Source organism: Schistocerca americana, chromosome 5 (assembly GCF_021461395.2).
Source record: "Schistocerca americana isolate TAMUIC-IGC-003095 chromosome 5, iqSchAmer2.1, whole genome shotgun sequence".
Lineage (NCBI taxonomy): Eukaryota > Metazoa > Arthropoda > Insecta > Orthoptera > Acrididae > Schistocerca > Schistocerca americana.
Window position 1 is genome coordinate 49,980,162 of NC_060123.1, and position 288,358 is coordinate 50,268,519.

The window sequence follows — 288,358 nt, forward strand, 5'->3', positions numbered from 1 at the left end:
GTTGTTGGTAGATCCCTGGACTGCCTATCGGTGCTGGCTGCTGTGCTGATCTCGCTACTGGGTGTCGAACTTCATTACCTGTATCTAAGGTTCGCTGATTTTTTCGTAAGGCAGCAACTGTAAAACCAACACTAGAACAATGTCAGACACAAGATTGTTATCATACCATAACCAGAGTATCGAGTGCTGTATTCAAACATTCAAACATTATGAATCATCTCGAAGGGAACGATATATTGATACGTAATCAGCATGGTTTCATAAAACATCGTTCTTGTGCAACGCAGCTAGCTCTTCATTCGCACGAAGTAATGGCCGCTATCGGCAGGGGATCTCAAGTTGATTCCGTATTTCTAGATTTCCGGAAAGCTTTTGACACCGTTCCTCACAAGCAACTTCTAATCAAGCTGCGGGCCTATGGCGTATCGTCTCAAGTGTGCGACTGGATTCGTGATTTCCTGTCAGCAAGGTTGCAGTTCGTAGTAATAGACGGCAAATCATCGAATAAAATTGAAGTGATATCAGGTGTTCCCAGGGAAGCGTCCTGGGATCTCTGCTGTTCCTGATCAATATAAATGACCTGGGTGACAATCTGAGCAGTTCTCTTAGGTTGTTCGCAGATGATGCTGTAATTTACCGTCTAGTAAGGTCATCTGAAGACCAGTATCATTTGCAAAGCGATTTAGAAAAGATTGCTGTATGGTGTGGCACGTGGCAGTTGACGCTAAATTACGAAACGTGTGAGGTGATCCACACGAGCTCCAAAAGAAATCCGCTGGAATTCGATTACTCGATAAATAGTACAATTCTCAAGGCTGTCAATTCAACTAAGTACCTGGGTGTTAAAATCACGAACAACTTCAGTTGGAAAGACCACATAGATAATATTGTGGGGAAGGCGAGCCAAAGGTTGCGTTTCATTGGCAGGACACTTAGAAGATGTAACAAGTCCACTAAACAGTCAGCTTACACTACACTCGTTCGCCCTCTGTTAGAATATTGCTGCGCGGTGTGGGATCCTTACCAGGTGGGACTGACGGAGGACATTGAAGGGGGCAAAATAGGGCAGCTCGTTTCGTATTATCACGCAATAGGGGAGAGAGTGTGGCAGATATGATACGCGAGTTGGGATGAAAGTCATTAAAGCAAAGACGTTTTTCGTCGCGGAGAGATCTATTTACGAAATTTCAGTCACCAACTTTCTCTTCGGAATGCGAAAATATTTTGTTGAGCCCAACCTACATAGGTAGGAATGATCATCAAAATAAAATAAGAGAGTTCAGAACTCGAACAGAATGGTTTAGGTGTTCGTTTTTCCCGCGCGCTGTTCGGGAGTGGAATGGTAGAGAGATAGTATGATTGTGGTTCGACGAACCCCCTGCCAAGCACTTAAATGTGAATTGCAGAGTAGTCATGTAGATGTCGATGTGGATGTAGATGCGAGTGACATGAACGCCGTCGACCCCACTGACAGAGTGCTCTAGGCTAGTGGAGATGGCCAGGCTGTAACACTTCTTTCCGATACCGATACGTCTGCTGGTCTCGAGGTCTTATAGAATTGCATGCACATAAATTATTGGTCTTGAAAACCAGGACGCAAGTAGGTAATGAGAGACGTGTATAGCCACGAAACAGTACGGACAATTGTGCAAGGTATTGCTGGAAAAGCTTGCTGGAGGGTAACCAAAGGATTGGCGGGAATAGCCTTTGCCATTGTCAAGAGATGAAGTACGCCAATACCCATACGTAAATTTCATCACAAAATTATTTCCTTCTGAAAGTTTACTGTGATGACTGCTATCTAAGTAATATCACTTAGGTTATTAAAAGGGCAATCTTCCTGAAACACTTGACTATTTAATATCGTGAGGGAGTCGGACAACCTTTTATAAAGCCGGAAATAATGCCGTCCATTAAATTTTGTGTCTTCAGTGCGGTATCTGTCGTCAACATGACTGAACGCTATACTTCAAGTAAGGAATGGTACACTATCTGCTGAATCAGTGGGTATTAGAAAGTGGAGGTGGCTGCCACTGACATAAGTTGTGAGAACTTTAATACTGTTTTTGTTTTCTGAAGACCATCGCCAAACATTACATCTACATCTACATCTACATCCACATCCATACTCCGCAAGCCACCTGACGGTGTGTGGCGGAGTTTAGCTTGAGTACCTCTATCGGTTCTCCCTTCTATTCCAGTCTCGTATTGTTCGTGAAAAGAAGGATTGTCGGTATGCCTCTGTGTGGGCTCTAATCTCTCTGATTTTATCCTCATGGTCTCTTCGCGAGATATACGTCGGATGGAGCAATATACTGCTTGACTCTTCGGTGAAGGTATGTTCTCGAAACTTCAACAAAAGCCCGTACCGAGCTACTGAGCGTCTCTCCTGCAGTCTTCCACTGGAGTTTATCTATCATCTCCGTAACGCTTTCGCGATTACTAAATGATCCTGTAACGAAGCGCGCTGCTCTCCGTTGGATCTTCTCTATCTCTTCTATCAACCCTATCTGGTACGGATCCCACACTCCTGAGCAGTATTCAAGCAGCGGGCGAACAAGCGTACTGTAACCTACTTCCTCTGTTTTCGGATTGCATTTCCTTAGGATTCTTCCAATGAATCTCAGTCTGGCATCTGCTTTACCGACGATCAATTTTATATGATCATTCCATTTCAAATCACTCCTAATGCGTGCTCCCAGATAATTTATGGCATTAACTGCTTCCAGTTGGTGACCTGCTATATTGTAGCTAAATATAAGGGATCTTTCTTTCTATGTATTCGCAGCACATTACACTTGTCTACATTGAGATTCAATTGCCATTCCCTGCACCATGCGTCAATTCGTTGCAGATCCTCCTGCAATTCAGTACAATTTTCCATTGTTACAACCTCTCGATATACCACAGCATCATCGGCAAAAAGCCTCAGTGAACTTCCGATGTCATCCACAAGGTCATTTATGTTAGTATAAGAAGAACCTTAGAAGTCGTCGATTTAAGGCATTCACCGTCGAATGGTCCAGCACTAATGCCAACTTGACTATCATTCATGTCATCATCGCCATCATCCCGGATTAAGCCACTGCTCTTTTGCTCTGCCCTCAAACGTCTTGTTCGCTCACATGGAGACTTTTTTCTTGAGACTATGAACCATCACATGTAATATGGTATCACAGCACAGTGAACTGCAAATAACCAAATTTGGGATCTGCGTGCTTCGACCAAAAGGAAAATTTGGGCAGTTTTGGTTACTGAAGGTGGCCATATTCCATAGTATACTGTGAGTCACATCTGAAGCTGGTGGAATTTTGAGCAGTTCTTCCCCTCCGCCTCCAATAATTGCTGGTAACCAAAGAGATTTAATCGGGCTGTGATAACTGTTCTCCTCCAGTCTGGAGCGTCGCCGTCCTGCATTGGTGGCTGTAGTGTTTACGGCTTGTAAGGATTATCAGCTTGGAAGGGGTCTCCATCCTCTGCAACACTTCTCCCTGTCTGCCTATCTCTCTCTCTCTCTCTCCTTGCTCAGTTTTTGCGAGGTGATCACATTACACTGCCTGATAAAAAATGAAGTGCCCAGAATAGGAGGTGGGAACTAAATAAAACCTTTTTTGGTTGAGAGGGTATGTGATGTTACTATTGTGATTACAGATTCAAATCAATTTATCAGTTACTCAAGATCTTGCAATTATGAGCCCAGCATACTTATCAGTATAATGTTGCACCTCTCCCCCCCCCCTCCCCCCGCTCCCCCGACCCCGACAGGTATGCAAGCGCTGATTCTGTTGGGACGGGTGATGTGAAGCCGTTGATCCTCTCCTGAGGTCAGCTGGCCACAACTTTTGTAAATCGTCCTTGATATTCTGGATACTGGAAGTTGGACAGAGTTGGCATCCGAACTGGTGTCATACGTGTTCTGCCGAAGACATTTCTGGGGATCTCGCTGGCCACGAGGGTACCACAAAATCGTGCTGAGAGTTCATAGACATGTGACATCTGAGGACGAGCTTTGTCCAGTTGAAAAATGGTACTGTGATACTGTCACATGAGAGGTAACACATCAAAACGCAGAACGACGGTAACCTACCGTTCTCTCGTCAGCGTTCCCTCAATAGCTACCAGCCGTAACATCAAGTCATACTTATGACTTCCAACACCATGATGCCAGGAGTAACACGGTTCTGTCTCCCCAAAACATTGAAAATGTGACCTCTCCCAAGCTTCCATCCCAGGCGCAGATGCGAAGGACAATGCGATGAGGTTCCGTTGTAGTGGTTAAACATAGCTGATGGGAACGGTGATGACGAGTATCCCTGCCATCACGTTCCCATGCAGTGCAACATCTGGTCACTGCCGCATGAGGGTGCCCCACAAGTCTAGATACTAGATAGTTCGATGAGCCGACCAAACGGAGAACCACAATGCAGCAGCTTTCAGATTCGGTTAGATGCTGATAACGCTGTCTCACACGAGTGTCTTTCACAGTGATGACTACATCTCTGTTCACACCCATCGTTTATCCTATCATACCTGGTAACGACATTATTCGTCCACGAGACTCAGAGGACCATAGACACGGGTTCCCAGGTAGATGGTAGATGCCGTGTTTCTTGACTTCCGCAAGGCGTTCAGTACAGTTCCCCACAGTCGTTTAATGAACAAAGTAAGAGCATATGGACTATCAGACCAATTGTGTGATTGGATTGAAGAGTTCCTAGATAACAGAACGCAACATGTCATTCTCAATGGAGAGAAGTCTTCCGAAGTAAGAGTGATTTCAGGTGTGCCGCAGGGGAGTGTCGTAGGACCGTTGCTATTCACAATATACATAAATTACCTTGTGGATGACATCGGAAGTTCACTGAGGCTTTTTGCGGATGATGCTGTGATATATCGAGAGGTTGTAACAATAGAAAATTGTACTGAAATGCAGGAGGATCTGCAGCGAATTGACGCATGGTGCAGGGAATGGCAATTGAATCTCAATGTAGACAAGTGTAATGTGCTGCGAATACATAGAAAGAAAGATCCCTTATCATTTAGCTACAATATAGCAGGTCACCAACTGGAAGCAGTTAATGCCATAAATTATCTGGGAGTACGCATTAGGAGTGATTCAAAATGGAATGATCATATAAAGTTGATCGTCGGTAAAGCAGATGCCAGACTGAGATTCATTGGAAGAATCCTAAGGAAATGCAATCCGAAAACAAAGGAAGTAGGTTACAGTACGCTTGTTCGCCCGCTGCTTGAATACTGCTCAGCAGTGTGGGATCCGTACCAGATAGGGTTGATAGAAGAGATAGAGAAGATCCAACGGAGAGCAGCGCGCTTCGTTGCAGGGTTATTTAGTAATCGTGAAAGCGTTACGGAGATGATAGATAAACTCCAGTGGAAGACTCTGCAGGAGAGACGCTCAGTAGCTCGGTACGGGCTTTTGTTGAAGTTTCGAGAACATACCTTCACCGAAGAGTCAAGCAGTATATTGCTCCCTCCGACGTATATCTCGCGAAGAGACCATGAGGATAAAATCAGGGAGATTAGAGCCCACACAGAGGCATACCGACAATCCTTCTTTTCACGAACAATACGAGACTGGAATAAAAGGGATAACCGATAGAGGTACTCAAGGTACCCTCCGCCACACACCGTCAGGTGGCTTGCGGAGTATGGATGTGGATGTAGATGTAGACACTAAACAGGAACAACACCAAATCAGTCCGGTGCCCGCTCTACCTGTCACAGAGGATTACGACTAATCATTTGCATATCCGCTGGTGATGTGTACATTTACGATGTAACATTGGCGCCCGACTATGACTTCTGAATGCTTCACCTTTTATAACAGGTAATGTTTTTGTCCAATTATTGTTCCGTGGTGGGCCAGATAAAATAAAACCCTTGTGTTTAGTTTTGTACTGAAATTTTACTTGAGGTAGAAGTATACAATGAGGCAGTGTTAGGTCTTGCTGCTGAGCGGCCGGGCCGTGGGCTGTGGAACAGGTGGCCGCTGGTGCCACGATGAAGACGTCCGCCCCGGGGCGGTACAGGCCGCGGCTGCCTGCCCGCTCGTCAGGGCAGGAACCTGGCCAGCACGATGACGTAGGCCACCACTGAGACGGCGAGCACGCAGACGTCGACAGCGCCCGTCCAGCGCAGCCAGAAGTCCGCCGCGGGTGTGCCGGGCGGCGACGGCGACTCCGATACCTGCAGAGGCAGTAGCGGTCGTTACATTCCGAACAATTCTAAAGGTGAAACTTCCTGGCAGATTAAAACTGTGTGCCGGACCGAGAATCGAACTCAGGACCTTTGCCTTTCGCGGGTAAGTGCTCTACCAACTGAGCTACCCAACCACGACTCACGCTCCGTCCTCACAGCTTCACTTCTGCCAGTACCTCGTCCCCTACCTTCCAAACTTTACAGAAGCTCTCCTGCGAAACCTGCAGAACTAGCACTCCCCAAAGGAAGGATATTGCACAGACATGGCTTAGCCACAGCCTGGGGGATGTTTCCAGAATGAGATACTGGCAGAAGTGAAGCTGTGAGGACGGGGCGTGAGTCGTGCTTGGGTAGCTCAATTGGTAGAGCACTTGCCCGCAAAAGGCAAAGGTCCCGATTTCGAGTCTCGGTCCGGCACACAGTTTTAATCCGCCAGCAAGTTTCATATCAGCGCACACTCCGCTGCGGAGGGAAAATCTCATTCTGGAAACATCCCCCAGGCTGTGGCTAAGCCATGTCTCCGCAATATCCTTTCTTTCAGGAGTGATAGTTCTGCAAGTTCGCAGGAGAGCTTCTGTAAAGTTTGGAAGGTAGGAGACGAGGTACTGTCATACGTAAAGCTGTTAGGACGGGGCGTGAGTCGTGCTTGGGTAGCTCAGTTGGTAGAGCACTTGCCCTTGAAAGGCAAAGGTCCCGAGTTCGAGTCTCGGTCCGGCACACAGTTTTAATCTGCCAGGAAGCGTCAGTTCTAAAGGTAATCCAGCTGGACAGTCTCCTAGGTGTGGGAGTCGCACTCACACTCGTGAGCAACCAGGACAGTTCCAACAATATTTACTTTATTTATTTACACATAAAGTTCCGTAGGACCAAATTGAGGAGCAAATCTCCAAGGTCACGGAACTTGTCAGTACGTGAAATTACGACATAAAAGTAATAACAGATAAAAATAAATGTTTATGAACCCGAAAAAAGACAGTCCATAAGTTTAAGCAATCAACAATACAACACGAATCAGCTTAATTTTTCAAGGAACCCCTCGACTGAATAGAAGGAGTGACCGACGAGGAAACTCTTCAGTTTCCTTTGGAAAACGCGTGGATTACTGCTAAGGTTTTTGAATTGTAGTGGTAGCTTATTGAAAATGGATGCAGCAGATTACTACACACCTTTCTGCTCAAGAGTTAAGGAAGTCCGATCCTAATGCAGGCTTGATTTCTGCCAAGAATTTACCGAGTGAAAGCCGCTTATTCTTGGGTTCAAATGGTTCAAATGGCTCTGAGCACTATGGGACTCAACTGCTGAGGTCATTAGTCCCCTAGAACTTAGAACTAGTTAAACCTAACTAACCTAAGGACATCACAAACATCCATGCCCGAGGCAGGATTCGAACCTGCGACCGTAGCGGTCTTGCGGTTCCAGACTGCAGCGCCTTTAACCGCACGGCCACTTCGGCCGGCTATTCTTGGGAATAAGCTAATATTATTAACAAGAAATGACAGAAAGGAATATATATATATATATATATATATATATATATATATATATATATATATATATTGAGAGCCCAATGTCAAAATACCCAGACTCGTGAACAGGGATTGACAAGAGGTTTGTGAACTTACACCACTTATTGCCCAAACCACCTGTTTCTGAGCCAAAAATATCCTTTTAGAATCTACATCTACATGATTACTCTGCAATTCACATTTAAGTGCTTGGCAGAGGGTTCATCGAATCACAATCATACTATCTCTCTACCATTCCACTCCCGAACAGCGCGCGGGAAAAACGAACACCTAAAGCTTTCTGTTCGAGCTCTGATTTCTCTTATTTTATTTTGATGATCATTCCTACCTATGTAGGTTGGGCTCAACAAAATATTTTCGCATTCGGAAGAGAAAGTTGGTGACTGAAATTTCGAAAGTTCGAATGGGAAGAGTTACCCCAAAATATAATACCATACGACATAAGCGAATGAAAGTAAGCAAAGTAGACTAATGAAACTTCCTGGCAGATTAAAACTGTGTGCCCGACCGAGACTCGAACTCGGGACCTTTGCCTAAGCCATGTCTCCGCAATATCCTTTCTTTCAGGAGTGCTAGTTCTGCAAGGTTCGCAGGAGAGCTTCTGTAAAGTTTGGAAGGTAGGAGACGAGGTACTGGCAGAAGTAAAGCTGTGAGTACCGGACGTGAGTCGTGCTTCGGTAGCTCAGTTGGTAGAGCACTTGCCCGCGATAGGCAAAGGTCCCGAGTTCGAGTCTCGGTCGGGCACACAGTTTTAATCTGCCAGGAAGTTTCATATCAGCGCACACTCCGCTGCAGAGTGAAAATCTCATTCTGGAAAGTAGACTAATACTCGTATCGAACGATCACTCACTTCAGATACCGTTCGAATAGTAAAAGCGGCAGTATTACGTATTTGAACAAGATCCTGAACGTTGGCTTTTCACGACAGCTTGCTATCTATCTGAACACCAAGAAATTTGAACTGTTCAGTTTCACTAATCATATGCCCGTTCGGTGAAATTAAAACGTCAGGTAGTAACAACGATAGCACTCTCGGTAGCTGCAGACTTTACACTGTGTTTTGACGCATTGTGATGTCATTAGCTTCTGTCACCCGCCTGCAGGCTATATGGTGAGGTGACAAAAGTCGTGGGATAGCGATATGCACATATACATATGGCGACAGTATCGCATAAGCAAGATATAAAAATGCAGTGCATTGGCGCACCTATCATTTGCACTCATGTGGTCCATGTGGAAAGGTGTCCTACGTGATTATGGCTGGACGACCGAAATTAACAGTCTTTGAACGTGGAACGGTAGTTGGAGCTAGACGGGTGGGACATTCCGTTTCGGAAATCGATAGGGAATTCAATATTCCGAGATCCAAAGAATCAAGAGTGAGCCGAGAGTACGTAAGTTCAGGCATTGCTTCTCACCATGGATAACGCAGTGGCCGATGGCCTTCACGTAACGACTAGGAGCAACAGTGTTTGCATAGAGTGGTCGGTGGTAACAGACAAGCAACACTGCCTGAAATACCTCCAGAAATCAGTGTGGGACTTACTGCGAACATATCCGTTATTACAATGGGGCGAAGTTTGGCGTTGATGGGCTATGGCAGCAGACGACCGACCGAGTGCCTTTGGTAAACACACGACATCGTTTGCAGCGCCGCTCCTGGGTTCGTGGCCATATAGCTTTGACCCTAGACGCTGGGGCCTTGTCGGATGAGTCCCAGTTCATTTGGTAAGATCTAATGGTAGGTTTCGAGCATGGCGCAGACCCCACGAAGACACGACGAAAGTTGTGAACAAGGCACTGTGCAAGTTGGTGGGGATCCATAATGCTGTGGGCTGTGTTTATATGGATCATTGGTTTGGAAGTGGTTCTCTTTGGCTACTTGGAGACCATTTGCAGTCATTTATGGACAACAATAAAGATGGAATTTTTATGGATGGCAATGTGCCATGTCACCAGGCCACAGTTATTCGCGATGGATTTGAAGAATATTCTGGCAGACTGCTCGACATGAATCCCATTGAAAATTTATGGGACATAATCGAGACGTTAGTTCGCGCACAAACCCTTCACCGGCAACGTTTTCGCAATTATGGACGTCTATACAGGGTGATACAAAAAGGTACGGCCCAACTTCGACGAAACATTCCTCACACATTTTATCACTCCTCTTCAACTCACATTAATCATGGAATGGAAACACACAGCAACAGAACGTACCAGCATGACTTCAAACACTTTGTTACAGGAAATGTTCAACATGTCCTCCGTTTGCGAGGATACACGCATCCACCCTCCGTCGCATGGAATCCCTGATACGCTGATGCAGCCCTGGAGATTGGCGTATTGTCCCTGCACACGCTGTACATGGTACGGAAACATCTGGTTCTCCCGTAGCACTCACCATACAGTGACGTAGTCAACGTTACCTTGTACAGCAGCAACTTCTCTGACGCTGACATTAGGGTTATCGTCAACTGCACGAAGAATTGCCTCGTCCATTGCAGGTGTCTTCGTCGTTCTAGGTCTTCCCCAGTCGCGAGTCATAGGCTGGAATGTTCCGTGCTCCCTAAGACGCCGATCAATTGCTTCTAACGTCTTCCTGTCGGGACACCTTCGTTCTGGAAATCTGTCTCGATACAAACGTACCGTGCTAATCCATACTCAAATGGGCATCTGCCAACTCCGAATTTGTAAACATTGCACTGACTGCAAAACCACGTTCGTGATGAACACTAACCTGTTGATGCTACATACTGATGTGCTTGATGCTAGTACTGTAGAGCAATGAGTCGCATGTCAACACAAGCACCGAAGTCAACATTACCTTCCTTCAATTGGGCCAACTGTGGGTGAATCGAGGAACTACAGTACATACTGTCGAAACTAAAATGAGCTCTAACATGGAAATTATGCGTATCCGGACACATGTCCACATAACATCTTTTCTTTATTTGTTTGTGAGGAATGTTTCCTGAAAGTTTGGCCGTACCTTTTTGAAACAGCCTGTAGAGGCAGCATGGCTCAATATTTCCAATGACTTGTTGAGTACATGGCATGTCGAGCTGCTGGACTATGTCGGACGAAAGATGTCCGACTCATAACGATGAGGTTGTTGTTGTTGTGGTCTTCAGTCCTGAGACTGGTTTGATGCAGCTCTCCATGCTACTCTATCCTGTGCAAGCTTCTTCATCTCCCTGTACCTACTGCAACCTACATCCTTCTGAATCTGCTTAGTGTATTGATCTCTTCGTCTCCCTCTACGATTTTTACCTTCCACGCTGCCCTCCAATGCTAAATTTGTGATCCCTTGATGCCTCAGAACATGTCCTACCAACCGATTCCTACTTCTAGTCAAGTTGTGCCACAAACTTCTCTTCTCCCCAATCCTATTCAATACCTCCTCATTAGTTACGTGATCTACCCACCTTATCTTCAGCATTCTTCTGTAGCACCACATTTCGAAAGCTTCTATTCTCTTCTTGTCCAAACTGGTTATCGTCCATGTTTCACTTCCATACATGGCTACACTCCATACAAATACTTTCAGAAACGACTTCCTGACACTTAAATCTATACTCGATGTTAACAAATTTCTCTTCTTCAGAAACGCTTTCCTTGCCATTGCCAGTCTACATTTTATATCCTCTCTACTTCGACCTTCATCAGTTATTTTACTCCCTAAATAGCAAAACTACTTTACTACTTTAAGTGTCTCATTTCCTAATCTAATCCCCTCAGCATCACCCGATTTAATTTGACTACATTCCATTATCCTCGTTTTAGTTTTGTTGATGTTCATCTTGTATCCTCCTTTCAAGACACTGTCCATTCCGTTCAACTGCTCTTCCACGTCCTTTGCTGTCTCTGACAGAATTACAATGTCATCGGCGAACCTCAAAGTTTTTACTTCTTCTCCATGAATTTTAATACCTACTCCGAATTTTTCTTTTGTTTCCTTTACTGCTTGCTCAATATACAGATTGAACAACATCGGGGAGAGGCTACAACCCTGTCTTACTCCTTTCCCAACCACTGCTTCCCTTTCATGCCCCTCGACCCTTATAACTGCCATCTGATTTCTGTACAAATTGTAAATAGCCTTTCGCTCCCTGTATTTTACCCCTGCCACCTTCAGAATTTGAAAGAGAGTATTCTAGTCAACATAGTCAAAAGCTTTCTCTAAGTCTACAAATGCTAGAAACGTAGGCTTGCCTTTTCTTAATCTTTCTTCTAAGATAAGTCGTAAGGTTAGTATTGCCTCACGTGTTCCAACATTTCTACGGAATCCAAACTGATCTTCCCCGAGGTCCGCTTCTACCGGTTTTTCCATTCGTCTGTAAAGAATTCGCGTTAGTATTTTGCAGCTGTGACTTATTAAACTGATAGTTCGGTAAATTTCACATCTGTCAACACCTGCTTTCTTTGGGATTGGAATTATTATATTCTTCTTGAAGTCTGTGGGTATTTCGCCTGTCTCATACATCTTGCTCACCAGATGGTAGAGTTTTGTCAGGACTGGCCCTCCCAAGGCCATCAGTAGTTCTAATGGAATGTTGTCTACTCCCGGGGCCTTGTTTCGACTCAGGTCTTTCAGTGCTCTGTCAAACTCTTCACGCAGTATCTTATCTCCCATTTCATCTTCATCTACATCTTCTTCCATTTCCATAATATTGTCCTCAAGTACATCGCTCTTGTATAAACCCTCTATATACTCCTTCCACCTTTCTGCCTTCCCTTCTTTGCTTAGAACTGGGTTCCCATCTGAGCTCTTGATATTCATACAAGTGGTTCTCTTCTCTCCAAAGGTCTCTTTAATTTTCCTGTAGGCAGTATCTATCTTACCCCTAGTGAGACAAGCCTCTACATCCTTACATTTGTCCTCTAGCCATGCCTGCTTAGCCATTTTGCACTTCCTGTCGATCTCATTTTTGAGACGTTTGTATTCCTTTTTGCCTGCTTCATTTACTGCATTTTTATATTTTCTCCTTTCATCAATTAAATTCAATATTTCTTCTGTTACCCAAGGATTTCTATTAGCCCTCGTCTTTTTACCTACTTCATCGTCTGCTGCCTTCACTACTTCATCCCTCAGAGCTAATTATTCTTCTACTGTATTTCTTTCCCCCATTCCTGTCAATTGTTCCCTTATGCTCTCCCTGAAACTCTCTACAACCTCTGGTTCTTTCAGTTTATCCAAGTCCCATCTCCTTAAATTCCCGCCTTTTTGCAGTTTCTTCAGTTTCAATCTGCAGTTCATAACCAATAGATTGTGGCCAGAATCCACATCTGCCCCTGGAAATGTCTTACAATTTAAAACCTGGTTCCTAAATCTCTGTCTTACCATTATGTAATCTATCTGATACCTTTTAGTATCTCCAGGATTCTTCCAGGTATACAACCTTCTTTCATGATTCTTGAACCAAGTGTTAGCTATGGTTAAGTTATGCTCTGTGCAAAATTCTACAAGGCGGCTTCCTCTTTCATTTCTTCCCCCCAATCCATATTCACCTACTATGTTTACTTCTCTCCCTTTTCCTACTGACGAATTCCAGTCACCCATGTCTATTAAATTTTCGTCTCCCTTCACTACCTGAATAATTTCTTTTATCTCGTCATACATTTCATCAATTTCTTCATCATCTGCAGAGCTAGTTGGCATATAAACTTGTACTACTGTAGTAGGCATGGGCTTTGTGTCTATATTGGCCACAATAATGCGTTCACTATGCTGTTTGTAGTAGCTAACCCGCACTCCAATTTTTTTATTCATTATTAAACCTACTCCTGCATTACCCCTATTTGATTTTGTATTTATAACCCTGCCACCGAACTTCACTAATTCCCACTATATCTAACTTTAACCTATCAATTTCCGTTTTTAAATTTTCTAACCTACCTGCCCGATTAAGGGATCTGACATTCCACGCTCCGATCCGTAGAATGCCAGTTTTCTTTCTCCTGATAACGACGTCCTCTTGAGTAGTCCCCTCCCGGAGATCCGAATGGGGGACTATTTTACCTCCGGAATATTTTACCCAAGAGGACGCCATCATCATTTAATCATACAGTAAAGCTGCATGTCCTCGGGAGAAATTACGGCTGTAGTTTCCCCTTGCTTTCAGCCGTTCGCAGTACCAGCACAGCAAGGCCGTTTTGGTTAATGTTACAAGGCCAGATCAGTCAATCATCCAGACTGTTGCCCCTGCAACTACTGAAAAGGCTGCTGCCCCTCTTCAGGAACCACATGTTTGTCTGGCCTCTCAACAGATACCCCTCCGTTGTGGTTGCACCTACGGTACGGCCATCTGTATCGCTGAGGCACGCAAGCCTCCCCACCAACGGCAAGGTCCATGGTTCATGGGGGGGTATCACATGAATTTTGTTACCTCAGTGTATACACAACAAGGTGGCTCATGTTTGACACTGTGCTGTCATTGAATTCATCGTTAAAGAGGACAACTGTGCTGCCAAAACAGTTTTCAGACTTCATCGAGTATGTGTGTGTGATGGTATGTGCGTGGGTTCCAGAAATTGCAGCAGATGGGTGGAAACACTTTTGTGAGGACGAGTATCCTGGATGGCAAGTCACTCTGGAAGCAGCTCCATGGTACTCGCGCCGACCAATGAACTGACGAGATGGAAGACGGACGTGCCACTGAGAATGAAGTTGGACGAATCTTGCATTAGGACACAGTGCGGCGCAGGCGACGGTCGAAGCACAGGTAACGGAGAAATTTGTACCTGTTAGGTCCGACACTTATAGCTCTAAGACATAAGTGTAGCTCACCGCTGCCCGAGAAGAGGCCCCATGTGCGCCCGCGCTACGTGTCTCTCCGGTTATTTTATTCACGACGGTTGTATACTTTGTAAGCCAATTTCATGTCGGAGGTAGGGTACTTTAATTATTTACCCTTATGGAGTTTTAAGGACATTATGTATTGAAAGGTGAACAGTCTTTTATCTGAAGGTTTGACTGTAATATCACGAAACTAGTCTTGAAAAGTAAATAATTTTAACGCAGATGTTGCGGTTTTCATCAATCGAAATGTATGATCACGGCTGTTGTTGCCTCACATACCAAATGATTTGGAATACCAAGAAGTTCAGGAAGAACCGTGATCGAAAGCCATCTCCAGAAATTTTGAAATGAAGATCACGATATTTTCCTAACTATCTTAACAGGCGAAGAATATCGATTTCGTAATTCTGAGCCTGAATCTAACACCAGAGTACGGATCGCATCTGGCACAAAAAAAAAAAGGAAACAAGAACAGTGAGATCTGCTGCGATAGTTACAGGCAGAATTTTCTGAGAAGCAGAACGCTGCATTCTGGCTGATGTCCTTGAACCTGCCTAGACTCCTTTGGGGCTCCAGAGTATCCTGCAGCAGGATAACGTGAGACCTCAGGCTGAGAGCTGGGACAATTGGGTGGACAAGTCTTCGGCACCCTTCTTTCACTTCCTAGATGTCACTCTTTGGCTACCATTCTTCAGCTTCTGTGAAAGAAAAGCAGTGAGGCCAGGGTCATGCTGGTGCTGTCATCTGTTTACGTTCAACACGAGAATGAAAAGTCATATCTCGAAATAGAGCAATATTGGCCTAATTTGGCTTCCACATAAAACACTGGTATACGTACTTAAAAATTATAATAAAATTCTAAATAGAAGTAGAACTTGAGCACCCGTCTAATCTTACATAAAAAATAGAGGCAGGAAAAGGCGTATAGCTCTCACAATCCGGTTACAGCCATGGTTAGATTTAAACAGGGGTGCTGACATGGTCTTTATGAATTTAGAAAGTTATTTGACATCATTATCTGTAAGAAACTCTTTACGAGACTGGATACACATACAGATTTGAAATATAGAAGAACAATATCCAAAAATACAAAATTTGAAGGGTGGGAACAGCGATTAACGGAGGACAACGTAAATCTAAAATGAAAAATGTAGCAGTACTACTTTGCTCATTGTCGTTATATCTGCTTAAAAATTTCGTAAAAAAGATATGATGATCGCAAAGTCAAAACATCTATAGTTAAGGTGAATTCTCACTCACTGCATTATGTTTGCAGACAATGTTGCTATAGCAGGTGATCGTGAAAACTGCATGCAGAATATGGTTTCTATATTTGCAACTACTGTATTTTGAAAATGTTTGAACTTCAGATAATAGTAAAAATCCAAAATTATGACAGTCTGAAAAGAACACATACTATTAAAATACAAAGCAACAGGAAAGATCATAAACAGCATTATTGAGACACCTTAATTACAGAAACAGCAACTGTTATTTCAAAGTCAGAAAAGAAAATACAACACGAAATACACTATCAGAAACTGAAGAAACTATTAATGAAGAAATGATTTCGTGTAGAACAGAAAGAAACACAGTTTGTTAAGAAATCCACTGGGAGTGTACTACTGTGTGACTGAGAAGTCTGGAAACGTGGCTTTGGAGGAGGCTAAAAAAGGTCTGTCAGGACAGAAAGCAAATCCAATAAAAATATTTTAAAAGTTACAAATGAGGAATAAACCTCATAAAAATATTTAAAAAAGGAAAGAGAAACATCTGGAAATTTATTTAGATACGACAAGTTGGGAAAGAAAAACAAGATGTCAACAAAGAACATAGTTGAAGATGTACTTGACGGAACGAAATGTAAAAACTATAAAGAAATTAAGACAGCAGAAAATAAAGAAGGATGGTATCATTCGCCCAGACACTATACATGATTGAATGATGTATCCTAGTCCATTGCATAAATACACATGTTAACTATGGTGATTTGGTATGTTAGATTATGTGTCCTTTTTAAGTGAACACGGTACTCCGACACTTTTCGCTTTAATTTCTTTTTCCGCAAAGTTGCGCTACTGAATAATTCTCCTGAGGTACCATTGTCCAATCATGGCCACGGATTGAAATTCCTGACTGGAAAGGAAATTGCTTTATTGTCAGTATGCAGCTTAATTTCTACGCCTTGGTGTTTAGCAACGTCGTTCATTTATTTTATCAGTTGCCTTGGCATGTTGCAGAGGTGTACTTTTGACAATCTATCACCGTAATACGGAGAGTAGAGGATCCTGCACCGAATATTTTGAGATCAGGAACCAATGGTATGATTTCCATCGGATATGATGTTTTGAACGAGCAGTGCGTCTGAGACATATGCTTGCAGACTACATGTGTATCACGACAAGCAACTGCCTGCCACATGAAAACAATCCTATGCGTGTCCATGGTAAGGACAACCACGATAATTCGTAATTGGCGGTCCAAGCTGGAACAATGTTCTTTGCAGAAATTTGCAGACGTGAATTTAATGCATGCTGCAGCAGGATGTAGTACCGAACGGATGCCCAGTAATTAGTTTTGCAAACGTGTCATCCTCTTGAGAACAAATTTATTGCCACTGGATTTTCCAAGGTACGTCGAGGTTTTCGCTGAATAATTGTTGGCGCAGTAGAATTTAAGGGTTTCATTTGAGTTGTGTAGGAGACGATTCTTTAATAGTTGTTCAAGAGTAGCAATAGTAGTTAGAGTAGCAGCTACACTCCTATCATACGCGATATTGGCCAAATGATGTCACAGAGTTCCCTTAGACAAATAATTCCGTTTTTAAGTACATGTCTAGACTGACAGTCGCCAGTTTGAAGAATTGCGATGAGTTTTTATATCAATAAACAAGTAAATATTCATTTTTGATCATTAGTTCCTCATCGGAAAAAATCTGTTTGACATTCTCTACGACGTGCATGATTTCGAGCCTAAAATTTAGGTGTACTCTGTACACTACCTGATCGAAAGTATCCGGACACCCTTAAGTATTGCGGTGTTGACCACTAGATGTCGCGAGAAGCGGATACGTCAGTACAAAGGAACCGTTAGTTGACATTACAGAAGCAGTTACAGCGAAGTGGGTCAAAAAAAAATGGCTCTGAGCACTATGGGACTTAACTTCTGAGGTCATCAGTCCCCTAGAACTTAGAACTACTTAAACCTAACTAACCTAAGGACATCACACACATCCATGCCCGCAAGCAGGATTCGAACCTGCGACCGTAGTGGTCGTGCGGATCCAGACTGAAGCGCCTACTACCGCTCGGCCACAGCGGCCGGCGCGGAGTGGGTCGAATAGATTCATAATCCTTTGGTGCTCTAAAATATTGTCATCGGCACCCTTTCTCAACGTCGCGGAGGTGGTGCATGAGTAGTTACTCTTGTCAAAATGAAAAGCATAGGTTATATAACTACGGCCAGAGTAATAAAAAATTTCATATAGTCTCCGCACCTACTCATACAGTTGACATACGTTCATGGTATTAATAAAACAATAGAAGGAATTCGGATGGCTCGTTGACTGCGAAACTAATAAGATGAGCCAGCCACCCCAAAACACATTGAAATCTCCACCCAATTAAATTAGGCAGGATTCTTGACCACCATATAAAATGTCAACAAATTACTTGCTATTGTTTCGCATAAGATTGAGGATAAGTCCCTCAGTAGACCAAAGGCCTCCCTCTAACCTGCATAAAAACAGACGGAGTTAAAACGTGATGCACCATGGCTGGGACCTTGTAAGCACTGCATTCCGGTGGAGTCCATGCCAATTAGCAAGCATCATTGGGCAGTGTCCAATACGAAGGCGACTGAGGACCATTTCGTTCCTTCTCGCAGATCGAAAGGAAGTGCGCCTTAAAAGTTAATTTGATAGACTGCAGCCTGTTGTTGTCACTTACAGCCATTATCTTTTCCACTCAGCCAACACTCTGTCACCCACACGCCTATATTGTCCCCTTGCTTCGAATCATCAGTAAAAAATCATCACGTGCTCGCGATACTCCGATAAAACGCCTTTAAAAATCATTTTTAAAACTGTAGGTGGAGCCGTGATCTTGTTATACTTCAGCATGTACACGTTAAGAGTGGGCCTGTGAATAATCCAGGCAGGATATTTGCTTTAACCTTACTTAATAATTGGTGGGTTTACTGCATCAAGTTGCTCGAGATAGTCTTTTGCACGGACAGAGAAAGGCTTAGTTGCCCGGTGGCTGATGAAACTTCAGTGTACGGGTTGTTCAGCGCCAGTACCGACAAAAATATGTCCATATATGGTCCTCATTTTGTATACATGTCGCTACAAGATTAGTTCCCTCCGGATGGTAAGCGGCAGCTCGCCAGCCTCTACACAGTGGCTAGGAAAGGTTCGGCAAGCTCCTGTAGCCAGTCTAATGCCTGCGTGGTGAACAGCATCGAACATCTTTAAATAGGAAGGTCTAGATGAGGCATACACTATTCTGCCATAGTCAAGACATGTGCAGACAAAGGTTCTGTAGAATCTGAGAAAACGACCTACTGCTAAGGCATTTTAATATATTTAGTGCCTTCGGACATCGACATTTCCCATCATGCAGGTGAGTCACCCATGTTAACCGCTTGTCAAAAGGATCAGGCCAAAGAATCACATTGAGGTTTCAAACTCCAAGAAGGTCCCTCTCAGCCAGAGTCGTAAGTAAGGAAAGGACCCACATAAACGATTAAATATACACATAAACAGTTCATCCTGTACAGAAATTAATGTAAGTTGCTTCAGCCCAATCTCCCAACCTCTTTAGGGTCGGCTGTAGTTGATGTCTGATATTCATGATATTGGAGGGAGAGCACTCTACAGCAAAATTTTCCAGAAATAATGAATGTCTGACGGGATACCTTGCTGTTAAAGAGATACAGCAATAATAAAGATGCTGACTCTCAGAAAGCTACCCTGAGGAACATAATTCTGTTGAGGGAACTGGTCGGAGTATACAGCATAGAACTGATACCAGAAATATCGTCCAGCAAGGAAGGACAGCAGCAAGACGGGAGATGCCCACAAAATCCTCATTCATGCAGTTGACAGACGTTGTGCCCCCATGTGGTATCCTATGCTTTCTCGAGATGCCAATGCGAGTACATTGCTGCATAGGAATGAGTCGAGCCACACCCTCTGATTGGAGGAAATTGTCAAGTGTGGAGGTACTTCCGAAACTCATACTGGAAACAGCTGAGCAATCTCGAGGTTTCGAGAGACCACACCATGCGTCTGTTCACCATCAGCTAAAGAATCGCTTCTACCCAGCTATCGAGCGCAGCGATCCTGTCTGGAGACAACTTGTCATTCCCTGTGGTATCAGAATAGCCTTCCGCCATGGATCCGGATACTAGCCTTCAGCTCATATTTTGTTGAAGAGCCGTAGGAGGACTTCTTCTGCCTCCATGTGTAGTTGCATGCCATATCGACTCCTATCATGTCCTGGCGTAGTGTCACGTGCAGTGGTTAGCGCAGACTGGAGTTTACACATGAAGAGTTGTTCGACGAAAAGACTACGCTCTGTTTCTCCATGTGTCCCATATGCTAGTGGAATCGATGATTAACGTAATAGGCGGAGGACAAATCACAAAAATGTTTCACCATCGTCTGCACTAATTCTGTAGGTGCTACTTGGAGGAGAAGATTGTTAAATATCACCGGTTTCGAACTTGGAGTTTTAGTCATGATATCTTCCGAATGGACTCCGACAGTTTCGTTACTGGTATGAAATGGTTAAGGGATGTTAACACTTATCTCCTAGAACTCTGTTTTCGTTCCCTGATGTTACTTACCGTTTTAGTCCTCGCTTGCCGAAAGGCTACGAGATTGTCTTCACTTGGTGTACACCTAAACCAATGTAAAGCAGTGTAAAGCAGTTCGCCTGTCCTGAATTGCCAGTCGACGTTCCTCGTTCACCAATTTACGACTTTTCGTCTGGGCTGGCTGGAAGATGTAGGAAAGGGGGAATCAGCAGCATGGTGCATCACATCTGTGATGTGATCCACCAACTCTGAGTACAGTCAGATTGTTGGAATGCAGACAGTGCCCAATTCGATTTGCTCAATATCCACTTAGGATGTCTCCGTTCAGGCGTTGTAGCGACGGATAGGTGAAGGTGGATTGGAAAGTAGTCACTTGAGTGTCAGTCGGTTACCGCTTTCCACATAATGGCATCGGCGATGAAAGGAGAAGATAGGGACAGATGTAGGGCAGACAACAGTCCAGTGGCCATGTAGAATTGCGTCACTGCCTCGGTATTAAAGATGCAGATATCCTCTGACAGCTAACAGCCAATTGCGCAACGCCTGGGCAGACAGTAGAAGAGCACCAGAGCACATGATATGTATTGATGTCTCCGTGTAACAGGAATGGGCGGGGGAGTTGTCGCACGAGATCAGTAAGTGCTGTGCCAGCAAGGATTTCATGTATACAGGGCTGCTACTGCAGCTGCTCATAGGTCAGTGGTGAGGGTAGATAAAAAGTAAATGAAAGTCACTAACATGTCACTCAAATAAAAGACTTGCACCAGGCCATGCTGTCACAAGACATTTATTTTATTTAATGTTGAGAATGATGGGCGGGTAGTGGTCTGCTTCGTTGATGAACATGGCTGCACTACATCTACATCCATGCTCCGCAAGCCACCTGACGGTGCGTGGCGGAGGGTACCTTGAGTACCTCTATCGGTTCACCCTCCTATTCCAGTCTCGTATCGTTCGTGGAAAGAAGGATTGTCGGTATGCCTATGTGTGGGCTCTAACCTCTCTGATTTTATCCTCATGGTCTCTTCGCGACATATACGTAGGAGGGAGCAATATACTGCTTGACTCTTCGGTGAAGGTATGTTCCCGAAACTTCAACAAAAGCCCGTACCGAGCTATTGAGCGTCTCTCCTGCAGAGTCTTCCACTGGAGTTTATCTATCATCTCCGTAACGCTTTCGCGATTACTAAATGATCCTGTAACGAAGCGCGCTGCTCTCCGTTGGATCTTCTCTGTCTCTTCTATCAACCCTATCTGGTACTGATCCCACACTGCTCAGAAGTATTCAAGCAGTGGGCGAACAAGCGTACTGTAACCTACTTCCTTCGTTTTCGGATTGCATTTCCTTAGGATTCTTCCAATGAATCTCAGTCTGGCATCTTCTTTACCGACGATCAACTTTATATGATCATTCCATTTTAAATCACTCCTAATGTGTATTCCCAGATAATTTATGGAATAAACTGCTTCCAGTTGCTGACCTGCTATATTGTAGCTAAATGATAAGGGATCTTTCTTTCTATGTACTCGCAGCACATTACAATTGTCTACATCGAGATTCAATTGCCATTCCCTGCAACATGCGTCAATTCGCTGCAGATCCTCCTGCATTTCAGTACAGTTTTCCATTGTTAAAACCTCTCGATATACCACAGCATCATCCGCAAAATGCCTCAGTGAACTTCCGATGTCATCCACAAGGTCATTTATGTATATTGTGAATAGCAACGGTCCTACGACACTCCCCTGCGGCACACCTAAAATCACTCTTACTTCGGAAGACTTCTCTCCATTGAGAATTACATGCTGTTGTCTAGGAACTCTTCAATCCAATCACACAATTGGTCTGATAGTCCATATGCTCTTACTTTGTTCACTAAACGACTGTGGGAACTGTATCGAACGCCTTGCGGAAGTCAAGAAAGAAACACGGCATCTACCTGGGAACCCGTGTCTATGGCCCTCTGAGTCTCGTGGACGAATAGCGCGAGCTGGGTTTCACACGACCGTCTTTTTCGAAACCCATGCTGATTCCTACAGAGTAGATTTCTAGTCTCCAGAGAAGTCATTATACTCGAGCATAATAAGTGTTCCAAAATTCTACAACTGATCGACGTTAGAGATATGGGTCTATAGTTCTGCACATCTGTTCGACGTCCCTTCTTGAAAACCGGGATGACCTGTGCCCTTTTCCAATCCTTTGGAACGCTACGCTCTTCTAGGGACCTACGGTACACCGCTGCAAGAAGGGGGGCAAGTTCCTTCTCGTTCTCTGTGTAAAATCGAACTGGTATCCCATCAGGTCCAGCGGCCTTTTCTCTTTTGAGCGATTTTAATTGTTCCTCTATCCCTTGGCTCACTGACCACTTAGGTCACTGTTTCTGTGAAGATTAAATCCTGGCATCACAGGAGAATCTGTGGCCTTGAAGTGCGTCTCCTGAAGGCATATTGAATAGGCTTCTCTTGTAGAAGCAGTTTTGATGTGTTCTATAACCATTCACATTCTATTGAAGGATGGGAGGCACTTTAACCACTGATTTTAACTATTGGTAAGTCCTGTAGTCTAGGAAGGATTTAAAAAGGTTTAGAGGAGGAGTAGATGGGCTTGCTGATCGCCCAAACATAATTCTATTTCCATTTGACAGTCTTCCCCATCAGACGTTTCTGAAGCAGTACGGTTAGAGATTCTGACGTCGTGCTTTTTAGATCTGATCTTTCTGTCTATTGGTTCACCTTTCTTTGGCACTGAGAGCAATGCCCTGGATTAGGGACATATGGATAGGCTCTAAGATATAAGAAACCAAAGCTGACGTATTCAGATAACGTGGGTAAACTAAAGGTGAGTAGAAAGGTGGGTGTTTATTCTAACTGACCGTCCACCTGTTTCAACAAGTTTTTCACCTCTTATACCTTCGTTTTGGCATTCCACTAAAAGTTCATTGGGGTCCAGATGCATGAGGGCACTACTTGATACGAGAACTCCGCTGTAATTGACAGCGGTGTGCATGGCAACAACTGTAGAATATTCCCCAAGATGTTTGCTTTGCATTATCTTAGGCGCTTGACTGGACACCATTGTCTCTGTTAGCAGAATGCCATTTGCAACCTTTTAATTGACTTAGGAATTCCAACAACTCCTGCCACTCGTTTCTGTACGTTGAATGGGGATGTTCTCTCGAATGTGCGCTCTTCTTAACATGGAATATATTATTGGGCATTGGTATTGTTATGTTGCTGTTATTCAGCATTGAAATACATGTGTCAGGTGGGCTGTCCACCCGACTTCTCTTTGTGGAGTGGGCAGGTAAATACTCCAGTGGCGCAAGCGTTTCATTGGGAGTTTGGATTTTGCGAGCCATTTTGGCCCGAAGACACAATAGGAAATCGATCGTCCAACCAGACAGAGCTCCGAATGCCTAGGTAAGACATTTACAACTTGAGGTGTAATTTCGCTAATTACTGTTCTTCCTCCACAGCCATGCATCTTATTGGCTCGCAGTACACCTTAAGACTGATGTTCTTTTATAGGGGTTTGTTCTGTGCTAGCGAACCAGTCATTTTAGCCAAGATCCCTGTTCCTTGGACGTACAACGTTCCACCACTAAGCCATGCAGTGATTGCTGACACATGCCCAGACCTCACAGCTAGAGTTGACAGGTGGCGCTTAACGACCCCCAGTTAAGGAAATCTGGGATCGCCAAGCCAGTATCCAGTTACAAAGACTGAACTTCCTGAGGTGCGTGACATTTGAAACAAGCTGGCATGCACGTGTGGCTTATCGAATGCCATGGAAACAGCGAGCGTTGCCCGCCAATAAGGAAACCTCGGTGACTTCGAAAGTGGACTAGTCATTGTATGTGAACTGAGTACATCAGGGACACGTGAACCCTTCTAAAACTCCACAAGTAGACTGTTGGTGATGTGACTGTGAAATGGAAACGTGAAGGAAAAACTACAGCTAAAGCAAGACCAGACAGACCTGATGTAGTGACTGACAGAGAGTGGCTATAAAACATCGCATGAAATCAGCAGGAGCTCCAACGAGCTACACGAAATCCAGCTAGTACAACGACCGTGCATAGGGAGGTCAAAAGAATGGAGGTACCAGTTATTCATAAGCCACACATTTCTGTACAAAGTACTGAGTGATGCTTGAGGTGGTGTAAAGAGCGACGCTACTGGCAGTGGATGACTGGAAACGAGTGATTCTGAGTGATGAATCACATTATAACCTGTGGCAATTGGATAGATGGATTCTGGTTTGGAGAACGTTACCTGCCATCAGATGTAATGCTAACAGTCAAGTACAGAGAAGGTGGTGTTGCGGTGTGGGGTGTTTTCCGAGCTTAGGATGTGATCCTCCTATTTCCCTTAAGAAAACTCTGAATATGAAAAGGTATAAACAAATTTCATAGCATTGCATACTGCGCATGGTAGAGGACAGTGCACCCCATTATAAAGCAGCATCTGTGGGGCAGTGGTTTATGAACAACAACATCGCTGAAATGGACTAGCGTGGTCAGAGTCCCGACCTGAACACCGTGGAACACCTTCGAGATGGATTAGAAATTCAACCTCCCTGTGAAACCTAGCGTCCAACACCACTTTCTCCCCCAGTTTCGGCTTTTGAGAAAGAATGGGTCTCCATGCCTCCACAGACGGACAGACATCTCGGTTAAATTGTCTCCAGCAGCGTTCAATCGGTCATAAAGGAGAAGGGTGGATGCACCTCATATTAATGTTCACTAAGGTGGCAGGAGTAAAATACAGGGAGCGAAAGGCTATTTACAATTTGTACGGAAACCAGATGGCAGTCATAAGAGTCGAGGGCATGGAAGGGAAGCAGTGGTTGGGAAGGGAGTGAGACACGGTTGTAGCCTCTCCCCCATGTTGTTCAATCTGTATATTGAGCAAGCAGTTAAGGAAACAAAAGAAAAATTCGGAGTAGGTATTAAAATCCATGGAGAAGAAATAAAAACTTTAAGGTTCGCCGATGACATTGTAATTCTGTCAGAGACACCAAAGGACTTGGAAGAGAAGTTAAACGGAATGGACAGTGTCTTAAAAGAAGGATATAAGATGAACATCAACAAAAGCGAAACGAGGATAATGGAATGTTGTCGAATTAAGTCGGGTGATGCTGAGGGAATTAGATTAGGAAATGAGACACTTCAAGTAGTAAAGGACTTTTGCTATCTGGGGAGCAAAATAACTGATGATAGTCGAAGTAGAGAGGATATAAAATGTAGATTGGCAATGGCAAGGAAAGCGTTTTGAAGAAGAGAACCTTGTTAACATCGAGTATAGATTTAAGTGTCAGGAAGTCGTTTCTGAAAGTATTTGTATGGAGTGTAGCCATGTATGGAAGTGAAACATGGACGATAACTAGTTTGGACAAGAAGAGAATAGAAGCTTTCGAAATGTGGTGCTACAGATGGATGCTGAAGATTAGATGGTTAGATCACATAACCAATGAGGAGGATTGGGGAGAAGAAGAGTTTGTGGCACAACTTGACTAGAAGAAGGGATCGGTCGGTAGGACATGTGTTGAGGCATCAAGGGATCACAAATTTAGTATTGGAGGGCAGCGTGGAGGGTAAAAATCGTAGAGGGAGACCAAGAGATGAATATACTAAGCAGATTCAGAAGGATGTAGGCTGCAGTACGTACTGGGAGATGAAGAAGCTTGCACAGGATAGAGTAGCGTGGAGAGCTGCATCAAACCAGTCTCAGGACTGAAGACCACAACAACAACAATAGGCGTCTGGATACTTTCGATCAGATAGTGAAAATCCGAAGAAATTCTGGTCGTATGTAAGGTACACAAGCGGGAAGACGCAGTCAATACCTTCGCTGCGCAGTGCCGATGGTACTGTTACCGACGACTGTGCCGCTAAAGCGGAGTTACTGAACGCAGTTTTCCGAAATTCTTCAGCAGGGAAGATGAATGGTATATTCCAGAATTTGAAACACGAACAGCTGCTAGCATGAGTTTCTTAGAAATAGATACCTTAGGGGTTGCGAAGCAACTCAAATCGCTTGATACGGGCAAGTCTTCAGGTCCAGATAGTATACCGATTAGGCTCCTTTCAGATTACCCTGATTCAATAGCTCCCTACTTAGCAATCATATATAACCGCTCGCTCACCGATAGATCTGTACCTACAGATCGGAAAATTGCGCAGGTCGCACCAGTGTTTAAAAAGGGTAGTAGGAGTTATCCATCGAACTACAGACCTATATCATTGACGTCGGTTTCCAGTAGGGTTTTGGAGCATATACTGTATTCAAACATTATGAATCACCTCGAAGGGAACGATCTATTGATACGTAATCAGCATGGTTTCAGAAAAGATCGACCTTGTGCAACGCAGCTAGCTCTTTATTCGCACGAAGTAATGGCCGCTATCGACAGGGGATCTCAAGTTGATTCCGTATTTCTAGATTTCCGGAAAGCTTTTGACACTGTTCCTCACAAGCGACTTCTAATCAAGCTGCGGGCCTATGGGGTATCGTCCCAGTTGTGCGACTGGATTCGTGATTTCCTGTCAGGAAGGTTGCAGTTCGTAGTAATAGACGGCAAATCATCGAGTAAAACTTGAAGTGATATCAGGTGTTCCCCAGGGAAGCGTCCTGGGACCTCCGCTGTTCCTGATCTGTATAAATGACGTGGGTGTCAATCTGAGCAGTTCTCTTAGGTTGTTCGCAGATCATGGTGTAATTTTCCGTCTACTCAGGTCATCCGAAGACCAGTATCAGTTGCAAAGCGATTTAGAAAAGATTGCTGTATGGTGTGGCAGGTGGCAGTTGACGCTAAATAACGAAAAGTCTGAAGTGATCCACGTGAGTTCCAAAAGAAATCCGTTGGAATTCGATTACTCGATAAATAGTACAATTCTCAAGGCTGTCAATTCAACTAAGTACCTGGGTGTAAAAATTACGAACAACTTCAGTTGGAAAGACCACATAGATAATATTGTGGGGAAGGCGAGCCAAAGGTTGCGTTTCATTGGCAGGACACTTAGAAGATGCAACAAGTCCACTAAAGAGGCAGCTTACACTACACTCGTTCGTCCTCTCTTAGACTATTCCTGCGCGGTGTGGAATCCTTACCAGATGGGATTGACGGAGGACATCGAAAGGGTGCAAAAAAGGGCAGCCCGTTTTGTATTATCACGTAATAGGGGAGAGAGTGTGGCAGATATGATACGCGAGTTGGGATGGAAGTCATTAAAGCAAAGACGTTTTTCGTTGCGGCGAGATCTATTTACGAAATTTCAGTCACCAACTTTCTCTTCCTAATTCGAAAATATTTTGTTGAGCCCAACCTACATAGGTAGGAATGATCAGGGTGGAATGGTAGAGAGATAGTATGATTGTGGTTCGATGAACCCTCTGCCAAGCACTTAAATGTGAATTGCAGAGTAGTCATGTAGATGTAGATGTAGAAGTAGTGTTTATAACCCTGTTAAGGGATATATGCTAGAGTGGATTTTCTTCTATATCAGCAATGCGGTCCCTAGCGATCCTCTTGCAAATTCAGCTGTAGCCCAGGATCGGGTAGCCAGTCTGACAGTTACCTGCAAGCGGACGAAGGAGAGGCTGGCGGCCCAGAGGTCGAGCAGCCTGGTGGAGGACGCCCTGAGGATGGCCGGCGGCTCCGGGCAGGTGGCGACCAGCCAGCGGTGCGCCACTGACGTCACCAGTGACAGCGTGCACAGGCCGAGGGAGTCCCGGACCAGCAGCACTGCAAGAGACGTGGCGCCCGCAGCGTACAGTGTCCCTCTGGACAAGGAAACTGTGCCTACAAGTAGTTAGGGTGGCAGAAGCATCATGTCGGTGCCTCTCTCCGTGAACAGCATCTAGCCCTTTAACTGCTCTGGACGTGTTAACCCGCGTGCCGTTGTACCTGTCCCTGTGTGCTCTGAACGTCTTTATGCACGCCACCAGCCCTTCTACCCGGTACTCTGAACGTATCTACAGGGACAGGTACAAAGGCGCGCGGGTTAACGCGTCCAGAGCAGTTGTTGTTGTAGTCTGATGCAGCTCTCCATGCTACTCTATCCTGTGCAAGCTTCTTCACCTCCCAGTACCTACTGCAGCCTACATCCTTCTGAATCTGCTTAGTACACTCCTGGAAATGGAAAAAAGAACACATTGACACCGGTGTGTCAGACCCACCATACTTGCTCCGGACACTGCGAGAGGGCTGTACAAGCAATGATCACACGCACGGCACAGCGGACACACCAGGAACCGCGGTGTTGGCCGTCGAATGGCGCTAGCTGCGCAGCATTTGTGCACCGCCGCCGTCAGTGTCAGCCAGTTTGCCGTGGCATACGGAGCTCCATCGCAGTCTTTAACACTGGTAGCATGCCGCGACAGCGTGGACGTGAACCGTATGTGCAGTTGACGGACTTTGAGCGAGGGCGTATAGTGGGCATGCGGGAGGCCGGGTGGACGTACCGCCGAATTGCTCAACACGTGGGGCGTGAGGTCTCCACAGTACATCGATGTTGTCGCCAGTGGTCGGCGGAAGGTGCACGTGCCCGTCGACCTGGGACCGGACCGCAGCGACGCACGGATGCACGCCAAGACCGTAGGATCCTACGCAGTGCCGTAGGGGACCGCACCGCCACTTCCCAGCAAATTAGGGACACTGTTGCTCCTGGGGTATCGGCGAGGACCATTCGCAACCGTCTCCATGAAGCTGGGCTACGGTCCCGCACACCGTTAGGCCGTCTTCCGCTCACGCCCCAACATCGTGCAGCCCGCCTCCAGTGGTGTCGCGACAGGCGTGAATGGAGGGACGAATGGAGACGTGTCGTCTTCAGCGATGAGAGTCGCTTCTGCCTTGGTGCCAATGATGGTCGTATGCGTGTTTGGCGCCGTGCAGGTGAGCGCCACAATCAGGACTGCATACGACCGAGGCACACAGGGCCAACACCCGGCATCATGGTGTGGGGAGCGATCTCCTACACTGGCCGTACACCACTGGTGATCGTCGAGGGGACACTGAATAGTGCACGGTACATCCAAACCGTCATCGAACCCATCGTTCTACCATTCCTAGACCGGCAAGGGAACTTGCTGTTCCAACAGGACAATGCACGTCCGCGTGTATCCCGTGCCACCCAACGTGCTCTAGAAGGTGTAAGTCAACTACCCTGGCCAGCAAGATCTCCGGATCTGTCCCCCATTGAGCATGTTTGGGACTGGATGAAGCGTCGTCTCACGCGGTCTGCATGTCCAGCACGAACGCTGGTCCAAGTGAGGCGCCAGGTGGAAATGGCATGGCAAGCCGTTCCACAGGACTACATCCAGCATCTCTACGATCGTCTCCATGGGAGAATAGCAGCCTGCATTGCTGCGAAAGGTGGATATACACTGTACTAGTGCCGACATTGTACATGCTCTGTTGCCTGTGTCTATGTGCCTGTGGTTCTGTCAGTGTGATCATGTGATGTATCTGACCCCAGGAATGTGTCAATAAAGTTTCCCCTTCCTGGGACAATGAATTCACGGTGTTCTTATTTCAATTTCCAGGAGTATATATATATATATATATATATATATATATATATATATATATATATATATATATATATATATATATATATGCCAGGAGGTTATAATTGAATATTCCCTGTTTAATACGTTGTAACACGGAAATTAATTACAGTATGAGGACCAAACTTGGTAGCATTAATGTCAAGGACATGGGGAAGAGAAATAATGCAAATGTGTTTAATTGGAACACTATTAATGTCCTGCTACGGTAAATCATACCATTACATACCGGTACCATTACTGCTACATAAGAGGCTTAATATGGCGCCCATCAGTGTCCAGAAGAGTCTGAAAGCGCAGGATTGCATTCTGCACAGTAGGACGAAGCATGTCTATGGGTATGCTGACAACCTCTCTTGATATGCTGCTCTTCCGATCAGCCGATCAACAAGTTCCCCTGGTAAACCCTGTCCTTTAGGTAGCCCCACAGCCACAAATCATAGGGAGTGACATCAGGTGATCCCAACTAAGCGATTGGAAACGACCGGCTGATAATTCGATCGTTTCCAAATGTGTTTCGGAGAAGCAGGTGACCTTCACGAAAGATGTGCGGTGGGACATCATCTTGCGTGAGAACTGTTTAATTCAATGCGACTCTCGCCTGTAGGGTGGGTAGGACATGCTAGAGAAGCGTATCGCAGTACCGCTGGCCAGTCACACTGCATGTCTTTGGTCCCTAAGTGAAAAACCTGCTCAAAATAGAATAGGCCAATGATCTACATCTACATCTACATCTACATGATTACTCTGCAATTAACATTTAAGTGCTTGGCAGAGGGTTCACCGAACCACAATCATACTATCTGTCTACCATTCCACTCCCGAACAGCGCGCGGGAAAACACCTAAACCTTTCTGTTCTAGCTCTGATTTCTCTTATTTTATTTTGATGATCATTCCTACCTATGTAGGTTGGGCTCAACAAAATATTTTCGCATTCGGAAGAGAAAGTTGGTGTCTGAAATGTAAATAGATCTCGCCGCGACGAAAAATGTCTTTGCTTTAATGACCTCCATCCCAACTCTCGTATCATATCTGCCACACTCTCTCCCCTATTACGTGATAATACAAAACGAGCTGCCCTTTTTTGCACCCTTTCGATGTCCTCCGTCAATCCCACCTGGTAAGGACCCAACACCGCGCAGCAATATTCTAACAGAGGACGAACGAGTGTAGTGTAAGCTGTCTCTTTAGTGGACTTGTTGCATCTTCTAAGTGTCCTGCCAATGAAACGCAACCTTTGGCTCGCCTTCCCCACAATATTATCTATGTGGTCTTTCCAACTGAAGTTGTTCGTAATTTTTACACCCAGGTACTTAGTTGAATTGACAGCCTTGAGAATTGTATTATTTATCGAGTAATCGAATTCCAACGGATTTCTTTTGGAATTCGTGTGGATCACCTCACACGTTTCGTTATTTAGCGTCAACTGCCACCTGCCACACCATACAGCAATCTTTTCTAAATCGCTTTGCAACTGATACTGGTCTTCGGATGAGCTTACTAGACGGTAAATTACAGCATCATCTGCGAACAACCTAAGAACTGCTCAGATTGTCACCCAGATCATTTATATAGATCAGGAACAGCAGAGGTCCCAGGACGCTTCCCTGGGGAACACGTGTTATCACTTCAGTTTTACTCGATGATTTGCTGTCTATTACTGCGAACCGCGACCTTCCTGACAGGAAATCACGACTCCAGTCGCACAACTGAGACGATACCCCATAGGCCCGCACCTTGATTAGAAGTCGCTTGTGAGGAACGGTGTCAAAAGCTTTCCGGAAATATAGAAATACGGAATCAAGTTGAGATCCCCTGTCGATAGCGGCCATTACTTCGTGCGAATAAAGAGCTACCTGCGTTGCACAAGAACGATGTTTTCTGAAACCATGCTGATTGCGTATCAATAGATCGTTCCCTTCGAGGTGATTCATAATGTTTGAATACACTATATGCTCCAAAACCCTACTGCAAACCGACGTCAATGATATAGGTCTGTAGTTCAATGGATTACTCCTACTACCTTTCTCGTACACTGGTGCGACCTGCGCAATTTTCCAATCAGTAGGTACAGATCTATCGGTGAGCGAGCGGTTGTATATGATTGCTAAGTAGGGAGCTATTGTATCAGCGTAATCTGAAAGGAACCTCATCGGTATACAATCTGGACCTGAAGACTTGCCCGTATCAAGCTATCTGAGTTGCTTCGCAACCTCTAAGGTATCTACTTCTAAGAAACGCATGCTAGCAGCTGTTCGTTTTTCAAATTCTGGAATATTCCATCCGTCTTCCCTGGTGAAGGAATTTCGGGAAACTGCGTTCAATACCTCCGCTTTAGAGGCACAGTCGTCGGTAACAGTACCATCGGCACTGCGCAGCGATGGTACTGACTGCGTCTTGCCGCTTGTGTACTTTACATACGATGAACGTAACCGTGAAGGCACACCACGCGGGAAACTACATGCACAGTGACTGGAGGTGCACATCCCCACACTCGGCAATTCTGAGTGTTCACCTCACGCATCAGAGAAAAATGAGCTTCGTCAGTCCATAGGACGGCTCAGGGCCAGCCCTCGTCAACTTCAGTCCTTGTGAGAAAGTGGGAAGTGAAGTCAACACGCCGTTGTGCGTCCCGTGCTGCAAGCCTTTCAGCTGGCAATATTCGCGAAGTGCAGCTGCAGCATTACTATTGTTTTGATAATAGAGCTTCACCAATAATGCCCTGCTCCTTTTGTCCAGGCTCATGTTGACAGGTCAACAAGTGCACTGTGACTGGTCAGGATGCGAGACTATGGATCACGATGACTGATCACGGCACGTGGTGGCCATAGTCGGAACTGGACGGTTGCGCTGTGATGCATGGAAATTATGCACCCCATAATCTAGACATTAATGCTACCAAGTTTGGTACTCGTTTGATAATTAGTTTCCGTGTTATAATGTGTAAATAGGGAAGTTTAATTATAATCACCCTGTATATACACTACTAGCCATTAAAATTGCTACACCACGAAGATGACGTTCTACAAACGCGAAATTTAACCGACAGGAAGAAGATGCTGTGATATGCAACTGATTAGCTTTTCAGAGCATTCACACAAGGTTGGCGCCGGTGGCGACACCTACAACGTGCTGACATGAGGAAAGTATATAACCGATTTCTCATATACAAACAGCAGTTGACCGGCGTTGCCTGGTGAAACGTTGTTGTGATGCCTCGTGTAAGGAGGAGAAATGCGTACCATCACGCTTCCGACTTTGATAAAGGTCGGATTGTAGCCTATCGCAATTGCGGTTTCTCGTATCGCGACATTGCTGCTCGCGTTGGTCGAGATCCAATGACTGTTAGCAGAATATGGAATCTGTGGTTTCAGGAGGGTAATGCGGAACGCCGTGCTGGATCCCAACGGCCTCGTATCGCTAGCAGTCGACATGACAGGCATCTTATCCGCATGGATGTAACGGATCGTGCAGCCACGTGTCGATCCCCGAGTCAACAGATGGGGACGTTTGCAAGACAACAACCATCTGCACGAACAGTTCGACGACGTTTGCAGCAGCATGGACTATCAGCTCGAAGACCGTGGCTGCGGTTACCCTTGACGCTGCATCACATACAGGAGCGCCTGCGATGGTGCACTCAACGACGAACCTGGGTGCACGAATGGCAAAACGTCACTTTTTCGGATGAATCTAGGTTCTGTTCACAGCATCATGATAGTCGCATCCGTGTTTGGCGACATCGCGGTGAACGCACATTGGAAGCGTGTATTCGTCATCACCATTTCTGGCGTATCACCCTGTGTGATGGTATGGGGTGCCATTGGTTACACGTCTCGGTCACCTCTTGTTCGCATTGACGGCACTTTGAACAGTGGACGTTACATTTCAGATGTGTTACGATCCGTGGCTCTAACTTCATTCGATCCCTGCGAAACCCTACATTTCAGCAGGATAATGCACGACTGCATCTTGCAGGTCCTGTACGGGCATTTCTGGATACAGAAAATGTTCGACTGCTGCCCTGGCCAGCACATTCCCCAGATCTCTCACCAACTGAAAACTTCTGGTCAATGGTGGACGAGCAGCTGGCTCGTCACAATACGCCAATCACTACTCTCGATGAACTGTGGAATCGTATTGTAGCTGCATGGGCAGCTGTACCTGTAAACGCCATCCAAGCTCTGTTTGACTCAATGCCCAGGCGTGTTATTACGGCCAGAGGTGGTTGTTCTGGGTACTGATTTCTTATGATCTGTGCACCCAAATTGCGTGAAAAGGAAATCACATTTCAGTTCTAGTATAATATATTTGTCCAACGAATACCCGTTTATCATCTGCATTTCTTCTCGGTGTAGCAATTTTAATGGCCAGTGTTGTATAAAGCGTGTGAATCTGTGGGTCGGAGGACGTTTTGATGTCAGCAATTGCGAAGCAGTGAAACACTCACCGATAGGCGGCACAGAGATGCCGGCTGGACCATAGATGACGCTGGCGATGACTTGCAGGATAAACAGGTGTGCCAACACTCCGGCGGCCGCCAGCAAGGGACGCTGAGGTGTGGATGGCGGCAGCAAGTATGGCAGCAGTGTGAGCAGTGCCAGACCTACAGAACAGCACCGAACAGCACATTCACCACCTACTGCGCCAAGACTAAGGAAGCACAGCATAGTAAATGAAATGATACGTAAGCCAGGTCTGTGCACGCACTTGAAGCTGGTACTGGTCGCCTGATATCACACGTCTTACACGACGAAGCTGTGACGCAATCATACAACTCCATGATACCTCCACAGCAGAATTTGATGTACTGGTAACTGCAGTGATGAAGAGAGTTACTGATAATGCTTAAACAATTAGGCCAGGAAATGTGTAGCTTTGTTTTGAAAACGGAATCAATCTTAAGTATGCATTTGCGACAGGCTAACTGATATGTTTACACCCGAAAAAAAGAACGAAGGAGATAACAACAGCGTAGAAGGGTAACTCGCAGACAATCCGATATCTGATTTCAGTACCACGGTGTTTTCCTAGGCTTTGTCCTACCTGAGGCAGCTTACTCTGAGTTCCTCCGATTTTTAAACTTACTTAACCAATTATTTGTAGGGGATTTAGAGTTTAGCCTCGATTCTGAGTAATGATGAAACTTGGCATTTCTGCTCAAAAAAACATTTTTAACCAGTTGTATATTTGAAAACGAGTCCGGGATTACATTCAAGGGGAGCAGGGAATGAAAGAATAAGCCTTATGAAACTTCAGTAAGTATTTACTGTGAAATAAAAACAAAAAAGAATCAAAATAAAGGAAGTCTGCTCGAAAGTGTACCTCTATACACGTCTGTGAAATCAGAATCTGCTTCTGGGGAATGTTCAGTACCATTTGTTCCACTCCATGTATTATGAAGCACTTCGATCCTCCTTGGCCATCCAGATGATGGTCAAAACATTGCTGCTGATGCCTGTTCGAAACTAGCCCTCCTGAAGTCTTCTTGTGTAAGAGGTGGGTTCCTGCGACGGTTTGACGACGTACTATAAGTGTTGACTGGTATTAGTCATGCTAGATTGGGTTCATGTCATCATATACTGCAGATCATTGCATTCGGTTGAATTTTGCCTTCTGGAGGAATATGTTCAGTAGGTGGGCGCAATGTGTGCATACATTTTCGTCTTGAACGAGTACTCATAGTTGGTGTATTGACTGTAGGGATGGACAATAACAGTCTGGAACCGTGCGACCGCTACGGTCGCAGGTTCTAATCCTGCCTTGGGCATGGATGTGTGTGATGTCCTTGGGTTAGTTAGGTTTAAGTAGTTCTAAGTTCTAGGGGACTGATGACCTCAGAAGTTAAGTCCCATAGTGCTCAGAGCCATTTGAACCATTTGATGGACAATAGGTTGGGAGATCCTCTTACAGTATTGCACAGCCGTCTATAGTGAGGGGTGTCTGACATGAGTCCTTGGTAGTTGCCCAAAACGTGATTGAGATTTCTCCCTTCTGAGCCCATAGGATTGTATGTCTGAGCTGTGCACTGGCATCTGAAGTAAATACTTGATACTAGCCCAAACCATGGTTGAGATTCCTCCCTTCTGAAAGCATAGGACTACATGTCTAGATAAATATTTGATACTAGCCCAAAAGATGGTTAGTTTCCTCCATTCTCAACCAAAAGGATTGCATGATTGTGCTCTGCCTTGACGTCCGACATAGATACCTGACACTACCCCAAAACATGGTTGAGATTCCTTACTCACCCATAGAATTGCGTGTCTGAGCTACGCATTTTCGTCTGACATAAGTACTTGATACTAGCCCAAAACATGGTTGAGATTTCTCCCTTCTGAACCCATAGGACTGCGTGTCTGAGCTGTGCATTAGTACCTCTTTGCCTGTTACTCAGACCGCAGATAAATCTCACATTGATTGGTGTTGTTGTGGCATCAGCTGCCGGCACGCCAATATGAACAGCCATGGTGTATGTGGGCCAGCAACCACGTAGTCCTGCAGCTGGGCATTGCAATATGCTATCATAGTGCTCTGCAGTACGGCTTTCTAACAGTACCAGTTGATGAGACTGCTACACGCTGTGCCAACAAGCAGCAGCTCCACTGCCGACAACACGAAAGGAACCAAGCTTCTCTTACAATACTATTACACCCTCGGCCACAGCGAATCTTTATGCTTCCAGCTCAGCTACACCAGAGTTCCATGAAGTCTGTGCATACAAGTCGCCTCTTCAGTCGTTGGTTGGATGTGCAGCCGATCAGCTACATCCCCATCGAGTAGCATCAACTATGCGAAACCGCTGCTCTACAAGCCGTCAGCGAGCTCTGATGGTTCCGAGTCTCGAATTGGATCCACCGAGGCGACGCTGCCCAGTTGGTGCCATCGCCTGACACCCCAGCTAGTCCCTGAGGCTCCTCGGTTGAACTCTATACGTTCGATCCAGCCGCCGTTACGCTGCCACCGTATTCCACTGCCTCAGATTTCTCGCTTGCTGCTCGCCTGCTGCGATCGACTCCTAGGCTGCAGCCATTGATGTCCTGCGTGGAAGCGTTGCGCAGGAATTCTTGACTCTGCGCTCGCCGCTGGAAATCCCATCCCCCAGCTTCCAACGAATGTCACTTTGGAGTCTGAAGTCGCCATCCCGAAACTCTGTCGGTCTGTGCAGTGCGACAGTTTCGAGAACCCGACGCCATTGATCCAGTTTCTGTTCCAGGTACTCCCTTGCCCACTCTCTTTGCACACAATGGTACTGGATGATTTGGATTATTGTTCATTAGGGAAGACTGGAATGCAGATTGATCATGTGGAGACCATTCTGTACTGTGTGTGTCAACATAACACTCCCAGTCGCCTCCAACAGTTCAGTGTTCCGTTGTGTTGGTCATTCTCGGATTACCTGTAGACCATAACTTGCAAAGATCAGTCATCATCTTGTGCTGTTGACTGCAGCCAACCATTACAGGAAAGACCTACAGTTTGCGGCTTGTGAAAATGAATTAGCGTCAAATGACGTACATGTTATGTAAGCCACTGTTGGTCAGCTTACCATGATGACGAGTGTTCTTGGTATAAAGAGATAACGTGGGCACAGTTCTCTGCGTCACATTGCGACCATAAGCCAGATTGTCGTGTTCACGACTGGAGACACAGGGCGCTCTCCTGAAGTGCAGTGGCAATGCAGATTTACTTTTACCTCTGTTACACAGGTCCCTTGAGCGGCTTTTGAGGTCACAAGAGTCTTGACGAAGGGAGCCGTAACCGGTAAATAAACAAATATAATTGCGATCTCTACTGTTGCTTTTACCTTTTCGTGAGTGAGTTTTCGAGTATCTGAATAGGTAACATAAATTGCCGTATCTTTTGATTGAAATGATTCAGAAGCTTCAAATGGTTCTACCTCGAAGACACCATGGATCTTAATATGAGACAGAAACTTGAGCTCGGTGCGTCTACCTGTTCCTGAGAAAAAGGGTTCTTAATAGTCGGACGGACATACAGACAAACTGGCTGACTAGCTGACAACAAAGCGACGCCATGAGGGTTCCGTTTTTACAGATTGAGGCACAGTACCGTAAAAACATCACTTTTACCATTCATCATGGTGATGCTTTTGTGGCGAAATTCCTGTGACTCAGCGCATTTCAACGCGAAGAAGCTTATTAAGGAATTAGTACCAGAGATGGAAGAAGCGTCTACTGAGAGAAAAAAAACAATTTAAGACCAGGAATTAAAATCCAGGCCATTGAATTAGGCACTTACCTACTGGACCATGAAGCAGCAACACTGCACAGCCTCGTATAATAGCATGGGCCTATGCAAGAGGGCTCGACACCTGTTGGGTTGGGGGGTTGGGTTGTTTCTGGGAGGAGACCAAACAGCAAGGTCATCGGTCTCATCGGATTATGGAAGGAACCATCCCTGCATTTGCGTGGAGCGATTTAGGGAAATCACGGAAAACCTAGATCAGGATGGCCGGACGCGGGATTGACCCGTCGTCCTCCCGAATGCGAGTCCAGTGTGCTAACGACTGCGCCACCTCGATCGGTCGACAGCTGTAAAGAGGATCCAATGCAGCAGCGTGCTGGCACACCATTGCGCCATCACACCAGCCGGGCGGCACTGCAGCCTACTGGTCAGAGCCTGGCTAGTTACTGAAATCAGGGACACTTCTCTACGCGGCTTTACTAACCCCTCCAGTAGACATCTAAATGGATGCAGTGGAGCTGGCAGACGTACTGCTGCAGAATAGTGCAGTGCCACTGGGCCAAATGTTTGCCTGCTGGTAGCGATGGGCGTGGTCGGGACGTTCCAGTTCCGATTTCAACAGCTGCTTACCAAGCCTTAGCCTCATGCAGCGTCAAGCTGATCTCGTCTTGTGTTTACCTTCGTGCTCGTCCTCTACGCCACTGTAGATTAATTCACTGGTTGAGATTCGTTTCCTATTCTAGTGTTGAGCTCCCCGGCGTGTACTCCAGACACCATAAGCTAGCATGGTTACGTTCCTGCCGGCAGTGACGATTCTATGGTGTTGTCACGCCCGGGGCGATGCTAAAGCGGCGTGTGTGACATTTTCATCAGCAGAAACAGTGCACATGTAAATACTGACTGCCCGGAAAGGCAGGTCATCGAACTGGTGAGTCACCAGTCCGGCATGTTCCACAGAGAAGCATCCACCATGAAGCCTCTGCACTCCATCGTCATTTTGACACGGAGTCCAGTAGCCGCCTGGTGAGCCGAGGGTCAAACTGAGGCCCTCGTAGCCTCCGAGCCACTGGGGCGCCTGACAGTGCCATCCAGCTGTCTCGCACTCGGCGAGTCAAGTCAGACTGTCACATCAGCCATAACGTAGCTTGGCCACCAGTGCATACACCACGACTAAATGAGTAACGAAAGTTAATGTTTATTGATACGAGGGTGAATCAGAAAATCTTTCCCCCTACTCTTTTAGCCAAATTTCGGCTGTAAATGCGAAGTAAACTTATTTATTACCAGCGGTGGACCTTTCTTGGTTCGTGACGGCCTTACCTACCGGTCGCTCCGCCGCACAGCTCTGCTGTCAGTTGTTATACAGGGTGTTACAAAAAGATACGGTCAAACTCTCAGGAAACATTCCTCACACACAAAGAAAGAATATATGTTATGTGGACATGTGTCTGGAAACGCTTACTTTTCATGTTAGAGCTCATTTTATTACTTCTCTTCAAATCACATTAATCATGGAATGGAAACACACAGCAACAAAACGTACCGGCGTGACTTCAGACACTTTGTTACAGGAAATGTTCAAAATGTCCTCCGTTAGCGATGATACATTCATCCACCCTCTGTCGCATGAAATCCCTGATGCGCTGATGCAGCCCTGGAGAATGGCGTATTGTATCACAGCCGTACACAATACGAGCACGAAGAGTCTCTACATTTGGGGTTGCGTAGACAAGAGCTTTCAAAGGCACCCATAAATGGAAGTCAAGACGGTTGAGGTCAGGAGAGCGTGGAGGCCATGGAATTGGTCCACCTCTACCAATCCATCGGTCACCGAATCTGTGTTGAGAAGCGTACGCATGAACCACATGTTGTGTCGTACTTGTAAAGGCACATGTTCTAGCAGCACAGGTGCTCCATTGAGCGTAGGTGGAAGAACATGGGGCCCATCGAGACATCACCAACAATGCCTCCCAAACGTTCACAGAAAATCTGTGTTGATGACGTGATTGCACAATTGCGTGCGGATTCTCGTCAGCCCACCCACGTTGATTGTGAAAGTTTACAATTTGATTACGTTGGAATGAAGCCACATCCGTAAGGAGAACATTTGCACTGAAATGAGGATTGACACATTGTTGGATGAACCATTCGCAGAAGTGTACCCGTGGAGGCTAATCAGCTGCTGACAGTGCCTGCACACGCTGTACATGGTACGGAAACAACTGGTTCTCCCGTAGCACTCTCCTTACAGTGACGTGGTCAACGTTACCTTGTACAGCAGCAACTTCTCTGACGCTGACATTAGGGTTATCGTCAACTGCACGAAGAATTGCCTCGTCCATTGCAGGTGTCCTCGTCGTTCTAGGTCTTTCCCAGTCGCGAGTCATAGGCTGGAATGTTCCGTGCTCCCTAAGACGCCGATCAATTGCTTCGAACGACTTCCTGTCGGGACACCTTCGTTCTGGAAATCTGTCTCGATACAAACGTACCGCGCCACGGCTATTGCCCCGTGCTAATCCATACATCAAATGGGCATCTGCCAACTCCGCATTTGTAAACATTGCACTGACTGCAAAACCACGTTCGTGATGAACACTAACCTGTTGATGCTACGTACTGATGTGCTTGATGCTAGTACTGTAGAACAATGAGTCGCATGTCAACACAAGCACCGAAGTCAACATTACCTTCCTTCAATTTTGCCAACTGGTGGTGAATCGAGGAAGTACAGTACATACTGACGAAACTAAAATGAGCTATAACATGGAAATTAAGCGTTTACGGACATATGTCCACATAACATCTTTTCTTTATTTGTGTGTGAGGAATGTTTCCTGAAAGTTTGACCGTACCTTTTTGTAACACCCTGTATGAAGTTGGTGATTTTGCTTCAAACCTTAGGACAACTAAGTTTGATTCGTTTTCTATGGAGCAAGGGACGAACACCCATCGAGATCTACAGGGAAATGCAGCTCACATAAGGGGAAAGCTGTTTCGCTTTGAGAACAGTGAGATGGTGGTAGTCGTTATTTGAGTTCGACAAAGGCCGTGAAGTCTTGCACGACAAAGAGCGGTCGGGGAGACCGCCTTCGTCGTTGACTGACGACAACATTTCCTAAGTGGATGCCAAGGTGAAAACAGGTTCGTCTGTGCACATCACGGCCATTTCCCGGGAGCTCGACATATCGTGTGGGAGTGCAGCGATTCATAAATAACAATGAAGTCGAGACAGTAGTTCAACTATGGTTCCATAATTATCTGGACGAATACTACTGCAGGGCCAGCTGAAATTTAGTGCTGCCATGGGACAAATGTGTGAATTGGTGTGAGTACTAAGTGGAAAAATAGTGTAAGGTATGTAGAATAGAATGTATATTTGGCATTACGTGTATGTGCCTTATTTTGCGTAATAAAAATTAGGGGCAAAGACTTTCTGATTGCCCTCGTGCATTGTGCTCAACACAACTATTCATGGTTTTATTTGTAAATAACTGTTCCATCGAAGTAAACCAATGGCTGTTTGAATAGGGATGCTTCAATTTTTCTTAAAAATCTCCTAGGGTGAGCAAATGCGATTCGTCGTTAACGCAAGACCGTTCGCTTAACATGACACTCTTTTTAATCAACGACGTACATAGAAATATTTTCCTACGATGTTCTGTGTTCACATTTAACTACAGTTTTGCACAACATAAGAAATCACTTTTAACATAGCATTTCTTACCGTCAGAAGGATTTTCGGCTTACAGTAAAATACGTGTACATCAGTCAATCTGGTGCTTGCTTTAAGTAACTCATTGCTTCTTCTTTCAGTAGAATCCCTGTACTTGGAATCGTGTTCCTTCCTCCTTTATGTACACACTATCAGCTCCTCACCTTTCCCTCGTGAAAGCAAGTTACTACGCTTTCTCCATTAAGTGTCTCTTCTTTCCTTTTTCACATGAAAATGTTAAATTAAGTAATAACCTCCGACATTTGCAGAGACGTTTAGTTCTCATTTCGGATGGATGTGGTGGTCAGATAAAAATTTAGTCTTGCTGTGCTTTTATACATACGTATACTGGACCACAACCTGAAAATAACTTATGTCTTCCACATGAGAGGTCTTTATTTTTTGCACAACGATCACAATTTTGCTTTTTTTGTGAAAAATGGCATCAAATCATTGAATTTTTTGGTGGCAGGGACATCATTACTTCTTCTCAACAGCTTCCTGCATCTTTCAGCGTCTGCAAGACGTACCAGACACTGGTATTCAACACGGAAGAAGGTAGTGATCACTACTTCAAATCAACTGCAAAGAAAACTGTTAAACTGAAAGCACCAGGAGTGTATAAACTAGAGTCATCCAAGAGCTAAGTTCTTGTGCGAGATAGTTATTCGAGGCCTTGACATACAATTGCAATTACCAATTCATCATCGTCCGGCCCAAACCACCAAGGATAGAAACTTGAAATTTGCAGAGGGTTTTTATCTTATACTGTAGGCGTCGTTCAAGAAGTGACTTTTTGAAATTACATCTCTAAGAGGGGGAAATAGAGGATGAAAGGTTTTTTGAAAATATATCGCTATTGTAAAAATTTTGAAGCTATACCTACGAAAACTGGTATTTGGTTCCTCGGTCAGGAATAAATAAATATGTGTTTCATTATTTTTGGAAATGTGACTCGTGTGAGGCTCAATTAGTGGATGAAAATGTTTTTGAAAATAAATCATTAGTAAAGAACTACCAAAGTATTTTAAAGCTGCGATTATGAAAATTGATATTTAACTTCTCGGCTAGAAATGAAAAACACTTGCTACAATGTTTTTTGAAATTAAATCCCTAAGGGGGTGAAATAAGGGATGAAAAGTTTTATGATAATAGTTCATTATGAAAGCATTTTTGAAACTAAATCTACTAATATTTGAATTTGGCTTCTCGATTAGAAATAAAAATTACGTGTTTCACTGTTTTTGGAAATGCAACACCTATGGGGGTGAAGTAGGGGGATCACTTTTTTTTATAGCAATATTTCATTATGCAAACATTTTTGAAGCTAAAGCTATAAAAATTTGTATCTGGAAACTGTATTAGAAATAAAAGCATACACAATTCCTGGTTTTTGGAAATTCAACCCCTAAGGGGGTGGAATAGGCGAGACTGATTCACTGACTCACCGTTGCCTAGCCCAGACCCCTAAGGATAGAAGCTTGAAATTTGGAGAGGATGTTGATGTTACACTGCAGGCATCGTTTAAGAAGGGTCAGTGCTAAAATCCACTCCCAAAGGGGTGAAACAGGGGACGAAAGTCTTTTTGAAAATACACTCCTGGAAATGGAAAAAAGAACACATTGACACCGGTGTGTCAGACCCACCATACTTGCTCCGGACACTGCGAGAGGGCTGTACAAGCAATGATCACACGCACGGCACAGCGGACACACCAGGAACCGCGGTGTTGGCCGTCGAATGGCGCTAGCTGCGCAGCATTTGTGCACCGCCGCCGTCAGTGTCAGCCAGTTTGCCTTGGCATACGGAGCTCCATCGCAGTCTTTAACACTGGTAGCATGCCGCGACAGCGTGGACGTGAACCGTATGTGCAGTTGACGGACTTTGAGCGAGGGCGTATAGTGGGCATGCGGGAGGCCGGGTGGACGTACCGCCGAATTGCTCAACACTTGGGGCGTGAGGTCTCCACAGTACATCGATGTTGTCGCCAATGGTCGGCGGAAGGTGCACGTGCCCGTCGACCTGGGACCGGACCGCAGCGACGCACGGATGCACGCCAAGACCGTAGGATCCTACGCAGTGCCGTAGGGGACCGCACCGCCACTTCCCAGCAAATTAGGGACACTGTTGCTCCTGGGGTATCGGCGAGGACCATTCGCAACCGTCTCCATGAAGCTGGGCTACGGTCCCGCACACCGTTAGGCCGTCTTCAGCTCACGCCCCAACATCGTGCAGCCCGCCTCCAGTGGTGTCGCGACAGGCGTGAAGGGAGGGACGAATGGAGACGTGTCGTCTTCAGCGATGAGAGTCGCTTCTGCCTTGGTGCCAATGATGGTCGTATGCGTGTTTGGCGCCGTGCAGGTGAGCGCCACAATCAGGACTGCATACGACCGAGGCACACAGGGCCAACACCCGGCATCATGGTGTGGGGAGCGATCTCCTACACTGGCCGTACACCACTGGTGATCGTCGAGGGGACACTGAATAGTGCACGGTACATCCAAACCGTCATCGAACCCATCGTTCTACCATTCCTAGACCGGCAAGGGAACTTGCTGTTCCAACAGGACAATGCACGTCCGCATGTATCCCGTGCCACCCAACGTGCTCGAGAAGGTGTAAGTCAACTACCCTGGCCAGCAAGATCTCCGGATCTGTCCCCCATTGAGCATGTTTGGGACTGGATGAAGCGTCGTCTCACGCGGTCTGCACGTCCAGCACGAACGCTGGTCCAACTGAGGCGCCAGGTGGAAATGGCATGGCAAGCCGTTCCACAGGACTACATCCAGCATCTCTACGATCGTCTCCATGGGAGAATAGCAGCCTGCATTGCTGCGAAAGGTGGATATACACTGTACTAGTGCCGACATTGTGCATGCTCTGTTGCCTGTGTCTATGTGCCTGTGGTTCTGTCAGTGTGATCATGTGATGTATCTGACCCCAGAAATGTGTCAATAAAGTTTCCCCTTCCTGGGACAATGAATTCACGGTGTTCCTATTTCAATTTCCAGGAGTGTATATCGCTAGTAAGGTGATAACGAAAATAATAAGGAATATTGATATTTGGATTCTCAGTCAGAAATTAAAATTTCTAGTTTCAACATTTTTAGTAATTCAACCACTAAGAGGGTGAAATAGTGGATGAAAGTTTTTTGACAATAAATCCTCATTAAAGAACTACTAAGGAATTTTGAAGCTACAGGTATGTAAATTGGTATTTGAATTCTCAGCGAGAAATAAAAAGAAAGGTCTTTCAGTGTTTTCGGAAATCCTGCACCCTAAGGAAGTGAAGGGGGGATAAAAATTTCATAAAATTTCGTTGTGATAGCCTTTTCAAAGCTAAATGTATGAAAACTGATGTTTGGTATGTCTATTAGAAATTAATAAAATACCTTCTTCACTCTTTTCGGAAATTCAGCCCCCAAGGAGGTGAAATAGGGGATGAAAACCTTTAAGAAAATATTTCGTTATATTTAAAAAAAAAGTCTAAATCCACGAAAACTGGCATTTCACTTCTTGGTTAGATATAAGGAAATGTTTTAGTGGATGAAAGTTCCTTTGGAAATATCACCACAATAACGCAAAGAGCGTGCTTAACATCAACCTCCGACTCCAGATACCAAATTCGCTTTTTGGTCTGAAGTGCACCCGAAAAGACCATGGTTTAGAAGCCTTGATTAGCATGAAAAGTTTAGAAAGTGCTGCAGTTTTTGAACTAAATCAAATAAAACTTTTTAATAGTCACCACGACAAACTGACTTTGTCAGAATTGCGTAGAAATAGATTCGGCTTTTTAATACATTAATTGTTCAGTAGGCCTAATATATACTCACCAAATTATTTTTGATGTAATTACTACGCAAACGTGAGCGGAGGAGCGGGCGCTAAGTCAATTCTAAATAACGTAAAGATTCTGGGTGAGTTGATTTTCAGTCACATGTACAAAGATTTAATCAAGATAAAAAAGTTAAAAGCTCAAGACGTCAAGACTCTGTTTCAGTTTGACGAGTCAAAACTTTTTGAACACATTGATTGACGGAGGAAAAGAAGATGACAGACCGAACTTGATCAAATCTGACAACGGTAGCACTGAGGACCATGGATGGTTAGATTTGTTCAGCTGCACACATTTTTAATGTAAATCACTCTTCTTTAACTTTGATATATTAATATACCATGCGGTTAATAAATATAAGCAGTGCAGCTATTGTGTCATTCCTTCCTGCTCCGAGCAAAAAGCTTTGGCAAAACAGCTTATGTCAGTTATGTCAGTGAGAACCATAACCTGAAAAAAAAATTCACTATAGCTAGATTGATAAGTAAGTTAGCACATTGTCACAGGAATGTTTAACGTATCACTGGGAAACGATATAAAAAAGAAAATTGACCACCAGACTATATCCAACCTTTGCGATGTCTTATCGCTCTTCTGAAAAATTTCAGTTATTGACAACTGCCGATTTTGTAGCCGCCGCGCGGGGTAGCCGCGCGGTCCAGGGCGTTTTGCAACGGTCCGGGCAGCTGCCCCAGTCGGAGGTTCGAGTCCTCCCTCGGGCATGGGTGTCCTTAGCATAAGTCAGTTTAAGTTAGGTTAAGTAGTGTGTAGGCTTAGGGACCGATGACCTAAGCAGTTTGGTCCCTTAATAATTCTCACACATTTGAACATTTGAACTTTTTGTAGTCAGCTCTTGTTAGTGATGGACGCTAATCAAGCCAAGCAGATGTGCTGCGTACTTGCTGTGTAACCCTGTTTCAGCAGAAGTACAAATACACACTGTCTGAAGAAAAAGTGAAGCACCAGAAGGGGGCAGAGGGAATGAAATGAAATTTCACACGTTGAAAAAGTATTTCATTTAATTTAAGTGAATACAAAGCCGAGTAAATTCACGTAGGACTTCATACGATGAAGGCTTTCACTACTGGATGTCAAAGCTGCCGATGAGTCTTTCGGGTTGCCGAAGAGTCGGCAAGACTCAGCGTCGCAGGAGCACTTCCGAAGACGTCCAGCGCAGCTCTGGCCGAAACGTCAGGAATCGAAAAGCTTCTTCGATCACAGGCATACAACCGTGTAAGTAGGCTGTTTAGGTTTTTATATAGGTAACGTCACGTATCGCTCTATGTGAAAATCACTCACTGTGCTCTGTGCAGTCTGTGTCTGGCTGGTTTGCATTGTTGGAATTTGCTATTGTAGTGTTGGGCAGTTGGCCGTTAACAGTGAATAGCGTTGCGCAGTTGGAGGTGAGACGCCAGCAGTGGTGGATGTGGGGAGAGAGATGGCGGAGTTTTGAGAGTGGATGATCTAGACGTGTGTCCATCAGAGAGAGTAAATTTGTATTACTGGATATCATGAACTGATATATATATATATATATATATATATATATAAATATATATATATATATATATATGTTATGACTTTTAAACACTATTAAGGCAAATACATTGTTTGTTCTTTATCAAAATCTTTCATTTGCTAACTATGCCTATCAGTAGTTAGTGCCTTCAGTAGTTAGAATCTTTTATTCAGCTGGCAGTAGTGGCGCTCGCTGCATTGCAGTAGTTCGAGTAACGAAGATTTTTGTGAGGTAAGTGATGCATTAAAGGTATAGGTTATTGTTAGTCAGGGCCATCTTTTGTAGGGATTTTTGAAAGTCAGATTGCGTTGCGCTAAAAATATTGTGTGTCAGTTTAAGCACAGTCATTTACAATTTTGCTAAGGGGATGTTTCAACCGGAAGACTCATGAGCAACTTGGAACTATGAGCAAACTTGTCAGCATACCGTTGCTCTCTTCTGGCCTGGAGGCACGCACGAATTTGATTGAGAAGGGTGTCTTAAATCAGTTTTATCCTCTCCTGAGGCAATCGGGCGCACAATTCTTGCAGCTGGTCAAGGATAATGGCACTGGAATGGACTTTCGATCCTAACTGGTCCAAAACAAGTGGTTTCAGCATAGACCTCGGGATCTAGCTGGCTGAGGGAGTACCTCAATAACGAGCAGAAGTTCATAGAGGCAAGTCCCAAGCGTGGACGAGCATTGTTCTGTTGAAAACTGTGGCACCAAGATAATGTCGCATGAAGGATAATACATGAGAAAGCAGTATTTCTATGAAGTATCACTATGCTGTAAGAGCTCCCTCAACCACTACCAGCTGTGACCTGAAATCATACCCGATCATTTCTCACACCATAACGCCTGGAGTAACACAACTCTCCAAATCACTGAAAGTATTGCCACGGCTATCAGATTTTAGTAATGCAAGAAGATGCACGAAACATGTAACATGCGGTTGCCGGAAAACAGAGCGGGCCGCAACAGCGTCAACGCACGGAGGCGAAAGTTTTTTTAAATACTTTTTTATTTTTTATGTGGCCTTTGAGTGTGTAAGCGATTTAGTCATCGGCAACACATAGCGACAATGTACACATAATTGAATAAACAAATACAGAAATGCATATTTACAAGAATAAAAAGCTTAACTATCACAGGTTTTGTACATAATGTTTTAAAAATTGAATTGAATTGAATTGGAAAATAATTAAAAGTGCCTTGGCTTACAATTCACACCAATTCTGAAATATCTTCATCAGCAAGACATATTTATAATTTATGTACACCATTAAAACCTACAGATTGTGACCAGTACTCTTGATGAAGTTAACTATCACTTTATATAGACGAACGTCTTTAGTACACAAAAGAGAGGAAGCTGATTGAGGAAGATGGTAGCCTATACTCAGCAATGTTTTCAGAAAGACCAACCGTTCACGGTCAAATTTGGGGGACATAAATAAGATGTGGTTGACATCAGCTTCCGACTCAGGATCACACTCACATGCTGTAAACGTTGATCCGATGTAGATGTTGTGGGAAAGAGGCATGATTGAAGCGGAGTCTTATGATGGTAGAAATCGTGGATCGATCCAGATGTGTCCTCATGAACCACGGCTGCGAAGGAATCCGAGGTTGTAGCACTGCGTAATAACCGCCTTTTGTCTGTTGAGAAACGTTCCACATTTCCTGCCATTGTTGTCTTGCGTGATCCTTGACTTCACGTAAGTAGTCTGTTTAAGGAAGGTGCAGATCCAGAACGGTGCCTAAGGTTGCCGCTTGTTTGGTTAATGCATCAACTTCATCATTATAGAGGATACCAGAGTGGGAAGGTACCCATAACAAATGGATCGTCCGGCCCGTGCGTGTGCTGCGAATATATTCAGATATCACATCCAAGATATAACTGTTGGTTATTTTGTTCCATCGACTGTACTGAATGTTTTTAAGAACGCTTTGCGAGTCAGATACTATCAATGTCTTTGGGTAGGAAGTGCTAGAGACAAACTTAAGTGCTTCTAAAACTGCCACTGTCTCCGCCGTAAAAACAGAAGTGCTCGTAGGCAGTTTGAAGGTTTAGCCGATCTGGATCTGAGGGCAGAAAAAAGCGCATCCTGTTCACTCTTCTTGCGGAATTTTGGAGCCATCGGTATATACACAGAGAAAACCCGGCCATTGCGCTTGAACGAGACGATTGAAGCCGTTGCGCGCTCACACAGCGACGGTCACTACCAGACAATAATAGTTTTAAATGAACACACCGCCATTTGGGGTCGTGCGGTAGCGTTCTCGCTTCCCACGCCCGGGTTCCCGGGTTCGATTCCCGGCGGGGTCAGGGATTTTCTCTGCCTCGTGATGGCTGGGTGTTGTGTGCTGTCCTTAGGTTAGTTAGGTTTAAGTAGTTCTAAGTTCTAGGGGACTGATGACCATAGATGTTAAGTCCCATAGTGCTCAGAGCCATTTGAACCATTTTGAACCGCCATTTGATTGCATTGTTGTTTATTTAATTGCGATTGAGGTTTCTGCCGTTTATGTCATTTTGTAGGTGACTGAGCTTATGTCACTGACATATACTGCAGGGCACCAAACTCAAAATTGGCCTTAAATTAAGAATAATATTCGCTCCCCACGAAATCCCAGATGTAAAATCATCTTTTAAAAATATCAGTAAGTAATAGTAGGAGCACGTCATATTTAATAAAAGTGCTATGTGAAAGGTGAACAACAAAAGTAAACCTGCCGAATCTCTCCGCCATTGAGAATGTTTGGAGCATTATGGGCAGGGTCCTCCAGTCAGCTCGACGTATTGGCGATATATCTCGCTGAGCCGCGCCCGCTCGTATCGATTAATCGATCGGGTCGGCATGCTGTGATCTTTGGGCTCGGCCGTTTGACGTGGCTTTTGGTCGGGACGGGCGTGCGGCGCTAGAGAGGGACAGCCGCAGAGCCGCGCGCGGAGTGAGAATCTGAGCGATCGTGGTTGAGCAGGCCGGGGCACGACGCAGAGGTTGTGGTGTGCCTGACACGTTTGCAAGACCGAACCTGGCTTGTAGTGTGGGAACTGGACTCGGCCACATTACCCGAATCCAGTCGTGTGGCCCTGATTTGGATCTAGATTAGATTAGATTAGATTAGTTTTTCGTTCCATAGATCCGTGTTGAGGAGATCCTCGTGAATGTGGAACATGTAACTTTTTTTTTAAAGCTGAAATAACAATACTAATAGTATGAATATATACAATACATCATTTGTTTCTATTAAAAAATTCGTCAATGGAGTAGAAGGAGTTGGCCGCTAGTAAGTCTTTCAGGCTCCTTTTAAACTGATCTTTATTTTTAACTAAATTTTTAATGTTTTCTGGCAAATTATTGAAGATGAGTGTTCCTGGGTAGTGGACCCCTTTTTTAACTAAAGTAAGTGCTTTTAAGTCCTTGTGCAGATCATTTTTGTTCCTGGTATTGTATGTGTGAACTGAGGTGTTTGTTGGAAAAAGAGAAAAGAGATGTATTATTTAGGACAAATTTCATTAAGGAGTAAATATACTGAGAGGCAGTAGTTAGTGTACCCAGTTCTTTGAAGAGGTTTCTACAGGACATCCGTGAATTTACTACACAAATAATACATATTAAACGCTTTTGGACTCTGAAAACTTTTGTTTGACTTGAAGAGTTATCCCAAAATATTATACCATATGACATTATGGAATGAAAGTAGGCAAAGTATGCAAGCTTTTTCACTTTTATGTCGCCTATGTCTGCTAACACTCGAATTGCAAATACAGATTTGTTAAGGTGTTTCTGCAGTTCTGTGGTGTGCTCCTCCCAACTGAACTTCTTATCAAGTTGTAATCCCAGGAATTTAAGACTGTCAACCTCTTCTATCTGCTCTTCTTCGTACTTTATGCATATGCTGGGTGGAAACCTCTTTCAGGTTCTGAATTGCATATATTGAGTCGTTTCGAAGTTTAATGTCATTGAGTTGGCTTTAAACCATTTATTAATATCCATGAAAATATCATTAGCAGATCTTTCTAGAACTACACTCGACATACTATTTATTGCAATACTTGTGTCATCTGCAATCAAAACGAACTCTGCTTCTTGCAGTGTAACTGATGAGAGATCATTAATGTACACAAGAAAAAGCAATGGCCCTAAGATGGATCCTTGTGGGACACCACATGTAATTTCTTCCCATTCTGATGATGACTGATGACTTAATTCACTAGTCCCTTGCACTGACACCCTTTGTTTCCTGTTAGCGAGGTATGACTTGAACCATTTTGCAGCACTGCCTGTGACACCATAGAATTCTAATTTATTTAAAAGTATGTTGTGGTTTACACAATCGAATGAATTTGACAAATCACAGAAAATACCTGCTGCCTGTAACTTGTTATTTAATGAATTAAGTACATTTTCACTGTAGGTGTAAATAGCCTTTTCGATATCAGAACCCTTCAGAAATCCAAACTGTGTTCTTGATAATATGTTATTTGTGGTCAGACGGTTGAGAAGCTGCCTGTACATTACTTTTTCTAAAATTTTTGAGAATGCTGACAAAAGGATTTTATAAAAGATTTGGTTAGAATTACTTGTCATGTTGTTTGGTGCGCATACTATACTGATCCTTGCTTCCCAAGTATCGGCACCATGACTGGAAACTGTTGTCTTGCCGACCAAAATGTCCCCTCTATTTAGTGCCGTTTAAGTAAACACGTGTTATTGTGTTTGGTTATAGGTTGATCTGGATTTTGTGATGTGATGCAGTCCGAGTAAGCGAGGTCTATTAATTGGTACTGTATCTGTTCGGAGTGACGGACGGCATAAAACAGTATGGTGAAACTGTAATATTCTTCCTGGTACAGTGAGCCATGTGGACGTTGTTATAGCTGGTTCAAAGCACAGGCTTAACATTGAATCTGTACGTTCTGTGTTATCTAACTGCAGTACTTGTTCACTCGTAAACTGTAAAATGGTAGCCTTCCTTGACTGTTTTAAGTTTATCAGTAGCCTGTTAAGGGGTAATTTAAATGAGCTCCCCAGCTCCAGTGAGTATATGTTAACCTACTAGTGTAGTTTAAATTTCTAAGCTGACTTGGTATTATGCTATTCGCCCTCGTCCTTTAAGGTTACGTCAAGGATATTAGTTGTTGATTCACCATTGACTATTATATTTCAATGTTCGTGAAATAGGCTGTTATTTCATACATTATAGTTATGTTATTTTACGTTTGAGGAATTAATGTTTGCTGTTTTCTCCCCTCCCCCCCTTTTCTCTGAAATTGTATAGTAGCACCGGTTCTAAGACCTTTTTTTCCCAGTGTGTTATAGTGCACTGTGTGTGCGGCACACTGACCAGCTCGCCCACTCGCTGTGGGTTCTGAGTCCAGTCGCCTCTGGTCTGGGTCCAGTGGGCCCCCCTTCTGCTACTGGAATTAGCCCGTACTTATGTGACGTCACCTGTTTTGAAAATGTGTCAGGAAGGAGCGTATCTGTTCGTATTTTCTTTTGTGTTAATTTCTTTTTTTTTGTGATATCCATCATTGGTTAAACTTTATCTCATTATTGTAGTATCCTTTTGGGATTTTTACTGTGTACAGAATTTAATTAACTTGCAAGTCACTTAATGCTTGGTTAAAGATCAATGTTGTTGTTTGAATAGGGTGCTTGCCGGTGCTTGTAAGTATTTTGAATTTTAAAGATGAAATTTTATTTGGCCAAAGAAAAGTTAATAAAAATGTTGTTGTTATAATGCGTGAATGTTGCTTACGTGGCCCGGCCCTCCCGCTCAACAGCAATTGCCTGATTAGGGTGGGCTGACCGCCACACTCGCCAACTGGACAGAAAGTGGAATGCTATTCCTCAGGACTATCAATCAATGTCAACCCAAATAACCGCTTGTACAATGGCCAGATGTGGACCAACGCATCATTAATTTGCTTAGTTTGTAAAGTCCTTTGTCTTGAATTTTTTTTTTTTAAATTGAAATAATTTATTTGCTTGTGCATGTACATCGCATCTACCCATTTCCATCCCATACGGATAATTCCTCGTGCTACGTCGTTCTTTTTTCTCTCAGAGTGAACTCAACACCTCTTTTAATACTGTTGTGTACATAGTTCCGCATAGTCAGTGCGTACACAACATCCCACTAGAGCGCGCCCCACTAAGCACAACAGCGCAGGCGCAGTGCTCGTCCGTCTCCACACTACGAGATGGCGCTGCCTTAGAGACGGACCAAATTCTGCTTCCGCCGATCCGCATATTAATATGCAACGCAGCCAGTGAGATTGCTGCTAACATAGAACCATTTCTCCTCGTGGATCACACTCGCGCAGCAATGCCTGAACGCACGAGGTATTATAACGAGTGTACAGAACTCTGATTAGTTAGCCTGCATTAGTCTGTACGAGTCTGCATTTATCTGCACCTGTCTGTACCAGTCTGCATTTGTCTGTACCAGTCTATAGTCAAGTTTCAGTCTGCGCCTAATAAGATTATCATATTCCTGTACATAGCCATGAAGATAAATGAATAGACACATTGTCAAGTATCAGAGATATGTGAGAATAAGATTAACGTACCAAGACCAAAAGAACTTCAGATTGTCAGTTGCAAACAGCATCCAGAATCAAGTTACATAATGTCTATGCTTTTTATTATTTTAATAAATGTTTGGGAAAATTAATCAAGTTCTGTTTAGAGTTGGTCACCGTCAATCTGCTACTCTAAGCGTGCAAGTGGCATTTTTATCGTCTGACCTAACGGCAGAAGATAAACACGCCACGATATGACCACAAGACATATTGCTGACACTCACCTACTTCGTTAGAGCGACCAGCCAAATAATCTGATGGTGTGTGTACCAAAGGTCTTACAGTACACACACCACAAATACCCTTTATAAATGATTTGCATCGCATGTCCAAGAAGGTGAAACAGCTCTTTTATGTCGAATTAAGTATTATAATCAAGCCTAATGGGAAAACATCAACACCTGAAAATATAAAAAATATCTTTTCATATTACTGTATGGTACTATGGACACACACTGTGTCACTGAAGTTGGACAGAATACAATAGATGCTTGCTATTCTCTACCGTAGAACACCTGACCATAATGTTAAAGATAATGTGTAGGAGAAATATCTAGAAAGGAAACAGAATATTCTAAAATATTTGGCGTTTATATTGATAAGGGCCCGTACAGGAAATCACATTATATATTAATTTACGAAGTAATTAACTGTGTGTTGTACGAAAATCTGGAGATGAAAATTGCAAAAAGTTGATTTATTGTTCCATTTCATCGGTCATATTACTCATCACATTCGGGTACAAATTTTGAGGAAGATAATGTTCGCTGTTTGGAAACATGTGAATCAGGATGTGCTGAAAGGCGTAGGTTAATTTGAGAGCATCTGTCGTTAGAGTGTATCCTATGAATCAGTTATGGTATTTTATCATTTTTGTATGCCATCTTCATCATCTTATACTCGGACCAGTGCGTATAGAAAGTGATCCATGGAGTATGTGTTTTATTTAATATGAAGTCTCCCTTTGTGATCAGTAGTCTCTGTTTCGTGAATACTTCCTCTCTTGCATGAAATCCACTCTGTTAGTTTGGCTGTGAGCTAAGGCGAATTTTCGGAACTCTTTGAGCTTAAGAACGGAGGGCTAAACCATTGGAATGCACACGACAATAGCAGGTGGGATAGTCGAAGGAGATAGAAATAGTGACAGAGATCCCAAGCATTCTCTACATCTACATCCATACTCTGCAAGCCACCTGACGGTGTGTGGCGGAGGATACCCTGAGTACCTCTATCGCTTCTCCCTTCTATTCCAGTCTCGTATTGCTCGTGGAAAGAAAGACTGTCGGTACGTCTCTGTGTGGGCCCTAATCTCTCTGATCTTATCCTCATGGTCTCTTCGCGAGATATACGTAGGAGGGAGCAATATACTGCTTGACTCCTCGGTGAAGGTATGTTCCCGAAACTTCAACAAAAGCCCGTACCGAGCTACTGAGCGTCTCTCCTGCAGAGTCTTCCACTGGAGTTTATCTATCATCTCAGTAACGCTTTCGCGATTACTAAATGATCCTGTAACGAAGCGCGCTGCTCTCCGTTGGATCTTCTCTATCTCATCTATCAACCCTATCTGGTACGGATCCCACACTGCTGAGCAGTATTCAAGCAGTGGGCGAACAAGCGTACTGTAACCTACTTCCTTTGTTTTCGGATTGCATTTCCTTAGGATTCTTCCAATGAATCTCAGTCTGGCATCTGCTCCACCGACGATCAACTTTATATGATCATTACATTTTAAATCACTCCTAATGCGTACTCCCAGATAATATATGGCATTAACTGCTTCCACTTGCTGACCTGCTATATTGTAGTCAAATGATAAGGGATGTATCTATCTATGTATTCGCAGCACATTACACTTGTCTGCATTGAGATTCAATTGCCATTCCCTGCACCATGCGTCAATTCGCTGCAGATCCTCCTGCATCTCAGTACAATTTTCCATTGTTACAACCTCTCGATATACCACAGCATCATCCGCAAAAAGCCTCAGTGAACTTCCGATGTCATCCACAAGGTCATTTATGTATATTGTGAATAGCAACGGTCCTACGACATTCCCCTGCGGCACACCTGAAATCACTCTTACTTCGGAAGACTTCTCTCCATTGAGAATGACATGCTGCGTTCTGTTATCTAGGAACTCTTCAATCCAATCACACAATTGGTCTAATAGTCCATATGCTCTTACTTTGAGGTACCTGACTTTGAGCGCGCAGGAGAACGGTCTTTCCCACCGAACTCGTGGGTGAGTGTTTCCGTTGGTTGCCGGAAGTTCGCGGTAGAAACTGCGAGATGTTTCGAGAAAATCTGTTCGTTGAAACGAGCGAACAGGGTATCCGCAGGACGCATTTTTGACGCGAGTATAGAGGGCCGTCGTGTTGCGCTAAGAGACCCAGGCAGTTGGGAAGCGGTTGAGGACGGAACGAGCTACAGTTTGTACGTGTTGGAGGTGCAGTTGGCCGGTTGGAGCACGCTGCGTTCATCAGAGACAAGGGTAACGTCAGCAATGCCCCAGGGAAGAGTGGCAGGACCGGTGTTCTGATCTGTACACGTAAATCATTTGGCAGACAGGGTGGGCAGCAAGTCTGTTTCCTGGTGAGGCCGTAGTGCACGATAAGATTTCGAAGTTGAGTGAATGTAGGAAGAAGTGGGCTGCTTCTGTGTTGGCAGCGCTGTCTAGCGCTTTGCATTGGATCTCTGACTGCGCATTCTTTGTAAGAGCCTCTGTGGCTGGTTGGACTCGTCGTTGAAAGTTAATCGCCAGTAGTGTTGGGTAGTTGGAAGTTAGTCTCCAGTTGTGATGGAAGTACTGTTGGGCAGTTGGAGGTGAACAGCCAGCAGTGATGGTTGTTAGGTGTGAGAAGTTAGCATTGATGGAGCGTAGAGGTCTGAAGTGTTAGTGTGGACTAACGATCTATACATGTTCGACTTGGAGACTGAATATTATTCATGGTTATATACCTTTGTACTAGATGTCAATGACGATTTATGTTTGTGTCTGAACTGGATGTCAGATTTTTAAGGTAAAAAAAAATACATTATTTGGTTTGGAACAAAATCTTTCCTTTGCTACCCACATGCCTATTAGTAGTTAGTGGCTTTAGTAGTTATAATCTTTTATTTAGCTGACAGTTTTGACACTCGCTGTATTGCAGTAGTTTGTCTAATGAAGATATTTGTGAGGTAAGTGATTAATGAAATGTATATGTTATTGTTAAGATTTCTTTTTATTCAGGGTCATTCTTTTGAATAAATTATTTGAAATCAGGTTGTAATTTTTTTGAACAGTCATATTGCGTTGCTCTAGAATACTGTGGGTCAATGTTGACATGATTAGAACAAGTAAAGAGAAAATAGGCTTAGTAAATTCAGTTTTACTCAGCTGTTTCAGAATCAAATAACGTAGAAGCTTCACCGTCTCCGTCATTCTGCAATTTAAGTACAGACTCACTCATTTTAAATAAAGAAGTTTCACAATATATCCAGTTGGTGTGATGTATGGCAGATAGCCCTAAATGTGGAAGATGGAAGTTAATGCGGATGAGTAGGAAGAACAAACCCGTAATGTTCGGATACAGTATTACTAGTGTCCTGCTTGACACAGTCAAGTCTTTAAATATCTGGGCATCACGTTGCAAAGCTATATCAGGTGGAATGAGCATGTGAGAAGTGTGGTAGCGGAGGCAAACGGTCGACTTCGGTTTATTGGGAGAATTTTAGGAAAGCGTGATTCACCAGATAATCGAGACCGCATATAGGATGCTGGTGCGACCTATACTGGAGTGCCGCTTCTAACAACCCTACCACAACAAAGGTCAAAATTTAATAATGATTGTGGTGTTGCTCACGCTGCTAAATACTGCATTTTCGGGCAACAACAAAGTTATTATGTGGCAGGTGTCATTAGAGCACAGTTAATAAAGTCATTTCATGCAATAATGAATAAACTAGGCACTCATCTTTTCGTGTTTCCATAGCTGGTCTCGTTGTAAAATCATGGCTCAATCGTCGAAAATCTAGGTGGTGATGATTCCAAGCTCGGATGCAAAGAGGCCCAGGTTTTATTCTGCTATATTCAAACGTTTTGTAGATGCGCTTCACAAACCATTCTTGAAGATTAAACCTTTCAAAGTTAGCACAGTGATGATGTAAAAAAAGTAATCAGCACTCCGAACTTACGTTACACTTCTTTTCTATCGCATTTGTTGCAATATCTCATAACACACCAAACATCACTTCACAATACAAAACATACTTGAAAACATCTTCCTCACTGTTAAATTCACATTTTCTAAGCTGACTACATTATGCGTCTTTCTAACATGACGTCCAAGACTCGACTTTCTCAAGGTCCGACTCTCTAACAACTAACTAATAATCGCTTACGGGCCCAAAAATCAGAGTTACAAAAACGTCAAAGATCGTAGTGACAAAAGAAAGAATACACATAAGAATAATATCATTGCAATATAAACATATCGATGTATCAAAGTACCTCTACATTAATGAAATCAAATCTGAATGTTGTCTCAAAAATATGTCAACTACTTTACAGAAACACAGTAGTATTGCTGGTATCGAGAGGTTCAGGCGAGGTGCCGTAATGGTTACGTAATTCAAGTACCATTACACGCTCTAGTGTTTGGGATACGTACCAGGTCGGATTGAAGGAGGTCATCGAAGCAATTCAGAGGCGCGCTGCTAGATTTGTTACCGGTAGGTACGAACAACACGCAAGTGCTACGGAGATGCTTCGGGAAGTCAGATGTGAATCCATCGAGGGAAGGTGGCGTTCTTTTCGGGAAACACTATTGAGAAAATTTAAGGAACCGGCATTTGATGCTCACTGCCGAATGATTCTACTGCCGGCAACATACACTCCTGGAAATGGAAAAAAGAACACATTGACACCGGTGTGTCAGACCCACCATACTTGCTCCGGACACTGCGAGAGGGCTGTACAAGCAATGATCACACGCACGGCACAGCGGACACACCAGGAACCGCGGTGCTGGCCGTCGAATGGCGCTAGCTGCGCAGCATTTGTGCACCGCCGCCGTCAGTGTCAGCCAGTTTGCCGTGGCATACGGAGCTCCATTGCAGTCTTCAACACTGGTAGCATGCCGCGACAGCGTGGACGTGAACCGTATGTGCAGTTGACGGACTTTGAGCGAGGGTGTATAGTGGGCATGCGGGAGGCCAGGTGGACGTACCGCCGAATTGCTCAACACGTGGGGCGTGAGGTCTCCACAGTACATCGATGTTGTCGCCAGTGGTCGGCGGAAGGTGCACGTGCCTGTCGACCTGGGACCGGACCGCAGCGACGCACGGATGCACGCCAAGACCGTAGGATCCTACGCAGTGCCGTAGGGGGCCGCACCGCCACTTCCCAGCAAATTAGGGACACTGTTGCTCCTGGGGTATCGGCGAGGACCATTCGCAACCGTCTCCATGAAGCTGGGCTACGGTCCCACACACCGTTAGGCCGTCTTCCACTCACGCCCCAACATCGTGCAGCCCGCCTCCAGTGGTGTCGCGACAGGCGTGAATGGAGGGACGAATGGAGACGTGTCGTCTTCAGCGATGAGAGTCGCTTCTGCCTTGGTGCCAATGATGGTCGTATGCGTGTTTGGCGCCGTGCAGGTGAGCGCCACAATCAGGACTGCATACGACCGAGGCACACAGGGCCAACACCCGGCATCATGGTGTGGGGAGCGATCTCCTACACTGGCCGTACACCACTGGTGATCGTCGAGGGGACACTGAATAGTGCACGGTACATCCAAACCGTCATCGAACCCATCGTTCTACCATTCCTAGACCGGCAAGGGAACTTGCTGTTCCAACAGGACAATGCACGTCCGCATGTATCCCGTGCCACCCAACGTGCTCTAGTAGGTGTAAGTCAACTACCCTGGCCAGCAAGATCTCCGGATCTGTCCCCCATTGAGCATGTTTGGGACTGGATGAAGCGTCGTCTCACGCGGTCTGCACGTCCAGCACGAACGCTGGTCCAACTGAGGCGCCAGGTGGAAATGGCATGGCAAGCCGTTCCACAGGACTACATCCAGCATCTCTACGATCGTCTCCATGGGAGAATAGCAGCCTGCATTGCTGCGAAAGGTGGATATACACTGTACTAGTGCCGACATTGTGCATGCTCTGTTGCCTGTGTCTATGTGCCTGTGGTTCTGTCAGTGTGATCATGTGATGTATCTGACCCCAGGAATGTGTCAATAAAGTTTCCCCTTCCTGGGACAATGAATTCACGGTGTTCTTATTTCAATTTCCAGGAGTGTATATTGCACGCAAGAACTACGAAGATAAGATACGTGAAATTATGGTTCATGCGGAGGCGTACAGACAGTTTGAAACGTCACAGGTTTACGCTTCATTTAACTAACTGATTAATTACTACATGTTTAATAATTCATTTTACGCCGAGAGCGTCCTTTCAATGTTTCGCCTAGTTAATTAACCTCTGGATTCAAGAATGCTTCCGTGTATATTTTTCTTCTTTGGGTATCACACCTCCTATCTCATCCTTTGATCCCGTGATGTATGTAGATGGATAAACGTAATTATGCATGGAATATATAATAATCTGGGTTAGTCAAAGATGGTAGCAGTAGGGTAGTTTAGCACCAACATAACAACGTGAGCAGATTCGGCAGAGAGTTCGTGATTCCAAAGATAGTGGGGACGAACAGGGCAGAGTTTGTGAGGTTGGTTCTCACTGAGGTCCTACCCCCACCACCAGTTTTTTTGAACGATTGGCGGTTGGTCCTGGAACGCGCCATGAGAGGGACACTCTGGGGCCGCCGATTGAAGGAGACGGACGCAGGGGTGCGGCGCTCGTCATGGATGGTGAGAAAAGTTACTCATAATGTAGGTCTTTTGGGGTAACATTGATTATGAAACATGTTCAGGTGTGAATTAATACCGGGAAACGTTCAGCGATATTGTATTTGTAGAAATTTTTCAGATTAATGTGTTTCAACTAGCGGACTTGGGCGCGAGGTGACTGAGGGCATGAACCAGCGGTTATTGTTCTTAGGTCAATAGCAGATAGGTTCATTAATGTTTCATTTGTTGCATAGTTTAGTTCCAGATACAAGCAATATAAATTTTCCAAAGATTCAACGATTTATTTTACTCGTTTCTTTGTTGTCGATCTTGGCCACGTGGTGCCAGCATTCATAACGGTAGTCACTAGATTTGCCTTTCGTTAATAATAGCATGAATAATGAGGGGTCATGAAGCCTGGGCTGGTTTGCTCACGTTGCATTGCGGTTGCATAATACGCAGTTTCAACATGAACTTGTCCGCGTGGTACTGCATGTGAAGTAACACAAGTAATGTTTGCGAGAGTGAAAGGTGGTATCCTTCCCTTCTCCGCGCGTTAAATAGGTGTGACATAACTAAATGGTGTTAAGAGGCCACCATTAAGTAACATTCAGTTTTACCCATTTTAATCATTAGTGGATGTAATTGACAACGATGTGTTGTCTAAGTTTCCGGTACGACGAGATGCGGGAGGTAGTGAGTGCTTCATGAAGGTTTTGTCACTGAGAGTGGTAGTTTTCTTAAATATAGTAGACTTCATGTGTGTTTTGTCGCAGAGAGTAATAGTTTTATTAAATATTATCGAAACAAATCAGAATGATAATTGAAATTCTCTCTTAGCGTTATTTAGTATTCTTCATCCATACCACTGAGATAATGACCATATTCTATGAATTTTCAATCCAGGCATATCCATTGTATGCATTATGCACTTCATGCGACTAACTGAATTCATAGTATCGAAAAAAAGAAAGTCTTACAGTCCCTAATGTGCACGTATTGTTCCATGGCAATTCACCGTTGTTGCGTTATCCGTTGCTTCATTTTTAAATTAGTTACTACCTTTCCTAGCGGATTTGATTACCCACATCTCAATTTATCGGGCCTAATTGAAAGAATTAGACACATAGCGGTAGAAATGGGAACCATGGAGCACTGCACCCGCTTGTATTAAAGGGAGATACTTCTCACATGAAAATTAATCAGCTTAACGAACGAGGGGTAAACTTTCAAGTTGTTTATCGGTCTATTTGTGAGAGGAACAAGAGGGGAAATGGTAAGCAGTGGTACAGTGGCTTGCAGATTATCTGTGTAGATGTGGATGCAGATGTATATGTGCCGCTGTTCCATGGAACAGTGATGGTGAGATGCAATCCAAGTACTTGCTGGCGTACTGATAGTTAGGTAGCGATCGGAGTTTGTTCGTAGTCACAGTTCTTTGTTCCAAAGTCTCCGAATTGCGGAAACCTTTACCACGAGCGTAGTGAACTAAATTTTTTACATGGCCCTCTTTTAGGTTGATTAGTATGTTCATTCTCTTGCTTCAATCATTGTGGGTAATATCCATGTTTCTATCGCTCTGCTCTCGTCCCGCGCAAAGCGGTTAGCGAACTTGTAAGTTTATCAGCCCCTCGAATCTCTGTGAATGAGTAATAGCAACATTCTCTCTTGTTCTTTGCCCTCAGCAACGCTTATCTCTGTTACAGCATGTTATATCGTATACAAGCTTATCAAATCCTTTCCTTTGTTCCCACAGAGGGATTCCCTCAAACTGGTATGTTTGTATGCTAAGTTATTTTCAAGTCTTTATTTCGTAAGGAACAGTAGCATTTAAGAACGTTCAAATTCCCTTCATGTAAAAATAAATGTTAATAAATCTAAAAGTTTGAATTCGATCTTGTACTTTAAGTCCCCCAGGTCATTCTCAGATGTATCAGGCAGTAGAATAAGAAATAAATGAGGTAGGGCTAAGATTGTGTTTGTCTCCATAAGGCCACACTGTGCTGCTTGTTTTCGTTGCGCTAGGTTAAAGAAACTGTTTTTTACTTGTTATCAGGACAGGAATTCCTCCTACTTTAATGAAACACAGTGTGTCATTGCACTTACTGTTGAACGACAGCATCATCAGTGGAAAGTCCAATAAGAATCAGTGATGGAGGATATTACTCTCACATTTTTGCCTATTTATAGCCAGAAATACAGATTAAGATCACAAGTTTACTATCAGATCAATCCATGGTACCAAAGATACAAAGGCAGCCGGCACCATATAATGTTATGTGCACGCTGGAACCTCTTGTTGACAACACTATGCAGATGAGCATACAGCTAATACCTCAGAGTACATTTAGAAACTTATGTTCAACTATGATTATAAAACAAAAGTCCCATTCATAGGTACAAAACTGGAGAAGGTTTTGCTTAGTTTGACACAGAAAGGATTGAGGTATTCAAAAAAAAATCTATCCGAACACGTACTTAATGGTGTGAAAAACTTAGCTGGACACACAAATTGAAACTTTATATTTTCTTAAGCAGTTCATTTAATCCACAGACTAATTTCTGAATATGTAATAAAGAGTGTATCAAAAAGAATCATCCGATTTTAAAAAAAAGCCTAACTATTATGTTATTTGAGATATGTGCATGAACAACGTACTGTTGGAAAGAGCAAACTCTCGAGTTTTACATGGCGTGCAGCTCGTCAGCTCAACGTGCCCCCGACGTCAGTCTGGCGTGTGTTGCGTGGACGTTTACACACGGAACCGTACAACATTCAGCTATTGCAAGCTCTTTGTGAGGGTGACAATCAACGACGTATGTTCTGTAATTTCGTTCTTGGAAAGATGGAGGATAACAGTTTTCTTCTACACTTAGTGTTTAGTGACGAAGCAACTTTCCATTTAAATGGAAAGGGGAACCGTCGTTATGTGAGAATATGGGGTACGGAACAACCACATGGAGTTGTACAATATGACAGGGGCTCTCCTAAATTTTATATGTTTTGTGCAATTTCACGGGAAAATGTGTATGGTCCATTTTTCTTTGCCGCGAACACTGTTACAGGAAGCACATACCTCGATATACTAGAGAATTTTCTTTTCCCACAGTTAGAGACTGATTCGAACAACTTCATTTACCAACAGGGTGGGGCACCTACACACTGCCATCTGGAAGTGCGGGAATTTTTAAAGCAACGGATTACTGAACGATGGATCGGTCGCACCGGACCAAATGATTCAGCCTTACATTACTGGCCTTCAAGGTCACCGGACCTAACCGTGTGATTATTTCTTGTGGGTGTTTATAAAAGACTATGTGTCTCCGTTACCAAGAACAATGAATGAACTAAGACACAGCATAACAGCAGCTGTGGAAACTGTAACTCGAGACATGCTCTCTGCAGTGAGGGGAACAGTATGAATACCGCATTAACATACGCTGTGCCTCTCGAGGGGCCATATTGAACACCTATGAAAAGGTATGAAAAAAGAATTTCTGAGTTTCCCGTTCATCAGAAAACAAAATTCGTTGTACATGTTTATTAGTTTCAGAAATATAGACTTCCAATTGGGATAATTCTTTTCGCTACATCCGGTATTATCACGAGTGTGTGTTTGTGGTAATTGTTACTGTTATTGTTTTTAGACCAACCACTGATTTGACACAGCTTTTCACGCTAATCCATCGTGCAATGGCCTTTTGATCTCTTTGTAACTACAATATTTACCACCCCCTCCCTCCCCCCCCCCCCCCCCAAGCTTCCCTCCATTGCCAAGTTCGTGATTCCTTGATGCCTTAGGGTATGCCCTATGAACCTCGCTCTTCTTTCGGTCAACTTGTGTCATAAATCTCTTTTCTCCACAAGTCTATTCGGTACCTGTTATTAGTTGTCATATCTGTTCATCTAATCTTCAGCACTCCTCTGTAGTAAAATATTTCAAAAGCTGCTACTTTATTGTTACCTGTACTGATTGTCGTCCATGTTTCTGTTCTGCGCAAGGCTATACAGTAAGCACCTGCAGGAAAGACAAACTAACCCTTTTTATTTGTATTCGATGCGAATAAATTTCTCTTTCTCGGAAACACTTTTCTTGCTATTACGAGTCTGAATTTTATATCATCTCTACTTTGAACATTGTCAGTTATTTTTCTGCTCAAATAGCAAAATTCATTTAACAATTTTAGTGTCTCATTTCCTAATTTTGTTCCCTCTGCGTAGCCTGACTTCATTCTACTACATTCCGTCATCCTTGTTTCACCTTCGTTGATATTCATCAAAAAAATGGTTCAAATGGCTCTGAGCACTATGGGACTTAACATCTATGGTCATCAGTCCCCTACAACTTAGAACTACTTAAACCTAACTAACCTAAGGACATCACACAACACCCAGCCATCACGAGACAGAGATGATATTCATCTAAAACGAGTATGTCACCATATAAGAATTAGTAAATTAAGGATAAACTGAGGGTAGCTTATCATGAATGTAAAACATAATCATATGCACTTGAAGAAAGGAAGAAAAAAGACGCACTACTAAGAATTATCTGAATGGACAGATATTGTAAGTAGGGTGTTTAGATTTTTATATTGGTAACGCCACGTAGCGGCCTGTATGAAAACCATTGGCTGTGCTGTGTGCAGTCTGTGGGTGGTTTGCATTGTTGTTTGCTGTTGTAGTGTTGGGCAGTTGGCTGTTAACAGCGCGTAGCGTTGCGCAGTTGGAGGTGAGCCGCCAGCAGTGGTGGATGTAGGGAGAGAAACGGCGGAGTTTTGAGAGCGGATGATGATCTGGACGTGTGTCCATCAGAGACAGTAAATTTGTGAGACTGGATGTCATGACTGCTATATATATATTATGACTTTTGAACACTATTAAGATAAATACATTGTTTGTTCTCTATCAAAATCTTTCATTTGCTAACTATTCCTTTCAGTAGTTAGTGCCTTCAGTAGTTAGAATCTTTTATTTAGCTGGCAGTAGTGGCGCTCGCTGTATTGCAGTAGTTCGAGTAACGAAGATTTTTGTGAGGTAAGTGATTCGTGAAAAGTATAGATTATTGTTAGTCATGGCCATTCTTTTGTAGGGATTTTTGAAAGTCAGATTGCGTTGCGCTAAAAATATTGTGTGTCAGTTTAGTGTTGATCAGAATAGGCAAAGAGCGAAATGTCTGAGTACGTTCAGTTCTGCTCAGCTGTTTGATAATCAAATAATGTAAGAGGATTATCAGCACAGTAATTAATTAATTTTTCTATGGGGACATTACTTAATATAGTTAGGTGTGATGTACATGAATACACAAACAAAATAATTGCAGTTTCAGAACAATTGGATGATTTACGCAAGAGAAAGAGCTTCACAAATTGAGCAAGTCAATAACGGATAGGTCCAACTTTGGTCCTTACTCAAGTAATTATTTAGCATAGCATTAAATGAAAGACTTCTTCAGTGTCATCCTGAGGGATATCGTGCCAGATTATGTCCATGCATTATATCATCAAAATACCGAGCTGATTGAAGGGCGCTGCCCATACATAATGCTCCAAATTTTCTCAGCTGGGGAGAAATCGGGCGACCTTCTACGTCTACATCTACATTTATACTCCGCAAGCCACCCAACGGTGTGTGGCGGAGGGCTCTTTACGTGCCATTGTCATTACCTCCCATTCCGGTACCAGTCGCGTATGGTTCGCGGGAAGAACGACTGCCGGAAAGCATCCGTGCGCGCTCGAATCTCTCTAATTTTACATTAGTGATCTCCTCGGGAGGTATAAGTAGGGGGAAGCAATATATTCGATACCTCATCCAGAAACGCACCCTCTCGAAACCTGGCGAGCAAGCTACACCGCGATGCAGAACGCCTCTCTTGCAGAGTCTGCCACTTGAGTTTATTAAACATCTCCGTAACGCTATCACGGTTACCAAATAACCCTGTGACGAAACGCGCCGCTCTTCTTTGGATCTTCTCTATCTCCTCCGTCAAACCGATCTGGTACGGATCCCACACTGATGAGCAATACTCAAGTATACGTCGAACGAGTGTTTTGTAAGCCACCTCCTTTGTTGATGGACTACATTTTCTGAGGGCTCTCCAAATGAATCTCAACCTGGTACCCGCCTTACCAACAATTAATTTTATATGATCTTTCCACTTCAAATCGTTCCGCACGCATACTCCCACATATTTTACAGAAGTAATTGCTACCAGTGTTTGTTCCGCTATCATATAATCATACAATAAAGGATCCTTCTTTCTATGTATTCGCAATACGTTACATTTGTCTATGTTAAGGGTCAGTTGCCACTCCCTGCCCCAAGTGCCTATCCGCTGCAGATCTTCCTGCATTTCGCTGCAATTTTCTAATGCTGCAACTTTTCTGTATACTACAGAATCATCCGCGAAAAGCCGCATGGAACTTCAAACACTATCTACTAGGTCATTTATATATATTGTGAAAAGCAATGGTCCCATAACACTCCCCTGTGGTACGCCAGAGGTTACTTTAACGTCTGTAGATGTCTCTCCATTGAGAACAACATGCTGTGTTCTGTTTGCTAAAAACTCTTCAATCCAGCCACACAGCTGGTCTGATATTCCGTAGGCTCTTACTTTGTTTATCAGGCGACAGTGCGGAACTGTATCGAACGCCTTCCGGAAGTCAAGGAAAATAGCATCTACCTGGGAGCCTGTATCTAATATTTTCTGGGTCTCATGAACAAATAAAGCGAGTTGGGTCTCACACGATTGCTGTTTCCGGAATCCATGTTGATTCCTACAGAGTAGATTTTGCGTTTCCAGAAACGACATGATACGTGAGCAAAAAACATGTTCTAAAATTCTACAACAGATCGACGTCAGAGATATAGGTCTATAGTTTTGCGCATTTGCTCGACGACGCTTCTTGAAGGCTGGGATTACCTGTGCTCTTTTCCAATCATTTGGAACCCTCCGTTCCTCTAGAGACTTGCGGTACACTGCTGTTAGAAGGGGGGCATGTTCTTTCGCGTACTCTGCTGGAAAAGGTAGAGTCTGGCAATCACGAAGACAAGTAGTAGAAACTCTCGCCACGAAAAGGCGGCAATACTCTTCCTGAAATGTGAGCCCCACATGGCTTGCCGCGAAGGGCACAAAACCGGAGGCAAAATATCGTCGTCGTACCATAGTGCTACAGGGGTTCTACGAATGACAATCAAAGGGGTGCTGCTACGAAAAGAAACGTCACCCAAGATTATCGTTGCTTGTTGGTGGACCATACGGCGGCCGTAAACGAGTTTCCTATCCCACCGCTGTCTGGGGCGTCTGCTGACACGTATTCACTGGCCATCTGGGCAGAATCATATTGGCCGCAATGGAATTATCTTCAGTAATGAGTTCCGCTTTGGCAACATGGCTCTGAGCACTATGGGAATTAACACATGAGGTCATCGGTCCCCTAGAACTTAGAACTACTTAAACCTAACTAACCTAATGACATCACACACAACCATGCCCGAGGCAGGATTCGAACCTGCGACCGTAACGGTCGCGCGGTCCCGGACTGAAGCGCCTAGAACCGCTCGGCCACATCGGCCAGCAGTTCCACTTTGGACTGAGCCCCAGTGACCAGCGACGTCGTGTCTGGAAACGCTCTGACAGCAGAGGGATATCAGCCTGACTGCAGGCCCCAACTCCCCCCCCCCCCCCTACAACCTGATAACCAGAAGTGATGGTCTAGGATGCCATTTATTTTCTACTTTGGTTGTCATAATGCAACGCCGGAAATGCATACCATCCTATTTCCATCTATTGTACTATAAATTTTTTTCCTTATTTTGATACCTGAAGATATGACATTTCTGTGTCTTTATATATTGTATTGTTCTACTATTTGTATATATATATATATATATATATATATATATATATATATATATATATATATATATATGCATTTATGTCCATGTATAATTGGTTGATTTGTAAATATTATTTGTAGTTTTACGCTGAGTCTGGCCTAGGGGAAACTATGCTATCGAACGATTACATCGATAGGTCGTGTGGAGAACCAAAGTGTTTAGGATGTTTGGTAGTGTTAACTCTGCCGCGTGGAGCGCGGGCAGAGCAGAGGCTGGCTGGAGGAGGGCGGTGGAGCAGGTGTGTTGTGTGACGCTCCCGCGAGTTGCCGCGCTTTCGGGGTTTGGCAGCATGTAATTGCGTTCGACTTGCTATGATAGTTTCTGACATGGTGTGGCGGATGGGAAGCATTAGCTGGCGCACATCAAGAGCCCGTTTCGCCTGGTGACCATGTCAAGAAGAAAGCCCGCCTACATCCAGCTTCTGCAACAGCGACGGCCGACAGTGAGTGACCGTCGCCACCTTCCCGATCGACAACTGCAAACCTTCAATCAACCAACAAGGAAGACTGGAAGCACGTAAAGTTTTAGAACTGTATGGCAGACCTCAGCTTTTGAAACTGTTGCATCACAAAAATACAGCAACTTAACATGAACCTTTATTGCTCATTGTCCCAATTGCATTACCAAGCAGGGTCCCTTCCTTTTCTGGAATGAACCCGAGTGTCGTTGAAATTCATACGCCAGCATTAAAGTAATATCATTCCATTTCACTGCTTTAATTTCAAAGTTCAGTTAAGGTATTCATCGCTGGCTACAATATTTAGATTACACATGCACAAATTAAGAGTGCGAGTTTTGTTAGCATATTTTAGCTTACCTGTGACTGCAGCTCAGCTTGATACGTACTAAATTTTACTATTGTTAAATGTTCATAATCATTTAATTCAAGTTCAAAGTTAAATCTGTTATTTCTAAATTGCGTAGATTCAAGTAGCTTTTGAAATGATTGTTGAGGTAGCCCAAGACTAACCTTATATTGTTGAATTTCGTAGTGCTTCAGAAACAAAGTTAACTATTAATTTCAGTCACTAAATTAACTTTCAATTTTCCGGTTTTATTAATTCTTTTGCTAAATTAAGTCAGAGTGAAGCGAAATTTATTACTTCTGACAAACATTCAGTTTTCACACAACACGTGTTAACCTTCAGTTGCCACGCTTTTAGAGCTAATTATATGTGCATTAATCTTTCATTTTCAGTTATTATAGTAGTTGTCCATAGGACTGGCGACCATAATTTTCCCCAAATCTCAAATACCTAATTAACGACAATTGTTAACGTAATGACCTCACATTTACTTTTTTTATTAATTTTACCCTTTTCTCAAAATTAATTTTCACGAATTTTATTTGCATTTTTCCTTTTATTAAGAAGTAACCCTTTCCTCCCTCTTTACCGACAAATTAACTTCGGTGACGATTGCTTTTCCCAAATTTCCATTAGGTGCACGCGGTTTTATTTTTCACTGTCATTAAGGTCGATAAGTGAGGGGGAGGTTACAATACGCGGAACCCTCACAGCACAGCGGTACGTCTACGATATTCTCCTCCCCGTTTTGTTGGCCTTCAAGGCAATCCGTGGTGGGCTTTCATTTTAGTAAGATAATTCCCACCTCATCGAGAGGTTCTACGGCTTGTCTTCGTGCTTGCCAAACCCTACCTTCGCCAGCAAGGTCGCCGGGTCTCTGCCCAGTTGAAAACGTTCGGAGAATTATGGGTACGGCCCTTTGTTCAGCTCTGGATTTTGACGAACTAACGCGAATTCTTTACAGACGAATGGAAAAACTGGTAGAAGCCGACCTCGGGGGAAGATCAGTTTGGATTCCGCAGAAATCAATGCTGACCCTACGACTTATCTTAGAAGAAAGATTAAGTAAAGGCAAACCTACGTTTCTAGCGTTTGTAGACTTAGAGAAAGCGTTTGACAATGTTGACTGGATTACTCTCTTTCAAATTCTGAAGGTGGCAGGGTTAAACACAGGGAGCGAGAGGCTATTTACAATTTGTACAGAAACCAGATGGCAGTTATAAGAGTTGAGGGGCATGAAAGGGAAGCAGTGGTTGGGAAGGGAGTGAGACAGGGCTGTAGCCTCTCCCCGATGTTATTCAATCTGTACATTGAGCAAGCAGTAAAGGAAACAAAAGAAAAATTTGGAATAGGTATTAAAATCCAGGAAGAAGAAATAAAAACTTTGAGGTTCGCCGATGACATTGTAATTCTGTCAGAGACAGCAAAGGACTTGGAAGAGCAGTTGAACAGAATGGGCAGTGTCTTCAAAGGAGGATATAAGATGAACATCAACAAAAGCAAAACGAGGATAATGGAATGTAGCCGAGTTAACTCGGGTGATGCTAAGGGAATTAGATTAGGAAATGAGACACTTAAAGTAGTAAAGGAGTTTCGCTATTTAGAGGAGCAAAATAACTGATGATGGTCGAAGTAGAGAGGATATAAAATGTAGACTGGCAATGGCAAGGAAAGCGTTTCTGATGAAGAGAAATTTGTTAACATCGAGTGTAGATTTGAGTGTCAGGAAATTGTTTCTGAAAGTATTTATATGGAGTGTAGCCATGTATGGAAGTGAAACGTGGACGATAAATAGTTTAGACAAGAAGAGAATAGAAGCTTTCGAAATGTGGTGCTACAGAAGAATGCTGAAAATTAAATGGGTAGATCACATAACTAATGAGGAAGTATTGAATAGGATTGGGGAGAAGAGAAGTATGTGGTACAACTTGAATAGAAGAAGGTATCGGTTGGTAGGACATGTTCTGAGGCATCAAGGTATCACCAATTTAGTATTGGAGGGCAGCGTGGGGGGTAAAAATTGTTTAGGGAGACCAAGAGATGAATACACTAAGCAGATTCAGAAGGATGTAGGCTGCGGTAGGTACTGGGAGGTGAAGGAGCTTGCACAGGATAGAGTAGCATGGAGAGCTGCATCAAACCAATCTCATGACTGTAGACCACAACAACAAGAAGAACGCGCCAATTCTACAGAATTTGGCACTTGAGGCCGCGGCTGCCAATTGTAAACTAACTGATAGGCTGCGCCTCCTTGCGAGAGACAACACAGCGGACGCAGACACTGGGATGAGCAGTGCAGGTGACTCACCGAACGCTGGTACGGTGATGGCGGCCAGGTAGAGGGCGGCGCGCCTGCGCAGAGCCACCTGGAAGTGGATGACCGGCGTGGTCTGCCACGGCCCGCAAAACGGACACGGTATGCGCGCCGGCTCCACCCGCGACCACTCCACTTCCCACTCAGCGTTCTCCAGCATCCACATCGTCAGCGTCTGCGGCAGAACGGTACACCTCACTCTTACTGTGAAGGGCAGCTGGAATGGTTGGTGCCAGTGTTAGCTTCAATACAGTAAAGGTAGCCTAACAAGAGGAGCAGCTGACGTGTGGGTTATTGATTTCGATCAAGTTTTGCAAGGACATTCTACAGGGTGGTCCATTGATCGTGACCGGGACAAATATCTCACGAAATAAGCGTCAAGCGAAAAACCTACAAAGAACGAAACTCTTCTAGCTTGAAGGGGGAAACCAGATGGCGCTATGGTTGGCCCGCTAGATGGCGCTGCCATAGGTCAAACGGACATCAACTGCTCTTTTTTTTTTTTTAAATAGGAAACCTCATTTTTTATTACATGTTCGTGTAGTACGTATGTAAGTAGGCTGTTTTGGTTTTTTTTATTGGTAACGCCACGTAACGCTCTGTATGAAAATCACTGGCTGTGCTGTGTGCAGTCTGTGGCTGGTTGGCATTGCTGTCGGAATATTCGCCATTGTAGTGCTGGGCAGTTGGCTGTTAACAGCGCGTAGCGTTGCGCAGTTGGAGGTGAGCCGCCAGCAGTGGTGGATGTGGGGAGAGAGATGGCGGAGTTTTGAGAGCGGATGATCTGGACGTGTTTCCATCAGAGACAGTAAATTTGTAAGACTGGATGCCATGAACTGATATATATATATATTATGACTTTTGAACACTATTAAGGTAAATACATTGTTTGTTCTTTATCAAAATCTTTCACTTGCTAACTACGCCTATCAGTAGTTAGTGCCTTCTTTCATTTGCTAACTATTCCTTTCAGTAGTTAGTGCCTTCAGTAGTTTGAATCTTTTTATTTACCTGGCGGTATTGGCACTCGCTGTATTGCAGTAGTTCGAGTAACGAAGATTTTTGTGGGGTAAGTGATTCATGAAAGGTATAGGTTATTGTCAGTCAGGGCCATTATTTGTAGGGATTTTTGAAAGTCAGATTGCGTTGCGCTAAAAATATTGTGTGTCAGTTTAGTGTTGATCAGAATATGTAAAGAGAGTAATGTCTGAGTACGTTCAGGTTTGCTCAGCTGTTTGAAAAGCAAATAATGTGAGAGGTTTATCAGCACAGTAATTCATTATTTTTTCTAAGGGACGTTTCACGTAAAGAAATATCAATGTTTTAGTTCGAACACTTTTTTCGCTTTGTGATAGATGGCGCTGTAATAGTCACAAACATATGGCTCACAATTTTAGACGAACAGTTGGTTACAGGTACGTTTTTCCAATTCAAATACAGAACGTAGGTACGCTTGAAGATTTTATTTCGGTTGTTCCAATGTGATACATGTATCTTTGTGAACTTATCATTTCTGAGAACGCATGCTGTTGCAGCGTGATTATCTGTAAATACCACATTACTGTAATAAATGCTCAAAATGATGACCGTCAACCTCAAAGCATTTGGCAATACGTGTAGCGACATTCCTCTCAACAGCGAGTAGTTCGCCTTCCGTAATTTTCGCACATGCGTTGACAATGCGCTGACGCATGTTGTCAGGCGTTGTCGGTGGATCACGATAGCAAATATCCTTCAACTTCCCCCACAGAAAGAAATGCGGGGACGTCAGATCCGTTGAACGTTCAGGCGATGGTATGGTTCTTCGACGACCAACCCATATGTCTTGAAATATGCTATTGAATACCGCTTCAACCGCACGCGAGCTATGTGGCAGACATTCATCATGTTGTAAGTACATCGCCATTCTGTCATGCGGTGCAACATCTTGTAATAACATCGGTAGAACATTACATAGGAAGTCAGATTGCCATCGATAAAATGGGGGTCAATTATCCTTCCTCTCATACTGCCGCACCACACATTAACCCGCCAGCGTCGCTGATGTTCCACTTGTCGCAGCCATCGTGGATTTTCTTGCCCAATAGTGCATATTATGCCGGTTTACGTTACCGCTGTTGGTGAATGACGCTTCGTCGATAAATAGAACGCGTGCAAAAAATCTGTCGTCGTCCCGTAATTTCTCTTGTGCCCAGTGGCAGAACAGTACACGACGTTCAAAGTCGTCGCCATGCAATTGCTGCTGCAAAGAAATATTGTACGGGTGCAATCGATGTTGATGTAGCATTCTCAACACCGACGTTTTTGAGATTCCCGATTCTCGCGCAATTTGTCTGCCACTGATGTGCGGATTAGCCGCGACAGCAGCTAAAACACCTACTTGGACATCATCATTTGTTGCAGGTCGTTGTTGACGTTCCACATGCGGCTGAACACTTCCTGTTTCCTCAAATAACGTAACTATCCGGCGAACGGTCCGGACACTTGGATGATGTCGTCCAGGATACCGAGCAGCATACGTACCACACGGCCGTTGGGCATTTTGATCACAACACCCATACATCAACACGGTATCGACCTTTTCCGCAATTGGTAAATGGTCCATTTTAACACGGGTAATGTATCACGAAGCAAATACCGTCAGCACTGGCGGAATATTACGTGATACCACGTACTTACACGTTTGTGACTATTACAGCGCCATCCGTCACAAAGCGAAAAAAGTGGTCCAACTAAAACATTCATATTTCTTTACGTACTACACGAATATGTAATAAAAATAGAGGTTCCTATTTAAGAGAAAGCAGTTGATATCCGTTTGACCAATGGCAGCGCCATCTAGCGGGCCAACCATAGCGCCATCTGATTTCCCCCTTCAAGCTAGACGAGTTTCGTTCTTTGTAGTTTTTTCGTTTGATGCTTATTTCGTGAGATATTTGGCCCGGTCTCTATGAATGGACCACCCTGTATATTGAAAATAAATAGATACGTGTTTCGGCCTTTTTGCTAGACACGCCCTAGTTTTTCAATCAGTAAAGGTCAAAGATGATCAACGGAAATTGTATTTTCAATGCTGTACGTAGAAAGATAGTCAAAAAAAATTCATTAACATACACGGAGGTGACAAAAGTCATGGGATACCTCCTAACATCGTGTCGGTGCTTCTGTTTCCTTGTGTAATGCAGCATCTCGGCTGGGCATCGACTCAACAAGTCGTAGGTAGTCCCGTGTAGAAATATTGACCCATGCTGCCTATATAGCAGTCCGTAATTGAGAAAGTATTCTCAGTGCAGGATGTTGTGCACTAACAGACCTCTCGGTTACGTCCCATAAATGTTCGATGGGATTCATGTCGGGCGATTTAGATGCCCAAATCATTCTCTCGAATTGTCCAGAATATTGACTGTTGAGTATGGAGCTATTGCATCAGCATACTCTGAAAGAAACCTACTAGGTGTACACATGTATAAATTGCTGGAAAATACGCAATAACGTGGGGAAATTGAGGGAGAATGAGGCAGTATTTACATATCTGCTTGTTGCAGGAAAATATACGAGAAAGTTGACGTAGAAGCGCCTGGAGCCAGGGAAACAGTCATTTTTTGTGAACGGCAATAAGGTGACTGGTAAAGATTGTTTAGCTTGGATGACCAAATGTAGAGTAATAAATTTATGTATATTGGATCACAAGTTCAGGTGTGACCTCAGAGTTACCGGTAACCACCTCATAGATTTTTATAAAGTGTCATTAGTCGAACAGTATTGCATCACCGGCTTGTGGCTGCAATATTAAACTACAGAATGAATGGCATATTTGACCCTGTGCAAGACTATTTACGTATTTTAAACGCTATCAAACAGGATTTACAATGTGCTTCTCTATACTCTCTACCAATCACAACCATGCAGAATCAGCTAACAAATACCTTACGGAACAGTTGATGCATGGTTTTTATCAGCATTTTGCTGTATGTGTGTTGAGGTAATAATGATACATACAAGTAGACTGTTGTCTTTGATACTTTCCCTCCCCCCCCCCCCACAGAAAAAGAACCCCCTGCCTGTAAATTGAGATGGATCTGCGTTAAAGGATAATAGATAGCAGATGGAGTAATCGGTTGAGAGGGGTTGTAACAAGGCGAAAATCCCCATTAATGTATTAGTACAAAATAGATGATGAGTGTTTGGAAGCGGTAACATCAGTGAAGTATCTGGGTGTGACTATACGAAATTATCTCAAATGGATTGATCAGATTACACAAGTAACGGGTAAGGCGAACTCTAGATTGCGGTTTATTGGTAGAATCCTGAAGCGATGCAGTCCTTCAAGAAAGGAAATAGCTTACAATACGTTAGTTCGTCCAGTCTTAGAGTATTGTTCGTCTGTATGGGACCCTTACCAGTTGGATCTGATTCAACAGATTGAGAAGGTCCAAAGAAGAGCGGCAAGATTCGTGACTGGTACATTTAGCCATCGCGAGAGCGTTACAAATCTCAAAGGAAGTTTGAAGTGGGACACACTTGCAGATAGACGAAGGGCTAAACGGAAGGGGCTGCTCACTAAATTCCGATCTTCACCGAGGATGTAGAGCATGTATTATTACCACCAACTTTCAAATCACGTAATGATCATCATTGAGACAGTCGTTTTTCCCTCGCATGATCCGCGAGTGGAACAGAGAGGGGGGGGGGGAGGGGAAGATATGACTTTGGCGCGAATTGTGCCCTCCGACACACACCGCTTGGTGGCTAGCGGAGTATATATGTAGATGTAGATGTAGAATATTATGACATGGTAAAATCCCACCGTTGCTTCGGAACACAAAGTCGAAATGGTGTCCAAACAGCCGAACATAACTATTTCCAGTCATTGATCGGATCAATTGGACCAGATGACCCATTCCAATCAATGTAAATACAGCCCACGCCATTATAGAACCACCACCAGCATGCAGGAAGCCTTGTTGACAGCTTGGGTTCATGGCTTCGTGGGATCTGCTCCCATCTTGAACACTGCCACCAGCTCTTACCAATGCAGACGGGAGTCATCTGACTAACCCGCGGTTTCCCAGTTGTCTTGGTTAGTTAGTTAGTTGCATTTTCCATGGGACATTTTGCACGACAGATCGTAACGATGTGGAACGAATCATTTTACATCTACATCTACATTTATACTCCGCAAGCCACCCAACGGTGTGTGGCGGAGGGCACTTTACGTGCCACTGTCATTACCTCCCTTTGCTGTTCCAGTCGCGTATGGTTCGCGGGAAGAACGACTGTCTGAAAGCCTCCGTGCGCGCTCTAATCTCTCTAATTTTACATTCGTGATCTCCTCGGGAGGTATAAGTAGGGGGAAGCAATATATTCGATACCTCATCCAGAAACCCACCCTCTCGAAACCTGGCGAGCAAGCTACACCGCGATGCAGAGCGCCTCTCTTGCAGAGTCTGCCACTTGAGTTCGTTAAACATCTCCGTAACGCTATCACGGTTAACAAATAACCCTGTGACGAAACGCGCCGCTCTTCTTTGGATCTTATCTATCTCCTCCGTCAACATTAAAAAAGCAAATTAATTTGTACATGCGGTTACATTCTGAATATACTTTTTTTTTTTAACAACGAGAGAAGAGATATACAGAAGTGAGTCACTATTTCTTACCCACAGCCTTTTACACATTAGAGTAACACAAATTCTTCTACATCTACATGGTTACTCTGCAATTCACACCTAAGTACCTGGCAGAGGGAATAGAAGGGGTTGTCTTGGGGACACTATCTCAGTTCGTGATTAAATGTTACTTTGCCGTCTGTCACAAACTTTGTATCACTGGTTAAGCGATCAAAGATTTTTGTTGCAGCATTGTACACCCCTTTTTTGTGCTAAAGGCAACCTTAATGTCATTGTTCCTTCTGGTACCGTACGTCATTGTTCGTTTTGGAGTGTAATCGATTATTTACAACAAACTTCATGAGGGAATAAATATACTGTGAAGCAGTAGTCAGAATGTCCAGTTACTTAAACAGTTGTCTACAAGATGATCGTGGGTGAGTGCCATATATTGTTCTCACAGCACGTTTTTGCGCAATGAAGACTTTCTTTCTTAAGAATAAGTTATCCCAGAACATTATTCCGTATGACATTAATGAATGAAAATATGGAAAATATGTCAACTTACTGATTTGTCCCTCCACAAGATTTACAATGTTTCTAACCGCAAATGTGGCTGAACTAAGTTGTTTTAGGAATTCCAAAATGTATTTTTTCCAATTTAAATTCTCGTCAATATGGACCCTTAAGAATTTTGAAGTTTCCACCCTATTTATAATTTCCTCGGCACGTGTTACACTTATCATTGGTGTAGTACATGTAGATATGCGGAACTGACTATGTTGTGTCTTTTTAAAATCGAGATTTATTACAATACTAAAAAAGAATAAATTCTGCTTTTCGTACACAATTCGGAAGATCGTTTACATGTAGAAGGAACAGTAGCAGTCCTAAGGTTGAACCCATACATGATTTCTCTCTAGTAAGAATTACTTCCAAGGTATAACGAAGTACAGCGTTTTGCACTCCTTTGTTTAGGTACGACATTATCCATTGGTTGGCTGTATCAACCCCATAAAACCTCAATTTATCTAGGAGAATACTGTGGTTCAGAATTAAAGCAGCCAATGTTTTACTTAGATAAAACATGGATTCAATGATTGCAAATGTGCAGCAGAGCGCGCACAATTTTATAGTTACCAGGTTGCTACTTGTCTTTCAAACTGTTTATTATTTCAGTTATTATTGGTTTCTCCGTGTTTATTATTTGGATGAAATGATTTTTTTCTGGAGTGAAGGGAAAAAAGGTATTGTGCTGAGCATGACGTCTTTTTCCACGTATCTGAGGATAATCACATTCTACCTTTCCTTGACAAAGGAAGATATACAAATGCTGAACTATTTGATGAATTAACAAAACTAAACTAATCGGTAACAACCGTAGGAGACTAACTTGTGATTATTATATCCACTCTCGCTTACTGAAGGACGTTCTCGTCCATCATCTTGTGCGGCTGACAAATCATTCGAAAAGTTAATAGGATGATTAAAATGATGTTACAAATGTTTGGAAATAAAATAAATACAGTTAATAGCTTAAAAATAATGGTCAAAGTCATTTTGATAAAGATTTAAAAATGATAACTTCTAAGGAGCGCTTTGCCGCCAGTGTCTACAATACTACTAATTTTAAGGGTCAAGGCATGAAAAAAAAAATTCTTTTGCAGCTATTACTCCCAGTGTCTTTATCCATTCGAAATATTTACAGCCATTTTTAAGTGTTCAAAATGTTTGATCACAATAATGTTCGCCCAGTGACCAATTCGCAATATTTTCAGTAATATGTGTGTTCTGGTGGAAGTAATAAAGTCTCCCAGGCTTAGATTTTTTAAAATCTCTTCTTGAACAATCTCCTCCCTTTATTAAAAAAAAGGAAAAAAAAACATTCGCCTCCGCAGATTGTGTCGCGTGTAAACGTGGTCACAGACGGGCAGCGTGTGACGGTGCTCCACTTGTAAGGCTACTGGTGTGTACGCCAGTACTGCTTCCCCCTCCCTGTTTTCCGGGCATAAACATGCCAACGCTGCCCCCATGTTGAAGTTACTACTCCGCCGTGCCGAGTAAAATGTAAATGTAGCGGCCTGGATAACACGCCTGCAGCAGCAGGTGAATTTTCCCGTCACTTCGAAAAAAACTCGTTCGTGAGTGGCCAAACGAGGAATCTGCCAGAGTACGTTCCAAGGCTGGTGTCATAAAAGGTTTGCAGAGAAGAGGGAGACGTACACCAGTCCCAGAAACAGTTATTAACAGTTCCGAGGCAACCAGTCGGTTATTCCCCGTGCCACCTCATCCATACTTCACGGCTTAACACTGATACTTATACAGTAGAATAACTCTGAAAATATGTCATAAAAGCACGAAATGCTGATATGAAAATAATTACTATGATTTTAGACTAATTTCAGTTTTAAATCAAAATTCAAAGCCATTTTTCCTCTGTACAGTAGGTACTCCTATCATGTTAAGCAGAAATCAACAAACTGAACTATACTGATGGTTGATACATTCACTTCCTGTATTCGACCTGTTCTTTTGATATCTCCGGACTTTACCCACTTGCTATGGTTGCAACGTTTGTCAGCCTGATACTTTAATATCGAAACTAGTTGCAAATGTAAAAAAAAAAAAAGAAAATTGAGGACATTAGAACCATCAGATCACTTTTCACTTACATATAACCCAGTAGTCTACACACACTGATGGAAAAAAAATTCGCAGTACCAAAAAGGAGATGTGCGACATAAACTAAAAGTTGGTAGCCGTGTTTCTACGTCCGCAGGAAGATGTCTATTCAAATTTCGCGCCAGTCGCATAACATGGCGCTCCTAGCGTCCCTAGGAAGATGTATATCAGATTTGCTTTAAATAAACGTTGTAAATGTAGTAAGCGTTAGTTACTGGTCGAATTTAGTCAAGTAAGTGAGTTTAGTAAGTAAGTAAGTCACAGCTGCAAAATACTAACGCGAACTCTTTACAGACGAATGGAAAAATTGATAGAAGCCGACCTCGGGGAAGATCAGTTTGGATTCCGTAGAAATGTTGAAACACGTGAGGCAATACTGACCCTACGACTTATCTTAGAAGAAAGATTAAGGAAAGGCAAACCTACGTTTCTAGCATTTGTGGACTTAGAGAAAGGTTTTGACAATGTTAATTGGAATACTCTCTTTCAAATTCTGAAGGTGGCAGGGGTAAAATACAGGGAGCGAAAGGCTATTTACAATTTGTACAGAAACCAGATGGCGGTTATAAGAGTCGAGGGGCATGAAAGGGAAGCAGTGGTTGGGAAGGGAGTGAGACAGGGTTGTAGCCTCTCCCCGATGTTGTTCAATCTGTATATTGAGCAAGCAGTAAAGGAAACAAAAGAAAAATTCGGAGTAGGTATTAAAATCCATGGAGAAGAAATAAAAACTTTGAGATTCGCCGATGACATTGTAATTCTGTCAGAGACAGCAAAGGACTTGGAAGAGCAACTGAACGGAATGGACAGTGTCTTGAAAGGAGGGTATAAGATGAGCATTAACAGAAGCAAAACGAGGATAATGGAATGTAGTCGAATTAAGTCAGGTGATGCTGAGGGAATTAGATTAGGAAATGAGACACCTAAAGCAGTAAAGGAGTTTTGCTATTTCGGGAGCAAAATAACTGATGATGGTCGAAGTAGAGAGGATGTAAAATGTAGACTGGCAATGGCAAGGAAAGCGTTTCTGAAGAAGAGAAATTTGTTAACATCGAGTATAGACTTAAATGTCAGGAAGTCGTTTCTGAAAGTATTTGTATGGAGTGTAGCCATGTATGGAAGTGAAACATGGACGATAAATAGTTTGGACAAGAAGAGAATAGAAGCTTTCGAAATGTGGTGCTACAGAAGAATGCTGAAGATTAGATGTGTAGATCACATAACTAATGAGGAGGTATTGACTAGAATTGGGGAAGAGGAGCTTGTGGCACAACTTGACTAGAAGAAGGGATCGGTTGGTAGGACATGTTCTGAGACATCGAGGGGTCACCAATTTAGAATTGGAGGGGAGCGTGGAGGGTAAATATCTTAGAGGGAGACCAAGAGATGAATACACTAAGCAGATTCAGAAGGATGTAGGCTGCAGTAGGTACTGGGAGATGAAGAAGCTTGCACAGGATAGAGTAGCATGGAGAGCTGCATCAAACCAGTCTCAGGACTGAAGACCACAAAACAACAACGACATGCCTTTAAGGCGACAAAGTCGCCATTACCAACGCCTTACTGAGTTCGAACGAGGTCGTGTTATAGGGATACGAAAAACTGGATGTTCCTTTTGCGATATTGCAGAAAGACAAGGCAGTAATGTAGCCAGTGTAGATGGAAATGGAAATGCCGTGTGGCTAGGGCCTCCCGTCGAGTAGGCCTGGTGCAAGTATGTTGAGTTGACGCCACTTCGGCGACTTGCGTGTCGATGGGGATGAAATGATGATGATAAGGACAACACAACACCCAGTCCCTGAGCGGAGAAAATCTCCGACCCAGCCGGGAATCGAACCCGGGCTGCTAGGTAAGACATTCCGTCGCGCTGACCCCTCAGCTACCAGGGGATTACGCCAGTTGAGGCGTTACTTTCGTTTTGCCTCAGGTTACAGTAGGAAGTAGTTATGTTTTCTATATCGAGATATAAGTTTTCTTTGATTGCTAGCAGCTTCAATACCTCGCTGGGTGAAAGGAATATTTGACGCATCTGTTTTATTTCTTTTCTTCATTTCACAAAGAGGTCACACGCCGTTTGTATGTATACTCCTTGTTCCATCCTGTATGAGTGTGCATGGGTATGAATGGAAGTCAAATGTAGCGGGAGCATGGACCTAAGGGAATAGCAGTCATTGCCAACATTACAAGAATAACGGCAGGTAGGCCAGAGCAGCAAGCAAAGATGAAAACAGGCACGAGGGTAGGTTACAAAGTTGGTGCGGGGGTGAGGTGAGTCTCGCCACCACCGCGTTTGAATAGGAACGTTGGTCGGATTTCGGCGCGTGGAGAGCTCTGTGGGGCGATCCATGAGACGGACCGGACGCGGGAGCAGAGCAGCTGGCAGATTTGGTGAGATAGAAATGAGGTAATATGGCTAAAAATTCACGACAGGGTATGCTCATAGCACGCATTCAACATACCTTCATCGGTACAGGTTACGGTTTTAATTTATTCGCAATAGTTTTCTCTGAAATGTGTTTGTGAAATTTTGCTTTGTGGTAGTGAGCATGCAACAGGAACCATCAGTTCATGTAGCAATTTCCCGAGTTATAAGCTTCACTTTTAGCTCAACGAGTGCAGATTGCGTATCGGATGCTAGATCGAGATATATCTGTCGCGAAATTTAATTATTTTTGGTACTTTCTTTGTGAGTTCAGTTCGCACTTCATTTTGGCGCCAATAGTACATCATTTTTGCCCAGAATCTTTTCTCTGATAGAGGTTATCTACCTTCAGCAGTGGCCTACCTTAAATTTTAGTGGTGTAATTCATGCATGTCGATAAGTGAGTCTTAAAGAATGAATGACGATTTTCCCGCTAAAGACGGTGTGGCCCACTTATGTATTTTTTGTGTTATTACGAAATTATGTGTCATATATTTTTTGTGTTATTATGAAATTATGTGTCATAGATGAAATTATTCGTGTAGTGTTTTCGTTTTCTCATTGTCCTACCTATGAGAGGTAACGCTGATTCAGACATAAGTTCTGTAACTAAAGAAAAATTGTAATGTGTCGGCTTCTAAAGTTTTCATCAAAGTAGAAAATAAATCTACTAAATGAGAGTCAGCATTTCAGTTAAGAAATATTCCCCCAGTCACCTGACACATGAAATGGGTGGGATGTATCTTATTCAGTTCGATTTTCTAAAGTTAATGAAAGACAGAAAAAATCTGCAATGTGAATTTAGATATGCTACCAGCTGCTATAGTGACGGCTTTAAGTTCAACCACCCCAGAACGTGTTATCTTAGAGAAACTCGCACCAGTTTCCGTTGCGCGCATTTCTAAAACAATTAATTTGTTTACCAAATTAATCAAATAAGGGTCAAAATATAGATACCATTTCTTATGGGCCTGGTATATTAGCAGCCAGGACGCAAAGTCGAGTATAATTCTCTAAGGTAACACGAGGAGATGGTCACACAGGTTCAATATAAATTAAAAATATATAAAGAACCAGCATACAGCCAACGAGCAGTCATATAGCACAGTGTAGATGATTACTGGTATCGGCGGTGAAGAGAATGTACGGTCGTAAGAACACTGGGCTCCGGACCGCCAAGTGGCACTATAGAGATGGATGAAAATCATGTTTGGCGAATGGCTCTGATGCATCGTACTGCATGTACACGAGCGGCAGTTGGCACCGCGTTGACACAAAGAACTGTTACAAATCTGTTACTTCAAGGACATCTCTGAGCCAGACGCCATATACCGTGCATTCCGCTGACCCCAAACCACAGTCATTTTCTACTTCAGTCGTGTCAAGCGAGAGCTCATTGGAGGGCAGAGTGGAGGTCTGTTGTGTTCCCTGATGAAAGCTGGTTCTGCCTCGATGCCAGTGATGGCCAGCCAGTTGAGAGCCGGCAACCACCCTGTTTGCATGCTAGACACACTGGACCAAAACCTGGTGTGTGGTAGAGGGTGCTATTTCGTATGACAACAGGTGCACTCTTATCGTTGTCCCACGCACGCTGACTGCACATTTGTACGCCACTCTGACGATCCGACCTGTCGTGCTACCATTCATGAACAGCACTCCAGTGGGTGTTTTCCGACAGGATAACGTGCGCCCACATACCGCTGTTGTAACCTGAAGTGCTCTACGGAGTGTCGACGTCTTGCCTTGACCTGCTCGATCATCAAAGCTGACTGCAATCGAGTACATACAGGACATCATCGGATGACAATTCCAGCGTCGTCTACATCCACCATTAACCGCCCCTGTATTGACCAATTTATATCTACATCTACATCTACATGGTTACTCTGCAATTCACACTTAAGTGCTTGGTGGCAGAGGGTTCATAGAACCAATTTCATACTATTGGGTTAGATAGAGCAGCAATCGGTCGTAGAATTAAGCTGCTTTAATGTGACATTTATAGTCACAACGCAGATCAGATTTCGACCTGTGTCAGGTCATTATCAATGCTAAAACAAATACAAGAGTATATATTATAATGTGATTTACAAAATTTATAAGTCCATCACATCGTTGTCTTTTAATGTTAACATTACATACCAGTGCGGAATTGTAGCAGTTGTTCGTGCTCAAGTGAATGCTTGCACAGTTCAACCATTACTGTCGTAAAATTATATGTTGGTTTCACAGTGCACATCGGTTTTGCGTATGGCGCCCTCTATGAGCTGCGCCTGAAGTTTACAGTTTTGACGACATTTTTTGTAATACTTATGTTGTATAGTATCTATGTACTAACATGAAATATTTATGAGTAATTTTACATAGTTTTACTCAAAGGACCTGGAAGAGCAGCTGAACGGAATGGACAGCGTCTTGAAAGGAGGATACAAGATGAACATCAACAAAAGCAAAACGATGATAATGGAATGTAGTCGAATTAAGTCGGGTGATGCGGAGGGAATTAGATTAGGAAATGAGACACTTAAAGTAGTAAAGGAGTTTTGCTATTTGGGGAGCAAAATAACTGATGATGGTCGAAGTAGAGAGGATATAAAATGTAGACTCGCAATGGCAAGGAATGCTTTTCTGAAGAAGAGAAATTTGTTAACATCGGGTATAGATTTAAGTGTCAGGAAGTATTTTCTAAAGGTATTTGTATAGAGTGTAGCCATGTATGGATGTAAAACATGGACGATTAATAGCTTAGACAACAAGAGAATAGAAGCTTCGAAATGTGGTGCTACAGAAGAATGCTGAAGATTAGATGGGTAGTTGATATAACTAATGAGGAGGTATTGAATAGGATTGGGGAGAAGAGAAGTTTGTGGCACAACTTGACAAGAAGAAGGGACCGGTTGGTAGGACATGTTCTGAGGCATCAAGGTATGACCAATTTGGTATTGGAGGGCAACGTGGAGGGTACATATCGTAGAGGGAGACCAAGAGATGAATACACTTAACAGATGCAGAATGATGTAGGTTGCAGTAGGTACTGGGAGATGAAGAAGCTTGCACAGGATAGAGTAGCATGGAGAGCTGCATCAAACCAGACTTTGCTTTTCCCAAATTTCCATTAGGTGCACGCGGTTTAATTTTTCACTGTCATTAAGGTCGATAAGTGAGGGGGAGGTTACAGGGTCCATGTCTTCGAGGGGTCTGCGCCACACTTGAACCTTGCCGTCGGCTCTTACCAACTGAAATCGGGATTCACCTGACGAAGCCACAGATTTAACGTCGTCTAGAGACCAACTGTTAGGGTCAGGAGCATGTGCTGTTGGCAAAGGCACTCGCGTCATTCGTCTGCTGCCATAGCCCATTAACGCCAAATTTCGCTGCAGTGCTCTTACGGATACGTTCGTCGTTCGTCCCACATTGATTAAGGTTGTTTCACGCATTGTTTCTTGTCAGTTAGTGCTGACAACTCTACGCAAATGCCGATGCCATCGGTCGTTAAGTGAAGGCTGTTGGCCACGGTGTCCGTGGTGAGAGGTTGTTGTTGTTGTTGTCTTCAGTCCTGAGACTGGTTTGATGCAGCTCTCCATGCTACTCTATCCTGTGCAAGCTTCTTCATCTCCCAGTACTTACTGCAACCTACATCCTACTGAATCTGCTTAGCGTATTCATCTCTTGGTCTCCCTCTACGATTTTTACCCTCCACGCTGCCCTCAAATGCTAAATTGGTGATCCCTTGATGCCTCAGAACATGTCCTACCAACCGATCCCTTCTTCTTGTCAAGTTGTGCCACAAACTCCTCTTCTCCCCAATTCTATTCAATACCTCCTCATTAGTTATGTGATTTACCCATCTAATCTTCAGCATTCTTCTGTAGCACCACATTTCGAAAGCTTCTATTCTCTTCTTGTCCAAACTATTTATCCTCCATGTTTCACTTCCATACATGGCTACACTCCATACAAATACTTTCAGAAATGACTTTTGACACTTAAATCTATATTCGATGTTAACAAATTTCTCTTCTTCAGAAACTCTTTCCTTGCCATTGCCAGTCTGCATTTTATATCCTCTCTACTTCGACCATCATTAGTTATTTTGCTCCCCAAATAGCAACACTCCATTACTACTTTAATTGCCTCATTTCTTAATCTAATTCCCTCTGCATCACCCGACTTAATTCGACTCCATTCCATTATCCTCGTTTTGCATTTGTTGATGTTCATCTTATATCCTCCTTTCAAGACACTGTCCATTCCGTTCAACTGCTCTTCAAAGTCCTTTGCTGTCTCTGACAGAATTACAATGTCATCGGCGAACCTTAACGTTTTTACTTCTTGTCCATGGACTTTAATACCTACTCCGAACTTTTCTTTTGTTTCCTTTACTGCTTGCTCAATATACAGATTGAATAACATTGGGGAGAGGCTACAACCCTGTCTCACTCCGTTACCAAGTGCTGCTTCCCTTTCATGCCTCTCGACTCTTATAACTGCCATCTGCTTTCTGTACAAATTGTAAATAGCCTTTCGCTCCCTGTATTTTACCCCTGCCACCTTTAGAATTTGAAAGAGAGTATTCCAGTCAACATTGTCAATAGCTTTCTCTAAGTCTACAAATGCTAGAAATGTAGGTTTGCCTTTCCTTAATCTATTTTCGAAGATAAGTCGTAGGGTCAGTATTGACTCACGTGTTCCAGCATTTCTGCGGATTCCAAACTGATCTTCTCCGAGGTCGGCTTCTATCAGTTTTTCCATTCGTCTGTAAAGAATTCGCGTTAGTATTTTGCAGCTGTGACTTATTAAACTGATAGTTCGGTAATTTTCACATCTGTCAACACCTGCTTTCTTTGGGATTGGAATTACTGGGAGAGGGAACGCCTGAAATTTGGTATTCTTGGCCCACCGTTAACACTATGGCTCGGGCATGTTGAATTCCCTAAAGATTTCCGAAATGGAATGTCCCATGGCTCTTTCCCTAACTACCATGCTGTGTTCAAATTCTGTTTATTTCAGTCGTGCGGCCACAATGACGTGGGAAACCTCTTCACATGAATCATGTGAGTACAAATGACTGCTCTGCTAGTGCACTGCTCTTTTATAACATGTCTACGCGATGCTACCGCCATCTGTATATGAGCGCACTGCTATCCAGTGACTTTCGTCATCACAGTAATGTTTTTTTATTACTGGACACGCATTCCAGAGATGTCGACATTTTGTTAGAAATTGAAACATAAGAAGAAACAGGAAATGACTCGGATGATTCCACGAATTGTGGCTCAAGCAATGGTTGTTGCGCTAATTAACGTCCAGAACGAAAACGGCGTAACTTCCAAACCCAAATAAAACAGGCGTAATGATAGCTTTCACGTTTGGTTAAATGATGAAAGGAGGAAACGGTTAAACTTAAGCACTCCTAAAAGCCGCTTTCACAAAATCATAACATGAAATGTTTAAATAGAAGAAAAATTTACAATAAACACCAAATGTACGCCAAAATGAAACCCACAAAAGTGTGAAAGGAAAACTATTCGAAAGATTTAGAGCTGCTCGTGAGAGTCAAAGCACTGTTATCGAGCCGGCCGGGCTGGCCGAGAGGTTCTAGGTGCTTCAGTCTGGAACCGCGCTACCGCTACTGTCGCAGGTTCGAATCCTGCCTCGGGCATGGATGTGTGATGTCCGTAGGTTAGTTAGGTTTAAGTAGTTCTAAGTTCTAGGTGACTGATGACCTCAGAAGTTAAGTCCCATAGTGCTCAGAGCCATTTGAACCATTTTGAACTGTTATCGAGGGCGATCTCGAAGACTGGGCGCTCTGCATTGCAAGTGAGATGAACACTTGAAAGCATTTCGACGAACCCTTCGCCAGGCACTTAATTGTGAATTGCAGAATAATCAAACAGATGTAGATGAATGTTCCAAATGGTTTAATGTTTCCACTTTGCTGACATACAATATGTAAGAAATGAAATGAAATGATCATGTGGCATTGTCGGCCGGGGAAGTTCGGCCGCCGTGTTGCGAGTCGTACTTCAGGTGACGCCACATTGGGATGATGATATGAGGATGAGGACAACGCAACACCCAGTCCACGAGCGGAGCAAATCTCCAACCGGGCCGGGAATCGAATCCGGGTCCGCTGCATGGTATCCAAACACGTTACCACTCAGCTAAACAGGTGGACACAGTATGTGAAATAATACCAAATCCTTGACAGCACGACGGTACTTCAGATACATGTATTACCTCTTATGTGACAGTATCGAGGTGCCATTTTTTAACATCACAATGTTCATTCACACATGGCATGCGTGTCAATCAAATGTCTGCTTGATGTTGAAGAACGCCCCTGGTCAACAAGATCGCCAGATCCGTCCCCAATAGAACTTGTGTGTGACCAGCTCGGACATAAGTTCTGTCCCAGTGCCACAGTTTAGGATATCACGGACACGTTACAATAGCTGTGGTGTAGCTTGCTGGAGGAGATGAAACAACGACTTTATGACACCCTCACCAATCAGATGACCGTATGCACCCAGGCTAGAGTGGATATAACGTCGTGCTGATGAAAGGGTTCATACAGCCAAGTTCTTTGTAACTTTGATTGGACTTTGGAATCACGAAAATTACATGACATACTTTTGACCCGTGAAGTTTCGTTTCGTTTTGTCCTCCCCTTGTGAGTGACTCACTTTCTTTTTTTTTTCTTTTTTTTTTTTTTTTTGTCAAGACGTAAAGGAAGACAGAGTCGTTCGTTTACAGATCACCAGGTCACGTCCCAGCGTGACGGCGCTTCGCAGTCGGGAAGTAGTAATCACACGGCCACTTTTGAATGTTTTGATCACTGCAGTACATAACTACAACGAGAAGCTGTGTACCGCTGCAAGCTGAGCTGTGGTTAAAATTGCTGTTTCGAAGGCCGCGCTGCATCGTGTAGTGTGAAGCAGTCGCCCTCCGTTTCTGGCGGTGGCGCCGCAGTGGAAATCGCAGCTCTGATGTCTCCCTCTGGTGGGAAATGGGAAAGGTTCACGTGCATTTAAGGGGCGCTATGAGGTCGCCAGAGGGGACATGGGGATTGCATACTTCTACCATCCTCCACACCTACAAATCCCTCATCCGTCCTATCCTCTGTTATGCCAGCGTTGCCTGGATCTCCGCCCCCACCTGCTTTTACAAGGCCCTCCAAATCCTTGAACGCCATGCGCTCTGCCTTGCCTTCTGTATCCGCCTTCCTTCCCCCACACAGCTCCTGTCTGAACTGATCCCCCTTCCCCCATCTCCTCCTGTTCCTCCAACATCTCCGCATCCTTTACATTGTCCATAGGCTTGATCCCCCCCACCCTCTGGTTTCCTCCTTCCTCTCCACCCCCCGCCCGTTGCCGCTCCTCTATCGCTGTATCCCTCCCTCTCTCCACCTCCACACCCTCCATCTCCTTCATCAGGGCAATTTGCAGCGCCTCCCCCTCCCAGATGACGAACTTCGCCATGACATATACCCTTCCAACTATACCTGGCCTTGTTCCCCCCCCCCCCCCCCCCCCGCCTCCCCAGGGCCCACTTTTTCCTCTCCCCTTCTTCTCCCAGAGCGGATTTTCCTCCTCCACCCCACCCCCCCTGAGACCCTGCACCCCATACTTGCTCTTTCCTTCCCACATCCCTCCCTACCTGGCCCTCTTCAGCGCACCCCCCACTCATAGCTCATCTCCCCCCTCTCTTCCCCTCCCTCCCTCCCTTCTTCCGGTCTCCCTCATCTCCTTGCGTCTGGCAGATCCTCTGTATTGATCATCATCAGTGTGCCACGTCAGTGTTGTGTTTAGTGCCGTTTCCCCTGTGCGTCAAGAGGTGTGATTTTAATTGTGTACCGCCTTGAGGTTCGCTGTAGTGTTTGTTACGTGCTACGCCATCCATCGATACTTGTTATACTCCAGTCATACTGTGCCTTGTGTTCTTTTAATTGTCGCAGTGTTTGGTTTTTTGTGTGTGCTACTTTTAAACAGTTTTTTATCTCCATTTTACAGTCGCCCCTTTTTTTGTCTATTGCCTTCCCTGATGTTACCCCCCTTTTTATATCTATGTTCACCATATTCTCTCCTTTGTTATTTTTAAATGTCCTCTACTCTTTGTTCTATGTCTTTCGGCTGAAGAGCAGCGCATATGCTGCTGCCAGCCCGCCCCGATGGGGAATTGAAATACAATAAAGAAAAAAAAGTCGCCAGAGGGTCAGTCTGGGTCAGCCTCTCGTCCCCAGCTTGCTAATCTGTCTCTCGTCGGCATTTGTCAGGCAGTTTGTGTCTGTCTGTCGTTCGGAGTGCTAGTGTGTCTGTCGTTCGGATCAACCTTTAAAGCCGGCAAAATGAGAGTCTTTCCACTCCGCCAGTAAGAGAACTCAGCGAGTGGTCGCCCGGTCGGGGCTTACTTCGTACACCTGAGTCTGCGCGTTAGGTCGCCAGTCTGCTCGAGTTCGATCAGGCAATGGTCATTGGCGGTTGGTTCGATCGGTTGGTCGGTCGTGCACTGAGACACGAGATGACTTGTCCGTCTTGAGCGTCGGCTCATATGAGGTCGCCACGTGAGTCCAGTGGGCCGCGCCGTATAGCGAGGGGTAGGGGCTTCGTGGTCGACACGAGAGCAACAGGAGTCAACCCACGACATCAGTCTGGCCGGTGCGAGCTGCGACGCCGTGAGACGGGAGATCGGCGCGCCTTCCTGCGTCCGTTGAAGCGGCTGGCAGCGGACGGTTCGGGAGAGCGATTTGGGGGTGCTTCGCCAAGTCTTCTCGAGAAATCGCAGTTTATTAGAAAAGTGATTCGTGATATGTTGTTCGATTTACTCTTGTTAAATTCTACTTGTTTTCTTGGTGAGGTCACCAGCCGTCTTGCTTTGGGGTCGTCCCACCATTCTTCTCCGTTTGCGCACCCGCGGGAAGGTGGTTGTTTATTAATTGGGTGGTCCGTTTTTCCCTTGTGGAGTAGGGGCGGATTAGAGCAACCTGCGGTTCGGGTTGTTCGGTAATCTCCCTATCAATCTACCGTATGTTAGTAGCTGCCTCTGTCATGTTTGTCGGATTTGGTGTGTTAACGAATTTATTGGTTCAAATGTCTCTGAGCACTATGGGACTTAACTCCTGTGGTAATCAGTACCCTAGAACTTAGAACTACTTAAACCTAACTAACCTATGGACATCACACACATCCATGCCCGAGGCAGGATTCGAACCTGCACCGTAGCGGTCACACGGGTCCAGACTGTAGCGCCTAGAACCGCACGGCCACTCCGGCCGGCCTAAAGTATTGTCCCGCACTACATTGGGCGGGGGCACTACGAACGTAGTACGGGACAATACGTTGAGAATGTGCGTTTCGCGGGAGGCGTGCACCGAGCGAGATGGTGCAGTGGTTAGACACTGGACTCGCATTCGGGAGGACGACGGTTAAATCCCGCGTCCGGCCATCCTGATTTAGGTTTTTCGTGATTTCCCTAAATCACTCCAGGCAAATGGTGGGATGGTTCCTCTGAAAGGGCACGGCCGACTTCCTACCCCATACATCCCTAATCCGATGAGACCGATGACCTCGCTGTCTGGTCTCCTTCCCCAAATAATCCAACTCTAATACATTCAGAAGAGACTTCTCAAAGCTTAAATTTATCAGCCGGCACAGTAGCTCAGCGTGTTCGGTCAGAGGGCTAGCTGCCCTCTGTAACAAAAAAAAAAAAAAAACTGTCTTTCGACGTCCGCCCAGAGCAGATACAACGAACGAAAACGAACAAAATGAGATTAAGCATGAGATCCCGCGTTCGAGTCCCGGTCGGGGCACACATTTTCATCTGTCCCCGTTGACGTATGTCAACGCCAATAAGCAGCTTAGGGTGTCCATTTCATTGTAATTAAGAATATTCTTTGAAAATAGATCACGGTTCACAAGTAAGAGGCAAATCGAGGTGAGAAACTCGCCTGATTGTTGACGTGCAGCGTCATCCTGCTGGAGTTGTCGCTGATGGAGATGAGCGAGAACTCGCAGAGCTGCGAGTCGAAGGGCCAGAGGGCGTACTCGAGCTGGCAGGCGAGGCTGAACGAGGCGGGCCACATGCACTCCACCTCGCCCGCGTGCGTGGCGACGCACTCCTCCGTCGGCCGCTGCGCCTGCAGCGACGGCCCCTGCCACCTGCGCACCACACACCCCGGCTCTGAGGCCTCTCCGTCCGTCTGGCGTACACGCAGGAATCTCATTTCATTGACTCTGAAACATAATCTCATAACCTGACATTCTAGGGTAAGATTTTGGCCCGTTGCAGCCTATGCTACATTGTTACTTGTAATCCGTCTTCTAATCAAGCTGCGGCTGGATTCGTGATTTCCTGTCAGGAAGGTCGCAGGTTCGTAGTAATAGACGGCAAATCATCGTGTAAAACTGAAGTGATATCCGGTGTTCCCCAGGGAAGCGTCCTGGGACCTCTGCTGTTCCTGATCTATATAAATGACCTGGGTGACAATCTGAGTAGTTCTCTTAGGTTGTTCGCAGATGATGCTGTAATTTACCGTCTAGTACGGTCATCCGAAGACCAGTATCAGTTGCAAAGCGATTTAGAAAAGATTGCTGTATGGTGTGGCAGGTAGCAGTTGACGCTAAATAACGAAAAGTGTGAGGTGATCCACATGAGTTCCAAAAGAAATCCGTTGGAATCCGATTAATCGATAAATAGTACAATTCTGAAGGCTGTCAATTCAACTAAGTACCTGGGTGTTAAAATTACGAACAACTTCAGTTGGAAAGACCACATAGATAATATTGTGGGGAACGCGAGCCAAAGGTTGCGTTTCATTGGCAGGACACTTAGAAGATGCAACTAAAGAGACAGCTTACACTACACTCGTTCGTCCTCTGTTAGAATATTGCAGCGCGGTGTGGGATCCTTACCAGGTGGGATTGACGGAGGACATCGAAAGGGTGCAAAAAGAGGGCAGCTCGTTTTGTATTATCACGTAATAGGGGAGAGAGTGTGGCAGATATGATACGCGAGTTGGGATGGAAGTCATTAAAGCAAAGACGTTTTTCGTCGCGGCGAGATCTATATACGAAATTTTAGTCACCAACTTTCTCTTCCGAATGCGAAAATATTTTGGTGAGCCCAACCTACATAGGTAGGAATGATCATCAAAATAAAATAAGAGAAATCAAAGCTCGAACAGAAAGGTTTCGGTGTTCGTTTTTCCCACGCGCTGTTCGGGAGTGGAATGGTAGAGAGATAGTATGATTGTGGTTCGACGAACCCTCTCCCAAGCACTTAAATGTGAATTGCAGAGTAATCATGTAGATGTAGATGTAGATGTAGATTTAGATTGGAAAATTTTTATTCATATGAGCTTTCGAATCATCTAGAACCACCTTCAGATTTGCAACGATAGTGGTACTAATTTACTATTTCACGAATGCAAAGCGTTTTCATCCTATCTAATCAACATCAAATGTACCAGAACGTACCTGATATTTCGGTTAAAGGAGTAACCCGTCCAAATCCAGCAACTTTCACATGCTGCGCCACATAAAATTGGTTGGGAGAATGCACGTCATTTATATTAATTATAATACTATTACCGACAGGTGGCGTCTGGTACATTTGTTACATTACACATGCACATACTGTATTCAGTAGATTTTTGTGATTAACTTTTATCTCCAAAAATACTTAATTAAAATCTGTAGTCGTCAAGGCTATAATCTGTACTTAACAAAATTTAAAAAACACCGTAAAATTATAATTTTTATACGATCTAAAAATTTCTCTTAACGATAGAAATAACCAAAACTGGCAAATTCTCTTGGTATATATATATATATATATATATATATATATATATATATATATATATATATATACTCCTGGAAATGGAAAAAAGAACACATTGACACCGGTGTGTCAGACCCACCATACTTGCTCCGGACACTGCGAGAGGGCTGTACAAGCAATGATCACACGCACGGCACAGCGGACACACCAGGAACCGCGGTGTTGGCCGTCGAATGGCGCTAGCTGCGCAGCATTTGTGCACCGCCGCCGTCAGTGTCAGCCAGTTTGCCGTGGCATACGGAGCTCCATCGCAGTCTTTAACACTGGTAGCATGCCGCGACAGCGTGGACGTGAACCGTATGTGCAGTTGACGGACTTTGAGCGAGGGCGTATAGTGGGCATGCGGGAGGCCGGGTGGACGTACCGCCGAATTGCTCAACACGTGGGGCGTGAGGTCTCCACAGTACATCGATGTTGTCGCAAGTGGTCGGCGGAAGGTGCACGTGCCCGTCGACCTGGGACCGGACCGCAGCGACGCACGGATGCACGCCAAGACCGTAGGATCCTACGCAGTGCCGTAGGGGACCGCACCGCCACTTCCCAGCAAATTAGGGACACTGTTGCTCCTGGGGTATCGGCGAGGACCATTCGCAACCGTCTCCATGAAGCTGGGCTACGGTCCCGCACACCGTTAGGCCGTCTTCCGCTCACGCCCCAACATCGTGCAGCCCGCCTCCAGTGGTGTCGCGACAGGCGTGAATGGAGGGACGAATGGAGACGTGTCGTCTTCAGCGATGAGAGTCGCTTCTGGCTTGGTGCCAATGATGGTCGTATGCGTGTTTGGCGCCGTGCAGGTGAGCGCCACAATCAGGACTGCATACGACCGAGGCACACAGGGCCAACACCCGGCATCATGGTGTGGGGAGCGATCTCCTACACTGGCCGTACACCACTGGTGATCGTCGAGGGGACACTGAATAGTGCACGGTACATCCAAACCGTCATCGAACCCATCGTTCTACCATTCCTAGACCGGCAAGGGAACTTGCTGTTCCAACAGGACAATGCACGTCCGCATGTATCCCGTGCCACCCAACGTGCTCTAGAAGGTGTAAGTCAACTACCCTGGCCAGCAAGATCTCCGGATCTGTCCCCCATTGAGCATGTTTGGGACTGGATGAAGCGTCGTCTCACGCAGTCTGCACGTCCAGCACGAACGCTGGTCCAACTGAGGCGCCAGGTGGAAATGGCATGGCAAGCCGTTCCACAGGACTACATCCAGCATCTCTACGATCGTCTCCATGGGAGAATAGCAGCCTGCATTGCTGCGAAAGGTGGATATACACTGTACTAGTGCCGACATTGTGCATGCTCTGTTGCCTGTGTCTATGTGCCTGAGGTTCTGTCAGTGTGATCATGTGATGTATCTGACCCCAGGAATGTGTCAATAAAGTTTCCCCTTCCTGGGACAATGAATTCACGGTGTTCTTATTTCAATTTCCAGGAGTGTATATATATATTTGTTAAATCAGTCAGCTATGGGGTTAAGGTTAGAGCATGAAAGTGTTGTGCTCAGGGCGCTTCGAATAGACAAGTAACCCTCCCCCCTCCCCTCCCCCATTCTTCAATGAGGCAATGAATAAGACATAAGACTGGGTGAGTATAGAGTGAGTAATTTACAGTCAGTTTTAAGAAAAGACCTATCTCTTGAACTATGAGTTGTACAACAATATAATTTTGATTGTATATTTGGTGACAAACACTGAAGAGCAAAAGAAACTGGTACAACTGCCTAATGTCGTGTAGGTCCCCCGCGAGCACCCAGAAGTGCCTCAGCACGACGTGGCATGGACTCGAGTAATGTCTGATGTAGTGCTGGAGGGAAGTGACAGCATAAATCCTGCAGAACTACCATTAAATCCGTAAGAGTACGAGGTAGTGGAGATCTTTTCTGAACAGCATGTTCCAATGCAACCCAGATAGGCTCGATAATGTTCATGTCTGGGGAGTTTGGTGGCCAGTGGAAGTGTTTAAACTCAGAAGAGTGTTCCTGGAACCACTTTTTAGCAATTCTGGCCGTGTTGGATGTCGTATTGTCCTGCTGGATTTGCCCAAGTCTGTCGGAATGGACAGTGGACATGAATGATTGCAGGTGATAAGACAGGATGCTTGAGTACGTGTCACATGTCAGAGTCTTATCTAGACGTATCATGGGTCCCATATCGCTCCAGCTTCACACGCCCCACACCATTACAGAGCTTCCACCAGCTTGAACAGTCTCCTGCTAACATGCAGGTTCTGTGGACTCATGAGGTTGTCTCCACACCCACACACATCCATCCGCTCGATACAATTTGAAACGAGACTCGTCCGACCAGGCACATGTTCCTTCAGCCACATATCAACCCAAGTGCATTTTGTAGGTATTTGGATGATACCTTTGTCATCTGGCCCCATGGTAGAGAGAAGTTAGATGAGTTCCTGCTACATCTGAACTCTTGCCATCCGAACATTCAGTTCACAATGGAAATGGAGAGGGATGGACTACTTCCATTCTTGGATGTTCTGGTGAAGAGAAAGGCAGATGTCACATTTGGACACAGTGTGTACCGCAAACCTACGCATACTGACTTATACCTACAAGCCAGCAGTTGTCACCATCTGGCACAGAAGAATGGAGTGCTCAAAACACTGGTCCACAGAGCACAAACTCTGTCAGATCCTGATAGTCTGGCCACAGAAATAGAACACTTACAATCAGTGTTCAGGAATGGGTACTCCTCTAGAGATATCCAGAAGGCACTTCAACCTGCCAACCGGCCAAAGGATCCAGAAGAAGAACCAGAAGAGGCAAATAAGATGGCATACCTGCCATACGCCGGACCTATCTCTGCCAAGATCAGCAGGATTTGCCAGAAATATGACATCAAGAGCATATTTTGCCCACCCACCAAAATTGGGGCTATGCTGGGGAATGTAAAAGATGACCTGGAGCTTCGCAAGCCAGGTATTTACAACATACCATGCCAGTGTGGGATGTCATATATTGGCCAGACCACCAGAACTGTGGACATCAGGTGTAAAGAACACCAGATACATACCACACTCAAGTAGGCAACTAAATCAGCCATAGCAGAGCATTGTCTGGAACTTGGTCATTCAATGGATTACAATGACACCAAGATTGTGACACAGACCTCAAGATTTTGGGACAGTGTCATTAAAGAAGCCATTGAGATTAAGGTCACAGACAATCTAATCAACCGTGACTCGGGATACCAAATCAGCACTGCCTGGATACCAGCGCTTGAGCTTGTGAAACTCAACGCAGGACACTCCAGGATTCTACAAGAAATAGAAGTAGAGACCGAGAGAACAGCCGTGAGACAAGGTGTCGGACATTAGAGACCAGATCTGACACACCCCATATCATGAACTCGACTTCAGAAGAGGGCCAGGCCGGGCGCAGACGGCGGAGGGAACACCGGCAACCAGAGAGGGACAATGTAGCCGCGTCTGGCGGGCGCGGACCTCAGACGGAACACACGACGCGGCGCGGACCGATTAGAGAGCGCCCGGCACGAAACAGAAGTGGAAATCATAGTAACAGTCATGAGATAGAGTACCCAACATATCAGATCGGGTCTCACACACCTCAGATGACAACCACAACCGTTGAGGACGGCCAAAACGGGCGCCGACGGCAGTCGGAACATCCGCGACTGGAGGCGTCCGTTGAAGCCGAGTCTGGTGGGCACGGACCACAGACGGAACACTCGACGCGGACCGATTAGGGAACGCCGAGCTCCTGCCAGGCATAAATACTGGACTCGATCGACCCAAGGACCAGTCTCAGGTAGCACCTGAAGAAGACAGCGAGGCACACTGTTGAAATATCGTGCGAGAACGACGCGAACATACGGCTGGATTCCCGAATATCCAAGATGTCAACAGATCGCCGGGAAAGCATGAAGAATTACAACATGTTTCTAGTCATCAACAGGCCAATGTCGGTGTTGACGGGCCGAGGCGAGGCGTAAGGCTTTGTGTCGTACGGTCACCAAGGGCACACGAGCAGGCCTTCGGTTCCGATAGCCCATATCGATGACGTTTCGTTGAATGGTGCGCACGCTGACACTTGTTGATGACCCAGCATTGAAATGTGCGCCAATTTGCGGAAGGGTTGCACCTCTGTCACGCTGAACGATTCACTTCAGTCGTCGTTGGTCCCGTTATTGCAGGATCTTTTTCCGGCGGCAGCGATGTCGGATATTTGATGTGTTACCGGACTCCTGATATTCACGGTACACTCGTGAAATGGTCGTACGGGTAAATCCGAACTTCATCACTACATCGGAGACGATGTGTCCATCGCTCGTTCGCCGACTATAACACCACGTTCAAACTCACTTAAGTCTTCATAACCTGCCATTGTAGCCGCAGTAATCGATCTAACAACTCCGCCAGACACTTGTTGCTTACATAGGCGTTGTCGACCCCGAAGCGCAATATTCTGCCTGTTTGCGTATCTCTGCATTTGAATACGCTTGCCTATACTTTTTTTTTTTTTTTTTTTGGCGCTTCGATGTATATGGATACTGTGAGTAAAATGTGTTGGGGATAGAATTAGTGGTAGTTTTTTTTTTATATAGCACTTGCAACCTACGTCCTCAATTATTTGCTGGTTGTATTCCAATCTCTCTCTTCCTCTACAGTTTTTTTCCCTCTACGGCTCCCTCTAGTAACGTGGAAGTTGTTCCCTTATGTCTAAACAAATGTCCTATCATCCTATCTCATCTCCTTATCACTGTTTTACATGTTTCTTTCCTCTCTGATTCTGCGCAGAACTTCCTCATTGCTTACCTTATTAGTCCACCTAATTTTCAACATTCGTCTATAGCACCACATCTCAAATGATTCCATTCTCTTCTGTTCCGGTTTTCCCACAGTCCATGTTTCACTATCATACAAAGCTGTACTCCAGACGTACATTCTCAGAAATTTCTTCCTCAAATTAAGGCCAATATTTGATATTAGTAGACCTCTTGGTCAGGAATGCCTTTTTTACCATTGCTAGTCTGCTTTTGATGTTGCCTTGCTCCGTCCGTCATTGGTTATTTTACTGCCTATCTAGCATTATTCCCTAACTTCATCTGCTTCGAGACCATCAATCCCGATGTTACGTTTCTCGCTGTTCTCATTTCTACTTCTTCTCATTACATTCGTCTTTCTTCGATTTACTCTCAGTCCATATTCTGTACTCATTGGATTGTTCATTCCGTTCAGCAGATCATGTAATTCTTCTTCACTCTCACTCAAGATAGCAATGTCATCAGCGAATCGTATCATTGATATCCTTTCACCTTGAATTTTACACTACTGGCCATTAAAATTTCTACACCACGAAGTTGATGTGCTACAGGCGCTAAATTTAACCAACAAGAAGAACATGCTATGATATGCAAATGATTAGCTTTTCAGAGCATTCACACAAGGTTGGCGCCGTGAAAGGAGGAGAAATGCATACCATCACGTTTACGACTTTGATAAAGGTCGGATTGCAGCCAATCGCGATTGCGGTTTATCGTATCGCGACATTGCTGCTCGCGTTAGTCGAGATCCAAGGACTGTTAGCTGAATATGGAATCGGTGGGTTCAGGAGGGTAATACGGAACGCCGTGCTGGATCCCAACGGCCTCGTATCACTAGCAGTCGAGATGACAGGCATCTTATCCGCATGGCTGTAACGGATCGTGCAGCCACGTCTCGATCCCTGAGTCAACGGATGGGGACGTTTGCAAGACAACAACCATCTGCACGAACAGTTCGACGACGTTTTGCAGCAGCATGGACTACATGCTCGGAGACCATGGCCGCGGTTACCCTTGACGCTGCATCACAGACACGAGCGCCTGCGACGGTGTACTCAACGACGAACCTGGGTGCACCAATGGCAAAACGTCATTTTTTCGGATAAATCCAGGTTCTGTTTACAGCATCATGATGGTCGCATCCCTGTTTGGCGACATCGCGCTGAACGCACACTAGAAGTGTGTATTCGACATCGCCATACTGGCGTATCACTCGTCGTGGTGGTATGGGGTGCCATTGGTTACACGCCTCGGTCAACTCTTGTTCGCATTGACGGCACTTTGAACAGTGCACGTTACATTTAAAATGTGTAGCGACCCGTGGCTCTGCCCTTCATTCGATCCCTGCAAAACTCTACATTTCAGCGGGACAATGCACGACCGCATGTTGCAGGTCCTGTACGGGCCTTTCTGGATACACAAAATGTTCGACTGCTGCCCTGGCCAGCACATTCTCCAGATGTCTCATCAATTAAAAATGTCTGGTCAATGGTGGCCGAGCAACTGGCTCGTCACAATATGCCAATCACTACTCTTGATGAACTGTGGTATCGTGTTGAAGCTGCGTGGGTAGCTGTACCTGTACACGCCATCCAAGCTCTGTTTGACTCAATGCACAGGCGTATCAAGGCCGTTATTACGGCCAGAGGTGGTTGTTCTGGGTAGTGATTTCTCAGGATCTATGCACCCAAATTGCGTGAAAATGTAATCACATGTCAGTTCTAGTATAACATATTTGTCCAATGAATACCCGTTTATCATCTGCATTTCTTCTTGGTGTAGCAATTTTAACGGCCAGTAGTGTAATTCCACTACTAAACCTTTCTTCCTCGACGTACAGATTGAATACTAGGGGCGAAAGGCTACATCCTTGTCTTACACCCTTTTTAATACGAGCGCTTTGTTCTTGATCGCCCACTCTTATTATACCCTATTGGCTGTTGTACGCCGCGCGGGATTAGCCGAGCGGTCTAAGGCGCTGCAGTTATGGACTGTGCGGTTGGTCGCGTCGGAGGTTCGAGTCCTCCCTCGGGCATGGGTGTGTGTGTTTGTCCTTAGGATAATTTAGGTTAAGTAGTGTGTAAGCTTAGCGACTGATGACCTTAGCAGTTAAGTCGCATAAGATTTCACACACATTTGAACATTTTTTGCCTGTTCTACATATTGTATATGACCCGTCTCTCCCTATAGCTTACCCCTACTTTTTTCAGAATTTCGAACATCTTGCACCATTTTACATTGTCGAACGCTTTTTAAAGGTCGACAAATCTTATGAACGTGTCTTGGTTTTTCTTTAGTCTTGCTTTGATTATCAACCGCATTGTTAAAATTACCTCCCTGGTGCCTTTACCTTTCCTAAAGGCAAACTGATCGTCATTTAGCGCATCCTCAGTTTTCTTTTCCATTCTTCTGTATATTATTCTTGTAAGCAACTTGTATGCATGAGCTGTTAAGCTGATTGTGCGGTAATTCTCGCGCTTTCCAGCTCTCGCAGTCTTCGGAATTGTGTGGTGTGGATGATGCTTTTCCGAAAGTCAGATGGTATGTCGCCAGACTCATACATTCTACACACCAACGTGAATTGCCGTTTTGTTACCACTTCCCCCAATGATAGTAGAAATTCTGATGGAATGTTATCTATCCCTTCTGCCTTATTTGATCTGAAGACCTCCAAAGCTCTTTCAAATTCTGATTCTAATACTGGTTCCCAATCTCCTCTAAATGGACTCCTGTTCTTCTTATATCCCCCTCATCGAGGCTTTCAGTGTTGACTCTTAATGTTAGCACCCTTGCTTTTAAAGTAGTTAAATTAAAACATCATGCCAGATGCTGAAGTTTTACTGTATGAACGTTGAAAATGTCGCAATCGATGAATTTTTTTCCTGTCATTATTTTGTAAGCTTTGTCAGCAATAAAGGGTTTCCAGAATGTTTGAAATTATTTGTAGAGTCTGTTGGAAGTCGCTAAGTGCTCTCTTTTCAAATACGGGATGAATATATTCCGGATGATTTGAGCACCTTGAGCTTCACTGTCTGAAGACATATAAACAGTCTCTAACAGTTGCATACCAATGGATGGGGTCAGTAACTGACCCCAACGCAGTTTTTAGGCTAAAGCTCCTGTCATGTTCAGTAGTTTATTCAATAAATACATGACATTTATCGTAATTATAACTGCTACAATGGACAATAAGAACAGCTTTTGGTTTACACTCATCGTTGAGTTATAGCGATTGTTATAACTGAAGGTGTAGCAGGTCAACAATCACCACTCGCAATCAACCGGTAAACAGTGCGGTGAGTGGAAGGTAACATCTTTGTGGCATTTGACAGAATGCACAAGAAAATGAAATTGACAGATGACGAAATCAGAAATTTGCGTGAAAGTTCAGACAATGAAATTAGTGGTGAACATCCGAAAGCTCAAAGAGTTCTGGAAGAAAGAAGTACCTGAAAGATCTTGCTCGTGAACTTTGTGACCTCAATATGAAAAGACACGCTCAAAATGCCGTAGGCCTCAAAATACACTACAGCGTTATCAACTTTTGGGAATGAGTGTAATCAAAATCAAGATGCTGTGGGCAGAGGAAACAACGTTACGGAGCCACGACGGAAAGTAACACGTGCAGCTGTGTATAATCTGCCAAAGAAAGGACGCTGTCACTTATGTGCCAGAAACAAAGATCGTAAGTACATGAAGGCTTGCACTTCTTGCAGGAAGTATATCTGCCCTGCACACACCAAGAAAGAAGAAGTAGTTCGTATTGTGAAGTGTTCTGAATGTGAATCTGAGTAACCCTTGTAATTGTGAAATTAATACAAATAAATGTAAAAAATCTATTTATCTTTTACTAAAAATGTCGCAGAAACTCTTTCCCAGTAATAATAATCAACATATTAATCTTCTAATCTGCCAAAATTATGGAAATACATAAGTAATGTGATTTATCCTAGATAGAGAATGTGTGATGGTTGTGGGGTCAGTCGCTGACCCCTGCCATTGGTGTTGGCTAGTGCAACATACAGCATTGGTATGCAACTGTTAATACTTATTATTTTAAAAGTTTAACATAAGGATATGGCTCTTAATGAATATATTACGACAACATTTTAAATTTTTGAATTTGATGAATAAAATGTGCAACTGGGACTGGGTGAACGCGTAATCATATTAATCGTTGGTTAATATGGATGTGTTTTTTAATGTATCAGTGGATGCAGAAATGATCAGCCGCAGAGGCGGCGTATTTTTTACTTGCAGATCTCATAACTGGCAGAAGCGATAACGCTTTGATGTTGATCTTACTAGGTAGTCGAATGTCAGCAAAACTATTCTGGAAGTGTATTAGACGACAAATGTGTTGAATAAATTAACGTGAAATTAAAACTGAATGAAACATTTTATTAACTCAACCATCAACCTGAGGAGTATGCAGCTGCATAATCTATGCTGCAGGCGTGTGTTCAACTTAAATGACACTATCAATATCATTTCTGAAAACAGGAAGAAGAATCCTGTAATTCCGATCATTCATATTAAAACCAAGAGAAGATAATTTTGTAGACATTATCTTTTGATTTACATTGGTAGCAGTCAGTAGAACTGTGTAATGATGTAACTCACTGGTCAGTCACAATGAAGGACGGTGTCCATATTTCGTCGGGCCTCGGCCTCACATCTTGGATGCCATCATACACGTTAGGATCCCACGGCAGGTAATCATCATTCCAGTCCTGTAAAAGACGACAGATTGTGGTATGTTCTGTTCCACTGTCGTAATGTGTCAGCAAGTGATAATGTATGCATATTATACCTTCTTTCCACGAAATATTTTATACGGTGGACGCCAGCAACTTTATAGGGAAAGGCCTCAGATGTAGCCGTGAGAGTCGACTTACATGTTGGGGGATCGCTTGCGTATAACCTAAAGTGAAAGATTAAGATATTTTGGGTCGATCACCCCAGTTTTTTTGTGAAAACCAACCCAAAAATTGCTGGGTTTTATTGGTAATTGAAAACTGAGCATTCTTCCTCGCGATATATGGGGTCCACAAACGCATATTGTCGTAGAAATTGAGGAAAGATATTTTTATGACTTCTGCTTATATAATTGTAAAGCAACCGCTGTTTGATGAAAACATCTGGCTGCAGAGCAGAGAAACGTGTTCGATTCCAGAATAGGTTCTGCAGATTTCTTGATTTGTATTTTTTCAGTTTCGGAATTGGCGGAAATAGAAGGCTTGATGAGGTTAGGAGGCTTAATAAGGTAAGTAAATCAATAAAGGATAATAATAAAGTGTGCAAATAAATTTAATCCTCCAGAATGAAATTTTCACCCTGCTGCGGAGTGTGCACTGATATGAACCTTCCGGGCAGATTAAACCGGTGTGCTGGACAGAGACTCGAACTCGGGACCTTTGCCTTTGGTAGGCAAATCTTCTATAGACCGAGCTACCCAAGCACATCCGACCAGGCGTCCTCACAGCTGTACTTCCAACAGTACCTCGTCTCCTACTTTCCAAACTTCACAGAATCTGTCCTGGGAAACGTGTGCTCCTGGAAGAAGTTTAATTAAGTAAGTATGTCCTGTGGAATTAAAAGAATCGAAATTGGAAATCACATAAAGATCGTCCTCCCCCCATGAACCATAGACCTTGCCGCTGGTGGGGAGGCTTGCGTGCCTCAGCGATACAGATAGCCGTACCGTAGGTGCAACCACAACGGAGGGGTATCTGTTGAGAGCCCAGACAAACGTGTGGTTCCTGAAGAGGGGCAGCAGCCTTTTCAGTAGTTGCAGGGGCAACAGTCTGGATGATTGACTGATCAGGCCTTGTAACAATAACCAAAACGGCCATGCTGTGCTGGTACTGCGAATGGCTGAAAGCAAGGGCAAACTACAGCCGTAATTTTTCCCGAGGGCATGCAGTTTTACTGTATGGTTAAATGATGATTGCGTCCTCTTGGGTAAAATATTCTGGAGGTAAAATAGTCCCCCATTCGGTTCTCCGGGCGGGGACTACTCAAGAGGACATTGTTATCAGGAGAAAGAAAACTGGCGTTCTACGGATCGGAGCGTGGAATGTCAGATCCCTTAATCGAGCAGGTAGGTTAGAAAATTTAAAATGGGAAGTGGATAGATTAAAGTTAGATATAGTGGGAATTAGTGAAGTTCGGTGGCAGGAGGGACAAGACTTTTGGTCAGGTGAATACAGGGTTATAAATACAAAATCAAATAGGGGTAATGCAGGAGTAGGTTTAATAATCAATAAAAAAATAGGAGTGTGGGTAAGCTACTACAAACAGCATAGTGAACGCATTATTGTGGCCAAGATAGACACGAAGCTCACGCCTACTACAGTAGTACATGTTTATATGCCAACTAGCTCTGCAGATGACGAAGAAATTGAAGAAATGTATGACGAAATCAAAGAAATTATTCAGATAGTGAAGGGAGACGAAAATTTAATAGTCATGGGTGACTGGAATTCGAGTGTAGGAAAAGGGAGAGAAGGAAACATAGTAGGTGAATTTGGATTGGGGGTAAGAAATGAAAGAGGAAGCCGCCTTGTAGAATTTTGCACAGAGCATAACTTAATCACAGCTAACACTTGGTTCAAGAATCACGAAAGAAGGTTGTATACATGGAAGAACCCTGGAGATACTAAAAGGTATCAGATAGATTATATAATGGTAAGACAGAGATTTAGGAACCAGGTTTTAAATTGTAAGACATTTCCAGGAGCAAATGTGGACTCTGACCACAATCTATTGGATATGAACTGCAGATTAAAATTGAAGAAACTGCAAAAAGGTGGGAATTTAAGGAGATGGAACCTGGATAAACTGACTAAACCAGAGGTTGTGCAGAGTTTCAGGGAGAGCATAAGGCAACAATTGACAGGAATGGGGGAAAGAAACACAGTAGAAGAAGAATGGGCAGCTTTGAGGAAAGAAATAGTGAAGGCAGCAGAGGATCAAGTAGGTAAAAAGACGAGGGCTAGTAGAAATCCTTGGGTAACAGAAGAGATACTGAATTTAATTGATGAAAGGAGAAAATACAAAAATGCAGTAAGTGAAGCAAGCAAAATGGAATATAATCGTCTCAAAAATGAGATCGACAGGAAGTGCAAAATGGCTAAGCAGGGATGGCTAGAGGACAAATGTAAGGATGTAGAGGCTTATCTCACTAGGGGTAAAATAGATACTGCCTACAGGAAAATCAAAGAGACCTTTGGGGAAAAGAACCACTTGTATGCATATCAAGAGCTCAGATGGGAACCCAGTCCTAACCAAAGAAGGGAAAGCAGAAAGGTGGAAGGAGTATATAGAGGGTCTATACAAGGGCGATGTACTTGAGGACAATATTATAGAAATGGAAGAGAATGTAGATGAAAATGAAATGGGAGATACGATACTGCGAGAAAGTATTTGTATGGAGTGTAGCCATGTATGGAAGTGAAACATGAACAATAAATACTTTGGACAGGAAGAGAATAGAAGCTTTCGAAATGTGGTACTACAGAAGAATGCTGAAGATTAGATGGGTAGATCACTTAACTAATGAGGAGGTATTGAATAGAATTGGGGAGAAGAGGAGTTTGTGGCACAACTTGACGAGGAGAAGGGACCGGTTGGTAGGACATGTTCTGAGGCATCAAGGGATCACAAATTTAGCATTGGAGGGCAGCGTGGAGGGTAAAAATCGTAGAGGGAGACCAAGAGATGAATACACTAAGCATATTCAGAAGGATGTAGGTTGCAGTAGGTACTGGGAGATGAAGAAACTTGCACAGGATAGTGTAGCATGGAGAGCTGCATCAAAGCAGTCTCAGGACTGAAGACCACAACAACAACACATAAAGATCATAAAGCACAAACGGTCAACACTGATTAAAAAAAATATCCTCATTGCTAAGAGGGCAATGCGATCTTCTAGTTCAGGGGTCTCCAAACTTTTTAGCCCGCAGGCCACATAGATTCCTCCACGAAGTCATAAGGGCCAAGATCTACCCAGTGGGAAAAATAAAGGTGTTGTTGCTCTACTTTCTATGGCCATAGAAAATGACGGTGGCTCAAAATCATTAGTAGTGCATTGTATTATTCACCAACAGTCTTTGTGTGGAAAGCATTTAGATATGTCAGAAGTTTTAAAGCCAGTTATTTCAATTGTTAATAAAACAGATCCCAAGTACTCAGTCATCGCCAGTTCCGGGAGTTTCTTGAAGATATTGAGGAAAGTGACTTGCCATATTATACTGCAGTGCGCTGCCTTAGCTGCGGTAAAGTTCTGACCCGTTTTTTGGAATTCCGAACAGTAACTGAAATTTTTTGGAACGAAAGGAATCGCCCTCTGGCTGAGTTACGGAACGGAGAAGCGTTACCCGCAGAACTTCAGTTTGAAATTATGTTTGAAAATATTGATTTGCTATGTAGCGACTGTTTTAAAGAAAAACATTCAAAGTCAACATTACTGGAATTTTATAAGTGTCTTCCGTCCACAGTTTCCAAATTTGCCCGTGGCTTTTTTCCGCTTTTGGCACTACTTATTTGTGTGAAAAATCTTTCTCCAAAATCAAACATGCAAATAGTATTTACAGATCAAAATTAAGTGATGAGCATTTTAATTCGCTGATGATTATCTCTACCAGTGAACTTGATCTACAACTGGAGGTAATTATGAAAGGAATGTTACAGCTACATAAAAGTCATTAATTATCACTCAGATGTTAAATTTCTTTACATGAATACTCTAACACTATGAGTTTTCAGGATATAAATTAATTACAGTTACTTTTATACATCAGTTACAACTAAAATATCCAATATCATTATGTACACCAGGTATTGTATTTTCTTTAAATTGCCTTTAAATAAAAATATTTTATACCATTTACTTGCTATATGTATTTTACAACGTAATCAAAAGAAAGTGAAACCTCGCTTAAGAAGCATCTTCCATAATGATTGATTACTAAGGCTAGTCGCCGAAGTGGCGTCCATTTGAAAGAGTTGCACCAGACTCGTGAGTAGAATAAAATGCACAGAATTTTTTTACTTAAAATGTTTTCGCCAAACTAGCCTGTTAACCGTTCTTCTTTTTTCACTATCGCACGGAGAATGGTCCGTCTGTTTATTGTGGATAGCCACAAGTTTAAACGTGACCTTCCGCTTTGTAAAGATAGAGCTCCGACAATGTCGCGGTGTACTGGTCGCGATAGGCCTCGAAAATTAATTGTTGGCAGTGCAGGCACCACCTCAAATATTTGGCGGGCCGGATACCAGGGATGTCCGGCCAGCTAACACGCGCCGGTTTGCCGGCTCTCGCGGGACTGTTTCGGCCCGCGGGCCGTACTTTGGAGACCCCTGTTCTATTTGGCTGATCGGTTCAGAGAAGGCATATCGGCCCATCAGCTTTGTTACGCTTTATGCGGACTAATCTTACGGTGATTATGAAAAGGGGTGAACGAAGCTTTCAGTTTAACCACTACAGAAGCTCTAATCTCTCTGATTTTATCCTCATGGTCTGTTCGCGAGATATACGTAGGAGGGAACAATATAAAGCTTGACTCCTCGGTGAAGGTATGTTGTCGAAACTTCAACAAAAGTCCGTACCGAGCAGCTGAGCGTCTCTCCTGCAGAGTCTTCCACTGGAGTTTATCTATCATCTCCGTAACGCTTTCGCAATTACTAAATGGTCCTGTAAAGAAACGCGCTGCTCTCCGTTGGATCTGCTCTATCTCTTCTATCAACCCTATCTGGTACGGATCCCACACTGGTGGGCAAAATTCAAGCAGTGGGCGAACAAGCGTACTGTAACCTACTACCTTTGTTTTCGGATTGCATTTCCTTAGGATTCTTCCAATGAATCTCAGTCTGGCATCTGCTTTAGCGACGATCAACCCTATATGATCATTCCATTCTAAATCACTCCTAATGTGTACGCCCAGGTAATTTATGGAATTAACTGCTTCCAGCTGCTGACCTGCTATATTGTAGCTAAATGGTATGGGATCTTTCTTTCTATGTATTCGCAGCACATTACACTTGTATCCATTGAGATTCAATTGCCATTCACTGCATCATGCGTCAATTCGCTGCAGATCCCCCTGAATTTCGCTACAATTTTCCAATGTTACAACCTCTCGATATACCATAGCATCATCCGCAAAAAGCGTCAGTGAACTTCCGATATCATCCACAAGGTCATTTATGTACGTTGTGAATAGCAACGGTCCTACGACACTCCCCTGCGGCACACCTGAAATCACTCTTACTTCGGAAGACTTCTCCCCATTTAGAATGACATGCTGCGTTCTGTTATCTAGGAACTCTTCAATCCAATCACACAATTGGTCTGATAGTCCATATGCTCTTACTTTGTTCATTAAACGACTGTGGGGAACTGTATCGAACACCTTGCGGAAGTCAAGAAACAGGGCATCTACCTGGGAACCCGTGTCTATGGCCCTCTGAGTCTCGTGGACGAATAGCGCGAGCTGGGTTTCACACGATCGTCTTTTTCGAAACCCATGCTGATTCCTACAGAGTAGATTTCTAGTCTCCAGAAAAGTCATTATACTCGAACATAATACGTGTTCCAAAACTCGACAACTGATCGACGTTAGAGATATAGGTCTAAAGTTCTGCACATCTGTTCGACGTCCCTTCTTGAAAACGGGGATGACCTGTGCCCCTTTCCAATCCTTTGGAACGCTACGCTCTTCTAGAGACCTACGGTACACCGCTGTAAGAAGGGGGGCCAGTTCCTTTGCATACTCTGTGTAAAATCGAACTGGTATCCCATCAGGTCCAGCGGCCTTTCCTCTTTTGAGCGATTTTAATTGTTTCTCTATCCCTCTGTCGTGTATTTCGATATCTACCATTTTGTCATCTGTGCGACAATCTAGACAGGGAACTACAGTGCAGTCTTCCCCTATGAAACAGCTTTGGAAGAAGACATTTAGTATTTCGGCCTTAAGTCTGTCATCCTCTGCTCCAGTACCATTTTGGTCACAGAGTGTCTGGACATTTTGTTTTGACCCACCTACCGCTTTGACATTATTACGAGAAACAATGAAATTATAATAGATGAATGACGAAAGAACTCGGTCGGCGTGACTACAGCCAATACAGTTTGGGTGTCCCTGAAAGTGAAGTATGCTGGACCAGCGTAACGGCATTGCGGTAGTGAATATCTTATCTAGATACGTTTGCTTATGTTGGACTTGATCCTGTTAGAGCTCACCAATTTTTAAAGCAGTTAGAGTTGACGGTAAACTGAGGTCATGGTTCAGAGTAGTTTCAGGGGTAAGACAAGGGTGCAACCTGTCTCCACTGTTGTTCATATTATTTATGGATCATATGTTGAAAACAATAGACTGGCTGGGTGAGATTAAGATATATGAACACAAAATAAGCAGTCTTGCATATGCGGATGACTTAGTTGTGATGGCAGATTCGATTGAAAGTTTGCAAAGTAATATTTCAGAGCTAGATCAGAAATATAAGGACTATGGTATGAAGATTAGCATCTCCGAAACGAAAGTAATGTCAGTGGGAAAGAGATATAAACGGATTGAGTGCCAAATAGGACGAACAAAGCTAGAACAGGTGGACGGTTTCAAGTACTGAGGATCATATTCTCACAGGATGGCAACATAGTGAACGAACTGAAAGCGAGGTGTAGCAAAGCTAATGCACTGAGCGCTCAGCTTCGATCTACTCTCTTTTGCAAGAAGGAAGTCAGTACCAAGACTAAGTTATCTGTGCACCGTTCAATCTATCGACCACCTTTGTTGTATGGGAGATAAAGCTGGATGGATTCAGGTTATCAACAAGGTTGAGGTTACGGATATGAAAGTAGCTAGGATGATTGCAGGTACTAGTACAGGGGAACAATGGCAGGAGGGTGTCCACAATGAGGAAATCAAGGAAAAACTGGGAATGAACTCTATAGATGTAGCAGTCAGGGCGAACAGGCTTAGATGGTGGCTTCATGTTATACGCATGGAAGAAGCAAGGTTACTCAAGAGACTCATGGGTTCAGCAGTAGAGGGTAGGAGGAGTCGGGGCAGACCAAGGAGAAGAAAGTACCTGGATTCGGTTACGAATGATTTTGAAGTAATAGGCTTAACATCAGAAGAGGCACCAATGTTAGCACTGAATAGGGGATCGTGGAGGAATTTTATAAGGGAGCTATGCTCCACACTGAACGCTGAAAGGCATGATGATGAAGCAAAATGAGAACTGAAAATAAGACGTAATGCTCCGATATTTTAATTACTGCTTGGTTCCTGAAATTTAGTCTTAATTTTACGAGAAAAAGCTTTTAAAAACCAATAAATTATAGTGCACAATGTACACTGAAGTGATCAAAGTGATGTGATAGCGATATGCACGCCTACAGATGGAGGGAGTATCGTGTACACAAGGCATAAATGGCAGGGCACTGACAGAGCCGTCGTTTATAGTCAGGTGATTCGTGTGAAACCGTTTCCGATGTAATTATGGCCGCACGACGGAAACTAACAGACTTCGAACTCGGAATGGTAATTGGAGGTAGACGCGTGGGACATTCCATTTCGGTAATCGTTGGGAAATTCAACAGCCCGATGTCAACAGTGTCAAGAGTGTGCCGAGATTACTACGTTTCAGACATTACCTCCCATCACGGACAACGCAGTGCCTGACGGCGTTCGCTTAGCGACCGAGACCAGCGGCGTTGTGTAGTGTTGTCAGTGCTAAGAGACAAGCATCCTAAGAAAGCACTACACGCAGGAAGCGGCTACAAGGGTATCGGAGTACGTGTGGAGTGCACATGTGGGTTTTTTAGGTTAGAGAATTCCCTCCTTAGGCCCGACAAGACGCCTCCTGAGACGCGGCAAGGTAGGAGTAAGCAAAATGCAACAGGGAATAACAATATTAATGTGCTAATAGTAAACTGCAGGAGCGTCTATAGAAAGGTCCCAGAACTGCTCTCATTAATAAACGGTCACAGTGCCCACATAGTATTAGGGACAGAAAGTTGGCTGAAACCAGATGTAAACGGTAATGAAATTCTAAACTCAGATTGGAATGTATACCGCAGAGACAGGCTGGACAGTGAAAATGGACGCGTGTTTATAGCGATAAGAAGTGCTATATTATCGAAGGAAATTGACGGAGATCCGAAATGTGAAATAATTTGGGTGAAGGTCACGGTTAAAGCAGGCTCAGACATGGTGATTGGATGTCTCTATAGGCCCCCTGGCTCAGCAGCTGTTGTGGCTGAGCACCTGAAGGATAAATTGGAAAATATTTCGAGTAGATTTCCCCACCATGTTATAGTTCTGGGTGGAGATTTTAATTTGCCGGATATAGACTGGGAGACTCAAACGTTTACAACGGGTGGCAGGGACAAAGAATCCAGTGAAATTTATTAAAGTGCTTTATCTGAAAACTACCTTGAGCAGTTAAACAGAGAACCGACTCGTAGCGATAACGTATTAGACTTTCTGGTGACAAACAGACCCGAACTATTTGAAACAGTTAACGCAGAACAGGGAATCAGCGATCATAAAGCGGTTACTGCATCGATAATTTCAGCCGTAAATAGAAATATTAAAAAAGGTAGGAAGATTTTTCTGTTTAGCAAAAAAAGCAGATTACAGAGTACCTGACGGCTCAAAACAAAAGTTTTGTTTAAAGTACAGATAGTGTTGAGGATCAGTGGACAAAGTTCAAAACCATCGTACAATATGCGATAGATGAGTATGTGCCAAGCAAGACCGTAAGAGATGGAAAAGAGCCACCGTGGTACAACAACCGAGTTAGAAAACTGCTGCGGAAGCAAAGGGAAATTCACAGCAAACATAAACATAGCCAAAGCCTTGCAGACAAACAAAAATTACGCGAAGCGAAATGTAGTGTGAGGAGGGCTATGCGAGAGGCATTCAATGAATTCGAAAGTAAAGTTCTATGTACTGACTTGGCAAGAAATCCTAAGAAATTTTGGTCTTATTTCAAAGCGGTAGGTGGATCAAAACAAAATGTCCAGACACTCTGTGATCAAAATGGTACTGAAACAGACAGACTAAAGGCCGAAATACTAAATGTCTTTTTACAAAGCTGTTTCACAGAGGAAGACTGCACTGTAGTTCCTTCTCTAGATTGACGCACAGATGACAAAATGGTAGATATCGAAATACACGACAGAGGGATAGAGAAACAATTAAAATCGCTCAAAAGAGGAAAGGCCGCTGGACCTGATGGGATACCAGTTCGATTTTACACAGAGTACGCAAAGGAACTGGCCCCCCTTCTTGCAGCGGTGTACCGTAGGTCTCTAGAAGAGCGTAGCGTTCCAAAGGATTGGAAAGGGGCACAGGTTATCCCCGTTTTCAAGAAGGGACGTCGAACAGATGTGCAGAACTATAGACCTATATCTCTAACGTCGATCAGTTGTAGAATTTTGGAACACGTATTATGTTCGAGAATAATGACTTTTCTGGACACTAGAAATCTACTCTGTAGGAATCAGCATGGGTTTCGAAAAAGACGATCGTGTTAAACCCAGCTCGCGCTATTCGTCCACGAGACTCAAAGGGCCGTGGACACGGATTCACAGGTAGATGCCGTGTTTCTTGACTTCCGCAAGGCGTTCGATACAGTTCCCCACAGTCGTTTAATGAACAAAGTAAGAGCATATGGACTATCAGACCAATTGTGTGATTGGATTGAAGAGTTCCTAGATAACAGAACGCAGCATGTCATTCTCAATGGGGAGAAGTTTTCCGAAGTAAGAGTGATTTCAGGTGTGCCGCAAGGGAGTGTCATGGGACCGTTGCTATTCACAATATACGTAAATGACCTTGTGGATAACATCGGAAGTTCACTGAGGCTTTTTGCGGATGATGCTGTGGTATATCGAGAGGTTGTAACAATGGAAAATTGTACTGAAATGCAGGAGGATCTGCAACGAATTGACGCATGGTGCAGGGAATGGCAATTGAATCTCATATGTAATGTGCTGCGAACACATAGAAAAAAGATCCTTTATAATTTAGCTACAATATAACAGGTCAGCAACTGGAAGCAGTTATTTCCTTAAGTTATCTGGGAGTAGGAATTAGGAGTGATTTAAAATGGAATGATCGTATAAAGTTGATCGTCGCTAAAGCAGATGCCAGACTGAGATTCATTGGAAGAATCCTAAGGGAATGCAATCCGAAAACGAAGGAAGTAGGTTACAGTACACTTGTTCGCCCACTGCTTGAATTTTGCCCACCAGTGTGGGATCCGTACCAGATAGGGTTGGTGGAGGAGATAGAGAAGATCCAACGGAGAGCAGCGCGCTTCGTTACAGGATCATTTAGTAATCGCGAAAGCGTTACGGAGATGATAGATAAACTCCAGTGGAAGACTCTGCAGGAGAGACGCTCAGTAGCTCGGTACGGGCTTTTGTTGAAGTTCCGAGAACATACCTTCACCGAAGAGTCAAGCTTTATATTGCTCCCTCCTACGTATATCTCGCGAAGAGACCATGAGGATAAAATCAGAGAGATTAGAGCCCACACAGAGGCATACCGACAAACCTTCTCTCCACGAACGAGACTGGTACAGAAGGGAGAACCGATAGAGGGCCTCAGAGTACCAATTGTTTCTTTCACAATTTACGACACACATTAGATATCTCGCTGCGATCTCTACAGCAGTACCAGCAGAGCATGGAAAAACAAATGAGTTACGAAATGACGTGTAATTCACGATACTGCCGCTAGGAGACTAGTAAGCAGCTATGGCTGACATTGGAAGACTGACGACACAGCAACGATCGGCAATTGTGTTACTTTTTCATGAAACGAAAAGCCTTGTTGTGACTCAGAGGCGTTTTCGACAACAGTTTAACACACGATGGGTCCCTTTCAAGAAAACCATCCACAGGTTGTATGATAAATTTGTACAGGAAGGTGCAGTATTGGAAGCGAAGCGACCTCGGCCTAAGCCTGTTTGTTCGCCGGAGAACATTGAAGCGGTACGAGTTGCTGTACAGAGAAGTCCCGGGAAATCGTGTAGAAAGGCAGCAGTGCAACTGGGAATATCCAGACGCTCCGTTCAACGAATTCTTAAAAGTGAACTCCATATGTACCCATACAAGATGACCTGTGCACAGAAGCTCACTGATGAACACAACCAGCAGAGACTAATGTTGCTCAGTTGGCGGAGGATAGGGAAGAAACTCTCAACAACGTTTGGTTTTCAGACGAGGCGCATTTTCATTTAGACGGTGTGGTTAACAAACAGAATGTACGCTTTTGGGCCACTGAAACCCACAAGTGCTTCATGAACAACAGCATTATGCTCCGAGGATTACAGCGTGCCAGCAATTTCCAGTCACGAACTTATTGGACCATTTTCCTTTGAAGAAACTGTGAACAGCGAGCGTTATTTGAGCTTGCTTCGGCATAGCTTTATTCCACAGCTTCTTGCTACTGCCTTGCCCTTCAGCACGCAGTGGTTCATGCAAGATGGAGGAAGGCCACGCACATACTGCAAACACTGTGTTGGAGTTTTTATACGAGCATTTCGATATGCGGATCATTTCACTCAGGTTTCCAGGTCGCTTCAATGACGGACAAAATTGGCCTCCCAATAGTCCAGACCTCAATCCATGTGACTTTTTTCTTTGGGGGTACCTAAAGGAAAAAATTTTCCTGAAATGTCCACGTGATTTAATGGAGCTCAGAAGACTTATTCTTCAAGCTTGCAGTGAAATTGCAGAAAACATGTGCCGTAGGGTAATCACTGACTTCGGTGTTGGTTTGAAGGAAGTTAGGAAACGAAATGGTGGACATATTAAGCGTGTGCTGAGTTAGAACAAATCTCCATGGACGGCTCTTCATTGTAGTATATGTTCCTTTTAGATTGTATTGACAATAAAGTTTGTATTCAAAAACAAAATGGTAACACATTTCGTGTGCCGCCCTGTATTTTAGTGATTAATAACTCGAGTCCAATTTACAAAAAAGTTGGCAGTAAGAGATCAGTGAACAGTAGGACGCTGGAACTCCTCTGGCCCTGTTCCCTCTCCAGAGGCAAGCTGGCCTGCAGCTGTCGTAACCCGTCCTTAATGTCCTGGATACTGGTGCTGTGAGGGAGTTGACGTCCGTCGCCGGCCGCAGTGGCCGAGCGGTTCTAGGCGCTTCAGTCTGGAACCGCGTGACCGCTACGGTCGCAGGTTCGAATCCTACCTCGGGCATGGATGTGTGTGATAAGCTTAGGTTAGTTAGGTTTAAGTAGTTCTAAGTTCTAGGGGACTCATGACCACAGATGTTAAGTCCCATAGTGCTCAGAGCCATTTGACGTCCGTCTTCCGCACCACACAGGTACGATCGGGAACAAATCTGGGGATCGCGCTAGCCACGGCAGTTCCTTAGCATCGGGCAGCCGGTTCGTGGAGACACGTGCTATGTGTGGACGAGTATTGTCCTCATGAAAAAAGGCACCAGGACACTATCGCATGACAGGTAACACAAGGGGATGCAGGATGTCAGGATGACCGTGACAGACGACTGCGCCTTCTGTTCCGTCAGTCGTTATCAGCCGTGATCTGAAGACATACTCGATGGCTCCCCACATCATGACACCGAGTTTAGAACCGCTGTGTCTCTCCAAGTTACTGGAAGAATGTAACCTCTCCCCAAGTCGACGATGGTCATCCGAGGTTCATCCCGAACACGGTGTGATGCCATTCATCAGCAGCTTCCCGTCACCACCCTACCCTAATCGCCTCAGTAAGCCAGCGGTCCGTCTGCTGCTAGTCTCCGAGTAATGGCGTTTGGATTGCGCAGAATGTTGCAGGGTTTCCATGGGATGGCAGGAGTATATGTGAGGGATTACGATGTGCTTGGTTGTTGTGTACATAGTTCTGCGTAGTCAGCGTGTACACAACTTTCCCACTAGAGTGCGCCCCGCTAAGTACAACAGCGCAGGCACAGCGCTCGTCCGTCTCCGCACTACGAGATGGCGCTGCCTTAGAGACGGCCCAAATTATGCTCCGCCGATCCGCGTATTAATATGTAACGCAGCCAATGAGATTGCTGCTAACGTAGAACATTTTCTCCTCACAGATCACACTCACGCAGCAATATCTGAACGCGCGAGGTATTATAACGAGTGTACAGACCTCCTATTAGTCAGTCTGTACAAGTCTGCACCAGTCTGCATTTGTCTGCATTAGTCTGTACCAGTCTATAGTCAAGTTTCAGTCTGCGCCTAATAAGATTACCATATTCCTGTACATAGCCATGAAGATAAATGAATAGACACTTTGTCAAGTATCAGGGATATGTGAGAATAAGATTAACGTACCAAGACCAAAGGAAGTTCAGATTGTCCATTGTAAATAGCATCCAGAACCAAGTTAAGTTATTTTTATGCTTGTTATTATTTTAAGAAATGTGTGTGAAAATTAATCAAGTTCTGTTTAAAGTTGGTCACCGTCAATCTGCTACTGTAAGCGTGCAAGTGGCATTTCTATCGTCTGACCTAACGGCAGAAGATAAACACGCCACGATAAGACCACGAGACATATTGCTGACACTCGCCTACTTCGTTAGAGCGACAAGTCAAATAATCTGATGGTGTCTGTACCGAAGGTCTTACAGTACACACAACACATTGGTGCCCAATAGTCTGATCCTTCCTTGTTGTCTGACATGACAAGTACACCTGCCCTCACACTCCCATGCTGTAGAATGCTGTAGAATGCCCCATCAATCTGCACGACTGGAACAACTGGCCAAATGGAGACCTATGATGAAGCCTCTTTCAAACTGCGTCTGATGCTCATAACTCTCTCCCACACAAATACACGGCATCTCCGTGTCCATCACAGTGATATCTCAACATCTGACTCCCGTTATATCCCATATCAATCCTGTCAACATTTCAAAATACCAACAGCTCTTATGCACTCATATAAGTGTTCTATCTCTCACAAAGGACTATAACGTGCAGATGTGTACGAAGTTCATTGACCTCCGACAATGTCTTCTGGTAAGTTTCCTTTAATTTACGTCTGTGTTCAAAAACTTTTTGTTAACAGATTGCCGTTTTCGGTCTATAATGACCATCTTCAGATCTGTAGCACAAAATGGGAAAACATAAATGCAGTCGAAGATTGTCTACAGTTAAAAACAATAAATAGACCACAAATGCACAAATATGTCAGCAGTATTTTTCATTGTCGTCTATGTATTGTTTTTAAGCTGTAGACAATCTGCGAATGCATTTATGTCTTTACCATTTTTTGCTGCAGATCTCATGATGGTCATTATAGACCGAAACCGGTAATCTGTTAACAAAACGTATGTGACCATAGACGTAAATTAAAGGAAACTTATTGTATGTAGGGGTCACTGTTTTATTCGTGTCAATGTCGCAGCTTGTGAATGTCTTATGAGCACTTCACTTGTTTTACCAGGCCGTGTAACTTACAGGTAAAATGTTATTGCCGCTAATAATTTTATTACATAAAACTGTTGCCAAGTTGTCATTGGCGACTGTGTAATGTAAGGCTCAGTGGTATTTTAGCTTACGGGCTGAAAGAAACGTTTTTTCCTATGACCACAAGTCCCATGAATGCATATCGCCTTTTCTTAAGTCTTGCTACCGTTATCAAGCGTAACGTCAAAAATCCCTCTTCGGTGTTTCCCAGGCACAGGCAAAGTGAGTGGAAGCTTCGCTGAAGTATATACGTACAGCAGTATTTGGCGACGAATTACTACCTCCACCACAGTTAGATGACTTTTGTGTGTTATTAATCATTATAGCTGTCATACTGAAAGACAGAACGCTTGAAAAGTTTAGTATTGGGTTCAATCGCTTTATCAAAATTTTCATCCGTCCACATAAATTCAGTTTATGCGATTATGATTGTAGACAAAAGCTGTCATAGACGTTCTTTCACTTGAGACGTCGCCTGCATCGACGTAAAGCGTTTTGGTAATTCGTAATAACGTACTCTAGCGTCAAGCTGTGCAGCTGAGTGTCTACTGGCTTAGCTTAACCCACATAACGCTTTCACGACCTTCGGTACACTACTTTCTAGACGGCTGGTGCCGTCAAATACAAGAGAGACGCCTGTATTATGTTTGGGCAGCTCAGTGAAGTCGCGGGGCTAACTTAGCGAAAAAACAGAACTCCACTGTGAGACTGACCTCCTATTCTGTGATAGCGAACGACAGTATCAGAAGTAACCAGCGTTACCACAATGCAAAATGTCGCGTTCTGGTATGTAATTGCAAAGCATTACTTTCTTAATCATCTGTAAATAATATAGAAAGTTTCATTAAATTTTCGTGAAGATGTACGAGGGGACTTCAAAATTAAGTTACACATTATTATAATAGACCAAGTAACTTTAACTGAATGCTGCACTACAAAGGGACACGGATACATGACGTGCAGAATGTAGATGCCAAATATAGACGCAGTGAATAGTCATTTAGCAACCCATATAAGGACACACGGGTTTATTCAATTTCCAGTAATGACTGTACCCAGAAGTACGTTGGGCATACTGGTAGAGATTTCGACACTACTTTTAAAGACCATCTCAATTTGAATAGTTCGAAATTTTTACGTGGCAATCAAAATTCCATTACAGATCTCCACAGTATCTTCCATGCGGCTTTTCGCGGATGATGCTGTAGTATACAGAGAAGTTGCAGCATTAGAAAATTGTAGCGAAATGCAGGAAGATCTGCAGCGGATAGGCACTTGGTGCAGGGAGTGGCAACTGTCCCTTAACATAGACAAATGTAATGTATTGCGAATACATAGAAAGAAGGATCCTTTATTGTATGATTATATGATAGCGGAACAAACACTGGTAGCAGTTACTTCTGTAAAATATCTGGGAGTATGCGTGCGGAACGATTTGAAGTGGAATGATCATATAAAATTAATTGTTGGTAAGGCGGGTACCAGGTTGAGATTCATTGGAAGAGTGCTTAGAAAATGTAGTTCATCAACAAAGGAGGTGGCTTACAAAACACTCGTTCGACCTATACTTGAGTATTGCTCATCAGTGTGGGATCCGTACCAGATCGGTTTGACGGAGGAGATAGAGAAGATCCAAAGAAGAGCGGCGCGTTTCGTCACAGGGTTATTTGGTAACCGTGATAGCGTTACGGAGATGTTTAATAAACTCAAGTGGCAGACTCTGCAAGAGAGGCGTTCTGCATCGCGGTGTAGCTTGCTCGCCAGGTTTCGAGATGGTGCGTTTCTGGATGAGGTATCGAATATATTGCTTCCCCCTACTTATACCTCCCGAGGAGATCACGAATGTAAAATTAGAGAGATTAGAGCGCGCACGGAGGCTTTCAGACAGTCGTTCTTCCCGCGAACCATACGCGACTGGAACAGGAAAGGGAGGTAATGACAGTGGCACGAAAAGTGCCCTCCGCCACACACCGTTGGGTGGCTTGCGGAGTATAAATGTAGATGTAGATGTAGATGTAGCTTGGAGATACTACACAGAAGGTCCAAGCGTGGCGTTTTAAATAAGCCTGAGGATATACATGAAATAAAGTTCATAAGACAGTCCCCTCGTAATACTTTCAACAAGAAAGCGAATTGAGACACAGAGCTTTATTGGCCAGTTTTGACTATTTTGAATTTTTAAGTAGGGAGTCTCAACATAGTTGGATAGCTTATTACACATGTCTACTTTACAAGTTTTATTCTCGCAGAGAAGAGAACAGCAACCAGCCACCAGTGACTTCTCTGTATTTTACACACAGCCACTGGCGCAGAATGTCATTTTCGACAAAACAGCATTTTCATTTTATGTTAATATACAGGTTTACTCCCACTGCCGATCAGCACGTAGGTCATTGTGAGTCATTTAGTGTGTACTCTGTTCTAATGTTACAGAAATGATTAGTAAGATTTAAATTTTTTCACCTTATTATATTTTTTTCACCCACGTTCTGTTCTTAAGTGACGCAGGGAGCAGAGTCTACAGTGCGCGTGCAACCGCAGTTCCTCATCTTCCGTGTTGCCTGCGTTCAATTTGCTTAGCCATCTTAGTGCCCGGACGGCAGTCACTGCACACGCCCCGGCAACGTCATGTGGACCACTCGTAGCTTGTGTTGTCAGCCGTTACGACTGCTATTGCGCTGGTGACACACACACATAACCCTGTCGTCTTCAGGTAAATCTGACCCTCAGCATAATCTTCTTCCTTTGCTTCATTGATGGCCCCCAAAAGGTTTTAATAATAATACACTACTAGCCATTAAAATTGCTACACCAAGAAGATATTCAGATGATAAACGGGTATTCATTGGACAAATATGTAATACTAGAACTGACATGTGATTACATTTTCACGCAATTTGGGTGCATAGATCCTGAGAAAGCAGTACCCAGAACAACCACCTCTGGCCGTAATAACGGCCTTGATACGCCTGGTCATTGCGTCAAAAAGAGCTTGGATGGCGTGTACAGGTACAGCTGCCCATGCAGCTTCAACACGACACCACAGTTCATCAAGAGTAGTGACTGGCGCATTGTGACGAGCCAGTTGCTCGGCCACCATTGACCAGACGTTTTCAGTTGGTGAGGGATCTGGAGAATGTGCTGGCCAGGGCAGCAGTCGAACATTTTCTGTGTGCAGAAAGGCGCGTACAGGACCTGCAACATGCGGTCGTGCATTATCCTGCTGAAATGTAGGGTTTCGCAGGGATCGAATGAACGGTAGAGCCGCGGATCGTAACACATCTGAAATGTAACGTCCACTGTTCAAAGTGTCGTCAATGCGAAGAAGAGGTGACCGAGATGTGTAACCAATGACACCCCATACCATCACGCCGGCTGATACGCCAGTATGGCGATGACGAATACACGCTTCCAATGTGCGTTCACCGCGATTTCGCCAAACACAGATGCGACCATCATGATGCTGTAAACAGAACCTGGATTCATCCGAAAAAATGCCAAGTTCGTCGTTGAGTACACCATCGCAGGCGCTCCTGTCTGTGATGCAGCGTCGAGGGTAACCGCAGCCATGGTCTCCGAGCCGAGTCCATGCTGCTGCAAACGCCGTCGAACTGTTCGTGCACATGGTTGTTGTCTTGCAAACGTCCCCATCTGTTGACTCAGGGATCGAGACGTGGCTGCACGATCCATTACAGCCATGCGGATAAGATGCCTGCCTGTCATATCGACTGCTAGTGATACGAGGCTGTTGGGATCCAGCACGGCGTTCCGTATTACCCCCCTGAACCCACCGATTCCATATTCTGCTAACAGTAATTGGATCTCGACCGACGCGAGCAGCAATGTCGCGATACGACAAACCGCAATCGCTATAGGCTACAATCCGATCTTTATCAAAGTCGGAAACGTGATGGTACCCGTTTCTCCTCCTTACACGAGGCATCACAACAACGTTTCACCAGGCAACGCCGGTCAGCTGCTGTTTGTATATGAGAAATCCGTTGGAAACTTTCCTCATGTCAGCACGTTGTAGGTGTCGCCACCGGCGCCAACCTTGTGCGAATGCTCTGAAAAGCTAATCATTTGCATATCACAGCATCTTCTTCCTGTCGGTTAAATTTCGCGTCTGTAGCAAGTCATTTTCGTGGTGTAGCAATTTTAATGGCCAATAGTGTAATTTTAAAAAGTGTATTTTCATACATTAATTTGGTTAGTTTCCATCATGAACCTTACCTATTTTTTATTCTTCAATCACTCCAGACCCAACATTTTCCCGGGTAACATTTACTAGACACACCATCCGCTGCCTGACATAAGCCCTCAGCATGGTGTTGTAATCGGTGAAGCGATGACAGTTCATCGTAATTTTAACACAGGTCAGTTCTGTTTTCGTCAGTTGTTTGACGTTGCAGTGGAATGTCCCCATCTCTTTTTGTTTTAGTTACTACACAGTTTTTAGCCACCATCAGTTTCTCTTTACCAATTCCATTCCTGCGTTTTTATAGACTGCACATTTATCATTTATGACGAAGAAGACTGAGAACTTTACCTAGCTACACCAACTCTTACTCTCTGGCATTCTGTAATAGCTCGCTATACCATACGACATATCATTGTAAGTAACCATCTTCCGGTATGAAATCACAGATCTTACTATTATATACGAGTAGACCCCTTCCTTATAGGGGGTATTCCATTCCTTCGTTATTATACAGGGTGTTACAAAAAGGTACGGCCAAACTTTCAGGAAACATTCCTCACACACAAAGAAAGAAAATATGTTATGTGGACATGTGTCCGGAAACGCTTACTTTCCATGTTAGAGTTCATTTTATTATTTCTCTTCAAATCACATTAATCATGGAATGGAAACACACAGCAACAGAACGTACCAGCGTGACTTCAAACACTTTGTTACAGGAAATGTTCAAAATGTTCTCCGTTAGCGAGGATACATGCATCCACCCTCCGTCGCATGGAATCGCTGATGCAGCCCTGGAGAATGGCGTATTGTATCACAGCCGTCCACAATACGAGCACGAAGAGTCTCTACATTTGGTGCCGGGGTTGCGTAGACAAGAGCTTTCAAATGCCCCCATAACTGAAAGTCAAGAGGGTTGAGGTCAGGAGAGCGTGGAGGCCATGGAATTGGTCCGCCTCTACCAATCCATCGGTCACCGAATCTGTTGTTGAGAAGCGTACGAACACTTCGACTGAAATGTGCAGGAGCTCCATCGTGCATGAACCACATGTTGTGTCGTAGTTGTAAAGGCACATGTTCTAGCAGAAGTCAACATTACCTTCCTTCAATTGGGCCAACTGGCGGTGAATCGAGGAAGTACAGCCGGCCGCGGTGGTCTAACGGTTCTGGCGCTGCTGTCCGGTACCGCGGGACTGCTACGGTCGCAGGTTCGAATCCTGCCTCGGGCATGGGTGTGTGTGATGTCCTTAGGTTAGTTAGGTTTAAGTAGTTCTAAGTTCTAGGGGACTTATGACCTAAGATGTTGAGTCCCATAGTGCTCAGAGCCATTTTTTTTTGAGGAAGTGCAGTTCATACTGACGAAACTAAAATGAGCTCTAACATGGAAATTAAGCGTTTCCGGACACATGTCCACATAACATCTTTTCTTTATTGTGTGTGAGGAATGTTTCCTGAAAGTTTGGCCGTACCTTTTTGTAACACCCTGTAGACTGTACATTTATCATTGATGACGAAGAAGGATGAGAACTTTTCCTAGCTACACCAACAGTAATTCCGTAATAGCCCGCTATAGCAAACGACATAGCATTGTAAGTGACCATCTGCCGGCATGAAATCACAGATCTTATTATATACGAAGAGGCCCCTTCCTTATTGGGGCCACGTGATCGACAGCTAGTTTCCTAACCAGATGCATAATACTTTCTTCCTTATTTAAATCTATTCACTCAGCAGTTTGAAAATATCCCAGATAACTTCATTTCCCCATTGTCACAGCATTAATTTATAAAAAAATTTGCACAGATGTACAGCAGAAGATGCAACTTAAAAGTTGCGAAACCGGTTATGTGTGTCTCTAACTGACTTCAGTAAATGCAGCTATTGGGACCTGTTGTGCTTTTAATTCAGTTTTGTGTTTTAAAAGTTATGACACCTGTCTGTAAAATTCTGTGTTATACTATATGTATGATCAGTCAGTTATGTATAATTACGGTAGTTGTGGCTGCCCTGGTTTTAAAATTATTTGATACCTGTTTAGTCAAATAAGTGCCAATCAAATACCTTGCCTTTTGATGATATCTGACTAACTGTAAGCTGCCAACTGCCTATTCTCGCGAACTCATCACATTATCACGACCCAGTTCTGTTCATAAGTGTGCTACAGTCCTAGGCTGCTTCAGTAGAGTCCAATTAACTGCCAATACTTCTCATAGTTGACAGAAAAAAATGCTGTGGAAGATCTTCGGTCCAGTGTTCGACACAAACAGTATGAATGGAGAATCAGACACAACTGTGAACTAGAGTAACTGTACCGAGATACCAGTATACAGAAGTCATAAGATGCAAGTGACTAGAGTGGCCTGGACATGTGGCTCGGATGGAAAGACACAAGTGGCCACGGAAGCTCCCCACACGCAGGAGAATTCCAGGAAGACCAACGAAATGGTCGTGGGATGGCCTCCATGAATACCTGCCACTGATGTGGACGGTTGGCGGGTGGTAGCGATGTGTAGAAGACAATGCAGAAAGAAACTTGTAGCAGTGATCAGTGTGTTGGGCTTGATCACGTAAAAATAAAACTAAACTAAATACTGCCATAATTTTAAGGCTAATCTACGTGCAATTTAGACGTTTATTCCAAAACAATCGTGCTACCCCACATACTTCAACTTTGACGTACGTTTCCAGTTGCTGCACCATTTCATTCCAAAACAGTGGTGCATCTGTTACCCGTATCACAGTAGAACTGTGACAGCGTGAAACACAGAACATGTACTGGTTTCTGACACTCTCGTTTTGCAGTGGTCTTAGCGTGGGGCGACATGTGTAACTTTTTGAAGTCCCTTCGGAATACAGAATTTTTTGAGCTGAAACCTATAGGCATAACACTATGGAACACTTACCATCAGTATCCAAGTATTCACTTGCAACGATTCGTGGTAATACTCGTTCTGTAACAAATAAAAGTATTAATTAAAATATGGCATTTAAGTACATACATGACAATATTTAATTTCACGTCTTAGGCATGCAGTCACAGGTGGATGAGCAATTTTTTAGGTTAGGTTGGCATCACATACAAATATCTGGAGCGTCTCATCACTGTCGAGGGTAATTTGAGGGTTGCGAAGAACAGTTACAGGGTCCACCAACCTACTGTCCAAACGTACAGTCGTCATTACGGCGATATGTTCGCCTTCCCTCCCCTATTACGTGATAATACAAAACGAGCCGCCCTTTTTTGCACCCTTTCGATGTCCTCCGTCAATCCCACCTGGTAAGGATCCCACACCGTGCAGCAATATTCTAACAGAGGACGAACGAGTGTAGTGTAAGCTATCTCTTTAGTGGACTTGTTGCATCTTCTAAGTGTCCTGCCAATGAAACGCAACCTTTGGCTCGCCTTCCCCACAATATTATCTATGTTGTCTTTCCAACTGAAATTGTTCGTAAGTTTAACACCCAGGTACTTGGTTGAATTGACAGCCTTGAAAATTGTACTATTTATCGAGTAATCGAATTCCAACGGATTTCTTTTGGAACTCATGTGGATCACCTCACACTTTTCGTTATTTAGCGTCAACTACCGCCTGCCACACCATATAGCAATCTTTTCTAAATCGCTTTGCAACTGATACTGGTCTTCGGATGACCTTACTAGACGGTATATTACAGCATCATCTGCGAACAACCTAAGAGAACTGCTCAGATTGTCATCCAGGTCATTTATATAGATCAGGAACAGCAGAGGGCCCAGGACGCTTCCCTGGGGAACACCTGATATCACTCCAGTTTTACTCGATGATTTGCCGTCTAATACTACGAACTGCGACTTTCCTGAGAGGAAATCACGAATCCAGTCGCACAACTGAGACGATACCCCATAGGCCCGCAGCTTGATTAGAAGTCACTTGTGAGTAACGGTGTCAAAAGCTTTCCGGAAATCTAGAAATACGGAATCAACTTGAGATCCCCTGTCGATAGCGGCCATTACTTCGTGCGAATAAAGAGCTAGCTGCGTTGCACAAGAACGATGTTTTCTGAAACCATGCTGATTACGTTTCAATAGATGGTTCCCTTCGAAGTGATTCATAATGTTTGAATACAATATATGCTCCAAAACACTACTGAAAACCGACGTCCATGGCATAGGTCTGTAGTTCGATGGATAACTCCTACTACCCTTCTTAAACACTGGTGCGACCTGCGCAATTTTCCAATCTGTAGGTACAGATCCATCGGTGAGCGAGCGGTTGTATATGATTGCTAAGTAGGGAGCTATTGTATCAGCGTAATCTGAAAGGAACCTAATCGGTATACAATCTGGACCTGAAGACTTGCCCGTATCAAGCGATTTGAGTTGCTTCGCAACCCCTAAGGTATCTACTTCTAAGAAACTCATGCTAGCAGCTGATCGTGTTTCGAATTCTGGAATATTCCATTCGTCTTCCCTGGTGAAGGAATTTCGGAAAACTGCGTTCAATAACTCCGCTTTAGCGGCACAGTCGTCGGTAACAGTGGCATCGGCACTGCGCAGTTTGGTAGTTTGTTCATCATCGTCATAACGTCGCGCAAACTTGTCCGATCCCCCGCTAGTCGGCCGGCCGCATAAAGTTGTGACTCCAGCAATGTTGGGGCATGTGGACGCACTCAATCGAGGTGATCGACGGATCACAATAAATCATCTTGCTGCACAACTGGAGGTCTCTGTTGGCAGTGCTGACACTTTCGCCCACCAGCTGGGGTACTCCATAGTGTGGACCCGCTAGGTTCCACGCCGCCTTACAGAAGACTATAAACATCAATGAAGGACCATCTGTGTGGAGTTGCTTGCGCGTTACCAGGCTAATTGTGACAATTTTTTGTCGAACACTGTCACAGGCCATAAAACATGGGTTCATCACTCCGAACCGGAAACAAAGCAGCAGTCCATGGAGTGGCGCCACAGCACCTCTACTCCGGAGAGAAAGTTCAGAGCCGCACCCTCAGTCGGTAAGGCCATGCGACAGTGTTTTGGACTCTATTTGATGTCCGCCCTCATGGTCCAACGATCAACTCTGAAGTGTGTTGTGCTACCCTTTGGAAATTGAAGAAACGACTTTAACGTTGTAATGTTGATGTATTAATTTGTTATGAAAGCGGTGCTGATATTCGAGACAATAAAAGCGGGTTAAAAGCTGTGAGCCATCTGGGGAAGTTAACCTTGCATTGCTGAGCAACTGTTTCACCAGGTATCCAGTCTAGCTTACCAAATTCCCAACCAGACTAACATTAATTATAATCTTTTAATAGTCATCTTACGACAACCAGTGATACTTATATAAAAAGTGAAATTAAATAAAAAGAAATAAAGCAGTTTATATTTGGACATTTATTTTAACATTGATCATTGTTCCGTTAAAATTTCAGCATATTAAACTTGATTCATAACTAAACTGGTGCCGTATTTAGGATTGTGAAAATGTGAGTTTGTAATCTTACGGAACACATCAAATATGGAGCCGAGATTGGGAGACTGAATACAACACTGCATTCATAAAATAACAGACGAAGAACGTTGAAACATATGCAAGAGGAAATCAACCACAACCATCCGATTCAATTTTCACCCAAAGTAGTTCCGTTCGTAGCGCAATCCTGTCCGTCATGAAATTACCACACACTGGTAAACTAAATTCATGCTAGCTCTCTGTGAAATCTTCCCAAAAAGAATAGCTGAGTGCTACTTTGATTATTACACCACATGCTTCACGAGGTCAACTTGGTTTTCACAAATAGTGTAACTCCACAATAATTTTTATAATTAAAATAAATTACATCGAAACACAAATAACAAAAGAAAAACTTCGAACTGGTTACTATCGTCTTACTATTAACATGATGGTTCAAACAATTGTATAAGCACGTGGTACTGGTCTCACAAAGTACACCCTACGTGGGTTGAACATAAAGAAAAGTTGCTATACTGAAAAATATTGTCAAGACGAGACGTTATAAACTCACGCACATTCGCATTTAAGATTGATGATCTTAGTTAGAGTTACGGATCATCCACACGTGGTTCCACTTTACTCACAAAGTAGTGACAAAGCAACTACTGGAAGATATTCTGAACTTCACACTTGAATTACACTGCATTGCAATTTAAGATAACATTAGATATTTTAGATCTAAACCTGAAATAAAGGTGATTAAATTTTCAGTTAGGCTGAACTTAGGAAATCCATTGTCCTACAGACTTAGCAGAGACACGCGTAGCCGGAGATCTTACCACTGACAGACTGACCTGGGCCCCTACCGAGGGTGCTTAACAGATGCAAAACGGAAGTGACCAGAGAGGCAGCTTCCTATACCAACATGACAAGGGACGGACAGGACCTTACTAAGAATAGAAACCTCTCTGATTTTAGAAAGTGTAGCTACCTGTTCCGACATTGGTCCTACTGTTCTCTAGCAGACAGGCTTGTCTGCTACCATCAAGCATGCAACTAGAAATACATTTGCTCATTCATCCTCTCACACAGAAGGGAAGGGGGATGATAGTATCGTATCATATACAGTATATAAAAGAAAGCGGATGTGGGTTCCGTATGAGACTGTGTGACATGAATTACATATAAACTGTGTTTTAAAGTGTGTAAGTAGGCTGTTTATGTTTTCTTATTGGCAACGTTACGTAGCGCTCAATATGAAAATCACTGGCTGTGCTGTGTGCAGTCTGTGGCTGCTTTGCATTGTTGTAATACTCGCCATTGTAGTGTTAGGCAGCTGGCTGTGAACAGCGCGTAGCGTTGGCAGTTGGAGGTGAGCCGCCAGCAGTGGTGGATGTGGGGAGAGAGATGGCGGAGATTTGTAATTTGTCATGAACTGCTATATTTATACATGATGATATCAAGGTAAATACATTGTTTGTTCTCTATTAATATCTTTCATTTGCTAACTATCCCTATCAGTAGTTAGTGCCTTCAGTAGTTTGAATCTTTTATTTAGCTGGCAGTAGTGGCGCTCGCTGTATTGCAGCAGCTTGAGCAACGAAGATTTTTGTGAGGTAAGTGATTTGTGAAAGGTATAGTTTAATGTTAGTCAGGGCCCATTCTTTTGTAGGGATTATTGAAAGTCAGATTCCGTTGCGCTAACAAAATATTGTGTGTCAGTTTAAGGACAGTCGTGTATAATTGTTCTAAGGGGACGTTTCATATGTCGACCCTTAGCCTAGGATACCTCACTGGAATCTTCTGATTTTTTCTTGTAGTTTGTGTATTTAGTGTAGCTTTTGTTTATTGCTAGCGCGTAATTGTAGAGAGAATCTCCTTTGTAGTTGTAGCCTTTCATTGTTGTACAGTAAAACAGTTGTGGCATGCATGTAGATTTGCACCAAGTATTTCGCAGCTACGCTTGCAATTAACTAGATATTATTTTCAGTGCTATGTTAATGTGTTCTCCTATTTTTGCACTTCAAATTGTGCTTTTCTGTGTTATCGTGTGAAATATTGTGACAATTATGGCGTGTGAAAAACGTAACACTAGGCTCCAAACTAAACTGAGAAATAATAGTGACGACGAGCGTAGCTTATCAGCGTCGCAGAGTAATGAATTAACTAATGTTCAAAGTAGTAATTTGGTAACTGTGCACAGGGAAATGGAGCGGGCGTCAAACAATGGCGTGGACAGTGAAACAATTAGTGAAGAGGGAAGCATTATCGATCGATCGGTCGGCAACAGCTCGCCTCAGGAAGCCGACATGACACGACACGATCTCGCAAATACTGTAGATTCAGGTTTTGGATCCTCACCGTTTTCTCAAATAAGTCAAGACACATTTTCTGCTTGTCAAAATGTGAATGTTTCCGGTGTAAATTCACTGCCGAAAAGCACTGAGGAACATGTTTCAGACACCAATGCATTGTTATTACAATTAATACAACAAATGGGACAAACACAGCAAAAGCTTCAAAAGTTAGACACAGTGGAACAAAATCTCAAAAAGTTAGACACAGTGGAACAAAATCTTAAAAAGTTAGACACACTGGAACAAAATCAGAGACAAACACAGCAACAGCTTCAAAAGTTAGACTCATTGGAACAAACTCTTGAACAAACGCGTGAAGATTTAACTACTGAGTTACATAACATTGAATCGAAATGTCAAAAAGTCTGTAATGACGTAAAAACTCAAATTTGTGAGCATTTTCAACCTATTTTTTCGCGGCATGAAAAGGCATTACAGAATCACGAAGCAGCCATAAAAGAACTGCAAATTATTGTTCATGAAAATCATGAGACCTTGCAAGCTAAATTTGACTCAGTTGCATCTACCGATTCGGTTACGCAACTTGCAAAAACTCAGGAAAACTTAAAGAACACAGTAGATTCGATTTCAACACAAATGGACAATCTGAAACTTGGTTCAGAAAAACACATTGAGGAAATGTGTTCACTATCGGAGAAAGTAGCCGAACTTTCGGATCAGTTCACTAACTTATCTACGAAGGTAGATGATAATCTGAACGACACAAAACCGGTAGTCTTTAATGACACAGAAGAATGCGAACAAATTAGGAAATTCAAACAAAATCAGAATCAAATTAATACGCAACACCAAAGAGAAATCCGGGAAGTACAAGATCAGTTGACTCAGGTAATACAAGAATTACGTATTTCAGAGGCCACTCGCGCTCCAATACGGGAAGAGGGACTTAGAAATACGGAACAACCACACAATAATAACACAGGACACTTCGGAAGTTATGAAAGAAATTGGCAAGGTGCACCGAATTTTGAAATGGAACCGCCGAAACGATGTAACAATGACCGATATGGGACTCGCCGACTTGATGACTTTGACTATAAGCTGTTCATTACTACACGTAAATTCAAAACATTTAAGAATTCTGGGAACGACATTCATCCACAAGCATGGCTCCATCAATTCTCTCATTGTTTTCCTCCCAACTGGTCATTAGAGCACAGATTAGAATTTATGTGTGGCTACTTAGAGAATGAACCAGCTGTAAGAATGCGGTCGTTCATTCACGATTGCCACAGTGAAGGAGAGTTTTACCATGCCTTCCTCTCAGCATATTGGTCTCAGGCCACACAAGACCGAGTAAAACAAAGCATCATAATGATGAAACGTTTCGAACAATCTGAATTTTCCAGTCTTATGAAATATTTTGAAGACATGTTGCATAAGAATCAGTATCTTTCAAACCCATACAGCCCCTCAGAACTTATCCGCATTTGCTTAATCAAATTGCCTGAACATTTACGACACATTATTTTGGCAGGACGTTGCAAAGACGACATTGAAGCTTTTCAGGGACTGTTACAAGAATTGGAAATTGACACTGACAATCGCGGAATGCGGAAACAGGAACACAACAATTACAGGTCACATCCGTCACAATTCCTCGATAATAACTGGACGCGACAAGGCTATTCCCACAACACAAATCGTGACCAAAACAGACACCACCCGTATGACAACCGTTGGCAGAGTAGTAATAATTACAGGGAAAGATCACCTCTCCGCGGTAATGACTATCACAGAGACAATCAGAGAAACAGACTATATGGGAACCAAAACAATTATTATTACGGGAGACAGAATAACTTGAGACGCAACGGTCCAGCGCGCAGTTACGATTCAGGGAGAAATTCTCCACCACTTAACCGACAAGAAAGAAACTACAGGAACTACCGACATGACGACAGACGATGTGATCGTAACGACAGACCTGAATTGCATCAGAACTGGCGGGATTCAAACAGAGCAGGGCACTCTCGTCATGGTGAATTTGTAGAAGTTAGGTCTCCAAACCCCAATAACGACGCGCGCCAACAAAGAGACAATAGGCAATGACTCACACCGCTGGCAGCCACAAAACATACTTATGAAACTGACGACGCAGCTGCCGTAGCTAGTAATTACGTAAAAATGGAAGACATTAGGGACATCTTACTCCAGGAACACGACATAAAACATAACAACATTGCATATCCTGTGATTCACATTACAGTAAATGATGTAAAATTTACGGCAGTACTTGACTCTGGCAGTCCCATTTCAGTAATCAGTGAAACAGCCTTTAGCAAATGCAACAAATCGAACGATTGCCCCACACTTCCGTTACGTAAGATTAAATTGCAAGGTGCAATCTTTGGAAAAAGTGTAGATGTACGCCAACAAACCAACTTAGAATTCTTTTGTCAAAGCCACAGCTTCTCTATGAACTTTCATATTGTTCCATTATTGTCGACGGAAATTATACTGGGAGTAGACTTTTTAAATGAATACAAAGCAATCTTAAGCTTTCACGATGCTGAAATAAGTTTAGAAAAAGAAGGTAAGTCAGTAGCTTTGAAATTTGAAGATTGGCTCTCAAACCATGACGAGGAAATTAATCGGCTTTACTTTCTGTTAGACAACAGTTCGGAATTTTCGACGGAACTTGACACTAACAATCACTCTGCAAGTACTGACAGGGGTGATATCGACGGCGCATTTGATACTAATGAGTTAATTCAGAATAAAATTCAAACAATTGAGAATTGTAATGACACTGATAGGCAAGACCTTTTTGAGATTTTACAAGAACATTCCACAGTTTTTACTCATAAAACAGGAACAATCAAGGGATTTCAATACCAATTTCGTGTTCGTGAGCATACTAAATTTTGTGTTAGACCATATGTAATTCCAGCACATTATAGGGACCGTGTTAGAACAGAAATACAATCTATGCTTGACGAGGGCATTATTGAGCCTGCAGTAAGCTCATACAACAATCCATTACATGTTGTTGAGAAGAAAAATGGATCGATCAGGCTTGTCTTAGATTCGAGACAAATCAATACGATCATTATTCCTGAAACAGACAGGCCGCAAACGTTGGAAGAACTTCTTCAAAATTTTAATGGTGTAAAAGTGTTGTCTTCCATTGATCTCAGATCCAGCTTTTATCAGATCGAACTTCATCCAGAATGTAGAAAATACACAGCTTTCCTTTGTTTCGGCGTTTGTTATCAGTTTCGGAAACTTCCCTTTGGTTTGAACATTTCTTCAGCAGCATTCATTCCCGGGCTAAATTCCATATTACCTGAGTTCTTAAAACGTCACATCACCTTATATGTGGACGATATTCTAATAGCAGAAGCTTCATGGGAACTACATAATCGCATCCTCAACAGTTTGTTACGTATTTTTGCAGAATCTGGAATTACAGTTAACTTGGAAAAGTCTGAATTCGGTCGGACAAAGGTGAAGTTTTTGGGACACATTATTTCTTCTGAAGGCATTCAGCCGGATCCTGAAAAGTTAGAAGCAATCAGAGCCATTCCAGTTCCATCCACAAAAAGACAAGTCCGCAGTTTTCTAGGTCTCGTAAATTTTTACCGTCGTTTTCTGAATATGCATATTCTTGTTACACCAAAACTTTGTTCTCTCACTGGAAAAAATACTATTTGGAACTGGGACGAACAAGCACAAATGGTATTCAATTCTTTGAAAGAAGCGTTACTTCACGCGCCAATCTTAGCTCATCCAGATCTGTCACAAGATTTCTGCCTTAGCACGGATTCTTCTAAAGTCGGTCTTGGTGCCCATTTATTTCAAGAAGCCATAGAAAATGACACTACCGTTCAGAAAACCATTGCTTTTGCTAGCCGAGTGCTAACAAAATCCGAAAAAAATTATTCCGTTACTGAATTAGAAGCTTTAGCTATCGTTTGGGCATTTAACAAATTCCGTTTCTTTCTTTCTGGTAAGCACGTAAAAGTATACAGTGATCATCGTGCATTACAATTTCTTATGTCTTCAAAATTAAATCATGACAGGTTAAAACGTTGGGCATTGTTTCTGCAAGAATTCCGCTTCACAATAGTCTACATTCCCGGCAAGGAGAACATTGTTGCGGACGCACTGTCACGCGCACCGGCTGGGCTTGAGAAAAGTACCACAGAAGGCAACTTCGAGAAAAATTTCAGTATTCTTTACATTCAGAAAGTCGCCTTTGAAAACTTCATCACCACATCTTTAAAGGACATTGCTCATGAACAAGATAAAGATCCGATTTGGAAAGACATCAAGAGCAAATGGCATGAAAAGACACACACACAGATTCGGCATTATTATCTGGTTAGAAACAACATACTGTTCAAACGCTGCACTGTTGATGACAAGCTATGGGTACTTTGCATTCCTGACAATTTTGTTAATAAGCTCATTTGGTACATTCATTTCAGCTACGCACATTTTGGTCCACGAAAATGTTATCCTATTCTTCGAACGACTTGTTATTTTAACAATATGGAAAAAAGAATTCGAAGAGTCTTGTCTATTTGTAAACTTTGTCAAAAGGCGAAACCATCTACTGTCTCACATCGTGCTCCGTTGTTTCCTATTATTCCTTCTAAATTAAAAGAATTTGCTGCTGTTGATCTCTTGGGACCGCTTGCCAGAACATCCAATGGATTTTCGTACGTTCTAGTCGCTGTTGAACTTACTTCAAAATTTGTTTCTTTCACTCCGTTACGTAAAGCCACTGGACGATCTGTATCCAACGCCTTTGTTAAAAATTTCTTACGTGAAGTTGGCCACGTTGCTAAAGTCATTTCAGATAATGGACCGCAATTTAGATCTGCTGTTTGGTCACGCACGCTTCGGAATCATAAAATCAAACCTGTTTTTATTTCATTGTACTCACCACATTGCAACCCGTCTGAACGGATTATGAAAGAAATCAATAAGCTTTGCAGACTTTATTGTCACAGAAAGCATCAGCATTGGGACAGATATCTACAATTATTTCAAAATGTGCTGAATGAAATGCCTCATGATTCCACTGCTTTACCACCTACTCTTGTACTGAAGAATGAAGAACCACCGAACAGAATCAGAGAGCTTGTACCTTTCCTGAATACACGTAAACTTCGACACAAAGACATAATTGATTTGGCTCTTAAAAATATAAAATCTGCAGCAGACAAAAGGAGAGAACTACACGGTAAAGCAAATGCAAAGAATTTATATATTGGTCAGAAAGTTCTCATTAAAGCTCATTCATTGTCACATAAGAAGAAACACTTGAGTCACAAATTCTTTCTAGTTTACAATGGACCTTACAGAATCCGACGTATACCACATGATAATTGCGTTGAAGTTGAAACTCTGCGTACTAGGAAGAGTAAAGGTTTACACCACATTTCACATGTAAAACCGTTTATTGAAAGATAATCTGCTTTTTAACTTTGTCTTTGCCATAAAACTTTTCACTTCACATTTCTAGTATGCTTTGTCAGATTTAGAATCTGTTAACATGTAACAATGTTTGAAGTGAAATATCCAGTCAAGAACCAAGAGAACTTATTTAAACAGAAATTACGAATGCATTGTTATAATGAACAGACGACACAGTGTTGTTAGTTGTACATTCTTGCTTGTTAGTTGCACGATTACGTAACGACTATCAGGCTTACATACTTAGGACACATACTGGTACTGCTAATGAGATTTTAATGCAACATTTTGGTTTACTTGAAAATACATTCTGGGTTTAAAGTACTTTCTGTGAGATACCAGAGGACACAGTGGTTAGCTTATGTGACAGCTACACGATGTTATCACGACGCTACTAATGAGTGACAATTTACAATGTTGCTTTTGCAGTGTATCTGTTTTATATGTGCACAGTTTTCTGAATTCTTCTAGGAAGAAAAACATGTTTTAGTAGTAACTTTTGTGGTATAGCAACAATGAGACAGCCTTTTTCGTGGCATAACAATACTTTACTGTACAGTACTTTCTTCATCACGCCAATAAGCATAATAACTACGATATCTATACGCAAAGCATTTCACTTTTGTTTATCATGTGGTAAGTACATTGACTTCTGCAGAACTTAGCTTTCGGAGGACGATAACTACGACACTTCCACAGAGATTATGTTGCGACAAGATGCACAGTTTAGCGCTACAGTACACGCATTTGAGTGATCAATCTTATACTTAAAACACTTATTTTTAAATATTTTTTTAATTACAAAGAAAGTTTTCCGTGATACATTTCATTCCATTGCTGTAATTTGTAACACCTGGGAGTATAATTACATTTATCCTCAGGGGGGTACACGCCTACTTTGTGTACCATGTGTTTGGCAAGCACAAGGAACCCTAGCTAATATGGTATTTGCTTATACAACTTTACACATCGGTACCATATTTCTCTAACACACAAATTACACAGCTATCTGATCATTTAACTGAGAGAGACAAACATTTATTTTACTATTTCAGTGACAGATGTTTACGTAATTACACAGTTGGATAACTTCACACTTATGAAACTGTATTTTGTCTGTACTTTGTAAACTGTTCATATTTTTTTGGAATCATTGTGATACTATGAGAGCTTTGAATGATGTATTTGGTATGAGATCATGATTTTTAAAGTACGTTTGAGGCAGCTGACACTTTTGACATGAGCAGAGAATTTTTTTAGGCTTAGAAGTTATTGGAGGAAGTTACGACGATTTTGAGATTTGACTGAAGTGTTATGATGTTATTATTACGACGACGATGTGTATTATGTTGTTGAGGAATGTTTATTATGCTACGTATTTCTCATGATGAAATATTGAAGAAGTGTCGACGAATATGTATATGTATAATGAGGTAAGGAATAATGAGTAGTGTTTAGGGACTCTGATTTATGAAAAGGATGTTGGAAACCAAGAATCGTACTTTAAGAGTTATGAAATGTGTGTATATGCGTGAATGTATCACAATGCTGGCGAAATTTGCGACCTGTGAAATGTTTATATGAGACTGTCACTGTAGCGGAAACTGCTGTCGTAAATATGTCGGTAAGAAAGGTAAGTGACCGTGGCGTAATGCGTTGCGAGCGGCCAGGTGTGCCAGTTGCCTGGAGGAAAAGCCATTATTGCGAGCCCTTTTCAGCGGCACAGGTAGAAAAATAAAAAAAGACGCCATTAACCTCGCTTCTGACATTCCTTTGTAGAAAGCATTGCAAAAACGACACGGTCGAACTTGAAAACATATGATTACACTGGATGCCTAATGAAATGACGAGAAATATTTTTATGTCTATACACCTGATTATGACTACTGTCTCTCTAGTTGAGAGATTTTTTCTACTAACTTATGAAATGCCACATGGCTATTGAACGATGTTCTTATGCTTTGCTGTGTACATAGTTGCTTATTTCATTTGATATCTAGTTTCTAGCTGCACTGCAGCATTGGTTAAAATAAAATTTTATAGATGTACTAATATAAATATTTTCTGTCTACAGATCGAGTAAAAAATAATTTTTTCAAAAAAAATGAGGGAGCACAAAATGACATTTACCTTCACAGGAACTGCATTCATAATTTTCTTTTCGAGTACTTGGTAACTTTTTGGTAGGATAACTTCTTGTGGTGCACCACTTTAATTACATAGATATTAAGATGTGAATATACATTTCCCTTATCTGCATTGTTGTTTTTACTGCAATATTTTTTCTGCTTGAGCTATGTCATGTTTAGGTATAAGTTACTGCTGTTTGCCAGGCGTAGTGTTACTGAATTTGACTTTGTGTTACTCTGCTAAGCCAATTTTACTACTCATTTATTTTTATTGTTGCTGCACATTGGCTCATATTAGTTGTAATGTTGAATTGCTTGGTAATTTAGATTTAGTGTAGCTTGCTTTGCGATTTTCCATTTTTTTTCATTGCTGTTTATATTAATTGTTTTATGTGATGCTGCATTGTCTCATCCCTTAGTTTAGCATCTGAGCTCAGTAGATTTAAGTTAGCTTAAGAGGAGTAGACTATATAAGAAACTAACTATTATAAATTTATAAGAAATGCATTGAGAAGCTATCAGAAAATGGTCTGGCAAAATAAAAAGGATACTGTACAGTGGAGAAAAACTATTATTGACAGAGGATGTGAACAGAATACAGAAAGCAGGGAGAAAAACTATTTTTGACAGAGGATGTGAACAAATTACAGAAGGCAGGCTTAGATAGGACTTTTGGGAATAATGATGAATGAAGGGAGATCTCCAAGGAGCAAAGAAAGTTTTGTTTGCAAAATACTGCAATGAAACAAACCCTGTCCTTTCCTTTTGTGTTATCCCACTATGTGTTTGGGTACCCTTGTGTATATATGTTCTTCCTGTCTTTATATGTTTACCTCATCAGACTTTTGTTGTAGAATTTTTCTCATACTCAGCTACATGAACTATGATGAGGAATACTGTTATCCTCAAATATAATTTGCGTTAATAATATGTTATTTACTTTGTAAAGATGTTAGACATTATTAATTCTGTTTTGTTTTAATGCTCATGTGTAAAGTTGATGTTTCAAAAGTTATTCTGATCTTTTATGTATTTACTTATGTCATAATTCCTGTAACACTGATGTATATGTTTATTTCTATTCTTTTGTAAAGCCCCTATTACTACAACGTTATCTGTATTATTATGTTTTTAATGATGTGTTTTGTACCTTTGTTATTGTATTCTTATGTTATAAAATTGTAATTGTCACCAGTTCATGATATTATTAACTTGTTAGTTACATTTCACTGCACACGTTTCTGTTGGTCATAGTATATGGACAATATGTGAGAAGTAGGGACTGATAGTGTTTGCACGTGTGTTAATGATTCAGCAAGGGACTGGATAACAGCATTGCTGGTTCTAAGGACAATTTCAAAAACTTTGTGAGTGCACAAGTGGTGGTTTATGGACTTGCTATATTATCCGCAAGACTCTTCAACGGTGATTGTGCACCTGCACAGTCACAACAGTTGGCTGCTGGCTATCTCTCCAAGAACTACAGTGGGTCTACATCTTTGATGATCCATCAATACCATTATTTCTACAAGGACTGCAGTGGGTCTGCACCTCTGGTGGCCCACCAATACCACAATCTCTACCAGGACTACAGTGGGTCTGCTCTGTGATGACCTACCTACCAATACTCTTCCAAACTACGACTGACTCTGCTGTGGGTTTGCTCCGTTGTGGCCCATTACCTGTCTGCATGTCGAGAGTCAGCACTGTCTTTCCATTGGAAGGACAACACTACTTCTTCAAGACTGCAAGGAAATCCACTACTTCTGTGTGCATTTTCTTTTACTGCTCAGACTTTGAGAAAAACACTGCAATTTTACTGTGACGAATGATGAGGACAGTCTTTATGGACTGTGAGAAAAGGTTAGCTTTTGACCAACATTGTATCAATAAGTGTGTGCATTTTATATCTTTGTCAAATCTGTATTGGCCAGTGCCCAACACCATTTGCAAAAATTTTTTTGTGGGGAGCATGGGGGCTATGTAAGTAGGCTGTTTATGTTTTCTTATTGGCAACGTTACGTAGCGCTCAATATGAAAATCACTGGCTGTGCTGTGTGCAGTCTGTGGCTGCTTTGCATTGTTGTAATACTCGCCATTGTAGTGTTAGGCAGCTGGCTGTGAACAGCGCGTAGCGTTGGCAGTTGGAGGTGAGCCGCCAGCAGTGGTGGATGTGGGGAGAGAGATGGCGGAGATTTGTAATTTGTCATGAACTGCTATATTTATGCATGATGATATCAAGGTAAATACATTGTTTGTTCTCTATTAATATCTTTCATTTGCTAACTATCCCTATCAGTAGTTAGTGCCTTCAGTAGTTTGAATCTTTTATTTAGCTGGCAGTAGTGGCGCTCGCTGTATTGCAGTAGCTTGAGCAGCGAAGATTTTTGTGAGGTAAGTGATTTGTGAAAGTATAGTTTAATGTTAGTCAGGGCCCATTCTTTTGTACGGATTATTGAAAGTCAGATTCCGTTGCGCTAACAAAATATTGTGTGTCAGTTTAAGGACAGTCGTGTATAATTGTTCTAAGGGGACGTTTCAAGTGTAGTAGTGTGACAGATAGTTCTTGTTTATGTGTAAAAGTAGCACGTTCCACAGCTCAGTCTTCTCCCAGATAGTCAGAAGCACCACAGTAAATTTCGAAGAGGAATTTGTACCGTAAATGACAACAGATTTAAGAAATTAACATGAAAGGAATCCAACAGAGACCTTTCAACGTGTTGGTCGCCACAAAAATTGCAAACGAACTTCTCTGTGACAAAGCAATACCTCACGCAAGTCTGCGCATCCGATATCTCACAAAACTTCATTGGACTGTTGTTCCTCATCCATCCAGCAGGCCGGATCTGGCACCTTCCGACAGCCATCTAATGAAATATGCACTCCGCTGAAGGCAGTACATGGACGATGGGAAGGTTATCGATGTAGCAAGACGTTAGCTCTGACGTTGACCAGTGGAGTGGTACCACGCAGGCACGCACGTTCGTCCAGTAAGGTGGCGTAAGAGCGTTACATTGAACTTCAGTTATTGAATCGTCGTTCGAACCGCAATTCACGGAATCGACAGAGCTGTTTCCCGTTTCTTATAACGTTTCCACAATTTCTATCGATGTATTGATATGATTGGAATGAATGTCCAAGAAAATAACTAATAAGTTCGAGCCGTGTGGATCAGCGATATTCCCGCCGCCGGTATGGACAACTTTCCGCTGGTGTGAGCACAGCGCGCGGTAGCGCCACCTACCGGGCCGATCGGGGAGCGAGGGGTAGGCTCTAGCAAGTAGCGAGGATTTTGGCTTTGCGACGCCTGAAGTGCGTGTCATTTACGACGGCGGCCGAGTTTACGTTCGTTCTGCGCATCTGACGTCACAAAAGCGAGAGAGGGGAAGAAAATCAATGTGCACTCTGTGTGCATACCGGAGGGAGTCATTCCATATGTGGAAAGGGTCCTTCCGGATGCCATGAAGGGTACAGGGTGCACCCATCTGCAGGTGGTCGCTCATGTCGGCACCAATGACGTGTGTCACTATCGATCGGAGGAAATCCTCTCTGGCTTCCGGCGGCTATCTGATTTGGTGAAGACTGCCAGTCTCGCTAGCGGGATGAAAGCAGAGCTCACCGTCTGCAGCATCGTCGACAGGACTGACTGCGGACCATTGGTACAGAGCCGAGTGGACGGTCTGAATCAGAGGCTGAGACGGTTCTGCGACCGTGTGGTCTGCAGATTCCTCGACTTGCGCCATAGGGTGGTGGGGTTTCGGGTTCCGCTGGATAGGTCAGGAGTCCACTACACGCAGCAAGCGGCTACACGGGTGGCAGGGGTTGTGTGGCGTGGACTGGGCGGTTTTTTAGGTTAGATGGCCTCGGGCAAGCACAGAAAGGGCAGCAGCCTCAAAGGGTGCGGGGCAAAGTCAGGACATGTGGGGGCCAAGCAGCAATCGGTATTGTAATTGTAAACTGTCGAAGCTGCATTGGTAAAGTACCGGAACTTCAAGCGCTGATAGAAAGCACCGAAGCTGAAATCGTTATAGGTACAGAAAGCTGGCTGAAGCCAGAGATAAATTCTGCCGAAATTTTTACAAAGGCACAGACGGTGTTTAGAAAGGATAGATTGCATGCAACCGGTGGTGGCGTGTTTGTCGCTGTTAGTAGTAGTTTATCCTGTAGTGAAGTAGAAGTGGCTAGTTCGTGTGAATTATTATGGGTGGAGGTTACACTCAACAACCGAGCTCGGTTAATAGTTGGCTCCTTTTACCGATCTCCCGACTCAGCAGCATTAGTGGCAGAACAACTGAGAGAAAATTTGGAATACATTTCACATAAATTTTCTCAGCATGTTATAGTCTTAGGTGGAGATTTCAATTTACCAGATACAGACTGGGACACTCAGATGTTTAGGACGGGTGGTAGGGACAGAGCACCGACTGACATACTGAGTGGACTTTCCGAAAATTACCTCGAGCAATTAAACAGAGAACCGACTCGTGGAGATAACATCTTGGACCTACTGATAACAAACAGACCCGAACTTTTCGACTCTGTAAGTGCAGAACAAGGAATCAGTGATCATAAGGCCGTTGCAGCATCCCTGAATATGGAAGTTAATAGGAATATAAATAAAGGGAGAAAGGTTTATCTGTTTAGCAAGAGTAATAGAAGGCAGATTTCACACTACCTAACAGATCAAAACGAAAATTTCTGTTCCGACACTGACAATGTTGAGTGTTTATGGAAAAAGTTCAAGGCAATCGTAAAATGCGTTTTAGACAGGTACTTGCCGAGTAAAACTGTGAGGGACGGGAAAAACCCACCGTGGTTCAACAACAAAGTTAGGAAACTACTGCAAAAGCAAAGAGAGCTTCACTCCAAGTTTAAACGCAGCCAAAACCTCTCAGACAAACAGAAGCTAAACGATGTCAAAGTTAGCGTAAGGAGGGCTATGCGTGAAGCGTTCAGTGAATTCGAAAGTAAAATTCTATGTACCGAATTGACAGAAAATCCTAGGAAGTTCTGGTCTTACGTTAAATCAGTAAGTGGCTCGAAACAGCATATCCAGACACTCCGGGATGATGATGGCATTGAAACAGAGGATGACACGCGTAAAGCTGAAATATTAAACACCTTTTTCCAAAGCTGTTTCACAGAGGAAGACCGCACTGCACTTCCTTCTATAAATCCTCGCACAAACGAAAAAATGGCTGACATCGAAATAAGTGTCCAAGGAATAGAAAAGCAACTGGAATCACTCAACAGAGGAAAGTCCACTGGACCTGACGGGATACCAATTCGATTCTACACACAGTACGCGAAAGAACTTGCCCCCCTTCTAACAGCCGTGTACCGCAAGTCTCTAGAGGAACGGAAGGTTCCAAATGATTGGAAAAGAGCACAGGTAGTCCCAGTCTTCAAGAAGGGTCGTCGAGCAGATGCGCAAAACTATAGACCTATATCTCTGACGTCGATCTGTTGTAGAATTTTAGAACATGTTTTTTGCTCGCGTATCATGTCGTTTTTGGAAACCCGGAATCTAATCTGTAGGAATCAACATGGATTCCAGAAACAGCGATCGTGTGAGACCCAACTTGCTTTATTTGTTCATGAGACCCAGAAAATATTAGATACAGGTTCCCAGGTAGATGCTATTTTTCTTGACTTCCGGAAGGCGTTCGATACAGTTCCGCACTGTCGCCTGATAAACAAAGTAAGAGCCTATGGAATATCAGACCAGCTGTGTGGCTGGATTGAAGAGTTTTTAGCAAACAGAACACAGCATGTTGTTATCAATGGAGAGACGTCAACAAACGTTAAAGTAACCTCTGGCGTGCCACAGGGGAGTGTTATGGGACCATTGCTTTTCACAATGTATATAAATGACCTAGTAGACAGTGTCGGAAGTTCCATGCGGCTTTTCGCGGATGATGCTGTAGTATACAGAGAAGTTGCAGCATTAGAAATTTGTAGCGAAATGCAGGAAAATCTGCAGCGGATAGGGACTTGGTGCAGGGAGTGGCAACTGACCCTTAACATAGACAAATGTCATGTTTTTGCAAAAACAGACATAATGTCTTATGGGATAACAGCAATCAGTGATTTTATAATGTTACTTTAAATCCGTCTTGATGTTACTTCAAATCCGTCTTGATTGCATGACGTAGCATGTGAAAGTTGCTGAATTGGACGGGTTACTCCTGTAACTTAAATATCAGATCTGAAGATGGTTCTGAATGAACCGAAACCGGTCATATGAATAATAAAAAAAAAAAAAAAAATTTGCAATCAAGACGGATTTAAAGTAACATTACAAATGTCATGTATTGCGAATACATAGAAAGAAGGATCCTTTATTGTACGATTATATGATAGCGGAACAAACACTGGTAGCAGTTACTTCTGTAAAATATCTGGGAGTATGCGTGCGGAACGATTTGAAGTGGAATGATCATATAAAATTAATTGTTGGTAAGGCGGGTACCAGGTTGAGATTCATTGGGAGAGGCCTTAGAAAATGTAGTCCATCAACAACGGAGGTGGCTTACAAAACACTCGTTCGACCTATACTTGAGTATTGCTCATCAGTGTGGGATCCGTACCAGATCGGGTTGACAGAGGAGATAGAGAAGATCCAAAGAAGAGCGGCGCGTTTCGTCACAGGGTTATATGGTAACCGTGATAGCGTTACGGAGATGTTTAGCAAACTCAGGTGGCAGACTCTGCAAGGGAGGCGCTCTGCATCGCAGTGTAGCCTGCTGTCCAGGTTTCGAGAGGGTGCGTTTCTGGATGAGATATCGAATATATTGCTTCCCCCTACTTATACCTCCCGAGGAGATCACAAATGTAAAATTAAAGGGATTCGAGTGCGGACTGAGGCTTTCAGACAGTCGTTCTTCCCGTGAACCATACGCAACTGGAACAGAAAAGAGAGGTAATGACAGTGGCACGTAAAGTGCCCTCCGCCACACACCGGTGGGTGGCTTTTGGAGTATAAATGTAGATGTAGATGTAGAAAACACAGTCAGCCAATGAACAGAGAACGACGTTGCCAGGGCTCGACTGCAGTGCAGAGCACGGACGAGTGTCTTCAGTTTTAGAAACGTTCAGTCATAAATAAAGTAATTGAACAAAAGCAATGTCTTGATAGCAGACTTTGTTTTATAGAAAGTTTGGAAAAAGCATTCTTTATACCAACTGCTTCATATTCTAGTAATTAATTAAACCTAACAAGCAATAAGCCTCCTAACCTCCTAATTCAGGCGATACCAAGGAAAGGTGTTTGTATCATTCTCACTAACCGCTTTTTCGCAATAAAGAACAGCGGTAGTCGTTTATTTCCTATAGCACTTCGACGAAACGTGAGTAATTCGTAGTCATACCAACAGTGTTTGTCGGTATTCTGCGTCGTAGTTTAAAGTCCTCCAAGAACTATACTGAACGATAAGCTGCATTAGCGTAATGGTTGAAGTGTTTAGCTGCTAAGCGGAAGAATTCAGGGTTCAAACCTTGATTGGTGCTTAATATTTTATTTATTTAAAAACAATATCGAAGTGTCTTACTTCACGAATTTTATTCGTTTCAGCCAGCCGAAGTGGCCGTGCGGTTAAAGGCGCTGCAGTCTGGAACCGCAAGACCACTCCGGTCGCAGGTTCGAATCCTGCCTCGGGCATGGATGTTTGTGATGTCCTTAGGTTAGTTAGGTTTAACTAGTTCTAAGTTCTAGGGGACTAATGACCTCAGCAGTTGAGTCCCATAGTGCTCAGAGCCATTTTTTTTTATTCGTTTCAATGTATTTTTTTTTTATGTCTAGTAGCAACTAAAATCGACCATACGGAAAGTATACGCTTTGGACTTTTACCTCTGCAAACTCTTCAAAATTTCGTGCAGTGGTTTACTACATTTAATGCTGCACAATAACTGTGTTGAACATCGAAACAAAATTAAGTCATTTATGGGGGGAAGGTATCAGTCAAGAAGATGTGTAAAAATCAAATTTTTGTGCCAAATAGTTCTTGTGAAATCGAACGATAAAGTGTGACAAAGCAGTCGAAACACAATGTGTCTGTACAGGCGAGCAGTGCAATGATGACAGAATCGCGCACAGCGCGGAATGCGGGGAGCACGTCTCTGTAGCAGCGAAAGGGTTAATGCGGCCATGGTGGCTTTACTTCATAAACTGCGCGCTCCCTCCTAAACGTAAGTTTGCGAACTATACTTTACTATGGCGCTGTTTCTCTTGGCGCGTACAACTGGCAACGCAGCAATCTCCCGCGTCTGGGCGGGCATGCGCGAGCCGCCAAGATAAAAGAATTGAATATAGCAGTAACGTCGTTTGGGAAGTCTGGCAGACAGTACAGGTGCCGTGCGAGGCAGCAGGAAGAGCACATCTAAAAGGGGCTGATTACCCGGGTGGCGGCGCCGTAGGAAATATCACCGGAGTGGAGGCAGTCACGTTACTGAGATGCCGTTGGTGAATTTCACTTTCTGCATGTCTCCTGACACCGGGATCTGCGGCGGCTGACTTCGTCGAACAAGCAAGAGGGTAAGGGCCTTGCTTGTACTGCAAATTGTGGCTGGAATCGACTACTGGGTTCTGTGCTGTTGACTTCATTTTCTTGGCCGGCCGTTGCTGATCCTGCTGAGTCTGCCCTCGAATGTGTTAATTTCAACTTGCTTAGTACGCAAGTCACTGGCAAAATTTTTGCAAGAATCCTTTTAAATCGCCTCCAGACACTTTCAGAGTCTATACTACCGGAGTCTCAATGCGGGTTTCGACCTTCAAGAGGTACGACAACTACTTCTGTGTACGACAACTACAGGAGAAGTGCAGAGAACAGTGTGGTGTCACCGCCAGACACCACACTTGCTAGGTGGTAGCTTTTAAATCGGTCGCGGTCCATTAGTATACGTCGGACCCGCGTGTCGCCACTATCAGTGATTGCAGACCGAGCGCCGCCACACGGCAGGTCTAGAGAGACTTCCTAGGACTCGCCCCAGTTGTACAGCCGACTTTGCTAGAGATGGAACTGACAAACAGCGCTCTCATTTGCCGAGACGATAGTTAGCATAGCCTTCAGCTACATCAATTGCTACGACCTAGCAAGGCGCCACTACCCGTTATATTGAGATTCAAATTATGTACCGATGTTCTACAATTATGGATTAAAGTTAAGTGGAGGGAGGAGATTAGTGATTAACATCCCGTCGACAACGAGGTCATTAGAGACGGAGCGCAAGCTCTGGTGAGGGAAGGATGGGGGAGGAAATCGGCCGTGCCCTTTCAAAGGAACCATCCCGGCATTTGCCTGAAGCGATTTAGGGAAATCACGGAAAACCTAAATCAGGATGGCCGGAGACGGGATTGAACCGTCGTCCTCCCGAATGCGAGTCCAGTGTGCTAACCACTGCGCCACCTCGCTCGGTAAAGTGAAGTATTCAAGCAACTACGTACTTTATTTACTAGACTCAACTCCTTTATCTGTTCCAGACCTCACGTCATCCTGCGTGAGCTTATAGCGTGCATTTCGGCTTCCTCCAAACTCCGTGAATTGGCTCCTGCCAATTCACAACAAACAGCAAAAGCCTTTACTACTTGTTTTCTACGATCTAGGAAAGGCCTTTGATACAGTTCCCAGAGAAGCCATGTGGATGCTCTTAAAACGCTTCGGCTGCCCTGAACATTTTGTTGACTTGATTGAAGCTCACCACGATGATATGACGGGACAGGTCATCTGCCAGAATGAAACAACTGGTGAATTCCCAATAACAAGTGGGCTTGAACAAGGATGCGTTCTGGCACCAACATTATTTGCATTGTATCTGGCAGCTATACTTTACGAGACGTCCGTAAACAATGCAGGAATAGAACTAAAGTACAGGTTCGATGGAGGATTATTCAGCCAGTCCAGACTCCATTCAAAAAGATTCACCTGCACCACTCGTGTGACAGAGCTGCAGTATGCTGATGACAATGCTTCTCCAGCTCATTCACCTGCAGAGTTGCAGCTGACAGTTGATTCCTTCAGCAGGGCGTACGAACGATTTGGTCTCTCCATCAATATTCCAAAGACAAAGGTGATGGCGCAGCCTGCTCCTGGCTCCTCCGTTCCTGATTTCAGCATATCCATTTATGATACACCCTTGGAACAAGTGGACCATTTCCTTACCTAGGAAGTATACTGTCATCTAAGTGCTCATCTGGAAAAGATGTGGAGAATAGATTACATGCTGCCCATGTATCATTTGGACGTCTTACAAAGCGTGTCTTCCTGAATAAAGATCTAACACTGTACACCAAACTGATGGTGTACAAAGCTGTAGTCATTTCCACCCTGCTATATGGTTGCGAAACCTGGACGTTATATTGCTGTGGTCTGAAGAAACTAGAACGCTTCAACCAACAGAAGCTAAGATATATCATGAACCTGAAATGGGATGACTTCATATCCAACACGGCTGTTCTTGAGAAAGCAAAAATGTATAGCATGGAAGCTCTTATCATTGGGCATCAACTCAGATGGGTCGGACATGTCCAGCGGATGAAAAATGACAGACTTCCACGCCAAATGCTGTACAGCGAAGTGAGCACAGGTAAAAGGCCACGAGGTGCCCCTCTCAAACGTTATAAGGATCAATACAAGAAAAATCTGAAAAACTTGAACGTCGTTCCGAGTAACTGGTCCACAATAGCAGAAGATCGAAGTCGCTGGCGCTCAGTTACCTCAAATGCTCTTCAAAACTTTGAGCTGGAACTTCGAAGAATGGAGAATGACAAACGCCGGAGACGTAAACTCCTCCAGGCTCAGCCACGTCCTCCACCTTTCATCAGCTGTAATGTCTGTGGCCGCCTGTTCCACGCTAGGATTGGATTGCTAAGCCATCAACGACACTTCCACGCCTGAACCGTGACAAAGGAAATCTCAGGAGAGAAATGAAAATTCGGATACGAGTATCAGCCGACGACGACTAGTACGCAAGGTTCTAGTGACAGCTGTATGTGATGTGATGATTAACAGTTACTAGGGCCTGGAGTGCTGATACATTCTGTTTGTAGATTGCTGCTGTCAGTGTCAACCGCCACTGAAAACAGTTTGGCTGGTCCTTGTCTAAGTGCCGCTTGGTTTTTGTATTTATATCGCACGAGCGAGTTAAGCTGGCCAATTGCTATAGATGTACATGTATAAAATTTTCCCTGGATATATTTTGCAGCGAATTGGAGTGACATTACTGTTACGTTTCTATCTGAAGTGGTAGTGTGTCTGAGAGACACGTGTCTCACTCCAAATGAGTAGTTTCATAAATTCTTACAACTTACTGAGAGGCCAGTTGTTATTGCGTGTTTAAATAGTTTGAAACTGCTTCTGTTAATGAAAGTACAAGAATTCCTTCAATGACAGTATGTGGATATGGTAATTAATTCTGATGTAATCACAGATTTAAGTGTGGCTATTTGCTGTAAGTTGCCTTGTGTTTTGCGTTTGCGTCTCGATCGATATACCGTTAGACTGCACGCTTGTTACTTGCATTTGATTCCGTTTAATCGGGACTTCTGCTGTTTGTTTTGGTAGTGGGTGCAGGCTCCTGGGTTGCGTCCTACTTGTGCATTTTCCGCCCCCTCTGCCAGCGCCTGCCAGCTGGTCGTGTATCTAGTTCGCTCGCGGCTTAATGTATAAGTAGCCTTACACACATAAGATAATAGATTTGTACTGCTTAGCTGACGTCCGTTAATATGCTGGTTAATTCTTCAGGTGATGTGCTGTAATGAATTATTGTGTTTTTTTACTTAAGGCAGATGTTAGTCTGTTGTAATACCCACTAGTTCTGAGATTTTTCGTGCCTATTTGTGACCATTGTTGCTCCCGTTTGGGGGGCCATGCTGAGCCTCTATTGGAAACAGCTGAGTGGGCGGGTGGCCGCTTCTGGGCGTAGTTTGTTGAATCCCACAAGGTTGCTTGGTCAGATGAAATTTTGTATTAAATGTCCTACATTGTAGGGTGCCTGCCATTTAAGTAACGTCGATGTATGCCATGGTATCTCATTTGTTGTTGCCTGTACTCTGCATTACTTCGGTAACAGCAATCACAGCAGTAACGAAATACTACATTTCCTCATTAAATTTTAGTAAATTGTTCTTCAGGTTGATCATAGTTTTTGAGTAAATAATTTTTAACTCATTTCGCTAAATATGTAATAGGCCATAAGTGCCGTGGTTTATGGATGTTTCGAGCGGCTCTAGGCGCTACAGTCTGGAACCGCGCGACCGCTACGGTCGCAGGTTCGAATCCTGCCTCGGGTATGGATGTGTGTGATGTCCTTAGGTTAGTTAGGTTTAAGTAGTTCTAAGTTCTAGGGGACAGATGACCTCAGAAGTTAAGTCCCATAGTGCTCCGAGTCATTTTTATGAATGTTTAAATTTTGTAGTTACTTGCTCTCCCCTAACTGCTAATTTTAAAAATGTTTTGATGTTTTATTCGTTATTTGTCTTGTTTAAATGTGCCAAATAAATTTTCAGTGTAACTGTCGACGGTGACTGCCTGATGTGTCGCTTGGTCCAGTCCTACCACCTCACAGCCTGATGTGCTGAGCTTGTATCCTTGTGTAAAAGCTGAATTCCATGCTGTGCTGACGCATCAAAGATGTTCAGGAGAAGTTGTTGATTTCGACTTCACGTCGGTAATACGCTCTTCACATTTCATCTTTGCAAGGTTGAAAACATTAATTAGATTCTACATTACTGTGGAATTATGAAACTTGCACAAAGACAGATGCTATTATCAAGTGTATACCAAGGAATCACAAAGACAATCAATTCAGTTTTATCTCCATTATTGCTTAGTGACACGACAAAGGCAACTGCTAATTGTTATGGAAATTAAATGACTTGCAAATTCGATCGAATAGTAGCCTAAATCTGAACAAGTGTCAGAGAAATTATCACAGGAAACTGAAATTCGGTTTACAAACTACAACCGCGTTGTACCGTGATATCTTTACCAATGTGCCGTCAACCAAGGACATGTGCCCGTGTGTTGCACACGCACTGTCTTCTACAACTACGATTGAGGTGTAAATATCTCGAGCCGCCTGGCGAGCTAAGAATTCGGGAAATTACAACGTTTAAAAAAAATACTTGCAGTCTATCTTAGCACCTACAATTTCGACATTGTGTTTCTTTCGGTGTATTCTTCCCGTATAGAAATAAAATTCAGGACAGGTTTCGATATCCCGGATTGGACTGTTCCCTTGTGAGTAGTGATTCTGGACGAACCTTGATATGGCGAGAGGTGGGTACCCATGATACTCCCAGAAACTTTGTCGAAAATGATCGTTTATGAGGTCCAGGTGTTGGGGTGTGGGAAGGCATGGTGATGCATGGGCATATCGACTTTCACATCTTTGAATGCGGCGCACTCGGCATTTAACGTTGTTGTTAAAACTGTCCTCCTTTCAAATGTACATCTTTTCAGGGGTGCATTTGCGTCTTCATTTTTATAGATGATAACTCGCGATAGCGTCGACCAAAGCTGGTGAAGGACCTCTTGGAATGCAAGGATATTTGGCGCACTGAGTGGCCTTCCCGTTCCCTCGACTCTTATCCCATCGAGTACATGTCGGACGCGTTGGAGGGAGGCATTGCAGCACATCCACATCCACCAACGACCATTCACCAGCTGTCAACAGCGATGGTCGTAGAAAGGAACGTCCTGTCACAAGCACTCCTTACCAACCTTATAGCGAGCATTGGAGCGCGTTACATAGCATGCATTTCTGTCCGTGGTGATCACACACCCTATTAATAACCACAACCCCCCTTTGTAATGTCCAGGGGACCATCATAATTTACCGTGATTTCAGTGTAATCATTGTAATTTAATGAAAGATGTCATTTCTGTTCGTCTCATTGAGTCTTTCATTTACCTTCTATAATGTACTGTATAATACTGTGCATACTATTCTAGTAGTAGTAGTAGTAGCATCTTTATTCATCCGTAGACCTCTGTGTACAAGGATATAGGACATGTCAAAATATTTACAAGTTCAGGCCAATGTAAAGTAAGCTAATTCGTATTCACATACACTTACAGACTTATAGTTACAGACAATTATTAACAATTATTAGATTTACTTGTACTTTTTTTACAAATAACTTATTACATAATGTAATGCCACACTGTTCACTCATATCTCACTAACAGTCACTGCACACGCTATACACACATTGTTTCACAACACTTCTCTCACTACACACACACACACACACACACACACACACACACACACACACACACATACTGGTGATCTCTGGGCCATTTTCTGTACCGCAGCTTCCCATTTGCTATCCTGAAAACCTGAGTCAGCATCCCTCTATGAGTGAGATGTTGATCTCAGAAAGAGGAAGAGTTGTATACATAGCTTGGGGCTAAGTTTTTCTAGAAAAGGAAAAAATAAGGGAAAAGCATAGTGTGAAGGTGTTATGTGGAATGCTGGATGTCTTACAATCATTATTATTATTCATTTGTATAACTTTTTTTAACCAGACCCCTACTCTGTTTTGTCTAAGTAATCCTTCAATATATAAAATGTATAACAGGTACTTTTTAGCTGCCTTTTTAAATAAGTGTATTTTTGGAATTTCTTTAATGACTTTTGATCTCAGAAAGAGGAAGAGTTGTATACATAGCTTGGGGCTAAGTTTTTCTAGAAAAGGAAAAAATAAGGGAAAAACATAGTGTGAAATTGTTATGTGGAATGCTGGATGTCTTACAATCATTATTATTATTTATTTGTATAACTTTTTTTAACCAGATCCCTACTCTGTTTTGTCTAAGTAATCCTTCAATATATAAAATGTATAACAGGTACTCTTTAGCTGCCTTTTTAAATAAGTGTATTTTTGGAATTTCTTTAATGACTTTTGATAATTTATTGTACAGTTTTATTCCTCAGTAGAAAATGCTGTTTTGAGTTTTATGTTTATTTTTTCCTGGTAAATGTAATTTGAGTCTTGCTCTTGTTCCATTGTCATGGACAGAGCTGTTTGTGCAGTAATTACCAATGTTATTTTTGATGTGTACAACTGACTGGTAAATGTATTGACACAGGCAGTTAAAATCCCTAGTGTTTTGAACAGATCTTTACAATGAGCTCGACTACTATTTCTGGTTATTATTCTTTTTCTGGAGTTTGAAAATTGTGTTCATATTCTGTGCATTTGTTGCCCAAAAACCAATGCCATAGCTAAGAATTGAGTGTACATATGAATAGTATGTAACTAAAAGACACTGCATGTTACACACTAATGATAGGATTCTAAGGGCATGACATGCTGATGACATTCTGTTTGCAAGTACCTTTGTGTGTTCACACCATTTCAACTGGGAATCAATATTCATTCCTAGAAATGTTGCATTTGTTACACAGACTACAGAGGTACCATCTACATTTAATTTAACCTTGTAATTTTCCCTCTTCAAACTGAAATTCATGGCATTAGTTTTCTTTATGTTCAATGTCACTTTATTGCTTATTGACCAATCGTAAACTTCCTTGAGAGTTTCATTTGCTTTTTCTGCAAGGAGTTCTCTTGTTTTCTCAGTGACTATAATATTGCTGTCGTCAATGTAGAGAATTTTTTCACCATAAGTAATATTACTGGGAAAGTCATTGATGTGTATCAGGAATAGTATTGGGCCCAATGTGCTACCTTGTGGAACCCCTCATATTGATGTATTTTGGTTCTGATAAATGTTTTACTAAATGATTAGATCCACTTGAAGTATGTGTTATCTCTACTTTTGTACGCTATCTGCTAAGTATGATCGAAACCAGTCATTAGCTACATCTCTTTTTCCTAATGCTTCTAATTTATTTAAAGAATTTCTTGTCGACTTTACCAAAGGCCTTAGAAAGATCCATAAATATGCCTGTGACACACTCATCTTTATCAAGAGCATCAAGTACAACTTTTGTGAATTCTACTATGGCTGACTCCGTATTTTTGCCACTTCAGAAACCAAACTGTGATTCGCTTAAGAGATTGTATTTATTCAGGTAATTCATTAATCTGTCTTTCATAATTGCTTCTATTATTTTTGAGAATGGTGACAGCAGAGAAACAGGCTGGAAATTTTCTATGTCTTCTGCATTACCTTTCTTAAGCACAGGTACAACTTGCCTGTTTTAGCTGCTCTGGAAATGTCCCTGATGTGAAGGATTCGTTTATTATATATATTTAGGGGCTTTGTATAATGTCTATGCATTGTTTCAGTACACACATTGGGACTTCATCTAAGCCTACTGACTTTTCTCGTTTTAGTTTTTGAACAGTTTTACAGACTTCATTCTCTGTGGTTGGAAGTAACATCATTGTATTTAGTGCAAGATTGTTTACAGGTGTTATATTTGCTTTGTGGAATTTTTGCTGTAACTTCTCTGCAGTACTTGAAAAATGCTCATTTACATAGTCTGCTACGTGTTTGTGGGTCATTTATTGTTTTATCCCCTTCTCTTAGCAGTATGTTATGCTGTGTTTGTTTGCCTCTCCCCATTTCCTTTTTTATAACATCCTACACTGCTTTGCTTTTATTCTCTGCATTGTATATTATTTTGTCATTAAATGACTTTTTTGCAACAGTCAGCACCTTCCTATAGATCTTTTTGTATCTGTGATAGAAATTTAAGGATGCTGGATCATAGCTACTCTTTTTCATGGAACTGAGGTATTTTAAGTGTTTGGGAGGACTTCTTAATGCCTGCTGTTATCCATCTGTTTTTGTGAGATGTTGATACAGACATGCATACTTTTGGAAATGCCTTTTCAAGGTTCAATTTAAGCAATGTGGAGAATTTAGAGAATTTCATATTCACATTGGTTTCCTTGTACGCTTCATTCCAGCTTTGTTTTGCTAGTTCTTTTGAAAAATGTTTTATTTTCATTTCTGATAGATGTTGTTTGTAGGCTTGTAGTTTAGGGAATAATTCGATGACTGATTTTACTGTTATTTGACAGAGATGGTCTGATAGTCCGAGATTTTTCAGCTACATCACATTTTTCCCTATCAATATTTGTGGCCACATGGTCAATTACTGATGCAGTGATTGTAGTAATCCTTGTTGCACAATTGACCAATAGGGACATTCCAAAACTTTGAACAATATTTATGAGGGTGTTCCTGGATTCATTTATGATATTAGTCTTGATGTTAATGGCCCCATATAGAATGATGTTGACCTTTGTACTTGAGACTTTAGCTAGAACTTCTGTTAATTTATTGCACTACCACTGCGAAGTCTATACACACACAAAATGGTTAATTTTTGGTGATATCAAGCCCCATTAATAAAATAGCCGATATTTCAATGTTTTTGTCTTCACTTAATGTACAGAGGTCATGTCTTGATTTGAACTGTGTTCCTTTTCTGATATAAATGCATGATCCTCCACCCCTTGAAGCAGTCCTGCAGCAAGAGTTTGCCCTTTCATACAATGATAATTCTACATGTTGAATTTCTGTGTCTCTACACCAGTGCTCAGTAACTACTGTGCAGTTCAAAGATTTGGTCTCAAATTTCAACAGTTGTTTTATTTTTTATTCATTGCATGCTTTGATGGAGGATTGTTAAGTCTGGGAAATGCCCTATGTTACCATTTCCAATTTGTTTTTCTTTGTGATGTCTGGTATGTGTGATATTTGGAGTGTTAAAATCTGTCTTGTGAATGATTGTTTTAGTATTTTTTAAACTACTGGAGACACTTTTTAAGCAGGGGAATTTGCTGTCTGGATTTATCCTAAAAAAGACTTACTTTTCCTACCAATGACAACAGGTATTTGAACATGTGTGGCCCGAGACCCACCCGCTACACTTTCATGAATCAGCTGTACCAATCTTCCCTTCTCAGTCCTGTTTAGGTGTAGGCCATGTCTAGTGAAACCCCATCTGTTGATAGTCCCGACAGACACCAGAGAAATATGATCAAAGTTGACTGTCCTCAGAGCCATCCCTAACCCCACATTGATTCGCCTCACAGCTCCATCAAGGTCTGGTCGATCCTGGAACAGCTCAACAAAATGTACGTTGGTGCCATGAGTCAGGGAAGCTATCTTGTCCAGGTCACCACCTATGTCATAAGCCCCATCCCTGTCCAAACTGTTTCCTGCCCCATTCACTATCACTACATGGTCCTCTTTTGTAAAGTCCTTACATAAAGACCCTAGATTATCACATGATTTAGTCCTGCATTTGGCTTGATGGTACTGGTCACCTGGTACGCTGCTCCTAAACTTTCCTGTAACTGAGGGCCTACACCTCGCCCATGGCTAGTACCTAGCAGCAGCACTTTCTTCATCATAGTACTTTGTACATTCCTAGGCTTCTTTGCCTCAGTTGAAGTGTGCTGCACATTTCCTCCTCGTTCCACCTGAGGCTCTTCTCCACTTAACTCTAACAGTTGTAGATACCGGTTTTTGGTGTTGATGTTAAAACTGTCAGATCGCGTTCTCTTTCTTCCTATCCTCCTACCAGCTGCCAGTTCCCAACCACCCTCTCCCCCCCCTATCTCCCTTGATCGTTATGAGTTCCTTCCTTGCTTCCTCCAATTGAGCCTGAAGGGCACATATTTTCCTTTCCTGTTCCCCAGTCAAACTGTTCCTACTGCATACTCTGAAGTTCCAGGAGAGAGCCTCTTCTCCCAATATTCTCCCCGCTGCATCTTCCACAGTGAAAATATTTCCAAGACTGGTAACCAATCCCTCTACTTACTATCCTATAACAGCTCCCACATTTCTCACTCATGGTCAGTTTCTAAAGAATAATTAAGTTTAAATGATGTTTTAAATTTGTCAAGGACGCAAATTGGCTGTATGTAAACAAAAAACGACACAAAGGTCTTATGTGTGGTTGTTGTTGGTTTTGTACTGATTTAGAGATACAATGACAGAAGAATGAAGTAGTAATTACTTTGCTTTTAGAAAATTTACGCTATAAAGCGTGTTTGGTCAATTTTTAAACGTTTATAGGTCGGAAAATTTAGGCCTTGACCGCATCTATCTAACTAGTAAACAGTACGGAATGTGTTAGTTAAATGCGATTTTGAAACTTTTAATTATACTTTTATTGCGACAATAGACACTGATGAAACTAGTAGCTGTCTTTTTTTAACGAATTTCACGCTATCAAGAAAACTTGAATAGAATTTTTTGTGTTTGTCACGCAAAATTTCGGGTTATGTCGCGATTATCGGGACTTCAGATAACACGAAGCTTTTACAAGAACAAGTTCTGCTGGGACGCTAATGTTTAGTTGTATGACAGGAACAGACACTACAGCAAGTATACGCAAGAAGGAAAATTTAAATTTGACATTATTTCCTCTTAAGTAAGTTCTTTTGTCGGACAAAGAAAATACCTACGATCTCACTCGGCGGCCATCTTGTATGCAAACACCAAGTAGCAGTTCTTTCTATTTTCGGTCGAAGTTTCAACGAGCTATGTTACGTGGTAGTGTCACATCATGCGAAAGTTACTTTGTCCTTAAAGGGAAGTACCGGTGAAATTTCAAGCCGATCATAAAAAAATCACAGGGGGCTGAAAATTTGTTTAATAATATATCTTGGCGTCCTAAATTAAGTGGGTAAATCCAATTTGCTAAACAAATTTTTTTTCACACTTTTGGATTTTTGAGTTATGAAACAAAACTATTTTTTCACATTCTTATGTGGAGTTGTTGGTTATTCCCAAGAAAGTTTGAACCAAAAATGTTTAAAATTGACGGAGGAGTAGCATTTTTTCGTTTCAGCCATTTTAATTTTTTCTAAGAAATTGAAGTATTGTGACATTTTTAACATTATATACAAACGAAAAGTGTAGATAAAGTATAAAAATTTGGTTTTTATAATACCTGAGAGGAATTTAGCTACAATAGAATTACTACGAAGTTATACAATGCCTGGCCCAGTATGAAGGAAAAATAAGTAAAAGACGATTTGATACGTTTGGTGGCAAGTGTCATGGACAACTGAAGGACACTATAAAAAAATGCCAGAGTATTTTTTAAAAGAAGCAATATATAGATATAAAGGTGATAAAAGGTACGTACAAACACACTTTTCGATATGATTGACATTTTACAGGTGAAATAGCGTCAGATAATTTATTATTTACAGAATACGAAAGATGCAATATATCATTGCGCTTCTGCTGACAAAAATCCTCAGCATTCACACGGCACGAAAGGACAGTCAACATAGTGTTTTTATCAGTTAGTATTGGCAAAAGAAATTGAGTATGGATCTAATGCTTCTAACATAAAAACACCAATAAATCAACTTTGTTTAGACAACATACTACCGCTTTATACCTGTTTAACTGACGATTCACTATTAACACGATATGCTGGATGTCTAACCCAAAATGTTAATGAGAGTTTGCACTTTATTGTATGAATAGGCATCTCAAAGAGACCTATGTTTTTGCAGTGAGAGTAAAAGTAGCTGCTTCTATCAGTTTTGTGAATATAATGTTGGATCTCACAGAGTTATTTCAGAAATAATGACAAAATTTGGACTTAAATACGCTTATGGAGCAGCACAAGCATCAGAAAGAAGGCACAAAGTAGCATCGCAGCAAGATGAAGTGAAATATTCGAAAAAATACAAGAAAATTCGTCGAAAAATTAATTTTGCCAAACGTCAAAGAGAAGAAGCTGTATCCGAATGTGATGCTGTAACCTACGGGGCCGCATTATTTTGATGTAATGGCGTATTGTTCACTAATATACGGTGCAAATGCCATGTGATATATAAACTGAAAATAAAGAAAACATTTTTCAAACGTATCGAGTCGCCTTTTTTTATTTTTCCTTCATACTGGGCCAAACATTGTATGATGTCGTAGTAATTCTATTTTACGCTAAATTCTTATCATGTATCATAAAATGAAAGTTTTGTAATTTATCTACACTTTTCGTTTCTATATAGTGTTAAAAAGGTCACAATACTTCAGTTTCTTAGAAAAAATCAAAATACCGAAACAAAACTTTTTACTGCTCCGTCACTTCTACATAATTTTGGTTCAAATCCTTTTTATGAATACAATCAGTGATAACCAACAGCTTCACGTACGGAACTGAAAAAAATAATGATTTTTTCAACACTCAAAAATCCAAAAATATGAAAAAGTTTTGTTTAGCAAATTAGATTTATTCAGCATGCCAAGATATATTATGAAACAAATTTTCGGCCCCTTGTGATTTTTTTACTATCGGGTCGAAATTTCACCGGTACCTCCCTTTAAGTCTTTCGTGCCAATATGCATGGTACTCATTGTGTAAATAATCCCACGTGCAGGTAGTTAACATTGCAGGATTAACTTTGCTTGACCGTGGCAGCTGTAGGAGAACAAGCGTCGGGGGAAACAAAGTACGGGCGATTTAGGCTCACGGTCATAAAGTATCCGATCGGTGTGCAACTGTGTTCCGTGACATTGTGTGCAGCAGCAGTGAATTTTTATCTGTTTGAAGCCCCCGGACAGCTTACACGCTTTCCGACAGTCTGCCTATATTTCGATTATTGTTTTCTGTTTTATTTCACAGTAAAGCTAATTTTTCAGTAGGCTTATTGTTTCATTCCCTGAAATGCTGTAGCCTATGCACACACGTATTTGCAGATGTGCCGGCGATACAAAGCTCTTTCTTTTAGCAGCTTGTTGGCCATGGAGAATATATTACCGGAATTAATTTAGCAGTTAAGTATCGTCCGATTACCTTTCTCGATCCTTCTCAATTAGCACTGAGCTCAAATGCTACATCGGCGACTCAGAAACCATCTTCTTGGTATGATGAGGTATCAGGTGGCAGTAGAACTCAAATTTTGTTGAGGGTGCGCCGGGCAGATGGCAGGAGGTTCTACGACATTTGTGTCACGGAAAAGTGGGTCAAAAGTGGGTATGAGTTTGATCTGGAAGAAATGGATGATAGACACAGAAAACATAAACATTGGAGACAATTTTATTTTCAGTCACAATCGTTGGCAATTTGCTATTGCGATTGAAAACAAAATTGTTTTACAATAACTAACAAACACGAATTCGCTACCTTAAATAACTAATATAAACACAAAGGGGCACAGTTAGATAGAGCAGTGAATAACGTTAGCAGGAATCAATAATTGGAGCTACAAAAATCACTAGGAGGTGTCTATGACGTGGATAACTGACTACGACATTTAGTGAAATGTGTGTCACGCTGGTAACGAAGGCAAGATTGAAAAAAATGTAAAGAAATGAACAAATAATGTAACACCTCACACTGATTAGAATAGTGTTGGAGAGGATGAAAGGAAATTTCAAGAGGTACTTAAGGAGAGCCAGATTGCGTTTTAAAATAAGGTGAAGCTCCGAGAGACACTGTTATACTATACCCATCCCTCTATGAATTTCTCGATATGTGTGTGTGCGAAGCTTTGCTACGCGGCCGAGCGCGGCCAGCAATGATACAGAAGTGACTGCAGTGTGTGTTAGCTATGTACTCTCTGGTAGCTAGGGACGCTTATTCCATGGGATGTCAATATGGGTAACGCTCGTTTCACATTAATTCCCGCAAACGTGACGTCATTTTGAGTCACACGCAATATCGACGACCGCATGATCGGATATCTACTTCGTGACAAAGAATATGAATGTTATTGCTCCGCGATTCACACGCAGCAGTTTAAGCTTTCCCCTTTGGTTCCTGCCTAACCACACATTCGGAAATCACTAAATATTAATTTCAACCTTCATTCTCAAATCAGACGGATCGTAAATAACACTGAATATTCCAAAACAAACACAATGTGATCAAAAGTATCCGGACATCCCCGAAAACACGTTTTTATATTAGGTGCATTGTGCTGCCACCTACTGCCGGGTACTCCTTATCGTTCCAGTGATTTTGGATGAGCTTTCTACTCTTGGCTTTGTCTGCGTACTCACATATGCTTAACATATTTCGCATGTCATGTTTAAAACTTCTGGTAACAGGCCGAGGTCGATATATAAAACTTTCTCGTAACGTTTCCTCTCCGACTGCAGGAGACATTTTCAGAGCTAAAGCGGCGAACAGCAACCACAATTCACGAGATCGCAAATATATGGACAAAGTAGAGGGCCCTACTCTCCATCACGTGATGTCGGCTACGAATTTAGCTTCAGTAATGCCAACATTCTCGACTGAAAGTAATCGATCGTCACTCTTATGTTGCAACGCTAACATCCAAATTTTATCTAACTTAACACTTTCCTCTTTTCTTTTCAAATTGTTAGGTATTTATAAATTTCAATAGCCTCTCTATACAGGCGCGCATGATAATGCGATGTTTGCGATATGACGCTCGTCTCACTGAATTGTATTTCATGATCACTCTCTTAGTAAACATGCTCCGCTACGACAGATTTATCTCTACGCCCCAGGCGGCAATTCTTCCTGTGTTCAACCAGACTGGTGTTCACACTCTTTTCCTGGTACCAATATAAACCAGTCCACAACTAAAAGGAATTTTATATACACCCGTGTAATCAAAAGATGTAGTATATCTTTCGCCAATCTTAAACATTCTTTTATCTTCCTTGTAAGTCTGGAGGTAGTTTCCACACCTACTTCAACAATTTCCCAATGCGATCTGTAGTCTTACTGATGAAAGGAAGGAAAGCTTTCCCCTTGGGCAGCCTTTGTTACTCGTCGATCCTGATGCTCTTCCCAGGGCGAAGTGCTCCACCTATCTTCTCGTAGAACAACCATTCTTCTTGAACGTCCACCGTAGATGTTCAGCCTCATCTCTTAAATAAGCTCACAAATTTTGTACGCTCTGTCTACCAAGGTTTTAATGACACCCCTTTTTTGTTGGGAGTGGTGGTTAGACTCTTTACGAAGGTAACGATCAGTAACAGTGACTATTCTATATATGGCGCAAAGTTCCGACTCCTCGCTTGATAACAGACACATTCAAAAAAATTCAGTTGGCCGTTATTCTCCCTCTCCATCGTAAACTGTACTTTCGGATTGATACTATTTATATGTCTCAGTAGGGAATTCAACTCCGCTGCGTCATGTGTCCATATCATAGACATAACGGTTCCACCTGGCTGGTCTTTTTCTGGCGGTCTGCAATGTCCATGACCTAAACTGCTGAAGTCGTCGGTCCCTATCAAAGACCTCCATAAGCAAATTGGCCGCAGCCGGAATAAGAGGACTGCTCCTCTTCACCCTGTCAGTCTGTTCATAACAATCATTAATGTCCTGAAAATAGATTGTGGCGAGGCAGTGTCTGAATAACTCCACAATATCTGCTGGAAAAATATCCGCTATACATGAGCAGCTTCATTCATCGGAATCATGGTAAATAATAACACAACATCAAAACTAACAAGGATATCACATGGACCCACGTGCATTTCTTTTAATTTTTCGACGAAATGATATGAAATGATAGTTCGATCAACATAAAAGGTTGCAGCAACGAGGCAACGTGCCTAGCTAATTCGAGAGTGGGAGACCGTATAGTACTCACAATAGCCCGGAAGCTTTAAGTGGTGTCAACAGCGGCCGTGAAAACTTAGATTGTACGATTTTTCACAATTGTTTGTACTCATATTTCACCTGTATCTCGAGCGAATTTCGCCCTGCAGTTACATTTTCGCACGGCTCAAAGCTTATGACGACTCTTCTCCTGAACTGTGTGCTGTAAAATAATATAATTTTGCAGATACATCCAGTGATATATAAAAGGTTACTGTCAGCGAAATGTGTTATAAATAGAGGTGTTAGTAACGAAAAATAAATTAAAACGTCATGTTTCGTGCCGCAGTATTACAGCACGAACAGCGAAAATGTGGTAATTTCTCCTTTCATAATTATGTGAGGACCTTCAAAGAGGAACAGTTTCGTAAAGGCTTTGAAATTATGTGTAAAGTTTGTTGTAAGTTTCTAAGCGCTCTCAAACTGAAATAGTGTATGACTAAAGCATGGGTGTTCGCGCGTCTACAGTGCTCTTCACCCTCACCCATTTCTAGATAGCTGGTTCTTACCCCCACAGCGATGATTTCCAGACAGTAAGTGATATGTGTACCAAGCCTGAATCTATTCGGTCCAGTGATTTAAGAGAAGGAGGAGGAGGAGATTAGTGTTTAACGTCCCGTCGACAACGAGGTCATTAGAGACGGAGCGCAAGCTCGGGTTAGGGAAGGATGGGGAAGGAAATCGGCCGTGCCCTTTCAAAGGAACCATCCCGGCATTTGCCTGAAGCGATTTAGGGAAATCACGGAAAACCTAAATCAGGTTGGCCGGAGACGGGATTGAACCGTCGTCCTCCCGAATGCGAGTCCAGTGTGCTAACCACTGCGCCACCTCGCTCGGTGATTTAAGAGAAAATGTGGTATATATACACATACAAATATATACACATACATACTTATACAGTGTGGTCCATTAAAACGTTTCAGCGCACACAATGAAATTTAATGGAAGTGTTCACTCGTTCGTGCTTTACCGATCTTTACTACAATACAATCTGGATACTACGGTAACGAAAAACCTGATATCACCGACCAGGTAAAAATAATTCATGACTGACTAAGCGCCTAACAGAAGGGTAAATGGTAGTTGTATGCAGTTGAGTGACTAGATATCTCTATTGTTTCCAGCCCACGTAATAACAGTGTAAACAGCAATAAGTATAGCGTTCGTTGCATTATAGTACGTCAGTCACATCGCGACTACGAGCAACGTGAGGTTCATGTTTGTATCTCTGGAAGTGCAATAGCGGCGCGTTTCTTTTATTTCAAGCGTCAATTCGCTTTGCAATTTCTCGTGATATAAATGACGTATTGCGATGCAACCAACGCGATTCGTATTGTGATTTTGTTGATTGTGTAACGAATAATACGGGCTGTTCATAAAAATATGTAAGTTTGCATTGAAAATGCTTACATTTTAGAATGTTTCACAGTATTTATTTTCATGATACCCTGCCTTATTTTCATACCTGTGAAAGTCGGTTTTCGCTGTCGATTGTTGTTCCAGAGATAACGGCACTGAAACGTTTAAGTGCGCCATCCTGTATTCGTACATCCATATTTAGAATACTTATGGATATCATTCTTACCTTCAGCGCCGGCCGGGCTGGCCAAGCGGTTCTAGGCGCTACAGTCTGGAACCGCGCGACCGCTACGGACGCAGGTTCGTATCCTGCCTAGGGCATGGGTGTGTGTGATGTCCTTAAGTGAGTTAGGTTTAAGTAGTTCTAAGTTCTAGGGGACTGATGACCTCAGAAGTTAAGTCCCATAGTGATCAGAGCCATTTGAACCATCTTACCGTCAGCGACCAGGCGGCCAGCAGTGATTGAAATGGCTGCTAGGTAAGAAGGTCACTACATAATCTGGGGCTCAGCGTCATCTTCACAAACCGTGTAAGTAGGCTGTTTAGGTTTTTATATTGGTAACGCCACGTAGCGCTCTGTATGAAAATCAGTGGCTGCGCTGTGTGCAGTCTGTGGCTGGTGGGCATTGTTGAAATAGTCGCTATTGTAGTGTTGGGCAGTTTGGATGTGAACACCGCGTAGCGTTGCGCAGTTGGAGGTGAGCTGCCAGCAGCGGTGGATGTGGAGAGGGAGATGGCGGAGTTTTGAGAGCGGTTGATCTGGACGTGTGTCCATCAGAGACAGTAAATTTATAAGACTGGATGTCATGAACTGATATATATATATATATATATATATATATATATATATATATATATATATATATACATACTCCTGGAAATGGAAAAAAGAACACATTGACACCGGTGTGTCAGACCCACCATACTTGCTCCGGACACTGCGAGAGGGCTGTACAAGCAATGATCACACGCACGGCACAGCGGACACACCAGGAACCGCGGTGTTGGCCGTCGAATGGCGCTAGCTGCGCAGCATTTGTGCACCGCCGCCGTCAGTGTCAGCCAGTTTGCCGTGGCATACGGAGCTCCATCGCAGTCTTTAACACTGGTAGCATGCCGCGACAGCGTGGACGTGAACCGTATGTGCAGTTGACGGACTTTGAGCGAGGGCGTATAGTGGGCATGCGGGAGGCCGGGTGGACGTACCGCCGAATTGCTCAACACGTGGGGCGTGAGGTCTCCACAGTACATCGATGTTGTCGCCAGTGGTCGGCGGAAGGTGCACGTGCCCGTCGACCTGGGACCGGACCGCAGCGACACACGGATGCACGCCAAGACCGTAGGATCCTACGCAGTGCCGTAGGGGACCGCACCGCCACTTCCCAGCAAATTAGGGACACTGTTGCTCCTGGGGTATCGGCGAGGACCATTCGCAACCGTCTCCATGAAGTTGGGCTACGGTCCCGCACACCGTTAGGCCGTCTTCCGCTCACGCCCCAACATCGTGCAGCCCGCCTCCAGTGGTGTCGCGACAGGCGTGAATGGAGGGACGAATGGAGACGTGTCATCTTCAGCGATGAGAGTCGCTTCTGCCTTGTTGCCAATGATGGTCGTATGCGTGTTTGGCGCCGTGCAGGTGAGCGCCACAATCAGGACTGCATACGACCGAGGCACACAGGGCCAACACCCGGCATCATGGTGTGGGGAGCGATCTCCTACACTGGCCGTACACCACTGGTGATCGTCGAGGGGACACTGAATAGTGCACAGTACATCCAAACCGTCATCGAACCCATCGTTCTACCATTCCTAGACCGGCAAGGGAACTTGCTGTTCCAACAGGACAATGCACGTCCGCATGTATCCCGTGCCACCCAACGTGCTCTAGAAGGTGTAAGTCAACTACCCTGGCCAGCAAGATCTCCGGATCTGTCCCCCATTGAGCATGTTTGGGACTGGATGAAGCGTCGTCTCACGCGGTCTGCACGTCCAGCACGAACGCTGGTCCAACTGAGGCTCCAGGTGGAAATGGCATGGCAAGCCGTTCCACAGGACTACATCCAGCATCTCTACGATCGTCTCCATGGGAGAATAGCAGCCTGCATTGCTGCGAAAGGTGGATATACACTGTACTAGTGCCGACATTGTGCATGCTCTGTTGCCTGTGTCTATGTGCCTGTGGTTCTGTCAGTGTGATCATGTGATGTATCTGACCCCAGGAATGTGTCAATAAAGTTTCCCCTTCCTGGGACAATGAATTCACGGTGTTCTTATTTCAATTTCCAGGAGTGTATATATATATATATATATATATATATATATATATATATATATATATATATATATATAAAATGACTTTTGAACACTATTAAGGTAAACACATTGTTTGTTCTTTATCAAAATCTTTCATTTGCTAACTATGCCTATCATTAGTTAGTGACTTCAGTAGTAAGAATCTTTCATTTAGCTGGCAGTATTGGCGCTCGCTGTATTGCAGTAGTTCGGGTAATGAAGATTTTTGTGAGTTAAGTGATTCATGAAAGGTATAGGTCATTGTATGAAGGCTTTCACGACCGGATGACATATCTTCTGGTAAACCTTCCGGGATGTAAGGTCGTGGTCCATAAAACGTTAGGAGCTGAAGAGTTTCATGGACCACGACCTTACATCCCGGAAGGTTTACCAGAAGATACGTATAGGTCATTGTTAGTCAGGGCTATTCTTTTGTAGGAATTATTAAAAGTCAAATTGCGTTGCGCTAAACATATTGTGTGTCAGTTTACGCACAGTCATTTATAATTTTTCTAAGGGGACGTTTCAACCGCTACACAGTATTCACTGAAGTGAAAAGCCAAGGGACAGCGATATGCACACATAAAGATGGTGATAGTAACGCGTACACATGGGGCGGTGTATTAGCGGAGCTGTCATTTGTACTCAGATAATTCATGTAAAAGGGCGTCCGACATGAATACGGTCGCACGACGTCAATTAACAGAATCTGAATGCGGAATGGTAGTTGGAGCTAGATACATGAGACATTCAGTTCCGGGAATCGTTACGTATTCCGAGATCCACAGTGTCAAGAGTGTGCCGAAACATCAGGCATTGTCTTTCACCACGGACAAAGCAGTGGCCGACGGGCTTCACTTAACGGCCGAGATCAGCGTCGTTTACGTAGGGTTGTCAGTGATAACAGACAAGCAAGACCGCGTGAAATCAACGCGGACATCAATGTGGGTCTTACGATTAACGTATTCTTTAGGACAGTGCGCCAAAAGTGGGCGTTACTGGGCTACGGTAGCAGACGACCGACACGAGTGCCTTTGTCAACAGCACATCATCACCTCCAGCGCCTCTTCTGGGCTCGCGACTGTATCGGTTGGACGCTAGGCGACTTGAAAATTGTGGATCGGTCAAGTGAGTTCCGCTTACAATTGGTAAGAGCTGATGGTAGGGTTCGAGGTTGACGCAGACCCCACGAAGCCATGGACACAAATTGTCAACAAGGCTGGTGGTGGATCGTCAACACTATGGATTGTGTTTAGATTGAATGGATTGTGTCCTTTGGTCCAGCTGAGCAGGTCATTGACTGGAAATGGTTATATTCGGCTACCTGGAGACCATGGACTTGGAGTTCCCAAACAATGTGTTCCCAAACACCTGTGAAATTTCCACCGGTACACAATTGTTCACGACTGGGTTGATGAACATTCTCGACAGTTCGAGTGAATGATTTGGCTGATCGGATCGCCCGACATCGAGCATTTATGGGAGGCAATCGAGAGATCAGTTCGTGCACAAAATCCTGCACTGGTAAGGCCTTCGCAATTATGGACACTTTTTTTTCACTAGCTGCTTATTTTTTATGACCCGCCGTCTAATTTCTTATGGTGGGTCGTATGTTGCCACTTATCCGCTGCGACTGGGTCCGGGCTCCAGTGTGACTGAAATTGACACGACCCCGGCTGCCGTCCCCACTCACACCGTTGCCCGTGTCCCGCCACGTGGAGGCGGGCTCTATTTGTTTACATCCATTTGATATCTTTTTTTGTGCAGCATTAGAAAAACTTATAACTAATACAAAATCAAGTGAGATATTAATAAACAAAACGAAATTAAATATTTAGAAAGAAGGAAGGAAGAGAATTGAATAGAGAAGATATAGGTATAATATTGCCCGTCACCTGGTTGTAGGCGGCGGCCCGGGTCTTGGAATGACCCTCAAGACGGTGGCCGTTGCTCACCATGCCTTTAACGTCTACCATCCTAAAAACTAACTTAACTAGAAGAGATTAGGGCACGTTAAAGCTAGAAACTAAGACTAAAACCTCCATGTCCAGCCTGCTAAACTATTTACGATATACAATAGAGAGGTATCTGATTTCATGCTTGCTAATGAAAGGGTTCTTGTGGTAATAGTAATAAAGGTAATGACGCTGACGGTTTGTGTTGAGCCTACAAGGCTCCTAGTAGAGTACATCAGGCGCAAGCACCTCCCGGCCCTGCCGACAACACGACCTGAACGGTGGTTTTCCCCGATCTACCATAGGTATCCGTAGGGGTTGGGCTCAAAAGAGAGGAACCACAATTAAGATCCTTCCATCCAGGCCGTGCGCCGCCTCTTACCAGGAGGCGTAGGTCCCTTGAAGAGGTGCCTAACTTTAAGCTTCAGGTCAGAAGTTATTAGTGTAGTGGAGGCTGTGTAGGTTGGTTGTACAAATAATTCATACTGAGCCAATGAGACTTATAACGATACGTTGTGTGGCAGTTAGCACTTTCCGGTGCCGCCAGTAACACAGCCAGAACGGTGGTTTTCCCCGATCTACCATAGGTATCTGTCGGGTTGGGCTCAAAAGAGAGGGACTGTGCGCTGCCTCTTAACGGAAGGCGTAGGTCCCTTGAAGAGGTACCTACCTTTAACCTCTTATTAGACATGGAGGTGTTGTTAACTATTTACAGAGTGTTTCAAAAATGACCGGTATATTTGAAACGGCAATAAAAACTAAACGAGCAGCGATAGAAATACACCGTTTGTTGCAATATGCTTGGGACAACAGTACATTTTCAGGCAGACAAACTTTCGAAATTACAGTAGTTACAATTTTCAACAACAGATGGCGCTGCAAGTGATGTGAAAGATATAGAAGACAACGTAGTCTGTGGGTGCGCCATTCTGTACGTCGTCTTTCTGCTGTAGGCGTGTGCTGTTCACAACGTGCAAGTGTGCTGTAGACAACATGGTTTATTCCTTAGAACAGAGGATTTTTCTGGTGTTGGAATTCCACCGCCTAGAACACAGTGTTGTTGCAACAACACGAAGTTTTCAACGGAGGTTTAACCAAAGGACCGAAAAGCGATACAATAAAGGATCTGTTTGAAAAATTTCAACGGACTGGGAACGTGACGGATGAACGTGCTGGAAAGGTAGGGCGACCGCGTACGGCAACCACAGAGGGTAACGCGCAGCTAGTGCAGCAGGTGATCCGACAGCGGTCTCGGGTTTCCGTTCGCCGTGTTGCAGCTGTGGTCCAAATGACGCCAACGTCCACGTATCGTCTCATGCGCCAGAGTTTACACCTCTATCCATACAAAATTCAAATGCGGCAACCCCTCAGCGCCGCTACCATTGCTGCACGAGAGATATTCGCTAACGATATAGTGCACAGGATTGATGACGGCGATATGCATGTGGGCAGCATTTGGTTTACTGACGAAGCTTATTTTTACCTGGACTGCTTCGTCAATAAACTGAACTGGCGCATGTGGGGAACCGAAAAGCCCCATGTTGCAGTCCCATCGTCCCTGCATCCTCAAAAAGTACTGGTCTGGGCCGCCATTTCTTCCACAGGAATCATTGGCCCATTTTTCAGATCCGAAACTATTACTGCATCACGCTATCTGGACATTCTTCGTGAATTTGTGGCGGTACAAACTGCCTTAGACGACACTGCGAACACCTCGTGGTTTATGCAAGATGGTGCCCGGCCACATCGCACGGCCGACGTCTTTAATTTCCTGAATGAATATTTCGATGATCGTGTGATTGCTTTGGGCTATCCAAAACATACAGGAGGCGGCGTGGATTGGCCTCCCTATTCGCCAGACGTGAACCCCTGTGACTTCTTTCTGTGGGGACACTTGAAAGACCAGGTGTACCGCCAGAATCCAGAAACAATTGAACAGCTGAAGCAGTACATCTCATCTGCATGTGAAGCCATTCCGCCAGACACGTTGTCAAAGGTTTCGGGTAATTTCATTCAGAGACTACGCCATATTATTGCTACGCATGGTGGATATGTGGAAAATATCGTACTATAGAGTTTCCCAGACCGCAGCGCCATCTGTTGTTGAAAATTGTAACTACTGTAATTTCGAAAGTTTGTCTGCCTGAAAATGTACTGTTGTCCCAAGCATATTGCAACAAACGGTGTATTTCTATCGCTGCTCGTTTAGTTTTTATTGCCGTTTCAAATATACCGGTCATTTTTGAAACACCCTGTACATATAAGGTGCAATCTGTTTATAGGATTGTGTGTGACTTGTGCACCTCTTGTCGGTTGTTCCAGACTGTTTTTTGAAGTGGACGCATTCTGGACAGGTGTAGAGGCAGTGTGGCTCAGTTTTTCTGCAACGACTTGTCAGGTCCACGCCACGTAGAGTTACAGCACTACGCCAGGAACAAGGAAGTCCATCACAATATTAGGAGGTATCCCATGACTTTTGTCACCTCAGTGCATACGCGACAGTCCATGTTTATAATATGTTTGGACATGACTGTTAGCTTACCTTCTGCGACCTGGAGCCCAGCAGTCACTGAAATGGCTCGTGGGGTAAAAGGGTCAATACAGTATTCGGGCCTCAGTGTCATGTCCTCAAAGCGCTGTATAATCCCTTTCCCGACAAAGTACGAAATGCTAGAGTGGTGAGTAGTTATATGTGGTGAGTGTACGTACGATATCGATGCTGTGCAGCCAGACGTTGATGGAGATCTCTATGTTCTTGTTGACGTCGGCGATGGGTAGCACGGCATTCTCGTAGCCGCAGAAGAGGTCGTGGTGCAGGCGTTGCGCCGCGTTGCGCCCGCCGGGTCCGGGAGCTGCTGGACACGAGGGCTGCTGGCCACCTGCCGAGGGAAGGAAGGTCAGGGGTCGTAGGTCAGCCACCGGGCGGGAGACAGTCGATGTAGGCGGAAGAAAGTCCTGGAGCGCAGGGCCTCTTTCTCAATACCTCTCCATAAGCTTTGACCTTTGGACTCAAAACAGAAAAGGATCAATTTTTCTTCTTTTACTGTTTTTCGACGCATTATTCGGCTACCTCATTTGCATATATTTTTTGGCTTCCCGTAGATTATCAAAGGCCAGAATGTTGTTGTTGTTGTTGTTATGGTCTTCAGTCCTGAGACTGCTTTGATGCAGCTCTCCATGCTACTCTATCCTGTGCAAGCTTCTTCATCTCCCAGTACCTACTGCAGCCTACATCCTTCTGAATCTGCTTAGTGTATTCATCTCTTGGTCTCCCTCTCCGATTTTTACCCTCCACGCTGCCCTCCAATGCTAAATTTGTGATCCCTTGATGCCTCAAAACATGTCCTACTAACCGATCCCTTCTTCTAGTCACGTTGTGCCACAAACTCCTCTTATCCCCAATTCTATTCAATACCTCCTCATTAGATATGTGATCTACCCATCTAATCTTCAGCATTCTTCTGTAGCACCACATTTCGAAAGCTTCTATTCTCTTCTTGTCCACACTAGTTATCGTCCATGTTTCACTTCCATACATGGCTACACTCCATACAAATACTTTGAGAAACGACTTCCTGACACTTAAATCAATACTCGATGTTAACAAATTTCTCTTCTTCAGAAAGGCTTTCCTTGCCATTGCCAGCCTACATTTCATATCCTCTCTACTTCGACTATCATCAGTTATTTTGCTCCCCAAATAGCAAAACTCCTTTACTACTTTAAGTGTCTCATTTCCTAATCTAATTCCCTCAGCATCACCCGATTTAATTCGACTACATTCCATTATCCTCGTTTTGCTTTTGTTGATGTTCATCTTATACCCTCTTTTCAAGACACTGTCCATTCCGTTCAACTGCTCTTTCAAGTCCTTTGCTGTCTCTGACAGAATTACGATGTCATCGGCGAACCTCAAAGTTTTTATTTCTTCTCCATGGATTTTAATACCTACTCCGAACTTTTCTTTTGTTTCCTTTGCTACTTGCTCAATATACAGATTGAATAACATTGGGGAGAGGCTACAACCCTGTCTCACTCCCTTCCCAACCACTGCTTCACTTTCATGCCCCTCGATTCTTATAACTGCCATCTGGTTTCTGTACAAATTGTAAATAGCCTTTCGATCCCTGTATTTTACCCCTGCCACCTTCAGAATTTGAAAGAGAGTATTCCAGTCAACATTGTCAAAAGCTTTCTCTAAGTCTACAAATGCTAGAAACGTTCTTTTGCCTTTCCTTAATCTTTCTTCTGAGATAAGTCGTAGGGTCAGTATTGCCTCACATGTTCCAACATTTCTACGGAATCCAGAACGAAGAAGCAATATACTTCAAATACAAGGCTTGTCCAGAAAGTAAGTTCCGATCAGTAGCGAAATGGAGACTACATTGAAAATCAGGAATGTTTTATTTGCGACTGTTGGTTCTAACTTCCAGCTACTTCTCTACATAGTCCCCGCTCCAGCTAAGACATCTGTCGCACAGTTATACCAACTTTCCAATAACCTCGTCATATAAGGTAGCCGCCTGTGCTTCCCGCCCGTTTGTAGCTCGTCATCTGTGCGAAAATGTTGTCTTCGTAGCGGGTAGTTAATGTGAGCAGAGATGAAACGCAGAGGGAGCCAATTACCGGCTGTAGTGCAGGTGATCAAACACTGAGGCGTAGCGCCTTCGCATCGCTCCTGTCACTTGTTAGGACGATATCGTTATAGGCATGAGTCATCGACAGATGCCACCAGCTGACATGGACCTGAGTTACAGAGCTGCACGTAGTTGTACTAGTAGGCGGCAGAGGTCAGCAGTTGACGGACAGTGCTAGCAGTCGAAGTCAAAACAATGTTGTAAAGTTATGTTTGACTAATATTTAATGTATTGGCATAATTATAATTGTTTTATATGTGTAGTAATTAGCAGTGTGAGCGTTGTATGAGAGAAGAAGAACAGAAGTAAATGAAAATTGTTTTGTTTATTCACGAAGTACCAGTTAAACTATACAGGGGATTTACTATAATTAAATGTGTAGTCAGTTTATGGTACTAATAAATCGTGAGTAGAACACAAATTAATCGGTAATTTCAGAAGAAGTAATTTTATATTTGATACTTTTCTAAATTTATTTATTTAGCAATTACCAAAAAAGAAATGTTTTACTATGATTGGTCATTGATGTAAAGCGCGGGTTAGCGCGGGATAATACTGCAACCTGATTTGCTGTTTGTGATATCAGCCAATCAGAAAAATGCAGGTTCGCGCCAATCTATGCTGGGAACAAAGCCTTTGGTGTGATCTAGGGGAGTCGGGGCTAAGGGTTCGAACTAGTCACATCTCATTGAAAGCAGCTCCGACGAAAGTACTGTAAAACCGCGGAAAAATGCTAATTACGAGTTCGCGAAGTAGTACAAAGTATATTTAAGTGGACGGTATAGTGGAAGTATGTAAAACAATGAGGTAAACATTTAAATTTTCGAAACAACTGGCATTGCTACCAGGAATCCGCCGAACATTTCCGATAATTTACGAGGGAGAAACCTTGCCCTTTTTGAAGCTAACCTGTGCACAGTTCAATCAGAGTTGAGTCGGCGCCCAGGTGTATTATCGTCCCGCTAGGTTAGAATTGCGTCTCCAACCACCGGTTCATGTACTTTCCCTATGAACTGATTCACCGATAATGCGTGTAGCGGCACGGGCTGCACACAATGTCCACTATTTGCAGTCGTATCGCACGTTATTGAGGTTAGTGAGAACTGAAATGGCATCTCTGATCTTTAATTTCGTTAATAAGCTAGATCCGCTGCAGAGCTACTAGCCATACATTCCTGTGTCGCTTTCTAGTCGTGGTTCCAGCTGTACGGACGAGAAGAAATAATATCGTATATTTCTATTTGGTTGGTTGGTTGGTTGGTTTGTGGAAGGAGACCAGACAGCGAGGTCATCGGTCTCATCGGATGAGGGAAGGACGGGGAAGGAAGTCGGCCGTGCCCTTTTGAAAGGAACCATCCCGGTATTTGCCTGGAGCGATTTAGGGAAATCACGGAAAACCTAAATCAGGATGGCCGGACGCGGGATTCAACCGTCGTCCTCCCGAATGCGAGTCCAGTGTCTAACCACTGCGCCACCGCGCTCGGTTTTCTATTTGGATTTCCTACATTTGTAGAAATGAGATGCGGAGACAATGCTGATTATGGGACTTGACCTCCACTTCAAATGGAACGATAATGATATCTGATGTGCAGGTGCGCAATGACATTAATGTCGAAGTGGCGTAGCGCACGGACTTGGTTTAAATGGCTCTGAGCACTATAGGACTCAACTTCTGAGGTCATCAGTCCCCTAGAACTTAGACCTACTTAAACCTAACTAACCTAAGGATATCACACACATCCATGCCCGAGGCTGGATTCGAACCGTAGCGGTCGCGCCGTTCCAGACTGTAACGCCTAGAACCGCTCGGCCACTCCGGCCGGCGCACGGATGTGTGGGAACCACATACTCCCGCAGACGACAAGATGTACAGTCTTCAACCAATCTAACAACACACCCTGACTGAGCACTTAGTAAAGTGTGCTGTACGAACGGTTTTGCAGCAGGTTACATCATACTAGCTGATGTGGTACAATTCTAGCTAACTGTTTGAAAATCGTTGCTGCTGATGTGATACAAGCGTGATATAAGAAATCTAAACACTCCATACGCGACTACTGCGGCAATTGAAAACACCTCTATTGTTGAGGGAGACACCATTGAAAGGGTGCAGTACCGCCCGACATTGAAAATAGGTACAACATACTTCATTATTTTTGTCACAACAACACTTTTTTTGTAAAATAACTCAATTTTAATTAATACAGCGAAGCCAGATACCAGTGTGGGAAAGAATGATAGTTTATTTATTTAATTGATCACATGTGCACTCCCACAAAATAAATCCCTACATCCAGTTTGGTGAGATCTGTGAAATGAATGAATTTACGGTCGTCTGCTAACCGCAGATAGTGAATGTGAATATATGATCATCTTTGAGACGATCCTTTGGCCACCTTTTGGTGGGACCAAAGAGATGAAATTTACCTGAGCTTTGAGAGCCTGAAATGTGGCTGACCAATACGGTAGCAAGGTGCTCCCCCACTTCGGCAGAGGTGCGAGAGAACCTGAAGAACGGCCATGTTTCAGCACTCTGCCGCTGGATCTTGTGCTGTTAAGACCTGTCTTAGGTGTGCTCCATAAAGACAAAAGAGTGGAGACATGGTATGCATGTGGAATATTTAAGAGTAGTTTGAAATAATAATTTATCTATTTCAAGAACTTTTGTGGGGAGAATTAAATGTCAGGCAGGTAATATTAATGGGATCGTAGTAATCTTCGGAAGTGACCAACGGTCACAATGAAACCACGTGCAGCAATAAGTTGAAATACTTCCGTGTGCTTAAATTAAGCTGAATTACTAGCGTGTGTACTATCAGTTGAAGTATTTAAGAAATAGCGTGTGCAGGACTTGAAATTAGAGGCGAGTACTTCCACGTGGTGAGTACTGTGTGAGTCTCAATCTGTGTATAAGACAAAGGATAAAGAGAAGTACTCATCCATGGTATCAGTTGAGGACTCGTGTGTGTGATGAATATGTTCTTAATATTACTTTGCGAGATATGTTTCCGTGTGACGCTTGATTCGAACTATAACACTCTGAGAGAGAAGCAAGGTGAGTCAGCCGTCTATCCAGCAACGCCACTAGGCTTGCATTGCACAGGAAGACGTGCATATGTCTCCAGAGTTCATAGTAGGAAAGTAGAATTACGAAGTGGGGCAGTGTCGTGTGAAACTGGGATAAATATTAATTGAAGTGGGAAAGTTGAAAGTGATAATGTTGTGACTACTCCCTGTGTTGTATTTCATGTTGTAGTGTGGTGTATGTCATGTAATTGAAGTATGTGTGGTTTGCATGGGAGAGTAGCAAGGTAGTTTCAGAGGTAGTGGGTTATGTGTGTTCCTTTTGTACCGCTCGGTCTGGAGGAAAGTTTCGTGATGATGATTGTGAGAGTCGAAGTGTGAGATATAATAAAAGATCCACCATCCTATCCAGAATGTGCACTGTAGCGTTAAATAATTACGAGACCATAAGAAAGAGATTCACCAATGTAAAGCCATGCCCACTGTGCGGAATTTCTCATGTGTTATTCTTGTAGGTCATAGAATTTGTGTGTTTAGGTTATAGAATTTATCGGAATAAATAAGATAGTGAAAAGAAAAAGATTGGTGGCCTTTTCCTTCGAATTGTATGTTGTCATGATATCCAGAATTTATAACGTGTGCGCCACTCATATTCAGTGCGATGGCCAGGTGTTGATAAAAGCCGTTAAATAAAAAAAGAAAATGTGGTATTGGCAGTGCGTAGTGAACAGTCAGAGTTCTGTAAATTACTGATAGTCAGATGTGCGTTTCCGTTGTGTATTATTCATATAGGATGATAATTTGTAACTTAATTGTGAGCACGAGAGTTCATGTTACTCGATAAATAAGAATGAATCCACTCGCTTGGCAGACCACTCATCTTGCAGGCTTGACTGCTTGATGCCACAGTATGAGCAAGGCATGTGGGTGCCTCCCACCATAAGTGAAAAATATAAACGGTAGGAAGCTCAGTACTGCGTGGGAGCTGATTTGTGGGTTAAAAACCATTAAACTTATTTCTTTCATTCGTCAATTAGTATAGGAGTGTCATGGTTGTTCCCTGCGTCGTCTCCATACTCTATACTTCGAAGTGTGCGTTTCAAGGGCTCCTTGACGTGCACATATTGATGAATATTCTTCAAAACAGTCCAACACCTCCGCCTCATATTCCACTGCATGTACAGCTTTTTTATACTGAATCTTAACCACCTCAACGTTGGTTTCTTGTATGTTTCTATCCCCTGCTATAAATTGCTTTCAATTAGGATGAAGCCTGTCGTGAAACTTAGATCCGTTCAGCCCTGGGCACTACGGTACATCCTGTAACAGTGGAGGTTAGACTCCTGTCTCCAATTTCATGTAACGAAAAGTGCTCCACCTGTGGCCGCTATCGGTAAACTCCACCGTGGCCACACCCCAGTAGATTGCGTATTGGTTTTCAAAGCAGTGCCACCGATAGGGCGTTATTTGTAATGAAATATAAGCCGTTTGGAAACAAGAGTGTGACACAGTCAGTTCATTCAAGATACCGTAAGCCCTTACATATACAACTCCGATCGTTTTTTCCTCATCTCAAAATACTCAGATTAGTACCCTGTAGTGGACAGTGATGTACCATCGAAAACATTTTATGCTTTCCCTTCTTGCCAATTCTGTAACAGAACTGTAATCATTTTCTAATCCATTCTTAAATTGCAACATTCACTTTCTGTGTGCTTTAGTCTTTTTCTGGAGTTACAAAAGTTACTCTGGAAAAGAAAATTTTTTCCAAATGTGAAAAAATGGTCATATACGGCAGAAAACGTTTTCTATTGTAATTGAAAAGTGTTGCAGTCGAGAAAATACTGTCAACACTGTATTTAGCAGACTATTTGTTGCATTAATACTCTACAATAGGCTAATATTCAGTAAGTGAAACCATATTAAGTAGAAACATTAGCTAAAAATCAGATTTAAAAACATTTTGAAACAGCAGCTACTGGAGACCAACACAAATTTCCATTTTCAAGAAAGGTTAAATCGTGGAAACATTACAGAAACTCAGTTCATTTGCAAATATCACGTGTTCCATGTTAGAATACTTTTCTTCTATTTCAAGATACAAGATGGCGCACAAGCGACGAAGTAGGGCTTAAGTGTCAACAAGTTTTATAGCTAGTTTTAAAAATTAACAGTATCTGCCAAATAGCTTTAGTATATTATACAAAACTTGTATGGGCTGAATTCAAAATATTTCCAAATAGAGTGCTAAACATATCATGAAGACACAAAAAAAGAAACGAAATTAAAGTCTTCAGCAAGTTGGCTATGGCGCCCGAAGACTTCCGGCATAGGAAGTCACCTTCGTTCTGCCAGTGCCCTTGTTGGGCAGGAAAGAGGAAAGGACCGAGGTTCAGGACATTCGCTTCGCCATGGTGTGGCAAACAACCTGTTAAAGGCTGAATAATCAGCAGTGACCAACGGCATGAAGATGCAAAAGGCAATGGAAAACACTGCACTAAAGACACACAATGTGTATCCACAGCACATGTAATTGAAAAAGTATCATGATGATCTCCCCTTTGCCAACAGATTACAGACTAGTCACCCACTCGGATCTTCGGCACGAGACTGCCAAGGGGGAGGTGAGAAAAAGATCGAACACCCAACGATAGTGTAACTCGCAGCTCTGAATGTCAGAAGTTTGAACGTAGTAGGATAGTATGAAAATCCGAAAAGGAATGCAACGGATCAATGTAGATATAGTGGTGGTCGGTGAAGTTAAATGGAAAGACGAGTAAAGGGTGATATTAACAGCTACAGAGAACGATATAACGGTTGTAGCCTTCGTTACGAATAGGAATTGGGATGGAGGTGACCTACCGTGAACAGTTCAGTGATACGGTTGTCTCATCATATTCGACAGCAAAGCAAACGATAGATCAAGAATATATGCCACCGTCGTATGCAGAAGATGAGGCGACAGAGAAAATATATGAGGATATTGATCTAGTGGTTCAGTATGTTAAGAGAGGTGACAACCTAATAATCATGGGGATTCGTACGCAGTTGTAAGGGAAGGAATAGAAGAAAGGGTGAGGGGCGAGTATGGTCTTGGCAGTAGGAACAATGGAGAAGAAAGACTCATAGAGTTCTGCAATAAATTTCAGATGGTAATGAATAATCTGTTCAAGAAATAAAAGAGGAGGAAATTTACTTGGAAAAGACACGGAGACACGGGAAGATTCCAGCTGGACTACGTCGTGGTAAGACAGAGATTCGAAAATCAGATATTGTGAGGCATACCCAGGAGCACGTATAGACTCAGTTCACAATTTAATAGTGATAAAGAGTAGTCTGAAATTTAAGAGAACCGTCCAGTAAAATAGTGTCGAAGGAAGTGAAATACTGAGGAACGATAAGACACGCTTGAAGTTCGCTAACAAGGAGACGGCACGACCGTGGGGTCCGGGATTTGTCCGAAATTTTGTGTGGTGAAAGAGGACCCCTAACACCTCGCGTGGTTAAAATATTAGGACGCACTACTCGGAAAATCCCGAGAAAAATCGATCCAGAGTTTCTTAGGTGCCTTATGAGTATAAAATGTTAGTCCATTACCGAGCCGCCCTCTGGCCTATATGGTTAGCGGTCGGACCCTTACGCCAGAGGTCTCGGGTTCGATTCCTCCTCCGGCACTTTTTTTTTCCTTCTGTCGCTTGCAAAATTGCAGCGCATTGTTACAGGAGAATCGTCAAATTAATTCGCGGGAAGACTGTATAAACATGCATTCTATTATTCACCATCAGTTATCGTCACCAATATTCCAAGACATGATTCAATATGCCTGGTTTGCCTCAAAATTATCAGAAACTCAAAACATTTTCGTAAATGTTAATGGAGCATATTTTTGTACAGATTTATTGCAAACGCCCTGCTTATATGTTGTGCAAGATGCCGCAAAAATTATTGCTTTGTTTGTTTTCACGGTAATTACCACTGCGGTTATTGTTTATTGTTATTATATGTATAAAGATTGAATGTTTCCCAATCAGAATTTGTTATTCTGATTAAAAACCCAGTGATTCTCTGTATATACTTTACAATGAAAAATGGGAAACCCACCGCCATGAATTGTGTTGTTGGACAAAACGAAAATAATTTTTATTCAATAGTAACTAATTTGTTAAAGATAATGTAGGTTTGGCAAATTTTCTGAATAATTGGTGGAATAACAAAACAAAATGAAACAGAAGAAAAAAGTGCCAGAGGGGGAATGGAACCCGAGACCTTTGGGGTAATAATCCAAGCCCTAAACATCCAGGCCAGACATACTCATAAGGCACCTAAGAAACTTTGGATCGATTTTTCCCAGGATTTTCCGGGTAATGCGTCCTAATATTTTAACCACGTGAGGTGTTAGGGGTCCTCTTCCACCACACAAAATTTCGGACAAATCCCGGACCCCACGCTCGTGCCGTCTCCTTGTAAGTATGTGAATGTTGCGATAAGGAATACCAGACTAGGTAATTCAGTTGAAGTGGAGTGGACATCCCTAAAAGAGCAGTCACAGATGTTGGATAGCCAAGCGTAAGCGCAAGAAAGGTAACTGCAAACGTTCGGTAACAGAAGAAATACTTCAGTTGCTCGAGGAAAGAAGGAAATGTAAAAAATGTTCAGGGTAAGACAGGAATATAGCAATATAATTGCCATAGGAGTGAAATAAACAGGTAGCGCAGCTCAGACAAGGCGAAAAAGTTGCAGGAAAAATGTGAAGGAATCGGAAAGAAATGACAGTCGGGAGGACTGACTCAGAATGTAGAAAGTCAAGACAAACGTCACTGAAATTAAAAGTAAGAGTGATAACATTAAGAGCGGAATGGGAATTCCATTGTTAAGCGCACAGTAGAGCGCGGATGGGCGGAAAGAGTCTACGACGAGGAGGACTTGTCCATTGACTTCATAGAGGAAGAAATTGGAGTCGATAGATAGGGTGTTACAAAAAGGTACGGCCAAACTATCAGGAAACATTCCTCACACACAAAGAAAGAAAATATGTTACGTAGACATGCGTCCGGAAACGCTTACTTTCCATGTTAGAGCTCATTTTATTACTTCTCTTCAAATCACATTAATCATGGAATGGAAACACACAGCAACAGAAAGTACCGGTGTGACTTCAGACACTTTGTTACAGGAAATGTTCAAAATGTCCTCCGTTAGCGAGGATACATGCATCCACCCTCCGTCGCATTGAATCCCTGATGCGCTGATGCAGCCCTGGAGAATGGCGTATTGTATCACAGCCGTCCACAATACGAGCACGAAGAGTCTCTACATTTGGTACTGGGGTTGCGTAGATAAGAGCTTTCAAATGCCCCCATAAATGAAAGTCAAGAGGGTTGAGGTCAGGAGAGCGTGGAGGCCATGGAATTGGTCCGCCTCTACCAATCCATCGGTCACCGAATGTGTTGCTGAGAAGCGTACGAACACTTCGACTGAAATGTGCAGGAGCTCCATCGTGCATGAACCACATGTTGTGTCGTACTTGTAAAGGCACATGTTCTAGCAGCACAGGTAGAGTATCCCGTATGAAATCATGATAACGTGCTCCATTGAGCGTAGGTGGAAGAACATGGGGCCCAATCAAGACATCACCAACAATGCCTGCCCAAACGTTCACAGAAAATCTGTGTTGATGACGTGATTGCACAATTGCGTGCGGTTCTCGTCAGCCCACACATGTTGATTGTGAAAATTTACTATTTGATCACGTTGGAATGAAGCCCCATCCGTTAAGAGAACATTTGCACTGAAATGAGGATTGACACATTGTTGGATGAACCATTCGCAGCAGTGTACCCGTGGAGGCCAATCAGCTGCTGATAGTACCTGCACACGCTGTACATGGTACGGAAACAACTGGTTCTCCCGTAGCACTCTCCATACAGTGACGTGGTCAACGTTATCTTGTACAGCAGCAACTTCTCTGACGCTGACATTAGGGTTATCGTCAACTGCACGAAGAATTGACTCGTCCATTGCAGGTGTCCTCGTCGTTCTAGGTCTTCCCCAGTCGCGAGTCATAGGCTGGAATGTTCCGTGCTCCCTAAGACGCCGATCAATTGCTTCGAACGTCTTCCTGTCGGGACACCTTCGTTCTGGAAATCTGTCTCGATACAAACGTACCGCGCCACGGCTATTGCCCCGTCCCAATCCATACATCAAATGGGAATCTGCCAACTCCGCATTTGTATACATTGCACTGACTGCAAAACCACGTTCGTGATGAACACTAACCTGTTGATGCTACGTACTGATGTGCTTGATGCTAGTACTGTAGAGCAATTAGTCACATGTCAACACAAGCACCTTCCTTCAATTGAGCCAACTGGTGGTGAATCGAGGAAGTACAATACATACTGACGAAACTAAAATGAGCTCTAACATGGAAATTAAACGTTTCCGGACACATGTCCACATAACATCTTTTCTTTATTTGTGTGTGAGGAATGTTTCCTGAAAGTTTGGCCGTACCTTTTTGTAACACCCTGTATAATAAATAGGAGGTCCAGTATTAGAGTCAGTATTTAAAACTGCTCTGGAAGATCTGGGACCGAATAAGGCAGAAAGGATAGACAACCCTCCATTAGAATTTCTACAATCTGTGAGAGAAGTGGTAACCAAATGACTATTCAAGTTGGCGTGTAGAGTCTACGAGACTGGTGTAGTACCGTCAGACTTTCAGAAAAACATCATCCACACAATTTCTAAGATAGCAAAGGCAGATAAGGACGCGGACTATCGTACAATCAGCTCGGCCTAGGTTTTTTTTGTTTGTCAAAAAAGAAAAAAGGTTCAAATGGCTCTAAGCACTATGGGACTTAACATCTGAGGTTGTCAGTCCCCTAGAACGTAGAACTACTTAAACCTAACTAACCTAAGGACATCACACACATCCATGCCCGAGATAGGATTCGAACCTGCGACCGTAGCAGCAGCGCGATTCCGAACTGAAGTGCCTAGAACCGCTCGGCCACAGCGGCCGCCTTTTGGTTGTCCTTTTTGTCGATGAATGTTTTACTTCACTGGGGACTTGTATTTATTGCTGACAATCGTTCACTTACGTCGAATTGGCGGCGCTGAAATCTCAAATAAAAGAGACAAAACAAAGCAAAGTAACTAAAAAGAAATTTGGTTTAAAGTAAATTACCCTTCAACGACCTATTTCATGAAACCAAGACAAAAAATTGATTACACATTATAACTTGAGTAAGTCCTAACAAATAAAACAAAGATATTCAATATTCGCTGGTTGGCCGAAATTGCGAAAAAATTGACTGAAAAGTTTAATTATATTACGTCTAACTATTACTAAAGGAGATTAGCTAAGAAGCACTGAATCATATATTCTTTGTAAATCATTAATACTACAAACTAACCGCCTACAGCAAAGACAGAAAAAGCAGAGGAAATCAGATTTACTTTCATAAAAATAAATATTTAAAAAAATCCGATGGCTCTGAGCACTATGGGACTTAACAACAGAAGTCCTCAGTCCCCTAGACTTAGAACTACTTAAACCTAACTAACCTAAAGACATCACACACATCCATGCCCGAGGCAGGATTCGAACCTGCGACCGTAGCTGCAGCGCGGTTACGGACTGAAGCGCCTAGAACCACTCGGTCACAACGGACGGCAAATATTAAAAGATAAACGGTATAGGTAGCAAGTTATATCGCTGACTTCGCCTGTAGCTTAATCTCTGAAAAGGTGGAAAGCTTACAGGAATTCGTTGTTTGTACTACGGCATTTAATGGAGGCCATCAAAATTTTCATCGACTTCTGCAAAAATGTACTGTTTGTAGTACCTGTTAATATCGTATGGAAACATTTACCTGATTACTGACACATTTTTAGCATTTGCAAGGAAGAATGCACTAATCACCAAGAATACAAAGCATACTGATCTACATCTACATTCATATTCAGTAAAACACCGAGAAATGCATGACACTCAATGGCAAGAAGAAACACTATTCAAAGCGCAATTACATACTTATTTCTTCCAAAATGCAATAAAGTTGAATACCATTACTTTCAAAACCTGCTAACATGGAGTTCTCCATTAAATGCGAGAAAGTATGGAAAACAGATGCACACAAAATAAAGCAGAATAAAAGCTATATACTTTGCATGCACTTAAATCGGGCAGTTGACACAGAGATTCGAACGCAATAACAAATACACAAAAGTCCACAGAATATCATATGATGAAACCAGCTTCTGTTTTGTGTGAAACAAAACCGAAGATTAAATCAATTAACCTACCCAATATTAACAGATGCGAGTAGAATCAATCAGAATACGAGTAACATATTTACAACGCAATTCAAAGAGTGCAGTACACATAAGAAGTTGTAATCAGAAGCCCAATACGGTGAAACGAGCTTCCGTTAACTATGTATCGAAAACAATCATTGAAGACTAATAATCAGCCAACAAGAAAGTGAGAAGGTGGACTGATAACTTGCAGCACTCCAAATGGTCTGGCAGCCCCGAAGTCCCTGTATGAGTTCCACCCCCGTGTTGCCTGGACTCCTGCCACACTGTGAGCTATTGTTGGTCTCACACCGCTGTTTGTAGCTGAGTTCGACTACCGACTTCCACGGCTCCCATTGATGCTCCTTTGTTGTGTAGAGCACGCACTGATTCCTACAGAAACATGGAATCCAGTATAGTTCAGTCCCTTCAGCTAAGATAAAAAGTTTTCTTTGTGTCCTAAAGACGGTCTAGATCTCCGAAAGCCAAGGCATATTTTACGTTGAGCAGATTGTCAGAACAGTCGAGGAGAGATGCAAGAAACATCAGCAACATACCAGACTAAAATTACCAAGCAAATCAGCTGCCGCTGAGCTTATAATCACGAAATGAAATAAGATGAGACCAGCATTGCGGTGCAAACTCCAAGTTTCTGTGACAGTATAATGAAGGAGCCTATCGACATGAAAATGTCAGCAAACCTAATAAATAGGAATGGAAGTTTCAATTTAAATAACGCTTGGAGTCCGGCACTCAATTGATTAAAATCTCGCCGACCATGACATCCATCAGAGTTGGAAAATGCTGAGAGAATTTGCGTTTCGCAGAGTACCACTGCGTCCTCTGTAAAACAGAAGAGCATCAAAGGGCGCAGTGTACGTCGGAAATTGAACTCGGCTATAAGCAGTGGTGTGAGACCAACGACAGCTCACAGTCCATGCAGTGAGTACACATAATTGCAAAACTCACAACTGCTGAAGAAGTTGGCTGTCGAAATATTGTGCCGGAAATGGAAACAATTCGGCTGAACACTTGGGAGCTCACTGTTAATTAACCACGCCGAGAAAACCTGGAAACAGTTTTGTTCTACAGATAATTCAGTTCGAACGCCGTTTCTAAACCCAATATTTAATTGTGATAACTTTCGAGTACTAGTACTCCTTTAAGAACTAGGTAATCTTTATGATAGTACAGAAAGTCAAATGCGTTAACAATAAATAATGCTTACAAGTATAACAACACTGTGCTGTAGACTCCATATTCATTTACATAAAACGTTCACCATACAGTGACAATCAAACTGAACGTACTTAGCTGTACAGAGTTATTCAAATAAGTTATAAATCGTACTTTATTAATAAAGTGACACAGTACACAAGCATTCCTCGCGAAAAGATATCTATTCGCATAAAATACAGCTCTTAATTTGACAATAAAATTTGTGAGGATGTACTTTTGGAAAAAAAAAAACATTGAATAGAATTGAGCTATAGCCTAATGGAAAACAGTAAAAGGAAAGACTCAAAGCGTTTGAGTTGTGATGTTACAACAGGAACTGAAAATTGAGTAACCTGGTAACATATGAAATTAGGAGGTGCTCCACTAAAACACCAAGGAAGTGAGTACGTGGAAACACTGACAAGAAGAAGGGATAGAATGAAAGGGACTGAGTTCGAAGAATAGCTTCCACGGTACTAGAGGGAACAGTCGAGGGAAAACGCTGTAAGGGGATACAGACATGTCGTATACATAAGAGGACTATTATAAAGTAGTCTCTATTAGGCTATAAAGAAATTACTTACAAAATTATTTTCGTGACCACGAAGACGTGGAAATCACTTGGAGCCAATCCTGGGCTGTAGAAAAGATGTTCAAAAACGACTGATCTGAACTGCCGAAACAAGTTTAGTGTTCACCAGGCAGGGTATGGACGAGCAGTGTCGTGCAAAAACAGGACGCCTGCAATCAAGAAACTACATCGCTTGTTTAGAATGGCTCTCCACAGTTTTATTTATGTCTCACAGTAGACTTCACAAAGTTTGGCGGGTTTTTTCGTGTTTTTTTCGCGAGACAGTTCCCTTTCATCCTATCCCTTGTTCTTGTCAGTGTTTCCACGTACTTACTCCATTGACTGCGCTTTTGTCTCCACGTTAAACCCACGTCTCGTCAGCAGTTATTATTCTGTCTACATTTAGATCCACATGAACACTGAGGTGACAGAAGTCATCGGATAGCGATGTGCACATCTTAAGATGGCAGTAGTGTTGCACGCACGAAGTATAAAAGGGCTGTGCACTGGCGGAGCTGTCTGATAATCAAGAAAATTTGAATGGGGAATCGTAGTTGGAGCTACACGCATTGGACATTCCATGTCGGAAATCGTTAGAGAATTGCATATTCTGAGATCTACATTTGGCCGAGAATACAAAATTTCAGGTATCCCCTCTCACCAGGGATAAAGCAGTGGCCGACGGCCTCCACGTAACTATCAAGAACAGTGGCGTTTGCGTAGCGTTGTCAGTGCTAACAGACAAGCAGCACTGTGTGAAATAACCGTAGAAATCAATATGGGACGTACAACCTGTGGCGTCGCAACTAGTGCGCGATCGCCCATTTGTCTATTAAAAGCTTTACTTCAGAATGTACGTGGGCTGCAGTGTAAGCCGGTAGAGTATTACACGGTCAGTAACGGACGAGTTGTGTCCTGCAGGCTGACGTCACGACCATCTGTTGCAGCTGCGTGTGTGAAAGCAGTGGAGTAGCGCTGGCAGTCCACTTACATTATACGAAACTAAAAATATTAATAACTAATGAAGGAATAACCTGTGGAACGTCATATTTGATGTACAACCTTCTGTTGTGAAAACAAACAATATGTCAAAGTCTGAGATCAAAAATAGTTGTATTTTGGAAGTTAGTAAAATTCCATAAAAAAACGTAATTTTCCGACAGTCAAGAATTTAAATAAATACAGTGATGTAATAGTTCACCTTCAGTGTTCATATATAAATTTGGAGAGTTTTTAGTTTCAGAAAACCTCTGTGACTTTTCTATAATAATAATTTCAAGAATTCTAAGTAAATATGTGTATTGTGTGTTAGGGTGCGTGTGAATGAGAATGCGTGCGTGAGAGCATGTGGGACGTTCGGCATTATTAAAAATCGTTCTTGTAATTCTCTACAGGAACTGACAAGTGTTCCAACTCTGTAACGTGGGCACGAAGCCACTAGTGGTTCCCCTACTAGTGAATGTCGGATGTCCAAGTATGTATGCTTATGTATAAGGCAGCCAGAACATTCGCGACTACATAATAAATTTCCAGATGTAGAGTAAAGCTTATAGTTCATTTTGTTTTGTTTATTTAATTAGAGAGTTTTATGTTACTTAATTTGATAAAGTCAATGAATCTAGAGAAGTGGTTGGTGCTGGCTAGATTTTGGCGCAAGCCGCGCCCTAGAAGTGAGTTCTCATTGGTCGGAAGTGCTGACAGCCAATGAGAAGCGAGACGGTTGGCCGCCTAGCGAGGAGATAATACACTCCTGGAAATTGAAATAAGAACACCGTGAATTCATTGTCCCAGGAAGGGGAAACTTTATTGACACATTCCTGGGGTCAGATACATCATATGATCACACTGACAGAACCACAGGCACATAGACACAGGCAACAGAGCATGCACAATGTCGGCACTAGTACAGTGTATATCCACCTATCGCAGCAATGCAGGCTGCTATTCTGCCATGGAGACGATCGTAGAGATTCTGGATGTAGTCCTGTGGAACGGCTTGCCATGCCATTTCCACCTGGCGCCTCAGTTGGACCAGCGTTCGTGCTGGACGTGCAGACCGCGTGAGACGACGCTTCATCCAGTCCCAAACATGCTCAATGGGAGACAGATCCGGAGATCTTGCTGGCCAGGGTAGTTGACTTACACCTTCTAGAGCACGTTGGGTGGCACGGGATACTTGCGGACGTGCATTGTCCTGTTGGAACAGCAAGTTCCCTTGCCGGTCTAGGAATGGTAGAACGATGGGTTCGATGACGGTTTGGATGTACCGTGCACTATTCAGTGTCCCCTCGACGATCACCAGTGATGTACGGCCAGTGTGGGAGATCGCTCCCCACACCATGATGCCGGATGTTGGCCCTGTGTGCCTCGGTCGTATGCAGTCCTGATTGTGGCACTCACCTGCACGGCGCCAAACACGCATACGACCATCATTGGCACCAAGGCAGAAGCGACTCTCATCGCTGAAGACGACACGTCTCCATTCGTCCCTCCATTCACGCCTGTCGCGACACCACTGGAGGCGATCTGCACGATGTTGGGGCGTGAGCAGAAGACGGCCTAACGGTGTGCGGGACCGTAGCCCAGCTTCATGGAGACGGTTGCGAATGGTCCTCGCCGATACCCCAGGAGCAACAGTGTCCCTAATTTGCTGGGAAGTGGCGGTGCGGTCCCCTACGGCACTGCGTAGGATCCTACGGTCTTGGCGTGCATCCGTGCGTCGCTGCGGTCCGCTTCCAGGTCGACGGGCACATGCACCTTCCGCCGACCACTGGCGACAACATCGATGTACTGTGGAGACCTCACGCCCCACGTGTTGAGCAATTCGGCGGTACGTCCACCCGGCCTCCCGCATGCCCACTATACGCCCTCGCTCAAAGTCCGCCAACTGCACATACGGTTCACGTCCACGCTGTCGCGGCATGCTACCAATGTTAAAGACTGTGATGGAGCTCCGTATGCCACGGAAAACTGGCTGACACTGACGGCGGCGGTGCACAAATGCTGCGCAGCTAGCGCCATTCGACGGCCGACACCGCGGTTCCTGGTGTGTCCGCTGTGCCGTGCGTGTGATCATTGCTTGTACAGCCCTCTCGCAGTGTCCGGAGCAAGTATGGTGGGTCTGACACACCGGTGTCAATGTGTTCTTTTTTCCATTTCCAGGAGTGTAGTTTTGAGTGTGGGAGAGAGAGAGAGAGAGGAGAGTCGCGAGCTAGCTTTGATTGGAGGCGGTTATGCTGGATGTGACTTTTCGCATTATGTGTAAGATGAAGTCTTGGGATGACTTCCGCGTTATGGTCCAGTGTTAATGGTATCTGGTACTGACCAGAAGCTGTTTATGAAAACTTCAGAGTGTTGTGATAATTCGTTCCGACGAAAATCGCGAGTGAACTTTGAATTATATAGTGTGACGGTTCAAATGGCTCTGAGCACTATGGGACTTAACATCTATGGTCATCAGTCCCCTAGAACTTAGAACTACTTATACCAACTAACCTAAGGACATCACACAACACCCAGTCATCACGAGGCAGAGAAAGTGACGGTACTGAGTATATTATTACTGAGTATTTTATGGCGAGCATATACTTTTACTAAAGACAGCCACTGAATATCGTGTGCAGAAGTAATTGGCCGATCATTGACTGTGTTACAAGTAATTGGTTTCGGAATTTGGGAAGGTAAAAGTTCTGGCTGTTTGAGGTATGGTGATAACTGTGAGCAGAAACTTTAGTAATTTTCGTAAATGTGGGCTGATGATCTTGCTTAACGGCAATAGAGATCTATTGAAGGTTTAAATTTGAACTTCATGTTTAAAGTACGAGTGACATCCCCTTTCCGAATCATTCCTGTAAAGTACATAGACAATTTTCAGCAAATTTTACTTATAGCGGCCTCCGGCGTGTAGCTATGAGGTTACAGTTTCCTCAACACTGCTTTTCTGTGATCTCGTAAGTAGCTGCAGTCAGGAGTTTACGTGCGAAGATCTACCGCTGTAAAGAGGTAGGTGAACAAAAATTATAAAAGAAATTGCATTGCAGCAGCAACGTGTAATCCGTCGCAATTGGTACATCGCACGCACGCACGTAAAAAAAAAAAAAAAAAAAAAAAAGACCGTCGCTAACCAACGTATCCGTTAGGGCAGTGCAGGGAAATTTGGCGTTGATGGGCTATGGCACCAGACGAAAGAAGCGAGTGCCTTTGCTAACAGCACGACATCGCCTGCAGCCCCTCTCCTGGACCGGTGACCGTGTCGGTTGAACCCTAGACGATTGGAAAACAGTGGCTTGGTTAGATGAGTACCGATTTCAGTTGGTAAGAGCTTATGGTTGGGTTCGAGTGTTACCCATACCCGCGAAGCCATGGATCCACGTTATCAACAAGGCACTGTGCTTGCCGTTGGTGGCTTCATAATGGTGTGGGCTGTGTTACCATGGAATAGACTGGGTTGTCTGGTCCAACTGAACCGATCAGCGACTGGAAATGGATATCCTCGCCTTCTTGGAGACCATTTGCAGCCATTCATGGACTTCATGTTTCCAAACAACGATGGAATGTTTATAGATGACAACTGCACATTTTTCAACTTGTGTTGGAAGACTTCCTGGGCAGTTCGAGCGAACAATTTGGCGACCCATCTAACATCTGCGGGACATAATCGGGAGGTCAGTCCATGCACCAACCCCAGCACCGTCGAGTTGCTGCACTACGCCTTGAAAAAGGAAGTCCTATGCGATATTAAGAAGTATCCTGTGGCTTTTGTCACCTCAGTGTATACTCTACAAATCACTGCGAAATGTGTGACAGAGGGTCCGTCCTGCTGTACAAGTTATTAGAGCTTTCCCTCATTCCATTCAAGCATGGATCGCGGGAAGAGTGATTGTTTAAATGCCTCTGTGCGTTCTGCAATTAATTTAATCTTATCTTCGCGCTACCTGTGGTAGCGATACGTAGGGGTGTGTAGTACATTCCTAGATTCATCTAGGAATTTTCTGAGGCGCTGTTCACAGGACAGTTTGCGTCTATCTCCAAACGTCTGCCATTTCAGTTCTTTCAGGATTTTCATGACACTCTTCCATAGGTCGAACGAACCTGAGACCATTCGTGTTTCTCTTCTTTGTATCCGTTCAATGTCCGCTCCTGTTTGGTACGGGTCCCACGAACTTGAGCAGTAGTCTAGGATGGGTCGCATGACTGTTCTGTATCCAGCCTCCTTCGTAGGCTGACCAATGAAACGCAATCTGTCACCTCCTTTACCTACGGCGACCCTATGTGATCGTTCCAATATTATCGCTACAAATTGTTACACCCAGGTATTAGCATGAGTTGACCGATTACAGCTGAGACTCATTGATTTGTAGTCATAGGATACTATGCTTTTTCGTTTGGTGACGTGCATAACTTTCACATTTCTGCCCAGTAGGCCTTCTCCTTCCGTATCGTAGAAGGAAGACCAATGAAGCAGCCATCCGTTGACAGTTATTGACCTCGGAAGGAGCTTTGGAATCGAATGAGTACAAAACTTAATGGTGCCGTTATTTTTCAGTCACGGTCTTATGCACAACGACCCTAGAAATATACGAAATTTTGCGTGACAGCTGAGATACTGTAAAAGTCTGTTTTCACAATTTGTTTTGTCAGTTTTAAATTTTGCTCTTAACGCTATTAGTTTTAAGATTTTTGCTATCAAAAATAGATTTAATACTTGCAACACGAATTTTGGTCGGTTACTGTAGGTGAACGAATAGCAAAGTGCCTCCACTTACACTGACTTACCGCAAAAGTCAGCGTTGCGACTGTTTCCGTTCCCACCGAATTACTACAGCAAAGTATACCAACCCATCACTGTCCTAGCTGCGTGACTATGTCGTCACGCCCTCGAGATAAGCAGTCCAGACAGTGAAATAATACTCTAGAATCGGTTTCATTTGCGTTCTGTACTCGATTTCCTTTACAGATGGACTGTACTGTACTTCCCCAGAAATCTTTTTGAGAAATCTGTCTTCCATTAGGCTTCCTTGATTCTGTCGCAATTTTATATCGAGTTTCGGTATAAAACTGAAATACACTCTAGGAAAATAAATAAATACTAACAAAATTACTCGCTTATCTAAGAAGAATACCAGGGCTTAAATTCTCTGTGAGCTTAACTCCGTGCACTCAGTTCGACAGTAACTATGCCTCGCAGACTGGCAAGTGATCAATAAACGCAGATGTCATATAGTTTGAGAAAGGACGTGTATATGGGGCTCAAAGAAGCTGGTTGGAGTAATCGGCGAATCGCTCGACATTTGAACTGGTGGGATACCATTATTCGACGATGTTGGCAGGAATGGGACACAAATTCAAGAAGGAAGCGGTTGACCTAGACAGAGACGAAGAACGAAAGGATCGAGAAATCACCAGAGAGGCACTCAGAGCCTCGGATTCTTCATTATGATATATCCGACGCTTTAACTGGTGACCACAAGGACCATTTTTGGCTCAAGGTATCGGGGAGCTCACGGTTTTCATTGGGCCGAGCTGCGCGGCTACCCCCCCCCCCCCCCCCCCCCCCCCCCGTCGGAGGTCACCGAGTCCTCCCTCGGGCATGCCTGTGTGTGGCGTCCTTAGCGTGAGTCAGTTGAAGTTAGATTAAGAGATTAAGCAGTGCGTAAGCTTGGGGACCGATGACCTCAGCAGTTTGGTCCCATAAGACCTTACCACAAATTTCATTTTTATTTTTCATTGCGCCGATTGCCATTGACTTTGAAACGGTACAGTAGTTTCCGCTCTATAAGCAGCAGGTATCGCTGCTCGCTCGCACCGGGAAATAGAAACAGAGACGGCTCCGCAGCCAATTTTATTACACGACGCGGCCGGCCGCGGGTGCAACACAACCCATGTGGACGCGTGGAAAGAAATGCGTCAGGCTTCATAATACGTATTTATATGTGTCGTGTATTATGCATTTCTTGTACGTGAACGTGAATCTGCACATAAACTTTCCTAATTCTCCTCACACCTTTCCGTAAAGCGTGGCCAAATCTTTGTTGGGAAGTAGTTCTGTAGTATAGTAGTGCCAACCTTACTCCTGGCTAGGGGATCAGAGAGACAGCACAGGCAGGTAAAAGTCAAAGACTTTCCAGTGTCACAAGATTTGGGGCGGAGAGGTTGGTCACGGCCAAGTGGTTCGACCATCCCCTCCACCGGGGCCCAGGAAGACCTACGGGTGCCCGCCATATTCTAGGAGGGTGACAGAAGACGGGTAAGTGAGCAGACGTGCCCTCAGTGCGTCTGTCTCAATGTTCACTCATGGAAGAGAGGTATTTGAATATTTGTACTAATTCTTTTATTTCCAGCTTCGGATTGTGTAAGGAAATGAATGTGCTCGTTTAATTCCGGAAATTTGACCCCCTGTGTTAAAGTATCCCAGTTTGCCCTCACATAGTGAATGTCCTATGTAAAATATTGGGAGACTTTGGTGGTATACATTTGGCCAAAGCAATTCCGTCTTACCCGTAGAAATGTGCGTGCAGAGTAGTATATAATATACCCGAGCTATAAGTTGTAAAATTGTAATATCTGTAAACCGAAACAATTGCTGAAATCGCTGTAAAGTCGAGTGATAATGTTTAAAATAAATAGTTAATCAAGTGTCATCAACCTTTAACATACCTTAAAAATCACAAAGAAGTCAAGTTAAAGGAATTTATTTAAAATAAAACCTATAGAATGCAGGAACCCACACATCAGCGTGTGAGCCCTCCAGCCCCTTGCGTAGTATCTTACAGAAAGGGCACGCTCTCTAGGTAGCGCTCTCAAGCTCCCCGCCCCAGTTGTCCGTTGCGCAATTTTCATTCAGGGCTTGACGACATCAACTTTCATCTGGTGTCCCTAGGCAAGGAGGTTGGACGGTAAACTTTCAACTTCTACACTACACAAAAAGCCCTTTGCAGTGGTGTCGAGCACATTCGCCCTGGAATCTCATTGACTGGAGTACGTTTTGATGGTCTTCAGCGATGAACCGCGCTTCGAACTGAGCCCTGATGAACAGCAACGACTTGTCTGGAGATGACCCGGACATCACGAGGGTACCAACCAGACTGTCGCACGCCATACGGCCCGACAACGATGAGTAATGGTCTGGGATGTCATTTCACTTCATCTCAGGACCCCTTTGGTTGTCATCCGCAGCACCCTTGCAGCAATACTCTACATTCCGTTTTGTTGCCCATCATGGCAAGCCATGCTGGGCTTACATTGCAAGAAGATAATGACCATCCACACACTGTGAGAGTTTCTACTGCTCGTCTCCGTGCTTGACAAACTCTACCTCGGACAGCAAGTTCGCCGCATCTCTCCCCTTATCTGAGAACGTTTGGAGCGTTATGGGCAAGTCCCGTCTACCATCTACGGTTTTTTGTGATCTGACGCGTCAATTGGACACGGTATCCCTCAGGAAAACTTCTAACAACTCTGTTAACCAACGATAAACAGAATAACTGCTTGCACTATGACAGAGGTGGACCAACGTGTTCTGGACAAGCTCTATTTAGTAAGGCTCGTTCTCTTTTTCTGAAATTGTAACCATTTGTTTGTCTGTACGTGTACATCACTTCTACTGATTTCCGTCCCATTCGGATAATTCGTTCGCTGTGCATCGGTTTTTCTTTTGTTTGTGTGTGTGTGTGTGTGTGTGTGTGTGTGTGAGTGAGTGTGTGTAATCTCCTACAGTCAGGTTCTTTGTATTTATTGGAGACATTTTATCAACTTTCATCATAAAAAGTGATAACTTTTTCGCCCTTGTCTGTCGTTCAACAACGACAGTTTCTTGTACGCAACACTGCACATAGTGCTGCTGATCCTACCCCATTAATATTTTATTTATTTTGACAGCATTAGGGGTTACATAACGATTCCATGGGGCAAATACTTTCGTTTCTACCGGTCATTTGTCGTCCAGTATAACGAACTTGGCAGATATTCACCGAGCCAATAGAGTAACTGTCAAGATGGATCTTGATTGGTAGTCTATGACGTGACACAATGGTGAACGTCTGACTGAAATCCAGGAAGACGCGATCTACCTGTCCACCTGTATCTTGTAAGATACCGTGTCCGAATGAAGCAGGCTGTGTCTCACCCAGGCGGATTTGGAAATTTGTGGTAAGGACTTATGGGACCAAACTGCTAACGTCATCGGTCCCTAACTTAAACTAACTTACGCTAAGGACAACAGACACACCCATGCCCGAGGGGGGGACTCAAACCTCCGAAGGGGGGAGCCACGCGGACCGTGACAAGATGCCTGAGACCGAGCGGCAAGGCGGATTTCCCTGAATCTATGCTGATTGTTTGAGAGTAGTTTGTTGACCTGCAAGAACATGTGAATCTTTGATCATGCAACAGACGCACTTCAGCGATGCTGTTATGTTATTCTGAGCATCCGATCTTTTATCGTTTTCGAAATAAGAATTAACTTGTGTTCTTTCCCAGTCACGTCGGAATATTCGCTGCGCAAGAGATTTTCGATAAATATTTGCTGGGGGAGAAGCTAAATCTGCAGCCTCTTTTTTCAGTAACATCATATCTGTACTGTGTCACTAACTCAGAACAGCTAATAATGCAACCCCAATCTCTGCTTAATGATAACTGGATAACCTAATAGAGTGGTGGCTCAAATCTCGCTATGGTCATTTCTTTGTTTCATTATTTTTCGTTCAGTTCGAACAGTTAAACATATCCAATCCCAATTTTTTAATGAGAAATCTAGGGCTTCTTGATTGTAATTACATATCAGATGCAAAATTCTAGTTTTCATTGCAAACACAAATTCTTAACTCGATACTCTGCTGTAGATTGTTAGTAAATTGTAACCTTTTAAATTTAAACCGTCTTTGTTAACAATCTCTTACAAAATATCGATGATTAAGAATTTATATTTATAATGCTTTAATATGTAATTATAAACAAGATGCACATTTTTCATAAAAATAATGATTATATTTGTGTTAATTAACATACATTTCAAGAATTTTATATTTAAATGATGCAAGTACTCGAACTGAACGAAAAATACCAAAATAAGAAAGAAAGACGATAGTAAAATTCGAACGAGCGAGCCACTGATTACCAAATTACAACTCTCCGACACTACCGAGTAAGCTACGCAGTTTGTCGTGAAATACCACCTTAGCTTCAAGTTCCTCGGGAATCTTTAAAGTCGATTTTCTCGGGAAGTTTTGAGTGCTGTATAGAACTGCTGTGAGATAGTGTTTTTTGAGTTTTAAACGTCACGTACCCCAAAATGAAAGAAATTACAAAAATCCGATGACCGAGTGGTCTCCTTGTAAGTCTTCTACAGTTAAAATGTTTTTAAAAACTCAATGACGTCATAGAAAGCTATGCTCATAACGAAAAAAATTGTCCTAATGATGCTAAAGTATTTCATTACGTAGAATAATCAGAAACAACTTTAACAGTGACCAGTTTTCTTACACACTTAGTACGGCATGGGGGCGGGCTATGGACACTGAGCGCCAGCACGGACGTAGTTTTGACGATTGTAGGGACGCGGTAGTGGCAGCTTCAAACATGGCGGCGGCCCTCGCCCTATGAGACGTCATTCGGCCCCGAGGCATAACGGAACTACTAGGAGCTGCCCAATTTCCCTTCCGCACATGCGTCATTCCTCTGGAAGATTTCAGATGCTGCCATTACATCTATATAAGGAACCGTGTGTCAGCCTCAGCAGTCAGTGATTTTAACTCGTGATGACGACGCTGGAGACAGCGAACGAAAGCTCGAGTTCTTTACTCAAAGTGACTCTGCTTGTTAACTTGAGAAGATTTTGTTGAAGTATGAGGACATAGTTCAATTGTAAAGGCAACAATACCAGTTAGCTGTTTATGATAAAGACCGTCTTTCGTAGGAGAAGCTCCCAATATTTTTCAGGTTGTTAAGAAATTCACGCAATAAATTTAAGACAATAGTAGTCAGATGTGTAATTTTCAGGCTGAGTGGATTTAGTTTCTTTTTTAATTTTGTTACGAGCAGAAAAGTAAGGTCAGAGTGGATGGCTGGGATAGAACTGCAGAAACAAGAGAACCGCGATTTAAAATAATTTATCGTGAGCTCATTTTTATCAGCATCTACACCTACATCTACATCCATACTCCGCAAGCCACCTGACGGTGTGTGGCGGAGGGTACCTTGAGTACCTCTATCGGTTCTCCCTTCTATTCCAGTCTCGTATTGTTCGTGGAAAGAAGGATTGTCCGTATGCCTCTGTGTGGGCTCTAATCTCTCTGATTTTATCCTCATGGTCTCTTCGCGAGATGTACGTAGGAGGGAGCAAGCTACTGCTTGAGTCCTCGGTGAAGGTATGTTCTCGAAACTTCAACAAAAACCCGTACCGAGCTACTGAGCGTCTCTCCTGCAGAGTCTTCCACTGGAGTTTATCGATCATCTCCGTAACGCTGTCGCGATTACTAAATGATCGTGTAACGAAGCGCGCTGCTCTCCGTTGGATCTTCTCTATCTCTTCTATCAACCCTATCTGGTACGTATCCCACACTGCTGAGCAGTATTCAAGCAGTGGGCGAACAAGCGTACTGTAACCTACTTCCTTCGTTTTCGGATTGCATTTCCTTAGGAATCTTCCAATGAAAGTCTGGCATCTGCTTTACCGACGATCAACTTTATATGATCATTCCGTTTTAAATCACTCCTAATGCGCACTCCCAGGTAGTTTATGGAATTAACTGCTTCCAGTTGCTGACCTGCTATATTGTAGCTGCTGTATTGTAGCAGACGCAATATTATCGTTGACGCATGTAATATAATTGCACTCTCAAATTAAACGTACACCACCGAGCAAAGAAAGAACCAAACAGTTAAAACTTGACCATTAATTAGCCCTCTTGAGATATTTCTCTGGTGTATACGTGAAATAACACAACGGCAATACTCGCTTGCTATATCAAGCAGGTATTTACCGACGGGATTCACGACGCTTAGCCCGTGTGGTGTGTTGGGTTTACGTTGAGCTAAAAATTTTAAGACAACTTATAAAAGAGTACTCGGTAATAAAATGTACTAAATTAGAGACTGGTACATTACACCGACCGCACCCCCCCTCCCTCCCCTCTTCCCCCGCCACCGACTCAGATGGTGTATTTGCCGTAAGGTTCAATGAAAATTTGAGTCTTATTTTGAATAGGTTTGTTTTATAACAAATATATTGACTAGAGACGGAGTAGATCGCGAGTGGTACACGAAACCAGCCCAGAACACAGTTGCAGAAGCAACGAAAAATGCAGGCCAGATTTTAACCCTTTCGTGAGCCGTGGGAAACATGCTTCCCACTACAATGAATTCGCTCCTAGTCCCGTGGGATTCACAGTTCCCACCTCTGTATGGTGCTACCACCTAGTGAACAGTATAGGGTACTGCTTCCAATCGGAAATTCCCGCCGTTTTTGCTGTACCTTCGCGCAGAGGCATTGTATAGCTGAGTGTTGCTCTGTAGAGGAACCTTTCAGTGCTGTTTGCGTGACATTTTGTGATTTTTCCCTCAAAGCTATAGTATAAGGTAAATACTTTTCATTTACACAAATTTATGAAGGAAAACGTAAAATTGGAACGAGGAGAATTCCAGTTTGAAACAAAAGGAGCCATTTCTGCAGTAAAATGGATGGATAACCGTCCAGTCACTTTCCTGTCCTCAATTCATGACCCATGAGAAACAGCAACAATGAAAGGGAAAAACAAGGATGGTACTAGTACAGAGATTTCATGTCCTGAAGTTGTGGCAGAATACAACAAAGTAATGGGTGGTGTCGATAAGTTTGATCAATTACGAGAAAGGTATACTATTGGCAGACGTTCTGTAAAATGGTGGCACAGAATATTTTATTTCCTGGTGGACGTTGCTGCAGTGAACAGTTTTATCCTGTGGAAAATAAGTAAAAGAGGAAGTGGACAGCATGATCAGCTCACATACAGGATCCATCTAGCCATACAACTGATCGCTCGCTGGCTTCTCATCCCAAAAAAGGAGTGGAGAAAATCCTGTCTTTCTGGCAAAAAGAGGTAAAGTACCTGAAGATTTTCGTCATGTGGCTGTAGAGGAGCATCAACCCATTTTAGGACAAACCTACTGGACGTGCCGTCATTGTAGTACAAAGCTGCGGAAAAGAGCACTCGCTGTGTTTGTACATATTGTCAAATACCATTGTGCATAGACCCATGTTTCAGAAAATTTCATGGCAAGTAATTGTGAACAATCATTGTAACAAGAGAAGTAAGTTTATCAAATAAATATGACATACATTGAAAAAGTTGTTTTTGTCATTTAACTCCAAGGAAGGGCAGTGGGAAGAATACTTCCCACCTTGTTGTGTGACCTCACTTTCACAGTTGGAGCAAATCTGATATTCTGTATGATAAATATACCTATCTATTAACTACTATCTGCTCTCCATTCATTAAAAAAAACTACTCAATAATTTTGCCCACGAAAGGGTTAAAGAACACAAAATATCCAGAATTGGCGATTTTTACAGAAGCTCGAACGTTAGCGCGGACTTCAGAGTGAGACACTTTTCATAGTTCACACAGCAAAACTCTGTCTCGAAATCTGGCCGAAAATTCAGAGAGACTCTGGTGATATATAAAGCATACCAGCAATAAGAACCAATCAGTACCTTAACTGTACGATAGCAGTGATAATGTTACCGATAACATCGCTGCTGCAGTGGCGTTACTAAACACAGATATTCGTAACACATTCACCGAGGAGGATGTAATACGTACTCCTGAATTCTAATGAAGAACAGTTGACAACATGAGTAATTTAGAAGCAGATACCCGCAGTGTAGCAAAGCAACGTAAGTCACATACAAAGGCAGATCTATCAATCCAGGTTATAAACGATTTCGATTCCTTTCTGAGTATGCTGATGAAACGGCTCAACTTTTAACAATCTCACGGCAAGAGAAACCCATACATAGAGAGTGGAAGGCTGTACAGATCACACTAATGCAGAGGAAACGAAATGGAAGTCATCCCACGAATTATAACTCATATGATCGATATCAATTTAACGATTTTGTAACACACAGACACTCCTTTGGAGCGTTATGAAGTAGACCGAAGAAGACGATTTATTGACACAATACTACACATTGTGAACAAAAGTATCCAGACACCTAGCTGAAAATGACTTACAAGCTCGTAGTGTGCTCCATCGGTAATGCTGGAATTCAATATGGTGTTGGCCCACCCTTAGAGTTGATGTCAACTTCCACTCTCGCAGGCATATGTTCAGTCAGGTTCTGGAAGGTTTCCTGGGGAATGGCAGCCCATTCTTCACGGAGTGCTGCCCTGAGGAGTGTTATTGATGTCGGTCGGTGAGGCCCGGCACGGAGTCGGATTCCAAAACAACCGAAACTTGTTCTATAGGATTCAGGTCAGGACTCTGCAGGCCAGTCCACTACCGGGATGTTATTGTCGTGTAACCAGTCCGCCATAGGCCGTGAATTATGAACAGGTGATCGATCGTGTTGAAAGATGCAATCGCCATCCCCGAATTGCTCTTCAACAGTGGGAAACAAGAAGGTGCTTAAAACATCAGTGTAGGACTGTGATGTGATGGTGCCACGCAAAGCAACAAGGGTTGCAAGCCCTCTCCATGAAAAACACGACCACACCATAGCACCACCGCCTCGAAATTTTACTGTTGGCACTACGCACTCTGGCAGATGACATTCACCGGGCATTCGCCATACTCACACCCTGCCATCGGACTGCCACATTGTGTACCGTGATTCGTCACTCCACACGTTTCTCCACTATTCAATAGTCCAATGTTTACGCTTGTTACACGAAGCGAGGCGTCGTTTGGCATTTACCACCGTGATCTGTGGTTTATGAGCAGCCGCTCGGCCATGAAATCCAAGTTTTCTCAACTCCCGCCTAACTGTCATAGTACTTGCAGTGGATCCTGATGCAGTTTGGAATTGCTGTGTTATGGTCTGGATACATGTCGGCCTATTACACATTACGACCCTCTTCAACCGCCGGCGGTCTCTGTCAGTCAACAGACGAGGTCGGCCTGTATGCTTTTGTGCTGTACGTGGCCCTTCACGTTTCCACTTCACTATCACATCGGAAACAGTTGACCAAGGGATGTTAAGGAGTGTGGAAATCTCTCATAAATCTCTTATTTAGGGCTCACCACTCAGTTTCCTATCTGACATGTAACACCCAATCACCTGACCACGTTCGAAGTCCGGGAGTTCCGCGGAGCGCCCCATTCTGCTCTCTCACGATGTCTAATGACTACTGAGGTCGGTGATATGGAGTATCTGGCAGTAGGTGACAGCACACGGCACCTAATATAAAAAACGTATGTTTTAGGGCTGTCCGGATACTTTTGATCACATAGTGGAGCACGGGCTCGGAAAATCTCGTGGTTGTGAAACACAACTGGATTTCTGGATTTATAGACTGTAGGAAATACTGCAACCAGCTACGGGTTTTCTTGAAACGATTTTATTATGCTATTACTAGTTTCGGACTATGACTTCTACATTTGTATAAACCTGCAAAGCCCTCCTTCACATATTATAGGTCAGATAGGAAACTGAGTGGTGAGCTCTAAATAAAAAATCTAAGTAATGAGGCAGAAGGAAAAATTAGTTTGACCATTATTAAAATATTAACTTGTGTAGTTGCTCTGCCGGCCGGAGTGGCCGAGCGGTTATAGGCGCTACAGTGTGGAACCGCGCGGCCGCTACGGTCGTAGGTTCGAATCCTGCCTCGGGCATGGCTGTGTGTGATATCCTTAGGTTAGCTAGGTTTAAGTTGTTCTAAGTTCTAGGGGACTGATGACCTCCGAAGTTAAGTCCCATAGTGCTCAGAGCCATTTGAACCATTTTTTGTAATTGCTCTTACGTATTTAGGGGTAATATGTATATCTATGCCGTTTTAGGGCATTTGAATGTGAAATCTATTTTGTTTTATTGAATGTGAAATATGTTTTGTTATATTAATAAAGACGGTGCTGAGACTTTTGCATTCCTTACTGATATATCACGTGACCAGAAGCTTGCCCTGTTGGTTGATGTTTTGTAGGAGAAGAGGAGAGATGCAGAACAGCAACAGTGATGGACGTAAAATGAGGTTTGATTCAATTTTTACTACAAATTGAGTACTGATGATAGGTATTATTTGATTAATAATTTCAAGTGCTTCTACAGGTAAAGAAGGTTTCAAGGCGTCCAATGAAGAAGAATAAGAGGGTTCTAGTTGATGCTGGAATTCGGAAGAAGTGGTCATTTTAGTATTTTTGTGGTATTGAAGTAACTGTGACTTTGTAGGGAGTCATGTGTAGTTGCTTAAAGGGTAGATCATCAGATTATAGCTCCAGGAAATAAAATTTGTGATTTGAATCTCATTTACTGTTCAATGTGTCATTATACTGTGATACGATACAGGAATCTTGTTTACTTCTGTTTTGTTTGTGTCATGGTTATCTCATAATGTTGTTTACTTCCGTTAACTGTCCAGCCACATAGCGAACCTTGTGTATGTTATTGTGAATTGCAAAGAATTTATCTAGTTACAACCAATTTTGTATAACATAGAGAGTCCATCTTGAAAGATGATGGGTGTAAATAATGTATATACACTCCTGGAAATTGAAATAAGAACACCGTGAATTCATTGTCCCAGGAAGGGGAAACTTTATTGACGCATTCCTGGGGTCAGATATATCACATGATCACACTGACAGAACCACAGGCACATAGACACAGGCAACAGAGCATGCACAATGTCGGCACTAGTACAGTGTATATCCACCTTTCGCAGCAATGCAGGCTGCTATTCTTCCATGGAGACGATCGTAAAGATGCTGGATGTAGTCCTGTGGAACGGCTTGCCATGCCATTTCCACCTGGCGCCTCAGTTGGACCAGCGTTCGTGCTGGACGTGCAGACCGCGTGAGACGACGCTTCATCCAGTCCCAAACATGCTCAATGGGGGACAGATCCGGAGATCTTGCTGGCCAGGGTAGTTGACTTACACCTTCTAGAGCACGTTGGGTGGCACGGGATACATGCGGACGTGCATTGTCCTGTTGGAACAGCAAGTTCCCTTGCCGGTCTAGGAATGGTAGAACGATGGGTTCGATGACGGTTTGGATGTACCGTGCACTATTCAGTGTCCCCTCGACGATCACCAGTGGTGTACGGCCAGTGTAGGAGATCGCTCCCCACACCATGATGCCGGGTGTTGGCCCTGTGTGCCTCGGTCGTATGCAGTCCTGATTGTGGCGCTCACCTGCACGGCGCCAAACACGCATACGACCATCATTGGCACCAAGGCAGAAGCGACTCTCATCGCTGAAGACGACACGTCTCCATTCGTCCCTCCATTCACGCCTGTCGCGACACCACTGGAGGCGGGCTGCACGATGTTGGGGCTTGAGCGGAAGACGGCCTAACGGTGTGCGGGACCGTAGCCCAGCTTCATGGAGACGGTTGCGAATGGTCCTCGCCGATACCCCAGGAGCAACAGTGTCCCTAATTTGCTGGGAAGTGGCGGTGCGGTCCCCTACGGTACTGCGTAGGATCCTACGGTCTTGGCGTGCATCCGTGCGTCGCTGCGGTCCGGTCCCAAGTTGTCGGGCACGTGCACCTTCCGCCGACCACTGGCGACAACGTCGATGTACTGTGGAGACCTCACGCCCCACGTGTTGAGCAATTCGGCGGTACGTCCACGCGGCCTCCCGCATGCCCACTATACGCCCTCGCTCAAAGTCCGTCAACTGCACATACGGTTCACGTCCACGCTGTCGCGGCATGCTACCAGTGTTAAAGACTGCGATGGAGCTCCGTATGCCACGGCAAACTGGCTGACACTGACGGCGGCGGTGCACAAATGCTGCGCAGCTAGCGCCATTCGACGGCCAACACTGCGGTTCCTGGTGTGTCCGCTGTGCCGTGCGTGTGATCATTGCTTGTACAGCCCTCTCGCAGTGTCCGGAGCAAGTATGGTAGGTCTGACACACCGGTGTCAATGTGTTCTTTTTTCCATTTCCAGGAGTGTATATGTGCCATATGAGGCCGTAAGATCAATTTTTTTTTTTAACTTTCATGACTCGACCTACGTAGTCGATGGCAGGACACAGCCACAGACATTACCGCATACAGTTTGCCTGAGATGTGTTGACTTAGGTCATAGGTGCCTCACCTTTTTGAAAAGTACAGGAAACAATCGATCTGCCAAGCAGTATGGAATTCGGCACGTAACAGGCGCCTGGGTTCCCTGATGAGTTGCTAGCTGCATTATTGACGTGAAACTATGGATGATGTAGTCCATGGGCCCTTCACAAGAAAACCGCAGCAAATCTGCTAATCCTGGAGCACGTCAAGGACTGTTTCACATACAGGGGTTGGACAAAAATATGGAAACTCAGTGAGAAATATATGTCATGAACATAAATGCCAATGCTAACCAAGCCCGCAGATAGCGCTGTTGTATTTGACCACGAACGCCCCCTGTGCAATGTCCTCAATATGTACCGGATGGTTTCCCTATTTAACACGTTATAACACCGAAACTTTTTTTACCGTACGAGGAGTAAATTTGGTAGCATTAATGTCAGTGTCATGGCGAAGAGAAATCATGCAGAATCAATTCAATTGTAACCCTTTTAATGTGATGCTACGGTGTCATCATATCAGTACATACCGGTACCATTACTGCTAAAAAAGGGCTGAATATGGCTCCCATCAGTGTCCAGATGAGTCTGAAAGAGCGCAGGACTGCATTCTGCACAGCAGAACGAAGCCTGTTCGTGGTATGCTGGCTACCTCTCCTAACACGTTACGCTTCAGATCAGCACATGTGTGAATGTTCCCGGGGTAAACCCTTTCTTCGTGTAGCCCCACAACCAGAAATCTCAGGAAGTGAGGTCACATGATCGTGGCGACCAAGCATTTGGAAAACGATTGAGTGATAATTGGATCGTTTCCATATGTGTTTTGGAGAAGCAGGTAAACTTCACGAGCGATGTGCGGTGTGGCCCCGTCTTGCTTGAAAACTGTTGGGTTCAACACGTCTCTCTCCTGTAGGGCGGGTATGACACGCTGGCGAAGCATATCGCAGTAACGCTGACCTCTTTGGTGCTTGAGCGCCAACCTGTTGAAAAACGAATGGACCAATGTTGAACGTAGCCGTGAAGTCACACCATACGGTGACACGTTCACCATACAGTGGAACTTCATGCATAGTCACTGGAGCTGAAGGTCCCCACACTCGGCAATTATGTGTGTTCACCTTACCCGTCACAGAAAAATGTGTTTTGCCCGTGCATATGATGACCCTGAGCGAGCCCTCGTCATCGTTCAACATTACAAGAAAGTGGAGAGCGAAGTCAACAGGTCGTCGTGCGTCCTGTGGTGCAAGCTGCCGCACGATGTGGATCTTGTATGGATACCATTTGACAATGGTTGGAGGCACGTTCCGTACAGTGGACCACGGGATGTTCAACTGTCGTGACACAGCACGTGCACTGCCTGACGATCGGGAATTGCTCGCAGCGTTGTCTGCCATAGGAGCAGCGATTTCGTCAACCACCTGTGGTGCAATCGGTCGTCGGCCTCTTCCCTGAGCGACGCCCAGTTCTCCAGTTGATTCGAACTTGCCCATCATGCTCCGCCCAGCAGGTGGAGGAACAGGACCCTTTCGTAACCTTTTCAGCCGGCGATATTTTCGAAGTGCAGCTGCAGCACTGCTGTTGTTTTGATAATACAGCTTCACCAATAATGCCCTGCTCCTTTTGTCCAAACTCATGTTGACACGTCAAAAGTGCCCTGAGATTTGTCAGGTGTGGGATACTATGAATCAGATGACTGATCACGGCTCCTAGTGGCCATAGATGGAACTAAACGGTGGCGCTGTGATGCATGGGAATCATGCACCCCACATTCTGGGCATTAATACTACCAACTTCGGTACTCGTTAGGTAATTAGTTTCCATGTTATAATGCGTAATATAACCAAAGTTTAATTATGAGCGCCCTGTACAAGCGTTAGTCGAGGCCGGAGCAGAATTCTGTGTAGTTGTGAGAGCATTGTATCACAACTAAATCAATTGGTGCTTATATGGCGGGTGATTCCTCAATCAAGGAAACCGAAGTATTTCATGTTCCAAGAGACACCATATGGAAGATTTAAACGGCATGTAGCGAAAGTGCGCAAACATCATTGTTTCAAAACCAGTCCTCAGTCGAAGCCATAAAACCTGGTATATGGAGCAATGGTGTGATATCATTTGGTTGGATGGGTCTTGTTTCACATTGTTTCCAACTTCTGGGCAAATTTACGTCTCAAGAGTGGAACATGGCGGGGGTTCACTAATGATTTGGACAGCCACATGGTGGGATTCCCTGGACCTCACGATTACTCTGCATGGTGCCATTACTACAAACGATAAAGTGACCATTTTGGCTGATCACCCATGGTACAGTGTTTGTTCTCCAGTGGTGGTGCTGTGTAGCAAGACGACAGGGCACCTATTCATACAGCTGGCGCAGTCCAAGACTGGTTTTGTAAGCACAAGGAAGAAATTTCGAGTCTCACCTGGCCACAGCAGATCTCAATTTCATTAAGCATTTCTAGTCTAGTTTGGAGAGAAGGGTTCTTGATCACTATCCAACTAGAGCATCGTTGCCTGAGCATGCCGTTATTCTGCGAGAAGAATGGTATAAGATTTTCTTTAAACGGCACAGGGCCTCATTTATCCATTCCGAGACGACTGGAAGCTGTTTCAATGCCAATGCGTTTCCTACAACTTATTAGGAATGATTATGTATTGCACTTTTGGTGTTTCCATATTTTTGACAAGTACAGTAACGAGTACAGCTAAAGGCTTTAATATTTACATTTATGTTGATCTTTATTGGTGGCACATCATGTAGTTAGCCACATGCATCTGGTGTGGTATACTCATTTCTAATCATAATGAGTTATTGACTGCAGAGAAGTATCTCCGAATGAATGTAGAGTCGCTGTGTTAAGTCTGTCTTCTATAGTATTTTATGCTAATTAGTATTCTATTACAATTCAATCTAAGTCTTTGAATCAGTCAATGTGAATGGTTAGTGTACTTAATTTATATACGATAATGCAGAAGAGACAGAACATTAATCATTTCAAGTCTGAGATGCATTATCAGTCAAGAACTTTATTGGTGAAGATGATATTGCAACAGCTTTTTTTTACAACTGTTGTGTCACAATCGATTTAAAAGTTATTTGACTATCCTTGGCCAATGTTACCTTGTATGAGTAGAATTGATACGTGTAGCAGTTTAAAAGAAACTATTAAACTCATAAAATTATTTGGTCTTTGTGTTCTCTTTTCAATAACATTGATGTATGCATACACTTACATAAATCATCTACACACCATAATGTCTAGTCTCATTGATATATGACTAGAATAATGACATCTTTTACTTAAAAATCTGTATTTATGATATTGTACATATGTACGTTTTACCACTTATCCTGTACATAAACATGATTAATTTCTATATTTATTGTTATACTTTAAAATCAAATTTTCCTCAGCACATGTAGCCAACAGAGAACTTTGAGAGTTATTTCTTTTAATGTTAATCAATTTAATTTGAGCCATTTTATTTCTTAGTTATTCAATTTAACCCATATTTACTTATTATTTTACTTAATGTCAGGTTACTCAATTTTAAATTCAAGTTTCAAATATGAGATGCAAATGGCCTAATTTTTGTATTAACAGACTTGAAAGTCTTGCCATAATGTATTAACACCATTTAGCCTATATTTTAGGAAATCATGTCACAGAATTGGATAATATCAAGCCAGAAGGCACTGCCTTGAGGTTACCCTGGTTTATTTTTCATTTAATACTCATTTTAATTAATGTTCTTATTAAACAACTTTTTTTTTTGAAAATTTGTTAGGATATGATGTGCCAGTTTACAATGTCCTCTAGTGGTCTCCTCCACAGCACATTGCCAATCTGTTTAATTTACAAAGGAAGGTGTGATAATAGTTGCCTGTTCATTTGACACTTTAATTTCTACTCATTATATTTTGCTGTTAGTAGATCACGATATTTATCTACGCAATACTTTTTGCATAACTGCTGTAATGAGTTTCGGTTAATCGGTAGAACATTATGAGGAATATCTTTCCATGGGCACTTTGTGTAGTGTTGCATCTTTGAGGAGTAAGTTTTTTTCTACCATTGGGGAGCCTTCATGTACTGGAAGCCGCAGGCTGTTTCTGAATTTTCATTCGCCATTTGGTTAGTTTCTAGTGCCCTGTTTGGAGGAGCCCTGTGTTCCATCTTGGGAGAAAGACTGCCTTTCTCTGGCGGCTATCTGGGCAGATGTGGAGATTCTATAATGACAAAAGAATTGAGTGAGACCAGTCATTTACCATAGTGAAATTCAGGCAGGCAGAAACGTACCTGTGGGTGGTAAAATGGATACTCATACGCTGATCATACTTGAATGAATTGAATCTAATTATAGCAATAAAAAATATGTTGTGTGGCTAGGGCCTCCCGTCGGGTCGACCGTTCGCCGGGTGCAGGTCTTTCAAGTTGACGCCACTTCGGCGACCTACCCGTCGAATTATAGCAATTCATATTATCTTTTCAACTGATCATACTACAAATTCAAAGTTTTCACCATTTCCTAAATTATGAAATAGTTAAAGCTTTGTTCAAAATCGTGGAGTGGGAACGCGATGTTCCAGTTACTTGTCGTGAATTTTGAGTTTTGTATTTTTAGCTATAGGATCCATGTAGGCTCGGATGTCATTTACCTATTTTTAATAACAATATATACATTCATGAATCTATTTATTCCGGAATTATTTCGATCTAAATCACATGATAGTGCCAGTCTGCATGGCGGCCTTCTTGTTGTGTACTGTGGTTTTGCCTCACAGTCCATAAGTATTCTGGGGTACCCAAAACCACATATTTAATGACAGTCACAAACTATAGGTAATAAGTAAGTTTTCTCTGGTTTCAGCGCAGACAAGGTAGATCGACATGTGCTGTTTCGATGAATGTTGCTTGCTAAATACTGTGTAGAGTGAGCTCGCATATTTCAGTGAGGTTGAATGAAGAAGATATTCACGAACTGTCCTCTGAGGTTTTAATTACTCTTTGTATTTAAAGTCAGTGGTTACCATAGAGAGAAAACGTTCTCATTGTACAGATGAACGATATGCACAGAAAGCTAACACTTGCTCTCTTTTGGATCACCGTCTGCATGGATCGTTATTCACTGTGTAGTATTCAAATAGTTGCCACGCAAGCCCATTATTTCGGTTTGCTGAATCATGAAAGTGTACATGTATGTAACAAACTTTACGAGTCAGACTGCATTTACAAATTGTTACTTGGGACACAGAATTAGCATCATTAATTTTTTCTTTTTGCATAGCCTGAAGCCATTCCGTAGAAATGTTAAACACGTGAGGCAATACTGACCTTACGACTTATCTTAGAAAATAGATTAAGGAAAGGCAAACTTACGTTTCTAGCATTTGTAGACTTAGAGAAAGCTTTTGACAATGTTGACTGGAATACTCTCTTTCAAATTCTAAAGGTGGCAGGGGTAAAATACAGGGAGCGAAAGGCTATTTACAATTTGTACAGAAACCAGATGGCAGTTATAAGAGTTGAGGGGCATGAAAGGGAAGCAGTGGTTGGGAAGGGAGTGAGACAGGGTTGTAGCCTCTCCCCGATGTTATTCAATCTGTATATTGAGAAAGCAGTAATGGAAACAAAAGAAAATTTGGAGTAGGTATTAAAATCCATGGAGAAGAAATAAAAACTTTGAGGTTCATCGATGACATTGTAATTCTGTCAGAGACAGCAAAGAACTTGGAAGAGCAGTTGAGTGGAATGGACAGTGTCGTGAAAGGAGGATATAAGATGAACATCAATAAAAGCAAAACGAGGATAACGGAATGTAGTCGAATTAAGACGGGTGAGGCTGAGGGAATTAGATTAGGAAATGAGACACTTAAAATAGTAAAGGAGTTTTGCTATTTGGGTAGCAAAATAACTGATGATGGTCGAAGTAGAGAGGATACAAAATGTAGACTGGCAATGGCAAGGAAAGCGTTTCTGAAGAAGTGAAATTTGTTAACATCGAGTATAGATTTAAGTGTCAGGAAGTCGTTTCTGAAAGTATTTGTATGGAGTGTAGCCATGTATGGAAGTGAAACGTGGACAATAAATAGTTTGGACAAGAAGAGAATAGATGCTTTCGAAATGTGGTGCTACAGAAGAATGCTGAAGATTAGGTGGGTAGATCATGTAACTAATGAGGAGGTATTGAATAGGATTGTAGAGAAGAGAAGTGTGTGGCACAACTTGACTAGAAGAAGGGATCGGTTGGTAGGACATGTGTTGTGGCATCAAGGGATCACAAATTTAGCATTGGAGGGCAGCGTGGAGGGTAAAAAATCGTAGACGGAGACCAAGAGATGAATACAGTAAGCAGATTCAGTAGGATGTAGGCTGTAGTAGGTACTGGGAGATAAAGAAGGTTGCACAGGATAGAGTAGCATGGAGAGCTGCATCAAACCAGTCTCAGGACTGAAGACCACAACAACAACAACAACAGCCTGAAGGTTTCAGGCTTAACTATGACGAATTACGGGAGCAGTCATTGCTTCTTAGCACGATACGTCTTTCACAGTTCAGACCACAAAACTCTCGTAACTCTTGCTGAAGCGTTCGCCGACGACTGTTAATGCGTTTCCGGCCTCATCTTCGAAGAAGTACGGATCAGTTGAGCTCTCAGACCAAATCCCACACCATACTGTCACTGATTGTGGATGTAATAGCTTTCTCATACTTAATCTAGGGTATTATGTCTCAGAACCTGCCATTTTGTTTGTTCACGAAGCCATTCAACAGAAAGAGTGCTTCGCCAATGAACTTTATTTTCTTGATGAAATTTTTGTCTACACTTTTTTTACAGGTGCTCAAAGGGTACGTGCTCGGCGCTTATCGTGATCGTTTGGTTTCAGTTCTTGTGTCATTTGAGTTTTACTGACCGAAATGTGCACATCTTCTTTTAAAATTCGATTTGTGATGGTTCTGGGAATATCCCTTTTTTGTGAACGTCAGCGATTCGATTTCTTCGGACCTACAGCAGCATTAACACTAACTGTAGCGATGTTTTCCGCAGAACGAGTAACACGAGGAAGACTGAAGGGTTTAATGCCCACAACTGGACCTGGTTTCTCCAATATAGCAATTACTCTCATCATAACCGACTTATTCGGTGCAGTACGTTGATGAACTAACATTTCACGGAGTTCGCTGACAGGCTCTGCGCAACGTCCAACGCATTTACAAATAGTTTTCACTAAGACAACAGGCTGTTTCTTCGTGAAGCGCTCCATTACTAACCACAATGAAAACAGACGAAATTCATGAAACGTTCAGTGCTGCTAACTTACCAGAATAGAAATGTCGAGCATTTCAAAAGCTGCGTCCTTCTTGGACAGCCTTAATATTCAAAGTATTAGTTATTGTTTCTCAAGGCTTTCGGAGTTCCAGAAGGTAATTTATCCCCAGTTCTTGCAGTTGATACTGGTTTGGTTAAAGTGCCACCAACTATTACTACCGTATGTTCAGGCTATATCCGTGTTATCGAGTTTAGGTTGCCTTTGGGTGACTACAATCGATGTGTCTGCATTCGGTCGCCGTTAAAAACGACGATTATTAATCTAAGACCTAAAACTGGTGACGCTGTTGGTTCGTAGTCGGATTTATTGTGAACCTCGCCAGATCTAAAATTCCTTTGCTTTTAAATCCGTCTTTTTGGTAAACTTTCCATGTATCGCCAAAAAAAGTCAAAATTTATCAGACAACGATGAGCAATGCACCACGGTACCACACACAAATAAAATACTTAAGCACACCTTTCGAAACATTTACAAAGGTCCATTTTGTCCCTCAGTGTCAAATTCGTATGTTAAGATGTGTCCACAGAGACGTTCCTTCACAAAGTATTCTAAGATTATCTACTCCAATGAGTGAAGCAGCACGACATAGAAAAACTAGGACAAATTCATATTTCAGAAACTTCTAAGAGTAGCCCTCTCAGCAGATGGGTGGACTGTTTATCGACATAACGCACTCGAATTTTTCAAGCAAGGCAAATTTACACATATGCCTAAGTGGAACGGACCTATTAACACAATCATTTTGAGTTGTGTAATTACATGTATGCAGGCCACCAACACAGGGGTAGTACATAAAAACGTAAGGTAATTTAGGTAATATACGGCTAGTTTTCAAGAGAATTTTGTTATTCATAGGGATTTTTATTTTCCAAGCAATTTTATATCTTCTAAGAAGGTACTTTCTAAGAGATTCTTCGATTCTAAGATGATTTTTGCTTTCCAAGAGAAATGTTAGTCTCCAAGATTTTTAATTTTCAACAGAATTTTAAATTACTAGGAGCATTGAAACTTCCTGGCAGATTAAAACTGTGTGCCCGCCCGGGACACGAACTCGGGACCTTTGCCTTTCGCGGGCAAGTGCTCTACCAACTGAGCTACCGAAGCACGACTCACGCCCGGTACTCACAGCTTTACTTCTGCCAGTACCTCGTCTCCTACCTTCCAAACTTTACAGAAGCTTTTTAAACACAGTGCTGCATAAGAATGCTGGAGATTAGATGGGTAGATCGCATTATCAATGGGGACATACTGAATAGAATTAGTGAGAGAATAATTTTGTGGCACAACTTAACTAGGACGGACCGATTGATATGATACATGCCGAGACATCAAGGTGTCATGAGGTTAGTATTAGTGGGAAGTGGTAGTGGGGCAGTGGGAGTGAAAACGGTAGAGGGGAAAAAAAAGATAAACACAGAAAGCAGTTTCGGAAGGATGTAGTTGCAGTAGTAATTTGAAGATGAAAATGCTTGCATTGGATGGATGTTGTGTACATAGTTCCCCGTAATCAGTACGTACACAACTTTCCCAATAGAGCGCGTCCCGCTGAGCACAACAGCGCAGGCGCAGCGCTCGTCCATCTCCACACTACGAGATGGCGCTGTCATAGAGATGGACCAAATTCTGCCTCCGCCGATCCACGTATTAATATGTAACGCAGCCAATGAGATTGCTGCTAACATAGAACCTTCTGTCCTCGCTGATCACACTCACGCAGTGATACCTGAACGCGCGAGGTATTATAACGAGTGTACAGATCTCCAATTAATCAGTCGACATTAGTCTGCATTAGTCTATAGTCAAGATTCAGTCTGCGCCTAATAAGATTACCATATTCCTGTACATAGCCATGAAGATAAATGTATAGACACTTTTGTCAAGTATCAGAGATATATGTGAGAATAAGATTAACGCACCAAGACCAAAGGAACTTCAGATTGTCCATTGTAAATAGCATCCAGAATCAAGTTAAAATGTGTGTGAAAATTAAGTTCTGTTTAAAGTTGGTCACCGTCAATGTGCTACTCTAAGCGTGCAAGTGACATTTCTATCGTCTGACCTAACGGCAGAAGATAAACACGCCACGATAAAACCACGAGACATATTGCTGGCGCTCGCCTACTTCGTTAGAGCGACAAGTCAAATAATCTGATGGTGTGTGTACCGAAGGTCTTACAGTACGCACACCACAATAGAGTAGCATAGAGAGCTGCATCAGACCACTGAAGATCACAACAACACAACTGGTACAAACATAAATGAAGATAAAAATCAGGCGATTTGCAATTCGTTTTTGATGTTACTAGAGACCACTGTCTCTCATACTAAAATGAATTTGAGATTTTGCCGGTGAAGCTCGGGTTGATGCTGTAGGCCAGGGGTCACCAAACTTTTTAGTCTGCGCACCACATTGACTCCTCCACGAAGTCATAAGGGCCAAGATCTACCTAGGGGGATTAAAGCACCCTAGCACTCCACGATCACCGTAATGTAAGACTAAAGGAAAGATGAAATCGCAAAAATCTAAGGTTGTGGGAATAGCTAGCACTGAGACGATCTACGATTTTTATTTAATTACATAATTTTGATTGGTGGACGTACCTGACCGAAATTCTGGCGTATTTTGTTCTGGCGAATTTCACCGACAAAAGAGTACGTCACTGCACATTCTTCACGAAAGCGTCCTGCAAAGTTAACGAAATGTCAAAATCATTGTTAGCAACGCTATTACTGCAACACGTAACAGAGGTAGAGTATGTCAACGCGTAGTTATTTCAAGCGGCGCAACAACAAGTTTAGTTATGTAATCTGGTAGCGAATATCAGAGCCAATGTCACGGTGTATTGGTCGCGATAGGCCTCGAAACACTATTGTTGGCGGGCCGGATACCGGGAATATCCGGACAGCCTTACGCGGGCCGGTTTTCCGGCACTCGCGGGCCGGTTTCTGCCCACGGGCCGTAGTTTGGAGACCCCTGTTGTTGTTGTTGTTGTTGTTGTGGTCTTCAGTCCTGAGACTGGTTTGATGCAACTCTCCATGCTAATCTATCCTGTACAAGCTCTTTCATCTCCCAGTACCTAATGCAACCTACATCCTTCTGAATCTGCTTAGTGTATTCATCTCTTGGTCTCCCTCAACGATTTTTACCCTCCACGCTGCCCTCCAATGCTAACTTTGTGATCCCTTGATGCCTCAGGACATGTCCTACCAACCGATCCCTTCTTCTAGTCAAGTTGTGCCACAAACTTCTTTTCTCCCCAATCCTATTCAATACCTCCTCATTAGTTACGTGATCTACCCACCTAATCTTCAACATTCTTCTGTAGCACCACATTTCGAAAGCTTCTATTCTCTCCTTCCACCTTTCTGCTTTCCCCTCTTTGCTTAGAACTGGGTTTCCATCTGAGCTCTTGATATTCATACAAGTGGCTCTCTTTTCTCCAAAGGTCCCTTTAATTTTCCTGTAGGCTGTACCTATCTTACCCCTAGTGAGATAAGCCTCTACATCCTTACATTTGTCCTCTAGCCATGCCTGCTTAGCCATTTTGCACTTCCTGTCGATCTCATTTTTGAGACGTTTGTATTCCTTTTTGCCCGCTTCATTTACTGCATTTTTATATTTTCTCCCTTCATCAATTAAATTCAATATTTCTTCTGTTACCCAAGGATTTCTACTAGCCCTCATTTTTTAACCTATTTGATCCTCTGCTGTCTTCACTATTGCATCCCTCAAAGCTACCCATTATTCTTCTACTGTATTTCTTTCCCCCATTCCTATCAATTGTTCCCTTATGTAGGCAGTCATTATTCCCTCGTTCAGTACACGAGTGGAGTGAGCAGAAAAACAGTGTTAGTAGCACGAAGTACCCTACGCCACGCACTGCACATCGGCTGTGCTGTGTACTGGTATACAAAGATGCAGATGCGGAGCAGTCACTGGGCTACAGACCTGGCTGGATGTCCGCTCTAGCCGAGGCTAACAGCAGCAACGGCAGCAGCAGCAGTAGCAGCAGGAGGGCGTCCGCCGAAGCCATGGCCGCTGTCAGACTGGCTGCGGGGGCGGAGGCGGCGGCGGCCCCCGTGATACGGCTCAGCGCGGCGCGGCACCGCCCCCAGAGATCGCACCGACGATTACCGCCGCCCGCTCGCTACCAGCGAGGGCTACCGTGTCCGACAGCACGGGAATTCTAAGCGTGCAGATACGTCGCACCTGCAGCCACGACTACCAGACCAAAGATATCCGGTCACCCTAATGCAGTGCAGAGTGGACTATTAGATCAACTTTTGATGCCGTAAGGAACTGTCATGTACAGCGATCCTAGCCTATAAGGAAGGAGAGGCACACAACAGTCTGTCGCAATCAGGTTAGCTTTTATTATATCTACATCCATACTCCAAAAGCCAACTGACGATGTGTGGCGGAGGGTACCTTGAGTACCTCTACCGGTTCTCCCTTCTATTCCAGTCTCGCATTGTTCGTGGAAAGAAGGATTGTCGGTATGCCTCTGTGTGGCCTCCAATCTCTCTGATTTTATCCTCATGGTCTCTTTGCGAGATATACGTAGGAGGGAGCAATATACTGCTTGATTCCTCGCTGAAGGTATGTTCTCGAAACTTCAACAAAAGCACGTGCCGAGCTACTGAGCGTCTCTCTTGCAGAGTCTTCCACTGGAGTTTATCTATCATATCCGTAACGCTTTCGCGATTACTAAATGATCCTGTAACGAAGCGCGCTGCTCTCCGTTGGATCTTCTCTATCTATTCTATCAACCCTATCTGGTACGGATCCTACTCTGCTGAGCAGTATTCAAGTAGTGGGCGAACAAGCGTACTGTAACCTACTTCCTTTGTTTTCGGATTGCATTTCCTTAGGATTCTTTCAATGAATCGCAGTCTGACATCTGCTCAACCGTATATAATCATTCCATTTTAAATCACTCCTAATGCGTACTCCCAGATAATTTATGGAATTAACTGCTTCCAGTTTCTGACCTGCTATATTGTAGCTAAATGATATGGGATCTTTCTTTCTATGTATTTGCAGCACATTACACTTATCTACATTGAGATTCAATTGCCATTCCCTGCACCGTGCGTCAATTCACTGCAGATCCTCCTGAATTTCAGTACAATTTTCCATTGTTACAACCTCTCGAAACACCCACAGCATCATCCGCAAAAAGCCTCAGTGAACTTCCGATGCTATCCACAAGGTCATTTATGTATATTGTGAATAGCAACGGTCCTACGTCAGTCCCTGCGGCACACCTGAAATCACTTTCACTTCGGAAGACTTCTCGCCATTGAGAATGACATGCTCCGTTCTGTTATCTAGGAACTCTTCAATCCAATCACACAATTGGTCTGATAGTCCATATGCTCTTACTTTGTTCATTAAACGACTGTGGGGAACTGTCTCGAACGCCTTGCGGAAGTCAAGAAACGCGGCATCTACCTGGGAACCCGTGTCTATGGCCCTCTGAGTCTCGTGGACGAATAGCGCGAGCTGGGTGGGTTTCACACGATCGTCTTTTTTGAAACCCATGCTGATTCCTACAGAGTAGATTTCTAGTTTCCAGAAAAGTCGTTATACTCGAACATAATACGTGTCCCAAAATTCTACAACTGATCGACGTTAGAGATATAGGTCTATAGTTCCGCACATCTGTTCGACGTCCCTTCTTGAAAACGGGGATGACCTGTGCCCTTTTCCAATCCTTTGGAACGCTACGCTCTTCTAGAGACCTACGGTACACCGCTGCGAGAAGGGGGCAGGCTCCTTCGCGTACTCTGTGTAAAATCGAACTGGTATCCCATCAGGTCCAGCGGCCTTTCCTCTTTTGAGCGATTTTAATTGTATCTGTATCCCTCTGTCGTCTATTTTGGATATCTACCATTTTTTCATCTGTGCGACAATCTAGAGAAGGAACTACAGTGCAATCTTCCTCTGTGAAACAGCTTTGGAAAAAGACATTTAGTATTTCGGCCTTTAGTCTGTCATGCTCTGTTTCAGTACCATTTTGGTCACAGAGTGTCTGGACATTTTGTTTTGATCCACCTACCGCTTTGACATAAAATCAAAATTTCTTAGGATTTTCTGCCAAGTCAGTACACAGAACTTTACTTTCGAATTCATTGAACGCCTCTCGCATGGCCCTCCTCATATTACATTTCGCTTCGCGTAATTTTTGTTTGTCTGCAAGGTGTTGGCCATGTTTATGTTTGCTGTGAAGTTCCCTTTGCTTCTGCAGCAGTTTTCTAACTCGGTTGTTATACCACGGTGGCTCTTTTCCATCGCTTGCGATCTTGCTTGGCACATACTCATCTCACGCATATTGTACGATGGTCTTGAACTTTGTCCACTGATTCTAAACACTATCTGCACTTAAAACAAAACTTTTGTGTTGAGCCGTCAAGTACTCTGAAATCTGCTTTTTGTCACTTTTGCTAAACAGAAAAATCTTCCTACCTTTTTTTAATATTTCTATTTATTCTTGCGTATCTAGATTTCGGCCATAAATAGCCATCTTCACTGCTGATATACAAGGAAATTACAGAGTCAGTAAAACACGATATTAGCCAACAGCAACTACCCATTCTGGTCAACACACCATTTGAGATACAATCCAAGTAAGTCGCAGCAGTACTTCCCACCACACGATGTTATAGGTCTATAGGCAGAAGGAGCGGCAGAGTATGCCTGCCCTGTTTGGTATAATTTAGCTCATGTCAAACAGATGGATGTAGCTCTCAACGAAGCCTGCAGAATTGTAATAGGTTGCTTGAAATCCACTTCAGTCGAATGGCTTTACCACCTCGCAGGAATAGTTTTGTGCCCCGCCTGGAAGGCGGCGCGTGGGTCTGCTCCTGAAAACTGAAAGGTTGGCCGAATGAAGGAAGCGAGAAGGAGCAGGTGAAGTGAAAGTGCTTTACTGGTGCATGAATATATACAGAGGCATACATAACTTTGTACAGTCGAGCACGTAGGTGCGAAGACTTAGAACACTCCACCTAATTTTCGGCATTCTTCTGTAACACGACACCTCAAATGACGATAATAGAGTGACTGTGTTGTTGAAAAGAACGATGCAATGTTCCTTCCGACATGCATCCAACTCCGAAGGGGCACTGCAGCGACTGCAGCCGTTATGGAACACATGAAATGCATTCGCAGTTGCGAATACGAACAACCTTCAGCTGTGTAAGGTAATGACGATAACGAAAATTTGTGCGGGAATGAGACACGAACCCGGATTTTCCCTTCATACCGCTTTCGAGTCCAGGTCCGGCACAAATTTGCAACACTATCATTTCCTTGTACAACTTACGGCTCTTTGTATTCGCAACTGCAAATGCGTTTCGTGTGCTTCATAACAGCTCTAGTCGCTGCAGTGCATGTCCCGAAGGAACAACACATGCGTTGCAGTAATGTATTTATCCGCCGATACCAGGCAACCACTTTAAATTAAAATGTACTTCCCTGTACCTGAATTTCACAATGCGTGTACGAGTACAGGTTGTGACGTACGAACGACTACGTATAAAAATGAGTCTGGCCTTGAGCCGTACACGGATAGCCAAAGTAGTTAAAGCGACCGCTCGCGTAATGCGGCAAATACAGGTTCGTGTCACGGTCCGGCACAAATTTTCATTGTCCTCATTCACTTATACAGCTGATCGTGTTCGCAACTAAGAATGCATATCATTCACTATCGTGCCCAAAAGTATCCCGACGACCTGAATTGCGTTTCGCCTAATTTGCAAGCTGCCCACATATCGTAACTATCTTAGACGTTCTCTAATCTCTTTCTAGTACAGCCGTTGGACTATATAAAATGGATACCATGATGGATCACAAGAGAATACTGTTCTTTCGGCTAATCAGTCCAGATATAAATCAACACCACGAGCCGCAAATAGTAGGAAACGCATCATTAGAGATGAGACAGTCCGTAACGCTTATAAACACAATTTTTATTACAGCTAGTGACATTTCAAAGTCACTACCGCACCCGTTAGAATTTGAGTTAATTAACTCTGTCACGTAAGTCATTCCAGCGATCTTTATGCAAAATTAAATATTTTTATGAAGAAGAGCTTTAGAGACAATATCTGTATTCCTAAAGTACTAGGAAAATTGGAAGTAGTTTTGCCCTTTAAAAGATTTCCCCACACCTGCGAAACTTCGTGCCTGATATGAGTGGTTGGTCATGCACTGGCTGTTGAATTAATCAGTTAAAAGCAACTCGATAAACAACCGCAAGCGCTCTATGGAAACCTCAAAATTAACATTGTATCACCAGTAATTTCTCTTTATTCATGACCGAACAGTTATTGTGCTCATGTTTCAACTTTCAACGACATAATGAACTTTTTTGTTTTGTAGCTTGATTGTAACCAACCAGCTATAACCATTGTAACACAGCTTTCCTGTGTGACCGAGGCTCGATCACAGCAACATTCGTCACTGGTGACTGGGCATTAGCCGGCCGGGTGGCCGAGCGGTTCTAGGCGCTTCAGTCTCGAACACCGCGACCGCTACGCTCGCAGGTTCGAATCCTGCCTCGGGCATGGATGTGTGTGATGTCCTTAGGTTAGTTAGTTTTAAGTAGTTCTAAGTTCTAGGGGACTGATGACCTCAGATGTTAAGTCCCATAGTGCTCAGAGCCATTTGAACCATTTTTTTGACTGGGCATTAAGAATCGTGAAATACCGAGATTTTCACCAGTATCAGTTAGCAGACCTGAACTTCAAAATCGTAGTACTCTGCGTGAAATCCTGTCAAGTTCCTTATCTCCCTATTAAAAACCACGAAAAAGTTTAATATAATTTCAAGTAACAAAGTTTGCACATGTTTATAACGAGGTGGCATGGCGTTAAGTTTTGTGTCGGGGGCTCGAAACCAGCACGTAATAAGACCGATAACAAAGTAAAATCAGATGTTAAAAAATGGTTCAAATAGCTCTGAGCACTATGGGACTCAACTTCTGAGGTCATTAGTCCCCTAGAACTTAGAACTAGTTAAACCTAACCAACCTAAGGACATCACACACATCCATGCCCGAGGCAGGATTCGAACCTGCGACCGTAGCGGTCTCGCGGTTCCAGACTGCAGCGCCTAGAACCGCACAGCCACTTCGGCCGGCAAAAATTAGATGTTAGATACCTATGTTTTTCATCAGCAGCGAGATCTTAGAAACCAAAATCAGGATACAATTTTTTTGCCTGACCGGGAAATTGTTTAATCACATGAAAATACATTAGAAATGAAAATTATTTACCACTAGTAATTCTAGTAATTCAGGGTGCATATGCTAGGGCTTCAAATGAAACCACGAATATTTTTGTGCTGGACCAGGATTCGAAACCACTTACGTCACTTTCGTGGAGACCTAGAGGAGTATGCGGTGTTCGGGAAAACATCGACGTGATCGAACTACAGTAAAACTTCGTTAACACGAATCCGAAGGGACCGAAAAATCGGGAGTTCGTGTTAAAAAAATTGGTGTTAAGTGAAAAACACAGATTTTAATAAGTATACATGTACAGCAGTACACTAATGTGTAATACACTACACTACCAATTGTAGACTTATAACACTATAAAGTGATTCTAAAATCCAAGTACTCACAAATTATGTACGTTACGTTCTTGGAAAAAATTCGGTCATGGTTCGCTGACGTTCATGCGAACGATAATATTTTGTAATTTCACAACCAACTGTAATGACAGCGTCCGTAAACCCACAGTGACGTCGGATGTTGAAGCGAACTGTTCTAAAGAGTCCAAGGCTGTTAACATCTCCTGACGGGTAGGTGGAATGGTATCTGTATTCTCTTCCTCTTCACTTTCTTCAGATGGCCCTTCTAGCACCTCGTTCACAGCTTTTAGCACATCCGTTTCCACAGAAGCACATACGGCAACATCGTCGTCTACACTAATGAATTCTTCGAAACTAATCCCAGGGTTCGCAACGTCCTGCAGAACTGTCCATTCATCGGCTGAAGTGGCATCTTCCAACTCGTGGACATCTTCAGTGTTGCTATGTCTCCAAGCTCTGTTAAAGCACTTCCCTATATGATGTGGCGATACTGAGTTCCAGGCTGCTGCGATGGCTTTTATTGCGTTAAGCAGATGCCAATTTGGGGTTGCACTACTGTTTTCAGCAGCACGAATTGCAGCTCTTACAAGTCGCTTACGATAAGCTCTCTATATGAGAGAGATTATGCCTTTGTCCAAAGGCTGAAGGCAGCTTGTGGCGTTGGGTGGAAAAAACTGAACCTTTATGTTGGATAGGTTCAGATCATGAACGTTATGGGCAGTACATCTGTCCAATGTAAGAAGAACATGTCTATTTTGAGCAATCATTCGACTGGTGAAACGAAGACCCCACTTGCGAAATGATGTGCCATCGATCCAAGCATTCTTGTGGTGAGAGTAGATGCAAGGTAAAGTGTCCATATCTATGTTTTTAAAACAACGTGGTTTCTCGGATTCACTGATAACCCAGGGACGAAACTTCTCACTGCCGTCAGCATTACAGCACAGTACAACAGTCACACGTTTGCTTCGTGCTCCACCGTGACACATCTCCTTTTATCCCAGAGTGTGATCTGGAAAAAGATTGTAGAAAAATCCACTTTCATCCATGTTAAACACATCACACGAGGCATACTTTTCCCTCACTCGGTTGAATTCATGAAACCAGCTGTTCGCACTTTCTTCACCACAAATGTGTACAGATGAAATTGAATGTCTCTTTTGGAACCTATACAACCAACCAGCAGAACAACGGAAGTCTTCGATGCCCATATCTTTAGGAATATCGTTTGCTTTTAACTGAATCACAGGGCCAGTTAAACGTATGTTAGATGTACGCATATGCTTGAACCATTCTAGCAGTAACGTCTCGATGTCTTCATACTTGGCGGTACGAAGTCGTTTAGATTTGTTTCCAGAACCTGATGCCGCAGCATTAATAATTTTTTCTCGATTCTTAATAATCGTAGATAAAGTAGATTTAGGTATTCCAAACTGCTCTGCTGTTGCTGTTTTCTTGGTACCACGGTCCACTTCATCTAGAATTTTAAGCTTTAACTGTACATTTAGAGCTGTCTGTTTCGTCTTTGCCACTTTCGCGTGCTACGGTACTGGTTGAACTGTAGTTTTTATTCACTATTCTAACTCGACACGGCTACGACTAACAGAACACCTGTCAAATCTCGCACTGAGTACATTCCTAAATGCTGCTGCACACGTTATCGAATGTTTTACAATGTACAGCATACGCTGATTGTTGAGGTGATAATCGCGGATACCGACCTACAATACGTTAAAAACGAGTAAACAATAAGTATAATTAGCTTTGTAGCTACATTTCCTACATTCATTTCGGAAAAAAATTACGCTTTAGAATACTCTGAGGTCGGAAGTTTGTGTTACAGTGAAATCTAAATACGCTAGGAACTAAAACAGAGTTCGTAATTCGCCTTAACCAAAATTCGTGTTAACCGATAAAACATACGATAGGAACTAATGTATTCCTGGCGGGACCATTTTTTTTTTCACGTTAACCGCGAGTTCGTCTTATGCGAGTTCGCGCTAACGAGGTTATACTGTATATCATTCCGCGTGGATCAGATACCACGAAAGATGAGTTCCGAATTCGGATCCCAGTCCAGCACAAAATTTTTTAACGTCTCTATTTCAAATAAAATAAGGGCCCGGTGACATTAAATGACCATTGGCTCATTAAATAAAATAAAGTTTCTAGTGTAAGGAAGCTCACTGGCGATAGAATTTATATTTGCCGCGACTTTTGACTCTGCTATGGCCCTACCTAAACTGGCTCTGTCCCAGATGGTAGCGAAGGGGTGTGATGTTTTTAATGCCGATTCTGCACTACGGGGCTACCTGACGTTCTTCACTTTGCATTACTAAATGTGAAGAAGACTGTGATGGTGTCGTAAGGCACGATGCGCTTAGCTTACAAATTAGACATGGCGTAAAATATTACCAGCACGCTTCTGATGCGGAAATTACGCTAGTCTCATGTCAGCGGGATGTAAAGACGCTTTTAGCCACCATATCCTGGATTTGAAGCCATTTAGAAATGTTCACTGTTTCAAACAATTTCTTTGCTCGAGAAATACCATTGCAGAGTATAAATTTAACAATTACGTCGATTATTACTGCCATTATTGCTATTAACTTCATTCTGCTGCTGCTGCATGCATGCCTCAAGGAAGCATTTAATGCTTCTTGGTAATTTTTAGAAGCAGTTGTCCAAAGACAGGTAAATATTTAGTTCGCAGCAAATGGTTGCGGCGTTCTGTGACAGTTGAAACGTAACAGTTATTATTCCATGTCTGGGGAACACTTTTCAAGTTAATATCGGACGTCTCCAATCATTCATAGATTACATTGAAACTAAATAACTGAAAAAGACGTTAGTTTATGACAGACATTGTGTTACATTACTTCACTTACTTGCGTTTAGCAACGACGCTTGTAAAATGCTAAAACTGGTGGTGAATGCCACTTTCAAAACCAGAGGATGTTCATGTCTTTCGTTTAACGTCACGATCGTTCTCTCCAGATGACATGGTCGGCTTAACTATTTTAAGTAGTATGAGGAAGAAGATACGGCAGAAAATCAACTGTTTCCCGTCGCAATAAACTCATTCTACATGGTCCAAGTTCATATTTTCGGGAATTACTGTAACTGTAGTATCCGCTTCAGTAGTGTAGAAAAATATTTGTGTTGCAAAATTCACGTCAGCCTCAGAGTCCGCCTTAGTCGTCAACCAGTAATTCTAACTCTGTGGAAATCAGTTCCAGTAAACTGATGTAGTGTAGACTATTTGTCACTGCTCTTTCTCACCGGGAAATATGCAGTTCACTGATTGGGTTCTGTAGCTATACTGCGACAGCAACTTCATGTGCATGCAATGCATACTAATTACAGAATTTTATAGTGCCGTGGCTTCCAGGTGTGTGTATTCTGACCTAAACTGGCTCTGCGTCATTTTAGGCCCCAGGTACTGCAACATCATACTGACACCAACAATGCGCTCGTAATGCAAACTTCGTTGTTCGTTCTACATGACTGTGTAATCACTAGGCTGGAACCGCACGACCGCTACGGTTGCAGGTTCGAATCCTGCCTCGGGCATGGATGTGTTTGGTGTCCTTAGGTTAGTTAGGTTTAAGTAGTTCTAAGTTCTAGGGGACTTATGACCACAGCAGTTGAGTCCTATAGTGCTCAGAGCCATTTGAATCATTTTTTTTTTGTAATCACTAAGTAAAAGTCATGTGACCTCCGAAGATGAGAGGTTTCGTTTCGCCTTCCGGGAGATTCCTGGTCAGTAAAATTTTTCCCTTCTAACCACCGAAATGCGGCAAAATATGGCTAGTAGTAGATTCACAAACAGCTATTTAGTGCTGTTACTGTTTCTTTTAATGTTGGGACGGGCGAAGGAATTTAGTTTAATCTTACGACGTCTGAGGCAGCAGCGTTCACAAATTTGCCGAACAAGCAAAGCTTGTTGTCCATGTAGAAAAAGCTTTAAAAACAAACTCTCCACAGTTTGGGCCAGGTTGATCTTTTCGCCTGATAGCCTGAATTACAGTTTGCCTAGGAGGTATCACACGTTGTGTTCCTGTAGCTGTGAAAATCATTAGTGGAAACATAGCTTAACACCTAAGGGTATGGTATTTCTAAAAATACAAAACGATTAAAGCGGAGTAAAAACCAGCTGACAAACAAAGGCTGAGCGAAGCGAAAATGAGCGTAAGGACAGCAATGAGGGAAGCGTTCATTGACTTTGAAAGTAAAACTTTGTTAACCGATCTGAGTAAAAACCGTAAGAGGTTTTGGTCGTATGTAAAACCCGTAAATGGATCAGCACCGAAACGGAAGTTAACAGAGAGAAGGCCGAAATACTGAATTCTGTCTCCCCTTATTTCAGTTGTCGTACGAACTTCAAAATGGCAGATAGTGAGGTAACCGATCACGGAACAGAAAACCACTACAATCGCTTAGTAGTGGAAAGGCGTCAGAACGAGATGAGATGAGGTACCTGAAACGCCCGCTAAATCACGCAGGGCTAACAGGTAATTAGGACTGTGGAAAGGGCCAAGGGAGTTGCAGTCGGATTCATTTCACAATTTTAATTTATTATCATTTAGTTTACAAATACACGTTTGAAAGAATTAAATTTGCTTTGCGCTGAAGACCTCCAAACAGATGTTTTAGAATAAGTTCAATTTGGAAAAGACATGACACACAGTTAAATTTACGAATAAGATAAATCGTATACATACATGAGATCAGCATGCGGAGCGTCTGAAGGCTGCCGGATTAAATCTTCAAAATTCCAAATATACTATGATGATTACTGAAGGCAGAAGTCCAAAATGTTTTAAGATGCTAACAGGGCTGATTGGCAACAAGGTGCACAGAAAGAGATAAACAAACGCAATAAGATGGCTGAAATCCGCAAAGTTAAATTCTGCAAATTGAGGAAATATATATTGCAACAATCGGTAAAACAATACATTAAGTTTAAAAATTTCCTTTTTGCAACACCAACGGCGGAAGTCCCACAATAATTTGTAAAATCTTTCAGAGGAAATTACAATAACCTTTCTAAAGCAGAAGGCGATAATGTTTGGACTTGAAGGAAAGTCTGAGAACATGTTTCCAGGGCTGAAGGCGCACAACTAACCTTACCAAATTAAAAATATAAAATACAGCCATTATTGTCAATTTTAAAGTTCTGACACATATACCGTTTCTGGGCTTCACTAATATAGTAATGTAATTTTTATATTTTGGCTGTATATGCCACTGGGCGTAATTCTCTCGGCGTAAGCCCCACCTGCTTTTTTGGTGTATAACTACATTATTTGTACCAATGCTCTCATACTGTTATAACGGGAGTGTTAAACGCCTTCCTTCTTGTTTATTGTTACTTTATCTAAGGACGTTATTAATACTGATAATTTACACGTTGCCTTTGTACGCCAATTGGGCAACGGCCTTGCCGCAGTGGCTACACCGGTTCTCATGAGATCACCGAAGTTAAGCGCTGTCGGGCGTGGCCGGCACTTGGATGGGTGACCATACAACCGCCCTGCGCTGTTGCCATTTTTCGGGGTGCACTCAGCCTCGTGATGCCAATTGAGGAGCTACTCGACCGAATAGTAGCGGCTTCGGTCAAGAATACCATCATAACGATCGGGAGAGCGGTGTGCTGACCCCACGCCCCTCCTATCCGCATCCTCCCCTGAGGATGATACGGCGGTCGGATGGTCCCGGTAGGCCACTCGTGGCCCAAAGACGGAGTGCTTTGTACGCCAATTGGCACACGGTTCTCGCCATGAGCGCCACCTGCCCTGGTCTCAGAGTAACTACGCTCGCCGATTACACTCAGTCGGTGATAAACCCTAATTCTAGGGCTATATTTCATTTTTGACAAATGGATCTATGCCGACATTTGAAAAAACGGCGATGGTACATTAGTCCTTACTAATGTAAAATTGTAAGTACCAGTCGTCGTTCTCATATTTCTGTAATGCAAGACCTCTCTAATTAGTGTTAAAATTTATTCTTGACTGAAGTTTCATACTTTTTTGATGTAAGCTATGATGTTCATTGCCCTTAGGCCACCTTCTGAAGAAGACAAATTTATATTTGTCGAAACCTAGGTACAGAATTCTTTATCCATTGCAACTGGTCGGCTGTTTATAATTTTATTACGTGGAACCGTTGCTGTTGTGCAGCTATGTTTAAAATACTGAAATACAGTTAAATTACACCAACATTAACACTGCCAAAAGGATGATTAAGAGAACGGCACTTAGGAGTCTCCAGTGGATCGGTCTCCCTTCGTTCACTTAGGCGAGACAGGTGGTGAGTCCAACCACACTTAATTCGTACGAACCCAACCAAGGGACAGTCACGGACCGACCGACCAACCGCTTGCTTGCCGCGACGGAGTACCCGAGAATTCAGGCCCCCCCGCCCCCCCCCCCAAAAAACATTACATGTATCACTATCCCCAAACAAACGCGTATGTGAACTGAACTGCCAAAACTACACACCATGTTGGGCAGCAACAACAAATGAGGAAAAGACACTGCCTAAAAACTACGTTAGCGGCCAGAGCAGGTAACCAGAACACTAACGGCCACAAGGCAGAAAATTCTGCTGGTGCACTTGACTATGGATAAATTAATTTGATCAATTCCACCTGACAGCGGATATCCCAGTTATCAATAAGGGACGTCGAACAGATGTGCAGAGCTATAGACCTATATCTCCAACGTCGAAAAAAACAGTTGTAGAATTTTGGAACACGTATTATGTTCGAGTATAATGACTTTTCTGGAGTCTAGAAACCTACTCTGTAGGAATCAGCATGGGTTTCGAAAAAGACGATCGTGTGAAACCCAGCTCGCGCTATTCGTCCACGAGACTCAATGGGCCATAGACACGGGTTCACAGGTAGATGCCATGTTTCTTGACTTCCGCAAGGCGTTCGATACAGTTCCCCACAGTCGTTTAATGAACAAAGTAAGAGCATATGGACTATCAGACCAATTGTGTGATTGAATTGAAGAGCTCCTAGGTAACAGAACGCAGCAAATGGTTCAAATGGCTCTGAGCACCATGGGACTTAACAGCTGTGGTCATCAGTCCCCTAGAACTTAGAACTACTTAATCCTAACTAACCTAAGGACATCAGACACATCCATGCCCGAGGCAGGATTCGAACCTGCGACCGTAGCAGTCGCGCGGTTCCGGATTGCGCGCCTAGAACCGCGAGACCACCGCGGCCGGCAGAACGCAGCATGTCATTCTCAATGGAGAGAAGTCTTCCGAAGTAAGAGTGATTTCAGCTGTGCCGCAGGGGAGTGTCGTACGACCGTTGCTATTTACAGTATATATAAATGACCTTGTGAATTACATCGGAAGTTCACTGACACTTTTTACGGATGATGCTGTAGTATATCGAGAGGTTGTAACAATGGAAAATTGTACTGAAATGCAGGAGTATCTGCAACGAATTGACGCATGGTGCAGGGAATGGCAATTGAATCTCAATGGAGAGAAGTGTAATGTGCTGCGAATACACAGAAAGAAAGATCCTTTATCATTTAGGTACAATATAGCAGGTCAGCAACTGTAAACAGTTAATTCCATAAATTATCTGGAAGTACGTATTAGGAGTGATTTAAAATGGAATAACCATATAAAATTAATCGTCGGTAAAGCAGACGCCAGACAGATTCACTAGAAGAATCCTGAGGAAATGCAGTCCGAAAACAAAGGAAGTAGGCTACAGTACACTTGTTCACCCACTGCTTGAATACTGCTCACCGGTGTGGGATCCGTACCAGATAGGGTTGATAGAAGAGATAGAGAAGATCCAACGGAGAGCAGCGCGCTTCGTTACAGGATCATTTAGTAATCGCGAAAGCGTTACGGAGATGATAGATAAACTCCAGTGGAAGACTCTGCAAGAGAGACGCTCAGTAGCTCGGTACGGGCTTTTGTTGAAATTTCGAGAACATACCTTCACCGAGGAGTCGAGCAGTATATTGCTCCCTCCTATGTATATCTCACGAGGAGACCATGAGGATAAAATCAGAGAGATTAGAGCCCACACAGAAGAATACCGACAATCCTTCTTTCCACGAACAATACGAGACTGGAATAGAGGGGAGAACCGATAGAGGTACTCAAGGTACCCTCCGTCACACACCGTCAGGTGGCTTGCGGAATATGGATGTAGATGTAGATGTAGATCTCGAGCACTTCACTCGTTGTTGCTCACAGGAAGACCTCCATAGCAGCAACGCCGGAACCAACAACGTAATGCTCAAAACCGCTTAACTTTCACGTCCTGGGTCGGCGAGCGTCAATGCTCGTACCGATCGGACAGCTCCAGACAGACTCGGACACTGCGCAGAGAGCGCCAGCGGCCCAGTCGACGACGCCGCACGGAGATGTCCTCGGACGAACCGACCGCCCAACAATCCACCAAAAGTCAGGCCCGGCTTAAGTGATGCGTGTGGCGGCAACGGTCGGGCGGGCGATGTCCACGCAGGGCGCACTGCTGCTGCAAGCCGGCGACTGGCTGGCCCTGTCTGCCAGGGCCCAACTCACGACCCGAACTGCCGCCGTGAACTCTCCTCCTCGCAAGTTCCGACTGACTGGCCGCCCCAAGTCGCGACCCTAATTCGCCTACCGAACTCAACTACGACAGACAATGACCGGGAAGTAATAGCAGTCGATCAAAGATACTGAAAGGCGGCTTTCATTTGTGACATTCATTTCGCACATTATTCTGCATATTTGGAGTAAATAAACCCATATAATGGATAATTAGTCTTATTTTGGATTAGAAAGAGAGATACGTGATGATTAGACACACGTCTGAAGTAATACGGACTTTGGTAATGATAATATTTAGTTGCATGCTGTAGGTGTAAGCAAAGTGGATTTGCCAGTGGAGGTGGGGAGGCGTAGGCCTTTGAGCGCCGGAAGACCATTGTGCAGGGGCCGGGGGTCCCAGGAGGTGCGGCCACTGACCTGCAAGCATCAAAACGTACGCCGCCGAGTGCCAGGTGAGAGAGAGAGAGAGAGGGGAAATGTGGACCAGACAGAGAGCGTCCAACGTACGCGCTGGCGCCGCCCGGTCGCGCGCTGTTTTAGCGACAAATGGGCTGAGCTCTGGTTGGGCAGTTCATAAGAAAGTGCGGGAAACGCTGAGGGTCAACGCCCGCTGTTTGGACAGAGAAAATTTTGGATAGGTGGAGAAATTGCATCACTCCGCGAGGGAGATGTGGGAGGCCTTTGCAGCGTCGAGATTGGCTGATTAGAGTTTGGCGGCAAGATTGTCGCAAGAGCATCGTGGAGAGCGAGGCAAGGGGAGAGCGTCTTGTGCCGTGAAAGCGGACAGTCGCAAAGTTCGGTAGCTCTGAGATAGGGACTTAGATTCTGAATACTGTGCTGTGTGTGATCTAGAGTCTGCAACTACAGTACGACATCAGCGTCCATGATAGGCATTGCATTGACTACTAGTATAATTGCAGTTGATTCCGCCTTATAGGCTGGCAGTCACCATTGAACGTAGTCAACCAGTGCACAGAGCTATCATACTGGTATTGCACGTTAGTACAAGACACACTGGGCTGCACCTTAAAGGTTGTTGAGCCAGTCTTGAAAGCGTTGTATAGCATTTAGAGGAAATATAGTGTTTGTGGTATTAGCAGTTTCTGAGTAGTTTATTCTGCTCAAGATATTTGAGAGACTTATCCTAATTCAGCGACTTCACAGCTGCAGTCGTCGCCCCAGCAGTATCAACGGAGCCAGCACGCTGGTAGACGGTACTGTAAAACTTGCAGCAGTGGCAGTAAAGTTCGTAAATAGTTGTTGGATCGTGTTCTTGCCATCCACTGAGCATCTGTGCAGTTTTGCTTACGATTCGTTATTGGTTATTTGTCCTTTTGCATGTTGTTTGGTTTGTTTCTTGCTGGTGGTGTCCAAAGTACGTATTATTTCAGACACAAAAGAGATTATAGGAACGCAGTCAGATCGCATTTACCATTTGCTTATCCAGGGGCATAGTTAAATCTAACTTCGTATCAACTTAACATTGAGATTATAGGAACGCAGTCAGATAGCATTTACCATTTGCTTATCGATCGGCATAATTAAATCTAACTTCGCATCAACTTAATATTAAGAGCTAAGAGCCAACCTTACCAGTGTAGTATATCTAAGAAGAGTGTACAATTTGTTTAATTAGTTTTCATTCATGATTTGTTCAATATGATCTAATTTCTATCGTAAGATAATTTACAATAAATACAAGTTATTTACAATATCGTTTTTGATTCAGTAGTAGGTTGTAGTTAGCCGTCACTGTAACATTAATAATATATTTTATTCTTGTTTAATACCAGCCACTACCCCAATAGAAAGTCACCCTCCAATACTATGAGAGGGGATATATCGATACGCGCTGCTATCGCCGCTCTCGGTCAGGCAAAGCAACAACTCAGTGACAGTAGTAATTTAAATTAATAAGACTCTACAAAGGTTATTCGGAAGAACTTGCTCCCCCTCTAGCAGTAATTTATCACAGATCACTTGAGTAACGGAGGGTACCAAGCGACTGGAAGAAAGTGGGGGTCCTTCCCGTTTTTAAGAAGGGTCCTAGGACAGATGCACACAATTGTAGACCTATATCGTTGACCAATCTGTTGTAGAATTATGGAGTATGTTTTATGCTCAAGAATCATGACGTTCTTGGAGAAGGAAAATCTCCTCTACAAAAATCAACAAGGATTCCGCAAACAGAGATCCAGCGAAACTCAGCTCGCTTTGTTCCTCTGTGAGATCCACAGCGCAACAGAAAATGGCGCTTGATTCTGTGTTCCTTGACTTCAGGAAGGCGTTTGACACGGAACAGATTGGCGACTGGTTTCAAGACTTCCTTGCAGACAGAACTCAATACGTCGGTCTTAACCTGTCAAAATCGACAGATGTAAAGGCAGTTTCTGGAGTACCCCAAGGAAGTGTTGTAAGTCGGCTGTTTAGGTTCTTATATTGGTAACGCCACCGCCACGTAGCGGTCTGTATGAAAATCACTGGCTCTGCTGTGTGCAGTCTGTGGCTGGGTGGGATTGTTGGAATTTGCTATTGTAGTGTTGGGCAGTTGGCTGTTAACAGCGCGTAGTGTTGCGCAGTTGGAGGTGAGCCGCCAGCGGTGGTGGATGTGGGGAGAGAGATGGCGGAGTGTTAAGAGTGGATGATCTGGACGTGTGTCCATCAGAGACAGTAAATTTGTAAGACTGGATGTCATGAACTGCTATGTATATGTTATGACTTTTCAACACTATTAATGAAAATACATTGTTTGTTCTTTATCAAAATCTTCCATTTGCTGACTATACCTATCAGTAGTTAGTGCCTTCAGTAGTTTGAATCTTTTATTTAGTTAGCAGTATTGGCACTCGCTGTATTGCAGTAGTTCGAGTAACGAAGATGTTTGTGAAGTAAGAATTCATGAAAGGTATAGGTTATTGTTAGTCAGGGTCATTCATTTGTAGGGATTATTAAAAGTCAGATTGCGTTGCGCTAAAAATATTGTGTGTCACTTTAGTGAATGTCTGAGTACGTTCAGTTTTGTTCAGCTGTTTGAAAATCAAATAACAATAGGGGTTTATCAGCACAGTAATTCATAATTTTTTTTAAGGGGACCTTTCATAGTGTGATAGACCACTACTGTTTACGATGTATATAAATGCTCTTGTAGAAAGCCCTCTTACGCAGATGATGCTGTTGTCTATAACAGAGTAGCAACCTCAGATGATAGTAACGATTTGCAGAATGACCTCCAAAGAATTGATGAATGGTGCAGGCTCTGGCAGTTGGCCCTGAAGGTAAATAAATGTAACATATTGCACATACATATAAAAAGAAATCCACTGCTGTATAACTACACTATTGGTGACAATTCGCTGGAAACAGTATCAGCTGTAAAATATCTAGGAGTGAGTGTCCAGAGTGACCTTAAATGGAATGAGTAGCAGCTCGTGGTCGTGCGGTAGCGTTCTCGCTTCCCACGCCCAGGTTCCCGGGTTCGATTCCCGGCGGGGTCAGGGATTTTCTCTGCCTCGTGATGACTGGGTGTTGTGTGATGTCCTTAGGTTAGTTAGGTTTAAGTAGTTCTAAGTTCTAGGGGACTGATGACCATAGATGTTAAGTCCCATAGTGCTCAGAGCCATTTTTGGAATGAGCACATATAAATAGTGGGAAAAGAAGATGCGAGACTCAGATTCATAGGAAGAATCTTAAGGAAATGGAAGTCATCCACGAAGAAAGGCGCTTGTCCGACTGATTCTTGAGTACTGTCCATCTCTCTGGGATTCCTACCAGATAGGATTGATAGAAGATGTAGAAGCATCCAATGAAGAGCTGCACGTTTCGTCACGCAAATGTGGATCATTTTGTCGGCACGAGAGCGTTACGGAGATGCTCAACAAACTCCATTGGCAGACGTTACAGGAGAGGTGTTGTGCATCACGGAGAGATTTACTATCGAAATTTCGAGAGAGAGCCCTTTCCGCAAAGAGTCGGATATGACCATGACGAGAAATTTCGAGAAATTAGAGCCAGTACAGAGCTTACCGACAATCATTCTTTCCACGCGCTCTTCGCGAGTGGAACAGGATCAGTGGGTCCAGTCAGTGGTGCAAAAAGTGTCTTCTGCCACACACCATTAGGTGGCTTGCGGAATGTGTTGCAGATGAGCCGAAGGCTGCGTTCATCCTCAAACTGAGGTGTATTTATAATAGGGAAACCATGGGAGACTGTTTGTCATTGCCTTCCTCCAACGAGCATTGGAAGCCAAATACACAAATGTTTACAATACTACGAGCACTTTGACAGCTATAATTGACGTTGTCCTACTAACATAACAATTCTTTGTTTACACCGAAGTGGCAGGATTCGAACCCGATAACAAGTGATTACAAACTCAATGCTTTATCAACTGCTCTATACTACCATTTGTATTATGCACTGTTGCAGACTAGTGAAGCGTAATATATGAGATAACACAGTCGTCTAAAAAACGATAGCCGGAGCAACATGACGTGCGTCACAAAGTGCCTCTAAAATTTACCTTTAATCTCTGAAAACGTTGCGATTATCATTATTGCATATGATGGTTGCAGACAAATTACATTTACACACTACTCTAACCAATACTCACAAGAAACTAACTTATCCAATCTTTTTTCAAAACATGTTATCGGCAATGACTTTGAATTCTGAGGCGATGGAAGTGCTCTCCACCTTGTATAGCACTTCGTTTCCTCCTGCCTTGTCAGTGGTTCTTATTTGCGAAATGTCACAGCTCAAGGAACTTGATAAAGGTCGCATTATTGCTCTGTAGGAAGGTGGGTAGTATATCAGTGCCATTTCCCATGCCCTAGGATATACAGAAAATTTTAAGATACAGCTTTGGATGAAGAGGATGGTGGAGAATGGCCATGTCAAATGTTGTCATCGCCCTGGACATTCACGGACTAACACAGAACATCAAGACAACTGTATGATCCACTACAGAGATGAAGACCCTTTCAGGACTAGCACAGAAATTACGAACATTCTCCAGCTAAGCGAAAGCAGGTCGACCATTCGTTGTCATGTCAACGAGAAAGAAAGGTACAGTGGAAACTAGAGGTTAAGGATATGTTGAAGGATGTAATGCCACAACGAAGCATAGCCAAGGCGCAGCAGTTGATTAAGTGAACGCGCATGCCATCTGTTGGATAGTTGCGCAAACAAAAGCACAGGTGCTTCCGCCTGGCGGCAGTCAAATGAAATAGCGCTATGAGTAAGATAGTATGTGAATAGTATATATATATATATATATATATATATATATATATATAATGGCTGTAATTAAATATGATAATGTTATGGTATGTCCATTTGTAAATAGAGAACTTGGCATAGTGTAAATTAATGTTTAAATGTGAGGGAAATCCCCGAGAATGCGGACAACGCAGGTTGGCGCGTGAATTTGGCAGTAGAGAGAGATGTGTTCTGGAACTGTTCAGATGCAGAACAGAGATTACGCGGCGCGAAAGTGACGGTTTTAGTACGGTACGGTAACGTTGCTTATAAACAGTTAACAGTGAGATTACAACAAACACGAACTGGATTTATGGTGTGTCAGCAAGTCAAATGGACAATAAGGCTTGCAAGATGCTTCATTTCGACGGAGACGGCTTGTGAGCGATATAGTTGCTGTTCCCGCTCAAAAAGCACATGGAAGTCTGCGTAACTTACGACGGACTGCAGCGACCAGCAGCAAGGTATGAAGTGACCAGTGTCTGCAGCTAATGTTGCAATGTGATCTTACTACCATATGAGATCCATTGATGAGCTCACGCCAACACAAGCAACGAACTAGTAGTTATCGTACGACAGAGTTTTTATGAACAGTGCATTTTATACCGCCGCCACAACAAATATATTTATCTGTTTATGTATTTATCAAGTCAAGTTCTCTACAGTGTAATGTTTGAGTGAAATAATAAGTTTGTGGTTCAAAGTGCATTCCACGAGTGTCATCAATTATTTACAGAAAATAGTTCATTATTATCCCAAATCCATCACTGTGTGTGCAGCAATATTACGTGAGTATCGGCGTATTAATGCAACAAGAGGATATAAGCGGATTTAACGCCGAAAATTTCCAACAAACGCCGGATTATACAACTGACAGAAGACGCCAGGTACTGTGCCACATTAATTACAGTTCAACTAGATGTGGTGGTTTTTCAGTACATTATCAACGTAAAATCTCATTCAGTTTCGTTAGAACAAAATGATTCTAAAGTATTGTTTTTGACATCTCTAGTAACCATCAGTTCTATAGCGTTCATTGATTATTCAATTAAAGAATTCATTGCCACCACAGTAATCATTGTACCTTCGGTACAATGCAAATTCAGTAACATTAAAATCATTACTGACAGTTGGTGTAGATCAATCTAACTTACAGCAAGTTCAAGTGTTTATCATATGTGTGTGTACATTGTGTTACATAAATGTTGTTCACCCGCTAGGCGTGATTAACGTACACCAGTTAGTGCATTCTGTTCAGTCACTTCAAAGAGGTTATTTTTGTTAATGAAAATCAGAATTCATTTAACGTTCGATTTCTTGTACGCCATCGCCAATATTTATTCAGTAATCCCGTGTAGTAGTGTGAACTACATAGCAAAGCTATTCAGGCTTATTACACCCGATAGCCGCTTTCCAGACGTCCGATGCCGCATGGTCTAAAAATATTACAGTACATTCGGATAGTGGCATCGCAAGGAGCAACATAAGGCTACCAGATTAAACTTCGCAAAGGCATACAGAAGGAAACCGCTTACTTGCTGGGAGAAAGTTATGTTTACGGACTAGAAGGTGTTTTATACTACACCAAAACTTCAGTCCTTGTATATCGACCAACTGGAGCAAGATTCGACAGCATATGTGTCCATCAGAGGCGCAAAGGTGCGGCCAAACTGCTGTCACAGTTTGCAGATGGATGTGAGGAAGTGGTTGCGGCGTTCAGTGGCAACTGGACCGTCATTACTACTGCGAAATGCTGGAGAACGCATTGGTTCCTTCTGTTCGTCAGAGGTGTCCGGGAGGCAGAATAATCTTCCAGCGCGACCTTCTCATGTGTAAAACACTGGTTTAAAATCAACGGAGAGTTGAGCTGTTGGACTGACCTCTCAAAGATGCTGAACTCAGTCCCATAGAGCGTGTATGGGCAGAGGTGGAGAAAATTATTAGGTATAAAAGACCAGCACCGACGACCAAGCCATCACTGTCTGAAGCAGTTCATGACGCTTGGGAAGAGTTGTCACAGAATAACAGATTCTTCCGGAAACTTCTTGCCTATATTCACCGGTGGCAAAATGCAGTTGTAGAGGAGGACGGAAACAGGACACGGTACTGAATTATTGCGTCATTAGGAAGAAAATTTTGTTTGTGGTATTTGTTTGTGACAAATGAACGTTTTGTTTTCCTTCAAAGAAGAGGATAATTCGTTTCTTTCTTCCCGTTCTTCTTTTTAAAAAAAGAAGAGAGGAGAAACAGATTACACATAAAAGCGGAGGCTGGATATCTATTAAACAAGGGGTCTCCAAACTTTTTATTCCGCGGGCCACATTGACTCCTCCACGAAGTCATAAGGGCCAAGATCTACCTAGAGGGATTCAAGCACCCTAGCACTCCACGATCACCGTAATGTAAGGCTAAAGGAAAGATGAAATCGCAAAAATCTAAGGTTGTGGGAATAGCTAGCACTGAAACGATCTACGATTTTTATTTAATTACATAATTTTGGTTGGTGGACGTACCTGACCGAAATTCTGGCGTATTTTATTCTGGCGAATTTCACCGACAAAAAAGTATGTCACTGCACATTCTTCACGAAAGCGTCCTGCAAAGTTAACGAAATCTCAAAATCATTGTTAGCAACACTATTACTGCAATACGTAACAGAGGTAGAGTATGTCAACGCATTGTTATTTCAAGCGGCACAACACTAAGTTTAGTTATGTAGTCTGGTAGCGAATAGCAGAGCCAATGTCGCGGCGTATTGGTCACGATAGGCCTCGAAACTCACTTGTTGGCAGTATAGGTACCACCTCAAATATCTGGCGGGCCGGATACCGGAGATGTCCGGCCAGCTAACGCGTAGCCGTAGCTTGGAGACCCCTGTATTAAACGACCATTGATCAAAAAGCTTGAGATTATTTGTCACATAGCGCATGACGTCAGTGCCGATGAAGGTGTCAAAACGAAAGCATTTAGTTATTTTACATTGAGAAAAAGCATCATATTAATTTGTGTTCTGTTTATTTACAGCTACAATCTAAGCTTATGTTTTCTCGATCTTGAGAACTTTATATTCTAGAGAAGTATACTAAACTTATGTTAACAACTCGCAAGCAGAACGCCGACGAAAGCAGGAAGGAGATACCATTTATTTAAATGCGAAACAGAAATAAAGACACGTAAAGAGAAAAAGTGTTGCATGATTAGCGGTGCAGATGTAAAGTCAGATCTTTGGGTCCACTACATCCTTAGTTATGTACTGCAGAATACTTTAAAATTAAAAATACTCTACTTAATAATTTTCGTTGTTCTCCTACGCAAATAATAGTACGAATCAAAATTCATGAAAGTGCAGGCTTCAAACCCCTTACCTGCAGATTAGAAAGTGGCCGCTTTAACCATTATGCCATTCTACCAATCGCATACGCAACACTTACAGAATGGTATGATATTCTGTGATGCTACAATTTTTGCATGAAAAAGAAATGATGCACCGAGTGAAAGCGATACAGTGCGTCTTCGACGGAAATGCAGACAGTCCTTCTGACTTTGAATTCCATGAACGGAGCTATGAAGAACATAGGATAATTGAAAGTGACACATTAGGTATTCCGCGAGTTTTTTCAGAGCTGCTTGTTTTGGAGATGCCGTGTGCGAGAGAGTGCGGGAACTTAATAGCTGCTAACGCAAGTGTCACAACATTTCGATACAGTACGGCAAAGTTACTCATGTGGCAATTGCTCATGCAGAAAATGGCTTCAGAATCTTTGAAGCATATATTCTATCACTATGATTTAAATGTACCAGAAAATGCAGTTGAATTATACGCTTATCTTACGACGAATATTTGATGTGATGAAAAAAACTTGTTTCAATGACAGTTGTGAAATGATTCAAGTATATCACACAGTAATCAAAATTTGTATTTATATGGAAAATGTGTCTGTTCTGATGCAAACGCTGTTCAGATATCAAGAAGCGAGCATTTCTGTTATTCCATGAGTTTTTCACCTCCAGATTTACTCCAGTATGTTCATTGGCTCTAGTGATGATTCCCCAAATGTCAAACAACACACAAATTACTGCCATCAGTGCCCCTTGGAAACTTTTCTGAGCCTTTCTTGTGAAGTAACTCACTATTTCCAAAACAGACACTTCCGCTCACTCCTACAATGTACTGAAAGGAATTTGCGAGGTGTCTTATGATGCACCGCCTTGTGCTTCGTGCGGGTCTGATGGTTTCTCTCCAGCACAGGTGATTCGCGAACTTTATTCCGGACTTCTCATTGTTTCCCCACATGCCTGCAGGTGCACAGTCTATATAACCCTTTTTTGGCCGTTTTGGTGTTCGAATGATCGCCTTTCTGTACGCGTATTCGTGTGTGGCACGCCACCAGGCCTGGAGCGTTGTAATTATTGTAATGGGGATTTGAGACGTCGGGCCGTTATTACTTTATATAGTTCATTCCATTTAACGTTGGTTGCCGCTCTTTTAATTGGGTACCTTTGTTCTTTTATGAAGGTTACTCTCTGCGAGGGTCTTTCTGGCAGGCAGAGGATGGAAGAGGATATTCCGTGCATCAAATGTACCAGCGATGCACTGTTTTAACATATTGTAATATAAATTTTAACCTTAGTTATGCATCCTTTGTGAACTCACATTTTAATGTACGTACAGGGTTCTTTTTTTCTAAGTATTTCTGTCGGTTCTGTTTAGATTTGATTATCTTAAATGTGTGAACAGATGCCATTATTGCTTTATAATTTTTCAGATGCACCTAGAGATTGGATACGCGTCTTGAAACCGGTTGTGCTCTCTTTTGAGAAGTAAGTGATTTTTACAACTATAGGGGATTCTTAGAAACAAATAATTTTTAAAACTGCATCCGACTTCATCATTGATGAGTGAATAAAGGGGCTGATGAAATATTGGAAAGAAGATGGAAATTTAACAGTTGTAGAATGTTATTGTAGGAGACAGAACGGAAAATAGGTGAGCTGGGATATGTGGGCTGATGGGAGGGGAGGGGAGGGGGGAGGAAGTAGGAGGAATAGGAATGAAGAGCGGCTTCTAAGATTCTGCTGTAAGTTACAGCCTGCTGCAAGTTACAACCTGCTGCAAGTTACAACCTCTTCCAAAATCACAAGAGAAGAAGGCATTGTTGGAAAAAATACAGGTTACAACCGAACTATTCGATTTCATGTGTCCTCAATTGGCCGTTTCTTGATGTAACAAATCACGTGTTACGTTACAAGGACACCCATCAACTGAACTACATCGTAGTTAGAGTGTGGCTTAGAAAATAAATTCTGGAGTGCAAATCATATCCAGCAGCCGACATAGATCTAGTAGTAATGAACTGTTTGTTGAAATTCCAGAAGATAAAGAAAAGGTGGTATACATTGACAAAGAATACTGAGAACTTTGAACTGAATGAGGCGATATGGAAAGCCTCTGCTCCAGTAAAAAACTGACAAACCAAAAGAAGCAAATTAATAATTAAGGCAACACAGGTCGAGCTACATACAGCTGAAGCAGAGGTGAAGAAGCCATGTCTGAGTCAAGAAGTGCACTTGTTTGTGGCTGAAAGGAAAAAAAAAAGAAACTTAAGAATGAGGTAGAAAGGCAGCACCATAGACTGCTTTGGATTGAAATTAACAGAAAATATCAACGGGATGAATCATAATGTATGAAACAAACAAATAAGGATACTGAGAACATACGACTGTAAGAAAAATCGATATGCCACAACGAAATATTAAACGATGTCTAATGACTAATAAGGTCGCTGATATGGAGTACCTGCCAGTAGGTGGCAGCACAAAGCACCTAATTTGAAAAACATGTTTTTCTGATGGTGTCTGGATACTTTTGATCACATAGTGTATTTTATCACGCTTGAACAATGATTATAAATTTCAGGCTTACAAAATCCAAATAGTAACTGCGAGATATATAGGAGGACTTCAAATGAGAAAATGACTGTTGATAAAAACATTCGCAGCTCCACATGATGTTCACCTGGTTGAAGGTGTCTGATAATGGTGCTGTGGGGCGAGAAAACTTCTCAAGGGCAAACAGTTCTAATGGCGCAGTCGCAAGCTGTTTGGCGGAAATATTTCTGGAACTTTTTGCTATTACAGGTGGATTAGAAAATGAAACTCATTATGCTTGAGCTTCCATCAGACTAATAACTTTGAGATATATCCCAAGCGCGATTTAAAGAAACTGGGAAATACAGTGGACACTACACGTGACTTTATGTCTCTAGACATGAACGTGTTTACCTCTATACCACGAGCAGATACGTTTCTGTAACAGCTCAAGTAGAATGACAGTATTCATAAACTTCTGCATCCTACAATGTTACAGATCAAGTATGTGGCTGGACGTAAAATTCTGGCGGCAGCCACGAATATTGGCCACCTTGAGTGAAAGTCTCCGATTTCGTCCCTGCAGCAGCTAGCTGGCGGCCAGGTTTTATGTCTACTACTGTAGCCTACTCTCTTGTCAAATGGTTCAAATGGCTCTGAGCACTATGGGACTTAACTACTTTGGCCAGCAGTCCCCTAGAACTGAGAACTACTTAAACCTAACTAACCTAAGGACATCACACACATCCATGCCCGAGGCAGGATTCGAACCTGCGACCGTAGCAGTCGCGCGGTTCCAGACTGTAGCGCCTAGAACCGCTCGACCACCACGGACGGCCACTCTTGTCATCTCGGTGAAACATTTTGAATGACTGTCGTTTAAGTAGTGACACTGACAAGGGAACCTCCCCATCTCACCCCCCTCAGATTTAGTTATAAGTTGGCACAGCGGATAGGCCTTCAAAAACTGAACACACATCAATCTAGAAAACATGAAGAAGTTGTGTGGAACTATGAAAAAATAAGCAAAATATACAAAAAGGGTAGTCCATGTGCAATATATGCAATATTAAGGAGGTCGCAGTCACGGTAGTGCTGTGGTCTCGTGGTTAGCGTGAGCAGCTTCGGAGCGAGAGGTCCTTGGTTCAAGTCTTCCTTCCAGTGAAATATTTTATTTCTTTATTTTCGCAAAGTTATGATCTGTCCGTTCGTTCATTGACGTCACTGTTCACTGTAGTAAGTTTAGTGTCTGTGTTTTGCGACCGCACCGCAAAACCGTGCGATAAGTAGACGAAAGGACGTGCCTCTCCAATTGGAACCGAAAACATTTGATCGCAAGGTCATAGGTCAACCGATTCCTCCACAGAAAAACACGTCTGATATATTGTATACGACACTGGTGACGGCATGTGTGTCACATGACAGGAATTTGTTGTCGACCCACACAACTTGTACACTTGGCGAATGGGTAAAAAGATTCTTCTACCTTGCCCGATTTAGGTTTTCTTGTGGATGTGATAATCACTCCCAAAACACTGATGAAAACATAATAGTTTGTCACATAAACTGAAAATAAAAAATTAAACTTTTCCCTCGAGGGAAGACTTGTACCAGGGACCTCTCGTTCCGCAGCTACTCACACTAACCACAAGACCACGACGCTCCTGTTTGTCTTATCCTTGATGTTGCTTATCTTCCACATGGACTACTCAGTTTATATATTTTGCTCATTTTTTCATAGTTCCACACAACTTCTTCCTGTTTTCTCGATTGATGTGTGTTCAGGTTTTCAAGGCCTATCCACTGTGCCAACTTATAACTAAATCTGAGGGGGGTGCGATAGGGAGGTTCCCTTGTGAGTAAGTAAAACTAAGTGCTGAACCTAGATTGGATGTTTAGCACCTAAACTACGACTGCTCTCTAATGTCACACACCGAGTAATTTACTACATTAGGAAACAAGGACGTAATGGAAAAAAAATGTTATACTGCAAAAGTGTCATGCCGGCTAAGGGGTAACACGCTCTATTTTCAATGCGCTGGTTGATATACGAAGTCGGTTCCGATCTCGCTGGAGAAAGAGTCCAGCTTCTGGGCCTTTTTTCGTTTTCTTTAGTAAATCTACAAACGATCAGGACGAAATTGAGTGGCTAAATCACCCGTAACGTAAGCGAGCGGACCGCTCACACCATCTGACGGTCAAACAGTTCTAACAAGGGAACCTCCCCATCGCACCCCCCTCAGATTTAATTCTACGTTGGCACAGTGGTTAGACCTTGAAAAACTGAACATAGATCAATCGAGAAAACAGGAAGAAGCTGTGTGGAACTATGAAAAAATAAGCAAATTATACAAACTGAGTAGTCCATACGCTAAATAAGCGTCATCAAGGACGAAGTGCGCTCAGGAGCGCCGTGGTCTTGTGGTTAGCGTGAGCAGAGGCAAAACGAGAAGTCCTTGGTTCAAGTCTTCCCTCGAGTGGAAATTTTAATTTTTGTTTTCAGTTTGTGTCCCAAACTCTTGTGTTTTCATCACTTTTTTGGGAGTGATTATCACATCCACAAGAAAACCTAAATTGGGCAAGGTAGAAGAATCTCTTTACCCATTCGCCAAGTTTACAAGTTAGGTGGGTCGACAACATATTCCTGTCATGTGACGCACATGCCGTCACCAGTGTCGTATACAATATATCAGACGTGTTTTCCTGTGGAGGAATCGGTTGACCTATGACCTTGCGATCAAATGTTTTCGGTTCCCATTGAAGAGGCACGTTCTTTTGTCGACTAATCGCACGGTTTTGCGGTGCGGTCGCAAAACACAGACACTAAACATATTACAGTGAAGAGAGAAGTCAATGAACGAACGGACAGATCATAACTTTACTAAAATGAAGAAAGTAAACTTTTCACTCGAGGGAAGACGTGAACCAAGGACCTCTCGTTCCGCAGCTGCTCACGCTAACCACGAGACCACGGCGCACCTATGCTCATATTATACTTGTTGTTGCCTATCTTGCCCATGGACTACTCAGTTTGTATATTTTGCTTACTTTTTTTCATAGTTCCACGCAACTTCTTCCTGTTTTCTCGATTGATCTGTGTTCAGTTTTTCAAGGCCTGTCCACTGTGCCAACTTATAACTAAATCTGAGGAGGGTGCGATGGGGAGGTTCCCTTGTAAGCGACCAGTTGCAGTGGATGATAGTTTGTGGTTTCTTAGAGTGAAATTGTGCTTCCTTAGAATGAAAGCTAACGTCTCTCATGCACCATCAAGGTACTAGTTACAGATTACCGCGTCTGCAGTTGAATTCAATGCAAAGCAACCGATACGGTCAAACCAAAGCAAACTGATGCAAGTCCTGTAGCATTACTCAGGAATTCATACACCACGCTTAGAAAGCATTGTCCCAGTCACTGATTTGTACACGTACCAAGCTGTGGAATAACTAACGCAAATGGGAGCAAACAAATCAAACAGTAATAGCCTAGGAGCAACTGCAGCAGAAGCAGCCACGTTAGACCACTACTGATCCAATTAAAAACAGCAGTTACAATAAAAGTACAATGAAAGATTTTTAGGGAACATTTCTAACAGCAGCACTGACCCATCAATAAAATCGAAAATAAAACCAAAATAATAAAAATTACAGATAACAGTAAAATCCATAAAAGTCGTAGTAGCCTCCAATAAGGAAGCCCATAAACGTACTGCGATGCAGAGGCCGCACAGCCTGTCCCACTTTCCGCTAACAAGGGACAAGGAAACCTCCCCATCGCCCCCCCCCCGCCCCCCCCCCCCCAGATTCAGTTGTAAGTTGGCACAGTGGATAGGCCTTGATAAACTGAACACAGATCAATTGAGAAAACAGGAAGAAGTTGTGTGGAACTGTGAAAAAATAAGCAAAATATACAAATTGAGTAGTCCATGGGCTACATAGCCAACATCATGGAGCGAGTGAGCTCAGGAGCGTCGTGGTCCCGTGGTAGCGTGAGCAGCTGCTGAACGAGAGGTCCTTCGTTCAAAGGTTCCCTCGAGTGTACATTTTATTTTCTTTATTTTTGCATAGTTATTATCTGCCCGTTCGTTCATTGACGTCTTTGTTCACTGTAATAAGTTTAGTGTCTGTGTTTTGCGACCGCATCGCAAAACCGTGCGATTAGTAGACGAAAGGACGTGCCTCTCCAATTGGAACCGAAAACATTTGATCGCAAGGTCATAGGTCAACCGATTCCTCCACAGGAAAACACGTCTGATATATTCTATACGACACTGCTGACGGCATGTGCGTCACATGACAGGAATATGTTGTCGACCCACCTAACTTGTACACTTGGCGAAGGGGTAAAAAGATTCTTCTACCTTGCCCAATTTAGGTTTTCTTGTGGATGTGATAATCATTCCCAAAAAAGTGATGAAAACATAAGAGTTTGTCACATAAACTGAAAATAAAAAAATTAAACCTTTCACTCGATGGAAGATTTGAACCAAGGACCTTTCGTTCCGCAGCTGCTCACATTACCACGAGACCACGGCGTTCCTGCGTTTCTAGTCTCCTTGACGTTGCTTATCTTCCCATGAACTACTCGGTTTGTATATTTTGCTTATTTTTTCATAGTTCCACACAACTTCTTCCTGTTTTCTCAATTGATCTGTTTTCAGTTTTTCAAGGCCTATCCACTGTGCCAACTTATAACTAAATCTGAGGGGGGTGCGATGGGAAGGTTCCCTTGTAAGAACTACTAATTTCAAACTGTAGAACATAAAGTAACCGTAACGTTTGTATGAGGCTATAGCAAACCATTGTGGCACCAACAGAGAGCCACGTCGTGAAGAATCACGACATAAGCTTCAGGGATGGAGAAGCTTGGCCTAAACAAACAGAAAGAAATACTGGATGGAACTGTAAACGTAAAATGTAAAGACCCCTATATCTGCAACATGCAGATCAATTTTTTACCGGGCTGTAACCCCCGAAAGTATTTGGTGTACTTATTAGGTACGCCCATGTGCTTTAATTCAGTTTGCTCATTAAGTGCCTCCTCAGGGTAATTAGTTTTACATTTCATAATCCCAATTTATTCTCTACTTACTCATCATCAGTCTGTGATATGGTGAACAGTGAGTAGTACTTGTAGGTGACGGCATAGTTTCAACCCTCAGAAGGGTTATTTAGTCACTGGAAACTCACCCTGTTAGTTATCTTTCACGTTGTTAGTTATAAAAGTTGTAACTGGGCTTATACCTAGATCAGCCAGAAGATTATGACCAACCACCTACCATCCATATATCCCGGTCCAGGGGATCGCAGCGTCACCTGACGAGGAGTGACTGCTAGTCAGACACATGCACGGTGCATTGGAGATGGGTAGTTCGCGAACGAACGGGTGCAAAGGAACGGTTCACCAAGACGAACGAAAGGACCGAGGAACGAATTCCAAGGAACGATCGGTTCATAGTTCACTTCGGTCGCGGCGGTCTACTTATAGTTTCCGGGAACGAGGAACGATCGGTTCACAGTTCACTAGTTCACTTCGGTCGCGGCGGTCACTTCGGCAGTTCTCGTCCCAGCCTCGGTCGCGTGCTCGTCTCAGTCTCGGTCTCCCTCGGCCGCACTCGTCGTTCTTCTCAGTTCCACTGCCGACTGCCCCTAGTTAGTTCAGTATCCAGTTGTCCGTTTCGTTCACTGCGCTCGCCTATTTTACATGTGTTCCGAACTGTTCTTGCACTTTGTTCTGGCTATTCAGCGTCCACGACCGGTAATCAAAATGTATGTTATAGTTACGTAAATTACATAAAAATTACGTTGTATGTAATAGGTATGTCTTTTCAGGTAACAAAAGGGCATATCAGCTCACTTCATTATATCGATGAACAGCAGAAGTCATACTTATAACAAGGCAAGTCTTTTTTTTGTTATTCATGAACCATAAACCATGGACCTTGCCGTTGGTGGGGAGGCTTGCGTGCCTCAGCGATACAGATAGCCGTACCGTAGGTGCAACCACAACGGAGGGGTATCTGTTGAGAGGCCAGACAAACGTGTGGTTCCTGAAGAGGGGCAGCAGCCTTTTCAGTAGTTGCAAGGGAACAGTCTGGATGATTGACTGATCTGGCCTTGTAACAATAACCAAAACGGCCTTGCTGTGCTGGTACTGCGAACGGCTGAAAGCAAGGGGAAACTACAGCCGTAATTTTTCCCGAGGGCATGCAGCTTTACTGTATGGCATGGAGAGCTGCATCAAACCAGTCTCAGGACTGAAGACCACAACAACAACAACATATTTTTTGGTTTCATCGACTTGATTTAGCAGCTAACTTTGAATAATTTGCTTAATGTTTAGTGTAAGAAAATTCATATAAAACGATTTTCGTGTATTTTTCATATACAAAACATCACATTTAGGAAGGCTGTAATTATTTTTAAGTTTGGTTGTTTCCAATTTGCATTACCTGCTATTTTGGTTTCTTTGAGGGAAAAGTGGGTTGTGGGTCATTTTGGCTCAGTAGGATAAACGGTGCCTCTCGATTTGAAAAGACATAGATTGCCATAAAACCGTGTTTACTTATTATCTCAAAAACATTTGTTCAGAAGGGGCTTTCAAACCAAAACCTTTATTACTGCGAACTTCATTATTACTATTATTGCTGCATTAACTTTAATAATGCAACATAAAAACCTAATTTTTACTAAGTGTGTGACGCAAGTATGAGAAAACTACATTTTCTTTTATGCTTCTATAAAGTCCCTACTTCGCCTACGAACTCAGAGACAACGTGAAGTATATATAGGGTGCAAACGATTATTGTTTACAACGTAGCATAGCTATGTAGTGGAAGTCGAAACGAAGGATTTTATACAAGTCACTTGTGGTCTATTAACTTGGGAAACAGCTCCCAACAGGTTTACAAGACTACATGAGCTATAGAACATGCACGTCGCGTGAGATTTTCATGTTCTCTTCTCCAGCTCTCTACACATAGTCATCGACTTTTTCGCAATTGTTGTTAGCATTAGCTTGTTATTTCTTCACTGCCTAATTATTACATGTTTGTCTGTTTGTTATATCTGCTCGTAATGGGCAACGCATCGTCCGTAATTGACGAGCAGTCTGTACTCGGGGCCGGTTTTCCGTGCGCCACCCTATATTATTTCCCTGTGATCAGCCACACAAGGTTACGGTTGGCTAAACGAGAGGTTCTGCAGAATCACAGAAATTACTTCTAAAAGTGTGTAAGAATTCTGTAATGAATAAAGACTCTATACTCCAGGGGGGATGCAAGTGCCCCCTCTTGGTGCCCTCCATCCTTCAGTCACCTACACCACTAGTTTTCAGTTTTTCATAAGAACCATATACCAAGCACAAATGAACGGTGAACGAGTAAAAATGAACAGTTCCCAAAAAAGAACGATCAGCAGTGAACTAGTTCCCAAGGATGAACGAGTTTGCCCATCTCTACGGTGCATGCAGAAGCAGTAAGCGTTTTGTCTGTGTGTAGTATGGGGAAGGCGCGTGATCAATCTGAGTCTGACCGTGTGCAGATTGCGATTGCCCGGAGGCTCGGCACGAGCATTTCGGAAACTGCACGACTCGACGAGTGTTGGAGAACTGCTGTGGTGAATATCTTCAACACGTGGTGAAACCAAAATGAATCCACGTCCAGACCTGTTGGGATTGGGCGACCATCCCTCATTACAGATGTAGACTGGGCAGATTGGTAAAACAGGATAGTCGGCGAATTGTGGCGAAACTAACACAAGACTTTAATGCCAGGCAGAGTACATGTGTGCCTGAACACGCAATGCACCGAACATTCCTAGCGATGGACCTCCGCAGCCGCATCTACATCTACATCCATACTCCGCAAGCCACCTGACGGAGTGTGGCGGAGGGTACCATGAGTACCTCTATCGGTTCTCCCTTCTATTCCAGTCTCGCATTGTTCGTGGACAGAAGGATTGCCGGTATGCCTCTGTGTGGGCTCTAATCTCTCTGATTTTATCCTCATGGTCTCTTCGCGAGATATGCGTAGGAGGGAGCAATATGCTGCTCGACTCCTCGGTGAAGGTATGTTCTCGAAATTTCAACAAAAGCCCGTACCGAGCTACTGAGCGTCTCTCTTGCAGAGTCTTCCACTGGAGTTTATCTGTCATCTACGTAACGCTTTCGCGATTACTAAATGATCCTGTAACGAAGCGCGCTGCTCTCCGTTGGATCTTCTCTATCTCTTCTATCAACCCTATCTGGTACGGATCCCACACCGGTGAGCAGTATTCAAGCAGTGGGTGAACAAGTGTACTGTAGCCTACTTCCTTTGTTTTCGGACTGCATTTCCTCAGGATTCTTCTAGTGAATCTGTCTGGCGTCTGCTTTACCGACGATTAATTTTATATGGTTATTCCATTTTAAATCACTCCTAATACGTACTTCCAGATAATTTATGGAATTAACTGTTTACAGTTGCTGACCTGCTATATTGTACCTAAATGATAAAGGATCTTTCTTTCTGTGTATTCGCAGCACATTACACTTCTCTCCATTGAGATTCAATTGCCATTCCCTGCACCATGCGTCAATTCGTTGCAGATACTCCTGCATTTCAGTACAATTTTCCATTGTTACAACCTCTCGATATACTACAGCATCATCCGTAAAAAGTGTCAGTGAACTTCCGATGTAATTCACAAGGTCATTTATATATACTGTAAATAGCAACGGTCGTACGACACTCCCCTGCGGCACAGCTGAAATCACTCTTACTTCGGAAGACTTCTCTCCATTGAGAATGACATGCTGCGTTCTGCCGGCCGCGGTGGTCTCGCGGTTCTAGGCGCGCAATCCGGAACCGCGCGACTGCTACGGTCGCAGGTTCGAATCCTGCCTCGGGCATGGATGTGTCTGATGTCCTTAGGTTAGTTAGGATTAAGTAGTTCTAAGTTCTAGGGGACTGATGACCACAGCTGTTAAGTCCCATGGTGCTCAGAGCCATTTGAACCATTTGCTGCGTTCTGTTACCTAGGAGCTCTTCAATTCAATCACACAATTGGTCTGATAGTCCATATGCTCTTACTTTGTTCATTAAACGACTGTGGGGAACTGTATCGAACGCCTTGCGGAAGTCAAGAAACATGGCATCTACCTGTGAACCCGTGTCTATGGCCCATTGAGTCTCGTGGACGAATAGCGCGAGCTGGGTTTCACACGATCGTCTTTTTCGAAACCCATGCTGATTCCTACAGAGTAGATTTCTAGTCTCCAGAAAAGTCATTATACTCGAACATAATACGTGTTGCAGAATTCTACAACTAATCGACGTTAGAAAATGGTTCAAATGCCTCTGAACACTATGGGACTTAACTGCTAAGGTCATCAGTCCCCTAGAACGTAGAACTACTTAAACCTAACTAAACTAAGGACGTCACACACATTCATGCCCGAGGCAGGATTCGAACCTGCGACCGTAGCGGTTGCGCGATTCCAGTTTATAGCGCCTAGAACCGCTCGGCCACCCCAGCTGGCAATCGACGTTATAGATAGTGGTGTGCATACTGAAAGACTTTCGGTACACACACAATCAGATTATTTGACTCGTCGCTCTAACGAAGTAGGCGAGTGTCAGCAATATGTCTAGTGGTCTTATCGTGGCGTGTTTATCTTCTGCCGTTAGGTCAGACGATAGAAATGCCACTTGCACGCTTAGAGTAGCAGATTGACGGTGACTAACTTTAAACAGAACTTGATTAATTTTCACACACATTTATTAAAATAATAACAAGCATAAAAATAACTTAACTTGGTTCTGGATGCTATTTACAATTGACAATCTGAAGTTCCTTTGGTCTCAGTACGTTAATCTTATTCCCACATGTCTCTGATACTTGAGAAAGTGTCTATTCATTTATCTTCATGGCTATGTACAAGAGTATGGTAATCTTATTAGGCGCAGACTGAAACTTGACTATAGACTGGTACAGACAAATGCAGACTAATGCAGACTGACTAATCGGAGGTCTGTACACTCGTTATAATACCTCGAGCGTTCATGTATCACTGCGCGAGTGTGATCCGCGAGGAGAAAAGGTTCTACGTTAGCAGCAATCTCATTGGCTGCGTTACATATTAATACGCGGATCGGCGGAAGCAGAATTTGGTCCGTCTCTAAGACAGCGCCATCTCTTACAAGGGAACCTCCCCATCGCACCCCCCTCAGATTTAGTTATAAGTTGGCACAGTGGATAGGCCTTGAAAAAGTGAACCCAGATCAATCGAGAAAACAGGAAGAAGTTGTGTGGAACTGTGAAAAAAATAAGCAAAATATATAACTGAGTAGCCCATGCGGAAGATAGACAACACAAGGTGAGTCCGAGCTCAGGAGCGCCGTGGTCCCGTTGTTAGCGTGAGCAGCTGCGGAACGACAGGTCCTTGGTTCAAGTCTTCCCTCGAGTGAAAAGTTTAATTTTTTATTTTCAGACAATTATTATCTGTCCGTCATCACTTTTCTGGGAGTGGTTATCACATCCACAAGAAAACCTAAATCGGGAAAGGTAGAAGAATCTTTTTACCCACTCGCCAAGTTTACAAGTTAGGTGGGTCGACAACATATTCCTGTCATGTGACGCACATGCCGTCAGCAGTGTCGTATAGAATATATCAGACGTGTTTTCCTGTGGAGGAATCGGTTGACCTATGACCTTGCGATCAAATGTTTTCGGTTCCCATTGGAGAGGCACGTCCTTTCGTCTACTAATCGCACGGTTTTGCGGTGCGGTAGCGAAACACAGACACTAAACTTATTACAGTGAACAGAGACGTTAATGAACGAACGGACAGATCATAACTTTGAGAAAATAAAAAAAGGAAAGTTTCCACTCCAGGGAAGACTTGAAGCAAGGACGTCTCGTTTCGGAGCTACTCACGCTAACAACGGGAGCACGGCGCTCCTGAGCTCAGACTTTCCTTGTGTTGTCTATCTTCTGCTTGGACTACTCAGTTTGTATATTTTGCTTATTTTTTTCATAGTTCCACACAACTTCTTCCTGTTTTCTCGATTGATCTGTGTTCAGTTTTTCAAGGCCTATACACTGTGCTAACTTATAACTAAATCTGAGGGGGTCGCGATGGGGAGGTTCCCTTGTTAGTGCGGAGACAGACGAGCGCTGCGCCTGCGCTGTTGTACTTAGCGGGGCGCGCTCCAGTGGGAAAGTTGTGTACGCGCTGACTACGCGGAACTATGTACACAACAGAGATATAGGTCTATAGTTCTGCACATCTGTTCGACGTCCCTTCTCGAAAACAAGGGTTGACCTGTGCCCTTTTCCAATCTTTTGGAACGCTACGCTTTTCTAGAGACCTACGGTACACCGCTGCAAGAAGGGGGGCAAGTTCCTTCGCGTACCCATGCGTGCGCCAGTGTTAACAACAGCAGCAACTACGACTGATATGAGCACGTGACCATCAGCACTGGACGTTGGCACAGTGGCAGAGGGTTTCACGGTCTCCCGATACCTTCTCCGTCATGCTGATGGAAGGGCGCGAATCCATTGTCTTCCAGGGGAACAGTTGGCTGTCACATTTACTCCGGACGGAGACAAGTCGGCTGCTGTTCCATTATGCTCTCGGGAACGTTTACGTGGGCGTGCATGGGTCCAGCAGAGCTCGTGAAAGGTACTATGACGGGCAAGGAGTAGTATGTCACAAGGCCAGGAGTGTGACGGAGTGGTTCGGGGAACACAGTAGCGAGCTACAGTTGACGTGCTGGTCCTCCAGGTCGCCAGATCGAACACATCTGCTGTGTGATTGAACGTGGCGTCAGAGCTCACCGCCTGCCTCCCCAGAATTTACAGAAATTAGATGCCAACTCCCTCTAGAGGCCTACCAAGGCCTCACTGCTTCCACGTCACGACGCGTCGCCGCTGTTATCCGTGCCAAAGGTAGATGTGGTGTCACCGCCAGACACCACACTTGCTAGGTGGTAGCCTTTAAAATCGGCCGGGGTCCGTTAGTATACGTCGGACCCGCGTGTCGCCACTATCAGTGATTGCAGACCGAGCGCCGCCACACGGCAGGTCTAGTCTAGAGAGACTCCCTAGCACTCGCCCCAGCTGTACAGCCGACTTTGCTAGCGATGGTTCACTGACTACTTACGCTCTCATTTGCAGAGACGACAGTTTAGCATAGCCTTCAGCTACGTCATTTGCTACTACCTAGCAAGGCGCCATATTCAGTTACTATGTCTTCTGAACAGATAATATTGTGACTCATGTACCGTCAAGAGCGACGTTCATCATTAATGGATTAAAGTTAAGTATCAAACTAGCTACGTCCCCTTTCTGAATTCTAATTCCTTGTCACGTTCCAGACCTCACGTCAGTATAGTCCTTCCCTCCTCACGCCAGCCTGCGTGAGCTAAAACTCGTGCATTTCGGCCTCCTCTAGTAACACGGTGTTGGCTCTTCTGCCAACCCAACAGTAGATATACCATCTACTAGGTACGCGGTCATAATGTTCTGGCTGATAAGTGCATATTTCACTGTTATCGTCCTGTCAACTTAAGTCAAGTGACAAGTCTCTAATTTTCTTCGTCTAATAGAAAAATCAGTGTTTCTTGAAGGTAAATCTAGACGTGCATCGTCTTTCCGAACATACGTTCAACATGCAACGCTTAAAGTGTTCTGGAGAGTTAAGTAACACTGCTGCATGAACGACCCAACGAATTTACTAACGGCAGTATTTAAAAGTAATACACTCCTTTCGTACTCAATCTTTAGTTAACTAACAACGGGAGGCCACGACGTTTGGAACGCGGATCTACTGTAAACTTCGTACACTGGTCGTACTCCATGAGGGCAGCAAAATGTGTGAGCAGTAGCGCGTACTTCTCAAGCGTTACTGAGAAAATTGCAAGATAATTTCGGTCGTCGAATATATATCTGTGCGTGGCCATTTTAACCATGAAGCGGCTGCATCCGAGTGGTGCCGGCACGGTAGCTCAGCGATAAAAAAAAATTTAAAAAAATAAAAAATAAAAAAATAGTATAAAATAAAAATAATTAAAAAAAAGCGTGTTCGGTCAGAGCGTTAGTTACCCTTTATAATAAGAAAAATGAGCGATCGGATCATCGAACAAACTGCACGGGTGTCATCCGACGTCCGCCCTGAACAAACTCAACGAACAACATAGAACAAAATGTTTTTTTTTTTTTTTCAAGTGTTTGGCGGTCAAGCCGCTGGATCACTGGATCGAGTTCCGTTCGCCCGTCTTTTTTTTCCAATTTTCAACACAGTCATTTTCTTTACCGTTTGTATTAAAATTGATGTAATCGGAAAAATACGTGTAATCGTATGAACTTTTATTAAATTTTCAGTATTATTTGGCAGTCTACTAATTTTTATTATCACAAATAATACAATATTCATAACTATCGACTAGTAAACGACCAAACGCAAAAAGTGATACTGAAAATGTATGCTTGTCCGTGTCTTCAAAACTGTTCGTATTTAATCGAAAGAGGACGAGAAGTTGCTTCTCGGAAGACGCAATTAAAATACACCCGATACTGCATGACCAATTATCAGCGCCGATATTTAAGGAAATACTGCGTTATGCATGGTTTGCTTCCAAACTATCGTCCGAAAGAGAGGTTTTCGAAAATGTTAACGAGGTTTGTTTTCCCGCGCAAAACCTGAAAAGACCTTGCGTATGCGGAAACATAGCATTTATTCAATGCAGCTGGTGCCGTTTAACTTTGTTTTCCACGTTTTTACGAAAAATACCGTCCTGCAACTTGTACTCGTAATGTCGAAAGCAACGATTAATTGTACATGTTTCGACAGCAGTCTGTTCCGGTCAAGACTTGTAGGTAACAAGTCGTTTCGGGCTCCTTCCAGGTATAAGGGATTTCTCAAATCACGGACAAGCATGCATTTTCAGTATCACTTTATGCGTTTGGTCGTTTACTAGTCGATAGTTATGAATATTATATTATTTGTGATAATAAAAATTAGTAGACTGCCAAACACTGAAAATTTAATAAAAGTTCATCCTATTACACGTATTTTTCCCATTACATCAATTGTAATATAAACAGTAAAGAAAATGACTGTGTTGAAAATAGAAAGAAAAAAAAAAAAAAAACTGGCGAACGGAACTTGATCCAGCGATCCAGCGGCTTGGCCGGCAAACACTTAAAAAAAAAAATTTTCTTCTAAATTGTTCGTTGAGTTTGTTCAGGACGGACGTCCGATGACACCCATTCAGTTTGTTCGATGATCCGTTCGGTCAGTATATTAATTATAAAGGGTAACTATCGCTCTGACCGAACACGCTTTTTTTTATTTTATAACCTCATTTTGTTCGCTTTTGTTCGTTGCATCTGCTCGGGGCGGACGTCGTAAGACATCCGTTGAAGTTCGTCATTTATCGATTAACTCAGTTCTTTTTATTACAGAGGGCAGCTAACCCTCTGACCGAACACGCTGAGCTACCGTGCCGGCAAGCGGCTGTAGCCGCTTCATGGTTAAAATGGCCACGCACAGATATATATTCGACGACCGAAATTATCTTGCGATTTTCTCAGTAACGCCTGAGAAGTACGCGCTACTGCTTACACATTTTGTTGTCCTCGTGGAGTACTAGGAGTGTACGAAGTTTGCAGTAAATCCGCGTTCCAAACGTCGTGGCCTCCCCTTGTAAGACTTCAAAATACCACAAAAAATTTCATAGTTGTTTGCAGATGTGGGTCAGATGGCGCCACAGTTGAGTGGTCTGTGGCAGTGTCGTGGCCCAAGTCGCACCTCTAATGGCAGACCAGGAACGAAAAGAGCTTCAACGTCACCAAACATTTGCCAAAGCAACGAAGAGGTTTTTCCCGCGAATGAGAGGGGAATATGTTCCAGTCAGCTAACAACACTGTTAACTAAAGTGTCTTAAAGATGTCTAAATAATAAAACTATATCAGGGACCTGAGTAATTTTCATCCAATTGTTGTATCTCGTGTTGAAGTTATTTATTCCTGTGCATTCTCATTCAACCTCAATGTATAATGCGCTTTTGCGAATCGTCGTTACTTCCGAGAGTGAAATAAAATTATATAGTAGTTGTTAATCGATATTAAGCATTCACGCATTCCAGTACGTCTCCCGCCTCTCCCCAACCCCGGTCCAAACAGCCGAGACGAGTAAACTGTCCAGAATTTGGGTCTAGAAAATATGGCCACCGTAACATCTTATTTGTTTGATTCAAAGGTTTTAAATTAACAAATGCCTGCTAAATTCGCACTCATTTAATATGTCTTATTTTTTGTTTTATAACATTTTAAATACTTGATTAATGTACGACATTTGAAAGCCAAAGTACGAGCTTTTTAGTTGTTTATGTACGAGGTGGTTGGCAACCCTGGCCAGAGTAATACGCAGATAAAATGGCCACTTTCACTGTGGCAGAGCGTGCTCGCTGCGTGTTTTGGGTTTCATGAAACGAAGTCTACAACAACTTTTTAATTCCACAGATCGATGAAGATGACCGAGATGGGACGGTTTACTACCAACAAGACGGTGCACCATCTCATTATCTCATGGAAGTTCGAGGTTTCCTCGATAATCACTTTCGAGGTCGTTGGACTGGCCGTGAAGAGCCAACCGCATGGCCACCCCGACACCAGACTTTTGACGCGATTGGATTTTTTTTTCTCCGAGGTATCGTTATAGACCGTGTTTATGTTCCTTCCCTACCAAACAACATAGTCGACCTGAAAAATCGAGTCAACGCTGCTGTTGTACAAACTACGCCCGACTCGCTGCAACGAGTGTGGGAAGAGACTGATTACCAATAGGATGTTTGCCGTATCACAAATGGTAATCACATCGAACGAAAATGACGCTTTTATATGAAACTTGAGGTTATTTGCTACGAAATGACAAATCTACCGATTTTGTATCTCAATAAATCTCTGTATCATGCCAGACTTGCGAAGTCCTTTCTGACCCACCCCGTATGTAGCGGAAGAGGATATACGTGCTAATTTCCTTCCCCGCCGCTTCCTGGCTATCTCCTCCTCCCCCTTCTCTTTGTAAAACTCCTCCTGCTATCCTCCTGTCTAACTTCAACACTCCATCCCCCTCTCCCTGGGCGTCTGCTCCTCCCCTCCCCCCTCTCTCTGTTTCCTCCTCCCTCCTTTCCGTCCATCTGCTGCTCCCTCCTCTCTATGACCATCTCCTCCTAGGAGCGAGACTCAGAGCCTTGTTCATTGTCACTGCAAATAAAAAATTGGTTTGGAACTGAAGTCGCTTAAATTGAGTGGGCAATTCGGTTGGGATCATTGGTATACAGGGTATGGGGGGTCTCTCCAACTACCTGACCTGTACCTTGAAAGTCAGTATTTCGCATGGTTTTAATCTGCGGATGGATTGGAGTGCAAGATTTAGGAAGCACAAATTTGCTTTAAAGTTAAATATAAAGTAGAAAAAATTTATAAAGAAGGAAGTATTTATTTTATAGTCTAAATTTGCTGCTATCACAATTAAAAGTCACTGCGAGAAAGAAAACTAAATTGCAAATATTCCCGACACAACACAGCACTTTTTTCGCGCAGGCGTTTTTAACAAAGGCACTATACATTATCGTTTTAAAGTAAAACGGTATACGAGTGGGTGAATTCTCATTAACAACGTGTTCCCCATAAATATTTAGCAATTGCCTTTGAATTTGTATAACTAAATGTGAAGCTAATATTAGTGCGAACGTTCGTTACAATATAGCATACAAAGTAAATGTTAGTTGGGGGTCAGGTACCTTTACGAGATATTTGCTAACAACTACTTCCTTTTGTGTATATTATGTCTATCTACGCTCATAGACAAAAAGAAGGCACACACGAAGAAGTTAGTGCAGACTGTCGTAAACTGATATTCATACAGTTATCGACGGAAAATGCAAAATTGTAAACTTATGCGGCCGATGGATGAATGTGAAATACTGCAGCGCAGTTTCAACGTGCAGATGGCATGTCGATATCAGGACATATAAGTCTTTGCGAATTTCATTCCATGTGCTCTGTTGGAATGTAACTATGCCTTGCAGACAATTTACGCAGATTTGAGAGAGCACAAGTAGTTGGACTCATGAAGCCGCTTGGAGTCATCGGCAAATTTCTTGACATTTGTATAGGAGCGCTGCCACTATTCGACGATGCCGACAGGAACGGGTGAATCTCGGCCGAATACAGTGTCAAGACGGAAGAGATGACAGAACGGGAGGACCGACCAATCGTTAAAGACGCAATCAGAGCCCCGGATTCATCATACCACTATCCGACGTGCAACTGGTACTACGATGACCGCAAGGACCATTAACAGGCGACTCACAGCAGGGCGCTAAAACTCACGGCGTCCCTTGCACCTGTGTTCACCAATAAGACCGTTTTGCTGTGCTGTTGGGCAAATTCAGCTAGGAATCTCATTGGCTGGAGTAAAATTCTCATAAGTGAGAGTCCCACTTCGAAATGAGCATCAAAATCCAGCGAAGACGCCTCTGGAGACGCCGTGGACAGCGGTCGTATTCCAACCTGGCCGTCGCCCGCTATACGAGCCGACAACTGAGAGTGATGGACTGGAGTGCCATTTGATTTGACCGCAGGACCCTCTCGTTGTCATCCGTGGCATACTTTCAGGACAGCTGTGCGTCGACGACGTTCTATGCCCCATTATGTTACCCTTCGTAGCAAGTCGTCACGGGCTTAAATTTCAGCATGATAACGCCCGCCCACATACGCCAAGAGTTTCTACTGTTTGTCTTCATGCCTGCCAAACTCTGCCTTGGCCCGCAAGGTCACCGGTCGCTCCCCAACGAGAACGTTTTGCCGGCCGCTGTGACCGAGCTGTTCTAGGCGCTTCAGTCCGGAACCACGCTGCTGCTACAGTCGCAGGTTCGAGTCCTGTCTCGGGCTTGGATGTGTGTGATGTCCTTAGGTAAGTTAGGTTTAAGTCGTTCTAAGTTTAGGGGACTGATGACCTCAGATGTTAAGTCCCATAGTGCTTAAGAGCCATTTGAGAACGTTTTAAGCATCAGCAGCAGCGCCGACCAACTAGCTCAGGATTTTGACAGTCTAACACGCCAGATCGTTAGAATTTGGTACGATATTCCTCAGGAGGACATCCAACAATTCCTATCAATCCATGCCAGGTCGAATAACTGCTTGCATTTGGATAATTTCTGTGTGGTGTGTCGTTTTCTTCTGTATTAGAGTGTACATAAATCACAAGACCAAAAAATAATTAGCACCAACAGAGATGAGAACACCACCAAAGAAGAAAGTAACAAACTTGTGTTTTTGCCTTTCTGTGGTGCAGTGTCGGGAAAGATTAGCCAGCTGCTGAAGAGATACAACATTTCATTGGTGTTCAGTGCTCCAGCAAAAATTCGACTGCTCGTGAGGCCTGTGAAGGACGATCTAGGGCTTGCAACGCCTGGAATGTACAAGATACCATGTCAGTGTGGCTGTTACTACGTCGGCCAAACAGTACGCACTGTGGAGCAATGCCGGACGGAACACCAGAGGAGCTTACGCCTACGCTATCCAGAAAAATCAGCTGTGGCAGAACACGCCTTAGAGAACTGACACCGTATTCTATTCGACGAAACGTCTGTCGTTATGAGGACGAAGGGCTTTTGGGATAGCGTCATAAAGGAAGCTGTTGAAATAAAAACCTCTGAAAACACCATCAACAAGGACGGCGGTTTGCAGCTCAGCACAGCCTGGGACCCGGCCATAGCGAGGTTAAAACGGGCGCGACGGACGCGGGATGAAAACATTACCATATATGGCGAGGAAGAGAGCACTAGTGACGTCACAGCCAGCAGTGCGGCTATACAATGACGCGGCCACGGCGACAAAGCAGTGATTCTTACCACTTGACAATATCTGAGAAGAGCTCGGTCGAGAGCTGGAACCCGGAGAAAATTATATTAATTATTGTAGAGTAATGAAATTTCGAGAATACATTTGTGTAGGTAACATACACTGCTGGCCACCGTAAATGCAACACCAAGAAAGACAAGAGGTAGCACAACAAAATTTATTTTGTAGATAACATGTTGAAGAAGTATCAAATGATTAGGTTTACAGACGTCTGTGACATGTGGTTCCTGCCAGAATCAGTAGCCAGAGTAGCCGCCATTGTTGGAGATCACCGCTGCCACACGTCTCGGCATTGAGTCAAAGAGACGTTGGATGTGTTCCTGGGGTACAGCAGCCCAAGCAGCTTCCACACGTTGCCAAAGATCATCTGGTGTGGCAGCTGGGGATGTAATCTGGATCACTCGTTGAGCAACCATGGACCACATGTTTTCTATCGGCGAAAGATCCGGAGAGCGAGCCGGCCAGGGAAGCACTTCAATCTGGTTATTGACGAAGAACCTTTGGACAATGCGTGCCACGTGTGGTCGCGCATTATCCTGTTGAAATATGGCTGTGGCCGAGCCCTGAAGGTAAGGAAGGACAACTGGCCCCAGCACCTCGGATATGTAGCGCCGGCTATTTAAAGTACCGGCAATGCGTACTAGAGGCGTGCGAGAGTAATATCCAATACCGCCCCATACCATAATACCCGGTGCAAGACCAGTGTGGCGGTGCATAATGCAGCTGTCCAGCATCCTCTCTCCACGGTGTCTCCACACTCGAATCCGACCATCGTGGTGCTGCAGACAGATGCGTGCCTCGTCAGTAAAGACAACGTCATTCCATTCTGCCGTCCACATCCGTCTGTCATCACACCATTGGCGACGGAGACGTCTGTGGTTCTGCGTCAATGGTACACGAAGCAATGGACGTCTTGCGGACAGACCACTCTGCTGTAAACGGCGTCGAATGGTACGCGCAGTCACTGGATGATGCGTTACAGACGCAATGTGCTGTGCAATGGTTCGGGATGTCACTGAGCGATCCGCCACTGCCATGCGCACAATTTGCCTATCAGCACGTGCAGTGGTGCACCGAGGTGAATGCGATCGACCACGTCGGTCAGTCGTACCCTCCTCCATCCAACGGTTACATATCCGCATTACAGTTGTTTGGTTTCGTCCAACACGACTAGCGATTTCTCTGTATGATAATCCACAATCTCGGTAAGCCACTATCCTTCCTCTGTCGAACTCGGATACTTGATCAAACGATGTTCGCTGTTGTCTACGAGGCATAAACTGATCGTCTTGTGAAACAACCACAAGGTAAACACACGTGCCGAACGTACACTCGTCGAAATCGCCAAGCCTTAAATGGCGCTATGAGGTGGCGCCACAGGCGCGCGTGATGTGCGTCTGCGCTGAAATTCTAATCAGTTGCATATCTCATCGCTGCAAACCCATGGTGTAAATTTCACTTGATTCGGATGCTTCCTTCAGGGTGTTGCATTTACGGTGGCCAGCAGTGTATTTAGAAGTTAAATTGCAAGATCACTTGTTAATGTATGCAAGAAATAAGCCATTGCAAATGTGAGATGCTGGTACATTAATAGCTGGTGTAACCATCAGCAAGCATGTAGACATGGGTGCATTGTGTTGCACAGGTGCTGGGCATTAGTTTTTGGGATAGAGTTCCGTGCCTATCGCTCTTGGTCGGTCATTACAGGGACGGTTAATGTTGTTTGTGGATGGCGCTGGTGCTGTCGTCCTATGACGTCTCATATGTGTTCGGTTGGAGCCAGATCGGCTGATGGAGCATGCCAAGGCGACATGTCGACACTCCGTAGAGCATGTTGGGCTACAACAACGGTATGTGGGCGAGCGTTATCCTGTTGGAAAACACCCCCTGGAATGCCATTCACGAATGGCAGCAGGACAGGTCGAATCACCAGACTGACACAAACGGGCAGTCAGGGTGCGTGGGAAAATCACGAGAGTCCAGTGTGGTTATCACCTCAATTGTTCGTCCTTCTAACCAACACATGGCCATCACTGAACCAAAGCAGGTATAGTTTCCATCATGAAACAACAACTTCCACCTCGTCATCTAGAGAGATCTCGGTTGGCACTACTGAAGTCAATGGTTTGGGATCAGTGGAGTGCACGCTACAGGGTGTCTGATTCGGAGCTGTCCTTTCAGCGTCTGTTCGTCGAGTCACCTTGGTCTTGGTGCCCACCGCTGTTCTCATAGCTGCAATACTATGCGACCGAGCCTTACGGCGAATATTATGTCTTCCCTCTCGATTGTGTCACGTAGCCATCCCGAGCCTGATCTTCTTGCGACCGTACGTCCTCGCGACCACCGCTGCCTGCAGTCATATACAGTGGCTACATTCCTGTCAAGTCTTTCTAAAATATCCAGCTTCTTACAGCCGTGTTACACGATCTGGTCCAATCTCAGTGTGGGTTTGATAATGGCGTCTTCATCGCCTTAAAGGCATTGTAGACTAACATAAAAGTTCAGTCCCAAAGATAACTAGCGCTTACGATCGTTGCAGCTTGTATTTAAGGCAAACCTGAGTTGCATCCCCCCAGTAGCGCTACTATCGTCCCTCTTATGTGACTGGCCCGAAATCTGAGAATCTATCGTCTTTCAGATGTAGAAACACCCCAACTAACTTTCGTATAACGGTTGCATAACTCCTTCTTGATGTTGCGATTTCTTCCGTGAGTGTTTGCATATTTGTATACTACGAAAGTGTATAGGCTATGTACGTCCGTTAATTTTATGTACTGTGTATACAGGGAGTATCGTAATTAATGGCGTAAGAGCACACAGTTCAAAGTACACGATACTAGAATAAAAAAAGTCTCAGTAAACGTAGGGTCGAAACTGCATACCTTAAGAGCTACCATCAATTTTTCATCTTCAATGCCATGAAACAAATCTCCTCTACTACAAGTTCTTTGTTTTCCATATTTTGTAAAGTGGTAGTATGGACCAAAATAAGAGAAAAGTGTCCCGCAATCATGTGCTCTAAAACGCATACCTTGAAAGCTACGAGCACATGATCATTAGAAGAGTTGCGTTTCAAAGTAGCAAAGATGAATAAGTTCAAATGGTTCTGGGCACTATGGGACTCAACTGCTGAGATCATAAGTCCCCTAGAACTTAGAACTACTTAAACCTAACTAACCTAAGGACAACACACACATCCATACCCGAGGCAGGATTCGAACCTGCGACCGTAGCGGTCGCGCAGTTCCAGACTGTAGCGCCAGAACCGCTCGGCCACCAGCGGCCGGCGATGAATCAGTGCTCATAGCTCTTAAGGAATGCATTTTAGAGCACATGTTTACTGGACTGTTTTTCTTGTTTTGGTCCATACTACCACTTCTCAAAATATGGAAAGCAAAGAACTTGCAGTAGAAGAGATTTGTTTCACAGTATCGAAGCTGAAAAATTGCTCATAGTTCTTCTTAAGGTATGTATTTTCGACCCTATGTTTACTGAGACTTTTTTGCTTATAATAAAGATGTACTTTCAACTGTATGCGTTTACGCCATTAATTATCGTACACCCTGTATTTATATACCACACACGTTAAAAAAATATGTTTCCTACGTCCATTAACATGTTTGCGAGTGTATCGTGTCAAAATTTGGCGCAAATCGGTCAAGAACTATGCAAAACTTTTGTAACAATATTTCCCCTTCAAATACAGTATACATATATTTATATTTTATACAAATCAAAAAATGTAGCGAATGTCCATTATCAAATCAACGTATAAAAATTTGAGGCAAGTCGTTCAAGAACTTATCGAGATAACGTTAAGCAACGTAATTTTTTTATGTAATCGTATAGATCCAAAAATTTAAAAAAATGGTTCAAATGGCTCTGAGCACTACGGGACTTAACTGCTGAGGTTATCAGTCCCCTACAACTTAGAACTACTTAAACCTAACTAGCCTAAGGACGTCACACACATCCATGCCCGAGGCAGGATTCGAACCTGCGATCGTAGCGGTCGCGCGGTTCCAGACTGTAGCGCCTGGAACCGCTCGGCCAACCCCGGCCGGCTGAAAAATTAAAGAAAAAAACAAAAGATACTGTCCACATTAATTAGGGCTGTATGTACGTGGTTCCACTGCACTGGTCCGATTAATTGCTCGCTTGGAATGCTTAGTTCATTTGTTGAAACGCCACAGTCATTCAGTCACGTTTATTGAGTCCTTGCGCCACAAGCCCGTACTCTCCAAACCCACCTCAAACACCAGCTCGCCAGCTGACCGGTGAATTGTCCTTCAAGCACATGAAAGATACGAGAGCTTTATCAGTGGTTGTTAAAAGCCGCTACAGCCCAGACGTGCTTCAGTGGCACGGTCAGGAAAACGGTCGCGTTTCGCGTCGAACCGTTCAGTTACTGCCTGTTCTGCCGCAGCGCGACACGTCACACCAAGTCCTAGCCAACACAGCAAACAACTTCCGCGAGTACGTCATTCGGTAGCAGCATCTGTATGTGTACAACGATTTCTTATCCACGTCAGACGAGGCGAAATCGGTGCGTCTTCCAGGACATTATTTATTTGTTTTCAAGTGCTCCTAGATTTACATTAATAACTCTGCAATTGGCAGACGCTGAAAAGCAAAAAAAAAATACTGTAAGTGCTATATTATATTCTTCTTACTTTTCGTATTTACTCGGTACGTTGTCGGCTTTCGACTAAAATATTATTGCATAAACTGAGGGTGGAGGAGGTGAAAGGAAAGAAAAGTGCAGGAATTATTGATGACAGCTGCATCTTGACTTCATGTGGTGTCATCGCCGAGGAGTGAAAAACGTGTGCTGCTCCGGCGCTCGACCCCAGGATCCCCTGTTTACTAGACAGTTGCGTCAACTACTGTGCTATCCGAACAAAGTAGTGACAGCAATTGCGCGCCGTATCTCGGTGCGGCTTCTGGCCGACCCACATTCCCACCTAGCGCGACATTTCCACTGTTCTAGTCCGTCCTACGTGCTCGCTGCTTTTACATTCCCGCATGAGGTCGAACGAGGCTTTGCCACGGCACTGAAGGTGGCGGATTCATTGCCATCGGGGTGAATCAATCGTATCAATGAAAAAAAAGAGTTAAAATAACCTTTTAAGATGTCTAAATTAAGAAGAACACTCCCGAAAGGTCATAGTAGCGGAACCATTTTTTTTTAAAAGTCGTGCACTATCCTACACTACGTGGGCACCTTATCTCAGGGACTCGACTTCATAATTCATGGTCGTTACCGAAGGCTTTGGGCCGGTAGTATTTATTGTTGGGCCGACGCCAATCTTGGCGACGAACTAATGTGTACAACATTGGGGTAGCGGCTGGCGGTGAAACGTCCCCTTTGAAGAATTATGAATGACTGTGCTGGTAACTTATTCTGATCTTCACTAAACTGACGCACAGTATTTTTAGTGCAACGTAACCTGACTTTCAATAATTCCTACAAAAGAATGGCCCTGACTAACAATAACCTATACCTTTCATGAATCACTTACCTCACAAACTTCTTTGTTACTCGAACTACTGCAATACAGCGAGCGCCAATACTGTCAGCTAAATAAAAGATTCTAACTACTGAAGGCACTAAGATTGTAACTACTGAAAGCACTAACTACTGATAGGCATAGCAAATGAAAGGTTTTGATAGAGAACAAACAACTTATTTACCTTAAGAGTGTTCAAAAGTCATCATATGTATATCTATCACTTCATAACATCAATCTTCACAAATTTCCTTTTTCTGGAGGACACACGTCCTGATCGTTTGCTTATAGCAACTTCTCAAAACTCTGGCATCTCTCTCTCCACATCCACCACTGCTGGCGGCTCACCTCCAACTGCGCAACGCTTATTAAGGTACATACATTGTTTGTTCTCTATCAAAATCTTTCATTTGCTAACTGTACCTATCAGTAATTAGTGCCTTCAGTAGCTAGAATCTTTTATTTAGCTGGCACTATTGGCGCTCGCTGTATCGCAGTAGTTCGAGTAACGAAGATTTTTGTGAGGTAAGTGATTCATGAAAGGTATAGGTTACCGTTAGTCAGGGCGTGTCAGTGTAGTGATGATCAGAATAAGTAAAGAGAAAACTATCTGAGTACGTTGAGTTTTACTCAGCGGCCTCTGTATCAAAAAACATAAGAGTTTTCCAACAGTCATTCTTTAATTTTTCAAAGGGGACGTTTCACAAAGATTCCAACTACTGAAGGCACCAACTACTGACAGGCATAGTTATCTAATGAAAGATTTTGATAGAGTTACATCCAGCTTAACAATTTTCCTTTTTCTGACGGACACACGTCCAGATCGTCCGCTCATATTAACATCTCAGAACTCCGCCATTTCTCTTGCCACATCCAGCACTGCCGGCGACTCACCTCCAACTGCGCAACACTTCGCGCTGTTCCATTCCAACTGCCCAACACTACAATAGCGAATATTCCAACAAAGCCAACCAGCCACAGACTGCACACAGCAAAGTCAGTGATTTTCATACAGACCCCTAAGTGGCGTTACCAACATAAAAACCTAAATAGTTTACTTACAACGGCTTACTTTAGTTCACCGTTACGTAACTTGTAGGAACTAGTATTAGTGACCAAGTCACAATTAAACGTTACATTTTTCTGTGAAAAAATGTGTCCGGCAAAAACAGCAGTAACATCTAGTTACATTTCGACAAAACACTTCCCTAGTGCGAAGACTGGCAACTACAAGGGTTGGACAAAAATGTGCAAACACCGCGAGAAATGTACGCTCGAACATGAATGCAGGTGCTAGCCAAGCGTACAGGTTGCGCTGTTGTATCTGACCACGATCGCCACCTGCGGAATGTCCTCAAAACAAAAAATTGGTTCAAATGGCTCTGAGCAGTATGCGACTTAACTTCTGAGGTCATCAGTCGCCTAGAACATAGAACTAATTAAACCTAACTAACCTAAGGACATCACACACATCCATGCCTGAGGCAGGATTCGAAACTGCGACCGTAGCAGTCGCTCGGCTCCAGACTGTAGCGCCCAGAACCGCACGGCCACTCCGGCCGGCGAATGTCCTCAGTACATTGCAAATATCAGCTATAGTAAGAAGAGTATTATTTCTAGTTCTGATTGCATTATGTCGGAGCTGAGGGAATTCGAAAGTGTGCAAATTGTTGGTGCTCGTATGACGGACGGTTCCTTAACCACGGTAGCCTAAGCATTCGTTCGTTCAAGAGGCACCGTATCGAAGATTTGTATCACATACTGGTATAGTGGGAAAATACACACATCAAAAAAAGGTTTACATCACCAAATCACCTCGGTTCCGAGAGTTCCGAAAGCTATACAGAAAAGTGGAACAGAGATTTTTATTGCTCATGTGAACCACACAGTGCATGTTGTACGAGGTGCATTCAACTTCTAAGGCCTCCGATTTTTTTTCTCCGGACTGGAAAGAGATAGAAACATGCGCATTGTTTTAAAATGAGGCCGCGTTCATTTTCAATACGTCCCAAAGATGGCAGCACCGTACGGCAGATGGAATTTTACCGCCAGCGGCGAGAATGAAAACTGTTTTAAATACTTAAAATGGCGACGTTTTCCTTACTTGAACAGCGTGCAATCATTCGTTTTCTGAATTTGCGTGGTGTGAAACCAATTGAAATTCATCGACAGTTGAAGGAGACATGTGGTGATGGAGTTATGGATGTGTCGAAAGTGCGTTCGTGGGTGCGACAGTTTAATCAAGGCAGAACATCGTGTGACAACAAACCGAAACAACCTCGGGCTCGCACAAGCCGGTCTGACGACATGATCGAGAAAGTGGAGAGAATTGTTTTGGGGGATCGCCGAATGACTGTTGAACAGATCGCCTCCAGAGTTGGCATTTCTGTGGGTTCTGTGCACACAATCCTGCATGACGACCTGAAAATGCGAAAAGTGTCATCCAGGTGGGTGCCACGAATGCTGACGGACGACCACACGGCTGCCCGTGTGGCATGTTGCCAAGCAATGTTGACGCGCAACGACAGCAGGAATGGGACTTTCTTTTCGTCGGTTGTGACAATGGATGAGACGTGGATGCCATTTTTCAATACAGAAACAAAGCGCCAGTCAGCTCAATGGAAGCACACAGATTCACCGCCACCAAAAAAATTTCGGGTAACCGCCAGTGCTGAAAAAATGATGGTGTCCATGTTCTGGGACAGCGAGGGCGTAATCCTTATCCATTGCGTTCCAAAGGGCACTACGGTAACAGGTGCATCCTACGAAAATGTTTTGAAGAACAAATTCCTTCCTGCACTGCAACAAAAACGTCCAGGAACCGCTGCGCGTGTGCTGTTTCACCAAGACAACGCACCCGCACATCGAGCTAACGTTACGCAAGAGTTTCTTCGTGATAACAACTTTGAAGTGATTCCTCATGCTCCCTACTCACCTGACCTGGCTCCTAGTGACTTTTGGCTTTTTCCAACAATGAAAGATACTCTCCGTGGCCGCACATTCCTGCCGTGCTGCTATTGCCTCAGCGATTTTCCAGTGGTCAAAACAGACTCCTAAAGAAGCCTTCGCCGCTGCCATGGAATCATGGCGTCAGCGTTGTGAAAAATGTGTACGTCTGCAGGGTGATGACGTCGAGAAGTAACGCCAGTTTCATCGATTTCGGGTGATTAGTTAAATAGAAAAAAAATCGGAGGCCTTAGAACTTGAATGCACCTCGTACCAACATACAGCGAGACCTTCAGAGTTGGTGGTCCAGATTGCTACACACCCGTACCTCTAATACACAGTAGCACGTCCTCTTGCACTGATGCCTACCTGTATTAATCGTGGCATACTATCCGCAAGTTCATCAAGGCACTGATCGTCAAGATTGTCCCTCTCCTCAACGGCGATTCGGCATATCCCTCAGAGAGGATAGTGGGTCACGTCGTCTATAAACAGCGCTTTTCAGTCTATACCAGGTATGTTCGATAGCGTTCATGTCTGATGAACATGCTGGTCACTATAGCCGAGCGATGTCGTTATCCGGAAGGAAGTCATTCACAAGATGTCCACGATGGGGGCGCGAATTGTCGGCCATGAAGACGAATGCCTCGCTAATATGCTGCCGTTATGGTAGCACTATCGTTCGGAGGATGGCATTCACGTTTCGTACAGCCGTTATGGCGCCTTCCATGACCACCAGCGGCGTACGTCGGCCCCACATAATGCCACCGCAAAACAGCAGGGAACCTCCACCTTGCTTCACTCGCTGGACAGTGTGTCTAAGGCGTTCAGCCTGACCGGGTTGCCTCCAAACACGTCTCCGACGATTGTCTGGTTGAAGGCATCGGTGACGAGAACGTGATGGCAATCCTGAGCTGTCCATTCGGCATGTTGTCGGGCCTGTCTATTCCTTGCTGCATGGTGTCGTGGTTGCAAAGATGGACCTCGCCATGGACGTCGGGAGTGAACTTGCGAATCATGCAGCCTATTGCGCACAGTTTGAGTCGTAATACGACGTCCTGTGGCTGCACAAAAAGCATTATTCAACATGGTTGCGTTGCTGCCAAGGTTCCTCCGAGCCATAATCAGTAGATAGCGGTTATCCACTGCAGTAGTAGTCCTTGGGCGACTAGAGCGAGGCATGTCATCGACGTTTCCTGTCTCTCTGTATCTCCTCCATGCCCGAACAACATCGCTTTGGTTCAATCCGAGACGCCTGGACATTTTCCTTGTTGAGGGCCCGTTGTGTCACAAAGTAACAATGCGGACGCGAACGAACCGCGGTTTTGACCATTTAGGCGTGGTTTAACTCCAGACAACACGAGCCGTGTGACTACTTCCTGCTGGAATGACTGGAAATGATCGGCTGCCGGACCCCCTCCGTCTAAAAGACGCTGCTCATGCATGGTTGTTTATATCTTTGGGCAGGTTTAGTGACATCTCTGAACAGTCAAAGGGACTGTGTCTGTGATACAGTATCCACAGTCAACGTCGATCTTCAGGAGTTCTGGGAACCGGGGTGATGCAAAACTTTTTTTGATGTGTGTATCATTCGCTGAGTCACAACAGGGACGAAATTGATAGTGATCGTGACAGTCGGTCACTGAAGAGAATAGTGACGAAAAATAAGAATACGACAGCTGCAAAATTCACTGCAGAACTGAATGTCGCAGTCACGACCCATGTCAGCACCAAAACAAAGCGAAGGGAGCTCTATAAGCGAGGAACTGCAGGGCGAGCTGGCGTCCAAAACGACTCATCAGTGATGGGAATGCCCGTAACAGGAGAACTGGGAGCCAAAGCCATAAAACCTGAACTATGGCGCAATGGAAGAAAGTCATTTGGATGGATGAATCTTGTTTCACACTTTCTGTCCGGGCTTACATCCCAAGAGTGAAATATGGTGGAGGTTCGGTGATGACTGGACGGCAATATTGTGGTATTCCGTGTGCTCCATGGTTACTCGCAAGATCATATTACTGCCAAGGTTTATGAGACCATTTTGGCCTTGTCAGATCCATTCCTTTATACAATGTTTGTTCCCCTATAGTTATACTACACTATTGGCCATTAATATTGCTACACCACGAAGATGGCGTGCTACAGACGCGAAATTTAACCGATTGGAAGAAGATGCTGTGATATACAAATGATTAGCTTTTCAGAGCATTCATAAAAGGTTGGCGCCGGTGGCGACACCTACAACGTACTGACATGAGGAAAGTTTCCAACCGATTTCTCATACACAAACAACAGTTGACCGGCGTTGCCTGGTGAAACGTTGTTGTGATGCCTCGTGTAAGGAGGAGAAATGCGTACCATCACGTTTCTGACTTTGATAAAGGTCGGAGTGTAGCCTATCGCGATTGCGGTTTGTCGTATCGCTACATTGATGCTCGCGTTGTCGAGATCCAATGACTGTTAGCAGAATATGGAATCGGTGGGTTCAGGAGGGTAATACGGAACGCCGTGCTGGACCCCAACCGCCTCATATCACTAGCAGTCGAGATGACTGGCATCTTATCCGCATGGCTGTAACGGATCTTGCAGCAACGTCTAGATCCATGAGTCAACAGGTGGGGACGTTTGCAAGACAACAACCATCTGCACGAACAGTTCGACGACGTTTACAGCAGCGTGGAGTATCAGCTCAGAGACCATGGCTGCAGTTACCCTTGACGCTGCATCACAGACAGGAGCGCCTGCGATGGTAGACTCAATGACGAACCTAGTTGCACGAATGGCAAAACGTCATTTTTTCGGATGAATCCAGGTTCTGTTTACAGCATCATGATGGTCGCATCCGTGTTTGGCGACATCGCGGTGAACGCACATTGGAAGCGTGTATTCGTCATCGCCATACTCGCGTATCACCCAGCGTGATGGTATGGGGTGCCATTAGTTACACGTCTCGATCACCTCTTGTTCGTGTTTACGGCACTTTGAACAGTGGACGTTACATTTCAGATGTGTTACGACCCGTGGCTCTACCCTTCATTCGATCCCTGCGAAACCCTACATTTTAGCAGGATAATGCACGACCGCCTGTTGCAGGTTCTGTACGGGTCTTTCTGGATACAGAAAATGTTCGACTGCTGCCCTGGCCAGCACATTCTCCAGTTGTCTCACCAATTGAAAACGTCTGGTCAATGGTGGCCGAGCAACTGGCTCGTCACAATACGCCAGTCACTACTCTTGATGAACTATGGTATCGTGTTGAAGCTGCATGGGCAGCTGTACCTGTACACGCCATCCAAGCTCTTTTTGACTCAATGCCCAGGCGTATCAAGGCCGTTATTACGGCCAGAGGTGGTTGTTCTGGGTACTGATTTCTCAAGGTCTATGCGCCCGAATTGTGTGAAAATGTAATCACATGTCAGTTTTAGTATTATATATTTGTCCAATGAATACCCGTTTATCATCTGCATTTCTTCTTGGTGTAGCAATTTTAGTGGCCAGTAGTGTATGTTCCAAGACGACACTGTCCCTCCCCACGCTGCTCGCATCGTTTTGTGAGCACGAGGATTATTTCACGTCTTCCCTGAAGACAGAAAATCCTTTTGTTTTCTGTAGTTTCTGATATTTCACCCACAGGCAAATGGAAAAGTGTAAAACAAACATGAATTAATAAGCGATAAATATTTTTGCTTTCATTATTTTGTTGGTGTTAAGTACTGGACAAACATAGCCCGGTTAATTTTTTGAGCCGTGAGTTAATCTGCTTCAGTACAAATACACAGTTTCTAACTTTAATACCTGACTTACTGTGTCCAACCTCTAACGCGCAGATTATGCCGGCAATTTAAATATTTAAATTCGGTCACAAATTATACGAAGTACTGAAAATAAAACTTTTGTTGCCCCCGGAAGTTGTTAGATAGGCAACCTGCAACTGGAGCAGAGTGACTGTTTCAACTGTTTAGTGATCTTGTGAGACGTCAACTTTGCAACCTCAGAGCGCTGCCAGATGGTGCACCCCTACAAAGGCCAAGGTCACACATACGAGGTCAGTGGCGTCCACTGCGCTCACAACGTATCTATGCTTTGTGCTGTGCGACGGGTACAAGTGATACGTGGACCTGAAAGATACTGAAGTGTTTCATGTAATCGATATTACAATGATACACCCCTTAACTACATATGCAGGGCTGGACAATAATATGGAAGCACCAGAAACACCAACACGTTACCATGCCTGATACGGTGTAGAAAAGCACCCAAATCAGCTTCCAGTCGTCTGAGAATTCAGGTCCTGAGTGATTTTCAAGAGGTTATTGTAGCATTATTCATGGAAAATTGTGTCAAGATCAGGTGCGATGATAGAGGTGAATACCGATCATTCACTCCTCTCTCCAATGTCGTCCACAAAGGCTTAATAAGACTGAGATCTGGAGATCACATACACACAGACTGAAGCAACGAACCATTAATCTGGAGATCACATACACACAGACCGAAGCAACGAACCATTAATTAAAGCACTTATGCCTTGGTTTCATGCAGGATCCTCACTTTCATTCGACGCTTAGGTACTATTCCATACAGATGGAGAGTCTCTGCAGTACTGTTCGAGTTTAGGGGGAAGACTTTGTGGACCGAGGCGTGAATGGGAATTTGGATTGGGGAGCAGGCCGTGCTGGGGCACTCCTTCCATTTGTACACAGCCACTGTGCCAGGATGGCGTGGTGGTCAGCGCGCGTCTGCCTAGTGAGCAGGAGTCTTGGGTTCAAATCCTGGCCTCAATACAAATTTTCAGTCTGCCGCCGGCAGTGCTGCGAGGCGGTCACGCGCCAGAGCGCTGCGGGCGAGGCGCGCACGGTGTGTTTGTGTTTACTTCAGCCGCTGTTAAGTGCCGTTTTACCCTTCTAGACCACCATGGCGCACAACAGTCGGAAAAAGACATTACGTTTCAACTTTTGTTCCGACTTCGCCCGATCCAAGGCCCTGGAGGTAGAACGATTTATTCGCGATTTAAAATACCACCAACGGATCTAATTGGTATCCACATGTCCATAGTTAGCAGTACCGTCTACGTCAAAATGACCAACGATGCGGCGTGCGACAAGGTGCTTCGAGATGCAAAACGTGGCCTGCGCTTCTGTCATTCCGACGGCAACGTCGGACCCGTTACCGTCGATCACGCAGGTCTCGGCACACGGACGATAAGGATCTTCGAACTGCCGTTCGAACTACCTGCAGACGTCGTCATCGAGGCGCTCCGTCCCTATGGCAACGTTCTGGAACATGTTGCCGAACGATGCGTACAATTTCAAACCTATCCCGTTTTAAACGAGCACCGTCTTACGTGCCCCCTGAAACAAAACGTATGGCTCCTCATCCAACGAGTCGTGGGCTTTTACCTTCGTGCCCCGCCAACGACGGTAACCCCGGATTTCCTGTTGTTGCCCCAGACATTTCACTACCCTCTTGCTAAGCACCATACCCTCATCTGGTTTCGAGGACAGGCTTTAGAATACCTCTTTCAGAGTGGTCCGCATACAGTCCTTGATTTCTGGTACAAAGTTGTGACCGCGCATAGCACCCACACCCGAAAACCATCTTACCGATAAACTTTTGCCGGTTATCTTCGCAGCGTCTTCCTTGACCCCCCTCAAAGTTGGGATTTACCATGCCTACCTGTCACATGATGCAACACCCTTATCCACGTTCTCATGCATCGATCAAAAAAAAAAGGAAGAAGACAGAATATGTTATACAGGGTGATTCAAAAAGAATACCACAACTTTAGGAATTTAAAACTCTGCAACGACAAAAGGCAGAGCTAAGCACTATCTGTCGGCGAATTAAGGGAGCTATAAAGTTTCATTTAGTTGTACATTTGTTCGCCATTTCAGCCAATAAAGTTTTTGGTCCCTTTTTCTTCGAAGGTGCTACTGTAACTGGACTACAGTATCTGGAGATGTTAGAGAATTGGCTGTTCCCTCAGCTCGAACAAGAAGCACAACAATTCATATTTCAGCAGGATGGAGCGCCACCACATTGGCACTTATCTGTCCGTAACTACCTGAACGTCAACTACCCGAGGCGATGGATCGGCCGCCAGACAGCCCGTGACAGAGCACTTCATCACTGGGCTCCAGGAAGCCCTGATCTTACCCCCTGCGATTTTTTCTTATGGGGGTATGTTAAGGATATGGTGTTTCGGCCACCTCTCCCAGCCACCATTGATGATTTGAAACGAGAAATAACAGCAGCTATCCAAACTGTTACGCCTGATATGCTACAGAGAGTGTGGAACGAGTTGGAGTACCGGGTTGATATTGCTCGTGTGTCTGGAGGGGGCCATATTGAACATCTCTGAACTTGTTTTTGAGTGAAAAAAAAACCTTTTTAAATACTCTTTGTAATGATGTATAACAGAAGGTTATATTATGTTTCTTTCATTAAATACACATTTTTAAAGTTGTGGTATTCTTTTTGATAACGCGATCAGAGAAGTGCTATGACAAATGAAAGGAATCGATGGAATACGACTGAGATGCAAGACGAAAGGAAGACGATTACCTGTTATTCCCAGTCGATAATGTGATATTGGCGAAATCAGTAGAAGTGGCTAACCAAAGCCAGCTCCAGGGACAAGGGGCTAAAGCAAGTTGTGGGGCAGGGGGTAAATAATCTAGCTGTCGCTACTTTTGTTTCGTCGTTATGGAAAGGACTCTTACATCGTCTGTGCGTGCATTACAGCTACCTTCGCCGTTTACAAGAGTTTGAAAACTATTTTTGCGGTGACTCAGAAAGCGATGGAGAAGATACTGCCCATAATTTCCAGTCTCCAAGCCCACATTATTCATTGTGCTAACTGAAAGAATTATTACCTTCCTTACTCAGCAGGATCAGGAATAACGACTACATTCACGAGCTGCGACATAGCCGTGAATACAGACAGTGATCCAGATACTGTCAAATGTTTTTTATTTCAGTTTTTGATCACAATATAAAGTCGAACGACTTTATTCCAGTCTTTGATTGCAATATAAAGTCGACTGGAATAAAAAAAATTTGACAATGACTATAAATAAAAGTTTTTAGTTTTAACTAATTGATACATGCAGAAAAAGTTCACATGCACAAAATATATTAATGTTCCTAATAGTAATAATAATGTCCCTATCGGAAAAAGTACTGTTAACAGGTCAGAGCCGACCTCTACAGGAAGTTCCGGGTAAAATGGTCTATCGCCCTAACGCCCAATCACCAGAAGTTAATTGCTCACCTTAGAAGTGGAAAATAATATCGCCACTTGCCATGCGGTTTCGTCAACATTACAGGCGGCACACAAACAGTCACTTCCGTGAAATCTAACCCATCCAGGACGGTGTACAGTGCTTGAGAGTTCACTTCCTATTTGTACCGAAAACTCTTTTGGTTGGTGCCTAGCTCTGATGTCATCTGAGAGACAGCGCAAGCAGGCGTTTGACTGACGTGGACAGATTGATTTCGTGGAGCGAAGCATCTGTTCTGAGTCTCTCTCGGACACGTATTAATTAATGCCTCTGTCATTTAATAATTTACAATCGTCTTCATTTTTATATGAATGGAGTTAAGTTTGCTTTAGTCACTGAATAAGTCCTAGCTTGACTGCATTCAAACGTTGCTGGCTATAATTTTTAGAATGGAACCAATAGTCGAACGTGGTCTCTAAACTGCCTGTTCAAGATTCCTTATAATGATCGTTACTTCAGCAAAGTCTTGAAACTTGATACAGCTGCATTACTTAATGTAATCAAGTGCTGTAGTTAGAAAGTTCTACTTCAAATTCAAGTGATACGTAATCTGCCACGAATAAGGATATTTTCATTCCAAATTTGGTTTTTAGTAACTCGAAAACTAATAGAGATAGCTTATTGGTGTCACAGATATAAGGTTTGTAGATGAAACAGAGGCTACATGAGAATATTTAGCGCCTTCGATTTTTCGTAAAAACGCCGGTTTTGACCAAAATATTGCTCTGATCAGGTTTAGCCTTATACCTTTTGATTGTGACATACATTAGCACATTCTGAACACTTTTTAGCTTCCTAGCTTCATTATTTAGCGCAACGTACTTTTACTTAAAATTATGTATTTATCGGAACATATTCATTTGATCATTCTGAGACTTCACAGTGTTATAATTAATATACTGAAGCATACACTGAGAAAGTTTGGAAAAGTTATTTTAATTTTTGATTTCACTCTTAGGTTATGGTCGAATCCTTTGTATGTTGTACAGGCGCGTTATGTTTCGCCTTAAAGTTTATACATTGATGAACCAAAAAATTATTGCCACCTACATAAAAGTATGTTGGTCCACCTCTGGAACACAATTCAGCAGTGATTCCGCGTGCCATTGATTCGACACGTACTTAGAAGGTTTCCAAACATTTGCGGCTCCAGATGACTACACACAGGTCACTCACTTCCGGTAATTTACGGGCGGTTGGTTTGCGGGTCGGAGCTGGCGCACAGTAGAGTCCCATCTGGGTTTCATTGGACACAGATAAGCCAAATTTGAAGGTTAAGACATCAACGTGAGTTCACTATCATGCTATTCAAACCGTTGCTGCACGATTATGGCCTTGTGACAGGGACAGTTATCCAGTTGGAATATGCCACCGCTGTTGGGGAAGCCGTCAAGTATAAGGGGTTACAGGTGGTCCCTAATAATGGTCACGTAGTCCACAGCCGCCATGATGCCTTCAAGCCACGCAGGATTAGCCGAGCGGTCTATGGCGCTGCAGTCACGGACTGTGCTGCTGGTCTCGGCGGAGGTTCGAGTCCTCCCTCGGGCATGGGTGTGTGTGTTTCTCCTTAGGATAATTTAGGTTAAATAGTGTGTAAGCTTAAGAACTGATGAACTTAGCAGTTAAGTCCGATAAGATTTCACACACATTTGAACTTTTTTTTCTGTTTCAATTACTACCGCAGGCCCCGTGGAAGCCCAGGCAAATGTCACTCATAACGTGATACTGCTCCCACAGTCCTGCATCCATGGTGCGCTGCACGTTACGAGTAGGCGTTCGCCTTGATCATGGCATACCTGGACACGACCCTCGACCTGGATTGACAAGAAACGGGCTTCAACTGAGCACGCGGCACGATTCCACTGGTCAGCGGTTCATTCTCGACGATCCCGTGCCCTCTATAATCATGATCGATCATGTTGTTGGATCAGCATGGGAACACGTAGGGGTCCTCTGCTGCAGAACACCATCTTCAGCACCGTGCGCTTGTAAGTAGGCTGTTTAAGTTTTTATGTTGGTAACGCCACATAGCGCTCGGTATGTGCTGTGTGCAGTTTGTGGCTGGTTTGCATTGTTGTTGGAATATCAGCTATTGTAGTGCTGGGCAGCTGGATGTTAACAGCGCGTAGCGTTGCGCAGTTGGAGGTGAGCCGCTAGCAGTGGTGGATGTGGGGAGAGAGATGGCGGAGTTTTGAAATTTGTAAGACTGGATGTCATGAACTGCTATATATATTATGACTATTAAGGTAAATACATTGTTTGTTCTCTATTAAAATCTTTCATTTGCTATCTATGCCTATCAGTAGTTAGTGCCTTCCGTAGTTTGAATCTTTTATTTAGCTGGCAGTAGTGACGCTCGCTGTATTGCAGTAGTTCGAGTAACGAAGATTTTTGTGAGGTAAGTGATTTGTGAAAGGTATAGGTTAATGTTAGTCAGGGCCATTCTTTTGTAGGAATTATTGAAAGTCAGATTGCGTTGCGCTAAAAAAAAAAATTGTGTGTCAGTTTAAGCACAGTCATGTATAATTGTTCAAAGGTGACGTTCCATATGTCGACCCTTAGCCGAGGATACCTCACTGGAATCTTCTGATTTTTTCTTGTAGTTTGTGTAATTAGTGTAGCTTTAGTTTATTGCTAGCACGTAATTGTAGAGAGAATCTCCTTTGTAGTTGCAGTCTTTCATTGTTGTACAGTAAAACAGTTGTGGCATGCATATAAATTTGCACCAAGTATTTCGCAGCTGCGCTTGCAATTAACTAGATATTTTTTTCAGTGCTATGTCAATGTGTTTTCTTATTTTGCTCTTCAAATTGTGTTTTTCTGTGTTGTCGTGTGAAATATTGTGACAATAATGGCGTGTGGAAAACGTAACACTAGGCTCCAAAGTAAACTGAGAAATAATAGTGACGACGAGCGTAGCTTATCAGAGCCGCCGAGTAATGAATTAACTAATGTTCAAAGTAGTAATTTGGTAATTGTGCATAGGGAAATGGAGCGGGCTGCAAATAATGCTGTAGGCAGTGAAACAATTAGTGAACAGGGAAGCATTATCGATCAATCGGTTGGCAACAGCTCGCCTCAGGATTCCGAAATGACCGGACACAATATTGCAAATACTGTAGACTCAGGTTTTGGGTTCTCACCGTTTTCTCAAATGAGTCAAGACACATTTTCCGGTTGTCAAAATGTGAATGTTGCCGGTGCAAATTCACTGCCGAAAAGCACTGAAGAACATGTTTCAGACACCAGTGCATTGTTATTACAGTTAATGCAACAAATGGGACAAAGGCTACAAAAGTTAGACACAATGGAACGTCCCCTTTGAACAATTATACATGACTGTGCTTAAACTGACACGCATTTTTTTTTTTTTTTTTTTTTTTTTTTTAGCGCAACGCAATCTGACTTTCAATAATCCCTACAAAAGAATGGCCCTGACTAACATTAACCTATACCTTTCATGAATCACTTACCTCACAAAAATCTTCGTTACTCGAACTACTGCAATATAGCGAGCGCCACTACTGCCAGCTAAATAAAAGATTCAGACTACGGAAGGCACTAACTACTGATAGGCATAGTCAGCAAATGAAAGATTTTGATAGAGAACAAACAATGTATTTACCTTAATAATGTTCCAAAGTCATCATATATATATCATTTCATGATATCCAATATTGCAAAATTACTCTTCCTGGCGGACACGCGTCCAGATCGTCCGCTCTTAAAATTCTGCCATCTCTCTCGCCACATCCACCACTGCTGGCGGCTCAGCTCCAACTGTGCAACACTACGTGCTGTTCACATCCGACTGCCAAACACTAGAATAGCAAATTTCAACAATGCAAACCAGCCACAGACTGCACACAGCACAGTCAGTGATTTTCATACAGAGCGCTACGTGGCGTTACCAACATAAGAACCTAAACAGCCTACTTCCACAGCACACAAACAGCCGACCAGCTTCGCCGTTTCCTAGATGCTCGCTCCTAGGCACTGGTCCATACCAATCTGTCTTTTGTCAAAGTCGCTTAAGTCGGCTAATTTCCGCATTTGTGCCACTTACGTTGCTAGAATGATTCCCCATTCGTCGTTGTTCCGCTCATATACCTATTTTACCGCGTCACGTGCCCTCAACGCCAGCCGGCCGTGGTGGCCCAGCGGTTCTAGGCGCTACAGTTTGGTACCGCGCGACTGCTACGGTCGCAGGTTCGAATCTTGCGTTGGGCATGGATGTGTGTGATGTCCCTAGATTAGTTAGGTTTAAGTAGTTCTAAGTTCTAGGGGACTGATGACCTTAGAAGTTAAGTCCCATAGTGCTCAGAGCCATTTGATTTGAACCTCAACTCCACCAGGCAGCACACAACCTCTTGGAGGGCAGTAGTCATAATCTTTTTGGCTCATCAATGTAGATCTCGATTGAGAAGAGAGAGCATCCGACGAAAATCAAGTCAGCTCATAGACGGATGGCATCAGAAGGACAGAAATTTCAAATGCTAGAATGATTTAAGTACTAAGGAGAGTAGGTAGAAACTGGTGTGATAGAAACAGAAATTATCGGAGCACGAATAAACAAAATGAATTTTTCGTACAAACACACTATTGCCTTCCGAAAAATAATAACAGTTTTCTCGGCAATGTAAAATTAAGACATTACCAGACTTTGATATGCTCTGAAGCCTTGTACGCAGAAAGAAATTTGCAATATTAATAAAACCCGCATGATGGCTTAGGAGGGTGGTACTTCTGGAACGAAAGACTTTCAGGAGAATATAGGGATCCCGAAGAACAGTTCAGAAGATGAGCAAATGAAGAATTTCAAACCCAGATAAATATTGTCTCGAACCGTCAGGGAAAGAACAATCATGCTCTTCGGACACATTTTTAGAATGGACTAGAGGATGCTGACAAGACAGATAATGGAGTTCCTTGCGAATAAGAGAACAAAAATACACATGAGCTGAGAAGCACGAACGTATTTGGAGAAAAGGGGAAAAGAGAAAAGAGGAACGTACAACAGGGTGATTTTCAAACTAAACAGTGAGGCTGGCGTAGTTAACCAGCGCTGTATTAGACCCAGGACAAAAATATCATGGTGAGAGAGAGAAGAAAGTTGACAACATGATAACGAAAGGGAATTAGACGAGGATAAACATCAGAAGAGACGAAGCTGGCCCGAATCAACGTGGTCCTAAGGTGAATGACACAGTCTAAAAGAAGCTAGAAGAGAACAAATAAATGGAGAACACTTCCTGGCGCTGGTTCTACAATGGATTGAACGTATGCTTATCGTCAATCCCAGGGATACTGCAGACTACTCTGTAAGTTCTTCAGATTGCCCCAACATACCTGTCGTCGGAGCAAGTTCTCTGTTGCCTGGTCAAACAATTCCGACTCGAACAAAGGGCGTTGTGTACTCCACTAGTCTGGTTCAAGAAGAGGAGGTGTACTGAATTTCATCGAGCTATTTTCCTTTGCAAAAACAGACATAATGTCTGATAGGATAGTCGCAATCAGTGATTTTACAAATTGCAAAATGTTTAATCATATGACCGGTTTCAGTTCCTCTAGAACCATCTTCAGATCTGATATTTCAGTTACAGGACTAACCCGTCCAGACACAGCAACTTTCACATGCTGCGTCACATATTTTGCAGTCAAGGCGGATTATAAGTAACATTGAGTTATTTTACTCCTTTCTGGTTAGCCTTAAATTAAACAACTGCGTGAGGTAGCTGAACCATCTGTTATTTTCCCTGTATTGGTCGAGAATGCAACAAAAGCAAGTCAGTTCCCGCTAGAACATATTTTAGTGTATTCCACATTATTTCTTTGACCACTCCTTCTACTTAAAATAAAAATATCTCTGTGTGTGTCTCTTTCTCTCTCCCTTCCTCTCTCCCTCCCTCTCTCTCTCTCTCTCTCTCTCTCTCTCTCTCTCTCTGTGTGTGTGTCTTTCTCTTTCTCTCTCTCTCTCTTGTTTCCTCTGTCTTTCTCTCCCTCCAAATAACATGATATATCGGCAATATGATCAGCGGAACACGAAAATAACTCCAAAAGCTGCGACATCGTCGCGAATAGAACAATTTTTCAGAAAGCGTAGAATAAATTTCTTTATTTCTGTCTATGTTCACAAACTTCTCAGGTCCTAAGAGTGTCAGTTACGGACAGCAACGACCATCTTCAGATCTGTTTTAAAAACATGTCCTAATATAATGGAGCCATAGCGGTATCGTCAAAAGATTTTATGTTTGTCTTTTGACGATGCCACTATGACTCCATTTCATTAAGATAGGTTCTTAAAACAGATCTGAAAATGGTCGTTGCTTACCGGAATCGGCTGTCTGAGGACCTAAGAAATTTGTTATCATAGATGGAAATAAAGAAATATATTCTATGAAAATAAGTTAATAACTACCACAGGAGTTAAGAATAAGAATACAGAACTGAAACACCTACTTCTGTAAAATGTAAGAGTATAATGCTGATTTACTACAAAAGGAGCCTGTAATATCCAATTTGTCTGTCACTTTCGTAACTATAAAATGATTCGTAATATACTAACTACATTGAGAAGTAGTAAAAATTTGTAGTAACGGCGTTCAGGACTAAATTCCATTCCTGCCATCGATCATCTTAAGGGCATGAGTAAAAGTGATGTCACATGTGTCGCTGTCTTTGAGAAATTCCCACTGCACCAGCTGCTCTTCGTATTACTACGAGTCGCGTCACGTGCAACATGTTTTCTTATTCATTTATTTCGGTACTACACTCAAATTTGGATTTGTTTCTGAAACAAAGATGAAGACGGGTTATGGGTGGTAGCATTACGAGGGTTTCCTAAATTGTAGCTGCTACTGTTATCAGTGAAATATGAGGACATGAGCTCAACACTGCTATATAAGGCCTGCATAAGATGCGATCTTTGTTTCCTTGCTGCACGGTTAATCTGTAATCATCGTCCTCGCGAATTCATTGTAATCCCGGCTCTTTGTTCTGATAACAAAGATTTACGGTAGCTTCTCGCTCATTTAACTCCCAGTGTTGCGCGTTTACGACCTTTACAGTGTAGAAACAGCGAATACAATGCTGCTTGCTGCTGAACGTACAATCATTTCAATTGTCGTTTGTCTATCCGGTCTGTAAATGCGAAAGGACGTTTTCAGCATTTTTCTCTGACTGTTTAACAACGATAACGGATTTGTTATTCTACGAATTCTGCTTCGAATATACACTGACGAGAAAAAAATCACAACATCCAAAAATAATTAACGTAGAGTAATGAAATTTCAGGAATACATTTGTCTACCTAATATGTTACCTAGTGGCTAAGCAGGGATGGCTAGAGGACAAATGTAAGGATGTAGGGGCTTATCTCACTAAGGGTAAAATAGATACTGCCTACAGGAAAAATAAAGAGACCTTTGGAGAAAAGAGAACCACTTGCAAGAATATCAAGAGTTCAGATGGAAACCCAGTTCTAAGCAAAGAAGGGAAAGCAGAAAGGTGGAAGGAGTATATAGAGGGTCTATACAAGGGCGATGTTCTTAAGGACAACATCATAGAAATGGAAGAGAATGTAGATGAAGATGAAATGAGAGATACGATACTGCGTGAAGAGTTTGACAGAGCACTGAAAGACCTAACTCGAAACAGGGCCCCGGGGGTAGACAACATTCCATTAGAACTACTGACGGCCTTGGGAGAGCCAGTCCTGACGTAACCTTACCATCTGGTGAGCAAGATGTATGAGACAGGCGAAATACCCTCAGACTTCAAGAAGAATATAATAATTCCAATCCGAAAGAAAGCAGGTGTTGACAGATGCGAAAATTACCGAACTATCAATTTAATAAGCCACTGCTGGAAAATACTAACACGAATTCTTTACAGACGAAAGGAAAAACTGGTAGAAGCCGACCTCGGGGAAGATCAGTTTGGATTCCGTAGAAATGTTGGAACACGTGAGGCAATACTAACCTTACGACTTATATTAGGAAATAGATTAACGAAAGGCAAACCTACGTTTCTAGCATTTGTAGACCTAGAGAAAGCTTTTGACAATGTTGACTGGAATACTCTCTTTCAAATTCTAAAGGTGGCAGGGGTAAAATACGGGGTGCGAAAGGCTATTTACAATTTGTACAGAAACCAGATGGCAGTTATAAGAGTCAAGGGACTTGAAAGGGAAGCAGTGGTTGGGAAGGAAGTGAGACAATGTTGTAGCCTATCTCCGATGTTATTCAATCTGTATATTGAGCAAGCAGTAAAGGAAACAAAACAAAAATTTGGAGTAGGAATTAAAATCCATGGATAAGCAGAAATTATCATCAGCAGAAATTAAACATTTCTAAGTGTCACACATCAATGTTGAACAGGTGCTGGCGTGAACAACAGTTTGAATGCACACACAATTGCTTTTACAAAATTATTCTCAATGCTCTTACACTAAACATACAAATTATAATAAACACACAAATGATATCAGATAGTTGTCATATTAACTATTACAAATACACAAATATCAGTAAACCTATAATATTTATAGGTGTCAGTGCAAGCCACAACAAACAAGTAAAATAATATTTAGGAGATAAGTATGTACCACTTATCTGGGATTAGGAAGGGAAAACACACAAAACACACTCACTCATCTTTCATCCACATTAAGTACTACTGTGTAATTGAATAGTGTTAACTGTGTAAATGCAATTCTGTCAAAGGTTTGATGTTCGACATGTGTATCAAGTAGTAGTGGCAGCAATGTATAACAGTCAATAATAGTTAGTCAACGTCATAGTCATCATGTCAAGACCAATGTTTGCCAAGCCAGATCAAATGTACGGTTGCTGAACAACTGTCAGTGAGCCAAGATATGCAAATACTTGCTCTCTCCAAAAAAAAGTATTTACTGCTTAGTGATTTAACAAAGTGTGTGTAGACAATCTTCCTTCCACTTTAGTGTTCTAGTCTGCCATCTTCATCCTCCTTGTTCCATACAAACCAACAAAAAAAAATATGCTCCTCACTTACTTAGCCCCTTATCCATCAAAACTCCAATAATCATCAGCATCACGTAATCTTAATACTTCAATAATACCTCTTACGTCAATACATATAAACCTTATCATCAATATAATTTACCTTTTCTCTTGTCCACCAAAACTCCAATAATCATCAACTTCACACAATCTCAATATCTCAATAATACCTCTTCAATACGTCGATACATATAAACCTTGTTACCAATATCATTTCACTTCCACAACAACTCTTTCCTCTAGTCAGTCTCCTCGAACAAGTACAGATAAAATTCTAGTGCAAACTTCAATTCATCATCCCATACAATCCGAAGACACAATGTCCACACACAACCTCTGTGTAATCCATCTGATCCAAATCTTCTACTCATTATGAATTATAAGATACATTTTGGTTATCTTGTCCATCATTAAATAAAAGAAATGCATACATGACCTCTAACAGACTTTAGTTCGAATAACTCTCAGTAATTAAGTACGATTACGGAGTGTGAATGATCATAATATTTCACAGTGTGTACACCACTTCAAGAATCATGGCAGAAGCAAACATGTGGAGTATTTTTGTGTCAAGTGTCACTTGCTATTTCAATTGCTCACGAAGAATGCAGTGTAATAACTGTCAATGGTCTAAACCTAGTGTTGGTATGTCATGTCGTTAGCTTCCTTCCTATTACATTTATACAGCTTCCATAAAACCTCCAGCTCATGTGACTTCTATGAAGTTTCTTGTACCAACGTCGTTCGTAGAATTATAGCAGTTCAGTTTCTTATCTTAAAAAATAAAGCACTGAGCGTAAGCAAAACATGCAATAGCGAGTAAATATACCAGTAGAGAACAGAATGTCAACACGTGCATACAGCACAATTCCTACAACGAGGCTCTGCCAAGCGAACAATCTATAATTAATACCATAGTGTGACCTAAACTCCATGTTCGTACACTGTATATCAGCATTTCTATAAACAGCAAATTAAAGAATAGTTATGACAACAAACAGGAATGTATAAATATGCAATCCATACGCAAAGCAGCAAATATATATCTTACACAATAAACAGGTTATTAGCATCACATCAGCATAAGCAAATAAATGTTCATATGTAATCTTAATAAGTAAACATGAAGGCGCAAGCAGATAAATCACGAAGTATAACTTACATACATATCAGCACAACTAATCAGGTGACAATTATAATTTAAATAAATAAGCACAGCTGGCACATAATAAAAAAAATATGACATCAGTGAAAAAGCAGTGCAGCCAAGCGATGCATAATACACACAAGTAACAACCCTGTTCATTAATAATCATTGTCAAAATCAGTAAACACAAAGTATAAATCACGTAATCGCGAGCAGCAAATTACGTCTAAAGTACGTACCTAAGTGGAAATATGTTACCTGAAAAATAAACTCAATTAATAGTTACCCTTTTTAGTTTATTAGTTTCTTCTTCGAAATTACATTCTTCCTGAAATTTTCTCGATAGCAAGTCGTCTTAACGTCGGACACACACAGAATTTACCTGAAGTTCTTAAATATTTTATAGAACCGTATCCTGAAAAATACTGAACGTTAATAACATAATTCATCAAGTCACTATAGCTTTATACTGAATTTAGTCGGAGAAATTAGACTGTGTATTTGTTTACGGCTGTCAGTGAATTTGAACTGAGCGCTCGATCAGCTGTAGGCGCGTGACGTAGGAAGTGATTGTTTGCGGTCAACGACTGCCTTGTGCGGCGCGCAGACTTGACTGTTGCTTTGAGTATGTGCCGCCGCCGGAACACGGCGCGGTATCCTTGTACTCTCCGTGTGTTTACATGTAACTGTTAGTCTCTCAAAAGTATGTCATTCCACAAAAATTTTAACTTTGGATATATGATGTATTCCCTTAGAGCGTCGAGATTTAAGAGTTTCTACTTCGACAGTGTTAGCATGAATAATTTTGCGAACTCTATATGGACCGTTACAAAGCAGAAAAAATTTGCGACACAAGCCTTTTCCTTTGTGAGACAAACGATGAGACTTAATTAACACCTTCTGACCAACTGACAAGATTTTTAAACGACCAGGACGTTTAGCTGATTTCTCTCTTTTAGCAGCCGCAAATGCAATATTTTGTAGAGCCAGATTGACAACTTCAGAATGCCGCAGCTTCCGTGTAGGCGGAATAGGAACGATTTCAGAAATGCGATTTGTCGGTGCTTTATTTTTTAATATCAATATAGGCGGTAAAGAAGTTGAATCATTAGGGAGTTCATTCAGAATGTTTTGAAAAATATGAAGGTACTGATCCCATGTTCTGTGATTCTGATGACAATAAAGACGACACAATTTATTGATTTCCTTCATCCATCTCTCTGAAGCGTTAGATTGAGGGTGAAAAAGTGAAATGAAAATTGGTTTAATCTTACGACGCCGTAGAGTACGAAGCCAAATTTTAGAGCGAAACTGTGATCCATTATCTGATATAGCCTTATCAACATGACCAACTTCTTTAAGAAAATGTATGATGAAAGCATTAGATACTGAACGAGCTGTTGCTTTGCGTAAAGGTGTAAAACACACATATTTTGATGTCAATTCCACTGCTACGAAAATGTACGCAAAACCATTAGTAGAACGAACCACTGGACCGAACAAATCGACTGCAGCCATGTCCTTTAATTTCGCTGGAATGATAGGAAACAACGGTGCTCTGTGAGAAATAGTTGGCGGCTTAGCCTTTTGACATAATTTGCATTTGGCAAGAACAGATGGAATACGTTTTTACATATTACTGAAGTAGCAATTTTCTCGTGATTTATGAAAGCATTTTCTGGGACCAAAGTGTGCATAACTGAAATGTGTGTACCAAATCAATTTATTAACCCACTCATCAGGAATACAAACTAACCAAACAGAGTTGTCGACCGATTTTCGTTTAAAAAGAATGTCATTGCGAACTAAATAATGCTGTCTAATCGCTACGCTTTCCTTTCTCCTCCACTTCTCCTTAATGTCCTTCCAGATTGGATCCTTATTTTGCTCCTTAGCGATGTCCTGGAGCGAAGAAGAAATAAAATTCTCAAACGCAACACCTTTAATATACATCAAACAATCATTGTTTTCTTTGCAGTCCTCTTCAGCACTTTGTTTCAAACCCATAGGTGCACATGATAAAGCATCAGCAACAATATTTGAAGAACCCTGTATGTAAACAATACTAAAATCAAATTCCTGTAGATACAACGCCCATCGTGACAATCTTCCATGAGTTAATTTTTTTGACATAAGAAATTCCAGAGCTCGATGATCGGTGTAAACCTTAGTATGTCTGCCATACAAAAATACGCGAAATTTTGTGAAAGCCCATACAACAGCCAAAGCTTCAAGTTCCGTAATCGAATAATTCTTTTCTGATTTAGAGAGAACACGACTTCCAAATGCAATAGTTTTCTGTACTACAACGCCGTTTTCTTCTATCTCTTGAAATAAATGTGCACCTAGGCCTTTGTATGATGAGTCCGTCGCCAAACAAAAATCTTTAGATAAATCCGGATGTGAAAGAAGTGGAGCAGCAACTAAAGCATCACGAAGTTGTTCAAATTCTGATTGAGCTTCCTCATCCCAACACCAATTAGAATTCTTTCCAGATAGTTCACATAAACGAGGTGAGGCCAAATCGTCCAATTTAACAAAGCGTCTAAGAAAATTACAGACACCAAGGAAACTACGAACATCACGTTTTGTGGTAGGAACAGCATAATTACGAATAGCGTCTAGTTTCTCTGGATCAGGAAGAATACCTTCTGTAGAAATAATGTGACCAAGAAATTTCACCTGAGAACGACCAAATTCAGAT

At 43.3% G+C, this 288,358-nt stretch overlaps 1 protein-coding gene and 1 non-coding gene across 2 annotated transcripts; one reads left to right on the top strand and one right to left on the bottom strand.

Annotated features, from left to right (window-relative positions):
• Positions 1 to 5,906: 5,906 nt before the first annotated feature.
• On the bottom strand, positions 5,907 to 215,572 carry LOC124616001 (neuronal acetylcholine receptor subunit alpha-10-like). Its single transcript, XM_047144212.1, has 9 exons — positions 215,458 to 215,572; positions 170,924 to 171,093; positions 125,606 to 125,653; positions 103,640 to 103,749; positions 92,311 to 92,521; positions 71,649 to 71,829; positions 34,390 to 34,545; positions 27,948 to 28,114; positions 5,907 to 6,207 (listed from the first exon to the last, which is right to left on the bottom strand). Exons 1-9 carry the CDS (start codon positions 215,540 to 215,542, stop codon positions 6,073 to 6,075), a joined length of 1,263 nt encoding a protein of 420 aa, XP_047000168.1. The 5' UTR covers positions 215,543 to 215,572; the 3' UTR covers positions 5,907 to 6,072.
• Trnas-uga lies at positions 6,863 to 6,937 on the top strand. The gene has a single exon. It is a non-coding gene; the product is annotated as a tRNA-Ser (tRNA).
• Positions 215,573 to 288,358: the final 72,786 nt, after the last annotated feature.

What these genes read in the sequence shown, in the direction of transcription:
- LOC124616001 (XM_047144212.1), bottom strand. Translation starts at nt 215,542, where the DNA reads ATGGCTTCGGCGGACGCCCTCCTGCTGCTACTGCTGCTGCTGCCGTTG. An exon ending in TAGAGCGGACATCCAGCCAG is followed by an intron (nt 171,094 to 215,457) that starts GTCTGTAGCCCA and finishes TTCCCTCGGCAG; the next exon opens with GTGGCCAGCAGCCCTCGTGT. An exon ending in CATCACCGTACCAGCGTTCG is followed by an intron (nt 34,546 to 71,648) that starts GTGAGTCACCTG and finishes GCTGTTCTGTAG; the next exon opens with GTCTGGCACTGCTCACACTG.